Source organism: Phyllopteryx taeniolatus, chromosome 14 (genome assembly GCF_024500385.1).
Source record: "Phyllopteryx taeniolatus isolate TA_2022b chromosome 14, UOR_Ptae_1.2, whole genome shotgun sequence".
In the NCBI taxonomy this organism is placed as follows: Eukaryota; Metazoa; Chordata; class Actinopteri; order Syngnathiformes; family Syngnathidae; genus Phyllopteryx; species Phyllopteryx taeniolatus.
Window position 1 is genome coordinate 21631286 of NC_084515.1, and position 288358 is coordinate 21919643.

The 288358-nt window shown below is 41.2% G+C and overlaps 11 protein-coding genes across 26 annotated transcripts in view; 4 read left to right on the forward strand and 7 right to left on the reverse strand.

The window, feature by feature from the left end:
* Positions 1-13104: 13104 nt before the first annotated feature.
* On the reverse strand, positions 13105-36544 carry klhl20 (kelch-like family member 20). Of its 3 annotated transcripts, none has more exons than XM_061797596.1 (14): positions 36406-36544; positions 34910-34970; positions 31205-31462; positions 30992-31100; positions 29595-29801; positions 27558-27716; positions 27366-27460; positions 25354-25469; positions 23096-23279; positions 22297-22440; positions 21399-21532; positions 18368-18576; positions 16638-16744; positions 13105-15333 (listed from the first exon to the last, which is right to left on the reverse strand). In XM_061797596.1, exons 2-14 carry the CDS (start codon positions 34930-34932, stop codon positions 15249-15251), a joined length of 1830 nt encoding a protein of 609 aa, XP_061653580.1. In that variant the 5' UTR covers positions 34933-34970; positions 36406-36544; the 3' UTR covers positions 13105-15248. The 3 variants fall into 3 exon arrangements, with proteins under 3 accessions (XP_061653580.1, XP_061653581.1, XP_061653582.1); XM_061797597.1 differs by lacking the exon at positions 36406-36544 and adding an exon at positions 32683-32773 and having other exon boundaries at positions 34910-34929; XM_061797598.1 differs by lacking the exons at positions 34910-34970; positions 36406-36544 and adding an exon at positions 34768-34882.
* Positions 36545-39278: 2734 nt separating this feature from the next.
* lhx8a (LIM homeobox 8a) lies at positions 39279-45662 on the reverse strand. 2 transcript variants are annotated; one of them, XM_061798497.1, is made up of 9 exons: positions 45381-45662; positions 44901-45044; positions 43637-43758; positions 42360-42580; positions 41841-41944; positions 41593-41688; positions 41295-41472; positions 39996-40094; positions 39279-39918 (listed from the first exon to the last, which is right to left on the reverse strand). In XM_061798497.1, the coding sequence occupies exons 1-8, from the start codon at positions 45444-45446 to the stop codon at positions 40018-40020; spliced, it is 1008 nt and encodes a 335-aa protein (XP_061654481.1). In that variant the 5' UTR covers positions 45447-45662; the 3' UTR covers positions 39279-39918; positions 39996-40017. The 2 variants fall into 2 exon arrangements, with proteins under 2 accessions (XP_061654481.1, XP_061654482.1); XM_061798498.1 differs by having other exon boundaries at positions 39991-40094.
* A 17275-nt stretch (positions 45663-62937) lies between these two features.
* LOC133488908 (microtubule-associated protein 4-like) lies at positions 62938-131781 on the forward strand. The gene is given in 18 exon segments (XM_061797429.1): positions 62938-63084; positions 78881-79080; positions 83759-83845; positions 85999-86031; positions 86034-86066; positions 87901-88140; positions 91176-92447; positions 109737-110098; positions 111431-111619; positions 114290-114404; positions 114819-114878; positions 115163-115419; positions 117500-117559; positions 123032-123124; positions 124774-124855; positions 124952-125061; positions 125534-125717; positions 126126-131781. Coding segments are annotated over 17 exon segments (3372 nt in total). The 5' UTR covers positions 62938-63084; positions 78881-78890; the 3' UTR covers positions 126131-131781.
* A 2643-nt stretch (positions 131782-134424) lies between these two features.
* LOC133489221 (uncharacterized) lies at positions 134425-192262 on the reverse strand. The gene is given in 111 exon segments (XM_061798095.1): positions 134425-134544; positions 134926-135060; positions 135277-135448; positions 135450-135562; positions 137080-137376; positions 137900-138103; positions 138187-138495; positions 138590-138714; positions 138812-138977; positions 139069-139252; positions 139329-139525; positions 139607-139725; positions 139803-139929; positions 141079-141468; positions 141770-141860; positions 141938-142083; positions 142158-142334; positions 142407-142649; positions 142750-143005; positions 143609-143745; positions 143830-143953; positions 144045-144250; positions 146015-146091; positions 146210-146519; positions 146609-146779; positions 146899-147048; positions 147127-147245; positions 147661-147853; positions 147855-147985; positions 148102-148200; positions 148376-148439; positions 148539-148631; positions 149302-149410; positions 149485-149512; positions 149598-149754; positions 149846-149989; positions 150076-150298; positions 160510-160526; positions 161034-161168; positions 161476-161571; positions 161801-161905; positions 162538-162834; positions 162934-163137; positions 163217-163525; positions 163602-163726; positions 163816-163981; positions 164457-164640; positions 164809-165005; positions 165104-165222; positions 165303-165429; positions 165516-165905; positions 165980-166070; positions 166173-166318; positions 166406-166582; positions 166675-166917; positions 167017-167272; positions 167386-167522; positions 167863-167986; positions 168084-168289; positions 168427-168494; positions 168601-168913; positions 168989-169159; positions 169365-169514; positions 169783-169901; positions 169993-170131; positions 170324-170427; positions 170521-170619; positions 170786-170849; positions 170953-171235; positions 171483-171510; positions 171620-171776; positions 171891-172034; positions 172972-173183; positions 173285-173295; positions 178421-178437; positions 178679-178813; positions 178912-179057; positions 179060-179180; positions 179610-179906; positions 180027-180230; positions 180315-180623; positions 180715-180839; positions 180927-181092; positions 181447-181630; positions 182250-182446; positions 182523-182641; positions 182719-182845; positions 183056-183445; positions 183521-183611; positions 183686-183831; positions 183914-184090; positions 184300-184542; positions 184608-184863; positions 184986-185122; positions 185224-185347; positions 187285-187490; positions 187582-187661; positions 187747-188056; positions 188146-188316; positions 188533-188682; positions 189208-189326; positions 189406-189544; positions 189652-189755; positions 189861-189959; positions 190066-190324; positions 190527-190632; positions 191074-191101; positions 191204-191360; positions 191541-191684; positions 191813-192020; positions 192213-192262. Coding segments are annotated over 110 exon segments (17904 nt in total). The 5' UTR covers positions 192014-192020; positions 192213-192262; the 3' UTR covers positions 134425-134523.
* A 4691-nt stretch (positions 192263-196953) lies between these two features.
* fitm1l (fat storage inducing transmembrane protein 1, like) lies at positions 196954-204754 on the forward strand. Of its 4 annotated transcripts, XM_061797226.1 has the most exons (6): positions 200039-201074; positions 201190-201680; positions 201797-201872; positions 201975-202063; positions 202289-203044; positions 203491-204754. In XM_061797226.1, exons 5-6 carry the CDS (start codon positions 202866-202868, stop codon positions 204119-204121), a joined length of 810 nt encoding a protein of 269 aa, XP_061653210.1. In that variant the 5' UTR covers positions 200039-201074; positions 201190-201680; positions 201797-201872; positions 201975-202063; positions 202289-202865; the 3' UTR covers positions 204122-204754. The 4 variants fall into 4 exon arrangements, with proteins under 4 accessions (XP_061653209.1, XP_061653213.1, XP_061653210.1 ...); XM_061797225.1 differs by adding an exon at positions 196954-197026 and having other exon boundaries at positions 200977-201074; positions 201190-202063; XM_061797229.1 differs by having other exon boundaries at positions 200038-201074; positions 201190-202063; positions 202289-202682; positions 202768-203044.
* Positions 204755-205826: 1072 nt separating this feature from the next.
* Positions 205827-216659, reverse strand: trnau1apb (tRNA selenocysteine 1 associated protein 1b). Of its 2 annotated transcripts, none has more exons than XM_061797224.1 (9): positions 216489-216659; positions 215972-216069; positions 215594-215693; positions 214749-214801; positions 212854-212982; positions 212314-212430; positions 210366-210666; positions 209466-209505; positions 205827-206667 (listed from the first exon to the last, which is right to left on the reverse strand). In XM_061797224.1, the coding sequence occupies exons 1-9, from the start codon at positions 216522-216524 to the stop codon at positions 206531-206533; spliced, it is 1011 nt and encodes a 336-aa protein (XP_061653208.1). In that variant the 5' UTR covers positions 216525-216659; the 3' UTR covers positions 205827-206530. The 2 variants fall into 2 exon arrangements, with proteins under 2 accessions (XP_061653208.1, XP_061653207.1); XM_061797223.1 differs by having other exon boundaries at positions 209466-209508.
* Positions 216660-218260: 1601 nt separating this feature from the next.
* bpnt2 (3'(2'), 5'-bisphosphate nucleotidase 2) lies at positions 218261-226359 on the reverse strand. The gene is made up of 8 exons (XM_061798165.1): positions 226104-226359; positions 225443-225515; positions 223551-223697; positions 222639-222798; positions 221869-221964; positions 221232-221393; positions 220727-220861; positions 218261-219997 (listed from the first exon to the last, which is right to left on the reverse strand). Exons 1-8 carry the CDS (start codon positions 226220-226222, stop codon positions 219855-219857), a joined length of 1035 nt encoding a protein of 344 aa, XP_061654149.1. The 5' UTR covers positions 226223-226359; the 3' UTR covers positions 218261-219854.
* Positions 226360-226824: 465 nt separating this feature from the next.
* Positions 226825-236853, reverse strand: dars2 (aspartyl-tRNA synthetase 2, mitochondrial). 4 transcript variants are annotated; one of them, XM_061797070.1, is made up of 18 exons: positions 236339-236853; positions 235963-236219; positions 235567-235666; positions 235374-235440; positions 235128-235229; positions 234592-234687; positions 234383-234506; positions 234027-234073; positions 233265-233371; positions 232604-232673; positions 232327-232506; positions 231549-231656; positions 231393-231455; positions 230516-230668; positions 230178-230396; positions 229956-230066; positions 229596-229671; positions 226825-229031 (listed from the first exon to the last, which is right to left on the reverse strand). In XM_061797070.1, exons 2-18 carry the CDS (start codon positions 236135-236137, stop codon positions 228820-228822), a joined length of 2010 nt encoding a protein of 669 aa, XP_061653054.1. In that variant the 5' UTR covers positions 236138-236219; positions 236339-236853; the 3' UTR covers positions 226825-228819. The 4 variants fall into 4 exon arrangements, with proteins under 4 accessions (XP_061653054.1, XP_061653055.1, XP_061653056.1 ...); XM_061797071.1 differs by having other exon boundaries at positions 230516-230665; positions 235963-236853; XM_061797072.1 differs by having other exon boundaries at positions 230178-230366; positions 235963-236853.
* On the forward strand, positions 236849-244559 carry cryz (crystallin, zeta (quinone reductase)). The gene is made up of 8 exons (XM_061797073.1): positions 236849-237056; positions 237669-237821; positions 239180-239343; positions 239839-239890; positions 240005-240154; positions 240374-240475; positions 241692-241787; positions 243029-244559. The coding sequence occupies exons 1-8, from the start codon at positions 236949-236951 to the stop codon at positions 243188-243190; spliced, it is 987 nt and encodes a 328-aa protein (XP_061653057.1). The 5' UTR covers positions 236849-236948; the 3' UTR covers positions 243191-244559.
* Positions 244560-250615: 6056 nt separating this feature from the next.
* lrrc53 (leucine rich repeat containing 53) lies at positions 250616-254653 on the forward strand. Its single transcript, XM_061798499.1, has 5 exons — positions 250616-250967; positions 251072-251235; positions 251329-251518; positions 251602-251794; positions 252110-254653. Exons 1-5 carry the CDS (start codon positions 250818-250820, stop codon positions 254389-254391), a joined length of 2979 nt encoding a protein of 992 aa, XP_061654483.1. The 5' UTR covers positions 250616-250817; the 3' UTR covers positions 254392-254653.
* A 4370-nt stretch (positions 254654-259023) lies between these two features.
* tox (thymocyte selection-associated high mobility group box) overlaps positions 259024-288358 on the reverse strand; it is an 89851-nt gene continuing 60516 nt past the window's right edge. For 5 of the 6 annotated variants that reach the window (XM_061797866.1, XM_061797869.1, XM_061797867.1 and 2 more), the window contains 7 exons: positions 285668-285952; positions 275310-275555; positions 272192-272425; positions 270180-270260; positions 269596-270090; positions 263112-263266; positions 259024-260614 (listed from right to left, as the gene is read on the reverse strand). In XM_061797866.1, the coding sequence (XP_061653850.1) occupies positions 260578-260614; positions 263112-263266; positions 269596-270090; positions 270180-270260; positions 272192-272425; positions 275310-275555; positions 285668-285952 (1533 nt within the window). In that variant the 3' untranslated portion in view covers positions 259024-260577. The remainder of the gene's footprint in view (positions 260615-263111; positions 263267-269595; positions 270091-270179; positions 270261-272191; positions 272426-275309; positions 275556-285667; positions 285953-288358) is intronic. The other variant, XM_061797870.1, reaches the window with a different exon arrangement.

The window sequence follows — 288358 nt, forward strand, 5'->3', positions numbered from 1 at the left end:
AAGGCATGCTCTCTCATAACATAACCTCCGTTGTGTCTGGCGGAGTTATTGATTTTTTTCCCCAAGGCCTCTTGATCTCCTACCAATCGTTCCTGGTGTGGAAATGGCCGCTGCAAACAACACGGTTAGAATGTGTGCGTTGATGGGAATTGGGAGATTTTTCCAAATGTGACTCCACAGGCACGCGCGCTACAACATTTTGGTCGGAGTGCTACCGAAATGTGAATTCTGACTGCAGCGTCCTGCCGGCAGATTACGCAAGCTATCTGAGCAGCACTTCGGCATTTTCAAACGACACAATAAGAGATTAAACACACGGGAGATATTGCCTGGCGCTTCATTCATCTGTAGACTGAGATCCGATTCATGAATGCCTTCCTTTCATTAGCAGGGTTGCGATAGCTGAGGAGGAGCTGGTACCGCTCCACTGAGCACGCAATATTGTTATGGAGCAGCGGTACAACAAAACGAGGACTCGGAAATAAACAGGCCTCGCCGCCCAGAATATTACATCTCTTTCCATTCCGAATCACAGGCTGAATCATTGTGATTGTGATTAACATGGAGCCTCCAAGCTCAATTGCAACATTCCAGTTGTTAACGGCAGTGTAAAATGGTGACCTGTGAGCTTCGAGCTGGCGACTTCCTGCATCAGGATTTTTGCATATGATGAGCGACTGTGTGGAACACTCTTGAGAAAAGTATTTAACCTTTAACCGCTTCCCTTAATGTCACACTGTTCCAGATAAGGACAAAGAGCGAAACAAGAGACGGTGAACATTCTGAGAAGCGATGCTGCCACCGCCAGGCAACACGGTGCACATCACTGCCAAACCTGCCCAAAAATGCTTCATGATTGCTGCTGTGTGCATTACAATTGCCGGCAATTCAAAGTTTTCCTGGATTGCTGTCTTTAGCAGGCATAACTCACGTGTTTTGAATTTATTTATCACACAATCTGGAGTGAAATATAGAGTAAAATAATGAGTTTATCCTGCTCGAGGCATGGTCAACTCCAGACGTGTCGTGAGCTGAAGAGGTTCTATTTTCAGACAAATGTTACGCAGGACAGAAAAGATACCTTGATAGATACTCAAATACTCAAATGTGCTTGTGTGTGTGTGTATATATATATATATAAATAAGGGGTGGGACTTTAACACTTTAACTGCGATTCATTAATTTGAAACAAATTAATTTGCTTAAAAATGTGTACATTTGAATTGCTTTTTGTGTTCCAAACAACGCAACTTTATGATATAAAGCATACAAAACAAGCATAAGTAAAGTACTTCTAGTAGTAAGTACTACTTATTGCTGTATTATACCTTCTTTGGAATAGCTTAAGTAGCATTACCTTAGAAGGACCTCATGAAAGTTGTAAAGTGTTGTCTTGCTGTTTCTACATTGTTGTTAAAAAAGCATTCAATGCCTTGCACAGACTAACTTTTCCCCATTGAACATAACATTACTTTTATACATCATTTATATATACAGTGCCTTGGAGAAGTATTTGCCCCATTCCTGATTTCAGATTTGTATTGCATATTTATCACACATGAAGGTTTCAGATCACACAAGTAAATATGAAAAGCAATTTCTAAGGGATGCGTTTCTTTACTATGGGGGAATCCAAACCTTTTTGAACCGGTGAGCAGTGTTTCGCTGCTTCTCTTCTCTTCTCTCGTCTTCTTGTCCAAATTTTCGATGTGCTCTTGAAGCCATTTGGGTCGGCCGACCACCCGTGAGACGGTTGACCCCTGTTCCCAGTTTTTCTCCGTTTGACAAAAGTCCCAAAGCCTCGGAAATGCCATTCTGACCTTTTCCAGACTGATAAGAGTTCAGTCACTTTGTTTTGCATTTATTCTTCAGTTTCTTCGGTTAATCACATGATGCATTTCTTTTTTCCTCACGTTGTCCAACATGTACTATTTAAGGGTGACCTTGATTCAACACATTTGGCGGTAATCAGGCTTGGGTGTGGCCCGTAAAATTGAGCTACAAAACTAGTTAATCACAGTTCATTCAAGATTTACTTTTCCACATTTTTTTGCCCCTTAATAAATGAAATCATCCTTTACTGTAGAAACGGCATCTTGAATATACAGGTATCTGTATTTATTTGTATTTGTGAGCTATTCAAACTGGCTTGATGAGCTGAAACATTTAAGTGTGATAAAAAATAAAAAAAATTGTTTTTAATGAAATCGGGGAAGGGATCAAATAGTTTTTCATGGCACTATATAACTACACTTTCACTCATGGAAATGTATTTCTTGTATATGCAAAGAGATGCTGTATATTGTATGTTTGAATAATATTTGTACAGTGGCGGATTTTCAATCATGCAAGCCATATTTCTCCGAATGAGAACATGACTTCATTAATGGCATCATTTTGATCCAGTTATCTTAGATCTGTCTACGCATACAGTCCACAGTATCATCCTGTATTTTATGAGGGGGTGACATGGCTCAGGTGGTAGCGGGGTCAAAAGGTTGAAGGTTCGAACCACAGCTCCAAGTGTCCTCGGCAAAAGATAACGAAACTCCAGTTGCTGCATCATCGGCACGCGAATAAGGAGACAAGGTTCGAGCGCTAAATGTGGGGGAAAAAATGCAATGCAAGGGACAGCCCATTTACAATGTGCCTTGTAAATATTGTCAGATGTGGAAAATAGATGTTTAGCCTTCAGTCGTTCCAGGTTTCCTCTTTGTTGGATGCATCATTCCCGCTTGTGATGCGGTAAGTATTTGCAGCACAACGCCTTCCCTTGTAGTGCAGGAGTCGCGATGCACAGAAGACTAAACACACACGACACGATGTGCGGGCTTCATAGAAACTGCAGGGAAGAAGCTGTTGACAGCACTCATCAGCTAACTAACTCTGGGCTCCAGCTTCCTATTGTTGAGGAGATTACAGAGAGATAGTTTTTTCATTATCTAATAAGCTTATTCCCCAAACTGTTGAACTCTCTTTTAGACAGGCGCAGCATTGCCCTCGCTTCATTTTCGGAAAATGTAATTGATTCATTTATTCTACTCACAAAAATGAAGGATGCTTGAAAATCTGAAGCCCTTTTTCCACTTCTCCATTTCGAGCGTTGAACTGTGACACATTCTTAACAACACAAGGCCAGGATTAAAGGAATCGAAGATTACCTTCGATTCAAGGTAGTAGCCGTTATTAGAGAACCAATTCCATTATGATTTATTATTTATTATTCTTGTAGGCTGTACAAAAGCCAAACTTGGATTTGTCTGATGCAAGGTACCCATGTCAGGGCACAGTATAAGTGGACACTATAAGTATTGGGACACCTGCTTGCTACACCGACAGAAAGCGATCATGCAAATATGCTCTTGGTTGCCCTCATCCAGCAATAACAGACTCAAACCTTTACGGATTTTATTTTGATTTTTTTTTTCTCCAAGAAGTGTGAGATCATTTACGATGTCACGCACGTGACAGAATTGGACGAGAGTTTTCGGGAATCCCAAAGGTGGGTTTTGGGTCAGGGCCTTGCTTGTCATTTTTATTGAGGCGAATGACTCGGCAGACACGTTACACACTTAACGCAAGCAGTGTAAAGCAACCGTGCGCCTTTCCGAATTGGCCGAATTGTGACCGCGCACGTAAGGATTTGCCATGATCAATGCTGAACAGGCTTAGCGTTTACGATTTCCGGCGCTGACCTTTTTTCAAAGCGATTCGGAAAGAAAAATCACTCTTAAGCAGTGACATTGCATAAATCACCTGTCGATGTGAATTGTTGTATGTCTTCGCTGCAGCTCCTTAGGAACCCTCAACTAGTTCATAAATAACCAAAATAGATTCATTCATTTCTCAATTGGGAACGTTCAAACTATTTTGGGCATACCTTATTGAGGTTTTAGGACAACAGAATGGTTAGAAAGTATGGCTATAAGATAGCTAGGGCTGTTGCGCTTGAGTGAAAAGCAGATAATGCGTTCACCGACAAGCGCGGGGTCACGTTGTAAAAGTGCATCAAGTTCATTTCAAAGAAGCAACGTTGACAATATTATTCCTCACGTCCCTCCCGACTCCAAATTTAAAACGAAAAATCTCTTGTGACAGAATAGAAGTCAGCGTCATCACATTATGCATTTTAGATCAGAAGACACAGGAAACGGTGCTAAAATATTTACACAGCATCACGTTCGTCTCTATTGGAGCTGACGCGTGCAACGGAGGAAATGAGAATGTGGTCTCTTGCAACGGAGGAAATGAAACAGGCGTGTACCGAGTTTTTCAAGATGAAACCTGATGAGCAGTGCTGTCACGCACATCAACATTCGTTTCTTTGACAGTCATCTCAAAATAGATGATTTGTTCTTTGACCTGCATTGTTGCTGTATACTTTGTTTGACACAAATTTAATAAGGCAGCATGAAGGGACAAGTGAGACTCATGTTTCAAAAACAAACAACAACAACACCCTCCACAAGGGAATAACTTTGTCAGAAGGTGTATTTAATATTGCATCGCATTTTATTAGTGTCATATTTCAGTTCTCATTGCATGGATTGGGCGTTGATTCTTTCAAAGAGCAAAGCAGTTACGCCAACACCCGCACGGCTGCATTCTTCTTCCTCCTTTTTTGTCACAGTCGTGTTTTGATGTTTTCTGTCAGGTGGCTGTGGCTCGGTGGGGCGGGTCCTCCGGCGGTTTGAATCCCGGCTTCCACTGTCCACTGTCAAAGTGTCCTTGGGCAAGACGCTGAACCCTAAATTGCTCCCAGTGGGCCTGCGCTTCGCGAACCATGATGGTGTACATAAAGCATGAGATGCACTCCATTTACCATTGGAGAATTGGAGTCGAATGGAGTCTTTCTCTACTGTGGCTGACCCTTGACATTTGCTCTTACCATTTAGACTATGATTTGGGTCAGTTGGCTTCTTTGTGATGCTTTTCTTGTTTGTTTTCAGCTAAAAATAGGACGTTCTGTTACTTTTCCAGGCTTCGGATGGCTAAAATACAGCTGGGCAGGCTGCAAATGTTTCTTCATGAGGATCGAAATGGGCTTGAAATTTAAAATGACTGATGTGGGCGGGGCCGACACTGGACATAGGCGGACACCGAGGGCGCCATCCGCTGGCTCTCAGGGTTCTATTTGCGCAGAAAAAGCATCTTCGCCGGAGTGCAAATGCAGTGCAGCGGCGTGCCCCCCCCCCGTCCCCCCCCCCGACCCTCGGATTTTCCGAGCTACCCGGTCTAGCCCACCTCTGGAGCGCTGTTCCACTGCCCGCAGTGCCGGATTTATGCCGTTCATGAAAATAGGGCCCTCAGTCCGCTTCGCCGTCGTGTATATATAACCAGAAATACAGGCGGAGGGAATGTTTTGAAATATTGGATTGTAGAGCTTTATAAAATCTGATTGTCAATTAAGGTCAGCGTTCATGACACAACAATAAGAACAATAAGAACAAGACTCGGCAAAAATGGCATCAATGGCCGAGTTCCGAGGCACACAATTATCATACAAGTGTGTTGAAATGGAGGTAATTCATCCAACACCACCAAACGGTCAATTTTGTAATCGACCTACGGTTACTGAGAATTAGAAATCCATTTTCAAGATGGCCAAGGTGAGACTACAAGTGACTTTGTAAAATGCAAAGCTTGACTTCGCCTTGCGTTGTGCTGCTGTGACTCCTCCTTCTCCTAATGAAGCCCAGGTGACACAAGGCACCTGTTCACGGAGTTACGTGCCACCGCTCGCTGCGAGTTAAATGTGCCCTTACCGAATAGACAGCGGGTGGGCCTTTCCTGATTGTTGACCCCACTAAATGACTCTCTTTTGTCTTTCTGTCGTTGCCGAGCTAAAATTGTACAAGGGTCGCGCCGCTGGCCTCTGGTGATGTCCCGGCCGCGGCGGAGTGCCGAGCAGGACGCCCTTAGCTCGCTGTCGTTAAATTGCAATTTGCAGTTGTGACCATGCAAGACTTGATTTTTTTTTTTCAGTTCACTTGTTGATAACTTCTGCTATTTTACCATGCTTTAATTAATTCTTTATTTCGTTCATTTCAACTTCTCAGCTGAACATTTTATTACCCTGAGGGTGTGTGTTTATTTCAGAGCACTGTTTGTAGTTAGAATAAATGCTCTGCTTTACTTCATTGGAAAGCATATTAAGAGTTTTGCTTGATGTGACATGTTTTCATTTTCTTAAGTGTTGTCTTTGGGGAGTCATTTGCAACTTGGGATTACACCATTTTGTTTGCTTTGAGAGTGCAGAAGAGAATGTTTTGACGTGGTGGGTGGGAGAAACGCTGCCGTCAGCCGAGCAAAATGAATATCCTCGGATTTTAGACAATTTTGTTAACACTGTGGCATGTTGCGCAATATCGCCTCGTGCTGGTTTAGAAGTAATGTGTTGAGCTACAAATATGTTCTTGTTGCATAGTAATCAGACTACCCGACTGTTTTTGTACATCTTAGCTTGTGATGCTACTTTTGGTCATAGTGACAGATATGCAAAATTACCACCATCCACCATTTGTAGTTTATATGCATAAGCGCTGTATACCAACAATAGCAACCTCTTTTCTTGTCAACTCTTAAAAGTAACATAAATAGTCCAGTCTGCTTTTACGGTTCACCCAACAAACACTTTTATTTGCCTTAATTGCATTAATTCATTTATCAAATGGTACTTCAGAAAGTGGAGTATACCTGATAACATTTAAGGCATTTATCAGGGGTCTCGTACGGTGGCCCGGAAGTGCAAAACAATATAACAAATTGTGAAACTTTTCAGAAAACACACAAACAAAACACCAAACACATACAAACAAAACACCAAACACATACGGACGCTCTGTCTCGGCGTTTGATGCTGTGTATACAAAATATTGCACTTGATCACATTTCTTAAACCCTAAAAAGATAGATTACGAGTTAAGGAAGAAGCAGGTTGCCAAAGAGAGAGGATGCTGAATTGGTTGGTCTTTTAATGGTCTTTCGTCTTTAACGAAGTTAATGGCAAGAGGGAAGAAGCTGCTGGAATGTCAGCTTGTTTTAGTTTGCATTGATTTCTTACACATTCAAATAGTTCTCACTTTAGTCTGTAGGATTCGGGAGTCAATGTAGGTTTGGAGATTAACAATGCACTGGTAAAAAAAAAAAAAAATGGATTGCAATACTACATTGTTCTCAAATACTTGACATATACAATCACTGTGTCAAACGTACAAATGGGATTCTAAACTGAAGCTAATTGCAATGTTTTGGAAAAGGAGGGTTCACTAAATATAAAGGTTTTCCAAATGTACTTGTATTGCTTTGCACACAACCGAGGAGAAAACACGCACTTATTATTTACATTATTTTTACCGACTAACAAGGCTTGCCTCCAAATTCATGGTGGGAACAAGACGTCGATGACATTTGGTGATCAGCGCCCTCCAACTCCCATCAAGGCTAAGCCAAGTCGTCCTCACCGCATCCCCCCCCCCCCCCCCCCCCCAAAAAAAAAAAAAAAAACAGGGCTGCGACAGTAACTGAAGACTCTCAGCGAAGCACAGGGGGGAAGGTGAGTCCACCGCGCATGGTTGTCTGTCTCAATGTATCCCGCGATTGGCTGGTGATTTGCTCGCCGCGTGCCCTGCCTCTCACCCTGTTTTCTCTCCAAGGATAGCCCCCATGTACGGGCTGAACAATATGAACAATGGATATATGAAAGTCCGTTTCATTATGATTCAGAGAGCGGCCTCCATGGGTGGCAGATGATCGAGGATGTCTAATATCCCGCGTGTTGTGAATGTGAGCATTTATTGACCAGGGTTAGGCATTATCAATATATCAATTCAGCCACAAAAGAATATACTATGTTTCTGCTGTTTGGCAATAATCATGACCTTTTAGTGTTGGGAATCAAAGGATAGACATAGACATTTTTGTTTGATTGTTTTGGTAGCTTTATTTTTTTTTTTGCATACAGGTATCACCCTCCAAAATAGAATGACTGATGTTTTGTACTCTCTCCTCACATTTTACAGTGGCAGCGCTAATCATAAGTCTCCCAATTAACAATCATCAGTACAATTAGTTTGAAATGTCTTCACTCCACATCAACCTTTATTAGACGTGTTCTTCTTTTTTTTTTTTTCCTTCATTTTTACACCACCGCAAGTAACGGCTGATATCAAACGAACGATCCACAGCGGCTGCGCAAATGACAATCTCAAGATGCATTGCGGGCTGTGTCATTTGCGGGCGACCGGGCATCGACGTGATCGTTTCTCACCGTGACAATGACAGAATTCAGCTCATTGCGAGCCATTGTACCGTCAAAATGAATTTGACATCAGCGTAACCTCAAAGATTAAAGCATTGTCGCACCGGTCCAACGGCCTAGTTGGGTCTTCGGTCTTGCCAAGCGGTTATTAATCCAGTGTGAGCTTTCATCGAGGAATAAAAAAAAGGCCCAAGTTGATTGTGATCAAGCTTGACGGCGAAGAGGTAAAAGCCTCGGCCGTAAGGCTCGAACGGCCTCCTGAAATATCATTTGCAATCTTATCATTCAGCTCCAAGTCCCGAAATAAATGTCAAATATTCCACTTGCAGGTGAAAACGTTCCGCGTTCACCGGCATTCTTTGTATTCTATCGATACATGCTGTATGTCCACAGCACTTTGTATTGTTCACCTTCAGGGATTCCCTGCTGTGGAGGACTCGCGAGTTCCCATCAATATTTGTCAGGAGCGCCGCGGTCTCTAAACATTCTCTGAACTTCGACAGATGCAGCTGTGTGTGCTCTAAAGCATCTGACACACTCCTGCTGAAAAGCTGAGTTGCAAGCCTCACTTTCATCGCCCGTTATTCCCACTGAGTTATTTTCAACATGTTCCCGGATTTACTGAAGTTACTTTCGCTCCTGGAGATGCCGCTAACTTATTTTTGTCTGATGGAGTTTCCAAAGCACTTCATGCAACTCGCAGCTCGGCAGGGCCGTCGTCGGAGTCTCTCTGACGAATGACGCGTCACCGCCATTCGTTCGCGGTTGAGTCACATGGTTGCAGTCTCTCCTATGCGACACGATGGCCCATCGATGACAAATACAGTAGATTACACATATTTTATATTTCATAGTCAGAGAGACGCCATCATGTTCTGCACATGTTTTTATCGCCCGAGTATCCTTTTTTACTTTTTGTCAATAGCCAAAACGTTTTGGCTGGTGGTAAGGTGTTGTTTATGTCATTTATGGTCTTGGACTTTCGTTAGTACTCCTTTTTCACATTTTTTTTGTATTACTTCAGGATGCTGTTCTCTCTGTTGATGCCTATGCCTATGTATTGTTTAATACTTTAATTTCATTTTGCTATGCAATGGAGGATGCATAGGTTTTTTTTGGTGTTTTTTTTTTTTAGCTGACCATTTCCCATCGTATCTTACTGACTTCAAGGATCCTCCTTTGGAACTTTCAGATCATCTTTTTATCGGATTTTAACCACTCTCAGTAGCTCAATAATTATCGACTGGTATAGAGGTATGAGATAGGAGCAGATATCCTTAACGAGTTGCTGCAATGTTTTTATGAGTTTCTTTGCGGTATATCATTATGTATAGAGACCTTCGTCCGAAGCAACAAAGAGTGTTGTTTCAGTACTATGGTGTTCCATGTTTAATTCAAAGGTGTTCAACTGTTAGCAAATGCTTTCTGAAGAATCTTGGGAAGAAACGTTGCCACATGACCGAATCCGGAAAACAGGTTAGCGGACTTCCTGTGCGTCCTGTGATAACTAGTATAAGTACGGGTGGATGGCATGATGGTTTGAAGCTGATCTTGCTCACATTTTGTTTGCTTTATGGCTGCTGTTTTTGAACCAATCTCAAATACTTAGCATTTATTTATCAGCTATTTATAATGTTGAGTATAACAGTGCCAGCCAGTGGCAGACCATCCTTAACTAGACGAGTAGGGATTAGATTCATCAAACAGGTTGAGGAGTTCAAATTGAAATGACCCTGAAAGTCTGACAATGTGGACTTCAAACCAAAGTCGTTCTTTTGTGATGAAAAGTTTGCAAATGGCCGCGAATGCAGACATTTTCAAGGTGACGCAGCAAATCTCGGACACCCAAAGCAGACTCAAGACGACAATGAAAATGTCACCAACTCAGGGAGCACGAGACTGCTTTACCTGATGGCCGGCCGGTGGTAGTTGACAGCTTGTTTTACTTGAGCTAAACGGCAGTGACTTTGCCTAACATTAGCCTCGAGGCGAGATAGCAATTAGCTTGGAAAGAGTCAGTCGTCATTCTGATCAACAAACAATCCGACATTTCTTAACGTGTAGCCTATATACATTTCATATAATATTAGGGCAACAATCGTCCGATACGCAACGTAAGATGTACTCTGTGTTACTTAAAAGTACGGAACTAAACTATGAACGCTGAAAGTGGAGATGTACTGTGTGTTTTCTAGCATTGCTCAGCATTACAACGTCCACCAAGTGTGCAGACCAAACACGGATGCATGGGTGGGGTCTCTGGCTGGCGCTCGGCCTTTTCCCTGGTAAATGTTCACCTGTCGCAGCCAAACGCTGCACAGTAATTCAACCTTTGTTTTGTTTTGTTTTGTTTTTAAACTGGCTATCAAATCTTTCTCCTAAAACCGGACTGGTGCACATAGTCCATTGTGTTCATAGAGAGCTGTTGGATGCTTCCCGAAAATGTTCAATGTGCTTTTAAGTCTTGTGCGCCCTAATTGTAACCTGGCAACAACGACAACCTCGTCTCGCCTGCTTGGTCTCCCACTCCACACAATTGTATCCTGTGGCATCAGCCTTCTGCAACAGCAGCGCTTCAAATACCAGCAGCAGGTGCCGAGCCGGCCGACTCCGGCCACCGACAATCGCCATGGAGACTGAGGAAGCAGACAAGGCAACAAACAGGCAGGCAGAAAAACAGGAATGGGACAGAAAAGGAGGATAAGAAAGATGCACATGATGTTTTGAGATGCTTTTTAGAATCAGCATTGACATGAGTGAAAGAACGCAACGGACTGTATTCCGCCAAGTCTTTATACTTGTACGTAGGATTTATTATTTTTTTTTTTTTTTTTGAAAGATTATTTCAGTTCTGATTCCTATGGGACAAAAAAAACTTTGTATTTTTTTTATTTTGGGATTTTAACAGATCGGTGTGGACTGTTGAGGTTCCACTGCATTTTCTAATCATTCGCGACAAACAGTTTCGCACATAAATGCTTGTGGAGTTGAAGGCATGTACTGCACATGTGTTTTTTGTCCTGTTTTTTTTACACAAGCAGATAACCGCAAGTAACCAAAGTCTCATCACCACCAGGATTAACCCCCCACCCCGCTTTTCACCACCGCATTCAGAATAGCAGCTATAAATGATTTCAGGTAATCCATTCAAAATTGCATTGCATTTATTTATTCCCTTGAGGGGTTTCAGCACCACGGAGGATGATACGGACAATGCTGCTGAGCTGCAGGCCGACGTGTGTCACCGGGAGCCTTTTGGGTCTCACAACAGAGTGACAAAAGCTCCTCAGCTTTTCCAGAGAGCTGTTCCACCATGAGTAAATACTTGTATAAACAGGATTACAATGTGGGAGAATAGCCCGTGACTTTTTGGAAAACTTTGTACAGATTAAACGCTGTTCAGTTGCAGTAATCGTATCAGACACAAGGAAACCTGGTGTCATGATAACAATCATTCAATGCATTTTAAACTACAGCATTCCACAGTGCCTTATTTTTGATTTATTTTTGATTGTTGTACAGGATTCCTCATTGTGTATAATTGCACTGTTTGCCGCCGCTCCCAGCAGCCTTTGAGCATACTCATTTTACCATAGAATGATGAAAGGCGCCCAGTATGTGGACGAGGACAATTTACACATCGACAGCGGCTACGGAACGTTTTCAGACCCCCTTCAATTTTTCACTCTTTTTTTATGTTGCAGCCATTTGTTAAAATCATTGAAGTTCATTTTTTTTTCCTCATGGATGTACACACGTCACCCCATATTGACAGAAAAAAAAAAACGGAATTGTTGAAATTTCTGCAGATTTATTAAAAAAGGAAAAACTGAAATATCACAAAGCCGTATTTCTCCTCACGCGGGTCGCGGGCGTGCTGTAGCCCGTACCAGCTGTCTTCGGGCGAGAGGCGGGGTACACCCTGAACTGGTCGCCAGCCGACCGCAGGGCACACAGAAACAAACAACCATTTTGTCATGTTGTTAGATATTGATTCGGAACTGCTCCAGGTGATGTGCTGTACGTGGCACCGTTGCATTCCGTTATATTGTTTATATTTTGTTTCTATAATGGCAACGTGGCGCTCTTAAAAGGTGGCTTAAACCAGGTCGGTTAGGCTAAACCAGTTGTTCTCAAAGTATGGCATTTCACTCAGGAAAGATTTTGATGGTACTGTATGTGTGATATGAGTTTAACAGATCCTATTTTACGACCAATTTATGCAGAAATCCAGGTCATTCAAGAGTTCACATACTTTTTCATGTAACTTGAACGTGCAGGCCTGCAAGAATGCAAGAGTGGACAAATATTGTGAGGCTTATATCTCGAAGACTAAAGCAAAACGGGCCACTTTTACACTCTTCAGAATAGTGCAATCCCTTTATTGCACTTTTTTCCTTTTTAGATTTTAGCTACAGTCATGCCGAAATTAATTTGGGCAACGACAGCAAATTGGTTTCACAAACTTCACTGCTAACCTGCTTCAGTAATTAAAATTACCGTACTCTAAATTAAGCACTTTTAAATCGATTGTGTACTGAAAAACAATGAAACAAGGTTTTAAACAATACGTCACATTTTGTTGAAAACAATATTTATCATGTTGACCCTTTGGAATTTCTGTAATTCTCTTTGGCATATTAGAGGTTTTTGAAGTTTAGAGAAATAATTCTGCTCCTTACCAAAATGTAGAAGCCATGTGAAACGAAAAGTTGAAAAATAAAACCAAATTGGAGCCACAACCCAAACTTTTGACCGTGACAATCTGTGCTTGTTAGCCATGACCGACCAGAGACACACGCATACGATCTTGTCATGATCAAATATTCAAGAATACGCACACCTTTTTTCACCAAAATGCATTTTATTCTTTTCATAACATTTTTGATGTTCTGACCATAGCTTAAAATGAATCTGTGTTAGGAATCCGTTTAGGTCACATTTAGGACACCCTTAACATAGGTCACGCCAAACAAGATAAGCAAGTTCCAACTGATCATTAGCAGAGCAAATTATTAGAGTTTAGAACCATGTCCAGACAACGTGTCAGAGGTGTAAAATTGTTTATGAAAATAGTCAAATGAAGCCTTTTTTTAAGGGAGGGAAAAGTAAATGTGCTGCCCAAAAATAAAACTATAAATAAAAATGAGGATATACATCAATCGTTTTTCCTTTTGTGAATCTTTACTCCTTCAGCTGTAATAGCACATTTGTTTCGTAAAATAAAAAAATCATAAATGCATTGTCACAAAAGTAAGGGTGTGTGGTACATTACACAACGGCAGTGAAAAGTAACATTTCTGAGTGCAGAACCGAATCAGGCAGTTGAGAGGAAACATTTTCTTCAAGACAATTTCACTTTTGTTTTCTAAAACTGGGCTTTACTCTGCATGTTGATAAAATAAAAGAAAAGAAAACACGAAAATGGTTGAAGTCGACATTTTGTGAGAGATGCATTTGGAGGTAAGATACCTTGCATAACTACATTGTGGAACGCGACATGGAGAGAGAGAAGAAAAAAAATAAAAAAACTTGACCAGCCTTCCTAGTGTGCATCTGTTCCTTTGTGAAATGATGAAATCAGAGCTCAGCTGCCTTGAACATTTACTGTTATGAGCTTTGTGATGGCAGCGACTGCGCACACACAAAAACAACCTACCCACAAAAAAAGAAACAAGCTGGAACGCACACAAACACACACAGTGATGAACTGTATGAGACAGAAAGCAAAGTACTGCACCTAAAAAACTAAATAGCCCGCTGTCGGAGAGCACCAATGGATTAAACAGTCAAAATGTCTGCTTCAAAAACAACTGGTGACTTTTGAACATTTATACACCATTTTGGGAGGGTCAACAAAATTAAAGAAACCACATTTTAAAATCCAAAACGCACTTCTAGTGTCACTGCAATACATCCTGAACATCCAAACTTCGGTCAAGATAAACGATTTTCACACGAGATCAACTGCAGCCATGAACGCAGAACAGCTGCGCTATTCCCCAGTCTCCAGCAGATGGAGCTATGCACACCATGACCCTTTGAAGGAACGCGACCAAAACCGAACACATTGCATTGACATTCATATTCAATTAGGGTTTATCAATCCAAGTCCTTGACACATTCAAATCAAATATATTCCAATCAAATCATTAGTATCGTCCACGAGATGGTCACTGCCTTCATTGCCTCAATCGCACTTTGTGGTCAATTTTGACTGAAATGCTCACCGTGTGCAGCCTGCAATACTCACTAGGTAAACTGTGCTTCTGGATATGATCCATAACCAACATATTAGCTCTACTTTTAGGATTTCGTTTCTTTAAAAATAAAATCTAATTTTTAGCTGTGCGCTTGTCGTGGGGAAAAAAAAAATCTTAAATCAGAACATTTCAGTACTGTATAATCCCTAAAGACCATTAAACTGAATGAATGTCAGGTATTCCTACTCCTCAAGTAAAGCTAGTCATTGATATAAAGTGCAGAATCTCGAGTCTGCTACCATGTTTGTAACAGTTTAGAAGTGAGGAATTCAATTGAGCAGAAGTGGACGCAACCCAGCAATTTGTAGCGCAAAGAAGAGCTCAAATGATTTCTTGTTTGCCGGATGCCGTATGGTGTTTTATTTTGGGCTGGGGTTTCGAGACAGTGATTGCTCACACGTTTACAAATGTGTTTTTGAGCTAGACGTTTAGAGGGGTCACTGGGGAAGGACCTATAACGGCTTCTCCAATCTGGCGGCGCAGTGATGCTCGGTAGATGTTTGCTCTGGGTTTCACACACAGCGCCACGAGGTGAAGACACTGAAGACAACAGTTTTAAAAGTGGATGACCTTGCAGGAGGGATGAAGAATAGCAAATGCGTTCTCTTTCAGTGTCGTTTGCCCAAACATTTCTCTCATCCTCACATAACAAACAGTCTTTTATGGAGGTATGAGTGTTGCTGGCATCCACGTCAAAGTATGCGTGTCTGTGGGAGAGGGTAGCGTTACCAAATGTGGGATTCACAGTGAGTCATTTTAATGACGCCCACTCCGCCACCTAGTCGTCGGTAATTCATTCCTCCGTACAACCTGTGAAGAGGTCAAATGAAGTTACAACATGTGGTATTTTTCAATTACGAGTCCTTTTCACCAATGAGTGTACTGAAACACTAATAAAGGTTTATGAAATTCTAATGGTACTATTTAACAAAACCGGTGAATGATGCTTGATACAGTAGATAATGGCTGCGTTGAAACGTAAAGGCACTGAACAGCAGCGCTGTATAACTTGAGGTACAATTCACGTTCAACATACGTAGGGGTCAAACACAACGCCCGGGGGCCGGAGCCGGCCTGCCCCGTCAAAGCATAAAAATACAAAAATGTTCTTCACTTTTAATCAGCTATTGGAAGCATTTTTTGTTACCAATCCCCCATTCAAAATTAACTGAATAATAGTTGAAAAAACAGCATTTTACTGCCTTCTGATTTCCAAACTACTCATTCTAGGTTTTTTTTTTTTTTTTTTTTTTTTATGTATATGTAATCATATGAGGCGATCATACAATATAATATGAGGCGACACATGGGTTCACAGTATGGCTGCACGATATTGGAGGAAAAAAATGAAAATGACATTATTTTATTTTTATTTTTTTAAACCTGTGAGATATATTGCAATGTGACATAATACAGGATTAGTGTTGGGGAAGTGAATTTTCCACGCAAAGTTCAGTTCACTGTTCCAAAAATGAACAAGCATGTCCAAACGGGTCCCTCTGCTGGTCTCTTTCAAGATTACAGCTGATTCACAGTAAATTCCGGAACACCAACGTCACAGCAGACCCTGCGATGTGACTATCGCGCACACGTACATCGATGACGATGCTCAAAAAAAATATCGCGCAGCCTTGGTTCGCAGTCATAACAGCCTTCTGACCAGTCACCGTAACTATGATGTGGCCCGCAACAAAAAATGGTTTGATGCCCCTGACTTACAACACCGACGTCATCTGGTTTCTCATCGAAACGAGCAGCTGGGAACATTTATACCAACAGGAGGGAGGGTCTCCCACACAATTCCTTCTTTTTAATAAATGTTACATTGCACACAACAAGAAATTGAGAAACATGGCAAACGAATTGTAATGAAAGCAATGGATACTAATTTGGATTGGAATTGTGGGAATAGAATACAGCGCAACCTGGCAGGGTTGCGACAAAATGTACTACACTGAAGGAAGGCAACTCGAAATTCAGACTTCATGCGGAAGCATTCCGAATGAAATTTTAACTAACACGACAGTCTATTTGTAAGTCTTAATGTTTGGAGCGCCAATGTTTGTAGGGTAACTTCTGTATTGCAGATAAGGAGACAAGAGAGGGCCACCTACCTCCATGTGTTGGCATCAGGGTCATAAACTTCGATAGTTTTTAAATACGTCGTCCCGTCAAACCCTCCAACTGCCATCAACTGACCATTGACCACAGCTAGGCCCACCTAAAGAGAGAGAATAATCAAAACCAATATACCAACATAAAGTGATCTAAGTGTGACTTGCTAGAGTGCGAGGAAAAAGGCCAGACCCTTTCCAAAAAAAAAAGTATATTTAATTCCATAATTCCATTCAAAAAGTTAAACTTTCATAGATTACACATTCAGTTTAAATGTATTTCTTTATTTTTGCATAATTTGGGCTTCCAGCTCAAAAAACCCAGGAAATCAGGAATTCAAAAAATTTGAATACTGTAAAGAAATCACAGAATTTACTTGTCAGTTTTTGTAGAAAAAAAGAGAAATTAGGGCCACATTAAATCAATCAAAATATGGTACTTTCAAAATGATATGTTCATCTTCAATACTTGGTTGGGAATCCCTTTGCCTGGATGCGCCGCGACATTGAGGCAATCAGCCTGTGGCATTGCCTGGGAGTTATGGAAGCCCAGATTTCTTCTTTGTTTTGGGGTCTGGTGCCCCTCATTTTCCTCTTGATAATACCCCTCCATTCTCATTGGGGTTTAGATCCGGTGAGTTGGCTGGCCAGTCAAGCACTGTGATGGCATGGCAAACAATCTGGTAGACTGTTGCGGTGACCTTGGCTTTAAGAAAGCAGAGTTTACCAACACCCACACTGGACATTGCACCTCAAATCATGACTGACTGTGGATATTTCACACTGGACCTCAAGCATCTTAAGTTCTGGTCTTCACCCGTCTTCCTCCAAACCCTTGGACCTTGATTCCCGAATGAAAGGCGCACTTTACTTTCATCGGAAAAGAGGACCTTGGCCCACTGGCCGACAGGCCAGTCTTTCACCTCGGCCCGGTTGAGACGCTTCCTACGTCGGCTCAGGCTCAGAAGTGGCTTGATCCGAGGAACCCGACCGATTGTAGCCCATCTCCCAGAAGTGTCTGAATGTGGTGGTTTTTGAAGCAGTGAATGAGGCATTCCACTCTTTCTGGATCTCTGCTAGATTCTTGAAATCTCTCTGTTTGATAATCGGCTGAAGCCCACGGTCATATCTTTCCCTGGTGCCGATAATAGCCCAAATGTCCATTTTGGGTTACTTTTTTCACCGAATAAAACTACAGAAATAACATGTCACATATATATCACATGTTGAATATGTACACTTCACACTGACGAATAATTTCCTACTTCCAAGCAATGCCATACAGAGCATTGCTGAATCTCCAGTTGAATTGACTGGGAGGTGACTTTATGTCACACACCCAACACTCACTTATGGTCCGAAAAATACGGTAATCTTTACAGTGTTTCAAAATTCATCCTGATCGTTGTCCACGTTTGATTTGCAACTACAGGAAACGTTTGGTTGATGTTATTGCTGCGAAAGGATAGTCAACCAGTTATTCAATCCAAGAGTTCACTTACTTACTTTTTCCTCCCTGTCCTGTGAATGTTTATATGCTATGCGCTATAAAAATATGAAAACATAATTGTTCGTGAGGTATTAGTTTAAGCAGACTCCTTATATTTATGATAACCCTGTGATTTAGATGAAGATCAGACCACATTTTATGACCAATTTGTGCAAAGATTTAATAGGGTTGACGGTATGTAGCAATTGACTGAAGTAATAGCGTTGACTGCAATACATACCCCACTCCGTCGAGATGTCATGGCGACCACAGGAGACCACTGGTTCGTCCTGGGATTGTAACGCTCGGCGCTGCTCAGCTCGGTTGTGTCATCCCGGCCTCCGACAGAATAAATCATGTCTTGGTAGACTGCACACCCGAGGTGCTTTCGTCGGGTACCCATTGGCGATACCGTGTGCCATCGGTTCTCCTGAGGATTGTAACGCTCCACTGAGGAGAAAGAGTAAGGAAGAAAGACAGGTGAAAACGATTTCCTTATCTGCTAGACAGAAACAAAACATTCCCTAACTCAACTCATTGCATAGTGTAGATTTGTAGAACAAATACTGTGGTCTCATTCTGCATTGTGTTTTCCTTGGTAGTTCGATATGTACTTCGAATAAACTTACAAAACCAGGTCCACAGCTCCACACGGCCTAACATAACAGGATTGGACCATTGCAAAAAAAAAACGACACAGACTCACGACCGCAAATTAAGCAATTTGAAAAGAGAACTGCAACCCTGTCAAAGGTTTTGAGGCTCCACATACAGCCTATGTACTGTATCGTTTTTGTTAAACCATAGAACCACAGTGCTTAGCGATGTCACATGTTCCTCGCTGTTTCAGTCCCCTTCAAAAGTACTGGAATGGCAAGGTCAATTATTTTGTTTTATACTGAAGATATTTGGGTTTCAGATAAAAAGACGACTATGAGACAAAAGTTCAGAATTCCAGGTTTTATTTCATGGTATTTACATCTAGATGTGTTAAACAACTCAGGACAGAGCACCTTTTGTTTGAACTCACCCACTTTTCAAGTGAGCAAATGTATTGGAACATGTGACTGATGGGTGTTTCGAGTTGCTCAGGTTTGCCTTTTGACTGCTTAAACATTAGATGGTGCTTGTTTTTGGCTTTGGGTTTCACGTGAAAACTGCATTTCCTGTTAAGCAAACCGAGACCAGAGAGCTGTTTATGGGAGAAAAGCAAACCATTTTCTTAAGCTGAGGGAAAATCGATTGGGCATAGCCAATACAACAATTTGGAACATGCGGAAAAAGAAAGAAACTACTGGTGTACTGAGCAACAGACATCGAACAGGTCGGTCAAGGGTATCAACAGCAGTTGATGATAAAAAATTGTGAGAGCTGTGAAGAAAAAAACAAAGACAACAGCCAGTGACATCACTGCCAACCTCCACAAGGCAGGGAGGAAAGGGATCACAATCCACTGTTGCAAGAAGACAAGATGCAAACCAAACATCAGCCAAAATAATCAGAAGGCCAGATTGGATTTTGCAAAGAAGTACAGAGAGGAGCCACAAAGGTTTTGGAACAAGGTTTTATGGACTGATGAGACCAAGATGCTTATGATCCAAAACACACAAGCTCATCTGTGAAGCTGCTTCTGGAACGGGCTCACTAGTCTTGAGTGATGATGTAACGCATGATGGTAGCAGCAGAATGAATTCTAAAGTCTACAAAACCATTTTGCCTGGCAATTTAAAGAAAAATGCAACCACACTAATCGGGAGAAACTTCATCATGCAACAGGACAATGACCCAAAACACTCATATTCATCTTTTGATCTGAAACCCCCCCTACATGCACACACACATTAATAGGGCGAGTCTTGTCAAAAAAGAATTCATACGTCCGATTTATGGCACTACTTTGAACCATGCGCTTGTTTAAAAACCCAATGAACTGGAAGAGACATTTTACAGTCCAGTCATCCAGAAATCCTCACAGGTGAGCAGTGATGCCAGTAATGCATTACTCTTTTAAAAAAAAAAAAAAAAAGCCATTTTGAGTAACGCATTAGTTTTCCCGGGAATGTAATTAGACGACAGTTACTTTACTTTTTGTTTCATTAATGTCTCTCACCAAATACTAATATGTAACTGGTGATTCGAACAAAGATAAGTCCGGCTGTGCAGAAGCATTTAGCCGAGATTGCTCTTTTCTTCAACAAATGGCAGAAAGTGATTGGGAAGTGCTTGTTCATTACACAATGCACAGTGACAGTTCAGTACCATAAAAGTGCAAAGAAATGCACAATTTCACTGTTGCCACACTATTTTTGTTATTTTCCTTCATAAAAAGTGTATTTGATTGTTGTTACTTTTTTATTTACACATTAAGAACACAGTTTTACTGGCATGTTAAACGCGCAATGCATTGTGGGTTATTTTTTAATACTGAAGTGCGCGGCCATGTATCGGTCACAGAGGGTAAGGACTGACTCACTGGAGGACTTACAATATTTAGCTTATAAAATATTTACAATGCAAAGTGAGAACTCGCAACTTAGTCTGGAGTCCAGACAGTGAGCTGGTTGAATGCGCTGCACGGCAGAGGTCACGTAGTAAGAAAAAAAGTTCTCTCGCTCTTCGCATCAAAATTACTGTGGTGGGAGCAAAGGTGTGTGTGTTTGTGTCTCTCTCACTTTCACGTTTACGTACATGCGTGCACACACACACACAAAAGTTTTTTTTTTCCCTTAATAAATGAAATCATTTAAAAACAGCATTTTAAGTTCACTTGTGTCATATTTGTTTGATGACCTTAAACATTGAAGTGGGGAAACTATGCAAAAATATTAAAATTTGAGAAGGCACTATATTGAATGAATGAATGCCATGAATTTTTCATGGCACTGTATGTCACACGCTTGCTGCAAGATACACAAAGTGTGTTCAGGGTGCGTACAATGCAGGAACCTGCGTCGCAGCACATTATCGTTTTTATTCGATTATAAAAAAAATTTATGATCGTGAGAAGCCTGGCTCTAATATCCAGCGGGAATTTTTAAATTTATTTTATTCCTTTATGTTTTTATTATATTTAAAGTCTCCCGGACATTTACATAATATTTAAAAGATGTTGAGTAAGCAACTTTTAAATACCGAGGTGTCAGACTCATGAAACATTACTTTTATCCACAGTGTCTAACAGTCTGGACGGCATCATTCCTGTGGGTGCATTTTCTAAAAATCACGGGGTTTCAGTTGGAAAAGTTCACATCACAACTGTTTATTTAATATACCTGTATTTAATGGAGACGTCCCATCAGACCCACCTACAGCATACAGAAAACCACCTAGCACAGCCACAGCGACACCCAGTCGCCTGGTGCTCATTGAGGCCACACGAGTCCATTTGTTCTCCTTTGGATCATACCTGCATAGCAAGGGGGTTGACACTCAAAACTAGGCTTTACACGATCAGGATTTTTGGGGCCGATCACTTAAAAAAAAAAACGATCACTGATCCGATCACAAGATGGAGCAATGTGTCTGTTTACATGACTTGTTCATTTATTGTATAATACTTGTGAATACTGTATATACTGTATTCATCCATCCATCTTCGAATTTTCTGTACAGCTTATCCTCACAAGGGTCGCTGGCGTGCTGGAGCCCATCCCAGCTCAAAATTATTCGCTAGCATTTTAGACAAAAGTTAAAACACCAATGACCTCTAGGGGGCATTCAAGGATTGGCCACTGACATAAGTTTAGGTCAGATCAACATTACATGACAGAAATAAGGGGTGCTAACTTACTGTAATTAAATTACTTTATTGCAATTAAATTACTTTAATAAATACTGTTAATGACATGCTTACTCTAACTTTCTTACTGTCCCGGTTATATGGACGGATGTTGGCCAGTGTTTTTTTTTTTTTTTTCCCCCACGCTGCGTTGCTTGAACGCGGCATGCTCCTCCTCGTGTACATTCTTCAGGTGCCTGATCAAATTTGTTGTATTGAAGCATTTAGATGAAATTCCCCACGACGTACTTCAGTTGTGCACAGACTGCAAATAACTTACGTGTTGATTGTCTGAGACACCGCAAAACAGATCGGCTCAGAGTCTACTCAAAACAACTAAATCATTTTAATATGAAATTCAATAGGCAATAATATAAGGTTTTGATTGGTACCTTTCAACAATGTTGAGACAGGAAACACCATCCTGTCCTCCCACAGCATACAAATAACCACCAAGAACAGCCACACCAACACTGGTCCGACAGGTGCTAGTTGGGGCCACATCACTACTCCACTGGTTGGTCTTTGGATCGTATCTGGAAAAAACAAAAGGGATAGAGAAATGTCCTACAGAAAGTGCTTGACAAGCTTAGGCAGACAAAAAAAATAATACGCTGCTAAAATTGGACTACCTTCTATTTTGTCCTGTAAAGCGCAGGTGAGCAAACTCTGGTCTGTGGGCCACATACGGTTTGCTCCATTCTTTAATCTGGCCACCAGAGCGTTTAAATGACATTGTGAGTCCTGTCATATTTATTGCATTAATTCAGCCATTTTGCCCTAAAATTGGTTACTTCAAATGTAGTTATAGTTTTGATTTACTCATCTCAATAATAACTTCTCAAACAATACAATCAAACATTGAAATCAATGCAAATTTTTTTCAACCGATAGAAAGTAAATCTAGGGCGATCAAAATTCTGATAAAAACTCTGCAAGAGCTTCTGGGTAGCCGTTGCGCGTCCATAGCATATACAACTTTCAGTCACAGTAGCAGGCTGTAACGGCAAGAGGTGGAGGTGACTAAACTTAACGAAGAGCTCAAAGAAACTGTCATGGCTTCAGTCTGGGAAGAAAGGTTTAGATCAGGAAAGTCACAAAGAGGCCGAGACCAGGGCAGAGTGGGGTTTTTAACAGTGGCTTCTTTCGTAAATGTTGGGAACCACAATTGAAAGCACTATTTTTGCACACCTTTCTACTGAGTTGAGGTAGGAGGAGCCATCATGCCCTCCTACAGCATAAAGCAAGTCATCCAGGACACTGACACCCACTCCGCAACGTCGTTTACTCATTGATGCCACCATCCGCCACTCATTGGTCTGAGGATCATAACGTTCCACACTGGATATGGCATCCCCGCTGCACCAACCACCAACTACAAAAAAATGAAAAATGAAGACTAATCGTGATCTATCTTCAGGAACACGGAGCTGAAAATGTCAAGGCAATTTGCAGATTTATAAAACAAATACAGTGGAACCTCGATAGAACAGTCTAATAGGGCCCCGGGGTTGTCCGATATAGCCTATTTCCGTTACATTGAAGCCCTTTTTTTTTGTACAGTACAAAAATAAAATTAATTATTTTTTCAATAAATCTGCAAAAATTTCAACAATTCAGCTCTGTGTACATTAATGAGGTAAAAAATGATTTGAGGAAAATAGCTGCAATATAACAAAGAGTGAAAATTTTAAGGCGGTCTGAATACTTTCCGTACCCACTGTATGTAGAATGCATTTTTACAATGCATGATTTTGCTTCTACCCTTACGATCAAAACTAAGTATTATCTGTATTTTGTTATTATTCGGCAGTTAAGCACTTTATTTAGACACGTAATACTTTAATTTAATTTACTTGCTCTTATCTTGAAATTCACAGACCGACTTTTATTTAGTAAACTAGACAACACACAGTTGTGCTCATATGTTTGATTAATCAGGCAGAATTTGTAAGACGGTTACAATTCTTTAAAGAAAACATGAAGGACCAGGCGAAACACATTTAATTTTATAAGGATGCAAATTAAACAGTCAAGCATTTCAGAAAAGCATTATCATTAAACAAAACATAACCATAAAGAAATTAATGATGGTTGTTGTTCAGTCATCAGTCATATTTAAAAAAAAAAATATTTCACAAATTCTGACAGGGTATCTAAACTTATATCACTGTAACTTATCTAACTGCACATATATGCAGTCATACGTACACCTGTCATATTGGAATGAAAGTGTACACCTTTCTCATAACCTCTAGGTGGCGGTGGCATTTTGGAATGAAAGTGTACAGCTTTGTCATAACCACTAGATGGTGGCATACATTTATAAAATGTGAAAGTTTTTCTTTTCCATTTGCCCCAATATCCATGTATAATGCGCACTACTGACTTTTGACAATTATTAAAAATTACGATTATTAATTTCCGGTTCAGACAGGACGTCCTGTGTGGACGTGTATCATTTTATATCTCTAAACATGTATTAAGTGCCCTGTTATTTTGTTGTTCAAAGTTTGTTACTCTCTGCGAAAACGGCGTTCCAGCCAGACCTACGTGACACGTGTACTGTATCACCAAATCACTTATTTCGATGTTTTGTGACTGTGTGACACGATAGCTTAGCAATTAGCGTGGCTTTGACATCGTCTTCACCTAGCCACTCCTCGTCCTCCCTTCGTGATACTTCTAAGAAGCATGATAAGAAGTGTAGCTTAATCGCTACCATGGAGGCGATGATCAGTGACTTACAATGCGTTGACACCGGGCGCAAAGAGAACTTTAACCTCTGCGGCTTGGCAGCCAAGGGGCGTAATAAAATAGGGTGCAAGAAGCAGCTGTTGAAAGTGGACGTGACAGTAATGTCATATGATGGATTTTTTTTTTTTTTCCAATATCCGGAACAATCAGTATTACGCCCGTAACGAGTCAACTTTCAGTGATTTCCGAAACAAAATACAGACACTCCGTAACATTTGGCAGCTCTGCATAGGTATAAGATAGTGGTTTCACGATTTACTTATTATATCGATGTATCGATTTATATTCCTACGATCCATCTGGAGCGATCTGTGCTCCCCAAGTTAGCCTTCCGGCCGTAAATATATCGATTCAAATCGTTATAAATGGTAATCAATCGATTGTATCGATAGCAGGAAATAACACACTGGAGTTAAGCATGGCAGGCTTTATATGGATATGTGAATATGTTGTATTTCCAAGAAAAACACTTGTCATTCCTTTACTTTAAGCATGGACTGTCCCAACACTAGGATTAAAAAATAAATAAATAAATAAATACAAATTTTAAAAAACAAATATATATACACTATGGCCATTGCTTTGGCTGTATTTCTGTTTTGAGTTTGTCAGGTATTATTCAACGTGTAAAAACATCTGATGTTGATTTTTTAAAATGTTGTATTTCCATTGTTATACTTTAAAAGACTGACCTGCAAAAAGGACTTCTCCACAACGTATGGGTTTCCTAGGCCGGGTTCTTGGGCCCTGCATCAGTGGCCTTTCTTGTGGCAGGAGCAAGTAGTTCTTGGCCTCGTCAACCAGGTCTCTAACAGTCACAGAACAGAGTTCATAGCGCACACAATATTAACCAAATAAGAAATATAACTGATACAATGGCATGTTGGCGGCACGGTGGACGACTGGTTAGAGCGTCAGCCTCACAGTTCTGAGGACCCGGGTTCAATCCCCGGCCCCGCTTGTGTGGAGTTTGCATGTTCTCCCCGTGCCTGCGTGGGTTTTCTCCGGGCACTCCGGTTTCCTCCCACATCCCAAAAACATGCATTAATTGGAGACTCTAAATTGCCCGTAGGTATGACTGTGAGTGCGAATGGTTGTTTGTTTCTCTGTGCCCTGCGATTGGCTGGCAACTAGTTCAGGGTGTACCCCGCCTCCTGCCCGATGACAGCTGGGATAGGCTCCAGCACGCCCGCGACCCTAGTGAGGAGAAGCGGCTCAGAAAATGGATGGATGGACAATGGCATGTTGGGAAAGAATATTTGACGAATGAGAAAGTAGTTACATGAGTAGTGCTGGGCGACATGGCCTAAATTTGAAATCACAATTTTTTTTTCTCCCGAATGTTGATATTTGATATGACTTGCCATTTAATTGTATTAAAGTTTATAAATGCATAAAACTGAATTAAACCATATTGATTTACATTATAAAGCAGGTTTATTTAACAATTATAAACATTACAAAGAAAAAAATACTGCATGAATTTTAAAATATAAATATCTTAAAATTAGTGATGCACCGAAAAGAAAATTTGTGACCAAAACCCCCAAAAAACGAGAAAACCGAAGCACCGGAAGAAATTATTATGCCAATTATTAACTTGACAAATATTAGTACAAATGCATTTATGGCTAGGACTGCAGAGCTCCCAACCTATAGGAATTCACTTGCAGAACAATTATATTTTTAGAACATTACCGCAGGACAGTTATAGGAGTATATTAAGTAATAGGATAAAAATAATTCTGCATACTGTTCACTTGCACAACATAATCATTACTCTACAGTTATTAATATTTATATCTGTTATTTTAATGTATTTCTTAGGGTTTGGCTCTGTTGTGGGTGGTCCTCACTTAACCATTAGGTGGCAGCAATGCACTTAAACATCCCCATCCCCATTGATCTGCAAATAACATACATGCAAACCAGTCACCTTTTGGCAAAATTCGCCGTTTTGAACTCAAAATAGGCCATTTACATAAATCAGATAGATGCGATGATTTTTTTTCCTGAAGGGGTGGGCTCACCGTCGGCGTCACTGATGTCATGGGCTGTTTCGTACTCCATGAACGCTGGCAGCTGGAGCCATTCCACAAATCCACCATCAACACACAGATGTAAGGCAACCGACTATATTTTCTTCTATTTTCTTCTAGCCCCGTTCACGGAGCGAACACAAAAACACAAGCGCTTCAACTGGACAACTGCAAATATTAAATCTTCTATTCTTGATTTTAATTTAGTAATGTCTGTTCCAATACCTTTGCTCACTTGAAAAGTATGTGGCTTCAAACAAAAGGTGCTCTGTCCTGCGTTGTTTAACACATCGAGATGTAAATACCATGAGAGAAAAACTGTAATTCTGAACTGTCGTCTCATTCATCTTTTGATCTGAAACCCAAATGTCTTCAGTATACAAGAAAAACAAAGGAATTGACCTTGTTGTTCCAATACTTTTGGAGAGGACTGTATACCTGTCTTCGCCTTTTATATGTTCTGCAGACTATGGTTCTTTCCAAATGATAGACGCGTCTATTTTGGGACTATTTATGGCTTCCAAATGATAGACGAGTCTATTTTGGGACTATTTATGGCTTGCTAGTCACTTGCATCGTCTCCGCCATGTTGGCGGAAGTCTCGCGTTTTCTTTATCGAGTTTCTCGATACATGAGCTACATATTTGACTTGTCATTTGGATTACCTGCACTCCTCATCACTCTTGATGAGCGGGTCTGACCCCACAGTGCCCACCAGGAACTTGGGGCTGAGGAGTGGTAGTCTAACATGTTGCAGAACCTAAAACAAAAAGAAAATAAATGTCTGTATATTTTTCCAATTACACTGTCATAACTAACATTAGTTAAATGACATTCTTTTCCAACCAGAAACAAACCTGCGGTAGTTGTGGTCTGCGTTCCTGAATGCTATATTTCACCCAGGCCATCACAGCATTAAAAACTTGCTCCTCACTTCGCACATTAAGTTCATCACTGGAAATTATATCAATCAACTGGTTGGCAGGGAGCAGCATGAACTCCTCACTTTCCATTACCTGACAAGACAATACAAAAAGAGTGCAAAGGAAAACTACAAAAATCATTTCAATCTCTCAGTCATATTCACAGTTTAGTGTGACCGGTTTTCAACATTTACAGTAAACAGTTGAAAGAACTATTAGCATATACAAAACCTATTTTTACTGCCAACCTAACATTAGTCAAATTGGAAACTATTTTAACTATTATAAGCAACTGCATCGACTAAATGATTTTGAAGCCGTTACAGTAAATATTGGAAGCAAATTAATCTTAAACCTAGTTTTCTGAGCGCGAAATATTATTCCAGTTCCTCTTTATGAGACTTTACACCGATCTGATTCGTTTGATCGGTATCGGCCTATAATTAGCATTTTATGCTGATCGGCTTTAATGTTACAATTCACCGATCCGATCAATTGACGTCATTGATCGGCTCCGCAAAAGACATTTACTCCGCGGCGCCATCGTGTACAGTATATTTGAATTCAAAAGCTGGTTTATTTTTAGCCTTGTCGCGCGTCTTTTGACATAGTACTGTAAATATCTGACCGCCAATAAAGTTGTTTTTGTTTTGTTTTTTTTTTTTTTGTTTTGTTTTTTAAACGTTGGCGGTGTGGGACAGAAAACATCTGGGACAGACAACACGTAATGCATGACTCAGACTACAAGACAAATTTGGTCAAACTACTGCAATAAAATCTTGTATGTCGATGCCACCCCGTCCCGTCTTTTATGAACACTGGGCTTTATCTTGTCAAATCAAACGCGACCAGATACACTCACTACCATGGCCACGACAACAAAAACCGATCGCGCGTGTATTGTGTTGGTCAAAAAAAGAACAAAATGGGGAAACGTGCGGTGGTGGTCACTGGTGCTCGGTAGAAGACGTTCGTTCAAGGATTGCTTGAGGTATATTCACGTACTTTTAATACGATACGGCTTGCAAGCAGGCAACAAAACATGATGTAGCCCAGCAAGCTAGTGCTAGCACTAACGGTTATATGTAAACATGCCGCCGTTACGTCAACTCAGCAACTCAACCCTTTGCTCACTATTTAGTAGAAGCGCCCCTTTTGAGTTAATATTGGAGTCCAACTGCATTTGATTATACTGATTGGACTTGACTAGGAAAGCCACACCCCTGTCTATAGAAGACCTTACAGCTCACAGTGCATGTCAGAGCAAGTGAGAATCATGAGGTCAAGGGAACTGCCTGAAGAGCTCAGAGACAGAATTGTGGCAAGGCACAGAACCCAAAGATCACTGTGGCTGAGCTCCAGAGATGCAGTCGGGAGATGGGAGAAGGTTCTAGAAAGTCAACCATCACTGTGACCAGAACCCTTCCGAGAGCTGGGCATCTGGCCAAACTGAGCAATCGGGGGCTAAATGTTGCATTTTGCGATGCAATACAGGATATACCTGAAGTCACGTAGTTCAAGTTGCATATTTCCCAGGTTTTAGCCAAGAAAGCCCTAAAGTGGACAACATTATTCTGACTCAAGTCTTGTCATTCATTTTTTATTTGAGTCAGGTCATGTGACTCGAGTCCCTCATCTCTGATGTGTACAGAGAAGTCCGGGTTTCAAATTGGGCAAGCGATCCTGTTAAAATATTTTAACGACTAAATCTCTTTGAAATATCATCACATCAGGTTGTTGATTAATGTGCTTATGTGTGATTCAAGCTGCTAAAATAGGTATATTGTCAAATACAGAGCTGCAAGTTCTCCTGAATCCAAACTATAAATGTGCAAAAATTTAGGTACTGGTATGAATTTGCATGTGACAACTGATGAATCATTGAATTGAATTGCCTCTCTGTGGACAATTGTTCTTATTGAGTGCAAGGAAATATATTGAATTGAAAATTCAACATGAGTACATTCTCACCTCTTGAAAATTGTGTTGAGTGAACTTGTCTGCAATGCGGAGCAGTTCGCGGCAGGAGTGAGTGTCTGCAAATGCCCTGATACCCAGACAATTGGAAGGATCCAGCTGCCTCTTGAGGAACTCGCAGCAGGCCTCCTGGATCTCAGCAAGCTGGAGCAGACAGGCTGCGGGAAGCAGAGTCTGAACGTTCCCCTCCTCCACCGTCACCTACAAGTGAAGGGGGCATATTTAATTTCACTGATGGATTTTTTTGGGTCAACTTTTGATATACATAAACAGTGGCTGAAAAGTACTTAACACATCACCATTTTTCTCACTAAATATATTTCACCAGATGTTGGGAACAACCTAAGTAATCCATACATACAAAGAAAATAGAACAAATAAGCTCAGAAATTAAAGTTGTGTGTAATAATGTGAAATGACACAGGGACAGGGAAAAGGTATTGGGCACATGAAGAAAGGGAGGTGCAGAAAGGCATGGCAAGCCAAGACAACATCTAAAATCTATCAATAATCATACAGCAATCCAGCCCCCTTGTCACTGCAAATGAATATCAGCTGGTTCAGTCCTAATTGATGGCCTGCAAAAAGGTCTCATTGCCAATGTGTGAGTCAAGACATCTCATGATGGGTAAGAGCAGAGAGCTGTCTCAAGACCATCGCAAACTAACTGTTGCAAAACATAACGATGGCAGTGGTTATGGGTGCATATCTAAGCTTCTGAACGTTCCAGTGAGCACGGTTGGCGCCATAATACGTAAGTGGAAAGCCAATCATACCACCATGAATTTGCCTCGATCAGGTGCTCCTAACAAGATTTTTGACAGTGGCGTGAGTGCAAAGAATAATTAGAAGAGTTGTCAAAGAGCCAAGGACCACCTGTGGAAGAGCTTCAAAAAGGCCTGGAATTAGCAGGTGCTGTTGTCACAAGGAAAACAGTGAGTAATGCACTCTGCCGCCATGGCCTGTATGCCGTTTTTTTCTGTCAATATGGGTGCTGTGTGTACATTACCCAGGGAACTAAATTTACTTAAATGATTTTACCCAATGGCTGCGATATAACAAAGAGTGAAAAATGTAAGGGGGTCTGAATACCTTCCGTACCCACTGTATGATAATGTGGGCATTGATCTAATTAGTTAAAAAAATGACTCGTGTTAAGAATGGGCTAATTCATTATTACATCATTTTTTTCAAGTTTATTGTCATGTTTTGAAAGAATAAAAACAAATATAAAAGTATTTGAAGTTGTTTTGTCAGTTTACATTCCACTGCTTTTACTGATGTTTTAGATTTTTGCTGTGGTATCGTTTCACCACCGGTATTGAGGTATTTTATGCAGGTTTAGTATCGAGGTCAGAATTTTGCTATCCATTAGTTCGTAGAAACTTTACCTGTGAAGTGTAGGCGAAGTCGATCAACAGTTCCATTGCTCTCTCATCAATGTCTCGAATAACCACTTCAGTCTGCCTACTTTCAGCAAGCTCCCCAGTAAACATTGCCCTGAAAAGAACAGGAAAGAACATTCTCCTTGCCATCAAATTATCTTATAATACACTGATGAAGTAGTCAATTTATTGATGCACGTTTGACACTTGCCCTTTTACCTGAAGTAGGGACTGCAAGCAGAAAGTATGACGCGGTGGGCATAAATTTTCTTGGCACCCACCACAAGTACCACATCACAAAGCTCACGATGCTTCCTCAACAGGTTTATCACCTCCAGGGTCTGCCGCGGGTGTTTGTCTGAGACATACGGCATGCGGGCAGGCTGGGGGACCCCTTCAGGAAGCTTGTTAGGGTCCCCCAGAGTACAGCGGCTGGTGATGTCCATTCCAGTGGCGTCTTGACGTGCGCTGGTGGCCCTAGAGATGAAGCGCACGGTCAGTCAAGTGAGTGCACATATGCTTGATAATCACAGTTCATTGTTGCCTCGTTTGTGTCACATTTGCTTGAATGTTGCTACGCAGTTTTGTAGCTTGTTATAGCAGCGTTAACAATTTGAATCGAGGGAAAGTCCATTTATTTCAATAATTGGTTTGAAAAAGTGAAACTTGTATGCTATATTAGTTCACCCCACACAAAGTGAAATATTTCCAGCCTTTATTTGTTTCAATTTTGACAATTATGGCAGAAAGACAAAAAATAAATAATTAGCATATCATAACAAAGTTCAACATTGTAGGCTCCCTGTGTCCCAATTTTGTCAGCTAATCAACGCAAAACGTCTGCAGAGGTTTTCCCTCAGCCTTTTAAATTGTCTCGGTCTGGTTTCGTCTTTTCCAGAATAAGTCAGAGCCTATGAAGATCAGGCATTTTTGAACCCTGAACCTACACGTGAAAAAACTACAAACTTAGTGAGGATAAAATGTGAATCTATCAGACCATTGTCTCCAGTTATCGCTGCGAGACTAGCGCTTTTCAATATCAGCTCACTGGGTAATAAATCAATGACATCCTTACAACCTATGAACTGGACATTTTGTTACTAAATGAAACGTGGTTAACAAAGTAGCTGTAATACCATTTTAAATGAGGCAACCGCAGCAATTTTTTATTTTATGAGCAAGTAGGGGAAAAAGGCGCTGGTATTGCTGTTATTTTTAAGTCATTATTTCAGTGTAAAGAAATTATACTGGGTGATTTTAGCTCTTTTGAATAGCTCTGTTTTTCAGTTAAAGGTGACCCAAAGGTTATTCTTTTAATAATTTATAGGCCTCCAAGATACAATAGAAAATGTATGGAGGACTTTTCAGAACTGCTGTCAGTAATTTGTACTTACTCCAACTATTTTGTCACAACGGGAAACTTTAACATTCATGTTGACAATAACATGGGGGGGGGGGGGGGTAAATCTAAAGACCTCTAGCTGTTATACTAGACATATTTGACCTCTCTCAACATATCAAGAGTCCAACCCACACTCAAGGTCACATCTTCGACCTGGTCATCTTTAAGGATGTTGAAATTCTATCAATTGATATTAAGGATATGGCTATTTCTGACCATTTTTGTGTATTCTTTGAATTACAGATTCTTCCAAAAGTTCAGACAACTTCTATGTCTATTAAGAAGAGGTACATACATCAGAGTACCGCCACTACGTTTATGGAGACCACTGCTGTGCCACAAACTGTGAATGCTGACACAGTTGATGAACGTTTGGATAATTTCACCTGTAAAATATCAAATGTCATGAATGCTGTCGCTCCTATGAAAACTAAGACAATCTTGGTAAAAAGAGAGAAGAAGAATGATGGTAAAGACCTCTAAATCAAAGTGTAGGAACGCAGAACGTAAGTGGAGAAAAACTAAACTCCAAATTGACTCTACAAAGTCCAAATTGACTCTTAAAGTCTTTGTAATTTGAACCAGGACAGTTCTGAACACTTTTCTGAAATCATCAGTAAGAACAATACTTGCTGTGTTTGACAAGCTCACAAACTCCTCCCCCTCCGCACCCCCGAATCAGATAACTCCAGAACTCCTAACAGCAGATAAATGAATGAATGAATTTGCTAGTTATTTGCTAGTTATTTTAGTGAAAAAATACAATCGATCAGGTTAAATATTAGCACCAAATCAGCAAAATGATAAAATGATACATCTGAAGCCACCCAAGAAAATTATTATATAAAAGTATTCAATCTCATCGAATGGCAATGACCTATGGGGTGCCTCAAGGGTCAGTTCTTGGACCCCTCCTGTTCACCCTGTATATGCTACCCTTGGGTCAAATGCTTCAGAACTTTAATTTTGACCGTCATAGCAATGCAGATGACACACAGTTATATCTAGCAGTGTCTCCAGATGACTACAGGTCAGTTGAGGTGTTGTGTCACTGTCTAAAACGGATAAATAACTGGATGAGCCAAAATGTTCTTCAAATAAACCACAATAAAACTGAGATAATTGTTTTTGGCAATAAAGAAAAGAGGATTTCTGTTAGTAAATACCTGTCACTCTCTTTAAAAAACAAAGACCAAGTCAGAAACCTTGGTGTTCTGATAGATTCCGACCTGACTTTCAACAGTTATATCAAATTAATTACTGCCTTCTACCATCTGAAGAACATGCTTTTATCTCAAGTAGATTTGACTATTGTAATGGTCTTCTGACTGGACTCCCTAAAAAGAGCATTAAACAGCTGCAGCTCATTCAGAATGCTGCAGCTCGGGTTCTGACCAGAACAAACAGGTCAGCGCATATGACTCCAATTCTAAAGTCTTTACACTGGCTTTCAGCCAGCTTTAGAATAGATTTTAAAGTTCTGCTACTGGTCTATAAATCACTAAATGGTTTAAGTCCTGAATACGTGAATGAAATGCTCATGGAATATAAACCCAGTAGGGCTCTGAGCTCCACAGACTCAGGTCAAATAGTGGAGCACAGAGTCCAAAGCAAACATGGTGAAGCAGCATTTAGCTATTATGCTACACACAAATGGAATAAGTTTCCAACAGAAGTGACGTCAGCCCCAAATGTGCATGTTTTTACGCCTAGGTTAAAAACTCTTCTTTTGCCCATGCTTCTTTGAGCATTTCCACTTTTAAATGATATTTCTTCCACTGTACGCTGTTTCAATTGTATTTTTTCTCTTTGTTTTAAATGTTTATAAGCTGTTTTTTTACTTTTGTTTTTAAATGCTTTTAATCATGTAAAGCACATTGAGTTAACCTTTTGTATGAAATGCGCTATATATAAATACATTTGCTTTGCTTAGTAGGCTTCAGAATCATGGGGAAGACTGCCGACTTGACGGTTGTGCAGAAAACCATCTTTGACATCCTCCATGAGGAAAAAAACGTCTCAAAAAGAAATTGCAAAAGAAGATGGATGCTCAGAGTGCTGCATCAAAGTGCATTAACAGAGTGTTAAGAGGAAGGGGAAAATGTGGCCGAGAATGGTGCATAAGTGACAGGGATGACATATTTTATTTCTGCATCTAAGAACAAGCTGTTCATTTGTTGAGGAACAGTTTTGTTACCCTAAGAAGGCAGTTAATCAGTATTTGCAAGAATTCAAGCCCTATTTCATGAAGACATGCGTTGTTAGAGGCACATGTACATTTGTTACACCACGAAGAACCAATCCACCATATTGAGGCACGAAAGAGTTAACAAGGCGCTTCAATATTGTGTAGACCCTAAGTAGTTTGGAAGTTCCATACCTTGCAAGTTGCTTTAGGGCACCTCAATAGACTCACATCTCTCCAACAACCAGTCCCAATTGTGTCATAATCATCACAAACGATTAAGCTTTAAGTAACAAAACAGCCCTACATCCTAAACTCCAATTATTAACAGACGTACCTGCGCATCAGCTTTGGGTCCATGCAAAGTAGAACAGTGTTTTGTACCACACCTTGAAATCCTGCAAAGACAAAGAAAACATAGACTATAGGACTGTGTGCTCCCCTTGCCTCTAAACCTAACAAGTTGAATCTGTAGCAAAACAAGGCGACATACCAGAAGCTAAACTATCACAAATGTCATGTAAAAAAATTCTTTAAAAAAAAAAAAAAAAAAAACAGGAAGACCTCTCCTTTTCTGTTTATTAAACAGCCTCATAACCACACTTGACACAAAGTAGAGGACCCAACAGAAACACAACCTCCATCATGGTAATAAAAACTCAGCAAAACGGTATAATAATAAAAAATAATAAATATTTTGATACTTGCACAATCTGACATGCTGACATCTTACATGACAACATCCAAGTCAGTTCTGTGCAATTTAAGAGGCATATTTTTTTTCTCCAAAATGTGGTTCAAATTCCAAATATTACAAACTCGGGGGTGTATTCCATCTTACAGCAAAATAGATTATTCATTAAGGCTCTACCATGCTGCCAGGAACATATTTTATTGAGTAAATCATTTTCAACTAAGACAGCATCAGAGGGATGGGGGGGGGGGACAATTGTAACGTAATATATACTTTATTTCTCATTGGAGGGTTTATGGTGTTACAGCAGTAATATTCACATATTTGCATTGATCGTATTCAATAACAACTTCAAGGAAAAAAGTTTGCACTATACAGCAACACAACTTAAGTATGACCTTTACCTATGTAAACAATAAACATCTTCGTTTAAAGTGGTAAGGCAGTAAATATCTGTTGAGCTAGATTGTGTGCTACCTTTACTTAGATCACCCTTACTTAGTTTGCCTTACTATGCTAATGTTCATTGGTTAGTAAACGTATAGCTTGAGGCATCGGTCATAGAATGCAGTAGCTTGCATAAAGCACGTTTTGTAAACAACTGAAACTGTCTCCAAATCAAAGAGTCAGAAGTGGCAAGTGCTGTCGTTTCCTGTGAACCGTTTGTAGTTTCAGCAAATAGACACATCCCAGAAAGGAGCCCAGCTAGCAAAGGTCGCACCTGGTTTCAAATCGATATTTGGGAGCAGTCAAATTCCCAAACAATGCCAAACATCGTTAACTTAAGGTTTCATTTCAAATACAATGAAAGAGTCGGATTGTTTTGTGAACAAATGGTAAACTAACGTGCATGCTATCAGTAGCTGAGTGACAGGGGCCACGGGCGATTTCCCATAACAATTAAGTATTAGCGACGCAGCCAAAGCTAATTAAACGCAAGGATCATTTAGCGCAATAACGAGATGGCCCAAGTCACAAGTGAGAATTCATAGCATTGATTTGACCGAAAACTGCGATCATCAAAATGCCATGCTAACATGAACTACATCAGCCGACACGAAACGACTTTCAGCTGCGCTCCTATTGAACATTCTGACGATCTAAAACAAAGTGTTGGCTTCTTTGAAGAGGACCATTACCTTATATTTACATGTCCTAATCAGACGCCAAAAACACGGGCATCTCGGGTCGCTAATGTTTACAAGTTTAATGGTTGAATACGCAGCACTTCCTCATTGCTGCCAATTGCGCATGTCACTTGACATGTATTACTTCCGGCCAAGGCGCTTTCAAAATAAAGGCGCGTAAATATTGACGCACTTGTGAAGGCTAAAAGATGCCGAGGTTCAGGAGCAAAATAATTTTCAAGGCTGTGCCACCTTTGCACTGTGAAGAATACAGTTCTGTGAAAATGAGTACCTCCTGTAGAAATATATTCAAAGAGACTGAATATTGCAAAGTATCAGTCAGCGGCTTCAGTTCAAAAGAGGTTGGTTTAGTGGAACCCTTTTATGTTGGTTTTTTTTTGTGCGTGTTTTTATGTACAGTATACATTCACAAGGCATGGGGACAACTACAAGTTACCACTTTCATTTGTATGGCGTGATGAAACACTTGAGGTTGTCAAGATTTCCAGATGGATGTGGAAATTCATGTAGTGAACATAAAATTAGATCATAAGTTGTTTTATCAAAGGTACATACAGCACGCAGACCCAGTGATCTGTACGTTGCACACAAATTAAAATGAAGAAAAAAAATAATAATATTATTGAAATTACACTCATTTTTGTAAATTAATTTCAGATTGCTCAAATTATTTGAAACAAGACTGGCGACAGTAATCAATAAATGTGAATATTTTCCAAGTGTGCTTGTATTTTATTTGCACCCCAAAAATGAGAAACATTTGGAATAGTCATTATTTATTAGCTTAATAGACCACACAAAAATACACTCGGCAGGTTCACTGGAGATCAAATTGGGGTGAATGTGGCCCCGGAACTACAACTGAGTTTGAAACCCCAGGTCTCGACCATGTAGCGCACAGTGCAACCTTCTTAAAAATGTAATAAGCCCATAACATAATTTAAAATTATGTAAGTGCTCAGTAATTAGGGCTCATTAAGGGCTGTTATTTCGTTATAAACACTCAACCCCTTTTTGTTTTTTGGTCATTTGTTAAGTGTCCTTGGCAGTCATGAAAGGCACTATAGCAATCTAATTTATTATTATTATGATTAGTATTATTATCCATCCATCCATTTTCCATCCCGCTTCTCCTCACGCGGGTCACGGGCGTGGCGGTGCCTATCCCAGCTGACTCTCGGCAAGAGGCGGGGTACACCCTGAACCGGTCGCCAGCCAATCGCAGGGGCACATATAGACAAACAACCATTCACACTCACGTTCACTCCTACGGGCAATTTAGAGTCTTCAATGAACCTACCACGCATGTTTTGGGGATGTTGGAAGAAACCGGAGTACCCGGAGAAAAGCCACGCAGGCACGGGGAGAACATGCAAACTCCACACAGGCGAGGCCCCATTTGAACCCGGGTCCTCAGAACTGTGAGGCAGTCGGGCACTGTGCCGCCATTATTAATTATGATTATTATGGGCTTCTACAGGGCTGTTGTTTCAAAATGAGCCACTGCTCACCCACACCCTCTTGGACTGCTGGGCCAATGAGAGCTACTTCTAGTCCAGGGTGCAAAGAAAAAAATTGAGTGCCCATTTAAAGATGGATTGTATTTTCACACTTGGACGCAGCACTTCATAACCAAGGTGCCGAATTACACCTGTAGCGGACACTTAAGCGAACACAAACACCCTCCTTTGACAACTTCGCCAATATGTGCTGGTCATCAGAAGTCAAAACGGTTTTGATGAGAAGAGAATTTCCTCGACACTCCAACCCCCTCCGCTCCCCTTCACGACTAATATATATTACAATCAGGAAAATGCTTCCTTAGCACCACACCCATCCTACGCAGACCGTTGACAATTGCTTTTTTGGCATCACCAGCGTCGCGTGGCCCGGGCAGCAACGCACCTCGTTTGTTCCAGATGCGTGGCATAGATACAAAAAGCTGAATCCCCTTGCTGTGTTTTTGTGAGGAATGACTAGACTGCAATTGCTAGAGCTTCTTGCCAGAGTGTAATAGAAGAGCATGTCTGTTACGTGGGCCTACTGAAGTGAAAGGCCACGGAAAGCTTTGTAAACGAGGATTTTTAAAACAGTTTTGACGAGTAACCAGTGCAGTGATTTGACAAGCGTGATACGTTGCGATTTGTCTGTGCCAGTAAGAACATGTGCAACTGGTCTGTAAAACCTTGATTTAGGGTGCTCTGCTTTGAGTGGATTCATTTCTGTAAATCTCAGATTGACAGGAAACCCCTTAATTTGGAATTATTTTGAAGATACAATCATCTTTTAAATGTAGGATGAGTCGCCCAGATTCCCTGCTTCAGATTTGGTTGTGCAAGTTTACACACAAGTTGTGCACATCAAGTAAGTTAGGTCACATCCCATTCCTGTGAGTATTATGGCATTAAACTAGAACAGACTGAAATTGACATTTTCTGATGTACCGTATAGTGGCATCAGCTCTTTTCCAGGACGTGGTCTGCTGGGCCAACAGTCTCGACTGCAGACAAAAAGGAGGAATAAACTAATAAGGAGCAGTGCCTAGTCTCCAAGTTTGCTCTTTCAGCTTCTGCCAGTGGAGCACCTAATTATGTTCACTTGCTTTAGCATCCTGTGCGGTACATAAAGCTACAAGAACATACATTACAGTTAGAATTATAGGATTACCTTGCCAAGGTACATACAGTAAATGCAGATTTTGTATAAAGTTGGCTAAAACACCAAGACATAAGACTACTAAGAAGCCAACTGGGTACACTTTGGTAAGTACCCCAAGTGGTAAAAGTAATGTATTGTGTATAAAGAAATGTCATGTGATATCAGTAAGTAGCTGTGAGAGAGTCAAAGACGCATTGCAAACAAAATACAGTACATGGCCATCGACTTTAATCCCCAGGATCAGCATCCATTTCATGTGTCCTACAAAAGTGCAATTAATTCCTGTATTCATATTAAACAAATGACCATGTATTTTTGCTGTTTTACATTGTTTGTGATAAGGCATCCTAGTGAAAATATATAAATGTGAATACATGAACTGCACATAGCAATCAGTCAATTTTAGTTTGCTAAACAAATGTACATTTGTCTCACCAGTCAACAAAATTAAGTACAGTTCCAGTATTAATTTGCAGTTAAACCAGTGGCTCTGAATTTTGTAGTCTTGGACAACAGACATCTTACATCCTATAAATATGTGGAGACTTAAATGTCACAATCTTAAATTAAACAAACTATCCATTTGAATTCTCAGTGACTTATTTCATCATACTTTCCAAATAAATTAAATACAAGTACATACTTTTTTTAACAAAATTCCACAAAGCAAACATGACATTTTTTAACTTCCCTGTGTGCCCGAAGGATTATTCAGTGCATGGGAACACATTAGGAAGCATGAGCTTTACAGTAACAATTGCTAATGTTGGCGAGTGGTGACCCTGCGATGGTCCAGTGTGTTCCCAGCCTCTCGCTCAAAGTCAGCTTGCACAAGCTCCAGCTGACCTGCCACCAAAATAAGGATACGCGGTGTTAAAAAAAAAAAATTAATTGATGAACCGCCGGCAAGTGGTGAACCTCGCCTCTCCAGTAGTGGGCAGCATCTTAAGCTTGGCTGGCTGGCAGTTGTGTCAGTGGATGGGAGATAAGAGGCTGAAGTAGAAGTGGGTCTGGAGTTTGTACTGGAAATGTAAAGTATAGATACCTTATTAGTCAACAATTTGCAACAATTTTCTTCATAATTGGTTAAAGGTCCCATATTTTGTTTATTTAGACCTACACAGAGAGACTAACGTGGACTTAGTTTTAAAAAATAAAAAAACAGTTTTGTCATACGAGTGTCCAGAAAAGGCACCTCTAAAAGCTACTTCTGTTTGACCCAGTTTTGTATCAGCTTGTCCATACTTGGCTAAGAACGCCCCCTTCCATCTGATTGGTTGCCTCCGTGCAGAAGACCCACTTGTGAGAGCACACGCGTTTTGTTATATTGACAGGACTTGCTCGGGAATATTACATCCCAAATACTAGAAAAAGTTGGTTTGGCAAAATACGGGCCCTTTAAAAATGCAAGTATTAAAGAAATGACCTTCAATTTAGTTAAGAAGCTCTGACACTGCTTCAAAAGGTGCAAGCTATACAGTTAATGTTTTGAACATGTTTCCGTTGGGAAATTTTAATTGAGACGGTGGGTACGGAAAGTATTCAGACCCCCTTAAATGTTTCACTCATATTGCAGCCATTTGCTAAAATCATGTTTTTTTTTAGAAAAAGCTTTCATGTGTCTTGCACTGAGGAGAGGCTTCCGTCGTGCCACTCTGCCATAAAGCCCCGACTGGTGGAGGGTTGCAGTGATGGTTGACTTTCTAGAACTTTCTCCCATCTCCCGACTGCATCTGTGGAGCTCAGCCACAGTGATCTTTGGGTTCTGTGCCTTGCCACAATTCTGTCTCTGAGCTCTTCAAGCAGTTCCCTTGACCTCATGATTCTCAATTGCTCTGACATGCAGTGTGAGCTGTAAGGTCTTCTATAGACAGGGGTGTGGCTTTCCTAATCAAGTCAAATCAGCCTAATTAAACACAGCTGGACTCCAACGAAGGTGTAGAACCATCTCAAGGATGATAAGAAATGGACAACGCCCGAGTTAAATATATGAGTGTTACAGCCAAGGGTCTGAATACTGTGTGATATTTCAGTTTTTCTTTTTTAATCTGTAAAATTTTCAACAATTCTGTTTTTTCCCCGTCAATATGGGGTGCTGTGTGTACATTAATGAGGGGGGGAAATGAACTGATTTTAGCAAATGGCTGCAATATAACAAAAATTTAAGGGGGTCTGAATGCTTTCCGTACCCACTGTATGTGCAAAAAAGGAGGGTTTCTTACCATCCATATAGGTCAATGTGGTGAGAAGAGGGACATCTGAATTAAGGTAGGTTATGTATTGCAAATCATCCGTCAGAGGCGGTGACAGTTGACCAGTAGGAAGTGACGTCATTGTATTGGAGGCAGAATTTGTGGTGATGTGTTTCTTTTGACGGGCTCTGCAGTTCTGAAACCAGACCTGAAACCAAAGAAATTGCCAGGGAATGAAGGAAACCTGGGAAAAAAAAATATCTGATGCCATGCAACATTCAATCTGTGTTGAAATTACAGTACTACAGGAAATGAAGTTTTGGCCCACCTGAATAACCCTGCGGGTTAGACCAGTCCTCTCTGATAGTTTCTGGAGAGTCTGAGCATCTGGGTTGTTCTCCTGAGCAAACTGAGTTTGCATTACCTGAATATAGAGTGGAGGGCATGGCGCTCATGTAACCAGTGCTCTGAATAACCATGTCGCGCCCAAACCCACATCTTCAGCGAATGTAAAACAAAACATGACTCGAGACGAGAGCCAAAATAAGTTTAGTGGAGGGCTTGCATATGCAGTACCTGTAACTGGTCAACAGTAAAACTGGTCCTGGCCCTCTTAGCAGGTCTGGACATGGTGCTGCAGCCATCTTTTTCTTCCTGGTCTTCATTTATTTTCGATTGCTCTTTATAGACAACACACCATATGTTATGGTTTAGCATTTTAAGTAGGGCTGTCAAAGTTAACGTGTTAACTCATGATTAATCAAAAAAATTATCGTATGGATTATTTATCAACTCAATCAATTTATTTTGACCACACATGGACCTTTACCTTATTTCGGCCAGTTAAGAGCTCCATAGTTATTCTCTATCACAGAATTAGTCTCAATTTCATTAATTTATAAAAAAAAATAAAAAATAAAAAAACCTTGGTTTTGTAATACTCTCCAGTGTAGTTTTTGGATGCTTATAGTCGAATCCCCATTTTACTTCAGGTGTTGCAATCTTAACTAGATCGAAGTAGATCCTGTACATCTACAGATGCGACACCGAATGACATTCACATTCGATCGTTTTGTGTTGCAGTCATACGCTCACCATTTTCTTTGGAGCGTTGGATATTCTCCATTATAATATCATAGTGGGGCCGGCAGAAGACTCTGTTCTCCAATAGTCCACACTCCTCCCCGGTGGACAGCTGACGCTTACAGGTGGCACAGCAGAAACAAGCTAGGTGGAAGGTGCTGCCTCTTGCCTGCCGCACCCAGTCACTGGAATAGATATTACGGCCACAACGAGCACAGCGCGTTCCATACTTCCTGATGAAGAATACAAAAACAAGTGGAATAAGGACTGTATCGCAAGGCATTCACTAGAAGTCCCATGCCTCACTTAAACCTGGTCCAAACAGATTTTCAAATATTCAAATGTTTTATCTGGTACAGACCCAAAGATACAAAATCTGGCATTCAACAGTTTTGGCCGTCATGCGTGCGGTTTGCTCCGAGATTCCCCACGACGTACTTCAGTTGTGCACAGACTGCAAATAACTTCCGTGTTGTTTGTCCGAGACGCCGCAAAATAGTCCCACGCCTATAGCGTATTTTTTCAAGATTGAAAATAACTTTATTGGCCGTCAGATAATTACAGTACTGAGCCACAAGACACGTGACAAGGTTTTAAATAAACTAGCTTTTGGATTTATACGCAACAGCGACGCGGAGTTAAATGTCTTGTGCAGAGCCGATCGGCGAATTATGACATGAAAGTCGATCAGCCGATCAGCATAAAATGCTAATTATCGGCCGATACCGATCAGATCGGTGTAAAGTCTAGAGGAAACCAGAGTACCCGGTGAAAACCCACACATGCACAGGGAGAACATGCAAACTCCACAAAAGCGAGGCCAGATTTGTACCCGGTTCCTCAGAACTGTGAGGCAGATGTGCTAACCAGTTTCCACCGTGCCGCCTCGAGTACACATTTCAATACATGACTATTCATTTTCTAACCGTTTTGTTCTCTTAAATTTATTTGCATCATCTAGGGCAGGGGTGTCAAACTCAAATTCACAGGTGGTCCAAAATTACAAATTGGGACAACGTCGCAGGCCAAACTTAATATTGAATGAAAAAAATCACTGCGATGTGCATGTTTCCCTTCTCTGCAGAAATGTAGCGTGAAAGTTTATCATGACAACAAACTTAAATTTTGCTTAAACACTGAATCTGGAATAAACAAACTAATATTATAAACACGAGAAATCAAATTTCCTTCAAGATAATTGTGTCATAAATGCATTTCTTTTTCTACAGTATACACCCACATGACATTTTGAGATATAAACCCCCACAATACTGTTAGTGTAGACTTACCTGAAGTAGTCCAGTTTGCAGAAAACTTGTCTCTCTTTTACATAGCAGCTGACATGTCTCCCTAGTGATGTCTTGCACACGCAGCATGACAGGCAGCGCACATGCCAGCACAAATTGTTCACCTTAACGAATAAGTTCAATGTTTAATTTTTCCCAACAACCCTAATAGAGAAAGACTGTACTGTCATTGCATATTAGAGACCTATGGTAGCATGTCTGTTTGACACCAAGTTCAGACCAAATTATGATGCAACTGCGTGTTCTTTGTGTGCAGAAAGCCATTTTTAAATAGCAAATTAAGTGATTACTATAGCTTTAAAGACCATGGCAAACGCCCAGGTGTATACATGCACCCATACTTTCTAGCCCATGTTTGAGGGTGCTGAAGCACCCCTAAAATGAATCCCAGTTGCACGTAAAATGTAGTTTGGAGGTATACGTAGGCACGTTGCTTAGCTGGCGGGTTGCTTCAGCGCTCACTTCACTTCCTTGTTACAGTATATAAGCACCTGATTGGCCACCTAACCCATGTGACATCACAAGAAATACCACAATTTCACATTGACCTCAAAATTCTGGAAAGCCCTTCTACCCATGTATAACGCATTTTTACAATGCATGATTGTGCTTCTACGCATATGATCAAAACAAAGTAGTTTTTCAAAGAATTACTCTGAAGTTAAGCACTATTTGAACATGTAATACTTTTGATTTACTTTCTCTTATTTTGAAATTCACAGCCTTTTATTTAGTGAATCAGAAGACATTTGTGCTCATGTTTTCTTACCCAGGCAGAATATCTAAGATGGGTACAATTCTTTAAAGAAAACAAGGGCTAGGCGAAACAATTTTAATTTAAATGGGATTCCAATTAAACTGTCAACTTATGAGCACAACTGTACATACAGGATAAGCAGTCATACGTACCCCTGTCATATTGGAATGAAAGTGTAGGCTACACCTTTTTCATAACCTCTAGGTGGCGATGGTATATTAGAATGAAAGTGTACACCTCTCTCATAACCTCTAGGTGGCGGTGACATTGGAATGAAAGTGTACAGCTTTTTCAGCGGATCGGTGCGGCGTCTGCAGTGATGCGGACATTCTAATCCATTCCCACTTTTGCTGTGGCAATTAACCTTGGATTAGTCGTAGACTTTACCAGAAATTTCAGAAATGTGGGCATGACGTTGTGTTGAAATGTACAAAACAGTGAAAAATTGGCACCTATCTCAAGCCTAACCACTGTATTATGACGCCATACCTTGAGGAGATATCTGTCCACTATCTCCTGGCAGCAAGAGGAGCAGATGATTTTTCCCTGCTGAGAGGTCACAGTGAGGTTGGAGGAGGACATGGAGCAGGGAGAATAAGAGTCCTCAAAAATGTCCTCCGAGCCAGAGGAACCCTGTCAGAACACGCAGACGGACATGGAACTGCTTACAAATATTAGCAGCACTTGTGGGGACAAAAAACAATAAAAAAAAAAAAATAAAAAAAAAATTAAAAAAAAAGTTGACATTTCAAGTTTTGCGTTGAAGTCATTTGGAATGGAAAAAAAAGGCAATTAAATAGCTGCTTTGCTAGCACAAGCAACCACGTTGATTGAGTCCCCGGCGGCACTTTGATGTGCGCGCCGCCGCGTTGACTCTCGGTCATTTGAAAGCCTTTTGAGCGCATAAATCGAGCTTTTGGGGGGGCGCAACGCAAAACGCGGCTTATTGTGAATCATGAGCGAACTTACCGTGTCCGCGAAATCATTGCCAGGTTGGACAAAAATGTCCGTGGGTTCCAGTTGTTTCTCCGACATGCCCCCCGCCTCAATAGTGAGCGACGCAGGAAGCGAGCTTCATATTCCCATGGCGAAAATAATAAAAAGTGAAAAAGTCAACCCTCAACATGATTCTCCTCTCCGTTCGACGCGTGTGCCGCGTACTTTCTGGTCCGGTCGCTCAGCGTCAACGCCGACGCGCGCGCAGCTGGACGCGCTTGGCTGTGATTGACGTCACACGTGCGCTTAATTGATTGAATGGCCGCATATTCATTTCGCGCATAATCCACTAAGGCTTCGTTTTAATAAACGATGTCGATCGAACTTTTATGGCCGCTATCATAATCGCTTGAAATTTTCATTTAAAAAAAATTAAGTTAAAAAAAAAAAACATCTGTAATTAAATAGCGTTTATTTATGACCGAAGACGTACGCATTTGTTTTCACAACGCGCAGAATGGAGTTGGTTTGTTTATTGGCCATGAGTTAAACATGTAAAGCAGGGACGATTCGCATTTCCTCACCTAATACTCAATTCAATTAAACATTAAAATCTCACACAGTTGTTTTTTTATATATATATTTATATATTTTTTTTTAAATCATCATTATTATTCCTTTTAAAAAAAATAGTTTCGAGTCTTGTATGCCCAATGCGAATAGCCTGTAGGCCCCATAGCGGAGTTGACCACTTACCACGCTGCTGGAGACGCAGTTCAACATTTCCCCCCCAAAATGCATCACACAAGTCCAATTTCCCCGTTTCGCCACCTTCCAGTGTTTCTTGTCAACCCACTTCTTTCGGCAATGCTTCTTTTAATTTGGTTCTGTTAGTTAAACTTCATTAAAAAAAAAAAAAAAAAAAAGAAGAAAAAACCGCCCCTCCCACTCTGATAGGTCCGCCTGCTGCAACATCATGAAAACAAATAAGCCCTCGATACTGCATCTCTCACGTGCTGTCATAATACTCATGCAGTTTAGCGTTGGAAGTCTTCTGCGACAGATATAATTCGAGACAAGACGGACATTTTCATGTGCGGCTCGGTTTGTGATTGCGTGCAACAATAGTTATAACAGTGTAACTATACGTGCGGCCTATCGTCTACTCACCCTTAGAGTGTGAAATTACCAGGACAACCCGGAACAACAACAACAAAAAAACAAAACCAAAAAAGCATCAGGATTGTGGGTCCGGAATCCTGACAACAAAAGAGCGAATGAACAAGGCTATAGAGTGAAACAAGAACATATCCGCATCTGGGCTTCATTAGCAGAAGTGGACAATGATAGATGACCGGCTTTATGCGCAGTAACAACACATTAGGTGGCATATTCTTTCATGCCAGAGAGGGAAAGGACATCACCAAAGTAAACGGATGGGTCCCGGGGGTCACGGAATTGATATCTTGTCGTCTTGTATCCGATGGTGTAAGTGATACAGCAAAGGTCGTTGCTGTGTGGTCAGAAACAATCGGCGGGCTGCTGAAATACCAGCGTGTACTTTGGCCACTTTCTTGCACTTGTATCTCATTAGGAACAATTTTCATTGTTCGATGTGTAGTGGGATGTCAATCAAACTGTACGTGATCAGATATCATAGAGATAACTGTATATGGTGTTTATTTGGAAAAAAATATTGTTTTCAGCTCTCCGTATTTGTGGCACACGCTGTGGCAGGACTGACTTTTTTTTTTTTTGGGGGTGGCGTGTCACTAATGGCATGTGCGCTGACAATCACGTTACAAGTTGTTATGATTGTGGAACCTTGAAGTCAAAGGCCTCAGAGGTTATAAAATTGGAAACTCAATTGCCATCATGCAGTGACCTCAGCAAATCTTGTTTGCTCAACAAACACTTAATTGTGGACGGTGGTTTTCGATTTCTTTTGTGTTTCCTCTGAGTTTTGTTTACGGTAATTCCAAAATGCTGCAGGTATCATTTTTTAACTGGATGAGGCTCAACGAGGAGTGTTAAGAGAAGACTGACATGGAAAAGTAAAGAAGATGATGTCCCAATACATTTGTCCATTTGGTTCCACTCATTTTCTGTTCTTAATTTGTACAATTAGAGCTATTAAGAAACGATTGCGCACATTTTCAATGTGAATTCATCACTTTGAATTAGGAGTATTTTGTTGTTTTGACAATTTCAATATGACCGATACATGACTGCCGGCACGGCGGACGATTGGTTAGCACATCTACTACTACACTAATGTTAGATTTACACAGTTAAGAATGTAAAAATTTTACGTATATGAACTATACAGTTCATAAAGGTTTTATGATAGTTATAGTTTGACCCTGGAACAGATCATTTCCATTGATATGGATAATTTCCCAATCCCAATCCCAAAGGTCTAGTTTCGCCCTCACGCGGATTGTGTTTGACCTTAGAAGTCCCGCGATAGTTCGTTTCGACCCAACCTGTATAATGCTGAGGTTTCGAACACATTGGAGCAGTAAGACCCGTAAAATATAAAACAGCAAGTTCCCCTAATAGTTATAAAAAGTACAGTAGGTCACAGGTCGACAGATATTTCCTTGATCATCATTTGTAAGGCCATTTGATAAACAGAATTGGTTTGTCTATACGCCAGTGAAAGACAGACCAACAGACATAAAACATCCCAAAAGAGCGCTGTTATGATTTCGCGACAGATTACTATGAAACCTACTCATGAGGAAATGACACAGCGAAACGCGGTCAGCACGTCTGACACAAACTCGAGAGGTTCTGGCATTGACTGGTTGACTTGGTACATTCTGCCCATGCTTGCGTGGGGTCTCTCCAGGAACCTCCTCAGACATTCCCGACGCACGCGTTTAAGAGGTTAATGTCGGGACTTGGCGAGGGACAGCGAGGTCGTGCCAATCGGGGTCGTGGCAATCGGGCGCCCATCCGGCGGGCTCGCTTACCATGCATCCCTCCCCTGGCTCCTCAACCCAGCGCGTTGTGTAATTTGCAACCCTCTGCACCACGCGCCATGTGCAATGAGGGCTTGATTCATTTGCAGGCCCGCCCGATCAAATGTGCTCTGCTCTGAATCAGTGTCACATCAAAGCTGTCTCCGTCACTCCGCACAGCAACGCAAAGCCAAAAGCTTTGAGCTTTTCTTTTTTCTTTTGTTGTTATTATAAAGCTTTCACCACTTAATCTGTGCCCACACACACACACACAAAGACACAATTGTTTATCCAGTGATATGATAAGCACGTCTATAAATGAATTTCAAAGGTAAAGTAGGAACATTTTGGGATGTTTTCATTTTCTTTTTTCCTCCCTTTATGTCTGGACTTTCCTTCCTCCTCCGATGTGTTTCTTGCCGGTTTTGTTCTTCAAACCCATTTACTTACCTCACTTCGATTCTTTTCGCCCCTCAGCCCTCCTTCTATCTCTCATCCATCTCGATCCCACTTCTCCCTGACATGTCTCAAAGTTTCCTGTCCTTTGTGCAACCCGCTCCACAGTCACATCTTGTTTTCCTCCTTCCATCCTGTTTTAATTGAGTTCCCGCCCCCTGATATAGCAGAGTCACGCTATTGGAGGAAACGGGCGAACAGTGGCTGCAGAGTGACAGGTTATTCTGGGCAACATGCGGAGATAAACATAGGAGGTAAATGTCCGTTCCATTGGATGGGTGTTACGTAAACAATGGGCGCAATGCAATGCCCCTGAACCATATCTCAGGAATATTGGCCACAGAAATCTCACAATGATTACACAAATACCTCACTAAATCGCGGTTTACTTATTGCGGCTTCAGTGCATCACAGATTTGGCTTTTTTACCTTTTTTGTTTTTTTGATGATAGCATTGGTAGCTATTTGACTACAATATGGCCACAATGACTCACCCGCATAAGGTCAAACAGGCTCTCTTAGTTTGCCAATGAAGACACGTTACTGAGCAATTTCAACTTACGCATTTGGTAAAGTTGCAGTGAACATGACCGGCACGCCGCTGGTCGACGTATACGCCACAGTTGAGAGTTTCATGAAATACATTCACAAATACCAACCTTTAGCCCTACATATAGCATAGCCAGTGGCACACAAAAGCAACGGCCCACGCCTTGCGCATGGCGGGGGCCGGGCCCACCCATCCGCATCGTTCCGGCTCGGCAACTCCGTACGCCAGTTGACCAACATGCATGTGATATGGTGTTCGTTCACGAATAAGTTCCACCGACACGCTCTGGGCTTGAATAGCTTATGCTGGGACAACTAACAATAACACAGGTTGTATATATTAAGATCTCATCTGACAGGTTTTTACAGGTGTTTAGACATTCTAAAAGCATCAGTCATCGGTAGCACTGCCTTGCTCGTTTCCCACATCCTGTCCTGCCCTTTCCTTTTCTGTCCTCTCATCTTGTCCGATTGGTTAGTTCTTGCATGTCCTTGGTGCCTTCGTGTGTTGAGCGTGCTGCCACGCAGACAAGGGCAAGGCCCACTCAAGCATGGCCCGGCCCTGTGAGCAGGAAGTTTTACATTTGTCCTGTCGCTGAATGTGTTAAGGCATGTGCCTTGTCACATGGGGGTTGTGTCCCCGTTGGCTCACTACTTGCCTCAGTTCATCTAAGGAGCTGAAAGCAATTTATCGCCCATAGCCTTAGTGATAAAAACAGGAAACCTGAATAAATGGAGTGATGAAAGATGGAGCGTAGGAGGCTATAGTGGAAGGAATCTACAATTTCCTCAAACCTGTGTGCAAGTCCATCAGTGTCTGTGGATAAACTGCTGGAACATGAGTTGTTTTGTTTTCATCTTTGTAAATACTATTCAGGTATATTGCTCGCTATTGTATTTCTGAAATGTTTAAAATCGGCGTGATTGTATTTAGGATTTACAATACGGTGTGAAAGTCCTATACCGCCATTAGATTTGTCGTTTTAGCAACCAGTGACTCAGTCGAGTGCAGGCCTGCTCCAAGCCCCAACTAAAATTCATTCAATATAAATACTGTGTTTGTGCGTATGTTTGTAATGACAGGTTTTTTCTGCATCCAGGAGCATGCCATTGTGACTCCATCCGGCCACGCATTTTCTCTACCAATCATCCTGTTCAGGGTTAAGGGAAACCGAAGCCTATCCCAGCTAACTTTGGTCAAACAGCAGACTGTACATCGTGGACTAATTGCCGGTCGATCACAGGGCAGAGACAGAAAAGCTTTCACACTCGCATTCATACATCTATTGAGCAGGAATTGAACCCACTCGGTCCGCATGGAAGTGACGCGAGCCAATTGTTTTTCCAGCAGCGATCCATCCGTTTTCTACAGAAGTTGTTCCCATTGCCATTGGGTGACCCGGAGCCCATCCCGGCAGACAGGAACCAAACACGCACGTTTTACAAATGTGTTTGGAAGCCGGAGTACCTGGAGAAAACCGACACGAGCAAAAGTGGAACCAGCAAATTCCAGGCGGGAAGGCCACGGCCAAGATCTGAAACAGGACCCTCAGAACTGTGATGCAGACGTGCTTACTACTAGCCATAGTGACTCACACAGTGAAATAAATTTGGGTATTAGCACAGTTATCCAGGGCCTCACCAAATTGTAATCAATTTTTTTTGCAGAATCATACTATTTGTTGGTCTGTTTGACAATACATAGTTTTACTGTATCAAAATGAAAGCAGTGGAAAAGGTCAAGGCTTTCGAATGTTGACCTTTTGTGTGGATTTCTCATTTATTTGTATAGGTTGTCTGTATTGCATGTCGACTACTGAATATATATTTCAAGAAAATCAATCAGTGATGCAATAATTTATTACCGAGCATTAATGAATTTTTTAATATTTGTAACACATTCACATTTAGTAAATTAAAGTATTATTTCTCTTTCAATGAGCTACTCAATAGAAGGGGTTCACATGTGCCTGTAGCATATATGTACTAGTACCTATACTGGTGCAAATGGCAATTGCTGATTAATAATAATAATAATAATCCTACAACAATTTCTTAAATCAAAGTTGCGCAACCCCTTTTTGTCCAGAAGAGGGTACTGTGTATCCATGTTATTTTAGGGGGGCTCTTTTTTTGTGTGTGTGTTTTGTTGTTGCTGCTGTTTTGGCTTTCTTTGAGTGGAACACAATAAATTCTACATTTAACTTCCATCCATCCATTTTCTGAGCCGCTTCTCCTCACTAGGGTCGCGGGCATGCTGGAGCCTATCCCAGCTGTCATCGGGCAGGAGGCGGGGTACACCCTGAACTGGTTGCCAGCCAATCGCAGGGCACATCGAAACAAACAACCATTCGGACTCACAGTCATGCCTACGGGCAATTTAGAGTCTCCAATTAATGCATGTTTTTGGGATGTGGGAGGAAACCGGAGTGCCCGGAGAAAACCCACGCAGGCACGGGGAGAACATGCAAACTCCACACAGGCGGGGACGGGGACTGAACCCCGCACCTCAGAACTGTGAGGCTGATGCTCTAACCAGTCGGCCACCGTGCCGCCACATTTAACTTTATTATTATTATTATTATTATTATTATTATTATTATTATTATTATTATTATTATTATTATTATTATTATTATTATTATTATCCATCCATCGTTACTATTATCGGCGGCACGGTGGACAACTTGTTAGCACATCTGGCGATGGTTCGTGAATGCTGTTGTTTGAAATTTGCGCTCAAAGTATTGGATATCAAAAGGCATTAATGACCACCAAAGTTATCATTTCCTTCCTACATACTACTTCAAAAGTCAAATAAATGTGACTTCGGATGCCCACCCAAACTTGTTTGGATGCCCATCGCCCCGTCCGCCCTATCCTTTGCACGCCACTGTGGATCAAATATACAGTCCATATTGAACATCACCACTGTGAAACTGATTAATAGTAGTATACTCCCCACCGAATTGACTGTCCGAGAGCAAAGCAGAGCATGACGAGAGTGAGAAGTGACAGCAAACAGAAGCAGAGGCTATTCTGCTCCTCTTAAAGCAGAGGTGTCAAATTGTAGAAAACATAAATGTTTGAACGTCTCATATTACAGAGACACAACAAATTGATGGATTTTCAAATCAGAAGTCAAGGATAAGAGTTTGTACAACTGTTGTTCAAGTCAAATGTAAAAGGTGGTTTGGTAACAAACAAACAAAAAAAAACTGTTTCAATATCAATATATTATTTATTATATATGACAATTTGAAATTTTGGCACAGATTTTAGCAACAATAACGGAAGCTGACAAATATTTGCTATCACGTGCCACATAAAATAATGTGTTGTTGTTGTTGATGTGTTGTTAAGAAAAATTCCTTCGTTATAAGCCACTCCTGCGTTATTTTAGATCCTGCGTTATTTTAGCTGTGTGCTTAGGGTCATTGGACAGGTGATGAGCAGTGCCTGGTTTTCTCCACACATGCCGCTTAGAATTAAGGCCAACAATTTCTATCTTGGTCTCATTAGACCACAGAATTTTATTTCTCACCATCTTGGAGTCCTTCAGGTGTTTTTGTTTTTTTTAGCAAATTCCACTCGGGCTTCCGTGTGTCTTGCACTGAGAAGAGGCTTCCATCGGGCCGCTCTGCCATGAAGCCCCGACTGGTGGAAGGCTGGAGTGATGGTTGACTTTCTAGAACTTTCTCCCATCTCCGACTCCATTTCTGGAGCTCAGCCACAGTGATCTTTGGGTTCTTCTTAACCTCTCTTACCAAGGCTCTTTCTTCCCCGATTGCTCAGTTTGGCCCTCTAGGAAGGGTTCTGATCGACCCAAACGTCTTCCATTTCAGGATTATGTCGGCCACTGTGCTCTTAGGAACCTTAAGTGCAGCAGACATGTTTTTGTAACCTTGGCCAGATCTGTGCTTTGCCACAATTCTGTCTCTGAGCTCTTCAGGCAGTTCCTTTGACCTCATGACTCTCATTTGCACACATGCACTGTGAGCTGTAAGATCTTCTATAGACAGGTGTGTGGCTTTCCTAATCAAGTCCAATCAGTATAATCAGGCACAGCTGGACTCCAATGAAGGTGTAGAACCATCTCAAGGATGAGCAGAAGAAATGGACAGCACCCCAGTTAAATATACGAGTGTCACAGCAAAGGGTCTGAATACTTATGGCTGTGTGATATTTCAGTTTTTCTTTTTTAATAAATCTGCAAAGATTTCAACAACTCTGTTTTTGTGTGTGTGTATGTCAGTATGGGGTGCTGTGTGTACATTAATGAGTAGAAAAATGAACTTCAATGATTTTAGCAAATGGCCGCAATATAACAAAGATTGAAAATTTTAAGGGGGTCTGAATACTTTCCGTACCCACTGTATGGTTCACTCTTTCTTCAGACTGCAAATGCATGGCGCTTGCACAAAGTCACCACCAGCCATATATTTAAGTTTTACCATTTTCCAGCTGGTCTTTAAAAGCAGAGGTTATTGAGAAATCACTGAGACAGACAGAAAACTCTGAGCTTTACCAATGTTGCCATTTGTGACAGGTTGGACCCTAAAGTAGAAATAGGGTACACAGATTCAACTGTCTTCATTTTTAAAAAAAACGAAAAAAGAAAAAAAAACTGAAGTAACAAAGAGAACTGTTAAATGCCAAAAGAGCAAAAACTGGTGCAAGACAAAAACCATATAAAAGTGCCACAGCAAAAAGCAAAGACAAGGAAAACACGGCTCACGGTGATGGGAAGAGGGAGAAAGGAGGCTGACCAGGAAGACACCAAAACTCATGTTATCAGAAGGCCAAATCTTTGGTCCGAGATTACGTCACACTGCAAGAAGTTACAGTATGTCGTTCCCGACAAAATATGTCGGGGCTCAAATCCTGTAGTCTGATCTAGGGACCTTTTTAGGGTCCGGGACCCCCTGCAAAGTCCTGTACCCTCTGTAGTTTAGATAGATAAAGCTCTCAGTAAAATCGTCCTATCTCTATAAATGACATAGGATCTTTTTTAAAAAGTATTTTATTTTCGTGGACTACTTGCAAATACACCATAGACCACTAGGGGTCCCTGGTTGAGAAATACTGCCCTAAAGGACGCAAGAAAGGTGGGAGCCAGCTGAACATCCCAAAAAACAAAAGACAAGTGAGACACAACCTGACAACCTAACTTCCCTTTATGGACCTCAGTCTAATTCTGAAAATCAAATAATCTCTTCTAACGAGTGCGTCGACATTCCCAATTCCCCACCCCCTGTCACATCCCCCAATCTAACCCAGACACCCCCTGCATAGCCTCACTCCAAATCCCCCTCCAAATTTCCCCACTCTCCCTTCCAAATCTTTCATTCAGCCGCACCCCCTGGGTTGGTCTCATCACGGACCATCAGAAAATCTCCCAATCCCCCCCATAAAGAACTCTCTTCATTAATGTCGATATTATTTCAAATAGAATTCTAACAAATGTCATCGCCCTTCCCTTGAATCTACAAATGTTTGGTCATTCCAATTCAAACAAAATTCCCATTACAGCTTTCATGTGCGTTTGAATTTCAGGACACTTTTTTAAAATGATACGTGCAGTATATTACTATGTCAATCTCTAAACTAAGCTCCAGCACTGCAGGGGTTCATTCCTTATTTAGGTCATCATCACATAGATGATGAGTTTCCAGTGGGAAACTCGTCTGGATTGGTCCGCAGATCTCCAACATCTGGCCCGTGTGGCCTACTTTTTAATATTGTATGCTATGTGGTGTGACATCATGAAATTTCTTCATGAAAGTACACACATCCAATTAAAACGTCATGATGCAAATAATTATTGCATCATTTTATTCAGTCATGCGCGAGACTAGAGTGTCTGAAATGATGAAACGTCTAGACATATTTTAGCCCAAAACACAGGTTACATAGGTCATCTTATTTTTTCTTTTTCTTTTACTTACAAAATAGGTTCTGAGCACAACTGTTTTTTAATCTAGATTTGAAAGATATATGGTATTTGTCTCCCAAGCTGCTTGATAGCTGTTGCCAACTGTGGCCAAAGTAATGTTATGTAAAGTGTTGAGAGTTTACTGCCAAATGCAAAGTCACAGCCAGACTGCTGAACAATGAGCTCATTACGCACGCTTTACAACTTGCTGTAAATTTTGGTCAAGTACAGACAGACCGCAGAGCAAGATGCTATTCAGAGTTTCATCAACCTGGGTGGCATCTTGTTTTTATATGGCAAAAATGTGGGGCTTGGTGGGCACGTTCTCCGTGGCACCTAATGCAGAACACTATTGATGACATATCGCTGACATTACACGCTGAATTTTTCAAACGACACACGTGCTTGCATGGGTTTTTGCAGTTAGCCATTTTCATTGTTTTTACATTTTGAAAACTGTTTGTGTCCCTGACAGGGGTGCGTAGAGTAGCCAATTTATTTTTTTACTAAAGTAGAAGTACTGTTACTTTAGAAAAATATACAGCGGCTGGAATAAATACCGTAATGAACACAACACCATTTTTCTCACTAAACATACAATACTTCCAAAGGTGCCATTGATGTGAACATTTCACCAGATGTTGGGAACAACCCAAGTAATCCACACATACAAAGAAAGTAGAACAAATAAACTCAGAAATTAAGTTGTGTGGCGGCACGGTGGACGACTGGTTAGCACATCTGCCTCATAGTTCTGAGAACCGGGGTTCAAATCCCGGCCCAGCCTGTGTGGAGCTTGCATGTTCTCCCCTGCGTGCCTGCGTGGGTTTTCTCCGGGCACTGCGGTTTCCTCCCACATCCCAAAAACATGCATGGTAATTTGATCGAGGACTCTAAATTGCCCATGGGTGTGAATCTGTGCGCGAATGGTTGTTTGTTTATATTTGCCCTGCGATTGGTTGGCGACCAGTTCGGGGTGTACCCCGCCTCCTGTCCGAAGAAAGCTGGGATAGGCTCCAGCACGCCTGCGACCCTTGTGATGATGAAGCGGTACAGACAATGGATAGATGGATTAAGTTATGTGTAAAAAGTATTGAACACATGAAGAAAGGGAGTTGCAAAAAGGGACTGACACCTAAAATCTATCAATAATCAAACAGAAATCCAGCACCTTGTCAGTGCAAATGAACATCAACTGGTTCAGTCCTAATTGATGGCCTACAAAAAGGTTTCATTGCCGAGGTGTGAGTCAAGACAGATCTTATGATGGGTAAGAGCAGAGCGCTGTCTCAAAAGCTTCACAACCTAATTGTTGCAAAAAAACAAAAAACGATTGCATTGGTTACAGGCGCATATCTAAACTTCTGAATGTTCCAGTGAGCACGGTTGGAGCCGCAATACGTAAGTGGAAAGCCAATCATACCACCATCATTTTGCCCCGATCAGGTGCTCCTCGCAAGATTTCTGCCAGAGGAGTGCAAAGAAACTTACACTGTATGCACACTCACCACGCAAGACCCCTTTGCTGAAAAAAAAAGCATGTCAAAGCTCATTTAAAGTTTGCTGAACAACATTTGGACAAGCCAGTTAAATACTGGGAGAATATAGTCTGGTCGGATGAGAGCAAAATTGAACTGTTTGGATGTCATAATACACACCACGGTTGGAGGAGAAATGGCACTGCACATCACCCTAAAAACACCATAGCAACAGTGACGTTCGGAGGTGGCAACATGATGGTGTGGGGCTGCTTTTCAGCAAATGGTACTGGTAAACTTCACAATCGAAAATTTATGGAAACAACTGAAACTCAAGGTCCATAAAAGAAGCCCACAGAACCATCAAGATTTGAAGACTGCTTGTGTGGAGGAATGGGCCAAAATCACACCAGAACAATTCATGCGACTAGTTTCACCAGTTCAGGGTGTACCCCGCCTCTCGCTCAGAGTCCGCTGGAATGAATAGACTTATACAGACCATTTCCCAAAAAATTTAATATCATGGAAAATTGGATTTATTTGCATAATTCCATGCAAAGAGTTAAACTTTCATAGATTATAGATTCAGGGCCCACAATTAAAACAATTTAGTTGCTTATTTTTACATAATTTGGGCTTCGAGCTCATAAAACCCACAAAATCAGGAATTCCAAAAAATTAAATACTGTGAAGAAATCAGTCCAGATTTTGCAGGCCATAAATGTTTTAAACTGAGTGTCGCACACTAATCATCCACTAAACTCAAAGCACCTGCACAGGTTTCCCCAGGTGTCATTAAATTGCTTTAGTTTGTTGTCTCAGTTGGGTTCAATATGGGGAAGACTGCAGACTTGACAACTGGCCAGAAGACCATCATTGATACCCTCCACAGGATGGGTAAGCCACAAACATTCATAGCTAAGGAGACTGGCTGTTCACAGGGTACTGTGTCCAAGCTTATCTATGGAAAGTCTAGTTGAAGGACAAAATGTGGCAGGAGAATAGAATATGCACCAGCAAAAGAGATGACCGTGGGCTTCAGCGGATTATCAAACAGAGAAGATTCAAGAATCTATCAGAGATCCAGAACGAGTGGCATGAGGCGGGAGTCACAGCTTCAAAAACCACCACATTCAGAAGCATCCGGGAGATGGGCTACAACTGTCGGGTTCCTCGGGTCAAGCGCTTCTGAGCCTGAGCCGACGTAGGAAGCGTCTCAACTGGGCCAAGGAGAAGAAGGATTGGACTGTTGGCCAGTGGTCTAAGGTCCTCTTTTCCGATGAAAGTAAAGTGTGCCTTTCATTCGGGGATCAAAGTCTCAGGGTACGGAGGAAGACGGGTGAAGAACAAAACCCATGATTCCTTCTGCTGAGGATCTGGATGGAGATGCAGATTTCATCTTCCAGCATTACCTGGCCCATACCCATACCGCCAGAGGCACCAAAATCTGGTTTGATGCCCATGCCATCCTAGCGCTTGATTGGCCAGTCAACTCGCCGGATCTAAACCCCATTGAGAATCTATGGTATATTATAAAGAGGAAAATGAGGGGCACCAGACCCAATCTGGGCTTCCATAACTCCCAGCCAATGCCACAGGCTGATTGCTTCAATGCCACAATGCATCGAGGCAGTGATTCAAGCAAAGAGATTCCCAACCAAGTATTGAAGATGAACATATCATTTTGAAAGTACCCTATTTTGATTGATTTAATGTGACCCTAATTTCTTTCTTTTTTTCCACAAAAACTGAGAAGTAAATGTTGATTCAAATTTTTTGAATTCCTGATTTGGTGGGTTTTATGAGCTGGAAACCAAAATTATGTAAAAATGAGCAAATAAATACTTGAAATTATTTAAATTGTGGGCCCTGAATCTATAATCTATGAAAGTTTACATTTTTGAATGTAAATAAATAAATGTTTCCCTGATATTCAAATTTTTAAATATCATATTACTATTAATATTGTGTCAATTTGCTCTGTGAATGTCCTTGTGATTTGTGAGAGATTATAATGTCACCTCCATAATCCTCGATAATCCTATAGAAAGAGTCCCCTCGAAAAAGGACAGTCTGTCATGAGTCACCTCGGGTAAAAGATATTACTTGTTGTCATATGCTAGGCTACAATTCAGGCAAATTTTAGAAAAAGGTTGAGAGATGAAAGAATAGTTACGCTAATTTTTAATTGCTTCGGGTAATGTATAAATGTGGAACATCAGATCTAATTGTACAATTTACTGACATCAGGAGAGATCGGGCTTGTCAGTTTTATCTATTTTTTGTCTATATACTACTGTACTTCAGGCAGCCAACATTACAAATTATGACACACAACTGGCTCTGCTAACCAGGTTTGTGTAGTGTATATATATATATATATATATATATAATTTTATTTATTTTATTTTTTTAAAATAAAAACTCATGTTTCAAAACTCCAACATTTTTACCCTTCAAATCCACTTTACTTTTTGCTTGTACGACCTCAAGTGACCACTTGTAATAAATACCATATTACAATCAGATCTGCGGACACGTCAACACATGGTGAGAGTTCAAATATCTTTGATTCTGCAGAACGGTACGATCACATTCGGCTGGTTTGTACTACCACGCATCTGATGCATACAAACTGGAAAAATCTGTCTGTCCAATGGCATACACACATACATTTGTGAGTCTATTCTCATAGACACGAAAGCCAAGCAAAGGGACAGGTTACCTCTATTTAGGACCAACTTTCTACCAAAGTTGATAGGACTGATTGTTTGGACATACAATACGTGCATACGCAAATTAAAAGGCACATATTAAACCCAGCGCACACACACACACACACACACACACACACACACACACACACCTTTAAAGTGCACCTTCACAGACAAGTATGCCTTATATGATAGAAAATCTTATCGACTTTATGCATCCATCCATCCAGTATTGAAAATGCTTGTCCCCATATTGGGTTGTGGGAAACTTGAGCCTATAGCAGCTTCGGATGAGAGGTGGTGGGCTTCCTCCTGGATTGGTCGCCAGTAAATCTCAGGGTACATTTAAAGGAATAACCATGGAGTCCACTCGATGACATAAATCATCTGAAATCCACAGCGACAGAAGCTCAACAGAGAGAGAGGAAAGCAATAGAGATGTGGCTGCTAAAGAACTTGAAGCTTGACACTGTTGATGTTAACGGGGGCTTGTGCTTGGCTCCAAGCTCGCCTGGAGTCCATAATCATCTCTTTGGTCTTCCGGGTGTTAAGCTTCAGGTTTAGTCAATACACCACATAGCCAGATGCTGAACCTCATCCATGTGAGCTGTCTCATTGTCTCCTCTGATCAAACCCAATTACTGTGATGTCACCTGCATACTCGTATGGGAAGTCTCTGTCGGGGAGCAATGAATTGAAGCCAATGAACAGATTGATCTGGATTTTTGGACAAAAGCATTCTAGGGAGCACATTTTTATTACTCACACAGTACATATTTCGTACATTGGGCACATTCACATCTCATTCAGGGTCCCCTGGGGGACTGGCACGAGGCATGATGGGGCGGACGCCGGACTGAGTCATGGCACATTTGTGCTGGTCTCCCTGGCCCCCCTACTCTGCCCGGCCGGTCCTCCACTTTGAATGCATCGTACTCCCGTCAGTGGGGGGAAGGCAGAGTCAGGCTGGGGAGGGCACTCGGCCAGGTGTTCCAGCACGCCGGCCTGCTCGCTGTCCCGCCATGCCTTTCCCCTGCAGATTTTTAATGCACCACATACAACCCCAATTCCAATGAAGTTAGGACACTGTGTAAAACATAAATAAAAAAGAGTACAATGATTTGCAAATCATGTTGGACCTATATTTAATTGAATACACTACAAAGACAAGATATGTAATGTTCAAACTGATAAAACTTTGTTTTTAGATAATAATCATTAACTTGGAATTTTATGGGTGCAACACGTTCCAAAAAAGGTAGGACACGGTCATGTTTACCACTGTGTTACATCACCTTTTCTTTTAACAACATTCAATAAATGTTTGGGAAGTGAGGACACTAATTGTTGAAGCTTTGTAGGTGGAATTCTTTCCCATTCTTGCTCAATGTACAGCTTCAGCTGTTCAACAGTCCGGGGTCTCCGTTGTCGTATTTTATGCTCCACAATGCGCCACACATTTTCAATGGGAGACCGGTCTGGACTGCAGGTAGGCCAGTCTAGTACCCGCACTCTTTTACTACGAAGCCACGCTATTGTAACACGTGCAGAATGTGGTTTGGCATTGTCTTGCTGAAATAAGCATGGGCGTCCATGAAAAATACGTTGCTTGGATGGCAGCACATGTTTCTCCAAAACCCGTATGTACCTTTCAGCATTAATAGTGCCGTCACAGATGTGTAAGTTAGCCATGCCATTGGCACTAACACAGCCCCATACCATCACAGATGCTGGCTTTTGAACTTTGCGTCCATGGACAAATCCCTTGTGTGTTTTTTGGACATACGTGGCAAATAAAGATGATTCTGATTCTGATTCTGATAACAGTCCGGATGGTTCTTTTCCTCTTTGACCCGGAGGACACGACGTCCACAATTTCCCAAAACAATTTGAAATGTGGACTCGTCGGACCGCAGAACACTTTTCCACTTTGCATCAGTCCATCTTAGATGAGCTCGGGCCCAGAGAAGCCGGCGGCGTTTCTGGGTGTTGTTGATAAATGGCTTTTGCTTTGCATAATAGAGGTTCAAGTTGCACTTCCGGATGTAGCGCCGAACTGTATTTACTGACATTGGTTTTCTGAAGTGTTCCTAAGCGCATCTGGTGATATCCTTTACACATTGATGTCGGTTTCTGCTGGTTGGCGTGCATGGGAGTGATGGTTGCCAGTCAGGGACCTGGTAACCACAGTAATACAGTGGGTGGTGGATATTCGTATTTCTCTTGGCTTGACTCCACACTCTAGGCTTTAATTGTTTGTGCTGCGACCACTAATAATAACACAGGTTGTATTAACATATCAACTCACAGGTTCTTACAGGTGTTTAGGCGCTATAAAAGCATCCCACCGCACCACTCATCAATAGCACTGCCTTGCTCATTTCCTGCATCCTGTCCTGCACTTTTCTGTCCTCTCTCATCTCGTCCTGTGGGTTAGTTATTGCATGTCCTCACCGGGTGTCCCCCTCGCCCACAAATAAAAGTATGATTTGCCTTTGTAACGTTACTTGTCGTCAAATACCTCGACTGTCCAACTGTTGTTTTGCTGCGGTTCGCTCCCCTTTCCCCCTTGTCCGTTCTGTGCCTCGGTCTATCCCCTAAAACCCTTTTCTGTCCGGCTGCATTTACAATAAACATCAGCATGATTACAAAAAGAAAATATAAGGAGAGGAAGTATTTCCAACTCCCCCGTTGCACAGCAAAACTGTTCCAGCACAAAAGGCATTCTAATCCCCCATTCCACATGGCCATGCAGCTGAACAGGACACGTTGTAAATAAAATATAATATACAATATACAGTCCACTGGAAAGGCGGGGGGGGGGGGGGGGGGTCCTAATGGATTTAATACAATTGGTTCCATTCTATTTTGGTGTCAAGGTTGTAGTTTCAAAGCTGCTCTTTTGTAAGTGACTTGCTCATTTTGTGGGAACTCAAAGCTCCCTCGATTTACAGTACAGTAGCGTATTCTTAATTGATGGCATGTTCCATTTAAGGTTAATGTAGTGGGATTTAACTGTTGCATCTGAATTTTTTTAACAATATCTTCTTCTTCTTTTCCTTTCGGCTTGTCCCGTTAAGGGTCGCCACAGCGCGTCATCCTTTTCCATGAGAGCCTATCTCCTGCATCCTCCTCTCGAACACCAACTGCCATCATGTCTTCCCTCACGACATCCATCAACCTTCTCTTTGGTCTTCCTCTAGCTCTCTTGCCTGGCAGCTCCATCCTCATCATCCTTCTACCAATATACTCATTCTCTCTCCTCTGGACGTGTCCAAACCATTGAATTTTTTTAACAATATAATTCCATATAAATCATAAGCCATTTTGACTTTTCATCAAAAATGTTATGAAAACGGGTCCCGACGCAAACGTGATGCCTTACCATAAATTTGGGGAGAATGCTTGTCTTTACGATAGCACCTGAAGGCAACAGAGCCCGAAACGCGTGCAGATTGTGCTAAAAGGTTTTTCTCTTTCCTGCTTCTGATTGGCTTAACCGGCTATTGTGGGCGGATCTGACGTCAGAGTCCTGGCACCAGTTTTATGCGAGCGGCGAAAGGTGGCGAGATATTTTAATCCGTCTCCGACTTGACAGCCACACACGCGCGACCACAAAACAAGACGCACCCGCAAAACGTGAGTGATTTTGTTTCTCCAATTCAAACCGTTCGCGCTGTTATGGCATCGCGTGTAAAAGGCAAACGAGTGATGAAATGCGTGTGATATCAATGGCAACAAGAGTGTGGAGGTACGGATGTGGCCTATTTATAGCTCATTAGACGGCGGAGTAGCAATATGTAATTGTTTCACGCGACGTTTCCCCATGGTGGGCGTGTATAGGGGGGTCGGGTGGGTGGGTGGGGGCGTCTGTCTCCTGCGGAGATGCGTGCATTCGTGCCCCTTTGTTACAGTGATGCCGCATTCGCACATGTTGAAAATGACGAGCCCGTGGAGCTTGTGATCTATTTTTTGTGAGGGGGGGGGGATTGTCCGTGCACGCCAGCTAGCTGAAAGAATCGTGGAATAGCCGACGTGCGACTACATTTCTCATGTCTTGCCTTTATTACACGATACCTCTTTCTAATGAAGGCTGGATGGAAGGCCTGGTTATGTAAAATCTCCTTTTCTGACCCTATGGAGCCAACCATGCAGAGAGTGCGTTATATCCATAGGAACAGAGCTTATTGTTATCAAATGATGCACACTCCGTCCGTCTGTGTGAGGGTTAGCAGGCCCACACATTGTTCTGTGTTTCTTTCTCGATGGATTTTTACATTCAGTGAGATATCACAGATTGGCCCCCTTCTCGTGTTAATATTGCGAGACTGAAACAATCGCGGACGTTCTTGTCGATCAATTTGAGTTCTTTTTCTTATGAGTGGAAACCGCATCTTGCGGTGTGAAGCGTTATTTTCAGGACGCACACAGCCGGGTGCCGGAGAAATGCACAAGCATGAGGCCAAATTTCTTCCTTAACTTCCTCCAACGTGCAGTGACTTTGACATTGAGGGGGGCGTAAAAATAAACAACTGAGACGATGTGGTTGCACAAGTGCACACACCCCTTTTGGTCAACATTAATCAATCACGTTTCAAACTCTTGTTTAATTGGAGTCACCGCACATCTGGCACCGTTAAAGACCCTGTACAGCGACAAAAACAGAAGAGTATTGTTAACAGGCCTGCCAAATTTGAAGGCATAGAACAATCTCAAAAGTATATAAAATGATCCAAAACAATGAAAAATAGAGCCACTCTTGAGGCTGTCGGACGCTGTGTGCGTGTCCACCTCATGTGCTGAAAACACGCCCTGCTCCACTTTTGCCTGTCAATCAAATATGTTTCTTCATACAGCATGTGGTCAAGTGTCTGTAGTCTGTATGCTATTATTGGACTATAGAGACTGACAATTTTTTCAGCATTCCCACCAAGGAAGGATTGTTCCACTCCCGGTAACTTTCAACATATTAATAAAAACGGAGCAGGATTGATTAGATGACAGAGTACCAATAAAAAGGGAGAGAAAAAAGGTGGATACATGAATTGCTGTATTTACTTCCTGCCATCGAATAGAAGACCATTCATCTGTTCTGTCTGTCACTATGCCTCACTGGCATAAACAGAGGAACAAAGTTATATTATTTATTGTAAATAGAATTTTTTGGAGCAATTAGGTACACAAATATATACAGTAAATGAACATATCATTTAAATAGGCACATTCCTCTATCATGTGATCGGATCGGTTATCGTTTTTTTAAACTCGCTGATCGGTGATCGGCCCCAAAAATTCTGATCGTGTAAAGCCTGTAAGTAACTAACAATTGCGCCGGAGAGCCACTGATGAAATGATGCCGCTCAGTACTTACATGGTGGGGGAGGGCCGACTTACGGCCACAATGTGCACAGAAGCCCAAATGCGTGCTTGGGCTTGTTTTTAGCCCCCAAAAAGCCGTAGAGCTGCGATGGTGAAAAATACTTGAACGCTATATTTCAACAATTCAGTGCTCCATTGTTTTCAGTCTTTGCACATTTTCAGCACTTATCTTCAAACATATGTAACGTACAATTGTTTTTAGAAATACATTTTACAGGGTCTTTACAGTACCTCTGATTATCCATCCATCCGTTCTCTTATCCTGGTCAGGGTTGCGGGTTGCTGGAGCCTCTCTCAGCTGAGTTCGGGCGAAAGGCGGACTACGCCCTGAATTGATCGTCAGTCGGTCGCAGGGCACATGCAGAAGCAGACAACCATTCACACTCACATTCACACGGGAACTGAGTTGGAACTGAACCCCACGCGGCCTGCACGCAACTCCAGTGAATGCAGCACTATACTATCACTGATGGCACCTCTGATTAACCCAGAATTAATTTTCAGATGTTCTAGTAGGCTTTTCTTGAAACATATTGTCACATCTTACGGCACAAGCCATGGTCCACAGAGAGCTTCCGCAGCATCGGAGGGCTCTCATTGTTCCAAGGTATCCCTCACGAAAAGGGTAAAAAATAATTTCTAAGGGTTACATTTACCATGGAACACAGTGAAGGCAGTCATCATCAAGTTGAGAAAATATGGGACAATAGACAGAAGACAAGCAGAAAACTGGCCAGGGAGGCTGCTGAAAGGCCAAGAGGAACGTTAGAGGAGCTACTTAAATTTCTGGCAAGTACTGGCTGTTGAGCACATGTTACAACAATTTCCCATCTTCTTCACACGTTTGCGCAAAGTGGGAAGGTGGCAAGACTGATGTCTTGTCATACAAAGAAAAAATCCACACCTGGTTACATTTTGCCAAAACACACTGGAAACCTCAAACGCATATGGGCCGGTTAGCACATCTGCCTCACAGTTCTGGGGACCGGGGTTCAAATCCCGGCCCCGCCAATGTGGAGTTTGCATGTTCTCTCCGTGCCTGTGTGGGTTTTCTCCGGTTTCCTCCCACTTCCCAAAAACATGCGTGGTAGGTTGATTGGAGAGACTGAATTGCCCATAGGTGTGAATGTGGGTGCGAATGGTTGTTTGTTTCTATGTGCCCTGCGATTGGCTGGCAACCGGTTCAGGGTGTACCCCGCCTCTCGCCCGAAGATAGCTGGGATTGGTTCCAGCACTCCCGTGACCATCTTGGAGTCCTTCAAGTATTTTTTAGCGAACTCCACACAGGCTTCCATGTGTCTTGCACTGAGGAGAGGCTTCCGTCGCGCTACGCTGCCATAAAGTCCCGACTCGTAGAGGGCTGCAGTGATGGTTGACTTTCTAGAACTTTCTCCCATCTCCCGACTGTATCTCTGGAGCTCAGCCACAGTGATCTTTGGGTTGTTCTTTACAAGGCTCTTCTCCCCCGATTGCTCAGTTTGGCCGGACGGCCAGCTCTAGGAAGGGTTCTGGTCGTCCCAAACGTCTTCCATTTAAGGATTATGGAGGCCATTGTGCTCTTAGGAACCTTAAATGCAGCAGAATGTTTCTGTACCATTGGTGTAGAATCATCTCCAGGATGATCAGAAGAAATGGACAGCACCCGAGTTAAATATGAGTGTCACAGCAAAGGGTCTGAATACTTATGGCTGTGTGATATTTCAGTTTTCTTTTTTAATAAATCTGCAAAAATTGCAACATTTATGTTTTTTTTTCTGTCAATATGGGGTTCTGTATTTAGATTTAATGAGGAAAAAATGAATTTAAATGATTTTAACAAATGGCTGCAATATAACAAAGAGTGAAACATTTACGGGGGTCTTTCCGTACCTACTGTACATGGTAATCTAAATAGGTTACATATGTAAGAATGATTTTTGGTTGTGTGGTTTATTCCTGAAACAAACAGCTATCACATTTATTCCAATATTTTATTTTGATATAACCATCACATTTCTGGTAAATTTATCATAAGCACCATTGTACTTTTGACAAGGTTAAAGGTCATAAGAGGGTTTGTTAAAGTGACTGACAATATGATGCGCCACATCCTGTAGTAATGCACAGTGCATTAGATGCAAGCTTTCAAAAAGAAGTTGAGTTTGAGCAATGCGCTTAAAAGCATTCGTCATTATTACATTGACTTTAGGAGGCAATCTGTGGTCGAGGATGCAACATCAGAAGGATGGGTGTGGAAGTAAAAGTCTAAAAATTTGTGCCAAACATTGTGAGTGCAATGCTAATTAACTTGTACTTCGTGACTATACTGTACAATCAATGTTTGCGTTAGATTACATTGGAACCTGTTAAGGTTGATCACAATCTTGTGAAACTTTTTTTTCCCTCATAAATGATGGAAATAGAAATACTCCACTCTAGTGTCAAAAGGTCTCAAAAACATTGATTGACTTGTACAGGCTGTGTTTTAAGTAGCATTTTCAAAACAACAGTGATACAAGTGTAAAAAAGAACCACAGAAATATTATTTGTAAAGATCTAAATATTCTGATAGGATGCGTGTTGTGTCCCATAAAGGCTAAACACAACTCTCTTTATCATTATTGTCAAGTAATTGCTGATTTAAGGTTATTGACAGAGTATACAAAACCAGTTTTGGTATGTCGTATAGGCAAAGGCAATGCTGGATCATATTTCCCCAGTGGTCTCAAGATTCAATGCCACTATAGCACAGTACATGTGCGGTTTCTTATTTGAGAACTTTATGATCAATTGCACTGAACTAGAAACCGTGTTGTTCACAAAGACAAGTCGTCGTCGATAATTGCGCGCATGAACTAACCACACATAAACATGCTTGTGGTTGTGTATCATAAAGCATATTCAAACAGCCATCCATCCATTGTCGCCTATCCCGGTTGACTTTGGGCAATTTTACGTCCATCCATATTTTCTGTAAAACGTTCAGCCTTTTTTGTTGATAGGAAACCATGACACAATTTAATGATGATACATGGTATATAGCTCTTGTAGTTATTTTTTTACGGTAAACTGAACACTTATTATGATGAATATTATTATTTTCCTTTCAAAACATAGGCCTTTCTGAAAGTAGCAGTAGTAGTAAAATAAAGAAAACACAAGAATTCATTTTAGATTTAGGTTTCAAACTTCGATTTACAACTATCCTTTTCCAGGTAAGGTTGAGCTGAACGGTTCTAAGAAACGAGGAAATTCACTTCGTTCTTTCTTTACTACAACCTTTGATCAAAAGTGGAAAAAAATGCGATGTAAATGTAAAGCAGCTTTTATTTATTTTTTGGAACTACAATACACACTATAAGCATAATGTGGTTAGATAATCAGAGCTATTCAAATGCATGTCTTTTGACATGATGATACATAATTTGCACTGTGGGCATCGGTGAGATTACATTCAATCCCTTTCAGATTACCAGTCAAACGGGCAGGCAGTTCGGTTGGGGGTCATCGAGTGCAGCTGGTACAGCCCACAATTTGTGCCCATCATCCATAGAGGCTGAGTCATGTATGTGCTGGTGAGTGAATAAAAAGCCAGTAGGTCAATCTCTTAAGTATTTCAAGACAAAGGCAGTTTAGTCTGTTTTAGTAGGTTGCTTCGACACGAAATGTGCCCCCTCATTCAGTACAACAGTGTATCAGGCAGGGACAGGCAGTACAACAGGAGCATTGTCTTTTAAAAGACAATTTCTAATCCCCAGTCGTAGCTGGGAAAACACGAGATTGCACAACCTCACCGTCTGAACGTGCCGTTATTATCGCTTAGTGCTTCGTCCCCGCAAAGACCTGATGATTCTGATTCAACCTTGTCTCTTAGATTAATCGGCAGAGTGTGAAAATCAGGATAAAAACGACCGCTTTGGTGCTCAGAACGACCGAAGCAGCAGATGATCTTGATGCTCTTTGAAACTACTAATTATAGATCATTCTTTTAAGGAGTGAATGATGTGAATTCCTTCTGTAAATAAATGTGTCATTTTTGTTAGCCCGATTGAAGTGTACTTCATACCATATTACTGTTTTTGATTTTATTGAATGACTTTGGTTTTGAATAATACATATATACAATAAAACCCACATATTGTTCAGAGAAAGAGAACACAGTGAATGATGATGTACTTTTGTGGACTGCTATTTTGAACTGGGTTTACATTGAATAAACGCAGTGTAAACAATATGCCCGGTGTTGCCGGACGCATCTCTCATTAATATTCGACATGTAAATTAGCTTTGCTCTGATTGGCCATTTGCAATATCTCAGCGGCCAAGCATTCATAGTGACGGATCCTTCAATATGGAGTCCTACTACGATTGTGAAGCAGAATTCCCAAAACCTTGGATTGTTTTTTACAATAATAGGGAACGTGAGCAGAAATGATAGTTGACAACTCACTACCTCACAGAAGAGGGGATGGGGGCGAAAACAAAAGAGGACAATCATGTCAACGTAAACAGCACGCGGTGTTCATCACTTGTGCACATTTTAGTGACAATGACCACAAGCTTCGCTATTTAATCCGCAGTTACATTATAATTAAAGTTGTTGTAAAACACAATACATGTATGCTTTTTTAAAACTGTGTTTGCATAGCTTGGCAGCGGCTCCTTCAGAAGAGAGTTTGGCAGGTGACAGAAAGTTTAAGCTTTGCACAAGACTGAGCCGTGTTTTGACTCAGCTAGTTTTTCTTGAGACGAGCGGGTGTGTAGGAACCATGAAGTGGGTTGCTACCGGATTATTCATTGACAAAACTATGTCACAATGATGGCGAATTCAAATCCATACAAACTCAAACCAGGTCTCCGACTCATTTTGACCGATGCTTTGCATAAAACAGTGGAAAATGTCGGATTTTGATGGCATGGGACCTTTAATAAATTGTATTGTATTTCAATGAATTGATAGCCCACTACAGCTCAAATCAGAGGCTTGCAATATTAAACATTCAGAATCGGGTGCAACCTTCCTCAAGGTTGCCTTATTAATTCTGGTTGACCATGACAGGGAGAGGTAAACCAGCAAGGTTAATTGACACAACCCTTGTCCCCAGGGTAGGTGGCCTATACCAGAATAATAAGCTGTTTTAGAAATTCTTTATCGCTGATTGTGGGAATGGTCAATGTGTAATATCGATTATAGTGATGTTATGATATCAGTCTCATGCCGAACACCGTATCGAAAAGCCAACATCAGCTATTGAGACCGTTGCTAGGCGACTTAAGTACGTTGGTATAAATTTGTTGAGTTTTTAACAATTGGCTCCTGACTGTTGTTTGCGTTAATGAATCAAGCCAACTTTTAAAAATGAAAATGACTGACAATAAATATATTGTACTGTATATTTTCGCTTTCAGCCAATAAAACTGTCAGTTCTCCTGAACCTGATGGAAAATATAACAGCAATGAAGGGCCGACATTAAGCCTTTTTGAGCCAAGTTGTGGTGGCCCTGTCAGATCCGGTACTTGCCTCGTATATTCATAATTGAATATGATAAATTTCAAGGATTACAAATACATGTACATAGATTAATTTGTAACTCTGTCATACAAATTAACTTTTCGAAAAGCCCTTCTTTGAATTGTTATGCGTGACAAAATATTGATATCTTTTTTCTTTTTCTTTTTCATTTCAGTTAAACACTGATATCTCCACAATTGATTACTACATTCCGGTATAGTTCTTTGCACTCTTCAGAAATTATCTTCAAACGTATCATGAGTTTAGAAACAAATCTATGATTTCACTTTACAGGGACACTTTGCAAACTCAATACACATCCTGACATAACTGGTAAAAATAATTCGTCGGGCAGGTTGAATCCAATCTCTGCAGAGTTATCATCTACTGACAGCTTGATGCATGATGCGTGTGTGTGTGCGTGCGTGCGTGTGTGTGAGTGTTTGCACGTGTGTGCATAAAGGTGACAGTGTGTTGTCAGCACTCATCAAGCTTTCTGCTCTTCAGAAGCACACACTGTGTGTGCGCGTGTGTGTGTCAGAGCTTGTGCCTGTCAGGAAGGACACATTGACAAGGTGCTGAGTCACCCTGGTAACTGACTGCCTGGACAACCATGCGCAGTTTTAACGAAGCAATTTAATGCACTCAATTTTAAAAAGGGAAAACTTGTCATTTCCTTTTTGTCCATGTGTTTCGATTTGTTGTTTCAAATGTCCGAATCAAATCACTTATCATGAAAGTCAACAGCTAACAGCATCGGGGAGAGAGAGAGAGAGACAATGCATGCATCCATTTTCTGCACCGCTTATCCTCACGCGGGTCGCGTTCGGGCTGGAACCCATCCCAGCTATCTTCGGACGAGAGGCGGGGTACACCCGGAACTGGTCGCCAGCCAATCGCAGGGCGCATAGAAACAAACAACCATTCGCGCTCACATTCACACCTACGGGCAATTTAGAGTCTTCAATTAATCTACCGTGCATGTTTTGGGATGTGGGAGGAAACCGGAGTGCCCGGAGAAAACCATTCAAAAGTCATTCACCGTGCCTACTCACGATAAACCACCAAACAAAAATAAAAGTAGCAAAGTATGAATACTGAAATAATGATTGTCTCACTTTAATTACAAATGTACTTAGTGTGAAGTCCGGGGCTTGTTGAATTGAATACAAAGCATGACTTGTTTGTTCTGTTGTATGAAGTGCAACAGGTGGATGCATAGGTTTATTGGACCTATTGCTATCAACTGGAAGTGCATTTCATTTCACTATACACCACAGGCATAGATAGAACAGTAAATATATAGTTCTGATTAGTAAAAAATAAATAAAAAATTGTTGTTTTGTTTTAAAAAAAAAAAAAAAAAAAAACCTTTTTAGGCGATTATTGTTTTTACCTCGATAAAATGTTGTGTAATGCTATACATTACCATCTGCTAATGCTAACAATGGATTAAGTAGGCGATGGAAAACACTACTACAGAATTAACAATTTAAATACTGTAGCTTGGACAATTTACAAAGCCTTTTTTAGTGTTGTGTGTTTGGTTAAGAACATATACAGAAGATCCTAGCACACATTTCATGATTTGGACTAATCACCTTACCAAAAGAGGGTATCGCATTCAGTTTGATTATCAATTGTAAAACTTTTTCTGAATTGGGTTCCTTCATATTTGTGAGTTATTAATAAGCTGACAAGAGTGTTACCAGAGGCTGCCATCTCCTTTATACAAGTGACTTCCAACTAAGGCATGAATAGTTTGCAATTTATAAATTGATTTAATTGAAAGCATTGTTTATGATTATAATTGAAATGCAGATGAGATAACTTATTCCTTCGTATTATAACAGTAAACACCTCATCCTATGTATTTATTCTCTGTCTCTGGATCACTGTACTTCCTGGAATGCTGCTTGATCACATAAATTCATCTCGAGCAGTAATTCGTCCGACATAAACTTTAGACAAATTAACATAGCCCATCATCAGTATTACTGCCATGACTCTTCGTGCTTTTCCAACTCATATAATCCTATGAAAGCAGGAAATGTTTTTTCTTGTGAGCCACTAACCTCTCCATTCATTGCTGTTACATCACTCGCTCAGATCAGGGATGTTGTACAATGACTCATCACTAAGCCTGACTAACCTGTGGCTAAACGGTTTTCATGAAGGGGAGTGCTAAACCTGATGCTTTGGACTTTGACCTCTGAGGATGCTTAAGTGCACTCATGCAAACTAATAATTGGTTTTGTAAATATGCCATCTCGAATGGACTGACTGTATTCTGACAGTGTGAGGACAACCATATCATAAGCAGGTCGTACAAGGTCGCGTTGCACGCTGAAATAAATGTTTGAGAGTGTTTAAACAGCCCTCGAATGAATCAAATACATGCAATTGAGAAAATGAGTCCACAAAGATGCAGCGGAATATTATTTTGGCCTCCATGCTGTGTGTGTTTGCTCATGGGTGTAGATGCGTAGATTGCGTGAGAGCTCCCGGTGTTTTGGCGGATGAGATGATGATGATGTTGCGGGCGGTTGGGCTCAGAGAGGCAGAGGTGGCGGATGGTGGAAGCCAGGGATTGTGAATACCGAGATGGTTTTTAATCTCTCAGAGCTCAACAGCTGTCTCACAACTCCACCTCTCTCTCCCTCCCTCTCTCTCATCCCCTTCTACATACACACTTAGTAGACATGTAGTGCTTTTTGGTTGCCGCCAGTTACGTCATAATGCTGCCCTCAGAAGAGAACAGCTATTGAAAAAGACTCCTTATAGCCAAATATTTCTACGGTGCTAATTTAACCTAACGTAAGTAATATATACCACAAGAATTTTGAATTTTATATTATGGTATGTAAGTACCTGTTGATGAGAGGATTAGTACAATGTACTGTATTAGGAACTTAAGCTTCTCTGTACGAATGGATCTCGAATGGTCGTCTTCTCAGATGGCTTTATGTTATGCAAACATTGCCTTCACATACATGCCACTGCAGCTTACTGGTTCTGAAGGTCCCATGCCATCAAACGTTTATCTAAAATTTCTTTGATATCCTTTGATCCAGTTTGCTTGATAATTTGGGTTGAAAATGGCCAGAATGCCTCTTTTTCAAGTTAATCTAGTCGGTCTTTTTTTTTTCCTGGCAGTTGAACACGTCAATAAATATACTAACTAAATACCTTTCAATTAATATTCAACATGTAAATAAGCTTTGCTCTGATTGGATCGCTCATCTTCTGAATTTAAATATGTAAAACAGTTTTGCTCTGATTGGCCGTTGGCGATATCTCGGCAGCCAGGCATTCATACCGACGGATCCTTCAATATGGTGTCTTACCATCATTGTGAAGCATAATTTTGGATTGTTCGCCTACTATTAGGGAACTTGAGCGGAAATAACAGTTGGCAACTCACAACCTCGCAGAGGAGGGCACGTGGGTGAAAATCAAAGAGGAGGATATTTTGAGAGGTTGGTCCTGCGCTCCCATTCAATCACTTCAATGTAAACAGCATCATCGCTTGTGCACGTTTTCGTGACATTGACCGCAAGCTTCGCTATTTAATCCACAGTTACATTATACATGCTAAATATAGTGAAGTATTGTTGTAAAACAATCAATTTATGGTCTTTGTATACAGTATAGAGCAGTTTGTGAAAGCTCAAGTTTATGAAATCATCCTCCACGAAATGGGCCTGAACACAGCACAATTCTGGTTCTGAAGTGCTTAAGAATTCCTCCAAAAATGAATCGAAGCCATTTATTGCTTCACTCGTATGAGTTTGGCAGGTGATGGAAAGTTTTTAGCTTTGCACAAGATGCAGTGCGTTGTCACTCAGTAATTTTTCCTGAGATGAGTGGGGGTGTGGCCACCACGAAGTGGGATGGTGCTTGAATTTTAATTGGTGATAATATGTCACAAGGTGCGGCACGGCGGATGACTGGTTAGAGCGTCTGCATCACAGTTCTGAGGACCGAGGTTCAAATCCCAGCCCCGCCTGTGTGGAGTTTGCATGTTCTCCCCATGCCTGCAGGGGTTTTCGCCAGTCAAAATGTTCTTTGATAGTGGCAACTACATTTGGATCACCGCTAACGCTCATTTCAACAACCATGCCAGACGCGGAATAACTTCCAACGTCAAAGCTTCCAGTCAAGTCCTCCATCTCATCCAATCAGCAATTCTTATCTCCCCCACCAGTACCTAGCTCTTCCAGTAGCTTAATTTCATTTTGTTTTGTGATTTGCTGTTGTGTTTTTTGATCTGTTGTTGTGGTTAGTTATTTTGTTTTGTTTTTTTATTTGCTTTTGTGTTTACAATAGTTATTTGTTATTGTGATTATCTGCTGTTGTGATTTTTTTTCATTTGCTGTTGTGTTTGGTTCTTTGTTGTGATTAGTTATTTGCTGTTATTTTTTTTCATTTGCAGTTGTGTAGTTATTCACTGTTGTGATGAGTTTGTTTTTATCTTTTTTTGATTTGCTGTTTTGTTTAGTTATTTGTTGTTGTGCTTAGTTATTTGCTGTCATTTTTTTTCCAATTTGCAGTTGTGTTTAGTTATTTGCTGTTGGGTTTTGCAGCTCAGTGCCACCGTATTTATTGTACCCGCTACTATAATGGAAGAACATTGAATTGTTCTGCCTATCACTTTATGTCGCTGGCATAGCTGAATTATTAAAGATATATTTGTAATCAATATATAATAATCTTCGGACAGATGAAGTGAAATTAAATCATTTCCTGTTGAAGATCTCTCACGGCACACTAATGTGCTATGGCGCTATTGTTGGGAATCACTGATATAGCTGACATCATGTTTGAATTCAGGTTCGGATTTAGATTCACAGAAAAGTCTTTAATTAAAGGAGCAGAGAGCAGAACAGTTATTTCCACAAGTTTACAACAACAACATAAATTATTAAATGACTAAGTAACCGTGTAAAATGTGGGGTCCTAGAGGTCCGGGTTCTGAGCGTCCAGTTGGAGGACAACGGTGCATCCCCTCCTCGGGGTCCTAAAGGAAGGACACGATAGCCTCCGTCCGGATGGCAGCTTCTCGATTGCCTGGAAGAGTGCGTGGGAGGGTTCCCTCAGGATCCGGGGAGTAATGCCGCAAACCTGTTGCTCACAAACAGTAGTCAGGCAGTGAGTGGGAAGTGCAAGGATGTTGTTCTTCTTCAGGCCACAAACTCGTGGAGATTGAATCAACAATTTTCGGCTGACTGTAGCCAAGCTTCAAAACACTATAAATTCATACAAGCCACATTTCTGAACAATTAATTGACTGATCAGTAATGCCAATACTGAGTTCTAAAAGTGATTTTTCTTTCTATATGCATCTTTTTTTCATATGTGACACAGGATGGCCAAAGTACATCAGGTCAAATGTCAGATCAGTAAATCAGTATTCATTGCTCAACTCAAGTATAGTTCTGTGTTAGAACATTAGCTTTTCAAGGATATACAATTTAGAATTGCCCAACTAGCTGTGTGCATTATTTCCAATTGTTGATCTCCTTATTCTTGTATGTCAAAGCACACATGATGACTGAGGTAGGATTGGTCGGAGGTCAAATCCAATTTTATTTTAAACCGTCCATCGATCCATCCATTTTCTTTACCGCCTATCCCAGCTATATTCCGGTGGGAGGCGGGGAACACCCTGAACTGGCCGCCAGCCGATGGCAGGTCACGTGGAAACAAACAACCATTTGCGCTCCCATTCACACCTACGGGCAATTTAGAGTCTTCAATTAACCTACCACGCATGTTTTTGGGATGTGGGAGGAAACCGCAGTACCCGGACAAAACCCACGCAGGCACGGGGAGAACATGCAAACTCCACACAGGCGAGGCCGGATTTGAACCCATGCCCTCAGAACTGTGAGGCAGATCTGCTAACCAGTGTCACACCGTGCCGGCTATTTTAAACCGACCATGCATTTTAATCCTAACCTATCTTGCCACTCAAAATTTTGGCCCATGTTCCTATCATTACTTTTTCCAAATACAGTACTGTTGTAGACATGTTCATTGCAATCCAAAAATATGTGCAGAATGGATGAGAGAAAACAAAGAGCTCCAAATTGAGGCCACTGAATATTTTGGATTATGAAACTGTTCCAACGGACAGATGAATTATTAGAGACTAATACGCTGAGAGCGTTATGAAGGGTAGGAACTGCCTATTCAGGACTACCTCCTTTAGATGTTAAAATAATGAAATGGTTTAGTGAGCAATTAATTCATTCTTAGCTGACGAAGACGAGAGGGGTAAAACATTTTTGGGAAAAAAGTTCTCCACTTTACTGCGCCACTTCCCTGAAACAATGGCTTACAGATCTGTGTTTACAGTACTGCATGCCCTCAAAACTGGCTGCTGGCCATTTAGAGTGTGTGCGTTCGTGCGTGCGTGCGTGCCTTTAGTAGTTGAGACAATAAGATCTTGTTGTGCTGCGAAGCTGGACACTGGGATGAAAACAAAAACTGATCTGAAAGAATAAGGAGTTTGTTCAGAGGTCATGGTGTCTTAAGTGTCAGGACACTATTTATGCCTAATAATTGTATAATTTCACAGGTGTCATGACAATGAATGAACATTGTTGTTTCTATTTTGAATTTCGTGGATATTTCACCGTTCTTTCTGTTTCTCTGATTTAGCAAATCTGCAAATTGATATGCTATGATATAATTTTTGGGGATATTTCATTTTGAGCACTAAAATTGTAGTTATGAGCATCACAATACTTTATTAATCATCTGGGTATGCGGGGCTCTACGTGAACTTTTCCACTGGTAGCAGTGGTGTGACCCATTCGCACCAGCACGATTTTGCTCGAGCCCTGGTATGCACAGATCATTTTACACTCGAGACTATGTGAGTCACAGGATGCACATGTCTGGAAACAATGAGTCCCAGCCCTCGAACAATGAGTCCCTGCAACATCATTACAAAGTACAGCTACAGTAATCCTCTGCTATATGACGGTTGTTGCTTTGCGGTCCCGCAACGTTCCCAATTTTCATTTGTACAATATTTTTGTGTTATCCATTGCTCTTGCTCTCTCTGAAATATATATATATATATATATATATATATATATATATATATATATATATATATATATATATGTGTGTGTATGATAGGCCTGATCGGTATTGGCCGATAATTTGTATTTTATGCTGATCCTCTTTAATGTCATAATTTGCCACTCCGATCAATGACGTCATTGATTGGCTCCGCAAAAGACATTTATTCCGCGTTGCCATCGTGTACAGTATATTTGAATCCAAAAGCTGGTTTATTTTTAGCCTTGCCGCGTGTCTTTTGACGATGTACTGTAAATATCTGACAGCCAATAAAGTTATAAAAAAAAAAAAAAAAAAAAACATGTCAGCAGTGTGGGACGGACAACACGTAATGTACAATATACAGTATTTATGGAATGATAACATGCCCTACTCTGCCTCGGATTGGCTAGCACCAAGACAGGATTCGCTGCGTGTGGCAGCTCTTCACCAACACACACACACACACACACATATGTGGTGTGGGTCTTAAACCACGCATCAACGGACGCAGATTAAAGATGCTTCATGCGTCCCTGCTGATTTTTGTGCGTCTCAGACGCGGGACGCACATCAAACAAGATCCCTGGGTATGTTTAGTACGGTATGTGGTGCATGTTACAGTCACTCACAATAAAATGAAGAGCACAAATACAGTAGCTATTAGTACGTACACTACATTGACAAAGTATGCTTCTTAATCAAGTATTTAATCCCGAGTTTGTTCCCCCCCGAATCTTACATTATTACCTATACCTTTTTGGACATTTGTATGCCTTGAACTTTGTAAGAATAGTTTGGGTATGGTCCTTTTATGCTCCACCAATATTGTCCCCCAATACACAAAGCAAGAGTAGTCAAAACAAACATGCTTGAATGAGATTTGGTGTGGAAGAACTGTTATAGAACCCTTACCTGACCTCAATCTACAGTACAACAGAGAGTAGAAAATTCAAGAAAACAAATTGTCCATACAATAAGGTTAAAATGAACATAATCACTAATCTGTGAAGTCAGTAAGTACAGTATTGTATTTCAGGTGACAAAACAACAACAAAAAACATCACAAAACGTTTTGTGTGGCTATTAATAGTGTAGTGGTACATTAAGTCTGCTTTCACACAGCTGGCGTGGTCTCAATTCTTCTTCAATTGAATCGGCACAGTGTGTAGTCTGTATCCTACGCAAAGTCAGATGGGATAGGCTAAAGTTTCCCAATGGTAGAGAGCGTGGACGGATGGGGTGTAGGATTGTCATTGAAAAGGATATTTACTTTTTGTGAACTGAGCAATTGCGTCTCTTTTGAGAGAGACAATCAGATCCTCCATAGGTCTTGACTGTAGTCGCATATTTAAATGTAACATAAATGTGATGCTCTCATATGTAGATGTCAATCAGGCAGTGAAGTGACTTTGGGAGGAGGAAGACAAGAAAGAGCTCCATTCTGAATAATACAAACAATGGTGTGTGTCTCTATTGTATTTCTCCAGTTAGAAGACTATGGACCTGAGCCTGCGAGATGCTCTGGGTGGGGGTGGAGGTGGGGTCCCAGGTGGCGCCCCTGCCGAGGCTCTACTGAAGAGAGACTTTATGAGTACGCTGGAGAAAGAGAGCTATGACGACAAGGTGGGAGAGACAATGACCAAGAGTGACTACCGACCTTTACTGGATGGAAAGGACGCCAAGAGTGGTGAGTCACTACCAACATTTCACTCTTAAGAGTCAAAGAGGAAATTATTTTTTGTAATGAGGTGTTGATTGCTGTATAAAATAAGTAGTATACTTTGTCATTAGGCATAACTTTAGGCTGGTGGTGATAATAATAATAATAATAATAATAATGCATTATACTTATATAGCGCTTGCCTAGACACTCAAAGATGCTTTACAATTCCATGCAGGATAATGTGTCCAAGAGCATGCAAACAGTTTGTTTACTGGAAGATGACTGAAAATCATCATCTCTCTTTAAAATGTCACATACAGCCAGAGGATACATGTGATCGAGAGGCATCGCCAAATGTCTTACCATGTGTTATGGGATGTTGTCTGGAATTTTGAGGAAAATGTCATTCTCATTTTATGTCTGCTGGTTTTGTTGCTATCTATCGTGTATGTCTTTTTTCTTTAACCTTTTTTAGTGTACTGCATCAAGTAGGGGCATCCCGATCCGATCTTTGAGATTGGAAATTGGTCCGATGTCAGCGAAAAAATACCGAGTATCAGATTGGATCGGACTGAATCTAAAATCTCAGATTTTTACCACTCTTATACAGTACAAACAGTCCATTCCATGCGCCGCTCCAACACTCCTATCCAGCAGCACCCAACGGCATAATCTGGGACAATGGTGCAGATATTTCTCAAGCACATGAGTGGCCAGTATGGGTCCAGACTGGGATGGATGAACACAGGACTGATCCGATGACTGCTATGTAGAACTGCCTCAACAGCTCCTGTGGCGGGCCGTGCTTCCTAAGAAGCAGCAGGAAGTAGATCCTCTGCTGGGCCTTTTTGAGGTTGGAGTTGATGTTGATCTCCCACTTCAGGTCCTGAGAGACTATAATTCCCAGGAACTTGAAGGTCTCAACGGTTAACACAGGGCAGTTGGATAGCGTGAGGGACAGCTGTGGCGAAGGATGCCGGGTGCGTTGAGGTGCAGTCGTTGGTGACGAGAGAGAAGAGGAGCGGGGAGAGGACACACCCTTGTGGCGCCCCGGTGCTGGCGGTGCGTGGAGATGAGGTAGTGTCCCCCTGCCTCACCTGCCGTGTCCTGCCCGTCAAGAAGCTATAAATCCACTGGCAAATGGCCACGAACAGGATCCTCGCGTTGGTCCCCGCGCCGTTGAGGTGTTCTAGGATGAAGTGCAGTCCCATGCTGACCGCGTCATCCACAGACCTGTTTGCTCAGTAAGCAAACTGCAGGGGGTCCAGCAGTGGACCTGTGACGCTCTTGAGGTGGTCCAGCAGGAGGCGTTCAAAGGACTTCATGAACTATGCTACTGATGCTACTGATGCATTCTTTTGTGTGTGTGTGTGTGTGTGTGTGTGGGTCTGCAGTTTTAACTGCGCGCATTATACGCTACTGTCAGATGTGACTTCAGTACAGCGGAGCTTCAACATCAGCACCCTCACATTCAGGCTGTCCGTGTTTGGTTCTATTATGTGCGCTCTCAAAAACAACTCAACACACACAGCCATACACGCACCTTGTCCTAAGCTGTCAGAGTCCATTCCCAAGATGGCTCTGTAAGTGTGCTGAGTTCAGCAGATATGTTAAGGTAACTATGATGTACTGTAAGCAAAGCTTTTTACCACAGAAGGCTTTGACATCCTCTACCAAAGAAGCTTTTTCTTTATTTTACATACAGTAACTCAACTCACTCACTCAAATTGTATTTGTAGAGCACTTTACACCTTATCGTCGTGGAGGGGTTCGTGTCCCAGTGATCCAGGGAGCTAAGTTGTCTGGGGAATTATGCCCCTGGCACGGTCTATTAAAATAATAATAAGTCATACATTTCATATACTTTTAACACAATGTCATCATGTTCTGTGGAATAACTATATTGTTTTTTTCTCTATACCATTGGGCCGAAATGCTTTGGTCATACCAAGAGTTTCATCACATGATCAAGATTGATAATTCTGCCGGAGATTTGCTGTAACGTTACGCATGGTTGCGGCATATCTGTACCACAGTTGCTTGTCGTCAAATCCGAAAGAAATTGTCAACGAGGTCGAAATTGAGGCTCTAATTTTGCTAAATTGATTCAAATAAGGCCCGGTGCAAAACGTGCAAAAATAACATTGTTAATAAGGCCAACACGACTACTTTAAGAAAGCACCTGGCTGTGGACACCATCAATTTAAGTGCGGAAAGTTGCTTCGTATTTGATTGCAAGAAGAGCAGACCGCAGCCAATCAACTACTCTCAGCAGTCAAGTTCGTCTATGGCTATTACTGAGCCAGAGTGGCTCAGTGGCGAAATCTCTTCCACCGGACTCCACTTTATTGAAGAGTACAGCGGATGGTCTTGAATCTCAACAGGTCAATTTTACATTTAGCGACATCTGGCCAACTTCTTAACTTCATAGTCAGGCTTTGATGCCACAGTTTAAGGCCTGACTGTATCATCATTGGCTGGCTTTTCAGTTGTCATTGGATGAAACACAATGTTGATTAAACAATATTGCAACATCACTTGATTGGTCATGATGTCACGGGATGTCATGATGTACCATGCAGCTTAATCACTAAACATGCAGCCCCATCAATTACCAACTGTATTGGCTTTGTCATAATAAAGCCTTTGAGGAGTAAATGTGTACCTGCACAACAAAGGAAACCGGAAAAGGTCAGCTTTGCATCTTTTGAAATACTGCAGTACATGATGTTGATTTTTAAACCACTCACTTCTATTTTTGGGGTGATACCCAACTTTGGAAGCTTTTACTTGCACGAGAAATGTAGGGAGGGCTTTCAGTTTAGTGATGCAGAAACGCAGTTAGGCTTAAAAGAAGAAGTTTTGACCTTCAGGCTTGAGAATGACTGCAGTCCTCAGAGGCCTGACTGGATTCCACATTCGATGTGTGTACATCTCTGGAGTCCGTTACACAATGGATCTTTTTACTGCCTTCTCACCTTTCTCCGTGCTCAAGTTTCTGGCACACCGATAACACTGATGCTCAAGATACATAGTAAAAAAAAAAAAAAAAAAACTGCTCAATGCAAGCATGGAGCAAAGAGTTTGCTGCTCACCGACACACTTAATGCATCATCTTAATGCAAAACTTCTTGCATCAAATATGAAAGTTGCCTGAAAGAGAAGAAATACAGAATTCTCTTGGATTTCAATTTTCTTTAAAAGGAGTATGGGGTCTTAAGGGTCCATACTTCACAACAAATTGATTTCATATAATTTTCGCTCAAGAAAAGGAAACTGGCAGTCATTTCCAATAACAATCCATTTTGGAGCAATTTGTCAATAACTAATTGCTTTTGGAACGCCCCATTTTCATCAACAAAATTGACACTCCCCCATGCCTCGGTGTGACATCAATCGCAGAAGTGGAGACCCAATTCACTGCATAGCCAGTGTGGACAAAGGATGGTACCGGTACTATAATATATAGTGGCAGCATTAACTCATTTTTTATACATCGTAGCTGTCTAGTGCAATCCCCTCACGTCCAAAATGGCAACCTTTCAGGAAATAAAAAAAAAATGGCAGCTTGCTTGAGTTTCCAAACACAGCTTTGTTCAAGCTGGTATTATACCTTATACTGCTGTCATACAGTATATCATTGCACTCTCCTCTCCATATAGGTGCCAGCTGGTTCCTTAATTTCTCTCTTCCGTGAGTCACGGCTATCATGTCACCCTAACTAGTTATTTATTTCTTTCTCACAGCCAGCGAGACTGGAACGGCTGGTTCCGTTTTTCTTTCCAGCTCCACAGGCCAGCGACTCTGGCGGCACCGGCGAAAACCGCGATCAATTGTCACCAAATCTAATGTGGACATACTACTTATGCCCACTTCGAAACGCCTACGGGCAATTTAGAGTCTTCAATCAACCTACCATGCATGTTTTTGGGATGTGGTAGGAAACCGGAGTACCTGGAGAAAACCCATGCAGGCACGGGGAGAAGATGCAAACTCCACACAGGCAGGGCCGGGGATTGAACCCAGGTCCTCAGAACTGTGAGGGAGACGCTCTAACCAGTCGTCCACCGTGCCGCAAGGCTCATTATTCTAAGTGAAATCAGTCAATCAGAAAATCCTGTAGATTAGATGGACGTTTTGCGCTTTAGGCATCAATATTGTAATAATTGTATATTTTGCCATTTGTGTGAGTGTGCGCATGAGTCAGTGTGATTGGCACTTCTATGTCCTTCCATGGCACTCACAAATGTGATGATTCTAAGACACTACTGCCAAGAGCAAGTGTGGCCGAAGAACCACAGATGCTGTCGCTCCCTTCTGGTCGAACGGTTGCGATGGCCCCTTCAACGACACGTTTTGTCTGCATGCGTCATTGTCAGAGATGCACGAATACTCGCATGCATCGAGAGAGAGGGAGAGACGCTTGGTGCTGGTGCATCCGGTTTTGGGAAATGTTTGACGTGCAAGCAGCAAGTGACAGACAAACATCATGTTTAGATCTTTCTCGGGGATGAGTACAACAAGAGGGATAAAAAGTGTTTGCGTATGACCATGTATCCCTCTTCCCAAGTGATCCCCGTGAGTAAATGCCTGCAGGAAACTGGCCCCTGATGGCCTCCATAGTGGGTGAAGTCAGTACTTGGAGATAATTATTTTTATATATACGGTATCATCTTAGCTGATGTGTTTTTTTCCCCGGCAGGACTTGAGACGACCTCTTCAGTGATTTTACCAGGTGGACGCCAAGACCCACCTGGACAACCAGCATTCACTTCTGACTACCTGTCTGGTAAGAGTTTGCAAGTGAAAAATGATTTCTTTGTTACCTAATGTTTACTCTAACTCAAATTTGCAGTTTTATCTTAAGGAACTATAACTTGACTGTTTGCGTGACTGCTAAATGACGGTTTTATGTCTTTGTGGCTGTGGCACATACTGTAGTCTGTCCAAGTTGAGTTATCGTACAAGTTCCTCTCCTTCAAGGAGTTTTTGTATGTGTTTTGGGTCGTCAGGCTACTCTGTCCCAACTAAGCCTTGTTGCATTAACTGATAAAGCCTGCTTGGAAGAGAGGCGAAATTTCTTCTGAGACAACCAGAACAGTCCAGTGGCAATCGATTCAATGCCCAGAGAAAGAAATTACCTGGATGAATGAGAATATTCATAGGCTTGTTTTGGGTAAGCACAGAGCAGCTTGGGTGAATAGAGCTATGGATGGCTTCTCAAGCCTCAAATTCACTATATGCCAAAATCAGGGATCAACTCCTAACCCCTTCCTCTTTGCAATAGTGATGGATAGGCTGACAGAGACTGGAATCCCCATGGACCTTGATGCTCGCAGATGACATTGAGATCTGCAGTGAAAGCAGGGAGCAAGTGGAAGAACATTAAGGTGCAGGCATGCACTGGAAAGGAGAGGAATGCAGATTAGCCAACGTAAAACAGAATATACGCCGTGTGTATGAATGAGATGGGTCGAGGGGGAAGCGATAGCGAGGGTGGGAAACTTTAAATACAACAGTCCAGAGCAACGTTGAATGTGGCGAGGAGGTGAAGAAACAGATTCAAGCAGGTTGGAGCGGGTAGAATGGGTAAGTGTCAGGTGTGTTATGTGATAGAAGAGTCTCAGAAGAAGAAGGCTAAATGTCATATTTAGCCGTTATTTTTTTTGGACATTTCCCGTACACAGTGTGGCACTGAACTCTTGCAGACTGGAATTTATGCTATTTAGTCAGCTTTCACCCTCTTTGTGAGCCTCGTCGCCTTCACATTTGTCTTTAGTAAGACAAGTAGTCGTAAGTGCTCTATTGCGTTGGGCCATTGAAGAATATTCCATTTCTTTCCCCTAAAAACTTGATTAAGCTTTTACATTTATTGAAATCAATGTTTTAGTGATTTCAGAATGGTAACAGCAGTACAAAGACAATGTTGTAACACTCGGGACCGGTCTTGGTCTCGAAACCACATTTTGAAGGTCTTGATCTTGTCTCGTACTTGACTCCCAAAAGTCTTGGTTTTGTCTCGGTTTCTGACTGGCTGGAATGAGGATTTTTCCATTGAGACCTCTCGAGACCAGCACTGATCTTTTTTCAACTTAAATAATGTGATAATATTGAGAAGCACTTGGTAAAACAACGAATACAATTCAATTTATGTAACCTTATTACTAACCTTCCACCAACCTCACAATGACTGCAACCTTCGCGGTGTTGTGGCTGAGGGACTATCCATCCATCCAAAATGGAAATTGGCTTTTTTGTACCGTTACAAGCATTCATAAACTAGCTTTATACTTGTATTTCATTTTTAAACACAAACAATAATTAAAAAAAATATTTAGTTGAAAAAAAAATTAAGATTTGAGTTTTTTTTGCATGTTACATTTTGAAGGAGACCCGAGCGGCACTTTCCCGCATAGCAAGCCGTAATCTTCTATTCGCAGATAGTCGCAGACAGCCAGCTCAGTCTTACTGACCTGGTCAGGAGGTTCTCCACTAGTGATCTTCGTGTTGCTGGGTTGTCCAGGAAGATGGGTCTCGTTTTGTTTGTTTTTTCAATTTTAGTCTGAGTTATTTCATTTATTTTCATTTAGTATAATAAGCGTGATAGGAACTGAGCACTGCAGCAAATCGTGAAAAGAAAGGGCTGAAGGCTCTCTGTAACTCTCAGAAACAACCCAGGCTAAACTTGGCTCCTTCCCACATACAAAGATGTTAGTTGTTCAGTCACGACGAATAACTTCAACATACTTCCTTGCCGTTGTGTGGCATTTTAGTGTTATACAAAAAAACATGAATAGGTGAGTTTTTCAGCAAATAGCTGCGTAAGGGTTCCACTGAAAAAAATGTGATTTTATGAATACCAAACCAAAAGTTGATGGGGGCTCACTGGTATTGTAAATGACGAACTGTCTGGTTCAGTCTACCTCGCTCTTCCTTTCCAAGGTCCTATGATGGGTGGGATGACTGACCAGTGGAGCCAGAGGATACCAGCATGCCTGAGTCATTTCTCGGTTCTCTTATTTTTCCATCTCATTTTGATGACTGAAGTACCGTCATTTTGATGTTAAAGGTGCCCTATTTTACCAAAGCAACTTTTTCTAGTATTTGCGATGTAATATTGGTTCAATGGTGTGTCTGTAAATGTGAAATATGAATTCAAATTGTTGAGTTCCAGATGTTTGTCTGCCAAGAGGCCTGAAATCCGGTCATTCAAATTTCTCCAGCTTGTCTACGTCACTGGCAAAGATCTCTGCCTACCACTCCACTCCCGAGCCAGCACTATCAACATAACAAACGTGTGCTCTCACAAGAGGGTCTTCTCCACGGAGGCAACCAATCACAGGAAAGGGAGTGGTCTTTGCCAAATATGGGCAAAGCAGATGCAAAACTGGGTCAAACAGAAGTAACTGTCAAAAGGGGCTTTGTCTGGACACGCGTATGACCAAACTAAGGTGGTTTATTTTAAATTAAATTGACACTTTTCTACTACGTCAATGTTAGAAAGTAACTCTATGGAGGTCTAAATAGCCAAAATATGGGACCTTTAAACACAATAATCAGACTATTTTGAGACTATTGATGTGTTAATTTAGTTTATGTCAGTATTATTTATATTATTGTTTTAGTTTGATATACCATAAGGTTGAGGTCATATTTACGAACTATAAAAATGTCTATCGTAAGATCTGTTATTGTGTCATTTCTGGTGTAAATACTGAAAACAAAATACCACCACAAATTCTCAACATCAATAATCAAAACCAAATGTGCAGGCTTCTCTATGTACAGAATTGGCAGGTCTGTGCGCTGTAAAAAGCGTCCTGACGTCACAATGTCTCCAATTTTGTGACGTTCATATTGTGGGAAATCTGAAGTTTAAGTTGTATGTAACATTTTTACCTTGTATGATTCCTGGCACAACTGAATTGTTAAGGTATCTACAGTAGGTTCAAATCAAATTAATTTGCTGCTACCATTCATTCGCAATGAGTGCCTGACAAAATGATTGAACTCAAGAAATAATCTTCAAAGCTAAAATTGCTAATTAAAAAAAAATGAGAGAGCAGACTTGGATGGTTTGCACACGTCCAGAGGAGAAATAGTGAGTATATTGGTAGAAGGATGATGAGGATGGCGCTGCCAGGCAAAAGAGCTCGAGGACGACCAAAAAGAAGGTTGATGGATGTAGTGAGGAGGACATGAGAGCAGTTGGTGTTAGAGGAGGATGCAGCAGATGCAGGCTTACATGCAAAAGGATTACATGCGGTGGTGACCCCTAACGGGACAAGTTCCCTGAGAGTTGTAGTTCACTTCTTTTAATATAAAAATGACAATTTTTTAATTTTATTTTTATTTTTTTACATGATCTGGTCTTTTGAACAAGATAATTTGGATAATGCAAGTGAAAGTTGCAATTAGTAGGCAGCAGTTGCTCATCTGGAAGAACTTGAACTTCGGAATCAAAGAGCCACGGTTCTGGTCTACTGTGCACATAAAATGGCAAGTAGTTGTTCGAGGGGTGCTAGCCCCTTTCCTGACTTCTGCTGAGATGACCTTGAGGAAGGAACTTACGCACCCCTCGCTGAAGATGTTTTGCACTGGTTGTGTGCCCCTTAATTTTGACATCTCTCCTCATATGCATGAGCTGCTTCTCTGTGTGGTGTACAACACAAAATGTATACAGCTGAGTGTAAGTTGAATTTCCCCTTGAGGGGTTGTGATTAGTGTAAAAATGAATAATTATGCATTTGTTTTGTGTAAGAATTTTATGAAAATGATTCCCAAACCTCAGTTGCCATGAAATAGAAACTGTGAAATGAGAAACATCACCGTTTCCTGTTCCAGGATTCTCTCAGTCTGGAATGAGTGGGAATATGGGTTCCAGCCTGCCACCTTTCCAGACGAACGTGAACTCATCTCTAGGCCAGATGGGGACGGGAAAAGCTATGGATGCACAGAAAACCTCCGGCCTATTTGGTTCGGAGCCCCAAAACATCAGTATTACCAGTGGCAACAACCCTTTCAAACCAAGTGATCCATTTCCTTCTGGTGCTCCAGGAATCCATTCTTTGGATCGCAGCCCAGGTAACAGAAATGCTTTGGTTGCATTTGTGACGCTGGGGCAGAAAGGATAGTTGAAAATCAGTGAAATGACAATATGAAATATTTAAATTGCATGCACTATCAAGCTTGTCATACTGTGCCCAGCCTAGAATTCTGTTACCTACGATCAGTCCAGAAATGAAAGCTGCAAATATCATTTTTGCAGCCCCAGTGTGGGCGGTGTCATGAGCAGTGTAACGTGACCGCAGAGGACATACTTTGAGCAGCAGAGGGCAGCCTTTTCGCGTGACTGAGCAGTTACAGTGCTGTGTTTACACTATGTCACGTTTATTCGTTTATTTATTGGAAGTGCACAACTCAGTAGTTATTGTAGCATAAAGAGAAAAACAAGATAATAAAGATAACATTGCCTGGTGGGGTCTATTCAAATTAGAAGTTTAAAGGAAAATTAAAAGCATCATAATTACACGATCATCTACCGCTGTTAGCCTATATAATCATCATATTTCCGTCTGATTTATAAACAGGAGATATTGTTGCCCACACTGTGTTTTGAGGCAGCCTGCGCTGTAACATTAATGCATCTATTGCTACTGTGCCAAACTCAGTACATCCATTAAATGCCTTAATACTCCAACTCCTCTTTGAGCTGTTTATCGCAGGAGATTCACCCGCCACGCGGATAAAATAGCAGCCAATCGATGAGTAGTGAAAAGTCGGATTTAGGGTGCAATGCACCTTTTCCTAGATTTGGATTTATGTTATCCTATGATCTAAGACCTAAGATATTTTGGACGAAAAGAGAATGTGATAAGCAGATTGAAAAGGTCATGGAAAATCAGTTTGTTTTTAACATTCCCTGTTTTCAGTTTAGGTCTATTTGTTCTTATTTCTGCCTCTCGTTCTGTTCCAGCCGGTAAATTGATATTTAGTAATATTTAAAAAAATATATAAATACCAGAGCTGTGATTGACTGGAGGCCAGTTCAGGTTGAACCCCGACACCTCGCCCGAACATAGCTTGGTTAGGCTCCGGCACGCCCGCGACCCGCGTGACGATCATCGCTACGGAAAATGAATGACTGCATGAATAAATAGCAGAGTTCTATATTGTCTGTAATGACAGGACAGATAGCAAGAAACAAATAATTGGATAATTTCAAGCAAGTTAATACACACAAGATTATATGTAGATTTTGGGAATAATTTGCATGCATTGTTTGTCATTCCCTATCTTTTGTGTTACGTATTCCGAAACGTTGTTTAACATGATTTTATTTAGTTTTGTTTTTTAGCGTTTTTGTGTCGGTGCATGTGTAGCAATGGCGCATTGTTTTCCATGATGCTCTCAGCACGCATGAATTTGTTTGGAACCATGCATGTAATACTGTATCTGCAATGCACTGCATTTATTGTCATCTATTGCGGTCATTGACTTTGTATGTCTATTCTGCGATGTTGTGTGTACCTGCTTCATAAAGAAGGCCTTTTGCACCCTGGGTCATGGTGCTAATGATGATGTCAATTAAATGGGAATCCAACTTATGTCTTCTCCATACCCACTTTAATTGGTAATTGGTTACTGAAGTGTGCTATGAATCTTAAAACAAATTTAGAAATACTAAAAGTGAATATTATTATGAATGATTGTATTTTACAGTACCTCTAAAAAAATGTAAAAAAAACCAAATGTCAAATTATTACATTACATATAAAATAATAATTATTATTTAAGTTTGAAGAAAACAAGTACAGTGGAACCTTAAATATCTACCGCAATCTACTCTGTGAAGTCGGTCCACAATTTGATTTGTTCATATTTTTAAACTATAAAAGAAATGGACATTGAATGAATCTATCCCAAGGTCAATCTGTCAGTTCCATTTCAGATGCTGATTATGTTACCTTATTGGTAATTATCGATTACTAATTGTAACCCTTCTTTGGTCACAACAAAGTCCAAAGAAAAAGCACACTTGTGGAGTTAATACTTCCCATGGTCACTGTTCTGGTGTCCTACGGAGCTACAGTATGTGATCTAAGTATTGCAAGACGTCTTGTGCGATTTGTTGAAATCTTGCATGGTGTCCTGCAAGAAATTTCTTTGTGACTTTTGAGGCATGGTTTTCCTGGAACCTTTAGTTCCGAGAACTGAAGGATGTTACAATTTGAAGGCTCCACTGCACTGCTGAGATGCATTTCAAATAGGATACATTTTCGCATAATACTGTATGCAAAAGCTCAAGAGTGTGTCTAAAGCAGCCACACCATGGTTACTATCCTCAATCAGAATGTGAACAATTACATTACGGTCACCTGAGGTCCCTTGAATCTATTATTGAAGCAAATGATTCTTTTGTAGTCATGTCAAATCTTTAATCTTGGCCATATAGTACAATTAAAATAGAATACACACATGGTCCTACATCTTTATTGCAGCAAGCAAAGACATTCCCCGTCTCTGGTGTCAAACAAGTCTCTGTCCACACCAAAAGAATACATATTGTCCACATGGAAAAAAAAAATACATCATGGCATTCTTTGTCTCTACAGGGTTTGCCATAACCCCCTAAAAAGGCCTCATGGATATTATCACTGAAAGATCCCATGCCATCAAAAAGTATTTTTTATTTTCGATAAAATGTCCTTTTGTCGGGTTTGTGGGATATTTAGGGTTGAAAACGAAGCTGAAGATGCCCTTTTTCAAGCTATTATATTTGGTCTTTTTTGCCTATCATTAATATTCAACATGTAATGAAGCTCTGCAAATAAGCTTTGTTTTGCATAAAACAGTGGAAACCTTTGGATTTTGATGGAAGGGGACCTTTAAATATAAATACAATAGGCTAGGTGATATTTTGTTTTCAAAGAAAGGAGACAAAGCTTCAGAAATCGTCTTCAGACCCCGAATCGTTTTTACATACTGAAATGAGACGAAAGCCAGTAAAGCAAAAAGACCTTCAGTAATTATTTATTTATTTTTTCTTTTTGGTGGTTGATTTTCTGACACGGTATGTGACTGGTTCCTGCTCTTATAAAACCTTCCCCCCTCGGCAGCTCCGACCCTCTCTCCCAGCGGCTCGGTGGATGACAGCAGCCCCACTTCCTCCGCTTCTGACCCCCTCAGCCCTGAGCGATCGGCGTGTGAGGCTGGCAAGCAACAGCAGAGGCGGAAGAAGAAGAAGAGGAAGGGGCGTGGCGAGACGTACGGCTTCTTGGATAGTCAGGAGAATAACGGCCATTCCGACAAACGCGGCTTGCAGGATAAGGGCGGACGGGAGGTGGAGGAGGATGACGAGGAAGAAGACAACTGGGAGTGGGAAATCCGTGAGAGTGGAGCAGGGGGTCGAGTGAAAGGCAAGAAGTTGAAGAGTCGGGCAAGACTTCCAGAGGAGTGGGGAGCACCCCAGCAACCGGTGTCTCCCATACCACCTGCACTTGCTTCTACCTGGGCTACAGCAACAGACTTTGACTCTTTGGACTCCAAGGCTCTCAAGTCCAGCCCCAGTCAAGGTTTCTGTGAGTCTATGCAAATACCGACAAGTTTGAGCATTCGCTCCCACGATAGGCTTGCAGCAGATTCATCTCCCCGCTCCGTGGAACCCACGCGTGTCGATATCAGGCCTGTGTCTACCGATGTGACCGGCAGACCTCAACCTATTCGCTCACCCGGCAACGCTACCAACAAGAGTAGTGCAGTCGGGGTCATTAGTGGGAATTTAGCATTGGTGACCGGGGACAATCTGAGCCCAGTCTCCCAGACATTCTCTTTTTTCGATTCAGTCCTCCAGACTCCACCGGGTTCTACTCACGACTCACAGAATGCCACCCCTGTTACGAACACACCCGTACTTGCTTCAGCTGCCTTGTCCACATCAGCAGATGTTGTTGTCCCTTCTTCACAAACCTCCTATGGTTTCTACCCACCCAAGACCGCTTCAGATGTCCCTCCAACCTTTGCTGTGTCATCAAAGGCCCTGCCCTCACCTGTCACAGAAACCCAATATCCTAAAACTGCCCTTGAGTCAGTTCTCAACGTTGATGCTAAGCCTTTTGTCCCCTCAGCCTCGCGCATAACCCCCGTGACAGCTCCAAGTCCAAATGCGTCCACGACTATTGTTCATGCAGCAGCCTCTTCCGGAAGCATCGGTGGCGCTGCAGTCGGTTGTCTTCCTTCCACTATCAGTGAAGCTGCAAAGCCAGCATCATCAGAAACTCCCGCCAAAGCTGCAGCCAACCCCCCTCTGTTCACCACACCTGCAGTCCCTCCCTCTCTCACACACTCCAAGCACCAGGAGTCTGCGTCGCCAGTGCTCCCCCCACTGGAAGGTTGGTGAACTACAGGGAAGAGTATGACTAACATCGGGCTAATAATCGAAAATAGTTCATGCTGGTATAGCAGGAAGTTGCATATATTTGTCATGTGCTGTGCATGCCTTTTTGTTTGCGGATGGATTACCAGGCTTGCTTGGTCCTTGGTCCATATTTTGAATGAAAAGGGTTCGGCAGGTTAGCATACAACAGCACACCAACCAAAAAATATTCAAGACAATATTCGGCTTTATGACTTGACTAGAACGCTTAATACCGACAACGTATATTCCTTCATAAGTGCTTGCACAAATGCTGGACCAAATTAACAAACCTTGATTGACGGTTCCACTCTGCTTTGCGACTGTGTATTGCTCTATAACCTTATCCGTAACCTCTTTATTACTTGAACTGCTAAATCAGATTGCTGAAATGCTTTCTTCTCCGTCCCTTCCTCTTAAGGCCAAATGCTTGTTTAACGTCTCTCAGTGCCCTCCAGCCAGAGAAACAAACATTACCCGAGTCCTCGCGGTGTGAAGCCAGCTGGCAGTAAAATGTCTCTGCGCTGGTCCTCGAGATGCACACAGTTGTTGTTATGTTATTAAAAGTAGACTTTATTAGAGTTTGAAAGATTAGGCATCATGTAAAAAAATAAATGTGTTTCTACTGTGCATATGAAAAGTCTACATTGTGTTCAAATGCCATGACACCAAGGTACAATTCTTTCCAAAACCTTTTCCACCATTAATGATATCTGTAACCTGTACCACGCACGTGATTTTTTTAAATCTTCTAAGGAAGGAATAAACAATTGAGATAACATGGTTGGTTCTGCAAGTGTGCACACCCTCTTGTAAGTGGGATGGCGCTGTGTCCAGAATTAACTAGTTCATTACAACTCCTATTAAACGGGAGTCAGCGCATACCTGCCACGATTTAAAGTGCCTCGCAAGTTTAGATGTTCTGGTAGGGTTTTCCTGACATTATTTATTTCATTTAATTTTTTTGCTTTCTAGCAGAAGACTCGCAGAAACCTAGCATTCGAACAGGGGCCTGAAGACTTTTTAAAGTATATCCACTATACCTATTTAATGCTAAAAATGAAATCCCCCATACCCTTTACGTTTTTTTTTTTTAAATTAGTTTAATTCTGACCTTAAACATAACGGTAATGTCTACTGAAGGGCAGTTTATACTGTAACGCTGCCGTACGTTTTTGTGTCATTTACAGGCTACTTGATATATTAATATTTGGATCACCCTTTGTCATTGTCTCAAAAAATGATGCAGTTGTGAAATACTTTAGATCAGCCATCATCATCATCACCAACCATCTTAGGTGTAACAGTTTTATACTATGCATTTGTTCATGAACTGTATTCACTCATATAATACTTCCAACTTAATGCTCTGCTTATATTTGTTTTCTCTTGAATGAAAAGTTATTTTCATAATTTATTGTGCTATATAGGTTTCATCACTAAAATCTGACCAGTAAGTGGCAGTGTGTCTTTAAGCCATATTTTTTTTCAAATTAGACATGGCAAATATTCTGAATTCATATATTTTCTGTTCATCTAATGATACTTTCGATATGGTAAAAGAAGTCTCAAGGGTAGTGTTTTTTTCCACCCCTTCTGGTGTAATTGTGACTAATCTGAAAACTGTCAACTGCAACTTCTTACTGGACACTTTTTTGCACTTCCTTGAATTGATAATGTGTGATAATATATTGTTTGACAGTTAATGTGTAATGGAATTGTGTACGTTAATGTGTCATAATTGTCTTTCAAGCATGGTGATTGTTAATGTTGTCTTTCTCTTTTCCTCTTTCTCAAACTGCTGTCATCGAAGTAGCAACAGGTAAGTCATATTTCAATAAGTTTGTTCCATGTGCATATCATGAATTTATCTTTGACGCAAAAGAGTATATATACAGTGAGCTCTCAGAACTCATAGAAATCATGAGTTTTTTTTGGGGGGGGCTTGCTTAATTTCCCCCATAGAAATAATAGAAATCATTAAACTGCAGTAATCCCTCCCCCTGTCCGCTGTCGAAGTGTCCTTGGGCAAGACACTGAACCCCAATTTACAATATGAAACAAATGCAAGTAAAGAGCAATGTTTAGCTTGATTTTAAAAAGAGCACCGCAAGGAATTCTGGGAAGCACCATGATGTTTTTTTGTTGCCTACAATGCTCTGTCAATGTGAGGCACATTGCCTAATGGTTTAGCCAGCAAATCGCTCGTCCTTTGTACGTCCGGGTGGCTTGACTATCATGTCACTCAAGCAGAGCACACCTGCCTTTTAAAGGCATGTGCTTGTGTGAAGTGTGTGAATGGTGATCGCAACTGAACAAATGCATAACTGCGCCTTTCTAAAGCCGCACATATTGACTTGGAAGCAGCTGAACTGCGCTTCCTACCTTGGACTATTGTTATTCCATTGAGCACCTCAACTCACCAGTCATGGCATCTCGTGTATAGGATTGTGTTATATTTTAAGAAAACACCGATCACAATTGGGTATAGGTTGTAATAACTGGCTAAACAAACGCTTACTACATAAAGTATACTGTACATTCCTTAAAGTCTGCCAAACGACACTGTCAAGAAATGATGTCGTCTGTATCAAGGTGGACTGCTTTTTTAATTGTTCTATATAGCAATTTCCATTTTCATGTTTTTCTTTATTAATACAACAGTATTTACATTTCCATGGGATAGAAAGAGAGAGAGGCATACCTGTACCTTGTTTTGAGCTTGCGGTTGTTGTTTCACTTTGTCCTGAAGATAGATAGATAGATAGATCTATGTGCTGCAAATATTTAGCAGATTCAAGGTTTGGAGCTGTTTTGTCAGATGTACCATTTCGTGGCATACACTTAATCGTCCCATTTACCAGTCTACTTTTAATCTCTGCTTCTGCACCTTTCTCCTCAAATAGTGTTCAAAGAAATGATCTCTCGCATGTCTGCTCATTTCCCCTTGATCTTGAGGAATCTGTTCCTGCTGAGGACATGCGGAAGACCGTGCACGAGAAATGATTCCTTTTAATTGCTGCTAATAGCGTTGTGTGACGCAGTCTCGGTCATTTGTCGTCAGACAGACTGAGTTTAACATTGGATTACAGTGTGAGGATGCAGCAACATCTGTCAGCACTCTTTTTGCTGCTGCTTGTGTGATCTTTTGGATTTAAGTGTTGTTGCATCAAGTTGTTTTTATGTCAATACAATGGACACTGATTGGTTTTTTTTTAGACTTTAACACCAGGCAACTTTTTTTTTTTTTTTTTTTTTTTTTCCAATTTCCTTTTTAACCTGTCCTGTTCAGCCGCTTGAACATGCAGAGTGGTAGATCTGTATGCCTTTTATGTTGGAACAATTTTGCTGTGTTACGGGAGTTTGAAATACTCCGTGTTTTTTTTTTGGTGAGGTTTATTCAAAGTTTAGCAGGACAGGAAAAGGTTTGAGAGGACATACAGAAGTAACAGAACAGACTAGAGGAATAGAGGTAAAAACCGTTACAAAGGAGTTGCGTTGTTATTTGTGGACACCCGGTGAGGACATGCAACAACTAACCAATAGGACTAGATGAGTGGTTGTGCAAATGTCTGACTGGAGCTGATGTAATTACTTTGATTTAATGAACCAGGTTCCGACACCGTTTGATTTTGAATATGTTTTGCGGGGAGGCTTGACAATAAAGGATTTAGCTGAAACGGGGCTGTGTCTGCTCTCAATCAGTTAAAGAACAATTAAGAGACACATGGCTTACCTGGCTTACCTCTGGGAGGGGGGGGGGGGGGGGGGGAGAAGTTACACAAATGAGGTTTTCATTAATGACAGGAAAAGTTTAGTATTTTTGTACTAACTTATGTAAATATGTTAAACTTGTTTGTTGGCAAACTATTGTGATGCTTTAGTTTTACAGAGGCAGCAATAATTTTGTATTGTATTGCAAGTTCATTTCATTGTTGTTCGGTATTTTTTCACAACTTTATATTTAATTTCTTATTTTCTCCTCGAAATGCATGAGAATCTGACCAAATTTATTCTACTGGATCAGGAAATTTTTTTTTGTCAAAATTCACATTTTATTTTTTATTTTTTTTATAAAATAAATCTTGGCAGTCCTTCCTCCAGTTTGATTTATTTTACCCTGTATCTCACGTTTTGCCCCTTTCTGTCTCCTACAACCACACGACGTCTTCCGTTGGCCGCCCAGATTCTCTGTGTCTCTGTCACAACGCAATAATCACTGCATCTGCACTGCAGGGGTGGGGTGGGCAATCGAGGGCGTTGGTGGAGAGGGGAAGGCGTTGTCGGGGAGACGTGGGAGGTGGTTGCCATAGCAACTAAGCCACTGTGCAAGTGAGGGATGGAGGAATAGAGAAGGAGTGGACTGGGTGTGACAGTCAGTGAGGTTGAAGATTAAAAATAGACACGCTGTGACAAGATCCCCAACACTACCCCTCCTACAGCCCCCTCCACCCTTTTTGTCTCTTTTCCCAGCACCGCAGGCAGCCAGGCAGGCAGCTGTAGCATCCTCTGCCTCCTTTTGGCTTCCATGTCTCCAGCCGCTCAGAAATATCTGACCTTCAAAAGACCATTTACAATGACCTCCGTCTGTCTGTGGTTAAAAAAAAAAAAAAAAAAACCTAATCTGAAAAAACAATGCTCAAAGTTGAAATGGGGCACATTGAACAAACATTTATACCCATTACAGAAACATGCTTTACCATGTAGGTCTTTTTCATATAATTCGAATAATAACGGTAAAGACACTTATAAAAAAAAAATATTTTCCAATTTAGCATTTTTTTTTTTTTAATATTGGTTAATATCCCCTATGCTTAAACAAGCCATGCTTGAATTCCTATCTTCAAAAACTTATTGATGATTTAAAATTTTGGGCCAGAATAGTAAGGACAATCAAGAAATATCCATCCATTTTCTGTACTGCTTATCCTCACGAGGGTCGTGGGCATGCTGGAGCCTATCCCGGCTATCTTCGGGCGGGAGGCGAGGTACACCCTGAACCGGTCGCCAGCTAATCGCAGGGCACATAGAAACAAACAAGCATTTGCACTCACATTCACACCTACGGGCAATTTAGAGTCTTCAACCTATCACACAAGTTTTGGGGAAGTGGGAGGAAACCGGAGAAAACCCACGCAGGCACGGGGAGAACATGCAAACTCCACACAGGCGGGGCAGGGATTTGAACCCCGGTCCCCAGAACTGTGAGGCAGATGTGCTAACCAGTCGTTCACCGTGCCGCCATTCAAGAAATAAATACACAAATTTCATGGTAGTCCAATGCAAAGACTTTGTTGACAGAACCCATTGACAGGGCAAATGGTGGTGGCCCACTGAAATAGTCATCTTGCATAACAGTAAAGAGAAAAGTGTAAATGCTCAAGACATAAACAACTTCATAGCAACTATGTAAGTTGCACAATTTCCATATTACCACTCAAATTCTGGATATATCCATCCATTTTCTGAGCTGCTTCTCCTCACGCGGGTCGCGGGCGTGCTGGAGCCTATCCCAGCTATCATCGGGCAGGAGGTGGGCTACACCCTGAACTGGTTGCCAGCCAATCGCAGGGCACATACAAACAAACAACCATTCGCACGCACATTCACACCTATGGGCAATTTAGAGTCTTCAATCAAGCTAGCACGCACGTTTTTGGGATGTGGGAGGAAACCGGATTGCCCGGAGAAGACCCACGCAGGCACGGGGAGAACATGTATATTTTAACAAATGGCTGTAATATAACAGAGTGAAAAATTTAAGGGGGTCTGAAAACTTTCCGTACCCACTCTATGTACATATATTTTTAGATGAGCAGGATAATTGAATATAGTTAATGATGAGGAAAGTTGTTTAGCTCTTTGCTTGTTTTGTATGATTTTTATTTTTTTTTACGCATTCCGGTTTGGGTAGAGTATACACTGTATTTCGCACTCTCCTTCAAAGTTTTGACATGTGCAGTAGCTCCTCTTCAATGCAATCAATAGGACCAAAATGGGGCACAGCATCCTAGCGTCCTAAACTGGCCGTCCATCAGTGACAGCTGGATGTGATCTCAGCTCCGTGGTACGAGGGTTGTGTATGTAAACACTAGCTCTCGACTGACAAGTCAAACTTCAGTAGTTAAGACAATTGGAAAATTTAGGAGATATTAAGTAATGTAGTGAAATTTGCACACCAACTTTTGAGACGACAACGTACCAGCAGATTAGCAGAACCTCAATGTGAAAAAGTGCAGAGAGAGAGGAGAGGGGAGAACACTAAGACACAGTCTCTTTGGACACCAGTCAGTACATCACCCAGCATGGATTAAGACGGGTATGACTCAATTATATAGTAATAATTCTAATATACAGTATGTATAGGTCTGTATATAATTTTTTCCCCCAATCAAGTCGTAGCATGTCACCGCAGTATTCCCATGGGGAGTATTACAAAAAAAGTTACCCCATAAATTCTCCCTGTTCATAAAGAAGTGTCCTGTTTAGGCAGGTTGGGGGAGCAACAAACGATACACTTCCCTTTATATACAGTAAGGGTGCACAGCTGCGTGAATTTTCCGGGTATGACTCAATTATATAGTAATAATTCTAATATACAGTATGTATAGGTCTGTATAGTTGGCAATGAATTTTTTCCCCCAATCAAGTCGTAGCATGTCACCGCAGTATTCCCATGGGGAGTATTACAAAAAAAGATACCCCATAAATTCTCCCTGTTCATAAAGAAGTGTCCTGTTTAGGCAGGTTGGGGGAGCAACAAACGATACACTTCCCTTTATATACAGTAAGGGTGCACAGCTGCGTGAATTTTCCGGTCAAGTCTAAACTGTCATTTACGCACCCTCATGCCAGCTACACACTCTGATTTTCAGCTTGTGTTGTTTGGGTGGTCGTGTGTGTGTGTGTGTGTGTTTATCAACAATTGCAGCATTTGATGACTTATGACTTTCAATGGTAGATTATATTCGAGCTAACATTTTACTCTGCAGTTGCATTAGCAGATATTGGATTTATATTAAATTTCCACACGTTATGTTTCTACAAATTTGTGTACACTGCCTTGGCTCATATCCAGATTGGCTGTGTCACCTGAACCTTGCATTAGTGTAAAGTTGTAATTTGCAAACAATTGGAATCAGTATATGCATTTATTACCGTAATTTCTCGTGTATAGTGCGCATTTTTTACCCCCCAAAATTGTAAAAGGTCATTCGTGCGCATTATACATGGGCATAGGAGAGAATGAAAAATACTTTCACATTTTATAAATGTATGCCACCATCAAGAAGTTATGAAAAAGCTGTACACTTTCATTCCACGATCCCACCGCCCCTTAGAGGTTATGAAAACATTTTACACTTTCATTCTAGTATGTCACCTAGAGGTTATGAAAAAGGTGTAGACTACACTTTCATTTCAATATGACAGGGGTACATATGACTGCACATATGTACAATTGTGCTCATAAGTTTACATACCCAGGCAGAATTTGTGAAACATTATTATTATTTATTTTTTTATTTTTATTAAATACGACTGATGACTGAACAACAACCATCATTAATTTCTTTATGGTTATGTTTTGTTTAATGATAAGGCTTTTCTGAAATGCTTGACAGTTTAATTTGAATCCCATTAAAATAAAAGTAAATGTGTTTCGCCTGGTCCTTCATGTTTTCTTAAAAGAATTGTTCACATCTTATAAATTCTGCCTGGGTAATCAAACATATGAGCATAACTTTGTGTTTCCTCCTTTACTAAATAAAAGTAGGGCTGTGAATTTCAAAATAAGAGCAAGTAAATAAAAAGCAAGTATTATCCATCCATACATTTTCTACCGCTTATCCGAGGTCGGGTCATGGGGGCAGTAGCTTTCGCAGGGACGCCCAGACTTCCCTCTCCCCAGCCACTTCATCCAGCTCTTCCGGGGGATCCAGAAGCGTTCCCAGGCCAGCCGAAAGACGTAGTATTATATTATGTGTTCAAATAAAGTGCTTCATAATAATTCTTTGAAAAAACTAACAAAATACAGATAATACTTCATGTTTTGATCATATGGGCAGAAGCATAATCATACATTGTATAAATGCGTTGAAGGGTTGTCCAGAATTTTGAGGTCAACTTTGGGAGTGCGCATTATACACGAGCAATCAGGGTATATGTATATATCTTCAGGAAGCAGAATTTTACCACCACCATTATATAATTTTGTGGAGTGGATCAGTGTTAATGTAGTCAACTTTGTAAATAAATGCGAATAAAATACATTTTAAGACGAGCAAATCAACATGGTTTAAATACATATATATTATGTTCTTTTTTCCCCCCATGTTGCCAATCAAGAGGGGGCACGACCTCATCAGACTAGTCAGGGTAATTGCAGTCTTCAGTGTTCTTGTGCAAATCTCTCCACGTTTATGTGAAAGGCGGTTGTCATATGCCAGCTGAAAAACCGTGACAGCCATTGTTCTGTATGTGAGCATGGCTGTTTATTAAATGCATGTGAGTGTATGGAACTGTGTGGTCTTGCATATGCTTGAGCATGTTTGTCACTAGGGACTAGATGAAATTTAGTGCCAGCGAATGAGGGAATATTCCTGGTTGTCATGTGATCGTGTGATGTCAGGAAAGAGAGAGAGCGAGAGAGCAAGGTGTAATTTATCCCCACAGCTGATCTGTGCAGTGCTCAGAAAGGAGGCAAGACAACCAGACACACATTCGCTCTTATCTGACTCCTCCTGCCTCACTTGTTAAGACATGCAAATACACATTGCATGCACGCACTCCTCACCCTTTGGCACAATCGCGCACACAAACCAATTCAAGGCATCACTTTAAAAAGGATGTTTTTTTTCCCTTCTTTCTTTAAGCTCTAACAATTAGAGCATTTCACCCTACTGGACAAGATCCTAATGACGCTAAGTGGATACTAAAAAGCAAGAAGAAGACAAAGACGAAGAAGGACTCAAACAACAGAAAAGACTAAGGAGTTAAACAACAAAACTGCTCGAGAAAAGGACGGGGACGCCAAGAGGAAAATGTCCTTTTTATCTGGCTCACAGTGGCAGCAGCCTGGCATTATTGCTGGTAACAACGGGTGCAGACAACCATCGGGTGGGCATCAACAGCAGCCACAGACACCTGTAATTACCCTCTCAGCTGCCAACATCCCTGCTGTCCTGGCCTCCTCTCCACTGTCACCCTTGACATTGTCCTCTGCACACCATAGTGGCTTGCATGATCCAGGCCAGATGGCACCCGAAGGAAAGGTTGCTACCACCCCTTTCGATGTGACTTTAACTGAAGACGAATTGAGATTAGGGTGTGGCAAAACATCCTCTGGAATTACACCAGAGACCCTGGGTCTAAATCTGCCTGTGCTGAAGGTAGAGGATAACAAATCAACAGGTGGGAGACTGAAGGAGGGAAAACAAAGGGAAGGAGTTACACTAGGGAGTGCAGGAGACACTCCCAGCAGTCCTCTTTCTCCCTATTCCTCCCCTTCCTCTTCATTAACTTCTCCTTCTGTCTCACCTGGGAAATTATTCAACTCCGCATTGGAACCTATGCCTGGATCAAATGTTAAATTTGGACCAAACCTTTTACAGCAGAACTTGAACTGGTCTCTCCCAAGCAGAGATGGAGTTTTCATTCAGCAATACCAGGAAGTTAGACAAGAACAGGGCACACCTATTCCTCCAAAACAGGAATCTGTGTCTGAGGAAGCAAGTGCCAGGTCACTTTCAGGAGATAAATCTAATTGGGGAAATACTCCTTGTTCTTCTTTATTTTCATCTTCTTCACCTTTAAGAGGGAAAAATCCTGATAAAGAACCTGCTGCTCAGTCTATATCTAACCTAACGGGAAGCAACATGGCCTCATTTCCAAGGCTTTCAGTAGCCCCTGCCTCATCTAATCAGGCTAATATCATTGGGGAGGGCAGAGTGATGGAAAAAGGAAACTCAAATCATACTGAAAAGGTGAAGTTGTGCCCTCCACCTTGCACAGGTGGCACAGAAAGTAAGGATGCAATATCACAAGAGTCAAATTGTATTGAAGACTGGAAAGTAGCATCAGGTGTTACTGTAAACAGTGAGACAAAAAATTGTCACGCCAACGAGCTGCCGCAGCGAAGTGTGGTCAGACGAGCAATGTCTGATTGCTCACACCTGTCTGTTCCCACATTAAATGCTGAAATATTCCTGAACAGTATGCGAGGCTCATCAGAGATAGCACCGATCAGGGTGCCCTACCCACACATGGTGGTCCGGCGCTCGCTTACAGTGACAGATGCCACGGAAGCTTCAGCTGCAATGGCATCGATGTTGTCATCTCCATTAATGATATCACCTGGGTTACCATCATCTCCACCACCTAGGAGACATCATGGGAGCTGCGAGACCAATGTTTTAATTTCTGTGCCAACCCCATCAGGTATCTATGTCCACCGACACGCTCTTACAAAAATGTCCATTGAGAAACTACTGTAGAGAATGTCACGACACAATGTAAGATTTTGTTTGTATGATACAGTCAGGTCGATGAATATATCTTAGTTTGCCCAGGGTTAAACTATCACCATCATGAACTCAACTCAACCTTATTTATAGCACATTGCTATAAACACTATATACTATATATGGATATATACAATGCTATAAACACTGCTGAAACAAAGTACTGTATGTCAATAAAAAAAAATTGAGGATTAAAATATTAAACATTTAAACATAAAACAATAAACAACGATGCAAAGAAATACAACACTAAAACAAGGGCAAGCTCCTGTTGAGTTGAAAAGAAGGAATAATAAAGGGTTTTAAGACATTATTGTTGTTTTTTAAATGGACAGCAAGGGGACTTGTCTGATGTGCACCGGAAGGTCGTTCTATAGGTTGGGATCAGAAATGGAAAAAGCTCTGTCCCTTTTGTGCTTCTGTGTTAACTTCGGTTGCTGGTCACTGGGCAGGAGTGTATGCATGGAGCAGCTGAGAGAGGTAAGGGGCAAGACCATTTAGAGATTTAAAAGCATATTTAAGACCCCTAAAATAAATCTAAAGTGCATAGGCAGCTGGTGGAAGGAGGCCAGAATAGGAGTTATATGCTCCCTCTTACGTGTTACAGTTAAGAGGAACTGGAGACCTTTGAATGGCTGAACTGGCTGACTCCAAAGTAAAGTTCTTCAGAGTAATCCAGCTGTGATGTGATTAAGGCATGGCTTACTGTTTGAAAGGGCTTCACGTTTTCCAGTTGCCCAAGGTGAGAGATCAAAATCAATGTCCAACTTAAAGTTTGAGACAGTTGACACGTAGCATAGTGTGCCAATGGGTTGGATTAAAAATAATAAGAATTGAAAGAATCCATAAATACAAAAATAAAATGTTAAATGAATAATAAAGCATAATCTTTTGCCGGTTGAGGTTCCGCTGTACTTCAACTTGCAGAAGAGCCTAGAAACTGACAACATGGTGGGGAATACAACCAGATGCTATACGTTTGTTTTAATTAAACTAATGCTAAAAACTGCTTATATTTAATGTGATGTTTTGATTTATAATTTACATTAAAGGTGTAGTTTTGCTCAACCATATCTAATTGATGCATGGTTGTCATGGTTGAGTTAATTAATAAGTAAACTGATTCCAATGTTACTTTGTGAAAAGACTTGTGGTCATGCCTCCAATTTAGTCATTGGAAGCCATTGTTACATTGTTAAAAAAGGCGATGTTGTTAGACTGCTTGAACATTTTAAAATAAGTAAACATACACATACAAGGTACTGTAGTAGTACCTGATCAAATCAGATACACACACTGAAAGCTTTACGATACAGTGCCTTCAAAAAGTGTTGGCCCAATTCTTAAATTTGTATTTATTAAATTTTTTGGGCAAAATGTTCCCACTTAAATGTTTAAGATCATCAGACAAATGTAAATCTCAGCCAAAGATGATCCAAGTAGACATAATATTTTTAAACGGTGATTTTATTTATTTATTATTATTTAAAAAACGAAAAACTGTTTGGGGCACTCTCAGCGGCAACAACTGAAATCAAATGTTTTCTGTAACTGGCGATGAGACTTTCTGTAGCAATATTTTGGCCCACTCTTCATTGTCAAATTGTTTTAATTTAATTTTATTTTTTTTCAAGGTCATGGATGGCTTACCACTGTTCATGTTTTCTCCATTTGAGGATAATGGCTCTTTTCTTGGTTCGTTGCGGTCCAAAGCTTTTGGGAATGGCTTTGTAACCCTTTCCAGACCGATCAATTACTTTATTTTTCGTCTGTTCTTGAATTTCTTTGCATCGTGGCATTTTGTTGCACCCTTTTGAGATATTTTTGCTCACTTTGTTTTGTCAAACAGGTTCCATTTAAGTGATTTCTTGATTGAACAGGTTTGGAGGTAATCAGGCTTGGGTGTGGTCAGTGAAAAATAACCCAAAACATGTGATTAGCCACAGTTAATTCATGATTTAACAACGAGGTCCATTACCTTTTCACACGGGTAGCTGTGAATGTCTTTTTTTTCCTAATAAATAAACGAACCATTGAAAAACAGCATTTTATGTTTAGTTGAGTTATCTTTGTCTATTTATATTTTTTTGATGATCTTAAATAAAGTGGGGAAACTATGCAAAAATGTTTCTGTATATAACTGGAGACAGTATGTACAGTACTGTTTTTGTTTTTTTTCTTACCAGTGCATTATTTTAAAGAAGGGCTTTCACTGATTTACGAACCACCTAGTTGACAATTTGGTTTACGAACAGAACTTTTGAAGAAAAATGAGCTCAGTTCAAGAACAGTCTTGCCATGGCCACAGAAGGCTGATTTGTGCTTTTTTTTCTCGCCGCGTAAACATCAATGGCTCCATGCATCACACATTCGTGCCTAACACTCCGTGGGTCTCCACGTTGGCAAGCCGCTTTGAACATCTTTTTTTCGGGTGTGATCTTGCCGACGAAACAAAGAAGAAAGAGACAAGCAGGGAAACCGGTCCTGGGCTGCGAGTGTTAACCGCATCGAGAGAGGTGCAAGACTCCACGGGTTTCAGTTTTGGCCACGGTACGAGAGCTCCCTGGCGATACCGTTTGCGAGGCTTCAGCTTTGTTTGCGTTCACGTGCCCAAAATGGCCACCACACCGCACAATGCAATGTGGTTCCCAAAGCATAGTGTTTTTGAAAAAGTTAAGACTAAGATTTTGTGCAGTGATTTGCTAGCGAAGACACTGTGCTATTTTCAATGATTTCGAAATCGATTGGTATTTGTTTTTAACGGCACACCGATAAAAATATGGTAACTATAACTTTGTTGTGGGATGAAACTGATTAATTTTCATTCACCTAAATGGGAAACGTGCTGGGTCGCAAATTGAGTAACAGAATGGATTCAATTCGTAACCTGAGGTTCCACTGTATATCGTAATTCAATTACTGTATCCCTTGTCATTTTTCACTCTCACAGTTATATCCGCATCTTTGTATTGGTTGCACTACATATATTATATAAAAATAAAAATTGAATTTTTCCGTGATATAAAAGTCAGAGCAAAATATCAAATTAATCAAAGATAAGCCATGTATGTATTTTTATTTCCTCTGTTGTAGTCTATTCCAATACTCTTTTCATGAGTATACAAAATTCTGTAGCATCCAGATCTCTTTAGAGCAAGCAATTATCAGCGAAAAGCTAGAACATTGATTAGACATTGACTGCGCTCATTCAAATATAGAGCAGCTATTTTGAGCTGTGCCTGTGCAGGCAAACACTTTCTCTCACACACACACACACACCTACACACAAGGTACTGTATGTGTGTCTAGATGAAGCCCTTCAAATGACGTGATCTTCAAGATTTTTCAGACACAGCTTCACTGATAGCAGGAACTGTATCTGTCTTTTAGATCTGCGTTTGCGCTAACAAGCTCCTCACTGCAGTCTCACCAAAAATAATCCGGTTGTTAAATAGCCTTCCCTGAATATTCTACATACTTGGGCCTTAATCGGATTTCTAGACATGACTAAGGAACATTGGTTTGCATGTGAATTTGGGTTAGGAAATGTAAAAAAAAAAAAAAAAAAAACAAGTGTGAAATCATATGTAGCGTGGTAGCGTCCACAGAAGCTCCAATTCCCCAGGCAGTTCTAAAGCTTAAATGCATCTTTTCCATTTGACACGTCACGTACCTACCCTCGCTAGATGGTGCCTACAAAGATGTACTTCTCGTGAATCCCCATGACCACACCTTAACAAATTCCTGTTACTTATGGAGTCCTGAAAGTCACTGAACAGTTATACGTTCCTATGTTGCCTGTGCAGCCCCAAAGGGAACCTCCTGTTAGCATCCACAAAGTACAACACAAATTTAAGGACACATTTTCAGATGTTTCCCAAAGTTAACACAACAATCGCCAACTGAGCAAGTCATCACAACAGCGCAAAGAACTAGCTACCTGCATGTTTTTGGCAGCAACGGAGTAAAATTGTGCATGCGTTTGTGTGAGTGTGTGAAGGGAATATGAACAGAAAGAAGACATAGGCTGCATATTTTTTTCTGAAACTATTTTAGTTCATCCATCCATTTTCTGAGCCGCTTCTCCTCACGCGGGTCGCGGGCGTGCTGGAGCCTATCCCAGCTATCATCGGGCAGGAGGCGGGGTACACCCTGAACTGGTTGACAGCCAATCGCAGCTTTATTTTAGTTTAGTTTGTTAATATACAGAGAGTGAGAAAATCCAAACTTACCGGTACATGTGTAAAACAAAAAGAAAATCTAAATACTAAATAAAAAGGTCCAGGGATGATCAGTTTTCAAGCAAATTTCAATTCGGTTCCACTAAATACACACACCATTTCTGCCATTGTTTTTCACCCAAATCTTTTTGAAGGTATATCGAGTAAGTCATTTGGAAAAAAACTGGAAAGAGAAATGGCTCTAGACTGAATTTCTCTATCGATGGGCTGAGTACACTAGTAGAGCTGAAAAGGTGTATTGTACGAATTTGTTGGTACACCGCACATTTTGTCAGAGGAAAAATTCAAAAGGCCTTATGGCATCTGTTGTAAGAGAGGAATTGTACTCCAAAAAAGGCTCATTAATTAGGTGATCAATTACTGCCTGACCACACACGTAACAGTGATCGATGTTCATCAGCAAAGCCTGTTTCCGATTTAGGCTCCAGGCTGACCTAATTGAAAGATACATTTTAAACTAACAAACTCTCTTTTTTTTTTTTTTTTTTTTTTTTTTGAAGGTAGGTAGAGTTGTGGAAGGTGTCAAATAATCTGCCTCATTATTGGGATAGCACAACAAAAATAAAATGGCAAGTGGATGGCGCAGTAATCATTGGGAAAAGATGAGCACTTGGGAAAATGGTGGGACATTAAAGACTGAGCATAACCAGATGTCCGGTATCACTGTTATGTAAGATATGATACTAGAAGCAGAAGCAGAAAGCATGGCCCTTCTAAGCACGCATGATTAGCATAGCACAAATGGAAATGGAAAAATGCTGTATGAAGTATGACTGTTGTCCTCCTATAGTTTCACGTTAGTGTTCAGAGTTGTGTGTACTTCTGTACAATCTTTGCAGCACACACATTTTCATTTCAACACATGGGACTCTTAAGTTTGTAGACTGCGCAATGTGCGCCGGAGTGCAAATGGTACGCATCTTGACATTCAGGCCAGCACAAGGCTCGCTGCGCATGTTTGCCTGTTTGGCAAACCAGTCTGTGCCAAGCTGTTCAGTGTCAGCGCAGGGAGGGTGTGCCCTTGGAGATGCGCTTGGCAGAGTGAAATCTTGGAGCACAGAAAGTCAGTCTAAACTTAGGCCTGCTCATACCACGTTTAAGTTGTGGTGCATGGGAGCTAACATGGTTTTAACAACTCGGTCTAACCCGCCCCCTCGTAGAGTTACGCCATGCACGGCACCGGATTTGCACCAGTCACGGAAATAGTTAATAGTCACTGTTATAAGTTTTGTTAGTGTTGAGCAGAAGTGGTATAGGGATTTTATTTTTATTTTTTTATAGTTTCGGACAATCTGTTGGTTATTAACAGCATTTGTATTGATTGGAGTCTTTAAAATATGTCGCAATTCACAACTGCAGGAGGACCTCAGTCTTGTTAAGGGACATTTAACAGATATTGGTGTGGATTTGAGACTGTATGTATAATTTTGATTCAATGTATTCATCCATCCATCCATCCATTTTCTTCTTTTGCGAGGTCAGATTGCAAGGGCAGCAGCTTAAGCCGGGAAGCCCAGACTTCCCTCTCCCAAGCCACTTCGTCCAGCTCTTCCGTGGGGAACCTGAGGCGTTCCCTTGTCAGCCGAGAGACTTAGTCTCTCCAGCGTGTCCTGGGTCATCCTTCCTTCTGGTGGGACGTGCCCGGAAAACCTCACCAGGAGGGCGATAGGCGGTCATCCTAACCAGATGCCCCTTTGACCCTCGTCTAGGCAGGAAACTGAAGTCCATTTATTTTATTCATCATAGGGGGCCATTTGAGCCGTGTATTGTTTGGTCCCTCACCTAGGTTTGCCATGGTTGATTCAATGTAGATTAAGTAAAATCCCAAATAAATTCTAATTTGTGCACCCATTCTTGTTGAAAAGATCATTGAAGATATATGTGGTCATTCTACTGAAGAAAAAGAACGGTTCAAAGCCTTAAAAGCCTAAAATGAAAATTTGTATCTATGATAAGTCAATGTAAATGTCTGACTGCAACTGTAGATTGGTGGCCTACAGATTATTACCTTACCCATCACCTTCCATTAGCGGTTATTTGACAGGGCCAGTATAAAATGACCTCAAAGAATCACATTTGGGTTATTGGGAGGGTGGCATGGTGGACGACTGGTTAGCACATCTCCCTCGCCTGTGTGGAGTTTGCATGTTCTCCTAGTACCTGCGTGGGTTTTCACCGGTTTGCTCCCACGTTCCAAAAACATGCACGCGAGGTTTATTGAAGACTCTAAATTGCCCGTAGGTGTGAATGTGAGCGTGAATAATTGTTTGTCTATATGTGCCCTGTGATTGGCTGGCAACCAGTTCAGGGTGTACCCCGCCACCCGCCCAGAGTTAGCTGAGATAGGCTCCAGCACGGCCGTGACCCTAGTGAGGATAAGCGGAACAGAAAATGGATGGATGGATGAGTTTTTGGGAATTGGTTTTCTATTTACGTCAGAATTCAGTCTTCAGGGATTGGGGGAAAATAGGCTCACATTAATTTTTGTTATTGTTACTCTCTCAGTGAAAGTTGACAAGGACAAGCAGGAGAAGAAAGACATCTTGTCCAGCAAGACAGAGAAGATGGATGCCTTTGACAAGAAGGAGAAAGCGGAGCAGCAGAACAAAGACAATTGCCCTGACAAGAACCTGAAGCCTGACAAGATTTTCAAAGATGAAGGAAAGACGGACAAGATGAATGCTGAGAAAAACAACAAGGTCAGTGAGAAGGCAGAGAAGACAGACAAGCCAGAGAAAACGAACAAAGAAGATAAGAAAGAAGAGGAAAAGAAGCCGACTGAGAAAAAGGATGAGAAAAAAGGGGTTGCCAAGTCTCCAACAGGCAATGGCAGCAAGACCCTGCAAAGCCCTGACAGCAAGAGCAAGGTGGATCTTACACACACACACACAGACACACACACACACACACACACACATATATATAACACATTCGGTATTTTCTCACACACTCAAGATGACAGATCTAGAAATAGCGAGACACAAACACTTGGTTTTACACACAAACAAAGATCTGCGGTTGGTCTTCTGTCAAAGTCGATGTACTTCTGATTTAGCAGGCCCCTCGTGTCCATCTATCAGAAAGAGTTAAAAACAAAACATTTCATTTTAGTGTACATTTAAACAATGAAAAATACATACTAGTACTATTTAATGTAGCCCTTTATTATATATTTATTATAAAAGCAATGATTTAAACTACTACAGTTCTTTTAAATTTCCTTAATTATTAGGCGTGCGCTATGAAATGCGGAGCCATGTAAGCTACTCTTGCTGCTTTTGGCCATTTTTTATTTTTTTTTACAATCCAGCATCATAGGTCGAGTTGGAGCTCATTGACCGTTTTTCGCATACTTAAATGTAGAGAGTCCTGTCAGATGATTAAATAAATTCTTCAAAGCAGTTGACTGTTATTCACCAAATGTTCTCTGACAATAATTTACTTCTTAAGCCCCATGATAACAATATGCAAATGATAACAGTTAATACATACAAGTAAGTACAATATTGTTTCATTGTCAGTGCATGTACACATCCACTTTCGAAGATCTGATTTTACCTTTAATCTGCATTTGGAGTGCTGCATATTCAGCATTCGCTTTTATACGTTACTGGTCACATGAACTGGAGCATGATGACAATTTGCTAACATATAGTACAGTATTTTGAGGAATATGTTTTTACTTAACTTGTGACTGTTCTGATTGGAGTGTCTAAGTGGGTTAGCACATCTGCCTTACAGTCAAGAGGTTTGCTGTTGGAATCTTGGCCCAGGCCTTCCTGTGTGGAGTTCACATGTTCTCCCCGTGCTTGCATGGGTTTTCTGCGGGTACTCCAGCTTCCTGCCACATTCCAAAAACATGCACGCTAGGTTCATTGAAGACTGTAAATTGCCAGCAGGTGCAAATGCTTGTTGAGTATGCCATGCCACTCCAGGGTGTACCGCGCCTCTCACCCTAAGTCAGCCGGGATAGGCTCCGGCCCACCTGCAACCTTAATGAGGATAAACGGTATCGAAAAATTGATGTGCTGTTGTGATTGTTCCTGTGCTATGACATTGCTCACTCCATTTCTGCTTGTTCTTTTTCTATTTCTCTCCCTGTTTTATTTGATCAAAACCTATTCATTTCTTCCTCCCTGTATCTTGTTTTTCCTTATTTCCAATTGTGTTCTTGTGGCTTATTTTCATTGAACCGTTAGACTGAGGTGGTTTCGACCAAAACAAACTCATTTAAATCTCGCCCATCCACCCTCCACACCAATGGTGAAGCCACCTCAGTCAAACGCCCCTCCCCAACCATGACTCCAGCCAGTAAAAAAAGCCCTCTGCCCAAGGCGGCAACCCCCACTGCTGCTAAGAGCCCTCCAATTGCACCTGGATCTGCAAAAGTAAGAAAGACATTATTGTAAGAGTATTGTCATATTTACAGTACATCTGGAATGTATTTACAGTGCAGCACTTTTCCACATTTTGCTATGTTACAGCCTCATTCCAAAATTTTACAAATTATTTGTTTCCCCTCAATTCTAAATGCAACATTCCATGATGATGAGATGAAAAAGGTGTTTAGCGGTTAAAAATAAAAATAATGTCACATGTATGGAAGTGGGCGGCACGGTGACCTCGTTAGTACATCTGCCTCACAGTTCCGAGAACCCGAGAATGACATCTGGAAAACAAAGGGCCCATCTCACTTCTGTATTTGCAACTTCCTCACTCCTCAGTTCCCACGCTAGCTCCTCCCACCAGAAAATCCATTGCGGAGCGAGGCCATTGATGGAGGAGCCAGGCGGCAGGAGGTAGCGATGTTTGGGGGAATTGAGACATTCCTTCCTCAATGATGTCATTTCACGGGGATATCTACAAAAGATGGCATCACGTCATTGACGCATCACAAGTGAACCATCTGCGTGGCTGAATTATTACTATCACCACAAATTTCCACTTTGTGCATTATGTTTCAAGCGGGATTAAATTAAAGTCAAATATAATACACTGTTACTTACAAATTTGGAGATGCAAAGACGATCGTGATAAGTCTATCCCAAGTATGTCTACACTCACACTGAGCACAGTGCATACCGTTTTTGAAGTGACTCCTGCATATTTAAGGTGTTGATGTGTTGCTTATGTATTACTTTGAGTGCAAAAACATGTTTTTCTTTTCTTTATGTAGCCTAATGCATTTGACAAAATTACTGCGACAGAATTACTGCGACCCATTGACTTCACCTGACTGTTGCCTTCTTCAATTGAAATGCTTTTACAAGCTTTTACTGCAGCCTCTTTCAGTTCTTGTTTGTGTCTGGGGGTTTCTCCCTTCAGTCTCCTCTTCAGCAGGTAAAATGCATGCTCCATTGGGTTAAGGTCCGGTGATTGACTTACTAAGACCTTCCACTTTTTTCCCCTAATGAAGTCCTTTGTTGTGTTGGCAGTGTGTTTTGGGTCATTGTGTTGTTGCAAGATGAAGCTCCTCCCGATTAGTTTGGATCAATATTTCTGTAAATTGCCAGACAAAATGGTTTTGTAGACTTCAGAGTTTATTCTGCTGCTACCATCATGAGTTACATCATCAATAAAGACGAGTGAGCCTGCTCCAGAAGCAGCCATGCAAGCCCAAGCCATGATATGACCTCCACCATGCTTCACAGATGAGCTTGTGCGTTTTGGATCATAAGCAGATCCTTTCTTTCTCCATACTTTGGCCTTTCCATCATTCTTTTTGCTGATGAGTGGTTTGTATCTTGTGGGATGGCCTGTATATTTCTTCTCTTGAAGTCTTCTTCGAACAGTGGATTGTAATACCTTCATCCCACCCGTCTTACGTATACAACAAAAACAAAGGAATTGACGTTGCCTTTTCAATACTTTTGGAGGGTACTGATTATTCAAATAAAACAATGAAGGCATGACAAAAATAAAAGATTATTTAATTTGAAGTTCTGCACCATATACGATGCAGCTGGTGCAACGCCCATTTTCATACTTCCCCTGGTCGCTCAGTTTGGAGAGGCAGCTAACTCCCTGTGGTTCCAAACATCTTCTATTTGGGACCAGCAAAGCTGTAGACATTTTTCTAGCCTTCCCTAGATCTGTGCTTCGAGACCATCGTGTCTTGGAGGTCAAAAGACAATACCTTTGAATTCATGCTTGGATTGTGCTCTGACATGCACTGACAACTGTGGGACCTTACATAGACAGGTGTGTACCTTTCCAAATCATGTCCAATCAACTGTATGGACCAGAGGTCCATTACAGGTTCTTAAGCTGTAGAAGCATCTCAAGGATGATCCGTGGACACAGATTCTGAGATTCAAGGCAAAGGCTGTGAATACTTGAGTGCATGTGGTTTCGTACTTCTTAGTTATTATTTTTTAGTTTTATGATTTCATATTGTCATTATAAGGTGTTGTGTGCAAAATTCTGAGGGGAAAATCAATTTACTCTATTTTGGATTACTGGCTGTAACGTAATGAAATGTGGAAAAAGTGAAACACTAGGGCGGTTTACATGGAAACCTTGTATTCTGATTCGAATCTGTATAAAGTATAAAAACAATCCCAACTACTGGGCTAAATAGACACCTGATGTCCATCTTGATAAATTACATTTACATCAATGTGCGCATGTCACACGGCTGTTCCGATTAAATGCGGTGCACGTTTATACACCACGTGACGTAAAAGGTTGACCAGGGATCTTCAATGGGAATGATTTCAATCGGAGGACAAAAAAGTCTGCATGTAAACCCGGCTACTGAGATGCACTGTATCTCACTGCCAAATGTTCTTTTGTAAAACTGAAAGAGAAAATCAAGACACTCTTCTTTTCTTTGCTTTATGTCAGCGAACGTTATTTGGAAACACATTTATCTTGTCGCTTCACTTCCTTTTAACAACTCCTGTCAACTAATTTTGTCTTTGTACTCTCCCTTCTGTGACCTTTGAATATAAAGAGGCGGGAAAACAGCATTTATGCACTCAGCTACTTTCATAATCCTTTTAGACAGATGGACACACACACACATAAATTTACATTTATTTTGGTTTGACTTTCAGATTCCAGAAAGTGGAGCAGCTGAGAAACGCCCAGCTGCACAAAAGACTAGTCCTACTCCCCGTTCAGTTGCCAATAAGAACAATTCCTCTGCTTCTACTGGGACCAAAACCGCTGGTAAATGAAAACACACACACAACTGAAAACAAATATTTGGTTATGTAGATGCTTCAGTCTCCATGGCAGGACTTAACCCAAAAGTCAACTACAGTGGAACCGCTGAGGTAACACTATCCATTCTGGAATGCTAGTTGACCTCTAATTTTGGTTTTTTTTGAAATACTTAGCGCATTGTTTTGAGGGTAGGGTTTTGAATCTGGGTTCTCACTTTCCTGTGTGAAGTGTGAGTTTGAATGGTTGTTTGTCTATATGTGCCCTTGCTGTCCCACGCCGCTCACGCAAAGTCAGCCGAGATAGGTTCCAGCTCACCTGCGACTTCATGAGGATAAGTGGTATAGCCCACAATGTTCCCATTGGTTCGCCATTGTCCAAGCACCGCTGTAACCTTTGTTTGCCGTTTTCTTCTTGCAGCAAACAAGAATGACAAGACTGAGAACAAGTCAGGAGAGGCCAAGAAAACCAAACCTACAGGTGAGAAACTTAACTCATACTAATACAAAACATGGTCAACACAATAGCACAGTGTTTGTCCTCATTTACAATGAAAAAATACATACTTTTTATGGATGTGAATGGTCAGTTACTGGTTTAAAATGTTCCAAAATTGTACTCTCCATTGACACAAAATAACTTTGTGATGTTCAATAAGCCTGAAAAATTACATTGACGGGATGTCTCTTAAATTGACACAACAGGTGTCACCATAATGGTTCAGTACATCATTTAAGAGATTTAAGGTGGTCTTATCTCTGTAGCTCGTCCACGTCCCGTTTCCACCACATCCCTGATGACTCCAGCTAACACAGCCAACGGTGAAGCCGCTCCCACCCAACGTCGCAGGGTCATCACCAAGCCTCCTGTTCCGAAGCAAAGCGCTCTGGAAAAGAAGCCAGCGGTGCCCCGTGCTCCTCGAACCCTCAGGCCCATCAACGCGCCAACACCAGACCTGAAGAACGTCCGTTCCAAGATCGGGTCCACTGACAACATTAAGTACCAGCCTGGCGGAGGAAAGGTAGGACAACCAAATGGGCTAAATTTGGGGTTTGCAAATCATGAGGCGATGATTTCTTCACAAATTGCTAATCTAAGGGCTCATTTTGCATCTACATTTTGCAAATTTCTTTTTCTGAGTATTGTGAACTTGTAATATACTAAAACTTAAACTAAATTCACTTATCAGTAGGTTAAATAAAATTGGGCTCATTACTTTTTGACTGCCCCTCATGCTGTGCAAGACTAATTTGTATTTATAGATTATGCTCCAACTTCGTATGATCGGTGATTTGCCACAGCTAAACCAACAATGGGGTAAAAATACAATTACATACCATCCTTGCACCAATGTTGTCTTAAATAACGTGTTCTGTACACTTGCTGTACATGCTTTGTAGATGCTCCCATTTGTACAGTTCCAACCACCATCCTGTTCCTTACGGTATCACATTCTCAGTGACACGTCCACACTGTTTCTGTGGACGCATGCTATATTTACAGTGGCAAAGGTGCAGCCTTTTTCATTGCTACCATACCTCATGCGTACCTCGTTTTTTGGGGGTTTCTTGGGGAAATGCGTTTAGAAGGGTTTTTTCATATCACCATTTTTTTATCCACCTCATCATGTTTTGATGTGGATTCCACTCGGATTGGTTACTGCAGGTGTTTGTACTGTAATCGTTGTTCAATCACCTGAGACCTCATTTCTGGTAACCTTTAATTTATTCTTGGTAGGATGGGGTCAGTTCGACTTCTTCACTTCACAAATTATCTTTTTAACAGTAAGTATTTAGAAAATATACGTATATGTCCTTATATCGAGGCATTAGGCTTATACAGTATTCCTGCATAAAGCAGCAAATTCCCCAATGACTAATTCATTTCCTATATCCTTGCGCTGCAAAAGCCTAATTGTGATCATTTTCCGAAGTTACAAGCATAGAACAAAACAAACTCCAACTTTAAAACTAATATTAGCAAATATAAAACTAATATTTAAATAGTGGAAATTGGGTTAAAGCTAATTCTGGGGGAGTTATGCTGGCCCAAAGATGATACCTGTAAAGGAGGGCTGGTACAATAAAATCCCATTTTGCATATTCCCCTTTGTGCAAATCATTAGTTTTTCCTCCTATGGTATGCAAAGACAAAGATCATAATGTTTGGAGACATGTCCTGTGGTCTGACAAAACTAAAATTGTTTGGCCATAATGAACGTCTTTACATTTGGAGGTAAAAGAGGGAAGCTTGCCAGCCTGCGAACACCATCCCAACTTTGAAATACAGGGGTGGCAGCATCATGGTGTAGTGTTGCTTTTCCTACAGAAGGGACTGGTGCACTTCACAAAATAGATGGCCTCATAAGTAAAGAACATTATGCGCAAATACTGAAGCAACATTTCAGACATCAGCCAGGAAGTTAAAGCTGAGGTGCAAATGGGTCTTCCAAATGAACGATGACCCGAAGCATACTGCCAAAGTGGTGACAAAGTCGCTTAAGAATCAAAGTCAATCTTTTGGAGTGGCCATCGCAATGCCCTGATATCAATCCTATTGGAAATTTATGGGCAGACCTGAATAGGCATATGCCAGCAAAGTGGCCTAAAAGCTTGGCTCAGTTACATCAGTTCTGTCAGGAGGTCAAAATTCCTGCCAACTTGTGGAAGGATATCCAAAATGTTGGACCCAGGTCATGCAGTTTAAAAGCAAAGGTAACAAATACAAATAAAATGTATGTAAAATTCAAAGAAATGTCAAAATAAATACTTCTATCATTATTCTGGCAAATATAAATAATTTTGGTAATCCTAATTGACTTAAAACAGTAAATGTTTAGTCAGATTTCTTGTCAGACAGGGAGGGAAAAATGTGTAGGTGTCTTCTTATACAGTGTATGTAAACTATTGGTTTCAACTGTATTGATTACATGACTGTTGGCAGAAGTAACCAGACGAAATGTATAGGGCCATACCTTCGGCTCACATTTCAGCCAAATACTACAAAACTGCTAGAGCCATGTTTCATAATGAAGGTAATGATCATGTACATACCTGCAACAGAGCAAGATTTACTGACCAAGGTTGTGGGTGTCTCCCCAGGTTTCTTCCATACAGAACAACAAGACAGCAGACCCCTCCAATCCTTCCACCAAGGCCAGAGTGAGTCCCCGGCCGGGCTCCACATATTCACTTCTACACACCGGTACCATCCTCCCTGCTCCTCTTTACATTGACCACATACACCACCGTGTCACATGGCCAGAGAAAATGCAGTAAGTTTGAGTAAGGTTAAAAAAAAACACATTAGTGTCAACACCAGGGATGGGCAGTTATCCGAATTCCTTGGAAAGGAAATTATTTTCCACAAAGATGTCTTTATTTCAAGAATACGCTTGAAACATTGTGCAGGGTTGCAATCAAACGATTGAAGAATTTCCATTTGAATGTTCTGAACTTCTATTTCTATGACCGTAATTATGCAATTGCTGTGCCATATAGCAGAGGTCTGCGAGGATTAGCCTAAATTGACATCACGGTGATGCTTTTAAGGCCACAAACTAGCTGGAACGAAATGAACAGCACCACTGCTGCTTGCAGCGAAGAAGCAATTAATCAATAATAGTTTCACTAGGAGTCCACAGAATTGGTAAGAATCAACCAACCAGTTATTATGCTTCCCCTAAGTACACACTAATGAGAACAAAATCTTTCCTTTTCGTTCATCATTTGATGATGATGATAACTGAAAAAACTGCAGAAGTGAGGCTATCGGAGTACCACCATTTATACAACTAATCCAAACCGTTTACTTCAAATTACTGTATCTTTGGCTGCCTAGAAATCAATTCAGTTCAGTTCCCTAGCTGAATGTTCCAACTATTTGCAATTTTCCTTTTTATGTCGCTTGAAAGCAACATTTGTTTGAAGAGAATCATGTCCTTATCGCTGCATGAGGAATACCTCTGGCATTAGCTCAAAGATCATCTCCTCCCTTGTGCTGTGGATCCTGCGTCTATACGGACAGTATTTAATTTAACGTAACAATTCATGGATTCGACAGTGTTAAAATTCCACACTTTCATTTTCACATCCATTTCCATTCCACAATCACACTTCTTAGTTCAGAAAATGTCAAACATATCCAAACCGAACTACTTTAAACATCCTCCTTATGTCCTCTTTATCCGTAAGTCACACTGACGTGTGTAGGTAGTCACACATATTTTAACTAGTCTTGTTTCTTAGAATAAACTTGCACTGATTTCACAACCCATAATACAGTACACAGAAATAATACACATCACAATATCTACAGTATGTTAATACAAGCACTAGTGTGTTTGTTTATTGTGTTGTTGTTGTTTTTTTTTGGGGGGGGGGGCAGTAAATTGGGTCGATTCTCTCACTATGTACAGTAATTTTCAAATTCCTGTGTTTTTGAGCGGTCCTTTGAACTGAAGATGGACATCGAAGTGAACAAGAAGGGCGCCTGCCCCAAAATACATTACAAGCAGATGAAATGCACATGGCAGAAGGTTGCACTGGAAATTTCGGACTGAATGACTTAGTCCTATTTTTTCCTCACTCAAATATCACTTAGGGATGTTGGAGTAGCCAAGAGAGAGATGTTCATTTAATTGTGCGAAGTGAGCCGGCAGCAACGCAGACGTAAATGTGTGGGGGCAAACGTCCCTATGCCGCTAATGGCAGACCACGGTGTATTGTAAACAAAAAATTTATGTTTGCAGATGATCACATGATATTAGACCTCAGTGATAGCTAATAACTGTTATGCATGATGCCAGTAGCATCCTTCTTCGCGCGCGCGCACACGCTTCTCAGTGAGTCATTCTCTGCTGTTGCCGCGCCACTCACGTCAGCAATCCGTTTGCATCCTGGAGAAAGAGTTGAAGCTCGAGAATGGGAGTAGGCATCTCATGCCTGCCTGCTGTGGTGCTGTAGGAAGAAGTATCGCTTGTGAATGCACGGATGACAAGAAGTCACACCATGCGTCAGAGCTTTGGTAAAAGTAAAAAAAAAAAAAAGTGGAGCACAGTCTCTAAACCAGGACAACTACAGTACTCTTAACTGCCTGCGGTGTTTTGTTTGAAGTACCATTTTTGTCTTTCCATGGCAATGTTGTTACGCATACAGGCTACTCAACTCATTTGTGATGGATTCTAAAACTTCACTGAAATAATATTCAATGATGCAGGGAACTAATACTGCTAAACTAATAAAGTGCCACTTGTTGCTGCCATGTGGTGTGCACAAAAGTGTTTTGGTGCGGTTCTCAGATAATTGGCCCGGGTTTTTGTTTAGACTTCAGTTCAATTGTTTTGTCAGAACAATTGGAGTAGCTTCTGTGCTCGCTCGCCAGTGATGTATTTGTCCATTTTATGATTGGTGCCGCCACACTGCTTCTTATTACTTATCCCCAGTCTGCTTCTGTTTTGGCTTTTTAACAATTTTTATTTAGAATTCATTATACTGGTAGCCTGACTTGATTTTCTCTATAATACGATTTCCATCCATCCGTTCTCAATACCACTTTTCCTGTTCAGGGTGGGGGGTTGCTGGAGTCTGTCCCAGTTGACTTCGTGTGAAAGGCGGACTACACCCTGAACTGGTCGCCATTCAGTCACAGGGCAAATAACGACAACCATTCGGGCCACCACACTTGGCTCTTCTACCCTCCCTTCTCTCTCATTTTCCTCATTCATCAACTCCTCGAAGTATTCTTTCCATCTATCTAGCACACTACTGGCACCAGTCAACATATTTCCATCTCTGTCCTTAATCACCCTAACCTGCTGCTATACAGGTTGCCTGTCTGGCCAACCTGTATAGATCCTTTTCGCCTTCTTTAGTGTCCAACCTGGCATACATATGCCTCTTGTTTGGCCTTTACCACCTCTACCTTTGCCCTGTGTCATATCTCAATGTATTCCTTTCGCCTCTCTTCGGTCCTCTCAGTGTCCCACTTCTTCTTAGCTAACCTTTTTCCTTGTATGATTTCCTGTACTGTGAGGTTCCACCACCAAGTCTCCTTCTCTCCTTTCCTGCCAGAAGATACACCAAGTACTCTCCTGCCTGCCTCTCTGATCACCTTGGCTGCAGTGGTCCAGTCTTCTGGAAGCTCCTCCTGTCCACCGAGAGCCTGTTTCACCTCTTCCCGAAAAGCTGCACACCATTCTTCCTTTCTCAGCTTCCACCACATTGTTCTCTGCTCTACCTTTGTCTTCTTAATCTTTCTCCCCACCGCCAGAGTCATCTTTCCTTTCCACCTGCTCTCCTGGACACGCAATATATCAACCTTTCTCCTAATCATAATGTCAACCAACTCCCGAGATTTTCCTGTCATAGTCCCAACATTCAAAGTCCCCACATTCAGTTCTAGGCGCTGTGCTTTCCTCTCCTCTTTCTGCCAAAGAACCCGCTTTCCACCTCTTCTTCGACTTCGACCCACAGTAGCTGAATTTCCACCGGCGCCCCGCAGGTTGACGGCGCCGGTGGCAGACGTTGTTAACCCGGGCCACGACCGATCCGGTATGGAATTCTTTGGATGAACGCTAATATTTGTTTGGCAAAGTTTTAAGCCGGTTGCCCTTCCTGACGCAACCCTCTGCATTTATCCGGGCTTGGGACCGGCCTACCGTTTGCACTGGCTTGTGCCCCCCATAGGGCTGCATCCATGACATAAACAATATATATCGTAATTAAATATTATTTTAAAATGAGTCTTTTTAAATAAAAGCCAGCCCCTTAATAAATGCCTTACACCTGGTTGAGTATATAAATACCCCCAGACACAAAATTAGGAAATACAGTATAAAGAATGGAAAACACTGTGAAGAATTAAAGTTTTCAAATGTAATGTATAAGATAGTCACTCGCCATATCGGGCCCGGTCCACTTATTGCATATTCAGTGCATCGCAGGTTTTGTTTTTATGTTTTATTTATCAGTGTACTGCTGTTACACACATGCACATCTCTGGTACATTATTGGCTATTTGACTATAATGTGGCAGAAATGACTCACATTGACTCTTACTGAGCAATTTCAGCTGGTACATTTGGTAAGTTACCAAGTTGCTTAGTGATGCAGCGAACACAACCGGAATGCCACTATTTAACACACAAGCCATAGTCAACCAACCTGTAGTTGGAAAGAGCCCCCCAAAGAATCTTGGGAAGCCGCAGAATCTGCCGGCCCTACTTCCCATGAAGCTTTGCGCTGCCTACGCCACCCGGGACCAACAATGTGAAGCACAACACATAATGTTCGCCCAACTTTAGCACGGCCACGTGTGTTAAAGTTCAAGTCTCTCAAGCAGAGCGCACCCACCTTTTACAGGAATGTCCTTGTGTAGATGTGGACTTCATGTGGACATATATAATACTTGCACCTCTCTAAATGATCACATATTGACATTGAATTGCATGTATGAATCTTTTACATTTATTTTAATAATACAGGATGATGGAGTAAACTGTTAAATTCGTATTCCACTAATGCAATATTCATCTAAATACCGTGTTTAGACTAGTGAAGGCACATGCAATGTATTCTTGCAAAACCCCCCCAAAATGGGGGAGTTTAGTTTCAACGTATTGCTATATGTTCCAACCACAAAACCCTCAAATGACAGGTGATGGTGCTCGGTTCAGTAGTTAGCGAGCGACCCTTCCTGGACTTCTGCTGACTCATGCACATGGCTACCAGCAATCAACTCCTGGTTCGTCATTGCATCTTCTCCAGGGGGCATTTGCACTAAAATACTGTGTAATACTTGACACTCAGTTGTCAATCGGCTTATTTCATGAAAATTCTGCTATTTATTCATGTTCGTATCTTAATACATCGATGAAGCTGGTCTTCTGGAATATCTAAAAAAAAAAAAAAAAAAAAAAAGCAAAACACGCAGTAGTTAATACTGACTGAAGTCTCGCAAGATCTGCCGATGTCTCAGGTGACATCACGCATGATGATGGCTTGACCTCGACCTGACCACTGTAATAGAAGTCAGCGTTCTTCTTTTGTCTGTGATCCATCCTTTAAAACAAAAAACATCGTGGTAGTTTGTGCGCAAACCCGGTGAAAGTCGAACAACCTTTGAATTTCTGTGTAGAATGGCATGCGCTGACACAACTGCCCTGCATGTTTTGTGCAGTATAATATTGTGATGCATGTGCTCTGTCTCACCTGTCCTTTTGCTTGCTTTCTCTTATGCTGTCAATGGAAGAACTTTGTTATTAAGTCAGTATCCTCATCTTTTTCATGTCAACATTCGTCTTGGAAACTGGATTTAAATTTGTTTATTTTACTTTATTATTCTATTTAAAACTGCCTAGTGGTTGTTGCAACAGCAACAAAAAGTACAGCCTCATGCGTCAGCTCCATTTACCTGCTATTCCAACACTGAGCTAATGAAAGAGGAAGCATTTGATTTGGATGACAGAAACACTTCCATAACAGTGCAAGTTTCCTGTTAACTTCAAGCTGCCAGCTGACCTGCTCTTTTCTGCTGCTCTCAACTCTCTTTCTCTTTCTGTCTATATTTTGAACACCTCTTTCTGATACCTATCCTTTTCTTGCTTGCCTATGTGTCTCCCTACCTGTCTTTAGGTTCAGATAGTGCACAAAAAGCTGGACTTCAGCCATGTCACGTCTCGCTGTGGCTCCAAGGACAATATCAAACATGTCCCTGGAGGTGGCAATGTAAGTAAAGCTGCTGCTGGTGAGAGTAGATTGGTTTGGCATGAGACTGAGATAACATTTTGAAGCAAATTCCAAATTTGTGGCGTACTAAGAATCCATTTCCCTCCTGTAGCAGCCACGAAAAGCCTACATTGCTTTCTGAAAGAAGTTTGGGTTATGAAAAGCTACGTGGCTGTGTGCATATTTTAGCATGTAGACCTGACTGGGCTGTATTGAGACAAAATCTCTGCACCTTATAAGACTGATCTTTACCTTAGTGTTCTTCACACTGCTGTTTTAAATTCCCCGCATTCTCAAAGGTATGTTTTCTGTCGTTGCTTTATGGATGTTTGGCCTTCACTGTGATGAATGTGAACGTTTAGCATTCATCATCTTTCGAGTTAATCTGTGCCTTAATGCATGTATCCAAAAGCATGATGTGTTCCATCACAACTAGTATACAACCAATCCCGGTGCTGTTGACAATTTTTGAATGGGATCTTAAAAGAAGAATTCATTCGTTATTAATTTTTGGTTGCATGTTTTGTATCTACCCTGACAAAACAACAAGATGTTAGTGGCAATAAATACAATCATACTGTGTTGATAATCCCCAAATTGATGGCAAGTCTTCATGCTAACCCTTTGGAATATTGCAGTTCTATCTCATGCGTTTTTTGTTTTTTTTTTATGTTCATAAATTACCTGATTTAAATTAGTTAATTTCGTGAATATTCCTGTCGTTGAGCAGTTTTCCGAGGCTTGCAGCCATCAATAAAGGCATCAAAATGGCCTCACCCCGGAGGGGGAGGGGGGGGGGGGGGGGGGAAGCATATCTTAAAGCAAGTAAGAGAAATTCAGTAATTTAGCGTCAATAACTACACAGTGAGTCACACATCTTTATTAAACAAATAAGGGTTTGACTGGACCCCTTCATTTATTTACCTAACTTTAATTTGATTATCTTACAACTTTTGGGGGCTCCAGTAACTGAAGGAATGGTTGGATGACTTCGAAAGTTGAAGAACCCAAGAGTCCTGACCTCAGGAGAGATGGGAAACTAACTCCACATTTTTTGTTTCATTTTCAGTTCTCATGCTTTCCTCCTTATCTTACAGTATATCCATTATTTATTTTCCTTTTGGTGATCTCAAGACTGTATTTACTAATGTGCTGTCAAAGTGTGCTTCCCCGAGACTGCGAAATTGCACCACTGGTATTCACCTACAATAAATTGTGCGCATTATAATTTGTTCAAAGACAGGTTTGTGATGAGCACGGACATGCATATGAATGAAATAGATTTTAACAAATTTTGTGTCTTCAACAAATCTTTTTTACCACTGGTTAACAGTCATACAGTGTGTACACTGTTATTATGCATTCATGCAATCAATATAAAGCAATTAAATTATACTGTATCAATATTAAAATAATATTCAGCCTTATTAATGATTTGTTATAATTAGCTCTTCAGTAGGGAACTCAAAAGAATTCCGGCCGTTGTTTGTGCATACAGTTGACAGCACTGAGGTTGAGACTCTGGAAGAGATGTTGTTGTTTTGGTCCTCTATAAAGGCGCCAGGTGCCACATCACGGATGGCGGATCGGTCAGAGCATGGGTATTTACACGAATGGAATCTTCATCGATTGAAATCTCTGCTCCTCAGGTGCAGATCCTGAACAAGAAGGTCGATGTGAGCAAGGTCACGTCCAAGTGCGGCTCCAAGGACAACATCAAGTACAAGCCAGGTTGTCTCTCGTCCGTGCGCACGTGTGCCTGCGTATTCTCTAACCAATCAAAAACTTTTCTTCTATTCTGGTCTCATATTAACACATTTAACGCAGGTGGTGGTGATGTGAAGATTGAATCTCATAAGCTTAACATTAAGGCAAAGTCCAAGATTGGTTCACTGGACAACGTGGGCCAAGGCAATGCACAGACAAATGGACACAAGGTGGAATTTTAATCTAGTAGCCCAATGTATTCACAGTACGTGGTTGCGAGTGTTTCAAATCTTGACTCCGGTCTTCCTGTGTGGAGTTTGAATGGTGTCCCTGTGTTTGTGTGGGTCCCCCCACATTCCAAAAACAACATACGTTAAGTTTAACTGTCATGACGTGTGGATGTGAGAGTGAATGGTTGTTTGTCTATACGTGCGCTGCGATTGGTTGCTGACCAGTCTAGTGCGTACCCTGACTCTCGCCCAAAGTCGGGGGATAGCCTCCAGCTCATGGTATAGATTAGAAAATGAATGGCTGCCGGGAGCGTGTGTGTTTCCTGTTACTTACTTGACTTCTGCTGACTCATTGTGCTCTTCACAGTCATCACCACTAGATGGGGTGGTAGCATGATTAGCAGTGGACAGTAATACATAGTTTGTGTGCTTTTGTGTTCCTTGCCTACCGCGTGTCTTTGTCTGGCGACAGGAGGAGAGAGGAGAGGAAAAGACACCGTCGCCTCCAAACGCGGGACCAGCGGGCGTTGCCAAGGCAACGACGGCACCAGGAGGTGTCGCAAAGGAAAATGGGGTTAAGGAGCCCATGCCTCGTCCTTTTGGGGCGGACGGTTTGAGAGACCCCCTTGGTACTGACAGGCGCATTGCTGAGAAAAGTAAGTGTTGGGGCTGCATGATATTTTGTGCTGGGAATGCAAAGTTATCAATGTCATTTCACCATCGTTCCTTTCATACTGTGTTTTTGTTTGAATTCCTCATTTTAAAAAAAACCCATTCAAGCAACATGTTTTTGAGATTGTAGGGTGAAAGCTGCAGGAGGCTACTAGTGTTCACTGAATGGGTGGCAACGGTGGGAAAATGAAACGCCAGTAGTTTGAGGGTAACAGCCCGTCAGCAACATACTGAAGAAGAAAAAAACCAAAACTGAACTAGCCCGTTTTTGGACACAAACACGAAGCACAGAACTGAATACAAAAGTGCATTAAATGACAATATTGTAAATCTTTGTGAACAGGCTGGTGACTGTGCACTGCAAGTTGAATCTGTCTTCCTCCCTCTCGCAGATTGAATCTCAGCACAAGAGTTCTGGTGGGGTACACCAAGCGCTCGCCGGTTGACCAACCAACCTTCCATGGTCACTTCCCCTTGGCCCTGCCCTCCATCTCGCCTCCTGCAGCACCAAGCTGAAAGTCCGCCTCTTAGTGTTTCTCTGGGCTCCACTGCCTGCCAGTACACCAACCCTGACCTTCGATGCCAGTCGGTTGACCTTTGGCTCACCCCACCATAGAGAAGAGCACTTGATGTTTGTCTGTGAAACTTCTGTCTCATAGCACTGACGTAGAGGACGTAAATGCCATTCTGAAATCCCATCACTGTACACCCCAATGCTTCAAAGAAATATTTTTAGTTGGGCATATTTTCCATAAAGTAACTTCACCTACATTAGTCATTTACTCACCAATCCACTGATCCACCAACCAGTAGCAAATGACTTTGATGTTCACATCCATTCAGCCAGCTCCACACCTTCCTAACCAGGTGAGGCTTACCTATGAAGCCTGCTGGAGAGCAAATGACGCATCTGCTTTAAATGGACGCACGTATCCTTTTAGCCAACAATTTGTGATTTGTAAATCTACGGTAACTCCAGCGCTGCACTTTGTATCACTGTAGGTAACGAGAGCTTGCTTAGCATCGTCTCTATGGAATCCCTTATGCCCACAGTTACTCATTGGTATCAGTATCACGGGAGTAAGAGCTGTCGATGACGAGGATGAGGATTGAACAGGTTAAAACAGTCAGTAGTCAAGGAGGTAAAGGTCATTTTTAAAGCAATAGTAGGGTCGTTTTTTGGAATTCCTTTGCTCGTAACGCTTTTGGTATAACATAGCTATAACAGACCAGGTACACGGAGTTTGTCGTCAATTGCGTGACTTGTACTTAAAGGTGGAACTTTGTGCATCTGTATTGAACTGCTGTGTCACCCTAATTTAGCTGCATTTGAGTTGTGTTTAACCCCGGAGTTGATCTGCTCGCTGCTGCACTTGTTAAAACTGCATTTCATATAAATTGTCACCGGAAACCGTAATATTCAGTAGGCTGTATGTGATAATTGTCTATTGATACACGACTTAACTGTCAGCTGTTTTGTGTTTGGTGCATGTTTCAGCATTGCTAAACTGTTGGCTCATGCGCAGTATATTCTTGCGTTCTACTGATTAAAGTGTGTGCAGCACTTGGACTTTCTGGTCACGTGGTTTTAGCACAAGACCTGTGCGACATACCAGGAATGTTTAGCTTAGCTCAGGCTCAATGTAAATCCAGTGCACTACATAAAGATATTAATGATAAAGTTTTTTTGTCATTTGTCTTAAGAGGTTGCCCCCGCAACCCCGGATAAGCGGAAGAAGATTGATGGATGAATGCATGGATTTGTCATTCATTTAATTCTTCAGATCTGCATCAACATTGCTTAGGCCCGTCCCACACCGAGCGGCGCGGACAAAACGACCGAACTGTCGTGCGGGTGTGCAGAGTTCTGCTACGAGTGTTCGCGAGTGGCCGACCGTCAGCCGTTGCTTTTGGTGAGCGGTGTTACATTGTCGCAGCTGTAACGGCTAATTAAAAATGCACATAAGCTTTCACCAAAAAACAAGTTTGTGGGTCCGGAGTAAGTAAGTGAGCCGCCAAGCTGTACCAATACAGTATATATGTATATATTATGTTTCCAAATGATTCTCAACTATATTTCTAATTTCCTACGTACCTGTGCTTAGAAAGCAAAGCGTGAAGTCTCTGTTGCTGAAATGCGTGAGTCCAGTCAGCGAGTAAGGCCAATAGCCTCTCAAAATGTCCACACTCTCCTTTATTCTTGCCCGTTTCCTCTTCTTTGTGGCCATCTGCTTGTTCGTTGACATCCGGGCCATATTTTTGTCTTGTCAATCAAAAAATAATAGTTTGGCGGCGCGGCGCTTGGGTAGATGTGCAGCGCTCGGTTGCTTGGTGTGCGGCGAGGAGTCGCCAACTGCAGCTTTTCCGCGACGGTGCACTTCAGTCGCGTTCGGCCGCATTCCTCAGTGTGCGTTGGGCCTTAAGCGATGTAAGATGTGTTATTCTGAGCTCTACGAATGAGTGAAGTGACAAGAGACGGCATACTTCTTGCTGCTTTGGAAAATGTGCTCTTTTGGAACCCCGTTAGTTTTAATTGCACACACGTAAAGCACAAAGTATCCCAAGTACATCCGCATGCAAGCGCACGCATGCAACGAAAGATCCACATTGCACAGCTATAACGACCCAAACAAGTCAGGTTATCGATGGTATGTGTTCTGCTACTGTGCAAGGCGATACTATTAAAAGAATGATAAGCTATGTTGATATCTCATACTCATCGTAGTCTTACGTACCCGACCCAGCCTTGGATTCATCTAGTTCCACTTCTGGTCTTTCATTAGATGTTGATTAGAGCAATACAGTGATACTAACTGGTGACACTTGGGATTATATACGCATGCGGACGCACGGGGCAGAAAAGGTCGATTTTAGCAGGACGAGAGAAATGTTGAATCTAAAGTGCCGTCTTCTGGGTTTGTTACATTTGAATAAATTGAAATGTGGATTTATTTTGCTGCTTGGACATAATGTGTTGCTTAACCGCTCCAAAAGATACTGATACAAAGAAAACAAATGCACATTAACGGGGGGAGGTCAAATCTGAATCTCTTATTTCACTCGAGCCTGGATTTGTAGTGTAAATAATAGGAAGTCGGTAGTTTTTTGTGTAGATGCTTTTTTAAACATTTTGCCCAGTTTATGGTATGCTTTAGATCCTTAATGTTATGCGTTTGTGCAGCACACAAGAACATGTCAAAAAATATCAACATGAATATCGTTGCTTTTCTTACGACTAAAAGAAGTATTTAAAAAGCACTGAGAACTATTTGGCTGCACATTATGAATGCCATCAGTACTTCAGCAGCACTTCAGCATTGGTCATCTGCATTTACTGTCGTTGTGCCCTATTCAGTACACATTTAAAAGATACTTTTAAAAATCGCTTCTTTTTTTTTTTTTTTTTTTTTAGAGAGCGATAAATGCGCATGGTTTTTTTTCTTTTTTTTTTTCTTAGTAGGTTATTGAAGGGCATTTAGCGAATGAACCCAAATTGTGATGGCGCATTATTTTCGCTGAACTTAAAGAAGAGTTCACAACATTATTGCATTTTACACTGTGATACACCAACAGAATCTTTTTTGTGTGGTTCAGCCCACCATCAACTTACGGAAGGGCCTTTAGTTCACGAATTTCCCGCTCAAGTGTCATGCACTTAAACAGTGAAGGTATTTGTGACTGTCGTCGGATGTGTGAAGTGTTGCCTCCACATCCATCTTGTAGAGCGCCGCTTAGCGTTTGGAACACTGATAGTCTGGCTGGGAAACCTTAAGGCTGTCTCACAAAGCTGAGCTGTGTCTCATGCTATTTATATATACGTGAATTAAATACTATTCAAATCATGTTTATGGTGTACAGCTCCCCTCAGAATGTCAAAAGTCTCGTTCGTTTCTTGAGGCGCTAAACTGATAGAAACTTTTGTTTTTACAGTACTAGGAATGGATAAAGTCGGCTGTGTACTGTACATCTGTGTTTTTGGGGAACCAACCAGACTATGTAGCTAAATGTATGATTAAGTAACAAGGAAGACTAGACAGTAACAGCAGCATATGATCATATTCGCTATTGTACTGCACCCTCCAAAACATATCCATGGGATGCCTATGCGTAAAATATGTGGATCGTGCGCAAAACTAAATTGGGCATACTGCTTCACTTCCAAAACTCAGCAAAGGGATAAAAGCACTTTGATAGAAATAGTAAGTTGCTCATGTGTATGGCCATATGAACATGTAGTCGGTTTAATGTCTTGGTTAAGCGTGAAGAAGATGTGAATATTTGATGGCTTTGAATGGTCTCACCTTAATTCTTGTCAGTTTGGTGGATTCTGGCCAAACTTCGGTCATTGCTGTTGTGCTAGTGGCTGTAACCACTTCTAAAAAGCAGCACTCTAGTGTGCCCTGAGCAAACCTCGACGAGTCTTTTTATTTTAGTGTCTACCTTTAAGCATACCGTAATTGTCACGTGATGATGACAGACACGGACATTGAATTGGTGGGGCCCAATGCGATGTTGCTTCATGAGGAACCAAATCCCTGGCAGCAGCCCTGCAACGCACACCCGAACTTGACATGCTCTACACTGAACAAAAGTTAGTCAGGTTAACCAGTGATTTTGCAAACAATCTAATATTGGCTTCACGTTCCGTTTGCACTTTTGGAATTCAGCGCGAGGAGGACTGAGTTAATGTTGCAGCTCTGCAACTTGCACTACAGGTGATAATTAGATGATGTCCACCCATGCGTGTTTGTGTCCAATTATGTCACTGGAATTCTACCTTTCCCACGAGGATTTCACTATCCCCTGTATATTGATAGCACCACCTTTTTATCACTCCTGATGTAATTAAAAACAAAAATCATGCTTCGCGGCGTGTTGTGGATGTCGACAGATGAACATTTTTGCTCATAAACCTGTTACAACTTTAAATGCCATTATTATTAAATTAACAGTGTGAGAAAGGTTCTTTTTTTTTTTTTTTGCGCAGAGTTCCCCTTTGGGGACTTCTGAAATTTCAAGAATGTTTTCCAATGTATTAAAGACGTAAGCTGCGGAATTTATGTATGAGGTCTGTTCTTGTTCTGCTCTGCACGATGGATGAAAAATGCAATTGTAGGACCTGTTGAAAGGGCAGCAAAGTGTGATGTTTTAGTACGCTTACAAACAGACATGAAATCATTAGAACCTGGAATCAAAGTAGACTTAAAGATGTTATCTATATTTAAGCTGAAATAGGACGTCTACTTTTTTCAGCATTTCTTGCAGGACGGTAGGACACGCACTGGCCAGCCCTTTCTTCCGGTGACTCCCATTCCCCAAACATGAGTGTGAACAATGATCGTCTTTTTGGCGTCTTATTTATAGTTCTTGCTCTTTATTCGACCGCCCATTAGTGACGACAAATGCTGACGTACGGCAGGTATAATCAAAATACTCAAAACTTGACTCTAAATATTGGACTGTTATGGACCAATTTGCACTGTTAAAAGGATTTGTTCCATTTGGTCAAACAATCGTTTCTATTTAACTAGAATACATTTTGAAAGGTATGTGAGAAATTAAAGGTTATGCCTCACTTACAAAAGCCTTGTCAGCATTTCAGCACTGAAATGTAGATCTTGAATGCTCGTCAGAAAAAAATAGTCCATTTGTGAATGGAAAAGATTCAAACCTGCTTAATTGACTGTATACCTTGTTGTATAAGTATACTGTTTTATTGTGCAATTATATACTGTACGTCGATCTGTGCACAAGTGCGTGCCGCAGTCACATTTACCGTGTAACACAAAAAAGAAACTGCTTTTCAGTGCTGCTAAGTGGGCCCACTGTCGTGTGTGCAGTTATTGTGTAGGGCACGACACCAGAGTAAGAGAGCATGCAAAAGACAACAAACTAACTGCTGATTAGAGACATCCATCTTTTAGCTACAGTTTAGCTTCCCCTCCAATTCTGAATCTTTGGTATGAAAGAGATGTTCGTTGTGATTGTCAACCAGTGATGTGAACGTTCATCATGTAATAAAAAGATGAAGAAAAGAGCAGACGTCAACACGGTTGTCATTTCTTGGCCACGCTCCCCCAGGGTTAGACTGAATCGCTAGCATACACAAAATGGATGCTTCCTCCCCCCCCCCCCCCCAATACACAAGTGAAACACTTTGACACACTCTAGTGAAACTTTCACACGCTTACCTGATTTTTTTCCCTCACACATGGATGGGTGGATGGATGTTTGAGACGTCATTGTTGTGTCAAGATGCCAAACAGAAAAGGGGAAACTCAAACTTCATTTTTCTTAAGTTCAGCACTTTATTTGAACACATATAATGTTCTCTTTTTATTTACTTGCTCGTATTATGAAATGCAGCCCTGCTTTTATATAAGAAATGAGAGAACATTATGCAGTTGTCCTCATATGTACGATTACCAGGACAGTATTTGTAAGATGTGTACAATTCTTTATTATGTTCTAATATCGTTATATCTGGCATAAAAAAAAAAAAAACTGATACTATCGTTTATCTTGAAGGTTTTTGGGAAAATATATTGTACTAAAAAAAGTGTGCTATCGTGGCAGGCCGAAACACGTAATATATTGAGAGAGAGCGAGAGCAATGGATAACACAAAAATATTGTACAAACAGTATAAAAGATTAACAACTGTAAAAAAAAAAAATGTAATGCAATGTAGAGGAGGATTACTATATCTGTATTCCGTGATGATAAGTTGCAGAGACTCATTGTTCCAGGGCTAGGACTCATTGTGTCAGGGCTAGGACTCATTGTTTCAGGGCTAGGACTCAATGTTTCCATGATGTGTAAAATGATCCGAGGTGGGTAGGAATGCGCGACATTTACTCCGTTACATTAACTCAAGTAACATTTTGGATAAATTGTACTTGTCAGAGTAGTTTTCATGAAGCTTCTTATTACTCAAGTATTTATGTTAAGAAGAATATTTCCTTTTACTCCTTACAATAATCTATAAGCCGCTCGCTAGTTTCATTTATCAATAATTTCTCTCTCACCTACACACATGCAATTTTATCAATAATAAATAAATCAATTGAGTTGTAGAAATTCTAGGTCACATTACTGGTGGAAACAAATTATTTTCCAACACAAAAAGCTGGCATTTGAACAGGGGTGTGTATACTTTTTATATACACTGCAGCCTTGTTTCTGTTTTTAGTTATCTGCCTGGTAGGCCTCCAGTATTCAATGAGAAAAAAGTCAAGCCTTTAACCATTCTGCAAATGCGAGACAGTAGCAACTCTGAAGACAAATGTCGCTTACGTCGCACAATTTGGAATTTGACAAAATGTGTCAGGAAAAGAAGGCCTCAAAAGTCATACAAAATCTCCGAGTGGCCCAACACGATATACTGTATTTCTTACAGAGATGTCAGATTTGTCAGTCTTTCATCGGGGAGGGTATGGGAATCTTAGACCATCTCACATCCTTTACAGTTCATGTTCATGTTTGACTTCTTAGATTTCTGAAACTTATTCTTAATCTATTCCTGGTGAGCGAGGAGAAGGATGAACTGTAAGCCTCTCGTTAAGTGTGCCATTCTCAGCTGTTCACGGTCTTTGTACCTTCCACTTATGCGGTCGCATCGTGCATGTGCAAAAAGGAAAGGAGTGAGGCAGCACGTGCGTCTTAAGTTTGAAGTGCGTCCGATGAAGGCGCTATTGTTAGAATGCTTATTTAGAGACAGACACTTGAGGAGGTGTTGAGTATTGGACCTTGCCCTGCGTGGGTCCTTTTCTCGTCTTGTCCTTTATGCCGGCGACCATTCAGACGATGCATTGGGACCCAGATCTGAAACGCAGAAGGACTCTCCTGCCGAGGAAAAGTGCACTTGAGCGTTGCACGTAATGGAGAAACAACATGCAGGTGAGACATTTATGACTTTTCGCACAAACAATTCAGTATACAAAAAGGTTTCTTTAACACATCCGTGTTTATATCGTCACACCTGCAATATTCATTGCGTAATTGAATATATTGTAATACTAATGCACTTTAAAATGTTTATTGTTTTTGTAAAAAAAAACAAAAAAAAACACTAAATGTATAAAACTAATATTCAAGTGTAATAAGTTATATAAAGATGACTGTGTTGGACTTAAGTCATCATTGACAAGAGATGATTTGTATTTAAGATTTCTGATATTTAGATCTCTTTACTGTATATATTGTGCAGTGTATGTAGTTGTTGGCGTGTTTGTGTGTTAGAAAAGACCGGGCCATATATTTGAGTCATACCCTTCATTTGCATCACATTTGAAAAACTATCACTTTCCATTCACTTTAAAGACCCTTTCGAGTGAAATAAGAGATTATACTTCAAATATTGAAGATAATTGCTGACAAAAATGCAAAGACGGAACTATGTCGTACTCAATTGTGGATGCTGTATATAGCGTTAAACTGTTTTTAACCATTTGATTTTATTTTTTTTTTTAACATCTGTAAGTGATTCTGAAGACACTGTTAGTTTAATGTACACATAACATGATAAGTATGAGTGACCTAAATGGTCAACATGCGCTTTAAGGATTGAGGTCCATCCCTCATAAATGAGAATAAAATGCATGTTAGTAGTGAAAAATAAATATATATATATATATAGATAGAATGTCGGTGGAGTGGGAATAATGACCAAAAAAAAAGGCAGAGCACAGTGTGAGATGCAGATTTCTTTATTCTATTGGATAACACACTGAGGGAATCAGCATGAGTTTGACCACAGCTAACTCCGGCGCAAGAAGAGGATCATGGAGCTTCATTCTTCATTCTGTCCTTTCTTCAACAACAGACAAAAGACTGGAAATCAGACAATTCCCTTAGAATTTCTATCCAAGTTATATTTTCTGACTTGCCTTATTTAGACATTTCCTTTGGTCAAGGATTATTCGTAAAAAAAAAAAAATAAATCAAGCCATTTCTTACTAAGCAATTGCTCTATTTTGATCGAATGTGCCAAGGCAGAATTCATGATAGTCGTTGCTCTGTCGACTGTAGCAACAACCGGTATCTACAGTATTTAGTAAATCTTTCGGTTTTATTTATAATATACCGTATAATTGGATTACAATGACATCCATATGACAACACAGCTTGGAGCTATATGAACCCAAGACGCATTTGGTGTGTTTAAAACATGAAGCCAACATTAGGAACTGACCTTTGGGCCAACATCCCGACTCTTGGCACGCAGCTTGTCGACCTGAGACTCGGCAATGTCAGCTCTCTCCTCCGCTTCATCAAGCTCATGCTGAATCTTACGGAACTTCACCATGTTACTGTCGGCTTGTTCTTCCTATAGACGCAGCATTATGATTATCGTCACATTTTAAGTGGGATTGTCAGTCATCATTACGTTCAGCAGTAATTTCCATGAAACGTTTTTAGTTTTTGTGCGCTGTGAGGCGTTCAGACTTGATATAACGTTTTTGCGTGGTCGTTCCACATAGCCGTTACTGTTCCAGGGTTGGACGACAGTAAGACTCGACAGTAATATATGATGAGCGCTTACAGCTTCCTCGGCAGTCCTCTTATAGGATTTGACTTTTAACTGGAGTTTATCCACGAGGTCTCGCAGACGGGCTAGGTTCTTACGATCCTCTTCTGTCTGAAATAAATATGAATAAAGAAAGCAACCCATATTTTTCACAATGCAAGCATTGATATCCATTCTGTCCTTGTTTTAACCTCACTTGGTATGTTAGCTCTTTGATGCGTCTCTCATACTTCCGTGCACCCTTGACAGCGTCGCTTGACTTTCTTTGTTCCATTTCAACTTCACTTTCCAGCTCTTTGATCTGTTAGGAGGATAATGTGAAGCGGAAAAAAAAAAAATTATATATGGAATGGAATGTTTGAAGTTGATTTGAAGTGAAACACAGTGTTGTCTTATTTTCAATGCGACAGGGGATATAAAATGTCTACACATCCCTGTTCAAATTCCAGGTTTTGGCGAAAAATCAGACCAAGGTTAATCATTTCAAAGGTTGATTGAAGACTCTAAATTGCCCGTAGGTGTGAATGTGAGTGCGAATGGTTGTTTGTTTCTATGTGGCCTGCGATTGGCTGGCGACCGGTTCAGCGTGTACCCCGCCTCTCGCCCGAAGATTGGCTCCAGCATGTCCGCGTGAGGATAAGCGGCACAGAAAATGGATGGATGTGTTCAACCAATCACATTCACACTCATGTTAAATGAGAGTCAGCACACATCGGCCACCATTGAAAGTTCCTCTGATTCACCCCAAATAATATTTAGATGTTAGAGGAGGCGTTTCCTGACATTTTTGTAGTCAAATCTTACAGCACAAGCCATGGTTCGCAAAGGGCTTTCACGGCATCAGAGGGATCCAATTGTTCAAAGGCATCAATCAGGAAAAGGATACAAAGGAATGTCCAAGGAATAAAATATACCGCGGAACACAGTGAAGACGGTCATTATCAAGTGGAGAAATTTTGTCACAGCAGTGGCATTATCAAGAACTGGACATCTCGCCTAAATTGATGAAAAGACCAGAAGTAAACTGGTCAGGGAGGCTGACAGCAACATTGAAGGATTTCCTCCTCAATTTTCATGTCTGGGCAAGGGGATCATTTGGCAAGACAACAGCCTGATTTTACTAAGAAGAAAAAAAAAAAAACTTAAAATCTCCCAAACGCATGCGAGAAAAGCAATGGGTTGTTGTCTGATGAAACCATAATTCCATAATTGGCAATAATTCCAAACGGTATGTTTGGCATAAACATAAAACTCCTCATGACCAAAAACCAAAAACTCCATACCCACAATGAAGCATGGTGCTGGCTTTGGGGCTTTTTTTTCTAAGGCTCGAACTTGCGCCTCATTCAAGGTGGAAGGAATTTTGAACAGTTCAAAATACCGCTCAGTGTTAGCACAACACCTTCAGGCTTCTACTAAAAAGCATAAAATGTCTGGAAAAGCATACTAGAAGAGAAAAACGTTATTTGGAGGTAATTAGAGGTACTTGTGGCAGGTGTGTGCTGACCCCTCGTTAACATGAGTTTGATTGTGATTGGTTAACTTTGAACACGACCCCATCCTCTGTTATAAAAGGGTGTGCACACTTGTGCAACCTCATTGTTGGTCATTTTGACTTCTGCTCTCGAAAAGATGAATTCTTGTTTTTCAATTGAGTTGCACGTTATAGGTGAAATTCATTTTGAAATGTTTGATTTTGGTCTAATTTTTTGTAATAAAAAAAACTGCATTTGAACAGGGTTGCGAAGACTTTGAATGTCCACTGGAGATTTGCAATGTGGTCAGTGTTATGATTTTGTGAGATTTATTGACTCTTACCCTGGCCTCGAGCTTCTGCACCTGCTTCTTGCCTCCCTTCATTGCAAGTTGTTCAGCTTCATCCAGACGGTGCTGCAGGTCTTTGACGGTCTGCTCCATGTTCTTCTTCATACGCTCCAGGTGAGCACTGGTGTCCTGCTCTTTCTTCAGCTCTTCTGCCATCATGGCAGCATCAGTAATAGCCTTCTTGGCCTTCTCTTCAGCATTTCTGCACTCCTGAACTGCATCTTCAACCTCACTCTGAAGTTGGGATGTATCAGCTTCCAGTTTTTTCTTCTGGTTTAGCAGGGAGGTGTTCTTATTGAAAGAGAGAAAAAAAAAATCACATCAACCATAGGTTTTTCTAGCCTATTTTGGGGATGCTGAAACACCGCTAAAATGAGTCCAAGAACCCCTAAAGAGAGATTTGAGAGATCAAAAAAGAATTCTGTCCTTTTTAAACAACTTAGAAAAGTGTAAAATCATACAGTACTCGGTTGGAACATAATATTTCAACAACAAAAAGACAGCACCCCTCCTATTGCCTCAAAAATGATTTGCTCCACACAATCCCTCCCAAACGTCTCTCGGACTGGGTTCTGAACGCTAGCATTATACCTGCACAGAGCAATAAGCTACCTTCGCCTCAATCAATTCATCCCTTTCTGTTGCTCACAGACTTTTCCAACAAGTGTTATGCTTTTCTTTCAGCCATGTGGGAATGAAATTGCCTTAAAATGTAGAAAACAGTGAAATGTACAGAATCCTCTGCTCTTAGAATTGCCCCTGACACCAAACATAATTTCAGATGAATTTACATTTACTAGAACTGCATTTCTACCTGTGAGTGCAGGAGCTGCACCCTCTCGCTAATATCCAGCAGCTCTTGCTCAGCAAGTTTGCGTCCTCTCTCGGATTGGTCAAGAGCAGACCGAAGTTCTTCCAGCTCAGCTTGAATTAGACTGTTACGTCTCTCCACCATGAGGATGTTCTCTTTGAGCTCATCATTAGCACGAAGAGACTCATCAAGTTGAAGTTGGGAATCCTTGAAAATTAAAACCCAAATGTTAAAGCATGTTTTTAGAGATAGCTTAGAGACCCTCCCCCCCTTCCCCAATCCTTTCATACCTTTAGGTGTGCATGAACAGATTTGAGTTGTTTCTGAGTTTCAGTTGCCTGCCTGTTGGCCTGACTTAGCTGAATCTCCATCTCATTGAGGTCTCCCTCCATCTTCTTCTTCAAACGAAGGGCCTCATTCCTGCTTCGGGTCTCCGCCTCAAGGGAGCACTGAAGGTTGTCTACAATTCTCTGTTGGTTTCTCTTTGCTTGCTCCAGCTCCTCATCTTTTTCAGCCAGCTTGCGCTCAAAATCGGCCTTCACCTGACTGAACTCAAGCTGGGCTCTGAGAATTTTTCCTTCCTCGTGCTCCAACGTGGTCTATAAAGATCAAATAATGTATATTAGTTGCACTAGCTTTATTAATGATGCAGACTGAATTGGATGTAGTTCTTTATTAGACAACACAACCTACCTCTGCCTCTTCCAAAGCAGTTTGAATGTCAGACTTTTCCTGTTCCAACTGCTTTCGTATTTTTTCAAGCTCATGAATACTCTTTCCTCCCTCACTGATTTGTTCAGTGAGGTCAGATATTTCCTCTTTGCATTGAAATGAAACATATTGTAAATACACCAGTTCTATGGATGTACATATTATATTGCAATTTATAAAAACAATATATTTACTTTAACTGACCTTGTAGGTTCTTGTTTTCTCTCTTCATAGTCTCTAGGTGCTCGAGAGCTTCTTCATAGGAGTTCTTCAGTTTGAAAAGCTCTGTGCTCAAAGTCCTTGCCTCCTTTTGTGAGCTTTCCAGCTCTGATTGAGACTCCTCATATTTCTGTTTACACTCTGCCAAGACCTGAAAGACAGTCCATGATTTGTGGATCATTTTTATTGTGTTCCTGCATTAAGACAACAATTACTGGCAGTCGATAGCTAACGATTCAAACCTTGTCAAAGTTCCTTTGCTTCTTGTCCAGAGCAGCAGCAGCAGCGTTTGACCTCTCGACATCCACCATCAGATCTTCAATCTCATTCTGCAGTCTGTGTTTGGTTTTCTCCAGAGAGGAACATTTAGCATTGACTGCTTCCACAGCTTCCTCAGCATCCTGTAGATGCTGAGCCAGCTTCTTCCTGCATTATGAATCATGGTCTTTAGTTTACTGTGACACTGTCTTCGTCACTATTGGATATAGTACAGTTTACTCACTTAGCATCTTCCAGTTCTTCAGTCCTCTGGACGGCATCAGTTTCATACTTAGTTCTCCACTGAGCCACCTCAGAGTTGGCCTTGGACATGCTGCGCTGCAGTTCAGCCTTGGCCTCCTGCTCCTCCTCATACTGCTCTCTGAGCAGGTCACAGTCATGGCGAGAGGACTGCACAGCATGGGCTAAAGCATTCTTGGCCTGCAATGAAATATATTTGGCGGTGCCTCATTTAGTAATAACACTTATGTATACGATTTTCATCGCAAAGTCATGTGCTACCTTGACTTCCTCTTCCAGTTGCCTTTTAAGGTCTTCACTTTGTTGAGTATAGGATTGTTTTCCTCTAGTGAGTTGCGACACCAGGGAATCCTTCTCTTCAAGTTGCCTTGCAAGTTCACCTAATTTTCAGAGAGCAATAATACACATTTTTGTTGGTACATTTGACATAATGCAAATTAATTTGAACGTACAATACCATTTTCAGTTTGAAGTTTGGCTTTGTGTGTGGTGAAGTCATTGATGGTACGCTGTCCCTCTTCTGCCTTTGTTTTATATTCACTCATCTGGTCTTCCAGGGACCTGCACATTTTCTCTAAATGATTCTGCCAAGAAGAAAACAGTGATTGATATTCAAATGTGCAACAGGTGTAACTGGTAGTAGAGTGGTGAACGATCTACTGTATCTCCACAGTATTTGGAGACAACTGGATCAAGAAACTATCAATAGAATTAAAATGTGTTTGCCATGTTTGGCTCTGACCTTTGACTGTGGGCCAGATTTATTTTAGATCCTAAATAGTGGGCGCTATATTGCATGTTCCCGCTAACAGATTGCTTGTGTTGTTAGTAGGTGTGTTGCTTGTGATTTACTAGGATTGCGATCTTTTACTGAGATCCAAATAGCGGGCGCTAAATATTGTGTTCACGCGCTCTAACAGATTGCCCATGCTGTTGGCAACAGTTGTACAACCCCAATTCCAATGAAGTTGGGATGCTGTGTTAAACATAAATAAAAACAGAATACAATGATTTGCAAATCATGTTCAACCTATATTTAATTGAATACACTACAAAGACAAGATATTTAATGTTCAAACTGATAAACTTGATTGTTTTTAGCAAATAATCATTGACTTAGAATTTTACGGCTGCAACACGTTCCAAAAAAGCTGGGACAGGGTCATGTTTACCACTGTGTTACATCACCTTTTCTTATAACAACATTCAATAAACGTTTGGGGAACTGAGGACGCTAATTGTTGAAGCTTTGTAGGTGGAATTCTTTCCCATTCTGGCTTGATGTACAGCTTCAGCTGTTCAGCAGTCCAGGGTCTCCGTTGTCGTATTTTACGCTTCATAATGGGCCACAGGGAAGCTCCTTTTCTACCCAATCATGGCACGCACCTGTTCCCAATTAGCCTGTTCACCAGTGAACATGAGCATTCCTCAACTTTCTAAGTCTTTTTTGCCACCGGTCCCAGCTTTTTTGGAACGTGTTGCAGCCATAAAATTCCAAGTTAATGATTATTTGCTAAAAACAATAAAGTTTATCAGTTTGAACATTAAATATCTTGTCTTAGTAGTGTAGTGTATTCAATTAAATATAGGTTGAACATGATTTACAAATCATTGTATTCTGTTTTTATTTATGTTTAACACAACGTCCCAACTTCAATTGGAATTGGGGTTGTAAAAAGTGGTGGAGACCACTGTATTTAGGTTCAGTATATTAAACATGTGACATACAGTACCTTGGACTTCACAATATGTTCCATATTGGAGACGACATCATCCAGTTCCAGTCTAATTTCACTCTTCTCCTTCTCCAGTTTCTGCTTGACTCTCTGCAGGTTGTCTATCTGCTCTCCCAGGTCAGCAACACTGTCAGCTTGTTTCTTTCTCAGAGTGGCCGCAGTGGCTTCATGCTGGAGAGTGGCCTCTTCCAGGTCTCTGCGGAGTTTCTGGAACTCAGCCTCCCTCTTCTTGTTCATCTCAATCTGAGCAGATGTTGCTCCACCAGCCTCCTCCAGCCTCTCACTGATCTCCTCCAGCTCTCTGGCCAAGTCAGCTCTCTGCTTCTCCACCTTGGCTCGTGAAGCTCCTTCTGCCTCAAGCGCTTCCTCAAGTTCCTCAATGCGGGCCTATACCAAAGCAAAGTCAAATACAAAAGCTGATCACAAGGATTTCCAAAATTTGTTTGAAGTTCAAGAGCCACATTAGGATTTTTATGTAAAGAACACTTTAATTAATACAGAACCAATATTAATCAAAATGCCTTTGTGTCAATCAGCGGCAACCCAGAAAAAAATTATCTGAGGCCCTTTTGGTTCCCAACCTTAAGTCTGGATAGGCTGCTTTTAATTGTGTTGTCAAACTAACACATTTATGTATTTAATTTTCAATTGGTGTATGAACTAACATTTTTCTCAAAAAAAATATTACCTGCAACTCCTTCAATTTTTTCTGTAGCTGTGTACTCATGGCTTGCTCGTCCTCTATTTTACCCATAAGTTGGTTAATTTCAAAATCTTTCCTGTGAATGGACACAAAATATGTCAATCAAAATGTTATTTAAAACATACTTGTGTTTTGACATCTGGAACCTCTTACTTTTTAAGCCTCTCTTCAAGTTGTTGCTTGTCATTTTCCAGGTCCATAAGACTCTCTTGAGCTAATTTTAAGTCCCCTTCAAGCTTTCGCTTCGCTCTTTCAAGGTCCATTCGCATTTTTTTCTCCTGCTCCAGGGATCCTTCCAACTGTTGGGTATTTACAATAATGTTGTTTATCTAGCATTGATTATTGGCTAAATACCTTTTATCTTGACTCTTACGTCATCCACTTGCTGCTCTAGTTTTGATTTGGCCTTGGTCAGAGAGTTGACTTTGTCTTCTTCACTCTGAAGATCATCCAGCACTTGCTGATGAGCTTCTTGTAAGGCTTTCTTCTCCTTGGTCAGCTTTGCGATGATTTCCTCCAAGGCAGCCGTTTCCTCTGTCAGGTTCTTCACCTACTCATAGAAATTTCTATTTTCAGCTCTTGCATGAATTTCTTAAGGGCTTGTAGTGTATTTTGGTTGTACCTTGTTTTCAGTGGCATGTTTCTCCTTCTCCACTTTAGCAAGGGTTAATTCTAAATCATCAATGTCTTTCTTTAGCTCAGAACACTCATCCTCCAATTTTCGTTTCTTAGCTGTTAGTTCAGCATTCATCTCCTCCTCATCCTCCAGTCTTTCAGTCAACTCTTTGCACTTTGCTTCCATCTGGATTTTGTTTTTAATCAGGCCCTCACATCTTTCTTCAACATCACAAAGATTATCCTGCTCCTGTTATTAACAAAGACACATAATGATGAGTTGGCAGGCTTTTTAAAAATGTGTTATTTTTTAGTCTTAACAAGATTGGTATTTCTGATGCTAGACATACAGCCTGAACTTGTAGCTGTAAGTCATTTTTCTCTTGGAGAAGTGTGACCATTTTTTCTTCGAGTTCCTTTTTCCCGGATTCTGATTTTGCATAAGCCTCTTTTAGCTTGATGAACTCTTCCTTCATGTTGGCCATTTCCTTTTCAGTCTCAGCTGACTTTAGAAGAGGTTTGATCTTGAAGAACATCTTCATCCAGGGCCAATTCTTGACCCCCATGAAGGCCCGGATGTTCCACTGGATCACAAGTAACGCATCCCTGTTGAGAACAGATGATAATTGATTTTAGGTTCGAACTTTGTATAGTACATTGAAATTCCTCTATTCATTTTCTTACGCTTATCCTTAACTGGGTCATGGTTTAGGTTTCGCCTATCCCAGCTGATTTTAGATGGTGGGCTACACACTAGACTGCTTGCCAGTCAATAACAGGGACTATACTGACAGACAGCCATTCACACTTGCACTTACACAGTTATACTGAAAAGTATTTAACCGCCATTATAAATTAGATTGTCAATTTTTTGTCAAAAATGTCAATTTTTTATTTTGTTTTAAAATGTCTACTTTAAAGAAAATAATGGCAATTTATAATAGCTGTGTTGAGCTATTTCTATTATTCCTTTTTTGTTGGTTAATTGCAAACTACTGTTCTGTTTTTTTTTTTTTTTTTTTGTGGGTACAATTATGTAATATTGTGTGGGAATGGGGATTGAATTATTTTGACTGCAACTACATGGTCGATTAAAAGTCTTATGTTAACCTCGCATGCATGTTTTTGGACAGTGAAAAGTCTCTGTCATATAGTGTTTGGCGTGATCAGTGAACATTCATTTTTGGCAGTTTGGCTTTCACTATCTACCTCCGTTCGACAATCTTCTGGAATTCAAGTCTTGCCAGAAGACCCCTTGACCGAGCTTGGATGCCAGTAATGATCAGCGCTAATCGGGCATCTCGCATCTCTTCAAGCTGACCCAGCAGTCCGGCTTTGAAGAACACCTGTAGGGGCACATTATTTAGGATTGGCATCAATCATAAAAACATAATATTCTGTTATGCCAGGCATAAAATGGCCCTACTGACCTTAGTGTGTCCAAGTTTGTACTGGTTGTGGTCAATATCCAGAGAACCTAACAGTTTCTCCGCAGCCTTCTTGTTGTCAATAAACTGTCCTTCAGGAATTGCGTTGGGGTTCAGAATACGGTATCTTAAAAGAAAATGGAACATTTCTCATTTGAAATTATCCAATTGATTCAGTTTACATGTGTTTTAAAGGGTTAATTCACTCAGATGCAAACCTCTGTTTGAAGTCTCCATAGAGGATCCTGTTGGGGAAGCCCTTTCTGCAGATTCTGATGCCTTCCAGCACACCGTTACAGCGTAGCTGGTGCATGACCAATGGGTTCTCCATGGTTCCAGGAGTCTTGGTCTCATTGGGGATGATGCAGCGTACAAAATGGGGGTGAGTAGACCTCAAGTTGGTCATCAGCTTGTTCAGATTCTCCTGCAAGTTTTTGACAAGGTTTTCATCGTTTGTTAAATCTATGAAGCATTTGCTTAGATATGGACAGCATTTAGTTTTTGTGTAAGTATACCGTAGGTACTGTATATTCTTTCTGTACGCTGCCAAACTGTTAAAACATGAACTGTTTTGAATTTAGTGCTTATACAACAGGATGTTGAGGACAACCATCAAATGTTTAATCAACTGGTCACAATTTTCAACTGTGACCACTACTGATTCTACCAATCAACAAATAACATTTAATTTCAAACATAACGAATAATACCAACTGACAAAACATAGCAAAAACAAACAAAATACCAAACAAAACAGCAAGCTTGTTTCAAAATGGGGACGGAGGAAAAAGGAGCCCATACTTATTGCTCTCCTCTGAAATCCAAAGTCGTAGTTGGCTACGAAGATTGAGAGTCCGACTTACTGCCATCAATGCGGACCAAACTCAGACACTGGTCATACAGGGACCGAACAGCCTGTATCAGAAAGTCTGGTACCTCATACTCCTGAAGCACCCCTGTGTCCCTGAGGTACATGGTCGAACTCCATCTCCAAGTCTACAAAACAAATGTAGACTGGTTGGGCGAACTCCCATGCATCTCGAGGACCATGCCGAGGGTGTAGAGCTAGTCCATAGTTTCACGGCCAGAACAAAAACCACACTGCTCCTCCTGAATCTGAGATTTGACTTCCCGACAGACCCTCCTCTCCAGCACCATTGAGGCTGAGGAGTGTGATCCCCCTGAAGTTGGAACACATTCTCCGGTCCCCTTTCTTAAAAAGGGGGACCACCACCCCAGTCTGCCAATCCAGAGGCGCTGTCCTCGATGTCCACGCGATGTTGTAGAGGCATGTCAACGGACAGCTGCACAACATCCAGAGCCTTTAGGAACTCCGGGCGAATCTCATCCACCATCCTTGCCACCGAGGAGCTTTTTAACCACCTCGGTGACCTCAACCCCAGAGATAGGAGAGCTCACCTCAAAGACCCCATAATCTGCTTCCTCATGGGAAGGCGTGTCGGTGGAATTGAGGAGGTCTACAAAGTATTCTCCCCACCAACTCACAACGTCCCAAGTCGAGGTCAGCAGTGCCCCATCCCCACTGTACACAGTGTTGCAATGTTATATACCTTAATGACTTGACTGGTTCACTGGCACCATGACGCAGTAGCCCACTCACTATATTATTTTTAATTGATGGGGAAATTATTATTGATCAGCAGTATGAGAGCTTATCCTGCTTGTTTCGTAATACAGTATGTACATTGTAGCAATGAATTCTTCGGCCACTTTATGATTTTTAACATTCAAAAGGTGTACATTAGTACACCACATTTCAACATGTCCTTATGGCTATTTATATATAAAAAAAATATCTCCATCCACTCCATAAATATATCTGTTTGATCACTGTGCCCTTTAAATACAACTTGTAATTATATTTTTCCTATTTTTCAAATAGCATTTGACTGTTAAACATTTCAATCATCATCTTATCTCACACATTGCGCAGCAGCTGAAACTACAAAAGCAGTCTATGGCCTGTGACAGACGCTCATGCAGCTGTAGCCATTTTGGATAGATGATCCCTAATTTGATCATTTGTTAGTAAGCGTTATTGGGAATTATTGGTGCACGCTTGGTGCTGCTGTCCCTGATGTTGCTATATAATCAGTGAGCCTGTAACAATCGTGAAGTTGCATAACTCTTCTTCCACAAAAAATCTTTTAAAAAGATCATTTCTTACCCTGTGTAATGCAGATACAGTTTGGAAGGAGGACCCTTTCTTCTTGGCACCTTTACCCTTACCGCCAGACACTTGAGCTAAAATGAACATAACTGGATTGTAAAATACAGTGCACTGGAAGCCATTACATTTTAGGTTTGTATTCTTGCAACATTTGATTTAGTCACAATGATTATTTCTAAATGCTGAACATACCAGAATCATCTCCAGCATAATTTGCAAAGAGTATCGCCAGTAGTTTCAGATTAGACTTCTGGTAAAGTCCAACAACAGTCTCATTTAGAGGATCCTTGTTCTTCACCAGCCAGTTGTTGATATTGTAATCAACAGTCCCAGCATAATGCATCAGGGCAAAATGGGCCTCTGGTTTCCCTTTGACTATTCTGGGCTTCTGGAAGTTGCTGGATTTCCCCAGGTGGTTGTCGTACAGCTTAGCTTTGAAGGTCGCATCACTGGCTTTGGGGAACATGCACTCTTCTTCAAGGATGGACATGATACCCATGGGCTGAGAAGAACAAACGATGATGTGGAGTAATTCTATATTGCTCAAACGTTTTGGAAAATCTGATTAACACGTTACAACTAGTCTCCCACCTTTTCAATCAAGTCGATACAGGCTTGCAAATCCATACCAAAATCTATGAAAGTCCATTCAATGCCTTCCTTCTTGTACTCTTCCTGCTCCAGCACAAACATATGATGGTTGAAAAACTGTTGCAGTTTTTCATTGGTGAAGTTGATACACAGCTGCTCAAAGGTGTTGAACTGTAATAGAAAGTGGATACAGTTGCCTAATTTTTACCTCTATCCTCTTATGTAGATTATACCAACCAATATAAGTCAGGAAATATTATTTTACTCCACGAATAATAAACACAGCTCACATCAAAGATCTCAAATCCAGCAATATCCAAAACACCAATGAAGTATTGGCGAGGCTGCTTGGTGGCCAGAGATTGGTTAATACGGATCACCATCCACAGAAACATCTTCTCATACACTGACTTGGACAATGCACCAATAGCATAGTAAACCTGGGGAAAAAAAAAAAAAGATATTCCTATAAAATGGAATCCTATCTTTTCCTCAAAAGATTCCCCACGAATACTTACCTGGGCAACATTTTGTCCCTTGGTGACCCACTCATTTCCCACTTTAACTCTTGGATGACAGAGACCTTTAATGAGGTCAGCTGAGTTCAGGCCCATTAGATAAGCGACTTTGTCAGCATCTGAAGGGAGAATATTTGCATATAGTCTGTCTTTATTCAACTTGGCATCAGACATCGTTTGTCTGCATCTCTGATGTTTCTGTTAGTGATACTTTGACAACTTACAGTTTACTCCTCGTGTGTACCTGTGTGTATATAGTGTAGTCGGAAGGTCTAAAAACCTAAAAATGCCAAGTCTTTGTTGAAATGAAATGAGACCAAGAAAAATAATTTCAGATTTTTTTCCACACATAATAACTAGAACCTAGATGTAATTAATAGCTCTTAGAGAATCTTTGGATTTGACCATAAGACCTTTGACCTTTCAACACCACCTCCGTACATTATTTTCCGATGCATTTTTGACAAGGATAAGTGGGCCAATATTGTCATTATAGGATGTGCCATGCTAACAGATTACTGAATGAATTCCTACCTTCAGTGCCATCAGCCTCTGCCTGCTCTTCGCGCTGCTTCTGCTTAAACTTCATGTTACCGTAGTGCATGATGGTGCCGGTCAACTTGTAAATGCTGTTCTTCTCTTCTTGAGTGAAGCCCAAAACATCAAAGGCCTCCTGAAAATGACAAAACTATCGATCAAAAACAGGAATTACATTGTTGGATTTAAAACTACAATCCAATCAGTTCTTAGCTCACATCAGTAGCCATAAGCTCCTCGGAGTCGTTGATGGAGGCCACAGTCGTCTCTCCTTGGGAGATGAAGGCGTAGTCATAGGGGTTGTTGGTAATAAGCAGCATTTCTAAAATGATGTTGCATAGAATAAAACAATTAAAAAAGGGCAAGTTGGGCAGTTACTTTGGGCAAGTATTGATTTTGTAATAATCCCTATCACTTGCTGTCAATTACTGTACTTACCGAGAAGTTCAGGTTTCACCTGAGACAAGATCTGGTAGAAAATGTGGTAGTCCCTCTCTGCTTTGAGCTGGTAGGTCACGCGAGACTTTTCCAGAAGATCTGTTTGATGTATATTTATGGAATATTGTTGTAGTAGAAAAAATTATCTATATATATAGATATATCTGGTTATTATTCAATTATTTGATCAATAACAATAGGAGAATAGATTCTGAAAAGATTCGATAGTGACAGCCCTATAAAAATTCACGCGGGGAGATAAAGCTTCACTTACAGGTCTCAATGTCCGCAGAAGCCAACTTCCCTCGGTTGTCAAAATGAATTCTGATGAATTTTCCCTGAAAAGAACAGTGATGAACATTCATAACGGCAATGGGGAAATAAACGCTTGATGTTGATGTTGAAAATCAGCTTCAGTTACTCAATAATATACTCACAAATCTGGAAGAGTTGTCATTTCTGATAGTCTTGGCATTACCAAAGGCCTCCAGAGCAGGGTTAGCCTGGATGATTTGATCCTCCAGGGTACCCTGAAGAGAAAATATATGACTTGATGTCTTTATCGGGAAATAAACATGGCTGTAATTATTTTCATTCGCTGATAGCTCAAAGATCCAACACCGTTAAGGTTTTATAATTTGTAATTGACCAAAACGTTTCAGGTAAAATAGGACTTTTTAGTTGTTGTTTTTTTTTCAATTTTTGTTAAGTCATCACAGAAGAGTGGCATCGATGGCAAAGGGGAAAACAATGCAGTGATAACCATAGAGCCCAAAATGGAACACTTTCCTTCCTCCTCTGAAAAATAAGACAAATTTGACAATAACACTAGCAGGAGATTGGATTGGACACCAAAAGGTGAGCTGCATTTTAAGTTTTAATGTGACGACACTCAAAGCAGTTATCTTCCCCTACATGTCTGTCACTTGTCATCAAAGTTAATTGTGAGGACACAATTTCTTTACTTCTTTATACTTTTGTATGCCAGTTGTTGCCAAAATATTAAAAAACAAAACATTTTGTTTGTATGTTTTATTTTTTTCAAGCGTTCAATTCTTTTCATACCCCTTTTCATTTCTATAAATGAACGTTTGATACTGGTGACAGTTTGACCCGGATGGCTTCATTGATTCGTGATTGATTCTAAATCGGAACGATGTTCAACGATGGAGGTTCCCACTCCCTTCTGAAATGTGTCACCTTCTTTTCAATTGCTTGCTCTTTTTTACCACTTGGAACTGCAGCAATGCTGGCAAAGTATTGAATGACTCGCTTGGTGTTGACAGTCTTTCCAGCACCAGATTCTCCTCTGTGTTAAAACAAGTTCGTGGTTAGATCAAGCATAACATTAAGTGCTCAAAAGTGTTTTCCTGCCTTTCTTACGTGATGAGAATGGACTGGTTTTCTCGATCTGTAAATCAAAGAAAGTGTACATCAATCATGTGTTTTACATTCGAATTTAATATTAAAAGTGAGTATTTGACTAGATTCTGTACCTGCCAGCATGTACTGGTAGGCGTTGTCAGAGATGGAGAAGATGTGAGGAGGAGCTTCACTCCTCTTCTTTCCCCTGTAGGCAACAACCACCTCTTGGTTGTAGACTGGCAGCCACTTGTAGGGGTTGACAGTGACACAGAACAGCCCAGAGTAGGTCTGCCATAATAAAAATGAAACGATACATTTAAAAAAAAGACAAAAATTCTGAGACATAAAGAATGACAGGAAATCGCAATGATTTTCTTACATAGATCATCCATGCTGCGTAACGTTCTTTGAGGTTAAACAGCACAGCGGGCTCGTGGAGGAAGGTGAACATGGCCATGTCTTCAATTTTATCAAACTTTGGCGGGTTCTGAGGATGCACGTCACAATCCTTCACCGTCACAGTCTGTAGAAATCAAATGATAGCTTCTTAAAGATGAACGTGCATAGGTGTTTCTTAGGGTTTCAACTAAATGACTATGAACCGTATACCTTTCCAAACTCAGTGTGAGCAGTAACTTTGTCACCATCTCGATTAGTGACGGATGCCTTGACGTACTCAACCTCAGGGTCAGCAACGAAGCATTCCTTCTTCATATCGAATTGCCGAGTTTGGGCTTCCAAACGCTCCTTATCTGACTTCCTAAGAAAAGGAGCAGCTGGCCCAAACGCTGCCATTGCTGCATCACCCATTTTGCTGCTTTTTCTTTTTCTTCTGAGAAGAGACAATCAATAAACGATGTTCCAGTTGCTTTTTGCTCCACATTTTTTAAACCATGGCAATTCACGTGTATTTACATTGTCTTTTGATCGTATCGACACAGAAGCAAGCTATTAGTTTCTAAACTTTGAATGTCTCATTCTTTCAAAGGTCTATACCACATCAATCAATTTCATCAAGTGCCTACCTGAAAGAAACGAGTACCTACCAGAATGAACAAAAAATAGAAATGGTCAAAAAAAAAAAAGAAAAAAACAGTTAAGTGAAGAAAAAGATCTTTATTTAAGTAAACTTAACTGACGTAGTGAATATGTAGTGTAGTCTTGTGCTTACCTTAAACTGTCAACCTCTGCCAAGCAGAATGATAGTTCTGGTAGCTGGCGCCAGGTGTCCTCTCCATTAATAAAGGTTGCTACTCCGCCAAATAAGGTGGTGGATATGAGCGAAATGGCATCTCATTTGCATATCAGAAAAAAGACATCCCCCAAATTGGGTAGAGTCTAGTGCTGCTATTTGTTGCTATCACCTTGTGCACAACAAAACAAGAAGCCAGACTGGACATGACAAAGGAAGGGGTGGTAGTAGGTGGGGGGGGGGCGCAGACCACTCTCTATCAAGTACAGTACTGCTTTAACAGCAACTTGTAATAACAGTTTAATTAAAGAATGCAAAGTGGAACATAATTGTTGTGATACTGGGTTCGTCTTTATTCAGGCTATAAATGTGTTGCTTTAATTACAACTTTTTATTTTGTTATCGTCATGACTCAGAAAATAGCAGGGACAAAACAGATGACAAATAATGGATATACTGCACAGTTTTCATTGTATTATAGGAGAATGAATGCCTGATTGCGTTGTACATACATTGGCTCTGTTGCTATTCTAAATGAGGTATCGCCTGCTTGTAAGCAACCAGATTTATGAGACCCCAAACACATCGAGATCAACTATAGTCTGTCAAGTGATGTGGTGTGAAATACATTTCAAGAGGTAGAACAGAGAGTTGCAGCTGCTGTCTACAAGGGGACAAGACAGGGCCAAGGTCACAGCTGTGGCATCGCTTTATGATCATCACTCATCACCGTTTACAGTTACTGTAGATCTATACCCTCGGTCCCAAGGCTCTTAAAATTGTCCAAATTTATTTTTTGTATACAGCTTTGAGAACTCGTTACCCCTTCAGTGGATGCTGTTACAGATGCAAATCCAATTAAAAGCACTGCAACTTACTTACACGCAGTCTATTAGAGGTAACTTGGTAAAAGATTTGGGTTGTGTTAGTACCTGGAATGCATTTTACTTGCACATTGTGATTCTTCCATTCAATAAGTTTAAAATAAATTAACAGTGATACTGACACTGGTTTTCAGCAAAACGTGTTCTCCAAATATTTGGCAAGTTCATCTTACTTCCAGACTAAACTTGTAAGGTGTAAGAAATGATGTTTTATTGACCACGGAGGATGATAAAAAATAGTGCTTATCATTGCCTGCGTAACAATCAGGAGATCTGAGTTCAAACCGTGGTTAACACACCTTATCCCCTTTACGTTTTTGTTTTTTATGGTCTCCCCTCACATGGCCAAAACGTTCTTCTCAGGTTAATTGAAAACTCCATATTATTGTCCATCGGTATAAATGTGAGTCCGAGTTTTTTTTGTCCATATGTGACCTGCAATCGATTGGCGACCAATTCTGGGTGCAAAGCGTCTCTCGCCCTAAGTCAGCTCGAATAGGCTCCGGTTACCCACGACACTAATGAGGACAAGGGGTTCATTTCCTCGATCTACTGTGTAAATAAACAATCGATTAAACAAGTAATTGTTGTATTTTCAATACATACAGTATTTTAATGAGATTGGAGAATCTCTCGAATTTATCTGAATTTGTTTCCATATCAGTATTTTACACCGATTTTATCGGCCTTATCGGTATCGGACGATAATTAGCATTTTATGCTGATTGGCTTTAATGTCATAATTCGCCCAATAAAGCTATTTAAAAAAATAAATAAAAATGTCGGCGGTGTGGAACAGACAACACGTAATGCCCGGATCAGACTACAAGACAAATTTGCTCTATGTCAGACTACTGCAATAAAATCTTGTCTTCCAATACCACCACATCCCGTTTTTTACGATCAGTGGACTTTTATCTTGTCGACTCAAATGCGGCCAGATACACTCGTTACCGTGGCGACGACTACAAGAGTGGATCGCGCCGTGTGTTTGTAAGAACAAAATGGGGAAAAATGTGTGTTGGTGGTCACCGGTGCTCAGGACAGTTGCGGCTCGCAAGCAGGCAACAAAACGTTATGTAGCCCAGCAAGCTAGTGCTAGCACGAACGGTTGGACATAAACATGCTGTCGAATCATGCTCTAAAGTTTCGGTGTGGGTGAAGTAATTTAATTAAAAATAAAGTAATTTAATTACAGTAAGTTAGCACCGATTATTTTTGTCACGTTGTAATGTTGGTTTGAACTGGCTGATTAGAATACACAATCGGACTAGAGCAGTGATTTCCAACCTTTATGGAGCCAAGGAAAATATTTTACAATTGAAAAATCTCACGGCACACCAACAAACAAAAATGTCACAAAAAGTGGAGACATGAATTATTGTATTTACTTCCTGCCATCTAATAGAAGACCATTTATCATTTGTTCTGTCTGTCACTATGCCTCACTGGCACAAATAGAGGAACAAAGATACATAATTTATTGTCAATATATTTTTGGAGCAATTAGGTACACAAGTATATACAGTAAATGAACAGGTCATTTAAATAGACACGTTCCTCTATCATGTGATCGGATCGATGATCGGTTATCGTTTTTTTTAAACTCGCTGATCGGTTCCAAAAATCCTGATCGCGTAAAGCCTAGTCTTAATTGGTGGCAGCCAAGTAGTGCTTATTGCGATTATCTCATCCCTCGACTGAGTGTAATTCACTAGGTCTTTATAATTAATTAATAAGCAAAATAATCAATAAATATAGAATTGTTTGACCCTTTCTAAGGTTAGCTTTATTCTAAAAAAAAAAAAAAAAAAAAACAAAACTAATTGTTTAATGCAATTTATGTTGCTTTCACAGTAATTAAAAAAAACATACCAATGTATATTGAAGCCATTATGACCTATACTACAACCTTCTATGCAAAAGGGGCAGAGTACAAAAGCCTTTGTCTTTCTTTTTCACACAGCATTGTTGTCTTGTATGTATACTTCAGTACAAAGATAACTTGTTAAATTCTCCTGGCTACCCCTGGGATTTTGTTAATTCAAAAGGACTGCTTGGTGATGCAAGTTTCCAGGACGTATTTTAATTTCTTCTTTGATTAGCAGTGACAGGTGACAAGGCCACAAGCAAACAACAATGTACAGCGTGTTTGAGCTCATGAAACGTTGCATCGTATTCCTTATCATACACAAGCAGTCATATGCAAAAGAATTCTGAAATATACTGTCAGATCATTTGTTAAAATAACCACGACCATGGAAAATGGCAACCAGAAAGTGAAATTCACACCAAAACCGCAACTTTTCAGCAGCATCTTTGCATCCTTAAAGGTTTGGATTTGTTGCTCATCGGTCTTAGCCTGTAGCCACACTTTAGCACATGCTGCCTTCCACCAAAGTTCTCATACTCAGCTGTCCACAGTCCTTCTATGTCTGAGATTTATAATGCGCACATAAAGGAAGGTGTGAGGCACCTTGCCTGACTTGAATACGAAACACGAGCCCACAAAGTTATTAATAGTATTTGTTCTTCACAACTGTGAAATGTCACTTTCAAGGGGGTGTTGAATTCAGATCGAGGCTCGCTGGAGTTGATTGGGTTTTTTTTCTCCTCCTCACTCACTCAGTCTGTGGTCCTCTGTGTGGACTTAAGATGTGTCCAGGAAATGCGAGCGTATTCAATTCCTCGGATGACGAAAATCGTGCAGTGATGTGAATGTGTCATATTTTGGCAGCCGAATGGTCTGCTTTGACGCGATACGCATAATTTAATTCAAAAGTCTGTCTTTTCCCTTCAGCACTCTTCAGACGCTCCAAAAAGACCAAAAAATAATAATAATAAATCACCTCTGATTTAATGGTTAGTAGTTCCAGTTTATTATCCTACATGTTTTATTCAGCAAACCAGAGGGAAACCAATCACGAAGACCAAACAGTGTTTTAACAAGTAGCATCTTATCAGAGTTGGCAAGTGCCCTCTGCTGATTGAATTTTGCAACACCAGCCGAATGACAACTGAACTCAAATAGGAGTGAAAATAGGGTGTCTTCTACACCTAGAAAATATATTTTAATGTAATGCTTTAAGTGCTTTAAGTAAAAAATATGGTGTTACAACAAGGAAAATATTTTTGAGTTGTAATTGTCAGGGGTTTATTATTTTAACAATATACAAGCTGCAGTGGCACAGAATTCTACTATGATATTATACAGTTTCATATTAATTGTACCAAGGGATAGTACATTGGAAGTGTAGCAAAATATCAATTCCTTATGTATGTTTATTTATTGTGATTCTTTGCAATTAAATGTAATTACAAAAAATGTGCAGGCATTCCAAAACACGGCCTCTTTATACTGAAACCTTCAGGTGGCGCTCTTATAGGGGTAGGGTCAATGTAATATGATGTACTGTATGTGTGTGTGTTCAATCTGACAAAATTAATAAGAAATAAAAATGTAATGAAAATTAACCAATGAAAATCAGAGATTGATTTTGAATTGTGGTTCCACAGATTCATTTTACAAAACAAACTCATGCAAGACCTGCGATTGGCTGGCGACCAGTTCAGGGTGTACCCTGCCTCTTGGGTAAGCTGCGGCACGCTTGCGAGCCTAGTGAGGGGAAGCGGTACAGGAAATGGAAATGGAACTCATGAAACAGGCCTGGACAGCAATGATGGTAGCCCGAGGAAAGATTGAAAATAATTTGACCATCGTGACATGTTCAAACAAGGTGTGCCCTCTAATTAGAGTCACTGGTGTCTTCAATCTTCAAATCAGTCAGTAGACCTACTTCGAGGCGTATAAGGGGGTCACGAGGGTCGCGGGCATGCTGGAGTCTAACCCAGCTATCTTTGGGCGAGAGGCGGGGTACAGCCTGAACCGGTCGCCAGCCAATCACAGGGCACGTATAAGCAAACAACCATTCGCACTCACATCGACGGGAAATTCAGAGTCTTCAATTAACCTACCATGCATGTTGTTGGGATGTGGGAAGAAACCGGAATACTCGGAGAAAACAACACAAATTGAATACACTTTTTGTTTTGCCAGCGAGCTTATTGCACATACAGTAAAATGGAAAGGAAGTGAAAAGGTTTTTATTCTTATTTTCAAAAGTCAAAATCCTCTGATTTCAGCCTCTCAAATGTAACTTTCTGGTTTCCTTCATCCTCCATGCAAACATGCAAACGTCACACAGGCGAGGCGGGAATTGAACCCGGGTCCCCATAATTGTGAGGCAGATGTGCTAACCAGTCGTGTTCTAATTTAAGAAAAAAAACTATTTCAAACACATCAGGCAATTATCTACTACCAAAGAGAGAGGTCGTATATTTGTAGATGGCAAGTGTTTCTCTCACCTGTGAATGCAGTAGCTGCACCCTCTCACTAACATACCACAACTCTTGCGACTTCCCTCAGTTTGCTCGAGAGTCGCCCTCATTTCTTCCAGCTCACCCTGATTGAGGTTGTTACATTTCTCCATAATGGCAACATTCTCTTGAAGACCGCGTCAATGCTATGGACAGACTCATCAAGTTGAAGTTGGGAATACTTGAATGTCGACAATTAGAATTAGTGAGCGACATCGTTTGGAGTTGTGCAGTCTATTCATTAGCTGAATCTCGATCTCACTGAAGTCTCCCTCCATCGTCTTTACGCAAAGGGCCTTGTTACTGTCAGTGACGTGGAATATAAACAATGGTACAACGAACTGGCGACCAGATAGAATGAGACACAAGGTTATATGCATGGGGTAATAAGTGTCAATGAGGTGCAGGTGGATGCTAGATGCACTTTGGAGCAGGTGTGCACAAGGCAGGGGGATGCTAACAACCACAAGACATACAAACATGACAGTATGTACCTTGCACTCTGAATGACACACATGAGCGAGTTACCCAAGACATGGGCACTAACACATCCCATACCATCACAGGTTCTGGCTTTTGCACTTTGCGCTGATAACAATCCAGATGGTCTTTTTCCTCTTTGGCCTGGATGTCCATGTTTTCTAAAAACAATTTAAAATGTGGACTCGTCAGACGAGGTTCAATAGTGCAGTGGGCTTATGGGGGAACGTGAACATGGCCATGTCGTCAATGTTCATTAAAACTGGTGGATTCTGAGGACATGTGTCAGTCTCCTTCACTGCAAAAGTCTGTCGACAGATAATAATGAATTTATATGTAATACCAAAACCTGGGTTACTTTCTGCAAGAAATGGCTTTGACGAAAGTGCCTTCCCAAATTCGGTGTCAGCGGTGACCTTGTCACCATCTCAACTTGTGATAGATGCCTTTACGTACTTAACCTCAGGGTCAGGAACGAAGCATCCCTTCTTCATATCAAATTCACAAGTCTGCTCATCCAAACGCTTCCTATTCTTAAAAAAAAAAAAAGGAGCACCCGACCAAAACTCATTCGTGACAGAATCGCCCATTTCAACCTAAGATCAATACATCTATAAATAATATAGTGTCCATATATCATGCTGGCTTATTCAACAAATTAGACACCAAATACTGTACATAGTAACTATGTGACGTGATACTAATGACCACTGTTAGATTATTTATTGCAGCAGGGGTCAGAATATCTTAATTTAAAACAGTACAGTAGTTACATAATCTACATGCAAATCAGATAAATGCATGTCCCTGCAAATTGAGATTACATGTACTGATCTGTGTGCCAAACATTACATGTCAATAATGACATTTTGTTTAAAATGTACATGTAAAAAATAAAAAATACTGTAAATCACCCTCACCTTGGGTGGTTTGGTTTGAGTCCAGGATCCGTTTCCAACTGTCCAACATGATAAACTTAGCCAATCAACTTATGTTATAATAAGCAAAGCAATATGAGAAGAATATTTTTAACTTCATATCATTCTTCGCTTACCTGTTCACTCAGTGAAGCGAGGATGCATGTACCTTACAGCAGCCCTCCTTCCATTATTAAAGGTTGTTTGTCTGCCAAATATGGGATACAATTTTGGATAAAGGTTGCACAATATAAAGAGCTTTCTTCTCATTGGGCAGGTTGCATTGCTGCCATTCGTTGTGATCAACAAGGCCGTCGGGGATGGTGAGAGGTGAGGTGGTGATCACAGACTGGTTTCAAACCATTGCCTGTTTTACAGCCATTGTTAATAACCTTACACTTTACATTATTCATTATATACAGTAGTTACTGACGTCAGTAAGTAATATATATGTTTGTGGCATGTGGGTTTTCTTCGCATGAGAAGAAATTATGAAACATTGCAATTTCTACGGTGTAATTATTTCCTATACATTATTTTTTTTTAAAGCGAAACATTTAATCATAGATGTCAGAGATGCTCAATTGGGTTTAAGTCAGGGCTCTGGCTGGGCCATTCAAAAACAGTCACGGAGTTGTTCTGAAGCTCTTCACGCAGTTCCTCTGACCTCCTGATTCTCATTTGCTCGGACATGCACTGTGTGCTGTGAGGTCTTCTATACACAGGGGCGTGGCTTTCCTAATCAAGTCCAATCGGTAGAATCAAACACAGCTGGACTCCAGTGAAGGTGGAGAACCATCTCAAGGATGAGCAGAAGAAATGGACAGCACCAGAGTTCAATATACGAGTGTTACTGATAAATAAAGAGTGAGAAACTTTCGGGGGTCTGAACACTTTCCGTACCCACTGTATCTCTAGTGAGATCCAATGAATGATTTTTTGCCAATGGAATTACTTCCTTTTTTTGTTTTTGTTATTTTCTAAGTTGAATATATATTAAAAAAAAAAAAAACAAGAACACTGCTATTGTATCATCTTTAGAATTTGAAATCTTCCCGTAAATGACAACGTTTCAAACACTCAGCTGTGGTCACCTACTCCAAAAGTTCAATGAAGGTCAGTTGTTAAGGTAGCAGCAGCATATCTGTGACACACCTTGTGAGGCTGAGTTGTTGCAGCTGTTGTTGAGTGAGAGCGAAGGTCATGTACTTACTTCACTCACACAACAGCTGATCCCCGAGAGGTCTCCAAGCCTTTATCTTGTGGTGTCGTCATAGCATTGTTCTCTTTCCTTTGGCCTTGACGACAAAGATAACGGTGTGAAATTCTTGCCGGGATTGTTTCTCCCTGATTGAAAAGCGCAACAGCTGTCAGGCCTCATAGTGGGTGACGGTCGACAGGTGCAAAGCATTTTGAAATTACGTCTCCTTTTATTGAAACCACACGTATCGTTATTTTTCTTTTTGTTATCAATATCTTAAACTGATGGCTACACTTGTATTTACACCGTATTCTATCAACATAATACAAATGTAAAAATCAATACCACTCTTTTCACACCTTCTCTAAATCTGGTTGTATGACACACCCATTCACAGTAAGTGCAGAATTTTAGATTATTAGACCAGCTAACCTCCCATCTTAGTGAATGAATTTCTTCTTCACCGTATGGTGCGTTATCATGCAGTAATGTATACCAATCGGCTAAAACCTGATTTGACTTTGATTTCACATCGCAGCACTCATTCTCAGCTGTCTTACTCATCTTCACCGCCGAAATCGAACCTTCAGGCTTTGGTTCCCTTCCTGCTGCTGTGTCAGGACGAGAGCAGACTCCCTCAATTTAAAGCAACTTGTCGAAGAAGCTTAAAGATATAATAATATTCCAAATCTAAGCAGATTGACTTAGTTTTGCGCATGTTTTGTTAGAAACTAAGAAGGGATACCTGTACTTAATTAAGATCAAGATTAAGATCAACAGGCAGAGTGAGATTTACAGCTGATTACAGTGCAGTACAGTCAGTAACCCACTTATTCATTCAAGTATAGAGCTAATTTATGACCAAAATGTACTATATTTACCTTTGAGTAATTTGGACACAAAACATTTTTATATTCCCTTGTTTAATATATTGTACATTTTTAAACTATATGTGTGTAGTATTCAATGGACAGTTATATGTTTCGATATGTGTGTTCATCATGTATATTCGATGACTGTATTATTGTAGTTTTTACACTCATTTGACCATATGCAAGCACCTCCACCGCCCTCGGCATGTGCTTGCTAAGTTAAATGAACACCCTACATTGCCCATAGCTGTAAATTCTAGTCTGAATGGTTGTGTTTTGTGATTAACATTGACTGACGACCAGTCCAATTTAGTTTGTATTTAAAATGAAAGCAATAATGTATCACTTGAAGATGTTTTCTGCTTATGAGTTGCACCAACTATGCATCCATCCTTCCATTTTCTGTACCGCTTACCCTCACTAGGGTCGCGGACGTGCTGGAGCCTACTAACAATGCATTTTGCTAAAATAAAACAAATGAGTTCATGTAATAACTACTTAACTTGTTTTCTGCCTGCATGGTGCTCATTTATCAATCTGCATGCATTTTCTGGTCTGGCAATGGTCCTTTTGTGACGCTTAAGTGCGATTAAAAACATGCAGGCCGTTAAGGCAGCAAAGCAGTTGGGGCGGGGCCTGAATTACTTGCACACAGCTGGTTCCTGCAAGTGCTGTAGTGAAATCCATCAATGCCCCCTTTTGGCGCAGACAATTGAAGATAATAAATTGATTTAGTGGACCAATCTTTCTATTTCTAATATTTTGCCTCTCAGAGTCAGAAAAGAACACAGCACACCGTTTCAATAATAGTCCAAAATCAGTATGAAGTTCACAGTGGTAGCTCTTGGTTGCTATGAAATGGTCTAACATCAAGAAATATTCTCTCTTTCTTACACAAATGTATAAATACCACTCAAAGGTTTGGACACACTACCTCGTGCTATTGACTGAAAAGGTATTTCAGACTTTATGTCACAGGTATATAGTGTATTCGCTGGAAATAAAAGAAAAAACAATGAGCATACATTTTATTGCACATTTGCTTTATTCTACGGATACTTTGGAAACAGTCAACTACAGATGATCTCAAAGTTCTTGCATGGCTGTCTGTAGGTTTCACTCCTCATCGAGCCCTTTCTGTAATGAAGAGTGACAAAGTGAGATTATTTAGGGACAGATAACAAAATTAACAACACGCAATAATAAATAATGTTTGAAAAGTCTCGGTAAATGTGTTCTGTTGTAAACAGGGAGAAAAGTGATGACGATTGGGCCCTTGACTGACAGCGGCCCGAGAAAATCCTTCCATCCATTTTCGGGTTTGTCTTCATTAGTGTTGCAGGTGACCTGAAGCCTATCCCATCTGACTTTGAGTGAGAGGACTAGGCTGACGGCCAGTCAATCCCGTGACACAAGCAGCCATTCACACCTATGGACAATTTAGAGTCTTCAATTAACCTAACGTTCATGTTTTTGGAATATGAGGAGGACGGCGAAATAGCCAGAGAAAATCCACTGAAGCAGTGGAGAGCGTACAAACTCGACACAGCAAGGCACGTGTGTTAGCTGCTAGCCCTAGAAAATACAATAAAAGACAGTGGTCTGGTAAGTTTGTCTGCAATATAGAGTAGAACCGTCATTTACCTTGGCGCCAACATCACGGCTTTTAGCGCGCAGCTTGTTGACCTGAGATTCAGCAATGTCAGCTCTCTCTTCAGCCTCATCAAGTTCGTGCTGCAGTTTACGGAACTTGCTCAGATTAGTATTGGCCTGCTCTTCCTACAGAAAACCATACAACACAAAGTTATATAAAGGATTTGATGAAGGAATTTAGACTTCTTGAGTGTGCAGTTGATTTGAACTGTTTTGTTTTTGGTAGTTGAATCCAAAACAAATCACAAAGTAAAAGGATGTACTTGTTTACACGTGACGGTAACTTGTTGCAGCTACACGCACATTCACGTAATGTACAAACCTTAAATACGAAATAATGTTAGTAAGGGAGTACTGTATATTGTAGAAGTAACCCACAATTTAACCGTAAAGGAGGGGAAGTTTAATGCCGCACACTTTGAAAGCTACTTACAGCCTCCTCCGCAGCTCTTTTGTATGCTTTGACTTTCAGTTGCAGTTTGTCAACCAGATCCTGGAGACGCACAACATTCTTGCGATCTTCCTCAGTCTGTCATTATAAAGAGGAGGTAACACACACAAGTTCAAGGGAGATATTCTCTCAGCTCCTTAACGTTAATATGATAAGACACATTGAAAGCTGTGTGTGGCATACCTCAATGATGGAATATATTTTACGATTATCAATCACTTAAGATGTGGACAGTGTCTAAAGAGGCATACATACTATTTGTGTTCATAACATTTCCACTACCTGAAAAAAAATGAAAAATTCCCACCTGATAGGTGAGTTCCTTGATGCGTCTCTCATATTTACGGATTCCCTTTATTGCTTCGCTGCTCTTCTTTTGCTCAGACTCCACCTCATTTTCAAGGTCCTTCACCTGAAAGCCAATAAATAAAGAAAAAACTTGTAACTTCGCGAGTTAATATGAGTAAGTTCTTTGTGGCTGATGTGCAATTTGGCTGAACTGCAGTGGTTCAAACTAACACCACAACGTACCGTTAATCCAACAAACGGTTGTTGATTGTGTTGAACGTCTCTCAAGATAACAAAGATTTTTTACATTTGAATCCTCTCACCATGGGAAATTAACTGGATTATCCGGTTTAAATTTAAGAGTTAAAAATGTCACTTCTTTCATCCTCCCAGAGGCCAATTTTGCCCTTGATACACTTTGCTGTGACTGTTGATTACAATATCAGCTATTTATTCCCATAGAAGTAAATGAATGTATCATTCTACTGTAATGATACAGCAGAATTGGTAAATAGGAGTCTGTATCATGTTAAATGATCCACAGGGCTGCAGGTGAGCACATCATTAAATGTGAAACATTACAGTTGAGACACCATCTGGGCCACAACCAGGATTATCATCAATGCTGCCAATGTTAAATTAACCTTTGAATTTTGGTCCCACAGCGGCATTCTGTTGTATTTTTCTACTGACCGTGCAGATTTTTGCCCCATTTATGCGTTTGGGAGAAATTTCTGATATAGTTTTAACTCTTACCCTGGCCTCGAGCTTCTGCACCTGCTTCTTGCCTCCCTTCATTGCAATTTGTTCAGCTTCATCCAGGCGGTGCTGCAGGTCTTTGATGGTTTGCTCCATGTTTTTCTTCATACGCTCCAGGTGAGCACTGGTGTCCTGCTCTTTCTTCAGCTCTTCTGCCATCATGGCGGCATCGGTGATGGCCTTCTTGGCTTTCTCCTCAGCGTTCCTAGACTCCTGGACTGCTTCTTCTACTTCATTCTGAAGCTGGGATGCGTCAATTTCAAGTTTCTTTTTCTGATTAATCAGACCGGTGTTCTGCATTTATTCAGATGAGAGATTTCAGAAAGTAAGAAAGTGCTGCTGGAAAAATCCATCTGTTAACCTTTATGATTATGCTGTATAAATGTCTCTCACCTGTGAGTGCAGTAGCTGGACCCTCTCGCTAACATCCAGCAACTCTTGCTCCGCAAGTTTGCGACTTCTTTCAGTTTGTTCGAGAGCAGCCCTCAGTTCTTCCAGCTCAGCCTGAATGAGGTTGTTACGTCTCTCCACAATGGCAATGTTCTCTTTAAGATCATCATTGGCACGGACAGACTCATCCAGCTGAATTTGGCAATCCTTCATGGGATGACATTGAACCATAATATTGTTAGTTATCACTCTACTATCTTGTAAAAATGTGTTGCTTGTAGATTACCTTCAGATGTGCATGAACAGATTTGAGTTGCTTCTGAGCCTCAGCTGCCTGCCTGTTGGCCTGACTTAGCTGAATCTCCATCTCATTGAGGTCTCCCTCCATCTTCTTCTTCAAGCGGAGAGCCTCATTCCTGCTTCGACACTCAGCTTCTAGAGAACTCTGAAGAGTTTCGATTGTCCTCTGCATGTTCCTCTTGCACTGCTCCATCTCTTCATCTTTCTCAGCTAGTTTCCGTTCAATGTCAGCTTTGATCTGGTTGAACTCAAGCTGAGCTCTTAGAATCTTACCCTCCTCATGCTCCAAGGAAGCCTGGCAGAGACAAGGTTTCACTGAAATGATTTGGATTAAAACAGTAATGGATTTTTCACGGATAATATTTCCTAACCTCTGCTTCCTCAAGAGCAGACTGGATCTCATTTTTCTCCTGGTCCAATTGTTTTCTTAATTTCTCCAGCTCATGAATATTCTTTCCACTCTCACCAAGTTGCTCAGTGAGATCAGAAATCTCCTCTGTAGAATATCAAGCAGCATTAGGGATAAAGGGATAAACTCTGGAGCTTCAATACAACTGCGATGTACACATCAGCAGTAGAGCATACCCTGTAAGTTCTTGTTTTCCCTTTTCATGGTCTCCAACTGATCCAGAGACTCTTCATAGGAGTTCTTCAATTTGAATAGCTCTGTGCTCAGTGCTCTGGCTTCCTTCTGGGAGCCTTCCAGCTCACATTGAGATTCCTCATATTTCTGTTTCCACTCAGATAAGACCTATCAGGCATAAAAAGGCACAAATGATTGATTACATGTGAGAAATTAATTAACACAAAGCTGCAGGTCTGGTAATGTAATTTTGTATAATGAGCTCGATGCTCGGCTTATATTGGTTGACCATTGAAATTTCAGGTTTCTGGTTTCACAGCCATTCTTGCATTTTGAAATACTGTAATTATGATCCAGATTTTCAAAATGTTGTTTCCCTAGTCCCAGTTTTTTTTTTTTTCATGTAAACCTATCCAGACCTCAGCCATATCTTTGAAGCAATGCATTGTTAATTAAGTCCTTTCCCCCTCATCAAATCATATCAATGAATGTCGGTGCATGATGTAAATCCGCAAATATTGTGATCTCCCTAATGAGCCTCTGAGTTATTTAACTCTCTATCATAATCCATCGAACTGCCATGTACACAATGGTGCAATCAATTTTGTGGTCTACCAGTACAAATGTTGCATGCACACTTCACCTTGTCAAAGTTTCTTTGCTTCTTGTCCAGAGCAGCAGCAGCAGCATTTGACCTCTCGACATCCACCATTAGATCTTCGATCTCATTCTGCAGCCTGTGTTTAGTCTTCTCGAGAGAGGAACATTTAGCATTCACTGCTTCCACAGCTTCCTCGGCATCCTGTAGACGCTGAGCCAGCTTCTTCCTTTGGAAACATCATTTAAAACTTTTAACGTTCCCCCAGTTACATTTTTCACTTACAGTAAAACTATTCAATAAATGGCTGCTCATTTAGCCAACAAAAAGCTGAGCTGACAGACACAGTAACGTGTCTCAATTAGTCATGGTAAATTATCAAATCTCAATCTCTTACTTAGCCTCTTCCAGTTCTTCAGTCCTCTGGATGGCATCGGTTTCATACTTAGTCCTCCACTGAGCCACCTCCGAGTTGGCTTTGGACATGCCGCGCTGCAGTTCAGCCTTGGCCTCCTGCTCCTCCTCATACTGCTCTCTGAGCAGGTCACAGTCATGGCGAGAGGACTGCACAGCATGGGCTAATGCATTCTTGGCCTGTCAGGAAAATATTGTATATGTATATGAAACACACAATACTTTTCTACTAAACATCAAATGGTGAGGCACCTGCCTCAAAGCAGCGTTGATCTTACTTTGGTCTCCTCCTCCAATTGTCGTTTCAGGTCTTCAATTTGTTGAGTGTATGACATTTTCCCTCTGGTGAGTTGAGACACTAGAGAGTCTTTATCCTCAAGTTGTCTTGAGAGCTCACCTAGCATTTTGGCCATATTTTATTCATGTCTGGACATAGTGGTGTTGAACAACTTTAAATTAAAGTAACACATTACATACCATTTTCAGTTTGAAGCTTGGCTTTCTGCATGTTGAAGTCATTGATGCACCGCTGGGCTTCTTCAAACTTGGTCTTGTATTCATTCATCTGATCTTCTACAGTTCTGCATGTCTTCTCAAGAGTTGTCTGCAGTCGGAATATTTATATCAATATTCCGTATCAGGCTAAATTGAATCAACTCCAAGCTAAAGACAAACAAACGTTGAGCTAACTTTTGTTTTGACGATATGTTCCATATTGGAGATGACATCATCCAATTCCAGCCTAAGTTCACTCTTCTCCTTCTCAAGTTTCTGCTTGACTCTCTGCAGGTTGTCTATCTGCTCTCCCAGGTCAGCAACACTGTCAGCTTGTTTCTTTCTCAGAGTGGCTGCAGTGGCTTCATGCTGGAGAGTGGCCTCTTCCAAGTCTCTGCGGAGTTTCTGGAACTCAGCCTCCCTCTTCTTGTTCATCTCAATTTGTACAGATGTTGCTCCACCAGCCTCCTCCAGTCTCTCACTGATCTCTTCTAGTTCTCTGGCCAAGTCTGCTCTCTGCTTCTCCACTTTGGCTCGAGCAGCTCGCTCTGCCTCAAGCTCTTCTTCCAGCTCCTCGATGCGGGCCTGGTCAGATGCTATTAATTAGTCGCTGTTTGATAAGTTACACATTTCAAACCATTACTTGAACCATTTGTTACCTGAAGCTCTTTCAGTTTCTTTTGAAGCTGAATGGCAATTGCCTGCTCATCCTCTATTCTATTGGTGAGCTGGTTGACTTCAAAGTCCTTCCTGCAATCAAAAAGTAGCCATTAACGGAAATCTTTTCTTTACCTTTTCCTGTTTATGCCTTCACTATATATTCCTTGAAAGAATAGTGGTTATAGTGTTTACTTTTTTAGATGCTCTTCCAGTTGCTGCTTGTCATTCTCCAGATCCATTAGGCTCTCCTGGGTCAACTTTAAGTCTCCCTCCAGCTTCCTCTTTGCTCTCTCAAGATCCATTCGAATCTTCTTCTCTTGTTCAAGGGACCCTTCAAGCTAGAAAAAAAATTGTTCAAAACTTTTAGCTCAAAAGTGCCTAGACTAGTAACATACTTTTCAAACAAATAGTACTGAAACACATACATCATCTACTTGCTGCTCTAGTTTTGACTTGGCCTTGGTCAGAGTGTTGACTTTGTCTTCCTCACTCTGAAGGTCATCCAGTGTTTGCTGATGAGCTTCTTGTAAGGCTTTCTTTTCCTTGGTTAACTTGGCAATGATTTCATCCAAAGCCGCCATTTCTTCAACCAGGTTCTTCACCTGGAAAGCATCGTGATAGTTCAGTTAAGTCTAGTGTACTTCCTATTAATTCTTTCTTTTAGGACACAACAACAACCAAGTAGTTGTCATACCTTGTTCTCAGTGGCATGCTTCTCTTTCTCCACTTTAGCCAGCGTTAACTCCAAGTCATCAATGTCCTTCTTCAGCTCAGAACTTTCATCCTCTAACTTCCTTTTCTTTGCCGTTAATTCAGCATTCATCTCCTCCTCATCCTCCAGTCTTTCGGATAACTCTTTGGCTTTTGCTTCCATCTGGATTTTGTGTTTGATCAACCCCTCACATCTTTCTTCAGCATCAGCAAGATTATCTTGTTCCTAATTTGCAAACACAATTTTATACATGTTCATTTATGTAATTATATAATTCATATAAATAAGTGCTTAATTACTGAATAATGATATCATTAAACTTACAGCCTGAACTTGGAGCTGCAGGTCGTTTTTCTCTTGGAGAAGAGAAACCATTTTTTCCTCCAGTTCCTTCCTGCGGGATTCTGACTTTGCATAAGCTTCTTTCAACTTCAGGAATTCTTCCTTCATGTTGGCCATTTCCTTTTCTGCTTCAGCAGATCTCAAAAGAGGTTTGATCTTGAAGAACAGCTTCATCCATGGCCAATTCTTAACCCCCATGAACGCACGAATATTCCACTGGATTACTAATAATGCATCCCTGTCAAATATCATCCATTGTTTTAACTGTTTGTTAAAAAATATGCAGAAAAGAAATAAAACAATTACAGTTGTTTGTCCTAAAATCTATTTTGTAGGCCTATTTCCTCTAACCTCCTTTCAACAATCTTCTGGAATTCCATTCTTGCCAGGAGACCTCTCGATCTAGACTGGATTCCAGTAATGATGAGAGACAAGCGGTCGTCCCTCATCTCCTCGAGTTGCCCAAGGAGACCAGCTTTGAAGAACACCTTTAGAAAATTGTACATCAATGTTATTATCTACTAGCTTTTTTGGATCAGCTTGGAAACAAAATGAGGCATCTTACGGAGTTTATTTTAAGTTTCAGAAAGTTATGCTTGGTGTACTGGTGCTGTAATAACTAACCTTTATTATTACTAAAGTGAACAAATAGAGAGATGTTCATTTTTATTAAACTATATTCAAATCATGATCATAACAACTACCTTCTGTGTTATTATCGTATGACCTCAAATATTAGATAAATACTACACAAGTTAAGATATTTTGCATGAATTTAGAATTCACAAAGTAGATACTTTAGTTTATATGAGTCCCTTTATAACTTGCCTTTGTGTGTCCAAACTTGTATTGATTGTGGTCAATATCCAAAGACCCAAGGAGTTTTTCTGCTCCCTTCTTGCTGTCGATAAACTGACCCTCAGGGATAGCGGCAGGATTCAGGATACGATATCTGAAAATTGATGGATCAAATATTTAACAACAACAAAAAATCCCAATTAATACACAAATGAGTTTTTTGTGTAAAGACATTTATTTAGATGTCCTGCCTCTGTTTGAAATCTCCATAGAGGATCCTGTTGGGGAAGCCCTTCCTGCAGATTCTGATGCCTTCCAGCACACCGTTACAGCGCAGCTGGTGCATGACCAGCGGGTTCTCCATGGCTCCAGGAGTCTTGGTCTCATTGGGGATGATGCAGCGTACAAAGTGGGGGTGAGTAGACCTCAAGTTGGTCATTAGCTTGTTGAGATTCTCCTGTGAAGGTAGTGATACGCTGTATACAACACCTTACCTGGGTGATAATTGCGATACATTTTTACGCTGAAAATCAAGTTTTCGTCAAATTCCATTCGATCCAGTGATCCATTACATGATCACGTGCCTGTACTAACCCTGTGCAAGGCTGACACGGTCTGGAAGGACGAACCCTTCTTCTTGCTGCCTTTTCCCTTTCCGGCATCTGCCAGTTAACAAGAGTAGAGCTCAAGTACAGTATAGACCATTTATAGCGCACAAGTAGGGAAAGAAATGGATGCACTCACTGTGTGCATTTAGTTCATTCTTACCTGGTGAATCTGTTCCAGCATAATTTGCAAAGAGTAATGCCAATAGTTTCAAATTAGACTTCTGGTAAAGTCCAACAACAGTCTCATTTAGAGGATCCTTGTTCTTCACCAGCCAGTTGTTGATATTGTAATCAACAGTGCCAGCATAGTGCATCAGGGCAAAATGAGCTTCTGGTTTCCCTTTGACTATTCTGGGCTTCTGGAAGTTGCTGGATTTCCCCAGGTGGTTGTCGTACAGCTTAGCTTTGAAGGTCGCATCACTGGCTTTGGGGAACATGCACTCTTCTTCAAGGATGGACATGATACCCATGGGCTGGGGAGAACATTAGATGGTAGGTTTGAATTTTGTGTCTGATCAATCAAAGCCTCTCACAAAAGTGTTTCTCACCTTTTCAATTAGGTCAATACAGGCCTGCAAGTCCATACCAAAATCTATGAACGTCCATTCAATGCCCTCTTTCTTGTATTCTTCTTGCTCCAGCACAAACATGTGATGGTTGAAAAACTGTTGCAGTTTTTCATTGGTGAAGTTGATACACAACTGCTCAAAGGTGTTGAACTGTAATAGAAAGTGGATAAGCATTTTATTTTCATTTTAAATACATGGAAGTACAAATTTAATTATATATATATTTTGATGTCAAATCCAATTGCTTTCAGTCTGGATAAACATTTATTTACTCACCCATATCGTCATTATTTGCCTAAAAATAAAATCTAACTGAATTTTATCTTTGCATAAAGCAATAATAGACTAAGCTCACATCAAAGATCTCAAATCCAGCAATATCCAGAACTCCAATGAAGTACTGGCGAGGCTGCCTAGTGTCCAGAGATTGGTTAATACGGATCACCATCCACAGAAACATCTTCTCATACACTGACTTGGACAAGGCACCGACTGCATAGTAGACCTACAAAAGAAACAAGAAATGAATCAACGTATGATGATGTCTTGTTGTTAGTGGGTTGGCTCTACACTGCAGGCTACTGTAGTAGTAGTCATGGAAATCATCAAATCTTGTAATGGATAAACTACAGTGTGTTGTCCTAATGCAACCGACTTCTTGGTTTTATTCCATTGGTCAATAAACTCTATTTCTATGTGGTATGTGTGCAACAAGTATTATCATGTGTTACAAAATCAATAACATTCATACCACTTTGGTAACATTTACCAACCTGCTGAACATTTTGTCCCTTGGTGACCCACTCATTTCCCACTTTAACTCTTGGATGACAGAGACCTTTTATGAGGTCAGCAGAGTTCATGCCCATTAGATAAGCAACTTTGTCAGCATCTAAAAAATGATGAGGACAGGAAAAAATGATCAGGATCATATTTTTGTGTCTTTATGGACAAGTTTTGAAAATCCAGAGAGCCCATCTCGCCTTCAGTGCCATCCGCCTCTGCCTGCTCCTCACGCTGCTTGTTCTTGAACCTCATGTTCCCATAGTGCATGACGGCACCTGTCAGTTTGTAAATGCCATTCTTTTCCTCTTGGGTGAAGCCCAACACATCAAAGGCATCCTGCGTTCAACGTACGGATGATATTGATTAATAACTGTCATCAACATTTGTATGATGATGTACACTACACGGAAAAAGAAGTAAAGTCATATTTCAATAACGACTATACTATTAGTCTGACTGCCGTGACTCATTATTGTGACTTTTGCAGTGCATCTCATGTCTAACAAGCAAAACATTTGACATCCTCACATCCGTGGCCATGAGCTCCTCAGCATCATTGATGGAGGCGACGGTTGTCTCTCCTTGGGAGATGAACGCATAATCGTAGGGGTTGTTGGTGATGAGCAGCATCTCTGAAAGAGTACAACGAATATGTTACTTTGTGCGTCGCACACAATGAAACAAGCCTTAATCAGCGATCTGAATGTTAGCTGCTTTTCATTTACCTAAAAGCTCTGGTTTTTTCTGAGAGAGAATCTGATAGAAGATGTGGTAGTCTCTTTCAGCCTTAAGCTGAAAGGTGACACGGGACTTCTCCAGCAGATCTGTAGACATATATTAAAAAATTGGTGGTCAAATACATACATACTGTACATACATACTACATACAGACATACATACATACACAAACAAACGAACAAATACAAATACCAAAAATAAAAAATGCTGGGCCATTGCCTTAACCGATTACATTTCTGAAATGTTACCAACATGTCTCAATATCAGCCGATGCAAGCTTTCCACTGGCAGCGAAGTGAATTCGGATGAATTTGCCCTGGTTAAAAAAAAAAGGAAAAAAAAAGTGTTAGAATACAATCCACAAACTGAAACATAATTTACTATTATTATTATAATTTTTTTGTATAAGTGAAGCTTACAAATCTGGAGGAGTTGTCATTTCTGATGGTTTTGGCATTTCCAAAGGCCTCTAAAGCTGGGTTAGCCTGGATGATTTGATCCTCCAAGGTACCCTGAAAACACAGGTATTTATTCAAATGTAACCCCTAAAACCAGGAAAGCAATTTACAATTTGGATTTCGAATCATGATAAACACCTTTTTCTCAGAGCCTACGTCTTTCTTTCCACTGCCAGCTGCAATGCTGGCAAAATATTGGATGACTCTCTTGGTGTTGACAGTTTTCCCAGCACCGGATTCTCCACTGTGGAAACAAAGTGATTTGCTTAGCTACAGATATTAAAAAAGATCAAAGTTTCTCAATGATCAACTGCATTATTGCGGTAAATACAGGAAGGGAAAATGTGTAATGACACTGGCATTCGATCAATAATGTTTAGTCGTGTCCTCCAACGGACTTCGTGATAATATTAGCAATAATGGTATTAACATGGATGATTATAACTGTAGGTTAGGTTCAAGCATCATTCTTGGACTAAAATCCAACTCACGTGATGAGAATCGACTGATTTTCTCTGTCTGGAAAGGAAAGGCAAGAACGACTTTAAGAACTGTATGCACAACCTCCATAATTCGTATTGATCACTTTAATGTGAGAATACAGTCTATAAAGCTGCTGTATAATTACCAGTTAGCATGTACTGGTAGGCGTTGTCAGAGATGGAGAAGATGTGAGGAGGAGCTTCACTCCTCTTCTTTCCCCGGTAGGCAACAACCACCTCTTGGTTGTAGACTGGCAGCCACTTGTAGGGGTTGACAGTGACACAGAACAGCCCAGAGTAGGTCTAGCAAAGGGAAAAAAAAGCATAGCGATGCTCTGGTATAAGTGGCACTTAGACTCTGCTTCCGATCATTCTCAGGAAACATCATTAACGTGGTTTCGAAAGATCCTAACGCACATAGATCATCCATGCTGCATAACGCTCTTTGAGGTTAAACAGCACAGCGGGCTCGTGGAGGAAGGTGAACATGGCCATGTCTTCAATTTTATCAAACTTTGGCGGGTTCTGAGGATGCACGTCACAATCCTTCACTGTCACAGTCTGAAAACAAAGAAGATGCCATGTTTTTAGTCCATTTTTAATATCATTAACAACAACAACGATTGTACTATGCCTATCGGTGTATTTCTGACATTGCTCACATTGATTTGGAACTGAAAGTTCTTCGGGTTTTTTTCCCTTTGGTTTTTATAGCCACACTTCTTTGTGCATACCATTCATACACATCAGTGTGAAGAAAGTGAGCCGCTCATTATTTGGAAGCAATTACTGGACTGCAATTTCATTCATTGTGAACAAACACTTTATTGTGTGGACTATGTTTAAGTAGACCCAATAGACATTAGTGGCAGTGTAGTTGTTGAGCATTTGTACTGTATACATATACAATATAATGTACATAAATAAATACTATCAGGCGCATGCACAGACAGTTTTGGGGGCAAGTGCTCTAGCCCAAAAACAGGGCACATGTCAAAATTATCTCATATAATTTAGAAAAAACTGAAGTATGTTTAACTTGTTTATTTCTGTTAGCACAATCAACACAGTCAATAATACAACTATTAACAAAGGAGTTGAAGTGAGGCAACAGTGGATTTAAAAGTCAACACCCCCCTGTTCAAATGACAGAAGAAAGGGAGGCAGGGGCAATGTGCAATTCTCCCAAGGAATCAAAAAATGTCCGTCAGATTTCAAAACACTTGGGCTAAAATTGATGGCTGCTGGGATAATTTTTATATTTATTTGTAAATATTGATAAATGAAAATAATTTTCGTTCAGGGCAAAAGGCATGTGCTTGAACACCGCCTAGTGGCTATGTGTGCACATCCCTGAATACTACGTAGTTGGAGCATAGAAGTAGGCAACGTTCTGCCTTCTTGTGTTGGTGTCATATGTTGGTTATTTCGGACTAAATAGTTTGTTGTCTGCACTTCTGACACTTATAGTTAGGAAGCACCCTGCCAGATCACTGACCTTCCCCTTTGCAGTTTGAGCGGTGACTTTGTCCCCCTCACGGCTGGTGACGGAAGCCTTCACAAACTCCTCATCGTTGTCAGGAACAAAGCATTCTTTCTTCATATCAAATGGACGAGTCTGAGCCTCCAAACGCTCCCTGTCTGATTTCCTCAAGTAGGAGGCCGCTGCCCCAAATTCTTTCATGGCGGCGTCGCCCATTTTTAAACGTTCTAAGCAACAACAAAAAAAATAAATAAATTAGACAAGAAAAATGCAGTTCAGCATTGAATGTGTGTTTATAAAAAAATGTTCTATTAAGATTCATTCTTACCTCTCCAATCCCTACAGAGAAGACTGAGGTGTTACGGCACTGTGTGGAGAAGTACATGGTTGAAAGTGACTTACAGTGAACATGATGACAGTACAATAGCCAACGTCCACACACCTTACCTTGTGATAGAATGATGACCTATTGCGGGTTTCACAATCAGTTCCCTTTATAAAGGAAGCCCCTCCACCATATATGGAGGATGCTTGTAAGACCCAAGAATGCTATTGTGTCTGAGTTGGGTTGGCCAGTTTGGGGGCAAGTGAAGGGAGGGTGGGGGTTAACCGAGTGGCAGAGAGCAATATAGAAATCAGCGGGTCCGACTCTTATCAGTGATGGGGTCTCCTGACGAGGCCATATTAGGAGCTCATTGCAGGGTGGTGATTAATCATAGGTATCCTTAAGCAGCCGAGGAAACACGACTCGATCCGTAAATAGACAGGGAGGAATTCTTTTGTCATCATCCCACCGTGGAACTGCTGCTTGGGAACAATGGATGTTGGGGAGAAAACAAGCATCCTCGAGACTAACACCTTTGCAATTTATTGTTTACTTTTAATCTGGGAAAATTGGACTAGACAATACGTGTAGCTAATCAAATGTGTTATTTCATTTGCATCATTTCATACGTACAAAAAAAAAAGAAGCGACAGAAAGTAACTGAGTAGATTTTCAAAACGTGTTTTGCTATGAAGGGGTCTCAGTTACTTATGGGGCTTAAGTGCTGTCGGTAACATATTGTGTTGAGTTATCATAGGAGGGCTGTGGCTGAAATATAAACGGCATGAGATGGTAAGTGGGGAGGTCTAAATAAAGAACGTTGGTTTGTGAGATTATGCAGGCGACAAGTGTGAGGCGACACAGACAAAGATCTTCAGCAGGAGACATGCCTGAGATTCACTGAAAGGCAGTAATGATGACAAATAACAGTGGGCTGTGCCAGTATGACAAACTCCAATGTAATGAATGCCAAGGTCACAGTAGAGTAGCCATCTACCATTAAAACGCTGGTCCCTAACAGGCCTGTTGATGTGGCTTTGTGTCTTTGAGGACAAAGATAACGGTGTGAAATGCCTTCAAAAACCTTGCACTGATTGAGGAGAACAGCCACAAAGGCTCAGCCTGCGTCAAGGATCAAGAGCGGCACATGTCGGCCTCGCACGCTGCCTGTTTCACATAAATCCACCAAGAGTGGCAGGTACTGTATATGCCATTGGGCCTCACATTTTGGCTGCATTTTTAATCGTAGGTCACTCTATGTAGCTAGGAAACAATTCAGGTGGTCTGACAGTACGACTGTCCTCTGTTTGAATTGGAATGAGAGAAGGTGGTTGTTGTGTCATATGAACATGTGATAATATTCAAGCCAAGGTGCTAATGAATAGTTTACTGAGTGGCATATAGGTGTTTGTAGCTCACCCATTTAAGATGCATTCCAGCACCCCGAAACCTCGGCTCCTCGAATCGCCCCTGCTCGACTTTCCTCAGGAACAGGTTACACAAGATTGTTTTGAACTGAAAAAAGCTTGGCCATTCAATGACACGACGGCAGCACTTTTCAACGTGAAAATGCAAACGTTTGACACTCAAAGTGAATGTTTTTCAAAATGACACCGTTGTCGTGAAAGCAGAGGAACGCATGTTAAAGTGTAGGCATGGGCATGTATGTCACAACCAAAACAACAACGATAGACCGCTGTGCTGTCGTAGTATTTGTCAAATGTCAAATTCTAAATTCTAGATCCAATGCATAGACCAATGAATGGTATTCCAAATGTGGATTCAGGAAAGACCTGGAAGGACAAACTGTTACCAAGCGTGCACGTCATTTATTGTTTCTTTGCAGGGGGCGTTGCCAACTAACCGCCTGGCATGCAAAAAAAAAAAAAAAAAAGCAAAAACTGTCTCTTCCAACTTTTCAAACCAACCTTGAAACTAGCATGCCTCCTGGATGTGTGACAGGAGTTAGACAGTCCTGAGCACCACTGATCACAGTCCCTTCAGAGGTTACGAGATAAAAAAGGTCAACAACTGCTGACAAGCGCTAAGATGATTTCCTTTTGAATAAGTGAGCGGCCCTCCCGCTGACAGCCGGCGTCAGGTTGCCAAATGGAAGCTAGAAATTCTTTGCCACTGCTAAAGACCGAGTGAATATATGTCTGAGCATAGGTCAATTTTCTACTTGTTGAAGGAGACATGAGAGTAATGTTTAGCTTAAAATAAAATAAACTTAGCTTGTTTAGCTTAAAATAAAATAAACTTGTTTTTATTCTCATGTTCTAATTCCAGCTAATCACTGTTGCTGTTGGATATTTAAAGCACAACATATTTTGTTTTGCTGAGAAATTAATTGGATTGCAGAAAAACAATATAAGACAATGTAAACACTGATTGATAATAGTGATACATTTAATCTTTTGGCATCAAATGTCATGTGACAGTATCATGACTTTTATCTCCTGGGATACAGATGTATCATTTCAGAGGTGCAAGTGAGAGGACAGTCTTGTTCAGGGGTTCTTCACTTGGGCCAAGTTTCAGATGTCCCAACACTGGAGCACAATTCACCTCTTTATGCAGATGTGGGAATTGTCTTTCATTAGCTCTTAGATACCTGATTGCTTCCTGAGGGACGTAAGGACGTGTCGTCTAATAAGAGAAGACTAAGGGCTCCTACAATTTCACACTAAGTGCGTCTGTGTCTGTGTCAGTGAAACTGTTCCTGCATGAAGGGATACAGATTTCCCATTTTCCATTCTGCTTGACAAAAAAAAAAAAAACTCAGTGTGTCTGGGGCCTCCCTCTCCTGCATTGTCCATCAAATCATTATTCAGTCTCCAGTAGAAATTAAAATGAACGAGACGTGACACTAATGTAAAAAGGTCAATAATTAACACTCCAGACCGACATAGCATACTGACATATTTTAGTCTTATCAAAAAATATCAATAAATAAAATAACTACAACCACATATAAATTGATATCTGTTTAACCTATTGGTAAAAGACATGAAAAGTATCATCATAGTATGATTATTAGATGTAAATGTAGAAAGGGGAACTGATAGCCATTTGGAGAAACGGGCAGACTTCAATGTGAGCAGCTGCTCGGGATTATCTGTGCCTTATTGTTGACCTTGAGGCCCTTACTGATGGGATTTCATGAACTCTATTTTAAGATCAGGAGATTCGTGCTCCCCCTTACTTAAACTCAGACGTCCCAACACCGTGAGAGCTGTGTTTTTCCATTCAGGCTTTAGAAAATGGAATAACAACTGATGCAACAGTTAGACCCTTCTCAACCAAAACCTAATGTCCATATTATCCCGAATGCAATTTGTTATTTCTGAACTTCTGGGGTGCGAGATGAGCAGCAACTACGCAGATTGTCTTCATGTTAAAATTAGAAATCACTTTCTGAATTGCACAACTCATTATACCAACGTGGACAGTGTTTTTTTTTCCGTCACTTCATTCAACCTGTCACAGAGTGATTATGGATAATGTAATTGAAGGATACTTCAACATAAGGGACGTGGGTGTTGATCACACAAGTAATGACTGGTACCTGTGGCCAAAAAGTGAAGCAATATCCATTTCAGTCTCTGAAATGGATCCACGCAAGTTTGTGTTTATGCCGTCAATAAATAGGGCCATCATTGCCAGCAGCCTTTTCAACAGCTCCAGGTATATCCGGGAGGAATTTGTAAAGGATGCGTGATTACTGTCTTGAAACCCGGTGACAAGATTGAAAAATGCCGCTTCATTGTCATGAAAACCTACACGGGGCTTTCCAAAGTCTGTCCTGTCGTCTCTTCGTAGTCTCTGCTGACACAGCAGACAGGGCAATTGCAGCATGTTGTTTGTGGCTCAATAAAATCATACGCTGAACCCCTGCGTATTGGTGCTTTAGCTGAAATTGATTGAGGAGCTTCACTAAGACAAATGGTGTGCTTTGTCACCATCTTGTGGCATCTATAAGCAATTATAAACCTTTTTGGAGGGGTATTAGTACCTCAATTCGCTATTCGCAGCAACGCCTGGTCCCTATCCCCTGCGAAGAGCAGAGGTTTAATGTATAAGTAGAGCTACAAAACATGTTTTTTTTCCCCATGATAACTCCAGGGGTTTTATTACTTTTTGTTTCAGCACGTTGGTAAGTGTGCGAGGGTCAGTCCCTCAATGTAATTTGTGATTTGTTTGCGATTGTCCGGCTCCGCCGAGTTCAGCCTTGACACTTTGTGTGAAGCTGAATCTAGTTGCTGACCGTTTGGCTGCGATTCCACGTCAAATCGCAAGCGAGTGGTGTCACGTATTGCGCGGGGGTCTACGATGCGATGCAACCAAAATGCCCGATTATATCATTTCATCTTTCACTGCAAAAACTCAAAATCTTACCAAGAATGTCTTTCTCGTCAAAACTAATCTGATTACGCTTAAAATAAGACTCATCACTTAAAAAGTTACTTGTTTTTTGACACTTCACTTAAAAACAGTTTCATATAGATCCGATTAGCTTTTCCTGAGGGCTCAATTTTCCTAAATTAAGCGCTGAAGATGGTCTGCTACTCCTTTGCCTGTCACGGAGGTCACTCAAAGCAGGCTCTTGTTCTCTGCCTTTGAGCCTGGACACCCACTATTTGACGATACTGTAGCCTATTATAGGTTGCCGTACAAATTTTGCAACCTTTTGAAAAGGTTTAGTGGTGGTTGCCTTTTCAAAGCAAGGCATTCAGTCACAGCTCTCTGCAGCTGACGGGCGTCCAACAAGGACTAAGTTTCCAAAATGGCTGACAGGAAGAGGACAGACTTAAACAAAACTTATTTTTTAAAATAAACCTTCAAACAAGTCTTTCAACTACAAACCGTGAAAATTTCTGAAAAGAAAATTCTGTTATTTGTGGGTTAAATTAAATTAGGCTCATTACCTTTTGACTGCCTAGACTAGAATATCACCAAATAAATAAAAACAAATAAAAAAAACTGTAAACTGCACGGACAGCAAGAAAATGACGAGTACAAGGGTGGTGCACTGCTCGATAAGCTTTTATTAGACACTACAGGTAGTGAATACGTGATATTTGAGGGGGTCGACTTCAAACAGCAAGCAAAAGGTTTTCTGAAGACTCGGAACTTCACTCTTCCTCAAAGCCTTTCTGTTGCAGCCCGGCAAGTTGGGGGTGGGTGGGGGGACAAAAGAAACAGATTTTAGGTCATCAGATTAGTGGTCCTTAGCAATATATTCAACAATTAATTACAATCATCTGAAGTGCTGAAATAACAGGTTTTGTAGCAATGACAACATTTCAAAGCAGCATGGACATTAAATGCAGGCAAGCGCAGCTTGTGTAAAGATCAGGTTTTGTGTATCTGCTTCGGGGTGCATCATGCGCCAACCTTGGTGCCAGCATCACGGCTCTTAGCGCGCAGCTTGTTGACCTGAGACTCAGCAATGTCAGCACGCTCTTCAGCCTCACCCAGTTCATGCTGCAGCTTCCGGGACTTTCCCAGATGAACATTAGCCTGTTCCTCCTGTTTTGATGAGTATTAAAAAAAAAAAATGGACATTCATGGGATGGTGGAAGGGGCACAAGCACGCCATCCTTTTCTTCAAATGTATTCACACATACAGCCTCCTCAGCAGATCTCTTGTAGGCTTTAACTTTCAGTTGTAGCTTCTCTACCAAATCTTGAAGACGGGCAAGGTTTTTGCGATCTTCCTCAGTCTGTTGAAATCAGAGAAATAAAAAATAATGTGTCCCTCTGGTAAAGATAAGTTCCCTAAGCATCGAACCTGATAAGTGAGTTCCTTGATACGACGTTCATATTTCCGGACACCCTTCACAGCTTCACTGCTCCTCTTCTGTTCCATTTCCACCTCATTCTCCAGCTCTTTAACCTAATCAAGAAAAAAAACTATTGGAACGTACAACAACAAGTTTGTTTCAGTAACGTTGCCTCAGAATAGTGTTTCTCCAATATTTTCAGCCAGTTGAGGATCACAACTTTTACAAGCATTCAAATTTTATACAACTTGTTGCCATAACACAATTATTAGGGGTTGATTACAACAGGAATCAAAAAAATATTTTGCAAAGAAATTATGTGCATGCTTGAAGATAATAAAATGAAGGATGTTGAGGAAAAAAAATGGCATTTTGTAGTCTAGTAACATAGCGAATTCTGACTCAAATTGTCGAAAATTTTAGCGCCATACTAACGAACCAAGTGAAAAGTTACTCTTCAGTGGAATGTTGGATTTTTATTTATTTTTTGATAGTGCCTACCTGAGGGAAGTAAGACAAATTAGAAATGTTCTTCCACTTACCCTGGCCTCGAGCTTCTGCATCTGCTTCTTGCCTCCCTTCATTGCAATTTGTTCAGCTTCATCCAGACGGTGCTGCAGGTCTTTGATGGTTTGCTCCATGTTCTTCTTCATACGCTCCAGGTGAGCACTGGTGTCCTGCTCTTTCTTCAGCTCTTCCGCCATCATGGCGGCATCAGTGATGGCCTTCTTGGCCTTCTCTTCAGCGTTTCTGCACTCCTGGACTGCATCTTCTACTTCTGTCTGAAGCTGGGAAGTATCCGCTTCCAATTTTTTCTTTTGGTTTATAAGAGCAGTGTTCTAAATATCATAAATTGTATTTCAGGTTACAAAGCACTTCAAATCTACAGATGTTGATAAATGTTTCATATTTGTATAAACCATCTGTGTTCATGCTGTGCAATAATAATGGGCCCTCACCTGTGAGTGCAGTAGCTGCACTCGCTCAGTAACGTCCAACAACTCCTGCTCAGCAAGTTTGCGACTTCTTTCAGTTTGCTCGAGAGCAGCCCTCAGTTCCTCCAGCTCAGCCTGGATGAGGTTGTTACGTCTCTCCACAATGGCAATGTTCTCTTTAAGGTCGTCATTAGCACGAAGAGACTCATCAAGTTGAAGTTGGCAATCCTTCATGGGATGACATCAACCATATAATATCAGTATCCAGACTGTGATCTACAGTACGTCATTAGTATATTCTTACTAGTTTACCTTCAAATGTGCATGAACAGATTTGAGTTGCTTCTGAGCCTCAGCTGCCTGCCTGTTGGCCTGACTTAGCTGAATCTCCATCTCATTGAGGTCTCCCTCCATCTTCTTCTTCAAGCGGAGAGCCTCATTCCTGCTTCGACACTCAACTTCTAGAGAACTCTGCAGGGTGTCGATAGTCCTCTGCAGGTTCCTCTTGCACTGTTCCATCTCCTCTTCTTTCTCAGCAATTTTGCGCTCCATCTCTGCCTTAATCTGGTTGAACTCAAGATGAGCTCTCAAAATCTTGCCTTCCTCATGCTCCAAGGAGGCCTGTGATAGATACCAAGTTGTGGAATCATTTGTACAGTTTTAAAATGGTTGCAAACACCACAAACAAACTAAAGGTTAGATAATCTTGTACCTCAGCTTCCTCAAGACCAGACTGAATGTCACCCTTTTCCTGCTCCAGTATTTTGCGAGCTTTCTCCAACTCATGAATACTCTTTCCCCCCTCACTAAGTTGCTCAGTGAGGTCAGAGATCTCCTCTATTGATGGGAGTTGTCGACAATAAGTTGGTTAATTAGGAAACCCAATTAAATACATTCTGTGCCAGGTACATTTTCTTGTATTACCCTGTAAATTCTTGTTCTCTCTCTTGACCGTTTCTAGTTGATCGAGGGACTCTTCGTAGGAATTCTTTAACTTGAAGAGTTCAGTGCTCAAGCTTCTGGCTTCTTTCTGGGAGCCCTCCAGCTCACACTGAGATTCCTCATACTTCTGTTTCCATTCGGAAAGAACCTGGAAACAAAGATATAAAACACAATTGCAATTTATATGTACTGTTGCAAGAAAAGGTATTTGAACCATTTGGAATGACCTGTATTTGTGCATAAATTGGTCATAAAATGTGATTTGAACTTCATAATTGAAGCAGACTGTGTTTGTCTATTGTTGTGGCTTAGATGGAGATCAGTTAACATTTTGTGACCAATTTATGCACAAATCCAGGTAACTTCAAAGGCTTCAGATACTTTGTCTTGCAACTGTTTACATTTATTCATCTTATTGTGACTCCACCGTTGTATGGGTCCGAATTGAGCAGAATAAACAAGATATTGGAATGAGGGGGGAAAATAAATAAATAGGATTGACCTTGTCGAAGTTTCTTTGCTTCTTGTCCAGAGCAGCAGCAGCAGCATTTGACCTCTCCAAATCCACCATGAGATCTTCAATCTCATTTTGCAGTCTGTGTTTGGTTTTCTCCAGGGAGGAACATTTAGCATTCACTGCTTCCACAGCCTCCTCAGCATCCTGCAGACGCTGAGCCAGCTTCTTCCTGGATACACAGGTTGATGTTTGTTTTTAATTGGAATCATTGCTAAGAGATCTCGATTGGCTGCCTCCGCAGGGGGTAAGATTTTACTTGTCAGCGTTCTACTGACATCTAGGGTCGCGGGCGTGCTGGAGCCTATCCCAGCTATCATCGGGTTGTAATTCCTCCATGTCGCTACTGTTCCTGTTTTTTCTGCCTTATAAATCCCCAAGATCTTAATCAATCTTTACCTCTTCAAGTCCTTTTTACATTTTTACCATCATCCTCAGGTGTTGAAAAAAGTAACAAGCCTATTCTGACAAAATAAGGAGTAGAAAGTCTGGATATCTGTTTTCAAATGTGCGGAGTACAAGTAAAACGTTGTCAAAAAAAATAAATTCATAAAATCAAGTAAAGAACCAGATACCTGAAGAATCAACTTAAGTACGGTAACAAAGTATTTGGACCTAAATACTTGATCTTAATACTTTTCATTTTCTAAAGAGAAAATAATTCATTGTCATTTTCAGCAGTTTGAGCCAATCAATGATCAATGGATGGGATGACACACTGCTGTCATTTTTATTTATTTAGTTTTCGTGGCATGTTTCAGTTGCGTTCAAGTGATGTATATTTCACTTACTTAGCCTCTTCCAGTTCTTCAGTCCTCTGGATGGCATCGGTTTCATACTTAGTCCTCCACTGAGCCACCTCCGAGTTGGCTTTGGACATGCCGCGCTGCAGTTCAGCCTTGGCCTCCTGCTCCTCCTCATACTGCTCTCTGAGCAGGTCACAGTCATGGCGAGAGGACTGCACAGCATGGGCTAATGCATTCTTGGCCTGAATGAATAGACCATTTAAAAGTGGTTCTTTTTGAAACACACGGTGACATTATTTACATTTTGTACAGTCATGCCTTTATTTCTTCCTCCAGTTGTCGTTTCAGATCTTCAAGTTGCTGGTTGTAAGAATTCTTTCCTCTTGTCAGCTGGGAAATGAGAGCTCCTTTCTCCTCTAGCTGTCTGAAATACTCATCTATCGAAAGGTTTGCTGCATTTCTTAATTCTCGATTCAACAATTTCTATTTCTTCCTATATGCTACATTTACTGACCGTTCTCAGCTTGAAGCTTTGCTTTCTGTGTGCTAAAGTCATTCAGGGATCTTTGATGTTCATCACACTTATTCCTGTATTCATTCATTTGATCCTCCAGAGTTCTGTTCGTCTTCTCTAAATAAACCTATTAGAAGATACCATACGCCACAGTCATTGTTTATCATTGTTGATTCGGTGAACAAAAAAATATAGCTGAGTAAAAATGCTCTTACTTTATTTTTAGAATCAGGCTAACAGTCAGAAAACCAAATTCTTGTCAAACAGGATGTGCCTTATGGTCAAAAGTATTCAATAAATATGTTGTTGGCTCTCTTACTGCTGAAACATGACTTACCTTAGATTTCACAATGTGTTCCATATTGGAGACGACATCATCCAGTTCCAGTCTAAGTTCACTCTTCTCCTTCTCCAGTTTCTGCTTGACTCTCTGTAGGTTGTCTATCTGCTCTCCCAGGTCAGCAACGCTGTCAGCTTGTTTCTTTCTCAGTGTGGCCGCAGTGGCTTCATGCTGCAGCGTGGCCTCTTCCAAGTCTCTGCGGAGTTTCTGGAACTCAGCCTCCCTCTTCTTGTTCATCTCAATTTGGGCAGATGTTGCTCCACCAGCCTCCTCCAGCCTCTCACTGATCTCCTCCAGCTCTCTGGCCAAGTCTGCTCTCTGCTTCTCCACCTTGGCTCGGGCAGTTCGCTCTGCCTCAAGCTCTTCCTCCAGCTCCTCGACACGAGCCTGTTGGTAAAAACAGTGAAACTTTCATAGTAAATTTCAGCAATTATTTTGTCTGTGTAGTTGTGCACTTTTCACCTGTAGCTCTTTCAGCTTCTTCTGTAGCTGCATTATTATGGCTTGCTCATCTTCAATTTTCCCATGCAGCTGACTAATTTCAAAGTCTTTCCTGGAACATAGAGAATGATGAGTAAGGCTGCTTATTAATTACATTGATCAAGCAATGGGCCTATGGATTTGTACTTTTTCAAACGCTCATCCAGTTGCTGTTTATCATTCTCGAGGTCCATCAGAGTTTCTTGGCTTATCTTTAAGTCTCCCTCCAGCTTCCTCTTTGCTCTCTCAAGGTCCATTCGAACCTTCTTCTCTTGTTCGAGAGACCCTTCAAGCTTAAACAAAGTGAATGAAAGTAACAAATGGTGTTTTATACCTAATAATGGTAATATTACAAAATTTGAAAGGAATACATACATCATCCACTTGCTGCTCGAGTTTTGACTTGGCCTTAGTCAGAGTGTTGACTTTGTCTTCCTCACTCTGAAGGTCATCCAAGGTTTGCTGATGAGCTTCTTGTAAGGCTTTCTTCTCTTTGGTCAGCTTAGCGATGATTTCCTCCAAAGCTGCCATTTCCTCTGTCAGGTTCTTCACCTGAAATATAAAAAAACAGTAACCTGAATTTAAAGTTGGCGTGATTTATGTACTTTTGATTTGAGTTCAATTTTAACCCTCAACTATTACACCTACAAACAACAAAGTCTCTCTCACCTATACACCCTGTATATGGAGTAGATATAGGACCATGCTTCTCACACAAGAGAACCAACAGTAGGAGAATAAAATAAACAAACAGCGCATACCTTGTTCTCAGTGGCATGCTTCTCTTTCTCCACTTTAGCCAGCGTTAACTCCAAGTCATCAATGTCCTTCTTCAGCTCAGAACACTCGTCCTCCAGCTTCCTCTTCTTTGCTGTTAATTCAGCATTCATCTCTTCCTCATCTTCCAATCTTTCAGTTAGCTCTTTGGCTTTTGCTTCCATCTGGATTTTGTTTTTAATCAGCCCCTCACATCTTTCCTCAGCATCACAAAGATTATCTTGTTCCTGCCAGATCATAATTGTGTTTAACAACAACATTTAGGAGTGGTTAATATGTACGCTGTACTCACTGCTTGAACTTGAAGCTGCAGGTCATTCTTCTCTTGGAGAAGAGAAACCATTTTCTCCTCCAATTCCTTTCTACGTGCTTCAGACTTTGCATAAGCTTCTTTCAACTTCAGGAATTCTTCCTTCATGTTGGCCATTTCCTTTTCTGCTTCGGCAGATCTCAAAAGAGGTTTGATCTTGAAGAACAGCTTCATCCAAGGCCAATTTTTGACCCCCATGAATGAACGGATATTCCACTGGATCACTAATAAAGCATCTCTGAATGTTTTTTTTTTTTTTTTTTTAGCAGAAGTACAAGCTATGTTAATACAATATTAAATAATACAATGTAATAATTTATGGTATTATGTACATTGTGCCAATATTGAGAGAGAAAATACCTGCGTTCCACCATCTTCTGATACTCAATACGAGACAAAAGACCACGAGATCGAGCTTGAATGGCAGTAATAATTTTGGAGAGACGCTCATCTCTCATTTCCTCAAGTAGACCCAACAGTCCAGCTTTGAAGAAGACCTGTCAATGTCAGCATGAACAGTACATTCATTTTATTTCCTCCTGATCTATAGAAATAATGTTTAATGATCCGTATGACCCAGAAGAACAACAAGTAGTACCTTAGTATGACCAAATTTGTATTGGTTGTGATCAATATCCAAAGAAGCAAGGAGCTTCTCAGCTCCCTTTCTGCTGTCAATGAACTGTCCCTCAGGGATGGCAGCAGGATTCAAAATGCGATACCTTTGAGAGCAAATTAGGTCCATTTTAGTCATGAGTATTCATAACCAAAGTCGATGTTTTTTATATATTAGGCAAGTATTTATTGAAAATTAGACCACTTTACTGCAGACAACATTTATTAAGTGGTGTCTGTTATTGGACTTCTTTGCTCGTCATGGGTTGTCCATAACGAACGCCATGTTCAGATATAAGGGTGTCCACATGTGCACTTAGCACCACGACACCCGAGGCCACAGTTCGACTTTGTGGTTGTGTCAATTATTTTAACTAAGTTAAGAGACACTTTTGTTCACCGCTGCTGTTGGGCACAAGCACATCTTCATGCATGTTTTTCTTTGTTTGTTTTCAATACTTTCTGGTCGGTGGATTGTAGGCATCGAAACTGGGAACCAAAAATTTTTAATTTCAACAATTCCGGGAGAACCGGAATGTTAGTCCCGGTTCCAATCAGTTCTTGATTCTTGATGCCCAACCCTTAGCCATAAGGTTGTTGGTTCCTGTTGTGGCGGCAATCCCCGAACCTGTTGGTGGACACCAGCGGTAAGGGATGTCATGAAGCTGAGGAAAGAGGAAAGAGTCCTATCGGGCATTTTTGGCAGGCATGATGACAGAGTCTGGACTAAAAGATGCCAAGGCATCTGCTGTATCGGATCACTTTGTATTACGATCACGGCGATAAAAAAGTCATTGACAAAAGTCCATTCCACTATTATTAAGTACACTATCAATTGTGAGAAACTGCAGGTGAATATAATTTTCATACTACTGAACGTGTTTATGAAAGTGTCACCATCAAAATGTCATCTGTTGTGTTGGCTCTGTGATAAAGCTGTCTGCACTATGTTTTCAAAATTGAGACCACAGCATATGAAACATAACCTTTAATCTAATGACAACTGTCAATTGTCCAGAGTCAGTGCTTCTAAATAAATTAACAAACAAAAATTAAAGTAGAGAACACAGGAGTAATGCAGATTTTGTTCACATTACTTTTTTTTAAAGATGGCAACATTTTCACGTCATGTATTATTCCCTTAATTACGAAACTTTCATTCTCCATTAGCCCATTAGATACACATGTACAACCCCAATTCCAATGAAGTTGGACGTTGTGTTAAACATAAATAAAAACAGAATACAATGATTTGCAAATCATGTTCGACCTATATTTAATTGAATACACTACAAAGACAAGATATTTAATGTTCAAACTGCTCAACTTTATTGTTTTTAGCAAATAATAATTAACTTGGAATTTTATGGATGCAACACGTTCCAAAAAAGTTGGGACAGGTGGCAAAAAAGACTGAGAAAGTTGAGGAATGCTCATCAAACACCTGTTTGGAACATCCCACAGGTGAACAGGCTAATTGCCTGTTCACCTGTGGGATGTATCGGTCAGTCGTGGTGAAGAAGGAGCTGAGCCAAAAGGCAAAGCTCTCAATATACCGATCGATCTACGTTCATACCCTCACCTATGGTCACGAGCTGTGGGTCGTGACCAAAAGAACAAGATCGCGGATACAAGCGGCCAAAATGAGTTTACTCCACAGGGTGTCCGGCCTCTCCTTTGAGATAAGGTGAGAAGCTCGGTCATCCGGGAGGGGCTCAGAGTTGAGCCGCTGCAGAGGAACCAGATGAGGTGGCTGGGGCATCTGGTTAGGATGAGTTGGGCAAAACGCTTGATTGCAGTTGATGCTCCTAAGGGTGGCCCAACCAGTTATGAGGTTTAGGAGGCAGTAATTTTTTCACACACGGCCACGTAGGTTTGGATTTTTGTTCTCCCTTAATAACGAAAAAAACCTTCATCGATGATGGGAAACATTTAAGTGTGTCAAACGTCCCCAAAAAAAAAAATCAGGCAGGGGACCAACACTTATTCACATATTCACATCGCTGTGTGTGTGTGTGTGTGTGTAGTGAACACTGTGTAATACCTTTGTTTGAAATCCCCATAGAGGATCCTATTTGGGAATCCCTTTCTGCAGATTCTGATGCCTTCCAGCACACCGTTACAGCGCAGCTGGTGCATCACCAGCGGGTTCTCCATGGCTCCAGGAGTCTTGGTCTCATTGGGGATGATGCAGCGTACAAAGTGGGGATGAGTAGACCTCAAGTTGGTCATCAGCTTGTTCAGATTCTCCTTCCAATGATAATGAATTAATTATGGGTTGTAGCAACAAATACTTTTCATGCAGAATGATTATTAAGGACCAAATTAAGAAGAAGAATACCCTATGAAGGGCAGACACAGTCTGAAAAGATGAACCCTTTCTCTTCTTCTCCTTCTTGCCTTCACCGGCTTCACCCATCGCTGTTCAAGGCAAATTATGAGATTATAAAATAATGTTGGAGTTGGACAAATTCACAAAGCAAATCTGAATTCTCATAGATGGTACCTGAATCTGCTCCAGCATAATTTGCAAAGAGTAATGCCAATAGTTTCAGATTAGACTTCTGGTAAAGTCCAACAACAGTCTCATTTAGAGGATCCTTGTTCTTCACCAGCCAGTTGTTGATATTGTAATCAACAGTCCCAGCATAATGCATCAGGGCAAAATGGGCCTCTGGTTTCCCTTTGACTATTCTGGGCTTCTGGAAGTTGCTGGATTTCCCCAGGTGGTTGTCGTACAGCTTAGCTTTGAAGGTTGTATCACTGGCTTTGGGGAACATGCACTCTTCTTCAAGGATGGACATGATACCCATGGGCTAGGGAGAAATAAAGAGATGGAGTGAAAATTTCTTTGCTCAAGCTTTTTTGTAAAAAGCTGAGGAACTTGTTATAACCAGTCTCTCACCTTTTCAATCAGGTCAATACAGGCCTGCAAGTCCATACCAAAATCTATGAAAGTCCATTCAATGCCTTCCTTCTTGTACTCTTCCTGCTCCAGCACAAACATATGATGGTTGAAAAACTGTTGCAGCTTTTCATTGGTGAAGTTGATACACAGCTGCTCAAAGGTGTTGAACTGTAATAGAAAGTGGATACGCATTTTCTTATCATTTTAAATACATGGAAGTACAAATTTAAATATTTATATTTTGATGTCAAATCCAATTGTTTTCAGTCTGCAGCAAATATAAAGCGACTGGTTGAAGTATTGAAACACACTGTTCCAATACTTGTGTATGTACAGTATATAAAGCCATATTGGTGGCTCCAACAAAAAATAGACAGAGCTCACATCAAAGATCTCAAATCCAGCAATATCTAAAACACCAATGAAGTACTGGCGAGGCTGCTTGGTCTCCAATGACTGGTTGATCCTGATCACCATCCACAGAAACATCTTCTCATAAACGGCCTTGGATAGAGCTCCAACAGCATAGTAGACCTTCAAGACAGGAACAATAAACACCAAACGGCCACAACATTTTGATAACTTTCACAATCTAATGTGAACCAGAATAAGAGCTGTAAAAAAAAATGTGGCACCATGAAAGTAATGTCTAATATTTTGACACTTTCATTTAGCCAAATGCTAATGTGTTTGAAATAGTTCACGATGACGCCAAAACACAGCCTATTTCTATGGCTTTGTGGTGAGGTGGTCAGGTGACACACGTGGCGAGCAAGAAACCCTTTCAGAGTGGAAAATGACATAAGATTTGAAGATTTGAGTCACAATGGGGGAAAAAATGCACAAATGCACGGCTGGGCAGGTTTTTGTGCTTTTGTTGACAGAATTTGGCGGAGGTTCTGAGCTTGGTTGAGTACTTTTTAAGTTGCCCCTGTAAAGGGAAACTCTTGTATTGGATTTCGTTTGATTGTGCCGCTGATTATAATTTTGTGGTTAACACGAATTATCTCTTTTTTTCTTCAATAGAAAAAGAAGAAGTTGAATATTATCATGTCTCACCTGGGCAACATTTTGTCCCTTGGTGACCCACTCATTTCCCACTTTCACTCTTGGGTGACAGAGACCTTTGATGAGGTCAGCAGAGTTCAGGCCCATCAGATAAGCTGATTTGTCAGCATCTGAAGAAGAAAATTCAATGAAGTCAAACGACCTACTGCTGCCTGAGATTGAGCTGACGTGACACGGGATTCGTCTGACCTTCCGTGCCATCCGCCTCTGCCTGTTCCTCACGCTGCTTCTGCTTAAACTTCATGTTACCATAGTGCATGATGGCACCCGTCAGCTTGTACGCAGAGTTCTTTTCCTCTTGCGTGAAGCCAAGCACATCAAATGCACTCTGTCAGAGAATACAGGATAACTCTTTTAATTGTAGATCCTTTGTACGATGCTAGGTCAATACACAAGTAATAACATCCTTGTATCTTAAAAAAGTAAAAGCCCTACATCTGTTGCCATCAGTTCATCTGCATCATCAATGGAGGCCACTTGTGTTTCCCCCTGAGAGATGAAGGCGTAGTCATAAGGATTGTTTGTGATCAACAGCATCTCTGGATGAGAGAGCGTGAGACAGGGCACAAAGATCAGACCAGTGGACATCAGAGTGCATGAAAGAAAAGAAACATAGCAGGATTCAGTGTTCACAGAATACTGACCCAGAATTTCGGGCTTCTTGTTGGACAGAATCTGGTAGAAAATGTGGTAATCTCGCTCAGCCTTGAGCTGGAAGGTCACTCGAGATTTTTCCAGAAGGTCTAACAAGTTGAAAAGGAGACGAATATCCCTTTGGTCAAGTCGGCAATACTGTGAGGTAGCGCCAGAGCATTATTGGTGTAACTTGAGCGGAGTCTTTCTTCTTACATGTTTCAATATCAGCAGAGGCCAACTTTCCTCGAGTATCAAAGTGAATCCGGATGAATTTACCCTGGGGGATGTAGTTGGTAGTCATGAAGAGCTCTATATAGATATCGAATAGAGTATTGCTATATATTGTTATAACAAAACATAAAGCGATCAAATAACTTACGAATCGAGAGGAGTTGTCATTCCGAATGGTTTTGGCATTTCCAAAGGCCTCCAGAGCAGGATTAGCCTGGATGATTTGATCCTCCAGACTACCCTGTTGAAAAGGAATATTGTATGTGCTGAAAAAGAGAGCTCTAGCTATCCATCCGTCTCTTTTATGTATCTATTGTAATGCCTGTAGAAGACTTCCCTTGTCTAACACTAGATTGTCTTGTGATATTCTAACCTAATCAATTTAGTATAGAGTGGCCAGGGACCCGACACCTCACGCCTTTGTCACATCACCATGCGTGTACCTTGTCTTTGGCATTGCCATCTTTCTTAACGCTTCCAGCCGCAATGCTTGCAAAATACTGGATGACTCGCTTTGTGTTGACGGTTTTTCCTGCCCCAGATTCTCCGCTGTAATTACAGAGTTAGTTGTCAATATACAATATACAGCTGGAAAAATCCCCATCCACGTCATTTGTCCATATCACATGCACAATCTTAGGAGATGAAATACAAGGAGCTAATAATGTTCAGTTTTGACTGACTAATGATTGAATTTCAGGAGGTATTCAAAAATATGTTTACTATTTTGATTGTAGTGCTCACACATCTCTATATTTTAATAAGATAATAAGTGCAAAGTAAAACTATGTTTTCCAATGTCATATATAAGGTAACCAAAATATTAGAAAGAGTAGTGGGGTTTTAGACCATGCAAACATTGTTACATGAATACCTCTGTGAGTTTCAATTCAAATGGAGCAATAAATGCCGAAGGTTTGATTCCAATAAATGAGAAATAATATTGCGGTCAACATGATGATCCATGGGTTTATGAGGTTAAATACTTACGTGATCAAAATTGACTGATTTTCACGATCTGCAAAACAGGATTTCAAAGAAGAACAGTTACGGTATTCAAATCGGACTTAGATACTGTATACTGTCTGTTAATAAATCTAGATTTGTACACAGTTGGTACCTGCCAGCATGTACTGGTAGGCGTTGTCAGAGATGGAGAAGATGTGAGGAGGAGCTTCACTCCTCTTCTTTCCCCTGTAGGCAACAACCACCTCTTGGTTGTAGACTGGCAGCCACTTGTAGGGGTTGACAGTGACACAGAACAGCCCAGAGTAGGTCTTGCAAAAAAAAAAAGAAGAATAACAACAGATGGAATCACAGTGAAAATAATTTGTTTTACTGCTTTCGTTTTGGAATACACGTATCTCCGATCCCTTATAAGGTTTCTGTCCTCCAAACGTTGTATACGTTAATATTGACAAATTGTACTTGTCTGCTTATATTGCGCTTTTGCTCACATAGATCATCCATGCTGCATAACGCTCTTTGAGGTTGAACAGCACAGCGGGCTCGTGGAGGAACGTCAACATGGCCATGTCCTCGAGCTTGTCAAATTTTGGAGGATTCTGTTGCAGAACCTGGGAGTCTTTGACAGTCACCGTCTATGGAACGTGAAGTTAGTGTTAGTATTTAACTGCCCATGATAAAACCCACACAATAACACACTTAACCCATCATGTATCATATGTTCTATATGCTGTTGGTGCCTAAAAGGTAATTGACCACTGACCTTTCCATGCTGCGTCTCCACAGTAACACTGGCCCCATCTCGACTTGTGATGGAAGCCTTCACAAACTCTTCCGCCGCATCAGGGACAAAACATTCCTTCTTTATGTCGAAGGGACGAGTGGAAGCCTCCATACGTTCCTTCTCCGACTTCCGCAGGTACGGGGCAGCTATCCCATACGTAGACATCTCTGCGTCTCCCATGGCTGCACTGGAAACGGAGAGAATGAGGACCATTATGGATGGGAATCACAAGCTCATTTTTGTTTATATACACTGTAATTAGGAAACCATTTTTAAAATGTGGAACAACTCCAACCGGCCATCCATCGTTTTCATCAATACTGAATTGATTATTTTGTGAATTAACAGCATAACCATTTCGACTTTGTGTGGAATTTACCAGTACGTTCAACTCAGAAGAACTCAGAAGACTTGAGAGTATGAAAGCGAAGCCCTTCAGCAAGAAAGAAAGCAAAGAGAATAGATATCAGGGTTTTATTATCATGTCTAAATGTTTGTTTGATTCATGTGTAAGATACTTATAGCAGTTGTCACAAATCCCAAATTATATCTAATTACTATTTTGTTATAAGATGAGGCACATTGCAGGAAAAATGATGAATAATTGAAAGTTGAGCAGACTTACAAGATGCAGGTGAGGAGGAAGCAGCTGTGCAACCTTCTGGGATCACATTTATAAAGCCTGCTAACCCTGCCTTAATAGGCCACCACCCTAATTTCCAAATACACACACACACAACAGCTCCCCATCACTTTCATCACTTGTGACATGGCTCTCTGCAGCTTTCATGTTTGGCTGCCCACTGTGCCTGTTGGTCTGGAGCTGCGGACCCCTCCTGCCCAAATAATGTGACTTATTGGGAACAGCGCCAGGAACTTTCTCCCACATAACTCATCTGTGAGTCACATAAAGCACAGACTCGCCACTATCTTTGTTTTGACCACGTTTGTCTGTCAACTGTTCTGCGAAATCATTTTTCCAAGTGAGACTGAGAGAGAATAGAAATGCCTATGAAGATGCCTATGAGAACAGATACACTGTGTGTGTCTGTGCATGTATATGTGTGTATATATATATATATATATATATATACAGTGGGTACGGAAAGTATTCAGACCCCCTTAAATTTTTCACTCTTTTTTTTTTTATATTGCAGCCATTTGTTAAAATCATTTAATTTCATTTTTCTGCTCATTAATGTACACTCAGCACTCCATATTGACAGAAGAAAACGGAATGGATTCATCTTTGATCATTTCCGAAGGTCCCGGCTAAGTTATTGTAGGATGTCACAGCATCATCTATAACTGTTATTTCGGGTGACTATTTTGTAAACTGTATATAGATGTATCTTTTCTGGAAGTGTTTGGTCAATAAAAACATTTAAAAATGATCTCTTGGCCTCGTCATTTAAGATGGAGTTGATGGTAAAATGGGTAACCATGTGGGTCACCGCTAGCGCTTAATGTACATGTACAGTGGGTACGGAAAGTATTCACACCCCCTTAAAATTGTCACTGTTATATTGCAGCCATTTGCTAAAATCATTTCTTTTTTTTTTTGCTCATTAATGTACACAGCATCCCATACTGACAGAAAAAAAACAGAATTGTTGACATTTTTGCAATTTATTAAAAAAAAAACTGAAATATCACACAGCCATAAGTATTCAGACCCGTTGCTCAGTATTTAGTAGAAGCCCCCTTTTGAGCTAATACAGCCATGAGTCTTTTTGGGAATGATGCAGCAAGTTTTTCACACCTGGATTTGGGGATCCTCTGCCATTCCTTCTTGCAGATCCTCCAGTTCTGTCAGGTTGGATGGTGAATGTTGGTGGGCTGCCAGAGATGCTCAATTGGGTTTAAGTCAGGGCTCTGGCTGGGCCATTAGAAAACAGTCACGGAGTTGTTCTGAAGCCACTCCTTCGGTATTTTAGCTGTGTGCTTAGGGTCATTGTTTGGTTGGCCCAGTCTGAGGTCCTGAGCACTCTGGAGAAGGTCTTCATCCAGGATATCCCTGTATTTGGCCGCATTCATCTTTCCTTCGATTGCAACCAGTCGTCCTGTCCCTGCAGCTGAAAAACACCCCCACAGCATGATGCTGCCATCACCATGCTTCATGCTTGGACAGGTGATGAGCAGTGCCTGGTTTTCTCCACACATACCGCTTAGAATTAAGACCAAACATTTCTGTCTTGGTCTCATCAGACCAGAGAATTTTATTTCTCACCATCTTGGAGCCCTTCAGGTAGTTCCTCTGACCTCATGATTCTCATTTGCTCTGACATGCACTGTGAGCTGTAAGGTCTTATATAGACAGGGGTGTGGCTTTCCTAATCAAGTCCAATCAGTACAATCAAACACAGCTGCACTCCAATGAAGGTGTAGAACCATCTCAACGATGATCAGAAGAAATGGACAGCACCCGAGTTCAATATATGAGTGTCACAGCAAAGGGTTTGAATACTTATGGCTGTGTGATATTTCAGTTTTTCTTTTTTTAATAAATCTGCAAAAATGTCAACAATTGAATTTTTTTTCTGTCTATGGGGTGCTGTGTGTGCGTTAATGAGGAAAAAAATGAACTTCAATGATTTTAACAAATGGCTGCAATATAACAGAGAGTGAAAAAAGGAAGGGGGTCTGAAAACTTTCCGTACCCACTATATATCCATCAATCCATCTATCCATTTTCTGTTCCGCTTCTCCTCACTCGGGTCGCGGGCGTGCTGGAGCCCATCCCAGCTATCTTCGGGCGACAGCCGGGGTACGCCCTGAACTGGTTGCCAGCCAATCGCAGGGCACACATAAACAAACAACCATTCACACTCACATTCACACCTACTGGGTTTTTTTTTGGGGGGGTAGAAACCCAACACAGGCACGGGGAGAATATATAATATAGAATATATATAAAATGCAGCATATAGGTCCAGAAAGTTTGGTGTGGAAACCTGGAATCCATCAAACACCATTGGCATAAACTAGAGGAGAAGTCCTCGCTGAGCTTTCTACTGTTAATATTCAAAAAAATAAAAAAATAAATAGTGGATGAAAAAGGATGCCAGTTCTACAACAATTCAAGTGGAGCGGCCCGAATGGCTTTAGTTCATCGGAGCTCAAATCTCAGCCGGCGCTCCTATTCTCATCTGCGAGAGAGGATGTGAGGGTAAATGTTGACACTACAAGTAAGTGAAGAGTATCTGTTTGTTCTTCGTTGCTTTAAAGAGCCAGGTGTTGTCGTGTGCTAATTGACCCCCCGAGTGACAGCGCCGTGACAGACTTAAGCGGTTGGTCAGCGGCAAATGAGCACGGCCTTCCGCCGTACCCTCGGTGCAGGGCTCCTTTCTGTTATTGTTTACAGCTGACAGTTCCTCTGTCATCAGCTGTGCGGCCTCTCGCACCGATGAAAGAAATATAACGCGTGGACATACTTGAAAGGGATGAATCGTGAATGATACACGTTTTAATTTGTCCCTCTGTCGAACGTCATGACATGCGCTCAGCTGTTCAAGAGCAGCTGAACGGCAATTCGTGCAGCTGGACTCCTCGCGTGAGCTCACCTTTAACATTGACGGCATATATGAGATCGCTTGTGTAATCGTACGTTTGTATCCCTATGAAATGTATCGGCATTATGAGTTGTTCAGAAAAAAACCTCATAAAGATTCCTACTATGTAACTCTTACCTCCACAATCAATTGGAGCACACCAACTTTTGCAGCTTTTTTAAAATACAAATTCATGTGCTTGAGTGTCTCGTCGTATTCTCAAATAAAAGCAAATAATTCAAGTTTCAAAAGAAAGGTTGGAATCAATGACTAAGGAAAACGTATTCCAAATTGAAATAGCCACGTTCGACACACATTGTGAATGGAAATCGAATATTCTTCCGAGGGTTCTTTCCAATTCCCGTTGATGCGTGGCACTGCTTGGTTGCATTTTCTTCCACTCTGGACATAAAGTCTGCCTTTTGGTTTCTTCTGAAATGTACATTTCATTTTTGGGTGACCTTACCTGTTGTTTGTTTGTTTGTTTGTGTGTTTGTTTTGTTTGCCTCTGGTAGTTCAACGCATATCTTTGTAAAATTTCAAGCTATTTTTTGGACTTGATCTGCTTGAGTTTCAATTTAAAACAAAACAAAAGAATTGCCGCCTTCTAAAACTTTGGGTTGGTAGCGTATGTGTGGAGGATATGAGTCATTTTGAGTGTAAGTGTCCATTCTTGTGTGGAATGCACACAGTCAAAATGCAAAGAAACTGACATCTAGAAGCAAGAGTTTATGACGCTTTGGACTGTTGGCAGTCCTCCTGCACATCTGTGATGATGTGATGATTCTTCCCACAATCCTAAAACATTCACGTTAGGTTAACTGACACCTCTCACTTGCCCATCCTCCTCTTTTGACCCTAAACACTGATTTTTGACACATACTCCAAGCGGCCACGTGGGGGCACTCAGCAACTTGCAGTCAAGGATGCGACTGCTTCCGGTTGACAGATTTCTTTTTTTTGCAAACTCACCACACTAGGTGATATGAACTCATGTTGCTAAATCATAATAATCATCTTCTCACTATGACGAAATAGATTGAGAACCTCAAAATTTGACACCATAAAGGTTGGAAAATGGGAAAACTTTGGGAAGAATTTACTTTAGAATTGAGGTGAAACCATCTTATTGTATGACGTCACACAGCAAATCTTGGGCGACTGTAGCACAATACATGTCGAAAGATTAAGTGTTTTTTTCTTTTACTTTTTGTAATGCCACCACAAAAATGAGGACAAAGGAAATATAGGATCATGACCGGATTGCACCACCACAAATGTGTCTTTGCAAAATTGCGGCAGCAACAAGTTTCTCCTGGCTTCTCAGTCAAATTCATCAAACGGGAAAGTCTATTTTGTAAATTGTCTATTACACTTTGGCTGTAGCGTATGCCAAATGAACTAAATTGGCTATTTTTTCAGTCTTTGCAACATCGAGTAGAACTCGCAAACTAGCTTTACACTCCCCGACTCACACGATAACACGTATGGGTTTTTACAAACGCTGTCATCATATTACCAAAAATATGAAACACATAAACCTGCCACCAAAGACAATTTAGGACCAGCAGACATTTACTATAGTCGGTGTTGGGCTTGTGACGGTGTCGCCGTGTCTCGTTCTCCACTCCCAAAATGATTGGTGAGATGTCTTGTCTTTGTCTCAAAACAGCACTGCACCGTACGTTGTTCTCTTTGGTTATTATTGCAGCACGTCTGATTGATATTTATAAACCTTCCACTTGGATATGGTTCCCGACCTCACTATTCCGCAGCATAGACACGATACAGATACTATTTGAAAGGCTTCACTTCTCAATGGCATTTACACCTGATAGCAGATGAGGTCGCTCCTCGAGTAGTTGATCCCAACCATGCACAGGCAAAACGACAGCTGACTGGCAGACCTGGCAACTATCCTGACATTGCTCCCGATATTATTATTATTATTGATGTTGTTATTTACCAGTTATTGATTTGATATCCTGCGTCGCTGAAATTATGATTGCTTTTTAGAATATTGGACTTTTGCCCACAGGCATGTACTGTCATGGTACTGCACGATATGATTGGAATTCAGATCAGCTTGCATTTCCGACTTGCAGTCAATACTTCCATCTCGTCTTTTTTTATGAGCCTACGTTTTTTTTTTGGCTCCACCCTACGGAATATATTCAGCAGCAGGAAAAGGCAGAGCCGATTCGGATTGAGCAGGCAGCTGCCTGCGTTGTCCGTCAATGCTTTCGTAGGATTAGTGGTAAGATTAGAGCGCCGACAGTTGCTGTGACCACACCGCCACACATGATCTTGAATAGATCTGAAGTGTGAGGGCCACGGCATGTGCCTGAGCGTCCATTTTTAAATAGGGAATAAGCAAAGGATTAAGATGAACCTTATAAACGCATATGTTTTCTAGCAAAGTCTAACCAGGCAGTCTTCAACGTGAACTGTGGTTTGCAGCTTTTGCAGTTTGCCCCAAGCTCAGAATTGCCAACCACTGTGCCAACCGCTCGCTATTGGCGAACATTTTCCCAGGAGGTGCCGAATCAGTAGTGGCGGTCTGTCAAATCAGGAAAACTTTGCCATTGCTGAAATAATCATTTGGATCAACCCTAACATGCGCTTTCCGTAAATATTCTAGGCCATGACTACATTTCCTTTTAGCAGTGCTCCAAGTCAGATGTATATATCCAGTCTCTTTATAATACAACCTGAAAATTAAAAAAGGGGAAAAGTCAGAAAAACAGCTTCGGCGAGCAAGTTAATCATATTAATATTACTTCTCCCTAACTTGAGCGATGGCAGGAACCGATCATTAATGTCATTGCTAACATGTCCTCCTGTTTTACAATGTAAAAATGAAAATTGGCGAGATAGACCAACTCAATGTTTTTTTTTTCAGAGCAGACACCGATAACCATTATTGGTGGTCAAGGGGAGGCAGATAATCGATATTAGAAGCTATTTATTTGGAGTAAAAGGGAAAATATTGGCATAGAATTTTTGTATTATTCAAAAATGTGATGGTTTAAATTCCTGCTAAATGTGTTCATTTGCTTTCAGCTTTGCAACAAAGGTTGTTGTTGTTTTTTCCAACTCAAACAATAGAGCAAACAAAACGTGCAGGGAGCTCGAAGGGTCAGCAGCGTGTCTTAAGACGTTAAATGGAAACTAAAACAAATAAAGTTTTCAACAGGAAATGAAGTTTTCCAAAATGTCAATGTAGCTAAAAACGTTCATGTTTGCTTCGAACAAAAAGAAGAAGGAAACAGTGAGTTCCCAGGGTCAGCAGCATCTCTTACAGAGTGAACTGAAAATGTTAGCTGCTGGGGCATTGACACGTGTCAATCATCGGGCTGACACATGGAGACGGACAGCCATTCACAACTTGGAGTCTTCAATGAACATAACATGCATTTGGGGGCTGTGGACCAAAGCTGGAGAACCCCTAAAAGATCCAAGGTGACTCATTTTAAACCAGTAAGGCGACTGTGCCAACTACCAGTCATCACCGTCCGGACGCCCCTTTTCCATCCACTCTCACCCCCCAGGACGTTGCTGTCGGGGCATGCGCATCCCTCAACAATATCACTTGATATGCCCTTACGTTATCATACTTGGACGGACATGTAAGTGGTCATGCGCGCAGTCGATTGCCTGACAGCTGATGCATCAAACATCGCTGGGGGGGGGGGGGGAACGGTCGCTGTCAAACTATTAAGGGAAGCTCATAAATTAATGAATCAAGAGAAACAAAAAGGACAATACAGGGATGGCTGTTGAATGCTAAGATAACATAAGAATGATTTGCTTGGTATCATTTGTGTCGTACCAAAATATAAGAAGTTAGAGTAGCTTTTGGTTGATAGAATAATCGATAATAAATGGGTCCGAATACTCGTGTTTGTATGTTGGTGTAGTTTGGGATTGCTATGAAATGCTGTGGAGCATGAAGCTGCATTTTGATTGGTGACTTCATCTGTCAACGCGAAACCCCAGTGACAACGTGAAAGCGCCACAAAGGAACGGCAGAGCCAAGATTCTAAACCAGAACCTCTCCCCTCTGAGGCAGACTTGTATATATAATAAACACGAGCTCCGAATGATGCAATTGTTAACCTCCATCGTGCTGATCCATCGACCTCATTGATGTCCGTACACCTGTAGAACTGCACACAATTATCTTCCAGCGACTCGAATTAGGGGGCGGAATTTATTTTATTGTAATCTGTCTCAATCCATATATTCAAATCACTAACAGTGCGATAAAGATAAAGAAGAATAAAAACAAAATCTAAAAGAAGAAAAACAGTGTTGCTCAATTGCATATGGCCACATCACTTCCTGTCAAAGTACTGTACCGCACGAATGTGAAGGCGATGCCAAGTGAGCAGACTTCTTTCAAAAGTGCCTGACATTTGGCGCTTCCACGACAATGTGCGAGAATTCATTCTCCACTCTGAGAAATATGTTTTTAGACCACAGGAGCGCAAATGTTTCATGATATATTTTCGCAGACGGCGCATCTGTAGCGGGGTGCGTATCCTGATTTTCATGCCAGTGCTAGGCTTGCTGCGTAGTTGCTAGTTTGCCAGACTAGTCTGCACCAAGATGGGCGTTTCGACACAGCAGAGGGTGTGTCCTTGGCAGAGTGACAATTTGGCGGCAGAAAATCAATCTAAATTTACGCCTGCTCAGACCACACCGAAATACCGGTGCAAGATAGACCGCTGGTCCAATGCGATTTGGGTGAATTTGATCAGGGCACAGACCGACAGATACTGAGTTCAGACATATTTAAGTCAGCAGTGTTATCACCAGCTCATTCTGTATACCCGCTCACATTGTCTGTTTCCACACCGTGTTAGACAATGACCGTGACAATGCTCCATTCACGCATCTTACGCACGTTTAAAGGGAATGAGATGAGCCCCTTTAACTGGCTGGCTGGCGGTGACGGAAGTCAGCTGTAAACACTCCCACAGTGGCGTAATGTTGAATGTGTGTGTAAGAGATGGATAGAGAGAGAGAGAGAGAGAGAGAGACAGACAGACAGACAGAGCGCACAGTTGCATTTTCTGGCAGTGCGAGTGAAAGTTTTGCTACGTGAGACTGATTAGTGTAGTATTTGTTGACAGAAACCTCATATTATCAAAGATTGTTTGAGTATCAGAATGTGCCCCCTATGTCAACCTAATTAGATGTGGTCTGACATTGGGCGGTCTGAGGATGGAGTGAATAACTACATATCACAAGGGAGGCGTGCATAAAAAAGCCCAGTGATTGTAAAAGATGGGACAGGGCGGTGTTGTGTTGCCACTGTCTGAGCGAGATACGGCAAGATTTTACGGCAGTAGTCTGACATAGTGACAATTGTGAAAGACCAAATTTGTCTTGGAGTCTGATCCGGGCCTAAGGGAAGGTCTCACAGCGCATGTCAAATGTGAAGAAAGATGGACTGCCACAGCAGAAGAGCACACAAGAGGGCACTCCTGACCATGTCCATCCGTTTATGAGCTCAGCGAAGTGCACTCCTCTCCTCATCCTACACCCTGCAGGAAACGGTCTTGAAATGGTCTGCCCCGTCAACAGGTCTCAGCCCAATACAGCACCTTGGGAATGCGGGAGAACTCCGATCCTGGGAGTGATGTCCACAAATATGCAGCGACTGTGATGCTACTTGTCCAAATGTGAGCATTAAGCATTCAGATTGGAAAAGCAGTTCTGATGTTGCAAGAGTGACTAAATCCCTAAGATGCTGGTGTACAGCGTGCGGATCCTTAAAACGTTTCTCCATTTCTATAGCGCTTGTCCTCGTGAGGGTCGCAGGCGAGATGGAGCCTATCCCGGCTGACTTTGAATGAGAGGCGGTGTTTCCCCTGGACTGGTCCCCGGTCATTCGCAGGGCACGTGATAAACAGCCATCCGCACTCACATTCACTTCTATAATTTAGTCTTAATTTAAGCTAATGTAATGTTAAAATATAGAACCTTTCACTGATGAAATGTATTCTAGGTTCATTACTTGTATAGCCTCCTACAACCTTTAGCCCTGGGGCAGTCTGACAGAAGCGTGGCTGCCATTCTGCACCTACAGCCCCTCCGCCCAACATCAAACATCAAACCACATTCATCCATAGGCGATGCGGTTTAAGTGTCTCGCCCAGGCAGATGACGACGACGACGACACGCTCGGGGATATGAAGCGGAGACCCTCCGGTTTCAGGGCGTGCTCTTAGCCTCGAGCTCAGAATTGGGAAGCACCGTGCCAACCGCTCAACCATCATGCCGCTTTTGTAAATACTATCTCAAATTATTCTTAAAGTGCTTCTACTGTCTCTTGTCTACTAAAAGGTTCTTAACATTTTGTATTATTATTATTAACAGCTAACATGCCCTTTTTTTGGGAAAGGTGAGAAAAGCTGTGTTGAACCAGCTGACAAGAAACGTAACTTCAATCAAGATGTAATTTGTTGGGTATAGATGAGGTAGATAAAGGTAGTTTGCATTAATAAATGCTGACTGCAAGATGCAATCACTGTAAAATTGTACCTTAAATAGTAACAATTTACATTTCTTAAAATATTGAGCTATAATATTCAGCCCAGATCACCCACCCACAAAGCCAACCAGATGGACTGTCGCAGCTGTTGAGCTTTAGCCTGGATTCAGTTTAAAGGTTAGTGCTATTAATACACACGCACACACACAAACATTCATATTATTACACAGAATTTGCAAATGTTGAATTCATGACTTCATGTGTTCTTTTTTTTCTTATGCTTGTACATCAGGTCAAATAACGTCAACAAATAATCAGTCCACTTTGTTTGACAGTTCTTTGATTTTCAAACGCTACGACATCCGCAGGTCCAGACCATGTTGTGCATTGTTTTGTGTTTAGCATGGGATCTTGGAGTAGGAGCTGTCAAGGGTGCAGTTTGCTGAGGGATTCGGGTCAGCTCTCACACAGCAATTGACTCGTGGGAAATTGCTGTACAATGTCCGAGAAGATGGACAGCATCTCGAGTTTCTCCTGCAGTTCAAACTGCCCGCAGACACTTGATACCGCCGGGAGTCAGGCCTTCTTACCGGGACTGAAGAATTTCACGGGTGGATTTAAGCGTGCACATATTTGGAGTCCGAAGTGCCACAAACCAGTTGGCTGGTTCCTGTTGTCCCGCACAGAGGCAGCTAACTGAGCCACGGGAGCTTTGAATCTCTGCAGGATCTTCATTTGTTTTCTATCATCTATCTGCGGCAAGGAATCATAGCTAAGTATTTGGTCAACCGGGATTGTATGTGTCTAGGTTAACTATCTTTACTATGCAAATAATTTGTCTGGCATCAAGGGAATTCTAGCGTGGATTCAAATCTCATCAGGTGAATTAGTCCATGCTGATAGGACTGTGAAGGACTACATTCAAGACAGCAACAGGAAATTTCTCGTGACCCAGTCAGAAGTTTAGCTGCGGGTAGAGATGATCCTCAACGCAGTGCTGGTGGTCTTGACGGACCTGGCCGCCCACCTGTTGGGAAACCCTTTGTTCCGTCGGCACTTCCACCTCGCGTTGTCTGCCACAGTGGTGTTCGGCCCGGCGCTCAGTCTCTGGGTGTCCCAGCACAGCATATTTGCCAAGAGAAGCCACTTCCTGTACAGGTGAGGCTGCTCCCGTTTTCCCGAGTGTGATGCATTAGAGTGAAGATGTTGTGAATGTGATTGACACCAACACAATAACCTTTGGATTATCTCCACACTGGTGGTATTACCTTGATCTAGTTTGTTGGATTACAGAAACATTTGAACAATGGGGTACACCCTGGACTGGTCACCTTCCATTCATCTAGAAACATTAACATCTACGGACAATTTAGACTCCTCAATGTCCCGAACATGCATGTTCTTGAAGTGTGGGAGGAAGTACCTGGGGAAATCCCAAGCTAGCATAGGGAGAACATGCTAACGCCACATAAGAGAGACCAGAGGCAAAATTTCAAAGCCAAAACCTCAGAACTGTGAGGCTAACCGGTAGTACACAGTACTGACACTGTAGAGGCTACTCTATCGAAATGCTATTGCTACTTATTCACTACTTGTTCTTCCAGGATGTTTTTGCGATCTGGTTGGGGATGGACGTGCATTTTCGTTGGATCCTTTGTCTTCCTCCTGTCATTCTCCACCCGTCGTTCCCTCTCACTGTCCTTCCGTCATCTCTCCCGGCTCGGAGTCGCTGGTGGACTGTGGTTCGTCTTCTGCAAACTTCTCGACGTTCTCGAAAACGCAACAGGAAGCTGCTACGAGCCCCTACCGGGCAACCCGGAGATCGACGACAGTCAGCCTCTGTTAGTGTTGCGAGAAGGCGAGAGCAAGGCGGAATGCCTCAAAGCTGGGATGCTGTGGAGAGGATATGAGGTTTCAGAGGATGTCTTCCTCCTGTGTCTCTGCTGCCTGCTGCTCGCCGAGGAAACAGCGGTGTTCGGCCCTTATCTGAGCCTCGGTGGATGTTCTGACGCCCCGCTTAGGATCCTCTTCCTGTTCTGTGTTCTCCTGCTCAGCCTCTGGCTCTTCCTGCTCCTCTGTCTCCTCGCCTACTTCCCTCAATTCCCCACCCAGCTGATAGGAGGGGCTCTTGGTTGTTTGAGTTGGAGGGGATTGTATCAAGGGTGGTACTGTCAGGGTCCCTGCTGGTACTGTCCCGGGAGACCTGGATTTGGACTCCTCAAAAACCAAGACTGACATGGAACACAGAGATCTGGGTGCTTGGGTGGTAGGGGGTTGTGGGTTTCATCCCAGGATGCCCCCTCAGTTTACCCCGAGTTGATCCGAGTGCTGCTTTATCGGTGTGTGATGTTACTTTCCCATCAGACTGTTCATCTTTCATGAATTCTTGTGGGTGAAATCGGGTATAAAAGGGCTTTGAGTATCTTGACGGTAGAAAAGCGCTTCACAAATAAAGCTCCTTTACCACAGCTTCAACAACTCGTCAAGACTTTCATGTCAAATTGGTTCATTTCTGACCAAATAATTTAACATTGTTTGCAAATACTAGTGTAATTAAATAAAATAAATAAACTCTGTCTGTCGTACATGGGCGACAACATGATTAGGAATATTACAATGAAAATGTCAGAAGTGGCTACATCTATATTGTGGACAGAGATGTACTGTAATTAGACCAACTTGGCTTTGTAGGTCCCACCGAATCTACTTCGAGGCTGAATTTTCCATCTCTTGTATTTCATATCATATAGTGTGGCTGTAAGAAAGGGAGTGCGAGTAGATAAAATAACCTCAGCAAAGAATTGTCAGGAAAAAAGATTGAATATGTAAAATGTTTTAAATAAAACATTGTTTCCCATTTGCACACTGCATCATCATGGTGGATGTGCCTTGACTTTCTGCTGCTGTGTGAGAGCAAACGTTTTGTCTAGCGAATCTAAATACACAATTTGAGACAAAAGTGTCGTGTGCTTAACATCCCACAACTAAAAACAATTATTGATGCTAAGTACGAGTGAAACATTGTTTGAGGTTTCTCTGTCACTCTGGAGGTCATTTAAATTGTGTTATGTGGGCTATCATTGCTCTCCACTTATCTGACATTGTTGAGGGAACAATACAATATTGTAAAGGGTTCTGATTAACATTTTAATCTACTAAAAATTTAAAACAATTGGTGTGTCTGTACTGAAGCTAAGAATTGTGGGACCTTTAAATGTAAAAAAAATAAATAAATAAAAAACATACACCTGCTAAACTTGTTTATCAATATCTCTTCAAACATCTGACTTTGTGTCATTTACACGCAATATAACAATTCCCCAAATTAAAGCGCAAATTTGGCAAGGAATTGAATATATTTGATGCCTAAATGTACAGTATTCAGACCCCTGAAAATTTTCACTCTTTGTTATATTGTTCATTGTTCTTTTTTTCCCCTCATTAATGTACACACAGCACACCCCATATTGACAGGGGGGAAAAAAACAATTGTTTACATTTTTACTGATTTATTAAAAAAGAAAAAGTGAAATATCACACAGCCATAAGTATTCAGACCCTTTGCTGCGGCACTCACATATTGAACTGGGGTGCTGTCCATCTCTTCTGCTCATCCTGGAGATGGTTCTACACCTTCATTGGAGTCCAGATGTGTTTGGTTATGCTGATTGGACTTGATTAGGACAGCCACACGCCTGTGTATAGAAGACCTTACAGCTCACAGTCAGTCAGTTTCCTGTCAATATGGGATGCTGTGTGTACATTAATGAGCAAAAAAAAATGAACTGATTTTAGCAAATGGCTGCAATATAACTGTGACAATTTTAAGGGGGTGTGAATACTTTCCGTACCCACTGTACAAGTACATTAAGCGCTAGCGGTGACCCACATGGTTACCCATTTTACCATCAACTCCATCTTAAATGACGAGGCCAAGAGATCATTTTTAAATGTTTTTATTGACCAAACACTTCCAGAAAAGATACATCTATATACAGTTTACAAAATAGTCACCCGAAATAACAGTTATAGATGATGCTGTGACATCCTACAATAACTTAGCCGGGACCTTCGGAAATGATCAAAGAAAGAGAATGACAGCGCTCCGAAGTCTCTCGTACGCCGAAGGGATTTACACTGCAACACTGCTTAGCTACTTTACAATCACATCCAGAGAACCTCCCCCACAATTACCACAGCTCCTTCACAAATTGAATGAAGAATAATTCTATGGACTGCATATACATACCAAATAAGTACCATCCCGGAGTGAACATCCAAGTATCAATGGGAACATCTAGAATTTTCTGTGGTGACCATTTCAACATGAACACAACTTCAGTTGTACTTCTATGTTCTGTGTGCACTGCAACAACGAATGTGAACATCAGACAAGGTGCCCTCAGTACTTTGTGCCCAAACGACCCACACCCTCTGTCATGAGGGGGAATGTCACTCCTTATTGTGAGACTCTCTCAATCGTAAAGAATAAAAATCAACTTGTACTGTCTGATGATGACAATTCAGAGCTGTATGTGGGCTCAGTGTTTGGGCAGGCAAAGACAAGTACAGAGATCCTGAACAACCAATTAGAAGAGATTGTGGGTCAAGTTTGAGGAAGGACCTGAGGACTAATTTCATTTATCAAGAGAGTAAAGGTATAGCAGAGTCAAAGGAGTCCAGTGGCTCCCAGTGACAGTCCATCAAGGCATTATAGAGCTCCTCGCTGCGTTGCATAAAATCTGTGTTCCACTGGTCCACGTCACATCCTTGGAAGGGCACTGCAAAACCCCACCAAAGAATAAGCAACCAAGGACAGAATTATTGAACTAAACACAGTTGATCTCTGAGTACTGCATGTTTGTTATGCTAAAAACTAACAGACACTGTCCAACAACAACCACGTACATCACATTACCATTTCTTCAGAAGCAGGAGAGGACAAACAAAACGAGTAGTGTGGTGTTCAAAAAAAAAATACAAAAAAAGTTTTTAATTGAGAGTAAAGCTCAAAATCCTGATTGCTTGGCTTCACATATGCACCTTCTGGAAATGCAGACCAATTGTGGAATGTAATCCAATCGTCCTAGCAGTTCAAGTCAATTCCATGCAACACAGAGGTGAAGCAGTTCTCAGAAACTGCAGTTACACAACAAAATATTAGTTCAGGCAGGAAAGCACCTTCAGTTGAGTCAATGTTTATATAGTTACATGTCGGTAAAGAAAAAAAGGCTAATTTTTTGTACAATTTCATTGATATACACACGAATATTCTGAACACAACTAATCATCACAATCCAAATCGAGCGCACACTCCTCCAAGATAGAACATCCAACATGCTGCGGCATGGTTTGCCGTGTCTCCCGACTGCGCCAAGAACATGGACGCCAGAAGTGGGGAAGGGGGCTGTAGAAACGCTCTTCCGGCATAAGCAGATGTTTCAACTTTGATTTTGTGTATAAATATGAATCCTTTCCTCGAGGGGTTAATGACATGGGTTGTTGCTGATCACTCTTGCGGTCAGAGTTAGTAGCAGAAATATGAAGCTAGCATTTAACAGTCATCACTGTATGTTGGATATGCATGTTTACTATCTTGTATGCAATAAAGAATGTATATATAATACATATATATAACTCAAGGGACAATGGCTAAATTAGCAACATCTTCATTCTATGTGCACCGATCCCTTACCCCAAAATAAGCTAAAAACGTAACATTCAATAGTTAATGTTACGAACACAGTACTTGGATTATTACATTTAAATAACGACAAGCGGCTTACTGTGTTATGAGTCCGTTCGCTCTTGCGTAGCGAGGGGAGGTTTGCGTTTGGCGATGTGTCCGTGCACCGCATACATACAGTATAGTATAGTATAGTATAGTATAACGTCGCAGCGATTCTCAGTGTGGTACGCAGGCTCTCTCTAGTGATATGCGAAACAATCACTCAAGTAAATACAATATAAACCTACATTTAAAACATGAAATACAATCAAACAGAATGGAGCTTCTAGCTTTGCAACGGCTTAAATCTTTTTTTCCAATCCAGTTCAGTAATGTTTACCTTTCATGCAGAGTGCATTTTTTTATTTATTTATCAAGTACAGGACAGTTATTTAAGTGCAGTTCAGCTGTATTTAACTTAAGTACCGGAAATGCCCTTTTTAGGACTAAATACCTCAACCTCTGTATTTCTTTTGACTGTATTTTATTAGGGTTGGGAATCTCCGGCATGATTCTGATCGATACAATGTGTTTCAGTGTGGTCGCGATACGATTCAAAAACGATGTGATAGTTAACATTTGTTGATGTAGACGGTAATCATAAAACCTTGTCTTAACCCAAATTTTTTTTTTATTAAATGACACTTACTACTATAAGAAAGGGGGTCTCACACACAGGGTGCCGTTCAAGCTAGGACCACCACTGGCGATTGCTGTGTAAGCTTTGGGTCAGACATGGCTGTGTGTCCTTTTAATGGATGCCTTGGATGTTCACAGGAGTTTATTTTTGGGGTCGCACGGTACCGACACGTTTTTGTGGTGGTACTTGGTGTACTATGTGTACAAACCGCTACCTTGGAGTTCAAATGCTTTTATTGTCTTTAAGGGCACTCGCTGTTTCTCTACACTCAGACCACACTTGTCAAACTGGTGGCCCGGGGGTCAGATCCGGCCCGCCGTCTCATTTTATGTGGCCCGCGAAAGCAAATCGAAACGGCTAATACTGTTCCAATGTAATGATGTTGAGATATTGCAAGCATTTTTGTTTCCAATCCCGCTTTGAAAAGAAACGCAGTAGTTAAAAACATGTTTTTAGAGACTTCTGATTTCAAAACTAGTTGTTCATCAATTTGTTGTGTATATCTAATTATATGAGGTGATAATTCCTTCATACGGGTTCACAGTCATAACGGCCCTCCGAGGGAAGTCATAACTACACCGTGACAAAAATGACTTTGACACCCCTGCTCTAGACTCTGCTTCCATAAGTAGAAAAAAAGCAGCATGAAAGAGACAGCCAACCACTGGCTGGAACGTGCCGGTGAGATTCAGCACACAGGTAGTCAGTGAAACAAAAGCCATGCGAACCAATGGCCCAGCAGTACATGGGGCTGGCTGGCTTACTTGCAAGCAAGAGCAAGCCTCTAAAATCGCTTCATTTCAGCAAGGCAAGAAAAATTATAACTGTGATCATTCTGGAATCTTGAACTGTTTTGATGACTGTTCAGAAAAGGGAAGGTTTTTAAATTGTGAAAAAAATGCATTAATATCCATCCATCCAATCTCAATACAGCTTATCCTGTTCTGGGTAGCGGGGTGATGGAGCCTATCCCAGCTGATTTCGGGCGAAGGGCGTACGACACCCTGAACCGGTCGGCAGTCAGTCGCAGGGCACATATTGACACGGACAACCGCTCGCACTCACATTCACACTGTCACTGAGAGGGAACTGAAGTCACCATCAGTGACTAAGTGCATAATGTCTCCTTGAAAAAGTCTAACAAGGTTGTAATCAGACATATTTATCTGTTACATTGCACAGTAAAAGTGAGCGACAAAAGTGTTTATTACCTTCGGTACTATCCTCACCATCTCCAGTCTCTTCTGGGCTCTGCTGAGGGCCAATGGACAAAGAATATCAAGACATTAAGTTATGAACATATTTATTGCTCGGCCTGTCACGCTAAATTTTTAGGACGATATATTTTCCAAAATATAAATATGGATTTTTTTTTTTTTATGCCTCTGAAATCATGAAAAATAAGGCCCGCCCTCGAGCCGCAGACTTGTCTGGTTGGTCTGCTGAAGGCACTGGAGAAGAACCCTTCACCTGTCAAAATACATTCACTGTAGTTAACTACTGGCGAAATAATGTTTCCCAATGAAGTTATGCTTAATAAACAGTTAACTTTCCCGTGTCTGTTGATTGGCGACTAGCGCACAAAACAACTCGGAGCGGGGCGCTGACATTTTAAACGATGTCGCCACAGTGGAGCGAGCGGTTTATCTCCTTAGCCCACCAGCTCTTTACTCCTAGGATAGTAATAAACGTAATAAAGAGTTAACTTTCCCTAAGTGGGTGCTACGCGCTGCACAGGGAGCAGGGCTGTAGAATATTGGACAGTCCACCGACGTTCCACGAACTCGCTAGCGGCTAGTGACAGCCGTCCAACTCGCCGTCCGCTCCCTGGTTAAGCTGCACAAGGGCTCTCCACAACAATAACAATTTATCGAGTCCGGAAAAACTATAGTGTACATTGTATTTATCGAACTCTACGTCGATATCCTAATTATCGTGGCGTGCTTATTTATTGCTAAGTCAGAGGGCGATACTGGTTAGGTATTTGTCCCTGGCTTGAAGTCCTTGTAATGAACTAAGCAAAATTCAGCCAAGACTGAACTTCAGGAAACACTATCCAAAAACTTTGATGGCTTTTCATTTGGGAAGCAGTGTCACTGAATCTCACATACCTGTACATCTCCTGTTACATGAGACGACGGGGGCGGCAACCCAATAGGGGGCGGCGGCACCATATGGTTGGGTGGGGTGTAACCGTAGTGGCCATAGTTGTAGTTATAGCCACTGTTGTAGCCGCTATTATAGCCGCTGTTGTAGCCACCATTGTTATAACTGTTGTATTGATCATAGTTGCCCCACTGAGGGTAGTAACCTTGACCCCCACCATTGGGGTTCCCATAATAACTTGATGGCGGCTGGCTGTAGTTGCTCTGGTAATTCTGACTCGGCCCCACCCAGGTGCTAGTCTTCGGGCTGCAGAGCAGATGAATAAAAAATGGAATGTAATGTTAATTTCAAAGAGAGAATCCACAATAAACAAGGCTCAAAATAAACGGTTTCCCAACGCAATTTGCGAGTCAAAATGTGCATTTTGCGCCTCATGAAACACATTGAAAAGCAGAACTGCGAATAGCGGACACAATGCGCTTACGTGACCAAGGCAGAAACCAAGCGAAGGCCCCGGGTGACGCAGGAAGAAATAAACGAAGAAGAAAATGCGAGCGCAAAAGACAGAAAATGGCGAAAGTGTGGGAGCATTTCATAATGAAATGTAAGGCGAGGACCCATGGCATGTCATCGTAACACGGACCGTTCTCTCCGCCGAACATGCCGATATAAAGCCGCGCCGTGGGACCCAAGACGAGGTTGTCTACCTTACTAACATAACGTTGGTCTACCTTACTAACATAGGGCTATCCATTTTCCAAACCGCTTATCCTCACTAAGGCCGCGGGCGTGCTGGAGCCTACCTCAGCCGACTCTGGGCGAGAGGCGGGGTACACCCTGAACTGGTTGCCGGCCAATCACAGAGCACACATAGACAAAGGACCATTCACACTCACATTTACACCTACGAGCAATTTTGAGTCTTCAATTAACCTACCATGCATGTTGTTGGAATGTGGGAGGAAACCGGAGTACCCAGAGAAAACCCACGCAGGCACAGGGAGAACATGGAAATGCCACACAGGCGAGGCCGGATTTGAACCCGGGACCTCAGAACTGTGAGGGAGATGTGCTAACCACCGTGCCTTGCGGAGGGCTAGTTTCTGTTAATTATGACTACCGACGAATGTGTGGCTTGTTTATTACTAAGGTGATAAATACAGTATAATGCAACCACAACATTACCTCATACAGGGTGCTTGTAGGTTTTGCTCACCAGTGTGTACGAACATTTGAACTGTAAGTTGCTAAACTTTGAGTCATGTAGGTGAAAACGTGGCAAAGGTAAAATGGGTCATGTACCCAAACAGAAATTTTGAAATAAAAACTGTTGATTCCATAAAAAAGGAAACCGATTGGTTGTTTGTTAAGAGAAAGGTCTTTTCTCTTTTGTTTTCATAATTGTTCTTCAACCAAGCAAAAACAGTTTATCCAAATACTAGATTATTCGATAGACACTTGAGAACTAAGTTATTTCAATAGCTGCAGTCCTCCATTCAACTCTCCCGTTAGATTGTCGTATTTTTATTATTTAAGCAAATCAGCATTTAGCAAATAGAAATAATTGTGATATTAATTGACCTAAAACAGAAAATGTTTAGTCTGATTTCATGTCAGACAGTGAGAGAGAAAAAAAAAAGGCATACATCTTTTCATAGAGTGTATGTAAACTTCTGGTTTCAACTGTAAATACTATTGGATGTTTTATAATTGTTCCGTCGTGCCGCTCCCGTCCACTTTGGCTGCTAATATTAGACTTGTCATGAGAGGGTGGCAACAAACTGGATACTGTGCCAAAACATTTTATGTCCTAAAACAGTAGAGCAAGCTACAGGAAGTACGGCTGTCAACTTTTTTGTGACAAGTTAGATGAAATACTGTGACTCAAAAAGCAGAGCTTTGGCTCTTCAAATGTCTAATGATGATGCTGCCGAGGATGAACGCATATCTTACATCTTTGCCACAGCATAACTGAGCCGGAGTGGCTTTCCCCCGAGCACTGTGCCCTGGCATTCCTCGATAGCCTTCTTCTGCTCATTTTCATCGCCAAACTTGACAAAGCCATAACCTCTGCAAGCAAACAACAGTCAGAACACGTCTCCATGCTTCTGTACATTCCATACTTTCAAAATGAAAAACAACATATTGAGAAGGGTATATAGATGGGTATTATTATGGTAGAACTGAAACTTGTGGTTTTACTTTTAACATGAAGTAGCATCACTTGAATTGTGAGTTGCTCTTGCTTAGCCTATATGGGGAAAACAATAGTTTTAGCATAAAATGGCAAAAACACATTTCTTCAGGCTTCTTGTGAAAATGGATCAAGGTCCCTTGTGATGCTATCCAGTAGCTACTAGACAACAGAAACAAGATTATTGTGTAAGATTTGCTACAATACTCATTACTTATATCAAAATAGAATACACCATAACCAAGTACAGATTTCATCCACATGGAGTTGCTGTTGGTTCTGACTGTAAGCTGATGTACCTGGAGTAGCCGTACTGGTCAGTGACTACTTTGGCTCCCTTGCAGGAGGGAAAGCTCTTAAAGACTTGGTGGAGCTGGAAGTCATCCACCTCAGAGGCCAAGTCTCCCACAAACACTGAGAAATCAGGCCTTTGGAGAAGTAAAAAGACACACGCTACTCTTATTTGTTGTGCACCGACATACATTACAGTACCTGTGCTGTCGTGCATGCAGTTGATTTTTAATGGTGCAGCAAAGTTGTACGATAGTTGTAAGAGTTTGAAATTACATTGAAGGGTTTTGGGCTCAGAGTTTGTGGTATATTTACAGTTTAAACGAGTGATGGGCAAATGCAGCTTTTGTGAACCACCTGGGCCAACTGTTTCAAAAATGGTTCCATTATTTGATGCATCAGTAAAGGCCTCTTTATATTCCAGCGCTTGTGCGGGCGGCGGCACCCGCATTGCATCTCGTGACCGATGCATTGGGCCGCACGTCACTTGACGCGCGCACAGCAGAAATTGTTGCTGCACGTAGAATGCCGCGGAGATCATCTCGTGATTGGTCCGTTTTACTCACATGCTGTGATGACGTACTCAGCGTTCCGCTTGGTTCTACGTATCATCTACGCCGCTGCCTTCTTGATCGATTTTGCAGCTTAATTAAACATATCATCTGGTCATTTAGGGCCATTTTTTGATAGCAGACACTGTTCCACAGTCGCCATTGTTGTTGCTTTGTTCCTTGTTCCGGCAAGGACAGTAAAAACGGCTACCGGAAAAGACCAAAAAATGCAGAGGAAACTCCACCCTGTAGTGTCCCAGCCAATACCGGCCTTAGCGAGAACACCCCCGACTTGGAGGAGAACTGCAGTACATTTTCTAAACTGCGCGCGTGGATTGCGCTCGAGTATAAAGGCAAACTGCGTGCGGGATAGCCGCAGTGACGTCAGCGCAGTCGCCGCCCGCGCGAGAATAACGAAGACTTAACAGTGACGCACGTCTGCAGTGGATTTTAAAAAATCCTTGGTGCCCACACACTAAGACCGATCGTATTTTATTTGCAAATAAAGATGGATGTCTACGTATTGTGTTATTGATGAGAGTATTGAGGGAAGAATTTCATAGTTTGGGTGTGCTTGTGTAACTATGGCAGGGGGTGATTATGTGGAATGGGGAAAACAGATTTTTATCGAGGTACAACATTTTTTCATACTTTTTTGATTGAACCCATTTCTTTTTTTGTTCACTTCTCCAAATTTGAAACATACTCGCTCAGGAGGGACAGCTGATGCTGGCGTCCATACAAAAATGTTCCGTTACTTGAAACAGATGAGAGTAAAGGATTAGGATTATCCTTACCATATATGAATAGATATCAATATGAGTAACAAAAGAAAGTCCCGGTTTGTTACAGGAATTGAAGATCCTAAGATCCCAAAATTACAAGACAACGCTCTACCGATTGTAGAGCCATAGCCAGGGATACGGAAAAACCTGCTTTGACATAACGCAGTTACGAACCACCAAACTAATCACGCGCCAACGAGTCAATTTATAATCACCTGATTGGATGGCTAACCGGTCAGGTGGTTCATACAGGCAATGAAGCAGTTGCTGCTTCTTGAGTCATGTGTCACCCGCAAGCTTCGAAGCAGTGGTTCTATGGAATTGGAGCTCGGGGTTTGACGCACGCATCGAAGCTTCAGTGTCAAACTGCCTGGGGGCAGGGGGTTTGTCAATTACTTACAATTTTGGGACCACTGTTAATATATTTCCGACATTTCTTTGACTTTGCAAATGTTGAGTGACACACACGAACTATTTTCTACCTATTCTCAGTATGAATTGTTGCAGAAAAATTAATTACTCGATACACAAGAAGGACGTATGCAGTCTAGGATTCGCCAAACTTACCCGGCCTCCAGCCGTTTCCCATAGGTGGCAAAGTTTAGCTTAAACTTCCGAGGCTGTGAATGGAAGAGAGAACACACACTAAGACAACCACACTCTCAGCATAGTCCTGTAGTACAGCACTGATATTGCTGGGAATAAAGAGAGATGTTATCATGGTTATTTAGGTTTACATACCTCCTCCACCCAGGCCAGCCTTTAGCCCATTCCTCAGTTAGTTGCTACCAGAGACTCTATTCACCGGCTTCAAACAAAGCTTATTCATGTACAACAAGCCTCTCTGCAGGTAAAGGCCAGTGGAGAGCAGAGCCCAGTAGCTTGGCCAGCTCACAGGGCCAACAGTAATTGGTAGCATAACTTTCATGCACCACTAGACACTATTTTTTCTAAAATTCCACTTAATTCACAGTCAAATGTACTCACTATAGCCATGGTGAACATATGCCAACACATGTAAATGCATAAATGTGTTATAATTGCCGGCGGAAAAGGAAATAGTACACTTAATACTGTACCTAGGGGTCCTAAATGAATTCAGGTCTATTTTTAATCAAGCAAAACATAAACCATATTACATGATCTTATCGGCAAGTATTTTGTTTCTAATACAACAAAAGGAGGACATTTATTAATTGAGCTCCACTATCCACACTCAAGTGTGACAAGGAAGTATTGCTTGGTAATTTAGAGACTACTACTGCGACCCTAGTGAGGATAAGCGGAATGGAAGATGAATGAATACTGCAGAAAAAAGGAAGGTCAGTAGCATTCACATACATAACGGAGAAATTATTATTTTCATTATATTTTAAAGAGTTAAAAGTAAGTCTCTTGCAATGAGGACGTACCGGGTTTGATCCAGGAACCAGTTTTCCATTAAGTCTTTGAACACAACGGTCGACGCTTGCTTCATCTGCCATCTCCACAAAGCAGTATCCTGCAGAAACGCTGCACAACAGGACACAAATGTTAAGGACATGTGGAAAGAAAATGTAATCTGTTGAGGCAATACAGAAGACATCTTGTGGAGGTGGTGGGTGCACATCCACACTTCCACAAAGCCAGCGTGACTCTCAAAGGGTGTGGTATGTATGTGTTTAAGTCATGTCCAATGACTTAAGTGAGGATAAGCGGTATGGAAAATGGATGGATGGTACTTGGTGTAAAACGTTTGAGAACCGCTGCCATAGTGTATACTGTAATATGAATCTTTGTATGTAGCCTACCCTGTTATCTTGTGAGTTATTATTTTGACTCCAAACGGTGATTCTCCCATTGTACTAAAGGCCTGTTTGACGAAGTTCTCATCCATGTATGGGTCCAACTAAACACAGGTGGGGGGGGGAATACACAAGAATTCCATCAAGAACAAGAACTCTTCGCGTCATGCAAACAAATATTTTAGTTAACATTACAATGCGTAGCAAAACTCTGATTTCGCATAGCCAAGGGTCGTTATGAAGGGGTGATGCGTCTTGATAGGTAAAAATACAGACGTTTGCAAGGTGCTTTGATACTTAACAGCCATGTACAGTACCAAAAAAAAAAGAAAACATGAAAAAACACATCCCGCAAACTGGTTGAAGTGATTTGTCTCATACACACAGCTGAAGCAATTAGAACGTAGCATAATCGTGTACTGTAAAAGTAAACGTATCACTTTCGCTAGTGTAACGTTCTAGAATGAGCTAAAATTAAAACTAAGCTAACGCAAAAACAAAAATGAAAGGACTTCAAGCATACATCACCCATCCATAGACTCGTTTGTCTGTTAAACATCTTGTTAACAGAATTGGGAGGGGAAAGTCTGTAAAAGTTTGGTGGCGTTCCAAATGCCAGCTTTTGTTCGAAAATTAACTCGACTGGTGGTTTATTTTCCGTACAAGGCTGCTTTGGCACTTCCGGTATGCCTCATGTTTTTTAGTATTATTAAATGACATGCTGACACCTAGAGTATTGGAGCAGAACAGCAAGCACCAAAGAGGCGATTTTAACAGTGAACGTTTTGGCAACATGAGGAATCTTTATTCACCCAATAAAAATATTCGAGTTGACCTGAGAGTAGTTGTCCCTTAAAAAAAAATTAAAATTAAAATGTGATTGACACCCATTAGTAACTACTGCCATGCATTATTTGGAATGCGGGAGAAAGCTGACACGAGCATGGGGAGAGCATACAAACCTCACACAAGAAGGCTGGAGCCAAGATTCGAACCCCGAACCTCAGAACTGCGAGGCAAACGTGATACAGTATTTCGAGTAGCTGTGTAGGGGGACCCTGGGAGACATCTTGTGGTTCGTGGGGGTTACCACTGGACAACGTTTAAAAAAAAAAAATAATAAAATCAAATAATAATGTCTTGTGAAAAGGATCCACTACTCACCCCAGTCCCGTGAGAATGGCTTCGTGTCACCACAGTGACGACTCCGTGAATCCTGGGAGAAACCCGAAAGCACAGCCATAAATGTTAGAGCCTGAGCAAAAAGATACCTCTTAAGTTTGAGAGTCAAGAGCAGAGCGGATCTGAACGCCGATCCCACTGTTTCAGTGTGCACAGATTTCATATAAAAATGTGAAGAGATAACACTTCGACATTGAGCTCATCAAAAACATGAACAGTCAACACAATTTGGATGAGTTAAAGAGAAGCTAAAATAGACAAAAAGGTCAGGGGGGGGAGATTGTTTTCAATGATAACAGTCTGTCGCGTTGAACGGAAATTTGACTTCAGGAGGCATCTAGCAACCATTTAGACTTTCAAGTTCCTGAGAACGACCTCTCAGGACCTTCACCGCTCCTGATCTGATCTTGAACTAGGCTCAAGTTGCTGTGCTCAAGGGCGCATCACATCATGGCACTGAGGAAGGTATTCAATGTCTCCCCAACAACTGGTCAAGCCTCCACATTGTTTGGTCAACCAATTTACTGATAGTCATCCTATTTCAACATAGAACACCAGCACATCAGTAGGATTACCACAAGAAGCTGTTTGGCAGAGGCAGTGAAGATTTACCACATTTTACCTACAGTTCACGGACAGAATAAACACAGGCTCAATTGTGCTGCTTTTTTGTTTGTTTTTGTTTTAACAAATGGGAACTTATTTGAAAGGAAAATGAGTTGGCTTTCCAACTGTATAACATTTGTGGTAAGAAAAGTGAAAACGTTTCTTTTTTCTTCACAAAAAAGAAAAATCTATCTAACTGGTAGCGCTCCACATTAATCAGTACCCAAGAAGTAGCTGTCTGTTTTAAGAGGTTGGCGACCCCTAATCAAGATCACATTGTCATCCAGTTGCTTGCAGCAATGGTCCCACTACATTATGCAGCAATGTTTTGGCAGATGTTGTTCATTACTTCAAGTGCCGTTCCCAAATTCACACACCTGCATTTAACTTTCATGAGAAATATGTCGGTTTCATGCACTGACGCACAAGAACAATCTGACTTCTTTACTGTATATTTAAAAAAATATATTTATATGTGGGTGCATGACATGTATTGTCAGACGCAAACAATTGTGGCAGATTTATTTTAAGCATGTTTCATCATGAAACAACATTAAACAAAGTACTTTTGTAACTTTTTTTTTTTTTTACAGAAATGAAAAAGAAAAAGAAAAAGAAAAAAATCACAAGACATTCTTTTAATATGAATAGAAACCAAATTGGGGACAAAAAGCACTTTTAACTAGACATCAACAGATATACGTAACTCCAGTTCAAAGCAAAGATGATATGATTTTTCATGCCAAAATCCTATCATTTTGGAGTGGCTGGTAGAATATCCAATACACTCAACAGTCTGGAGGTTTGCTTGAGGATGGAGCGCCATCTATTGTGAGCACAATTCCAAAGAAGTTCACCTCCATTGTGGTATTTCAAGTCTGTGCCACGCCTTGTGCCACCATTACTCCCATTCGCCTATCAACTGCCGTTTTAGAACAAAACTGTGTGTGACAGCAGCTCAATCCCAAACAGCGGTTGAGAGGCGAGCTAGTCGTAGCCAATGTTCAAAGGATCCGGACAGTGTGTTATTTAGGGGTAAAACACTTCAAGTAAAAACATCACGTCGTGGACGCAATGTTTAGGATGATGACATCACAAAGCTGCAGATTAAAAACAATCAGAAAAAACAAACAAGGACTGCACAAGACGTAACTTGCCATCAGTGTTTCTGCAACGTGATAAACCATTTAAAGGTCCCATATTTTACCAAACCAACTTTTTCTAGTATTTGTGAGTTATAGTAGCTCTATGGTGCCTCAGTAAACATGGGAAATATGAATAAAAAAAATCATCCACGCATTCCTGAGATCCAGATGTTTTTCTGCAGAGAGGCCTGAAATCAGGTTTTTTGAATTTCTCGAGCTTATCTATGTCACTAGCGAAGATCTACGCCTTCCCTTTCTGCTCTCGACCGAGCCAGTGCTGTCAACATAAGTGTGCTCTCACAAGTGGGTCTTCTACATGGAGGCAACCAAATCAGAGGAAAGGGGGCAGTCAGACAAAGCAGATACAAAACTGGGTCAAACAGAAGTAGCCGTCAGAGGGCCTTTTCTAGACACACGTATGACAAAATCCAGGTTTTTTTTTTTTTTTTAATGAAACTGACACTTTTATACTAACTCCATGTTAAGAGAGTCACTCTATGGAGGTCTAAATAGCCAAAATATGGGACCTTTAAGATATTTTGCCAGTGTGTCCGTTGTTAATGGAGGAGGAGACAGTGGGGAAGAGCAACATTCATATTCATGCAAATCCAAGGAGGACAAACTCAATCACTATAGCATGGGAAGTTTAAAAACAATGCAGCACTTCTGATCCTCCAAGACTGAATTAACATAGAAGAGTGTATTCTTTCTAAACCATTCCACCCTGACATATGCACATAAATAGTAAGTATAGTAACTATACACTAACTTAATGTAGGAGTGTGGCTCCCGTGGCAGCCATGTTGGCTCTGCTGTCCTGGTATTGAATTGTGGCTGAGAGAGGCTTGTCCCCTCCTGAGGTCTGTTATGTTTGTCGTCAACTCTTCTCAAGAAAAGCAGGCCTGTCGAAGGATGGCTGTACAAAAGCCTGACCAAATTACCAGTGCGTCAGGCTTTCACTGCTTATCGGGGTCCCAGTTTGGCAGCCTCTCCAGTATGGCGTGATGGTCGACACCTACACTGGCCACTAGTCCTCCTTTGTTGAGAGGATTCCCACTGTAGTCAATGTCCTCTCCCTTAAGAGTTGTCATGTGGCCCCCTAGAAACCATGGTTAAATGTCAGTGTTGTGGTGAAAACTGGAAGACACATAAGAAAGCCACAATGCAATACAATGGAAGCTCTAAAGTAACATGGTCAAACAACTCTGAAAGCGACCCAAAAAAGTAGTCAAATAGCTCTTCTTCTGCTTTTGACTTTCAACCATTATCATGGATGATGTCATTTGGGACTTCATATTACGCTGTGAGTCCCACAGCGTAGCATGATGTCACAGTTAGGGCAGAATATATATATATATATATATATATATATATATATATATATATATATATATATATATATATATATATATATATATATATATATTTTACATTTTACAGTCAATTAACTTTCATGGCGTATCACAACTAAGGTTAAAAGGTTGGAAGCTTAATGCAAATCTGTGACACAAATGACCTTTGCATTACACCATCATTATCCATTAATGAAGACTCTTATTGTTTAAAGTCTTACTTAATATTAACTTAGTTTTATGTCGGTATTACAGTAAATAATACTATTCAAAAATGCCTGTACCGGGAATCAAGGTTTTATGATGGCAAAAATTATACAGCTGAAGCATCTGGAGCGCAACCTGCATTTCTGAATGGAGTGCTTTGGATATTAAGGGTAAAAAAATGTAGTCATTAACTAATTGTATCTGTTTTTGCTGTACACATACAGTGCAATAGAGAATTTGAAAAGGGAGACTGCGAGTTAAGAGATTACCGTGGGCAGACAGTAGTGCTGCACCAGCACAGATGTCCCATTTCTTAATGAAGGTGATGTGGACGTAAACATCTGCTTGGTCGATAGGCTCTTTATCACCTGAAGGCATCTGCAAGAGTGACAGGACTTTATACCCTGAGGGGAGAGAAGAAGACCTTTGTTGCAGTAAGAAAATCAAATCCAACAAAAATTTAAATTATACTTCACGTACCACTGCCCTCTAATATAGTACTTCAGCTGATTCAGCTGCTGATTAGTCAAAAGACTAATTCATGACCCAATGTCACAGTCAACCAGAAAGGCTATGAATACTTATAGACGCGTGATTTCTCAGTTGTTTTTAATATAAATCAGCAATAATGTCAAAAGACATATTTTAATGTTGTCATTATTAACCGTTTTATGTTTTGGAATAAGGCTGTAAAATGTGAAGCTTGTGAAAAACAAGAAAAACAAATGTATCACTGGTAATGCTAACCTAGGTATGAAATAATGTCCAACTCACCTGCCCCTCCTGCTTCGATAATTGTGGTGCCGTTTCCAAAAGCATCATGAATAAAGCTTTTAACTTTCCCAGAGTGGGAACGGGACACAATTACTTTAGGAGGGCTCACACTATAGGACGAGCGGGGACTCATATTGGATCCCTGATTCACAACCGCCCAGGCTGAGAGAGAGATGAGATAGAACAAAAGATTGAGACACTTAAACATCCTTTTTGTCACCAAATATCTAAGCTAATATACAAAGTTGTTTTTTGGATTCGGCAGGAAGGTGGAATAGTGATTAGCGTGTCTGCCTCATGGTTTGCACGTTCTTCCTGTGCTTGGGTTTTCTCCAGATACACCAGTTTCCGCACACATCCCCAAAACATGCTTCTTAGTTCACCTGAAGAATCTGAATTGGCCATAAATTTGAATACAATGTAAGTATTCCCTGCGATTGACTGGCAACCCGAAGTCAGCTGCAATAGACTCTTATTTGCAGCACTACTTTTTACTTTTAGTGGAGTCCGACTATTCGAAAGTAACAGCACTCTGACTTGCGTACAGTTTTTGACTACCCAAAGGTCCTCGGGGTGTGCTTCACCTCCCTTTCAAAGTCAGCTGGGATAGGCTGGATAGTTTACACAAAACACTTACCAGTAAAGCCAGTGAATGGCTGGTGTATGACACCAATGACCGGTTTGCCGGCGACAGCCACGCATACCATCGTCGTCACGTACTTGACCAAGGTCTCTGGAGAGAAGAACAAAAATCAACAAATAAATACAACCGATACAAAAGGGTGAAGAAGATATTAAAAGTGATGCTAGGATATCAGCCAAAACAATAACTACGTTCAAGATAAAGTGAAGAGAGCGAAAGAAGAAACTATATATTTTGTGCAAACTACAACTTTTAAAGATTGACTTAACTATACAGTCCTTTTCAAAATTTTCTCAAGATTAATTAACAAGCATTAGCATGTTAATTAATAGCATGTAGCTCCACTTGAAAAAGTGCATGTTTTTGCACTTTATTTTTGATCATATACTGGTAGTTCATGAATTACAACTCAAACTCAAAGTATCACAGGTTCCCAACCCCCCCAAAAAAATCAGATATGTTCTCTAAAGCAGGGGTTGTCAAACTTTTCTGAAAGAGCTAGAAATGCTGCACACAAGCAGAGATGCAGATTTACTGTACATGTATGTGACACCTCACAATCATATCAGAGCCCAAAACTCAGGTAAGTAGCTACCATACAATAATGTATATAGGTATGACCTTTGAAAAAGTTAACACGACACAATAATTTAAAGCAAATTATTTTGCAGACCCCGCAAGTTACTGCTCGCGGATACCCGGGCTCCGCGGACCCCAGTTTGAGAACCAGTGCTTAAAAACATTGAAGACACGGAAATGTCTACCTGTATATTCCTGCGTGGCATCTAAAGGATCAATCCACACAGTGACGCTGTCAGCAGGAACTTCCTTGTGTCCTTCGATCTTTTCTAGTATGTCTGCTGGAATGTCCCGACTCCATAAGGCAGTCCTGTCCGCCATGTTGTCATGTTCCTCGCTATTCACCTGGGGCGAGGGGGACACACACAAACCAAGTTTACTGTGTCCTGTGAAATGGAGCAACATTCCTATTTTGGTTCCAGTAGTTTAAGTTTATCAATAATCTACATTATTACAGTTATTTTTGATTCTTTATACTATCCATAAGAGTTGTTCATCAAAACAATAAAAGGGGAGGTCAAATGAAACTGTGAACTGAATTTTGAATAACAGAATCATATGAGGGGGGAAACATACATTTGGCCCAAATAGAAAAACTCAAGTACTGTTTACTAACACACAATTTCAACATGATCCCCAAAAGGTGTGACCTTTGTTCTGTGGACAAAATAAAATTCTGCCGCAGCAGACTAAGTATGATGGGAAAAAAAAAAAATACAAATCATTCATAATTCATTATACAATTTGTCAACTTAAATAAAATTTTAACTCTGTAGCAGCTGCAGAGCAACAGAACTGCAAACCTTTTTTTCTTGGTCGTGACAATTTTATTCACAGACAATCTGCGTTAATCATAAAACACATACAATATAGAAAGAAAAAAAAAAAAGAAGAGAGTCACATCCGGAGGGAGACTGACACAGAAGGGAACATATTGGGGAAAATGTACTTTTTAAATTGTTTGTATAAATAGTTGGGTCTCGGGAGAACTGGGAGTTGAAATTACATTTAAAATAAAAGCATATTACTGTATGTTCCCTTTGATGTAATCCTGACTATGATGTAATGTGCGGAATGCAAGGCTTGTGGCTGCTTACGGTGATCTCTGGGAAAGTGTTCCTAAAAAGGTTGTACATTTTTCTATGTGACAGCAGGTCACCCATGGTCAGAGGCTCATTGGCTCCCTCCTTTGTCTTCCCCTTTGACTTCTCCTTCAGACTGTTTTCGTCACGCACCTTCTTCACCTAAGAAAGAGAACAATACTGCCCATCATTTTTACCACTGTCAAAACCAACGGGTTGGCGGTACTGATGCTTGTTTGCTGAAAGAAAGAAAAAAATAACGAAAGAAGGGAAGACAGACACACACACTTTCCAAAAAATAGAATATCATGGGAAATTTTTTTTATTTCCATAATTCCACTCAAAAAGTTAAACTTCCATAGATTATTGATTGAGGGTCCACAATTTAAACAATTTAAAGTATTTGTTTATTTTTACATAAGTTGGGCTTTAGCTCATAAAACCCACAAATTCGGGAATTCAAAAATTAGAATACTGTGATTTTACTTTTATTTTTACCATTTACTTTTCAGTTTTTGTAGAAAAAAAAGAAAGAAATAAGGGTCACCTTAAGTCAATCAAAATATGGTACTTTCAAAACAATATGTTCATCTTTAATACTTGGTTGGGAATCCCTTTGCTTGAATCACTGCCTCGTTGCGCCGTGGCATTGAAGCAATCAGCGTGTTGCATTGCCAGGGAGTTATGGAACCAAATGCTCTCCAGCAAACTTCAGACGGGCCTGGACATGTACTGGGTTCAGCAGGGGGACACGTCCGGCACTGCAGGATTTGAGTCCCTGGCGGCGTAGTGTGTTACTGATTGTAGCCTTTGTTACTTTGGTCCCAGCTTTCTGCAGGTCGTTCACTAGGTCCCCCCCTGTGGTTCTGCCCACCATTCCTGTGCTCATTTTGACCCCACGGGGTGAGATCTTGCGTAGAGCCCCAGATCGAGGGAGATTATCAGTGGTCTTGTATGTCTTCCATTTTCTAATAATTGTGGGAACCCACAGTTGATTTCTTCACAACGAGCTGCTTACCTATTGCAGATTCAGTCTTCCCAGTCTGGCGCAGGTCTACAATTTTGTTTCTGGTGTCCTTTGACAGCTCTTTGGTCTTGGCCATAGTTTGGAATGTGACTGTTTGAGATTGTGGACAGGTGTCTTTTACACTGATAAAAAGTTCAAACAGGTGCCATTAATACAGGTAACGAGTGGAGGACAGAGGAGCCTCTTCAAGAAGAAGTTACAGGTCTGTGAGAACCAGAAATCTTGCTTGTTTGTTGGTGACAAAATACTTTCCACCATAATTTGCTAATAAATTATTTAAAAATCAGACAATGTGATTTTCTGGATTTGTTTTCCTCTCATTTTTTCTCTCATAGGTGAGGTATACCTACGATGCAAATTACAGGCCTCTCTCATCCTTTTAAGTGGGAGAACTTGCACAATTGGTGGCCGCCTAAATACTTTTTATCAAGAGGAAAATGAGGGACACCAGACCCAAAAACAAAGAAGAAATCTGGGCTTCCATAACTCCCAGGCAATGCCACACGCTGACTACCTCAATGCCACGGCACATCGAGGCAGTCATTCTAGCAAAGGGATTCCCAACCTAGTATTGAAGATGAACATATCATTTTGAAAGTAACATATTTTGATTGATTTAATGTGACCCTCATTATTTTTTCCTACAAAAAGTGAACGGTGATTTCTTCAGAGTATTCACATTTTTGGAATTCCTGTTTACGTGGGTTTCAGGAGCTGGAGCTCCAAATTACGTAAAAATAAACACATAAATACTCGAAATTGTTTAAATTGTAGGCCCCGAATCTATAATTATGAAAGTTTAACTTAAATAAACATTTCCATGATATTCTAATTTTCATCGCGGACGCACACACCCACACACATTTATTTATTTCTTAACCTCTTTGCCTCCAAGAGCTGCAGCCTCCACCGATACCGCCAAAAGTTCTCTGAGATTTACATTCCTCCTCTGGCTGCAAAGACAAATTAACAAATAAAAATTCAATCATCTCCGCTGCACAAAAGCTGCTGGAACTAGATTGAGAAAGCACTGTATTTCATAACACCATGAACTGCTATGAGCTATTCGTGTACGTTTTACGTAATTGTCACAGTAAATTCATGACAAACAAAGGGTAATGTGTACTTGGGAGTGGAACTGACATCCTGGAAGAGATGCACCCTTTATGCACTAGCAGGTCTATTTTCAAAATCTATTCTCTGACAGACAGGTATCTAGTGTAGGATCTCAGGACTGGAGTGATGTGGTCCATTGTCTTGGTTTTCAGCGGCGTTTTGAATTAGCTGCAGATTTTGAGGGATTTTATTTTTTTTGTCAACCCTGTAAAGATTGTGTTACAATAATCAAGCCTAAAGACAAATGCATGGGCAAGTTTTGCCAGATCCTGTTGAGACATTAACCTTTTTAATGGTAGATGATTTTTTTTAAACGACAGTAAGCTGATTTTGTAATTGTCTTAATATGCCTCCCAAGATTGCATAACTACACCAAGTCATCCATCCACAGTTACTTGTATTACACCGGTGGATAAGAGACTCACCTGAAAGCAGCCAGTCGGCTGGAGATGACCCCGGCGTAAAGGTGATATAAGATGCCGAGTGCTAGAAGGCAGAATACGGCCACACCGAAAGGGGACAGGCGGATACCCATTGGAGCCATAACTGCCAATATCCGTGGTCTTCACTTGGTGATCGGCGAAAACTTGGCAGCCCAATTCATGCGTTCAGCGTTCACACGCTGCGTGACGTGGCTGTCGTCACCTATGCAGAACCTTTAAATGGCCAACAACGGCTTCTACACGAACGGGCTAAAATGGAGTGATACACATGCCAGTCGCCATATAGTTGAACATTTCCAATACACTGTCAATTCAGGGATGTCAAAATAGACGAGGGCTTATTTTATTTAAAGGTTCGGTCGTTCAGCGCTAAACCGACTAAATTATACTAACTTCCGACCGTGTCTTTCGATAGAATCGATTTCCCTTTCATTGCACCTTTTTCTGACTGCGAAAGCCGAAGAAGCTAGCCATGGTTTCTCGAGTGCCGAATGTAGACCTGAACAATCCTGTCTCTGTTCACTCAACTCATGTTCTCAACGAACACTAGGGTCAGCTGCGCACATCTCTTCCGGGTTCATTGATGTCGTCATCACTGTGAGACAAGTGTAGTAGAAACAACAAACCGCATACTTTATATATTTAAAAAAAAACTTTAAAGTATTCGTACTAGCTTTAAATTAATACTCCAATATTGAGCTAATTAATTTCAAGTGCCACATTTAATGCCAGAGTGAAAAGAAAATATCGCACTAATGTTCTAATCCATTTTTTTCTCACGCTGTTCAGTATTTACAATCACAGTGTTCCACATGAAATAACATTCTCAAATGCATACAGTGCTTAATACATTAACAAAACCAGAATAAAAAAATATAAGAGACTATCAAGCATCATTAGCCAGATGTTTTCCCATTTCGAACAGGAATGAGGAATTTGAAACTGGATTCATCTTTGTGTACCCAAAGTCAAGACTCTGGGCCTTCTCTTTCCAAGAGCCAAGGACCGCCTGTGGAGAGCTTCAAAAAGAACTGGAATTAGCAGGTACTGTTGTCACAAAGAAAACGGTGAGTAACGCACTCCGCCGCCACGGCCTGCATCCACGCTCACCACGCAAGACCCCATTGCTGAAAAGAAAAGGCCTGTCAAAGCTCATTTAAAGTTTGCTGAACAACATTTGGACAAGCATGTTAAATACTGGGAGAATATAGTCAGGTCGGATGAGAGCAAAATTGAACTGTTTGGGATGCCATAATGCACACCACGTTTGGGGGAGAAATGGCACTGCACATCACCCTAAAAACACCATACCAACAGTGAAGTTCGGAGGTGGGAACATGATGGTGTGGAGCTGCTTCTCAACAAATGGTACTGGTAAACCACATTATTGAAGGAAGGATGAATGGGCAAATATACAGAGACATTTTTGACAAAAATCTGCTGCCATCTACAAGGATGATGAAAATGAAAGGAGGCTGGACATTTCAGCAGGATAATGATCCAAAACATACTGCCGAGGAAACTCTCAATGAAAAACAATAAAGCTGCTAGGATGGCCCAGCCTATCATCTGACTTGAATCCAATCGAAAATCTATGGAAAGAACTGAAACTTAAGTTCCATAAAAGAAACACACGGAACCTTCAAGATTTGAAGACTGCTTGTGTGGAGGAATGGGTCAAAATCACACCACAGCAATGCATGTGACTAGTTTCTCCATACATGAGGCATCTTGAAGCTGTCATTGCAAACAAAACCTTTTGTACAAAGTATTAAATAAATACCATATGACGTGTTCAATACTTTTCCCCTGTGTCATTTCACATTAGTACACAAAACTTAATTTCTGATCTTATTTGTTCTACTTTCTTTGTATGTGTGGATTACTTGGGTTGTTCCCAACATCTGGTGAAATGTTCATGTCAATAGCACCTTTGGAAATATATTTAGTGAGAAAAATGGTGACGTTCAGACACTTATTTCAGCTGCTGTACATATAATTGCACCTGCATTTCTTTATATTAACTATATTATTATTATAATAATATTATATTAACTAACTTAATTTTAAATCATAAGTCATGGAAAATAGTGACAAGCAAATATAAATACCAGTAATGTTTAATTTATGTTACCGGATTTGGTAAAATCAATAAATACAAAGTTTGTAATAGCGGGAAAAAAAAAATAAAATCAAGAAAATTGCAATTTTTAGAGCCTACAGATTTTCTAACAAAATAAAAACAACAAATCCATTTACAAAGAAACAAGTAGACACTTTATCTGCTTTAGTGGCCCACAAAAGAATATGTGGCGAGCCCGATCTGGCCCTTGGGCCTCGAGTTTGAGACAAGGTGTATTTAATTACATTTGTTAAGCATTGTACATGCATACAGTATATCTTGCCATCTATGGTTGGTGACTATTTTTAGTGTCTAATGTTCACATTGCCTTGAAAAGCAATTTATTTAATCTCAAATGATTGCAGTTATTGAAGCTTTAAAAAAAGCTCATTTGAATGGTCATGACCAATAATGTACGATGCCATTTTCTATAAATCCGTGTTCTTTTCATTCCACAATTTGTTTTGTGTAGTTCAGCATGAACAGTGTCAGGATGAGACCATGATTTCTTCTTTGTGCCCCTCTGTTAACGTGATAAAAAAGGGTGCAGAAGGCCGCTTCCTCTTGAGTGTCATTCTATGTTCCTTTTATATCTCCACACTTCTCATCTTGTCCTCCTCCCGTCTCTTCTGGCCACTTGACTGTAACATGGTAGGACTTTAGTTCCTCCTCTGAAACAAAGTCTGGGGCGTGACTCATAAGGTCATGACCACGGAATGACTTGGGGAAGGCTATGACATCACGTATGCTGGAAGCACCCACCATGATGGAAACCAGCCGATCCAAACCTAAAATAAAAGTATTGTATTTTTTAGTTGCATTTCAGTTGTTTTCCCCCTTCCTCCTTATTATGTGGAAATGCATGTGGATTTCATTCATCGACATGTATTTGATTGATTTTAATGAGTACACACAAAACTGAGGTGGTGTTGGTCAAAAAGGTATTTACGATACTCTTTAGTTTTTCCCAACATTTCTTATTTTGTTAGCAGTAATGTTAACAGATTGCACATACATTACATTTATATACTTCTGTACTACAATACAAATCATATATTAATCAGATTAGTTAACAGGTATTCGGTAATCAATTATTGAAGAAGAAGGATTAAATGTTAGTTTTCTTTGACAGCTCCACATTGCCAATAGAATATTTTTCTTCAACTATGCTTTAATATTGCATTTATATTTCTACATATTTTAATTTTATAAAACGAATTAAAGTCACGTTCCTTCTCCAGTTTCATCCACTAAACAAGTCAAGGCAAAAAAAAAAAAAAGCAAATAAAACTGCATTGAAGTACGGTTTTTATTTTTTTACTTTGTAAACACACGGTTGCATGGAATCTTACCAAGCGCAATACCACCATGTGGTGGCGCGCCGCAGTCCAGAGCCTCCAGCAGGTGAGAAAGAACAGTGGGATCCTCCTGAGAAGAAAAATGTCACACCCAGTGTCAACTGAGTTTTTCTCCTCACCAAGTGTCTTCTCATCAGTTTGCACATGTTCCCAATTATACAACACACAACAAGCAATAGACATTTCCCAGAAGAGTAAAAAGAGTTCTACAAGAAAACTGGATATATTTCACATTGAACAAGTGGGAAAAAGCCCAACAAATTGTTGTGATTGTGTTACTGCTGCTTCTGCAAGAAAACAAGAGCAAGTTTTCCATATCAGCTGAATATGCGTGGGTGATTCCAAGTTCTTCACCTTGAGGATATTCTTTAAAACATGAAGTTGCTCTGAAGCCTTGTGGATACGGATTGAACCTCCTCCAATCTCACATCCGTTCAACACGAGATCATAGTGCTGACCACGAACCTGAAATGACAAAAAAAAAAAAAAAAAGAAAGTGTACACACATCCCATACAAAAACATATTTTGTTCATCATCCACATGTTAATTCAAAGACAATAGTATCAGTAACATACTTTTTCTGGCTCTGTGTATAGTAACTGTGTGTCCTCTGGCACCGGAGCAGTAAATGGATGATGAGCTGACTCAAGCTGCTTTGGCTCGTCCTCTTTAGGCAAGAAGAGAGGGAAATCCACCACCCACAGAAAATGGAAGGCCGAAGAGTCACGGACTGTCATGCCATGACACTCCAGGAGCTCTGCACACTGCAAACGAAGTTTACCTAGCATTGGGCGCTAAGTGCAAAACATACATTATGGTTAAGAACAGAGGCTCTATACAGCAATAATACTTTTTATAGATTAACCTTTCCAGGGCTACTCAAGAATTGTTTCATGTGGCGTGCATTTCATACCAGAATGTCATAGGGACCAGCAGCAATCAGTAGCAGGTCTCCTGGTTTGGCTCCAGTCTTCTCCACTAAAGCATCAGCGGTAGAGGCCGACAACAGCTTCTTCAGCGGAGACTTCAGCGTTCCGTCTGCTCTGACCAGTACCAAACTCATCTCCTTGAGAGAAGGGAATTTAAACTCATCATGGACGTAATATTGTAATATTAACAAAACGCCACATCCACATGGAACAGTCGCCCAACCTCACTGCTTTCTACTGTTCAGGTACTAAGGGCATGTTGCATGCTATTATGCGCTGTTCCAGCTATCTACGAGTTACAGCTAATGGAGCTAAATACGATGCCGAGCTGCGGAGGTGAATGTGTCAAAGCAGCATAAGTCAACTAATCATCGCCTCCAGAGTTCCAAAAAAGCGACACTACTAACAAGTATCGTTATCACAAGTGGAGAATGAAGAGTAAGACAAGGATGCCATGCTAAGCGCCAAGCTATCGTGAAATTAAGTCACAAAACACCAAAATAAGTGATTGGGTGGTACAGTACGCTTGTCACAGAGGTCTGGCTGGAAATGCGTTTTTGTGCAGAGTAATCAACTTTGAAGAGCAAAATAACAGGAAAATTAAGTAATTGCATTAGAGACACAGGGAATGATATGTATGTGTACGCATATACATTTATTTTAAATGTGTGTGCTTGTTTTCATGTGCTTGACTGAATCAAAATGAATGAGGAAAAAAATGAACTTAAATGAGTTTGGCAAATGGCTGCAATGTAACAAAGAGTAAAAAATGTAAGGGGGTCTGAATACTTTCCGTAGCCACTGTATGTGACTTACTGCTAAAAAGCAAAGAAAAGTGCAAGCAGCCAGTCATCCTCTTACCTGGTTAAAATGGGTCTGAGATGATTGTTTCAGTCCTTCTAAATCTTTTCCAGTCAACAGTTTCTGAAATTAATTTGAAAAAAGCATGAAAAAGGCAAAGACAACAACAAAAGAAAGGGATGACTTTCTCCCAAAAGAAAAAAGATTTGCTCTTACAGCTCCACTGGGGACACAGATGGCCAAAACAGAGCTACCTGGTCGGCTAACAGCTGATTTGAAGAAATCAATGTCTGTGGACAGGAAAACCTCTCTGAGGTCCATCAGCTAAACACAAACGAAATGATAGAGATTCAACATAAGCTAGTTGTGCAGCAGGAATATGATCGTAAAGAATTTTGGAACGTTTCATTGGACAAACACAGTGCAGCCCTTATTGTGTGCACTGTGGACATTCTCTGCAAAGTCAGGACAGGTGTCTTACTGTCTGATGACTTGATGATATTCCACTAAACATAAATATGCAACACAAAGTAGGTGATTTCCAAAATCCATGTTGAGAAATTCACATGTAAGCACAGCACATCTTCATGACGAACAGTGCAAGGCACACGTTAATAATAATTGAGCTTTCTGACAAGCATGTGGATATGCAGTTAACCTCATAATTATTCATTGCATTTTTTTGTCAAAATATATTGGTATGAGTGAATAATTTTGGGCTTAAATGTACAGTATTTCCCGTGTTCAGTGGTTTGATCATTTTAGCAAAAGTGAAGTGTTCAGATTCATTCACACATTTATGGAGCCAATTTTAAAGCCAAAAAGGAAATCTGGACAAAACCAAACACTATTATGATGAGTGTAATTATCAAAACGCTCAAATGTCTACAGTTAATTGACTGACTACAAGCAGTTCAAAAGATTTGACAAATTCAACAAATTCATTATTGGTTTGTGTTTTAATCCTGTCATCTTGGGAGACTAAAATGCCCACCTTCATGGCGATTCTGGTATCAGGTTTGTCCACCCCATAGTCCCTCATGGCCTCTTCGTATGTCATGATATGGAAAGGAACTGTGAGGGGGCCTTTCTCTGCAGGCCAGGAGTATTGCAACAAACCCTCCACGAGGGACATGATGCCTGCCTGGTCCACAAAAGACATTTCTATGTCGACCTGTAGGGCCACATTCACAATAAGGCTGAGGAAAACCCACTCAATATATTGTTTGCAGCCATGGAAATCATAACATACCTAGTAGGCGAGACATTACCTGGGTGAACTCGGGCTGCCGATCTGGTTTGGAGCCTTCATCTCGATAGCACCGAGCAACCTGGAAGTACCTGCAACAGTGATGAATGAAACCACATCAGTCAATGTGAAGTGAAACATAACACGTTAGATTCAAATGTCAGATTTACTGTATCTCAGCCTCATCAGTACATATTATCCAAAGTGACTGGTCTAGTTTTAAATGAGCCGTATTGTGCACCCCTCGCCGCTCCCCCACCCACACACACAATTTAAAACAGTCACCTGGTGTCACACACGCCTGACTTTTATCAAAATACCCGAGGATTGCGACACAGCCGATACTTTACACACTCTACATTTTCTCTTGCTGAAATTAGCCTGTTTTGTAAGGGGGGTCCCGTCTCATGCAAGTGACTGCTGAGCCAATGGCAGCTACGGATTTTGCTACAACGGTGACTAAAGGCCGAGCTACGAGTGGCTGTACTTTGAGCACCGATTCTAAAAAAGTGACAGCAAAATGCTAAAAGTCACACAAGCCCCCACAAACATATTTTCTCTTCATTTAAGTGAGACATTGTAAGTTTTCCCACTCATTACTTAATAAATGCTGGGAAAGCGGACCATGAAAACAATCTCTGCAGCCAAATGAACACACAAGTCGAGTTACTCCATTGTCCCACCTGTCAATACCAGCCACCATGAGAAGCTGCTTGAACTGCTGAGGACTCTGAGGGAGGGAATAGAAACGACCTGGGTCTCTGGATGGAACCACAAACTCTTTGGCCCCCTGATAGCAGCAGAAACAGCGGTGTTAGACAAGCATTCAGATTTGTAAGATTACAAGTCGAGCAAAGCTGCAGACCGCATTTGGGCATTGTGTAAGGGAATCAGCATCTGTGAAGTCTCAATGACAACAGATGTTTTTGCTTAGAAAGGATGATTCTACTCTTCACCTAAACAGCTTGAGCCAGATACACTGGCTGCCTGTCAAGCTTGCCTAATGGGAGTTTATGCGAATGGTCAATTACAGATCAAGCTTAGTCATCAAATTCACTTGGTTTGTCAGGTTCTGGGATGTATAACTCGTCATTTCTATAAAGTCGTTCAAATCATTTGCAAAGTCACTGTGATCTTTGGCTCCATAATAAACAAATGCGCTCTCTTCATTGAACAGAAAAGCACAAATAATAAAATAGCAAATTGTAGCAAAGCCATCATGCAAATAAGCCAAAGTCGGCACACCACACAAGCAGTCTGTGATTTTATTTGAAATGTTTCACTGGTGCCGCACGGAGCTGTAGTGGCTAGTACACGTGAGGTAGATGAAAATGTATTGATGTGAAAACTCTTTTTTCACTCGACAGAAATATGAAGGCCTTGCCCTCACTATTCCTATATGGAGGAGAGCGTAGTTCATGCCTGTTTACACAAATGATACTTACCCCTGGTGTTCTTTTAAACAATGTTGGAGTTTCTACATCAACAAAACCTACAAAGTGGAAGAAATACAAACAAAAAGAGAATGTAAACTCTGAATTGGGACATGAAAATACAGGCACAGTCACTGCTGGCGTTGGGGAACAATCGCCTGACTTCGGGACAGGCAGCGCGGGTACAGTTCCCACTCAGTGAGGCTGTGAATGGTTGTCTGTCTTTATATGTGCCCTGTCATTGACTGGCCACCGATCCAGGGTGCAGTCCGCCTTACACCTGACGTCAGCTGGGATGGGAGCCCACTACTGGCTAAGCAGAATATAAAATGGATAGATGAAAAGAAAATGGCAGTCACTTTCCATACCATGCGTATTACAGAGATATTCTCTCATCTTCATCACGAGTCTGGACCTCAGTCGGAGATTTTTCTGTAAACGAGAAGATCTCAGGTCCAGGTAGCGAAACTGCATGCGTAAAGACTCGGATTTCTGGGTACAAAAAATGTATTGCAATGATTTACATGAACATCATTAACGTCATTGGCAGTGTAAGGCGAAATGTGTAACCGCTTACTTTAACAAAGTCTTTAATTTCAAATGGCAACTTCCGGCACACATTGAAAACTTCCACATTCTCAGCAAGGACTTCAATGTCTCCTGTTGGCATCCCCTGTTATAAACACATGATCACTAGAGCATTTCTACAAACAATTACAATTAAACAGCACAAATTAAATTACCTGTGACACATGGCTGTCATATGAATTACTGAATTATTATTTTGAGTTTGAGGGGGGCGGGGGGGGGGGCGGCTGTCGCTCATCTGTAAGGACTTGCAACTAGTGGTTGGAGAGATGCTAGCTTTGCACCCTGACTACTGCCGAAGTGCCCTTGAGCACCTAGCGAGCCTCCACGAAACTCAACTCAGGAGAACGGTCAGTGTTTGCACACATCACTCGGACATCTCTCCTTGCATGCTTGCTTCAGTGTAATGTGCATCAAAAAAACACGGCGCAGTGTAAAATTACCTTTGAGGGATCATAATGACAGCATGATTTTAAAAAATAAAATAAAAAATGCAGATTGTTGACTACAGTGTATTTAACACACCTTGTTTTCCTGTCCCGCTGGCCGTTGCCTAACTGTCCCAGTAACTTTGATGACAGACTCAGCGGTCAGATTGCACAGTACTTCTTTAAGACGGCGTGCAGACTTGCAAACAACAGAGAAGACCTTAGTTTAACATTAACAATTTGAGTCTAGATTTGTTTCTTTAAGTGCTTGACATAGCGAGAATCCAAAGCCCATCGCCATACAATGAAGACAATACCAAATCCGATCATGTGGAACGCTTACTTCCTGCTGAGGTATAAGTACTTGAGTTAGGCCGCTAAAGTCTCGTAGAATGACAAACAGGTCTTGCCTGTTTAAGAAACAAAAAACATATTTCCACACTCATGCGCCTTCTTTGATGTGCTAGTTGTAATGCTATTTTCAGAAATGAGCCATTTGTGATGGCTTCAGTGTTTTGTTGTTTTAAGTAAAGCACCTCAGGTACTGGAGCCATCCACACAATGTGACCTTCTCTCCAACATGCTCACATCGCAGTTGTCCACATGTGTGACTCCGAAAAGACAAGGAGCTGCTCCCTGAGGACAAAAACAAGTCATGGTGACGCAATTGACATTCTCATTTATAAGAATTACTACTACTGAAAATGATTGAATGTAAGGACAGTACTATATAAAAGTCCTTGGCCGATCACTATGTTGTCGTTGCAAAGCTATCATGTCCTCCAACACTATCTCGTTATTTCTTTTGACTCATTAAAAGAAGACGCACAAGACATTTATAAAGGTGGGACAAACATTTGCTGTTTTGATGCACTGCAGCTAAACCTGATGCGCTGTATCAGACCCGAACACAAAAATTTGCATGCGAGTACCACTAATAGAAGAGTCGGACAAATGGGAATTGTCAGGGCAGCTCAGGTGTCTGACTTGAGGTCTCCGAATGAGGCGTCCTTGACTTGAAGTCGAGGTTAAGTGCCGAGAACAAACTCTGCGAGCTCCAAGTGCAAAGAGTGTTCTGAGCACCATGTATCTGCATGTTGTCGCCATTATGGAGCTATCTGTCCACTAAGGTCATTTGCTGCGAGGGATGAGCCTCGTTCCTGGAACGGATCGTTTCCTTGGTGAAGTCCTGCAGCAAAAACGAGCATACCTGCTCAGAAGGGGTTGTACAAACTGTTTGCTATCACATTATTAGCCATTTCTGATTGAGTCCTCTTTTTTACTTTATTTTATAAGGTAAAAGGCGACCTGTGTACGGAATGAACACCGGTCGGTTTCAGCCAGCCATTACTTCCTGTCTTATACCGGATCGGTCGTTGTCACGGCATTACCTTAGCGAAGCTAAATTCAATAGCCCAAGTTTCATTTAAAAAAAAAAGATTATTATTATTTTAGCCACGCTTTTTAAGTGCTCCCGTCAAATACTGTACTATCCTTCGAAAGCGCCATAACGTTGCGCAGAGTTGTGGATCCCCATCCGACCAAATATGGTTTCGTCCAATGTCTTCTTCGCTGGAGTGTATTCGCAATGACAGTCTACAGCGCCACCAACTGGTAACGGATGGTTTGACATGCAGCCGCCGGAACGTACATTTAAAGAGATTAATTGGCATTAAACAACATTGGTTGGTTGATACAGATAATATAGTTAACAGGAGGCTTTTGCTTTGTCAAATTCGGTTCGTGGCATAATAGATAAAGTGTACAGTTTTGTCCATAGGGTGGCGCTACTATGTACATGAATGACTCAAATATCAAGAGAAGAAGAAGAAAACCGTACAGTCAGTTAATAACAACAGTTAATAGAGAAGTAGGTTACTACTCATTTTTGGCAGTAGTTGGAGTAGCGCGGTGCAGTATGTCGGGTCTTAAACTGATGAGGGCAATCCGAGTAAAGGAGTTCGGAGCTCCGTCCGTCCTCAAACTTTGCGACGATGTGAAAGTTCCACAGCCCGGAAGCGGACAGGTGAGTCTGCAGAGCAGGCACAGCAGAGGGAAAATTGTTTTACAGCAGCACAAGGATAAAGATTGTAAAATAATAATAATATTTTTTTTAAACATATTGTACCTGTATGTATGAGCCCAAGTCATAAATCCATGTATTTTTTTTTAGACAGTCATGGCATGATCATAACAAGGCAGACAGATTAAGAAAAAAAGGTTTGAGTCACAAGTGTATATAATTGACTAATAATCATTGAATGAATATATTGAAAGTGTATACAGCAAAAGAAAAAGAAATCTTCTGTTGAGTACTTACCAAGCAACGAGATTTGAAATCTTAATTGTAATCTAAAAAAATAAGCATCAATTTATCTTTATCTCTACCTTTCATAGAAAAGAACATCACATTGAACTAGTGTATATAAAAAACTGAGCAATGTTGCTGTCTAGGTGCTGGGTAAATACTTAATAATGATTTTGAATAAGTTAATTTGCTGTTCAGTGCAGAACACCTTAATAGCTTTTTTCATTTTATTTCTTTCTTTATTTCTTTGGGGCAGCAGAGCAATGGTTTTTGGTAACAAAAAAATCACTTCCTTTACATGCTCGTGTGCTTGCATGTGCTTTGGCGTAGGTGCTAATCCGTGTCCATGCCTGCGGCGTGAACCCCGTGGAAACATACATCCGAGCCGGGACGTACGGCCGGAAGCCGTCGCTCCCGTACACGCCTGGCACTGATGCAGCTGGCGTGGTGGAATGTGTCGGCGAGGGCGTCGCAGCAGTCAAGGTTGAAAGCACATTAGTCATCCACGTCGGCGTGAGCGGGCGTTCGTCTAGCCGTTCGTGTCTTTGCGCAGGACGCTCAGCGCATTTTGGACTGCTGTTGACAATCCAAATGTGGAAGGTCTAAAAGTGATGGATGGATAAGTAGCAGTAAAAATTACGGCTGGACAAGGCTCCAACTTTGATTAGATTTTTTTTGAATTGCATAAAGGTACCTGGAAGATGCGATCAAGAAGTTTGATTCATAAGTGAAGTCAGGGCTGGCACACCCATAGGGCAGGGTTAGCAAATGCTACGGGTGCTGTGGCCTCAATGGGGCACCAAAAATTGGGGGAACATTTAAAAGGCTTTTTTTTTTTACATCTTCAATATATGTTGAGAAAGGCGGGGTACACCCTGAACAGGTCGCCAGCCAATCGCAGAGCACATATACACAAACAACTGTTCGCACTCACTTTTGCAGATGCCAGAGCACTTTAAGCACCTCATTGCTAGACACACATGTAAAGAATTAAACGTCTTTCTCAGCTGTCAAACTGCTGAATGCTAAAAGAAAATGTTTCTTGGTCATTGACTAAAATCTCTTTCAAGTGGGGAAGCTGCACCTATTTGCAATAACTCGACCTTTAACTTTTAACATGAAAACCGTAGACAACATAGATTCCAATTTCAAGAAATGCCCAATTCATATTGTTACTTATGATAATAACAAATACTCCCTCCTGGCTGATTGGCATACTGCTCGCTCTCTGTTGGGGTAGGGCTGAATTTATTGAACACGAGCTTCAACAATCAAACGTTAAGTGTTTGATCGTACCTTCATTTTGAAATGTGCGCTACAGTACTGAGACGGAAGCCGGAGCAACATTCCAGTCGCTATTGACTGCATACATCATCGACCACATGGAACAGACTTCGTCGTCATTAAAGTCAACCTGATTTATGTTGCGGTCGCCATTTGTAGCTCTTCACATGTTTGCGCAGGACACTTTTGTTGAGTTCAGTCTCTTTTTGCTCAAAGACAAATATGGCTGCAACCACTTTCGACTGATTGTTGACAGTCCAAATGTCCAAGGTCTAAAAGCGATGGATTAGTGAGGGCTGGATTAGTCGCAATGGAAATTACGGCGCAGCCAGGTCACAACCTTGTTCCGTATTACATAAAAGGAACCGCAAGATGCAAGCAAGTAGCGAAGTTTGAATCAGAAGGAAAGTCCTGTGAACATTCGGCTAAACTCAAAATGAAACATTTTCAAAAGCAAATTCAGTGAAATTTGAAAGTGACACCTCACCACAGATTCACAGCGCTATTAAATGTGAAGTCTGTGTCATTTCATGTGTTCCTGTGTGGTTGCTTTCCAGGCAGGGGATCGCGTTTTTACCACATCCACTCAGTCCGGAGGTTATGCAGAATTTGCTGTAACCACAGAAGAAAGCGTCCACAAACTGCCCGACACTTTAGACTTCAGCCAGGGGGCGGCCATCGGCATCCCGTACTTCACGGCCTACAGAGCTCTCGTTCACAAGTAAGACACAACGGCAACATTGAAGCTGCAGATCTCAATATCTTTCCAGCAAAAAAAAAGGAGTTCTATTGCAGTAATTCACAACAGACGTTATCTGAAGGCACAAGGAAGCAATGTGTAAAATATTCAAACTACAACCCTCCCAACTTCATTAGATTTGGGGTTGTATTACCTGTAACAAAAAGAATGCTCCGGTGACTAATTACTACGACGAAAATAATTCTACATAGCTGTATTTGTACTTGTCATGTGTTCGTGTGAAATTTCTCCAGGTATTCTGACTTCCTCCCACATTTCGAAAAAACACGCATTTTAGATTATTCGAAGACTCTAAATTGTCTATTTGTGCACGCCGATTGGCCAGCACGCAGTCCAGGCTGCACCCCGCCACTGGCCCAAAGTCAGCTAGGGTGGGTTTCGTTTTATCTGCTACCCCTAATAGGTGGATTATTACTTGCATCGAAATTGACAAATTCAATGTTTTTTGTGTTGAAGGGCCCATGTAAAGCCTGGAGAGACTGTTCTTATCCATGGAGCCAGTGGAGGGGTAAGAGTGATGTATTATATATATATATATATATATATATATGTATATATATATGTATATATATGTTTTTTTTTTGTTTTTTTTAATAAAAAAATTTCATTTTGTGTGCATTAGGTTGGTCTGGCAGCATGTCAGCTCTCCCGCATGTTGGGCCTCAAGGTGCTGGGGACCGCCGGGACCAAAGAGGGAATGGAGCTTGCGGCCAAAAATGGAGCTCACATGGCATTCAATCACAGGGAGGAGGACTATACTGGCAAAATAATGGTGTCATTTCATAACCTTAACTTTATCTTACACTCGCTTTGCACTCTGACACCTGTTTCTAATATTATGACTCTGTAGTCAAATGAGAAACAGACGGCAGCATGATGCGGAGGTTTCACACAAAACTACTACACTATATTGTTAAAAGCACAACTTTTGATACAGATCTTCCGTTGGATTGTGGGCTTTGTATTTTAAGAGCGTGTTATATTGTTGCAGGAAGCCACAGGAGGCCAGGGAGTTGATGTGATTGTGGAGATGTTGTCTAACGTCAACCTCAACAAAGATCTCCAAATGATGGCATTTGGAGGACGTGTTGCGGTCAGTATGATCTAGGATTTACACGGGCAGGATTTCTGAGGCCTATCACCTATCAGCGAGTTTAAAAAAAAACGATAACCGATCGCAAGATGGAGCAATGTGTCTATTTAAATGACTTGTTCATTTACTGGATATACTTGTGTCCCGGATATGAGTTTCTTCACAAGTATTCTTTCTCTAGTCCAGTGATTCCCAACCATTGTGCCTTGGCACGTCAGGCTGCCATGAGCAATCTTCATGTGTGCCGTGGGAAATTCTCAAATTTTACAAACTGCTCCAAAAATGATTCCTTTAAAAGAAATAATGTATCTTTGTTCCTCTATTTATACCAGTGAGGCATAGTGACACACAGAACAAATGAATGCGCTTCTATTAGATGGCAGGAAGTACATACAGTAATAACTGGGTAGCTACTTTTTGGGAAATTTTTGTTTGTTGGTGTGCCGTGAGATTTTCCATTTGTAAAATATGTGCCGACTGGTTAGCTCATCTGCCTCACAGTTCTGAGGACCGAGGTTCAAATCCCGGGCCCCGCCTGTTTGGAATTTGGATGTTCTCCTCGTGCCTGCGTGGGTTTTCTCCAGCACTCCGGTGGTTTCCTCCCCCATCCCCAAAATATGCGCGGTTGGTTAACTGAAGACTCTAAATTGCCCGTAGGTGTGAATATGAGTGCAAATGGTTGTTTGTTTCTATGTCCCTTGCGATTGGCTGGCGACCGGTTCAGGGTGTTCACGGTGGTATCGCAATACAGGATTTTATTGCTGTAGTCTGACATAGTGCAATCGTGAAAGACCAAATTTGTCTTGTAGTCTGATCCGGCCGGGCATTACGTGTTAGTTAATTTTTTCTATATAACTTTATTGGTTGTCAGATATGTACAGTACTACGTCAAAAGAGACGCAACAAGGCGAAAAATAAACTAGCTTTTGGATTCAAATATACTGTGCACGATGCTGACGCGGAGTAAATGTCTTTTGCGGAGCTGATCAATGAGGTCATTGATCGAATCGGCGAATTGATGACATTAAAGCCGATCGGCATAATATGCTCATTATCGGCCATAACCGATCAGGCCAATCAGATCGGTGTAAAGTCTAGTATTATCGGTCATCACAGTAGTAGCCGTAGCTCACAAAAGAGTTGTTCCTATGTCTTGCTTTATGTACAGTTGTTTTCCCATTCAGCAACATGTATGAACATGTTCTCTTTTCTTTAGGTTGTAGGCTCCAGAGGCTCCATAGAATTGAACCCCAGAGACACGATGGCCAAAGAGACCAGCATCATAGGAGTTGCCCTCTTCGCTGCCACACCGGTAAACGAATATCAGATCTAACCTCAACACCGAAAGGTTTAAAACAGAAAATAGCAAAAAGGGACTAAAAGAAACACATATAGCATGCCACTGTGACATATTTACTGTATAAGATTTTAAGTTAAAGCATATTGTCCAATGTTTTTTTCTTTTTTCTTTTTAATTCCAGTTCTCTTCGAACAGCAAGCTACTCAATTGCATAGACGAGAACTGGTTTAATAATTGATTCATTCTAAAAACCACTTCCATCAACTAAAATGCAACCAAATGTTACCTTTCTCGCAGGCAGACCAATGTACACTATCCATCCATCCATTTTCTGAGCCGCTTCTCCTCACTAGGGTCGCGGGCGTGCTGGAGCCTATCCCAGCTGTCATCGGGCAGGAGGCGGGGTACACCCTGAACTGGTTGCCAGCCAATCACAGGGCACATAGAAACAAACAACCATTCGCGGTCACAGTCATGCCTACGGGCAATTTAGAGTCTCCAATTAATGCATGTTTTTGGGATGTGGGAGGAAACTGGAGTGCCCGGAGAAAACCCACGCAGGCACGGGGAGAACATGCAAACTCCACACAGGCAGGGCCGGGGATTGAACCCGGGTCCTCAGAACTGTGAGGCTGACGCTCTAACCAGTCGGCCACCGTGCCGCGCAATGTACACTAGTTGAAAATATTTTTTTAAACTGTTTTTTACAGCTAACATTACACATTTGCTTTGACGTTTGTTGTTGGGCTGAATTCATGGCACATCTTGAAAGCCCCAGGGCCAGATCAATTGCTACCTAGACTATATCGTTAGCTACCGAGTATACCTGAGTCAGGTATACGTATTCTCATATCGTTGTTGTCAAGTGTAAGTGCAGTGGTGCAGTTTTCACTGAATTTTTATTAGCCACAGTAAATTCCTGATTAGCAAGGGGCGCAATTACTTTTCCACAGGGAGCCAGGTAGCTTTGCATTTTTATTTTCCCTCATAAATAAAATCTTAACTGCATTTTCTGTTTATTTGGCTTATCTTTGTCTGATATTTACATCATTTGTTTGATGATCTTAAACAAAGTGGAGCAACGTTGCAAAAAAAAAAAAAAAAAGAATTTCAGAAGGGGACAAATAATTTTTCAAGCACTGTACAAGGATACAAAATGCATCTCCTTCAAACCATTTTCTTCCACTCGGGTACGAGCTTCACGAGACTTAATTATTGAATAGTCCGCTGAGTAGAATTTTGTCGTCACTCAGGCGGAGAGGAAGGAGTGTGCAGCCCTGCTCGTTGCCGGGATGGAAGCCGGTTGGCTGCGTCCAATTGTCGGTGACCGGTATCAACTGGACAAGGCCGCTCAGGCCCACCAGGACATAATCGAATCTCGGGGGGCCACTGGAAAGATTGTGCTGACCATGTGATCATGTAACCGAACTATAGGGACGGGTTGCAATGGAAAAACAAATCAAGAAGTATTGTGCTATTTACACGCAAATCCAATTGAACTGGTCGTTGGACAGCATGTTAAGACTGTCCCCTACTTCCAAGGGGAGTTGATTGATGATGATGATGATGATGATTGTTTTAATCAGTGCCTAAAATTGCGCTAATATCCTTTTACGATCATTCTGTTCATGTTTTCAATACATCTTAGTAGCAAAAAATGGTTAGCTTTGCTTTTGTGACTGCGTCGGTCGGACATTACATCCTCTCTTCTCGGGTGGCAGCTGATGCTACTGAGCGTGCGCCACAGTGGCTTCGGTAACCTAGGTTACATACTCTGTACACAGCACAATATACACGGAGATGAGGCCCACTCTTCCTTCCTGATCCTTAGTGACAGATATCCTAGTTATTTATTACAGGTGTTTGTAGAACATAATCACCAGGGATACGCGGTCCGATCACCAGGTGAGTTTACTTCTTTGCTCACCCAAGTGGTTCTGTTTGTTTTAGGACAGGTCTTTTGTGTTAAGGGAATAAAAGATAGCAGCCACATTTCACAGATATACCATTCATCATATTAAAGTTCCTTTCCCCAGATGCTGCTACATATTCTTTAAAATAACTCAATCTTGACCTAATGGCCTGAAACAAAATGGCAAATTAAAAATGAAACCGGTTTTCAGTTGTAGATGATATACATACAAATATTTTGCCTTGAAACATTATGGGGCACTAATGGCACAGAAGCATCCAGTCCATAAAGGTTGAATAAATAATATCGAGATGAACAATGCAGACTGTTCGACACATTTACACATCGTTGCTGGATGCATAGAAGTTACTTTGAAACGGTTCCATTCATTTCCACCCAGCGCAGATTGCTAACAGATCTGTGCTGGGTGGGTCCTCCTCTATCGTGTTTCTGTTTTTATTGAGAATGAATGTCTTAATCAAGAAATTCGAACATACTCAGATGTTTCTTTGTTTTTTAGCATTCAGTTCACCAACCAAATTCTGTAACTGTGAAAAGCAAAATCATATAATTTAATTGGAGTGGAAAATGGTTGGTTTAGATATCCTGATATAGTACGGTACCACGTTAGTGTTTATTTTGCCCCCATAATGCCTGTGACTTCAATATCACAATTTCCTTTTGATTTTTATTGTTTGACATTTCTTTTCAGTCTCAAGCAAGTGTTTTTATTTTTGTTTTTGCTTTTATGTGAAAATGTAAAAAAAACAACATCCTGTGCTTAAAAAAAAGCTGTTGTTAATCTTCTCTAATTAACAAATCCATGACTCATTTGTTAATTAGAGAAGATTAGGTCACAAGCCCAGAAAACAGTCTTGATATGTCTGAATGTCTGTCAAATCAGTGAGCATCCTATGGGGATGACCTCAAACTCCCTCACATAAAAGTTCAGTTATATTAGCTTAACATCAGGGTCAAAACATAAGGTTTTGGTGAATAAAATCACTCATTAGTGTCATAGATCCTTTTACACTTGAGACTATGTGAGTCTCAGGATGCACATTCCATCGAAAAAATGAGTCCCAACCCTGGAACAATGAGTCCCAGCAACTTATCGTCACGGAGTGCAGATACAGTAATCCTAGGCTATACCATGGGTCTTTCTTCGCGGTCCCGCTATATTGCAGATTTTTATTGCAGTTGTTACTCTATTTTTTTTTTTATACTGTGTACAATATTTTTGTGTTATCCATTGCTCTTGTGGGGGGGGGGGTGCCCGTGCCCGTGCCCCTCTCCTCGGGACTGGTTGGGGCACTTCGGTCGGGCTCAGGACCTCCCTGGCCCTGGCTGGACGGTCTCGCTGACCCCCCCTTGTGGGGCTCACCCTCCCTCGATGTGCCGGCTCAGCAACTCCGTACACCAGTTGACTAACATGCATGTGATACGGGGTTCATTCCCTAATAAGTTCAATAGAAACACTATAGACGTTAATTACTTGTGGGAGGATCCCTAATAACAACACAGGTTATACTAACATATCAATTCACAAGTCCTTACAGGTGTTTATGTCACATATGGAGAGGGGCTGGACCCGAGAGCAGGGGGAGGCAGATAGATTGTGATGAACAGTTTATTTGCAGTCTGCGGGCTCGGAAGGAGTACTTACAGGAGGAAGTTCAGATTGCATCTTCGAGGAACGGAGGGAGACTTGTTGCGTGAGAGAGTTTAGGCATTCTATGATTTCTTGTCTTCCCATGTGGGCACCTTGGATGGTGAGTGCATTCTTAAGCGCCTCCGGGGTTGCTGGGTCCATAACGGCCAAAGGGTTCTGTCACGTATGGAGAGCAGCTGGACCCCAGAGCAGGCGGAGGCAGATAAATTGTGATGAACAGTTTATTTAGGAAAGGTAATGAGACACAGGAGTCAACAAGGGAAACAAGGAACAGTGTGACTTACGTGAGGTAAGTGGGCCGTGGTACCGCTGGATTAAGCTGCAATACCGTGGCGAGGATTTCCGGGAACAGGCAGGCTTAAATGTAGGTGCTGATGAGGGCTGATTGTAGACAGGTACGTGGCTTGAGGAAGGTGCTGAAAGAGAGAGGGGGGACGAGAGGGCACAAAACGCCATCCAGGCTCCAAAAACGGTACTGCAGGGCAGTATATGACAGTATAGACACTAAAAAAACAATCCCACTGCCCCACTTTATATTAAAAAACATCAATAAGGATGCTGAGACACGATTATAAACCAACAACTTGGGGAAACGTGATATTGAATCTGCTGTGACACAATTAGAAACAGTACCATTTTAGGGAAACTTGCTTCTAGCCAATTAGGACCAAGAGGTGGTTTTAGAATAAGGTGGGCAAGTCCCGGAAAAATTTGAACTGTGTGTTGTGCAGCTCTATAATGAGTTTCACATTTTGAACTGAACTACCTAACTAAATTAAGCTTTTGACACTAATTTATTGAGATGGAGCAGTAATTTTATTTATTTATTTTGAATTGAATGTGCAACAGTGGCTTCAAGGTCAACTATACAACTAATTAAAAGTTTGAAATAGCAGTTAGAGTTTGCACAAAACCTTCAGGGTTCTGTTAGAAAGAAAAACAATGTCAGGAAAAGCCTACTAGAACAACTGAACTTGATTTGGGATTACTAATCAGAGGCACTTTAAATGGTGACAGGTGGGTGCTGACTCCCATTTAGCATGAGTTTGAATGTGATGTGATTCTGAGCACAGCCACATCGCAGTTTTAAGTGCATACAGTAGCTTTGGTTTATCCATCCATCCATTTTCTGAGCCGCTTCTCCTCACGCGGGTCGCGGGCGTGCTGGAGCCTATCCCAGCCATCATCGGGCAGGAGGCGGGGTACACCCTGAACTGGTTGCCAGCCAATCGCAGGGCACATACAAACAAACAACCATTCGCACTCACATTCACACCTATGGGCAATTTAGGGTCACCAATTAATGCATGTTTTTGGGATGTGGGAGGAAACCCACGCAGGCACGGGGAGAACATGCAAACTCCACACAAACGGGGCCGGGGATTGAACCCCGGTCCTCAGAACTGTGAGGCTGACGCTCTAACCAGTCGGCCACCGTGCCGCCTAGCTTTGGTTTAATGTTATTAAATGGCACATTATTTTTATGAATGTCAACTCCAATAAGAGTTGACATCATCAGATAGGTAGTCAGTCAGCAGATTTCTCTACAGCTACATATTGACATTGTATGCATTAACTGCCAGCCTTCCCAGTAAACATGGATATTTTACTTCTAAAGCCGTCAATGGCAGTGAATGCATCATGTAGAGCGCTGTTACTGTGCTTTCCCAGCAAGAGTGACTAGAAAAGTGTGATATTGGACATAAAAGCTTTTAGTGTGTTTGTCTGACCACACTGTGGCGAGCAGCAGGGAGCACTCTTGATGAGAATAGGGCAGTACTGTTGAGGGCAATGAATGACCTTTGTTGTTAAGTCAAAAGCAACAGACCGTGATCGCTGACCCTGACCCCGGCCAGCTAACACTTGGTGCAACATGAAATCTTGACAGAAAAACGTGATACACACCAGCATAGAAAACAAGTCTAACCCAAAACGCAATTAATAACGTAGTGCACTGAGGATGGGATAATATCAAGAAATCATACCACGTTTGTTTTTCATTCTCGGGGAAAAGCAAACACACAGGCTCCAAGATAGAAACTCTCTTCTTATTCTTGGGGTTGCTTTTGGAATTGAATCCCAAAACACTTTGTGGTCTGACGCACTTAACCGCACCTAAAAGTAACACCCTCTGATAATGCTGCTGGGAATTCTGATGCTGATCATGCTGCTGATGATATTCATTGCAATCAGAATTCATTCTCTCCATTTTTGATGTCCACTTATTTCTATTCAGCCTCTCGGGGAGCTGGATTGAACACTGCTAAAGAACAAAGAAAGGTGATGCTAATGTAAAGCTTTGTTTTAACAGCCCAAACATGTAATGATGTTGATTGAAGAGATGTTACCTCATCACCTCTGTAACACAAAATGGCAAGTAAGTGTCCTGCGTTATCCAGTGTCATGATCAAAAACATCATTGAAATGTTCTGCAAATCACTATTTGTTTATTATTCAAATCTTAGAAGGTAATCTTCCAAAGAATTGAAATCAAATGTTTCCAGGTATCTTGCTGATGTTATTACTCATCATTGTCCAGCGGCGCTTTCCTGTATCATCATGCCCGGCTTCGTGTATGGTTTGTTCCCACAATGCTGTCATCTGTCACAGACTGGCTCATATCATAGGTAACATACTTCACTGTACATGCAGCTGTGGCTAACCCTCAGTGGAGGTGTTCTTTCCGCCTCGAGCTATAAACTATAACATTTCTAATTAAGCATTTTTTTTTATGCCACCATGGTTTTATATGGATAAATGTCTCTCCCATGTGGAAACAGCCACGCTTAAAGTCCTATATCACAAAAGTTATGATTAAAGATTTTAGGTATTCATAGTGGCGGCATGGTGGACAACTGGTTAGCACATCCGCCTCACAGTTCTGAGGACCGGGGTTCAAATCCCGGCCCCGCCTGTGTGGAGTTTGCATGTTCTCCCCGTGCCTGCGTGGGTTTTCTCCGGGCACTCCGGTTTCCTCCCACTTCCCAAAAACATGCGTGGTAGGTTGATTGAAGACTTTAAATTGCCCGTAGGTGTGAATGTGAGCGCGAACGGGTGTTTGTTTCTCTGTGCCCTGCGATTGGCTGGCGACCGGTTCAGGGTGTACACCGCCTCTCGCCCGAAGATAGCTGGGATGGGCTCCAGCACGCCCGCGACCCGCGTGAGGATAAAGCGGTACAGACGATGGATGGATGGATGGTATTCATAGTAAAGGCAATGCTTATTGACAAGAGTGAATGGTGGTGGTTCATTGAAGTACACTTTATATAACAGTAAAGACAAACAGCTTCATCAAAATCGTAATGGCTATATAGACATGCCGTAGTTTCACACTTTAACAAATTCATACAAATTCAATCGTATCTCAGCAATAACGCCATTTATTTTGCTGTCTGCTATTGCGTGAATGCAAAATGGCTGCCTCACCCTGGCACTTCAGCTCACAGATCCCTCTGGTGTATCGCAAGTCTCTGTCCAGATGCATTTGTGTTAGCTTCCAGAGAAAAAGCATATTTAGCAATAGGAGAAAAACCCTGTAAATCCAAAAATGAGTCCGCCCCTCAGGGTCAGTCCGGCGGCCGTCCAAGCCACCCAAGGTGAGGTGCTCGGGCGGGCAGTTCAGGAGGTCGGCCAGGACGCCAAGTACCGGGGTCTTCGCAGGGCTATTCAGGCGCACGGCCATGATGCGGAACCCGATGGCAATGCAGGGGCCAGGCAATGGGGTCGGGTGGCCTCCGCTGTACGAGCGCCGAGGAGCGGGAACGGGGGCTGCAGTCGCTTCCTCAGCCTGCCGCCATTGAGGTTTGGGAGTAGAGGGTATGAGATGGGCGGAGTGCACAGGGACTCGGGAAGGTGAACTAGGAAAAACAGGTGGTACGGAACAAGGTCTCTTGGGGGCTGGTTTGGATGGACGTGACTTAGGCGTGAAACAAGGTGTGGAAAATGGTGAAAAATTAAGTGACTTCGGAACAGGGGGAAAAAAACGGGAGGACAAAATATGACCTTTACTTGGGCGCCTTCGTTGGCCACCACGCGGCGGTCCCGGATAAATGGCCGAACGGGTGCCCAAGTAAAGGTCAGAGGAAAAGGACTCTGGCTTGGAAAAGGGAAAACGTGACAAAAACTGACTAAGACGGGAAAAACTAGGGAAGGAACCAGAAAAATCGACTAGAGTAGACTAAATCGGGGCCGTCGTGTTCTGGTCGGTTCATTCTGTCACGAGGGGAGGTTTTGAAAAAGGCAAAGACGTGGAGGGAAGCAGGGAGGCAAGGCAGGAGTCACAAAACATTAGATTTAATTTCCAAAAAAGGGCAAACAAGGAACATTGAAAAAGCAACCTAAACAAAGGTTGAATAAACCTTGAATAAACCTAAAACTGGAAACAAAACATGACTGGTGACTAAGACGTGGCACAGACAGATCCAAAAGGAAATTCAGTGGGTCATGTCTTTACTGTTATTGATCAAATGACATGAAAATGACCCATTGTGGTTTATGATGCTATGTAATAATGTACAGTAAAGTGAACATATTTCTGGCTGTAGTTAATGTATTGAACAAACTATAGTAGTGCAAAGCACCAACGAGTGTGTTGCAGTAATTTGCATTGCCACTGAGTTTGTGCAGGCACATGACCCCGGAAAACTGTCCGATTAATGTCGTGCTTATTGTTGTGGTGCAAACACATTTGATGGAGTCCTGGTTTGAAATGACAAATGTATGTTTGTACGTATGACCAGATGCTCCAGACACGACTGAGGCTCTCCTTCTCACACAGGGCTCCATCGCCACAGTCCAGTCCGCCTCACTGTCGGTCCTTAGCAACATCACGGTCATAGGTAACTTACCAGTACTACTGATCAGTCACTTCTAAAGTATTCCAAAATTGGGAATTCACAGGATTTAACTTCAATAAACTGGTTCTTTACAGCACGGTGGGTGAGTAGTTACTGTTTCACAGTTCTGGGATTCTGAGGTTGTGGGTTCAAATGTTGGCTCCGGACCTCCTGTGTGGAGATTGCATGCTCTCCGGATGCTCGCATGGGTTTTTTTCCAGGTACTCTGGCTTCCACCCACATTCCAAAAATCATGCATGTTAAGTTAACTGCAGACTCCCAAATTATCCATGAGCGTGAATGGTTTGCGATTGATCGACTGGCGATCAGTCCGGCGCAGCGTATACCCGGCCTCTCGCTCAAAGTCAGCTGGGATAGGCTCCAGCTCACCTGCGACCCTAACAAGGATAAAAAAATGGATGGATGGATAGACTGTGTCGTCACTTGTTTGACTTTAATAATGGACATTTCTAGCTAATTCCCCTTACGGGTGATTAACTTTTAAAAGTGTCCAAATTTGAATATTATACAATTTCTTGGCTAAACGTCCTCAGGAAAAAGTTATTTTAAATATTTTGCCCCTTTGCCTTTCATCAGGTCTGAGCCATAATTGTATTTCTGTGATGGATGAGCTGTCCTTCAGAAATCTGCCCTTCCTGCACACATTACTGCTAGACCACAACCTCCTCACGAGTCAGGCTTTGGAGGACAAAGCTCTGTCCAATCTTGCCCATCTCCAGGTGCTCGCACTGGGCCACAATCTTATCAGCCAGGTGGGCCCATTCCAGGGATCATTTACACTCTTGATAAAGAATCAAAAGACAAGCACTGGTAGCTAGCTTTGATATGGAAGTAAAGCCTGTCAATTGATGTGCAGATCCAAGCCAACTGGCTCAAAGGTACCTTGGCGCTTCGAACTCTAAACCTGGAAGGAAACAGAATCTCCAGTCTAGATCCTGGTTCTCTCCCTTTCAACGAGCTCAGATATCTGGAGAATCTGGATCTGTCTGATAATTTCATAAAGAGCCTGGACACAAACAGGTTAGTGAGTATTATCGAGAGCTTTTGAATGTGTCACAATGGCAAATATTAGTATTGTGTGGAATATGATGAGTCGGAGTTGTGGCCCTTTAGCTTCCATGGTTTGGTGCGCCTTCGCAATTTGGATATGTCCAGAAACCGTCTGAGTTCAGCTCCATCTCAGTCTTTTTCCTACCTCAGCTGGTTGACCAACCTCAACCTCGATCTCAACTCATGGAATTGCTCCTGTCAGCTGCTGGATTTAGCTACCTTCCTTTCAGCCTTCATACAACAACCTGACAAGGTATGAATGTGCAGTCTGGTCCGCACGAAAAGATTCTAAGAGGTGGCTCAACGTTGAACGCACAACTCTCCTGTTGCCCGCAGACACTGTATAATGGACGGAGGATGGTGTGTGTAAGCGCTGACAATCCGGCTGTAACTACAGTGCTGGAGCTGACTGACGCCAACTGTGTCCCGTCCAATCGGAACATCACAGTGCAGCTGGAGACAATAGACAGTGTGACACCTCAAGTATATGCTCGGGATTTGGCCATTACAGCTGTTCTCTGCTTTACTGGTGAGCATGAAACATTTCCAAGCGCAATAGTGAAAATACAACTTACATGTAAATATATGAACAAACAACAAAATATACACTTCTACATATGTAGATATTAATATTCAAACACAATCCGGTCAACCTCCATTTTGTTTGGATTTTAATTGCACCCCCCAAATACATTTAATACAGTGAAACTGAATATTAACCTCCTGATGAATGAGGGCATAATGAGATTTACACCACTTCATGCATCCCATTTTTTTAAATGTGCCACACAAGTGTTTAAAAAAAAACAAAAAAACTGATAAAACATATTTTGCTGTTTATCAGGTGGCATTGGCTTGGCACTGCTTGTAGTCCTGATCTACTATCAAGTTTCTCGGCGAAAGAATGCGTCAGAAAGTCATAAACAGAAGGAGACAGAAGAAGGCAGCGGACCCGTGACCGGCTATCTCACTAATCACCGTGATGTCGGTGCGAAGCAGAGGGAACTCTTTATGCAAGCTCACCAGCTACTGGACAGTAAAAGCATACCGAGGGACACAAGGGCCGAGAACTATGGAAGCCGATTTCGTGTTAGAGCTGATGAAAACCTCATGTGTCCAAACTGCAAAGTCGAAGGATCGAAGCTAAATCAGTGGGACAACGGGATGAATGGTGTAATGCAGACAGAGCAGGAGGGAGACCACAGGAGAATGAGGATGTTCATAATGGAGGAGGAAGAGAAGGAGAGGAAGAAACTTGAGAGCCAGCAAGACATTCTGGAAAGAGACATTCCTCACAACGGTAGCTCCAGATATTCATCTCGTCAATGGAAACACACCTTCAGTCGTTCACCAGACACCCTTGCTGCGTACAATGCAAACAACGACATTGGCGTGAGGTCTGATATAGGTGTTAAGAGTAGACAACCTGGGATGCTCCATTGTAAGAGCTGCCACAGAACATATGGGAAGTCAGCACAGAATATGAGAGAACGTAGGATTCACTCTAACATGAGCGACACCTCGCTGTTTGATGACTCGGTCCCTCAAATCGGCAATGGAGAGAGGAGTATCGACTACAACCGGTTTCATGCAATGAAAAGCATGAAAACGAGAAGGCAAACAAGAAATGTGACATTCGATAAGGAAAGAAAGGATCAAAGAAAGGCAAGGAGGACTGACGTGGTGAAGATTTCCAGAAACATGGAAAGAGGAGTGGAGAAAAACCACAAAGGAAAGCTACAGTCCAGCGGCTTGCTGAAGTCTAAACTACTCCGAAAGACGAAAGTCCATCCGAAAAGGAAAACTGAGCAGGAGAGGAGTAACTCCAAGGAGAGCGAAGACAGAAGGCACGGTAAAAGATATACAGAACAGTTGGAAGGTAAAGAAAGCTCGGGTGAACAATCAAAAGGAAGCAGCAAGAAAGGGAAAAAAACATCAGTCAGTGAGGGATTGATCGAGGATGAGGATGAAAAGGATGGAGAAAAAGATCAGAAAGTCAAGGCAGCATTCAAAAGTGTGCAAAATATCCAGAGTAATGCAGGTGACCAAGGAGAGGCCCAACTCACAGCAATTACTCCAGCTACTAGCACCACAGACCCATCTCACCCCACCATAGCAGATGGGGCCTCCATCATGGGGCAGGGTCTGACCGTTCCTTATCAGGGAGCTGGGGTGGTTCCTAGGAGTCCTCAGCTTTCCTCTCAGCAACCGTTTCTGTTCTCTGCTACTGACATAATTCATTCAACGAGCCATCTCCTGCAAGGATCAGCAGGCTCACAACGAATGAGCAGTAACCTCCCTCTCGAGGGAGGAGCTCTTTTACTCAACACAGCAACCCCAGCGGGTGGTTCACTGGTCCCCACCGGTCCTACCAATAGTATGTTTCTTAGCATGGTAGGTAGTAGGTCTATGTCCTTGATCGGAGCTTCAGATAGTAGGCAAGAAGTCTTCGTATCACCTGATACTTCTCTTCTTGCAAATGCAGGACATGCCAACCCTTTGCAGTCAAGTTTGTTACAGACTACACCACTTCATGGTTCCATGCCTGTAGGACTCGGACCCAACATAGCCCTTCATACGTCACACAACCAACCGCTCTCTCAAAGCCAGATGGATTTTCACAGCTCTACCAATGAACAAAGCGTAACGTCAGACCCAAACCTGGGTCAAGCTCCTCGGACCGGGGATAAACCAACTCCTCTAGCCTCCTCTGAATCGGAACCTCCAAGCTCCTTTCTCCCAATTAAGGCATCTCAAAGTATAGATAGCTCAACAAAGGTTCCCAAAGCAGTGAACACTGTTGAGAATTTGTCAAAACGTTACAGTCAGACCGAGAATGAGGCTGTACCAGGTGGTCTGGTGGAGAGTATATTTGACGGTGGAAGGCCTGGAACTGAAGTGCACGCCGTGTCTGAACGAAGCATGCTGGGTGAAGACATCTTTCCACAAGCCGCATCTACTCAGAGCACGTCCTCTTCAGGCAGTTCAATGGCTGCCTCACCTCTCCTGAAGCAGGAGTACCTTTCAGAGGAAGGTGGCTCCTCCCCGAGAAGGAAGCTGAGGCTGGTGCTCCCTGAGAAGACGTCCAGTCGAGAACCCACAGCACTGGAAAAGAAGATCCGCTAATTGCGCCAACCTTTACACAGTTACACTTCATACAGTATGGCATCAAAACAGGAGCTACGCTGATGGTCAGAAGGAACATTTTGTCCTTTAAAATCAAGTTTGGGTGTAAATATCCTCAGAGGTGTTTGTGTGAAAAAAAAAAAACAATGTTGGGCACAAACCACTTAGATGGGCTGCTCGAGATGACCGGCACAGCACACCACTCGGTGTAAGCGAGGGCGGGGGCGCTGCAAACAAACAAATAAATAGATTGTTTTATTTATTTATTTATCTGACAAACTTGAACTAAGTAATACAATCGGAGGAAGGAAACGTGCTCAAATTCTGCACGCGTCCCACCGGCCGTTCTGGGATCCGAGGTTTAGGGGTGCTTCCATTAATTTTAGGGCTGTTTGATCAGAAATGCCGATTCCAGTTAGTAAGTTATTCAGTATCACCGCGGCTTTCATATTATCCCATGTTCGTGAAAACAACCAATTTCTCTCATTCCAAACAGTGGACGGTGGTCCTGTCTAACCGCCTGAATCGTTTCTTATCGCTAGAAAAAAAAAAAAAGTCATCTACCCCCTACCTAACAATATAAACAGTGACATATGACTAAATGCAGTTAAAATGAGGACTAGTGTTGATAAAAGTGTGTTGGTTTTTAGTGGTTGAAGTTAAGAAATGTGCCATATATCCTGGTTGAAGTCCACATTTCGACCATATCATTGGTAGACGGCGTATCGCTCTGTGAAGGTAGGATGTCCAGAGCCCAGTCCAGGAGAGTTGGGAGGGATCGGGTGGAGTAAACCTTTTATTCGGCAAACGGTTTCTGATTGTTAACATTTTACATGACAACCAAATACTTTGGTTTGACACTTCTAGGTTGTTCAAATACAATATACAGTTTCCCCAAAAAAATGTATCCCTCAAAATCTTAGCGGTACTGGGATTCATTTTAGGGGTGTGTTCCCCCGCTTAAATAGAATAAAGTACAGTTCATTTCTCTTACGTCGTAGCGCTGCAACATACTGTAGAAAAGTGGATCGCAAACGTTTGACGCTAAGTACCACCTAAAAATATTCTTAGCTCTTCAAGTACCATGCTCATGACCAACAAAGTACAGTCGCGTAGTAGACTTCATCAAGCACAAAGTGGGTTTTAGTCCTAAAAGGTACATTGAATATTATTCTAGGCACATTATGCACGGTTATATATAAGGGGGGGGGGGGGCACGGGAAGAACATGCAAACTCCACACAGGCGGGTCCTCAGAACTGTGATGCAGCTCTGCTAACCAGTCTAAACTATATTGCACATGGAACTTTAATTAATAAAATAAAGTTTAAAAACAATTGTTAAAGATTAAGTGCAAATTATTGTACTAAAAAATTCATTAGCACTTAACCTCACTTAGGCAGTGATTCTTTTGCGTAGCACTAATGGAATTCGTGCCACACTTTGACAATCACTGGTGCAGAGCAACAGAATTGCAGAATTTGGGAGGCACCAACCCACCCAGTCCATCCATCCATCCATTTTCTGAGCCACTTCTCCTCAATAGGGTCACGGGCGTGCTGGAGCCTATCCCAGCTGTCATCGGGCAGGAGGCGGGGTACACCCTGAACTGGTTGCCAGCCAATTGCAGGGCACATAGAAACAAACAACGATTCGCACTCACAGTCATGCCTACGGCCAATTTAGAGTCTCCAATTCATGCATGTTTTGGGGATGTGGGAGGAAACCGGAGTGCCCGGAGAAAACCCACGCAGGCACGGGGAGAACATGCAAACTCCACACAGGCGGGGCCGGGGATTGAACCCGGGTCCTCAGAACTGTGAGGCTGACGCTCTAACCAGTTGTCTATTTCCGGGTACAAAACAAATGGAAAGAAAATGGCAGCCGTTTTTTTCTGGATTTAGTAACATACAAAGAGAAAAAAGCACAATGGGAATTATTAGACACTTCAGTGTCATCTGCCGGAATTCCTGGAGGCCAGCTTGCCCCCGACCCAAAACTGCCACTGATTTGAAACATCTGCTTATATTGCTTGTACTCCTTCTTGCTTGTGTGTTAATTGGTGTAGGACTCCGGTTCAGTGACATAAACAGAACATTTTGCATAAAACAAATGGCAAATGCAAGTCAGAATTAGGTGAAGCCCCCCTTAACCCCAATGTTCACTGACCCAGAATCAAGCGTGACAAAATATTTCGGGGTCCTCAAATGTATACGATACTGTTATCAAGCTCTTCTGCCTCACTCCACGCAAGCCACTAAAATGCTTTATCTTGGGAGCAATTGTCTTTTGCTGCATTCTGGATGCAGAAATTGAAATCAGTGGAGTAGTTGCAGTATTTACTTTTGCCACTAGAAGGAAGTGTGTACCTCTTTGTACAAAAACTGGATGGGTTCACATTTCAAACCTGTCCACTCACAAGTCATGAATAACAATATCTGCTTGATAGAGCTGTGGGGCTAAATCAAAATATTTTTCCCCATAGTGACAAATCCAACCTCAATATCTAAAGGTGTATATTTTAATCTTTAACAGTATTTTAGAATCCCATCTTTATTTCAATATGCAAGTCAGAGTATATTGTTTCATTATTGTATGCAGCGTACCTCGCTTGTGATTAATATTGTAGTTTTACCTTTCTTTCCGTGGCACAATTTGATACAAGAATTTGTAGTGTTTGCAGCTTCACTGACTTTCATGGAAAGCATAATGACCCAAAATGCATCATCAGCACTTTTCTATCCTGATAACAAAACGTTGATACATCAAATTTGGTCTGCGTTGATTGTAACAACCAATGTAGCATGTCGCGCATTAAGATATTAACATTCCGTTCCGTTTCATTGGAGCAACGTACAGTACTTAAGTTAATTAATATATAATCCAAATAGGAACATGGTGTATTCTATGAACAGGAGCATCACCATGACCAAAAACAGTCACAGAAATATAAAGGTTAACATGACGAACTTAAATGACAAATATAACAGATAAATGAAGTTTCAAATCATCTTGTTGGGTTATGATTTTGTTGATATGTCGTCCCTGTAATTGTTTAATCACAGACACGTTTGAAATGCTCTGAAGTGGTGTCGCTCAAGTCCTCAACATACACACGACATGGTCACTTCAACCTTTTTAGCCATTTAGAGGTGAGCAACACTACTCAGCAGAAATGACATCATCAGGCTTATAGCGCAAACCGTAGACCCAAGGTAAGCACTCTTTCTTTTCACATTTTTTTGTTTTCTGCCATAGTGGTGGCTGTCAATCAAACCAACAAAACGATATTAATATCAAAGTTTAGTCTTTTTTTTTTTTTTTTTTTTAAATCATATACTGTAGCTAAGTTTGTTCGTGACCAGTTAGCATAGAAGCTAACACAACTAGCATGTACGCTCGAGCAAAAACCCAAACATTAGCAGTGATTTTTCAACTTACGGGTTTAGGGTCCCTTGTTATTATCGTAAAGTAGCATTCAAATAAAATCGAACTTTCTTTATTTGATTGTCAAAGATGGATTCTGCAATATTTGTTAAATATGTTTTTCAGGTCTCCGAGTATCTGGGTTTGCCGCAATCACAGAAAAATGTATACGGCCGATAAAATATGTCATAAAAAGTACACCATTGATGGTTGAGTTGAACGAATCCAATTATATGGTAGTTTATTACAGAATCTGTTTTTCTTTCAAACATGACTAAACATTGTAAACTGAATGGTACATTTTCCTCCAATTCTGGAACGACCCATGAAGAACCCCAAAATTGCCCGCCGTTGATGTTGTGAAAAATCCGAAACGATAGTTCATGTTGAGCGAAAGGCCATTTGCCCACCGTGCAGCATGTTTCGAAAGCGACCAGCCGCCTTTTATGCATTTCATGAGCTTCTCCTCACCGCCTCCGCATCTGATATTCTTTGCGTCATGAGCTGCTCCTTTTCTCTTCCCATCATTCTGATACAAGTTGACCAAAGAATAGGATTCCAGAACATTGGAGAACTTGTTTCCCACATTTTCTGGCTTCTCTGTTTTTGCTTCCGGTGGTTTGCACCTTGTTGTAACTTTGTTTCACTTTGTGTTGTTGTATTTGGATTCATGAAGGGTTATACCCTATATACTGCACAACGCCTTCCAAATACTCGTGAGACCCTGGAAATGGATGGACAGTATTCGCCACACAATTGGTCGAATCCCAAAAATGGAATAAAAAAAGAACATATTTTTAGGAAACCTTTTGAATGAAAACTGAAAGTCTCACACTTTAATCACGCCTCGATTGCTCTATTTTTAAACCCACTGTTCGTGTATAAAGGCAAATTCGTAAAACCTATGCTATAGATACAGTAATTACAATACTGTACTGCATTTTTGATTTGGGATTGTTCAGATTTAACGACATGAAAACACCAGCAAGAACTCAATCAATCGTGAGTCTGTCGAGAGCTTATCAATATTCGGACCGCGAAGGCGTTGCGATAGAAAATAGTTTTGGGGATTTTACAGAATATATTCAAGACATTTGTTTTGTAATGAGGATGGATGTGTTCGAAGTATGCAAAACCCAAAATAAAGACATGAGTGGTACTGTGTCATCGTTGTCATGTATAGGAAATAAATAACTACAAAACAACATCAAGACTTTGGAGTAATGACTGCACATCAATGCAGCACTGACTTTATTCTCAAACACATTTTTAGAATCTAAAAATAAGAAAATCTTCATGGTTGTTGCCCAGAGTCCTTTCATCTGCCAAAAAACACATAAAATACAAAAAAGATACAGGGCGAGCAAGAGAGAGAGAGCGAGAGAGAGTCTCTCTCCTCATCATTAACACTAAAACATAACTTGATTAAAACATTTACACACAGCCAACAGAGCAATAGTTATAGGTTCATAAATAGCCTCTGTGCACAGAGAAGTCGAGATGACAAAAAAAAAGAGACCATGCAGCTCGAGCAAGCACGCCACTTTCTCTTCAACACACTCGCTCACTCGCGCACACACGTAACTTTGGATCCAAACTCATTTTGGAAACAGGCAGACGTGTGCACGGACGGAGGAGGAGCTGTCATCGTATAAACCTTAGCATTCGACAAATAATGATTTGACATTTCCTTATTTCAAGGACTAAAATACACTGGATTTGCGCCCGACAGATGTGTGAGAACAACGTGGGCTTGTGTGTGCTGTGCTCTTTTCACTTTGGCTGCAGCAATATACTATGGAGGTAAAGAAAACTAAGGGGACAGCTCGAACAATTGCATGACAGTATTTTACACACGCTCTTCAGAGCTTTTTAGAACTGGTAGACCAGCCAAACTATACAAAGAGACAAACAAAAACAGGTAGAAAGATTTTTTGTGTTTTATTTTATTTATTTTTTTAGGGCTAATGGGAATTTAGGAATTTTACGAAGGAGTATTTGGGTCGCACTGAAAAGAACCAATGAGAAAAATATATATAACCATACTGTACTCAACATACTGTTGACTTGAGATGAGGAGTTGTTGCTTGCTTTTGACCAAAAAAGATTGTTTATTATTATTTTTTGTTTTGCATATTAACACCATAATCACTGAGGTATTGTTATTCTCCAAATGTTTGCTTAAATTGCCTCGTTTGTTGGGTTTGCGTCGAAATATTTACAAATATTGGATGAAATGTCTGAAGTGATTATTACTGTGTATGGTCCGATATAATATTACATTTTATGACATTGTCAGAACTTCCTCCAAAATGTGCATTTGCGTGTGACCCTAATACGCCTTCGTAGCGGTCGGCGAGAATAATCCCTTTACATTATATACATCAACCTGCACTCTTCTGAGCCCAGCCTGTGAAAACCTTTGTGGAACACATGCTTTCAGTTCAAATCAATATAATGCTAAGTAGTAGATCAAATTCAACCAGTCTAACTAATCTACTGTATGCGCAGAGCCAGGAAGTCTCTCTGTTTTTACATTTCCTCTCTTCCCTCTCAAGGACACGATAAATATGCCCCATTTCGTTTCTCTTATTTGCTATGCGACTGTAACTCATTTTGGATAAACAAATATTTAGTGAGGACTTTTTGTGTGTCTTGTGGGGGCTCTACTGCAAATCCGCTCGAGTGGCGGTTCGAATGAGGTTCCGCACTGTGGCAGAAGCAGGATGTGAACGATGTTTGGTGTCACTTTGCTCGGAAATTAACTCAGGTACAAAGATTTATCTCGCTGAGGTCCTCTGGAAGACAAAATTGAGAAAAACAATTAGCAAAGCCCTCATATGCAACATTACATTCATTCATTCATTCATTCATCTTCCGTTTCGCTTCTCCTCACGCGGGTCGCGGGCGTGCCGGAGCCGACCGTGGCTGTCTTCGGGCGAGAGGCGGGGTACACCCAGAATTGGTCGCCAGCCAATCGCAGGGCACACCCAAACAAACAACCATGCGCACTCACATTCGTACCTACGGGCAATTTAGAGTCTTCAATGAACCTAGCCTGCATCTTTTTGGGATGTGGGAGGAAACCGGAAAACCGGAGAAAACCCACGCAGGCACGGGGAGAACATGCAAAGTCCACGCAGGCGGGGCCGGGACTTGAACCCCGGTCCTCAGAACTGCGAGGCAGATGTGCTAACCAGTCGTCCACCGTGCCGCCACAACATTACAGAACAGCAAAATGCATAACAACGAATATGAACTGCACTGGCCTAGCAGTTAGCATGTCTGCCTCACAGTTCAAAGTCCAATGTGTGTTGTACGTTTTTTTTTTTTTGAAACTGTCCAAACCGTTCAGTTCGACTGTTTCGATCCAGTCCGCACGTGTCTCGTTCGGTTCATATGCACGCACAACCGTTTTTTTTTCTTATTCAGTAACGAGACGAAGTCTTTTGTACACTCCTTTGTGTTATCGGGCGGGGAATGTTGGAGCAGCTGGAAAAAAGTAAAAAGACGTCAGACGGCGCTCCAGACACTGCTCCAGTCACGCAACGCTGTGTGTGAATATGGCAAAATTAGCAGCATCCCTATGGTGTCGTACACGCACACACAATCGCTAAGTCTGGTCAGCAAACAGCTTCGTCATGAAGTCATTTAAGTGAATATAAAGCAAATCATGTATTGTCGGTTTTGGGGCACTTCAAAATAGAAATGGTGGCAGGAGTGTGTCGACTCCCATATGTTATTTTTTTGAATTTGATGTTCATGCTCTGATTTAATGCCCTGCGATGGGCTGGCGACCAGTTCAGGGTGTGCCCCGCCTCTCGCCCGAAGATAGCTGGGATAGGCTCCGGCACGCCCGCCACCCTTGTGAGGATAAAGCACTACAGAAAATGGATGGATGCTCTGATTTAAAAAAAACTAAGAATAATAATCTGAAGTTACTCACAAATTACTCTTTACTTGAGTATTTTTTTCATTGAGCACTTTCTTACTCTTACTCAAGTAAATATTTGGATGACTCCTTTTTACTTTTACTAGAGTCATATTATTCTAAAGTAGCAGTACTCTTACTTGAGTACAATATTTGGCTACTCACCCCACCGCTGGTTAAGGCTAACTAGCGCTACGCTGGACTCTAACAACACACATAGTCCGATATGTAGATTCGAGTGCATACTGGACATTCGGACCCACTGCCTACGAATGCATTGCAGACTCTTCTGCTTTCTACTGAGGTTGTACTGTGTGATGGGTTGAAGCACTCTTCCCCGGTTCGTTCTACCGATGCCAAGTCGAGATATAACTAGCAGATTCCTGCAGTATTACTCTCTCGCCGAGCCCACAGCAACTCTAAATATGAATAAAAACAAAAAAACTGTATGGACTTGAAACCATTTGGGCTTTGTCACCGTTTTTGAATCAGACGCCACACATTGTACTATCACTATTGTTTTTTTTTAGTCTTTGTTGATATTTTTTGCATGAATGTTGTCGTGTTATGTACTGGTTAATTTCTGCTGCATGTATAATTTCTGCTGCCTCTTGGCTTTTGAAAGAGAGATTTTCTCTCTCAACAAGCTTTAACCTGGTTAAATAAATATAATAAATAAATATAAAATAAGGCCTGCCCTCGACCTGCTGGACTCTAATGTGAAACCTTCACCTGTCAATCCAATGACGCTGAAAATGGGTTTGCTGAAGTCAACTACTGCCTGGCACGCGCGCGCGCACGCACGCACGCACACACACAGGCATTCGTAAGGCACATCTGCGTCACAGTTCTGAGGACCCCGGTTCCAATCTGGCCTCGCCTGTGTGGAGTTTGCATGTTCTCCCCGTGCCTGCGTGGCTTTTCTCCAGGTACTCCGGTTTCCGCCCACATCCCCAAAATGTATGGTAGGTTAATTAAGGACTCTAAATTGCCCGTAGGTGTGAATGTGAGTGGGAATGGTTGCGTTTATATGTGCCTTGCGATTGGCTGGCGACCAGTTCAGGGTGTGTACAGTTAGCTGGGATAGGCTCCAGCGTACACGTGACCCTAGTGAGGATAAGCGGTGTAGAAAACGGTTGGATGGACGGTTTCACAAGAAGGAGCACTGAGTTAAGATTAGCTTGTCTTTCAGTATTGTCAGCCATGTTTTTTGTTTACTTTGGACTGACACACTTTGAGACTGGTTGTCCAAATGGTATTCTATATATCTTACTTTCCAGCAGTCTGGAATGCAACAATAGACCACACGCTTGAAGAAACCAAGGCACACTTTCTTGGACTTGTGATGTTCCCTGAACACTTACCCGTTGCCATGGTAATCACCGCTCCAGTCGAGAGACGGGTGATGGTTCGGCATGTGTCGACTCAGCTGGTGGTAGTCTACTGATGATGACATTACCGCTCCGCTATTCATCAGGCCTCCTCCGATTGGCTGATACTCCGGCTGGAGGGAGTAGGCCTGGAATAAAATCAAAGAGCGGCGTGAACAATCGTTCAGAGAAACGTCAGTGAGCGCAAGTGTAATGCTCTGAGCTATGGACGTGGAGATTCATATTCCAAAGGCTGTTATAGAGTTGACTGAGTGCATGCGTAATGGAAGTTGGTAGATTTGTGGGCGTAGAATAGCAGCCATCAAGATGATCAATTACACAGTTTGGAGTGTCTTGCTGACTGCAGGATGAGGAGATAAGAGAGGGAGAGGGAGGTGAACAGGAGCTCATGTCTCTAATGGCAAGATACTTGAAGAGTAAAATCAGCCAATGCGGTGAAGTATGTGTGTGTGTGTGTGTTTGTGTGTGTGTGCGCATGCAGATACAGAAAGGAGGCTGAAAGGGAAGTTAATCGGAGTGTTGTGTGTGAAAGAGGAGGACAGCAGGTGGTTGGGTTCTCCCCCTCTGCTTCCCTACCTCACCTATTCATCCTTTGTCGAGCAAATTCTTCTCCTTCACTCCTTCACAAAGACCCCATCTGCCTCTTTTGTCTCTGTCTTTCCCTTCCCCCCACACAATTCCCCTCACTCTCCACTCAGAGGAAAAGAAAAACTTTGGAGCTCTGTAACATTGTTCTCTTCCTGTTTTTGGGGGGCAATATATATATATATACAGTATTTGGCCTGCTTTATTTTTGAGACTGCTTGAAAGTGGCTCATTCCAAATAATTATGCTACAGTAATGTTCTGTACATGCATATAGTTCAGAGTGTGCATATTCAATTCAAATTTAACAAGGTCATGAAAGAGTTATCCAAGCCAAGGTCGGAACATCACAATGTAGCACATGCATCACAATGCTATCCCAAACACTTTGTCATAGCCAGCAGTGTTAGCTTTTTTACAGGCTATCCTAAAGTGCCTGAAAATGTAAAAATAAATACTTGGACCCGACCGATTAATCAGCCGGTCGATTTAATTGGCCCATATTAGCCATTTTCTAATCGCCAAAAATCAGTTGATTTTTAAATTTTGTTTTAAACTTTTTTTTATACGTTAACACATTACAACAAACTGTAAGACACAGATAATGACATTCAAACAAACAAAAATAAATCGGCAAAATAAAATCAGCCTGTTTTTGCTAATTTTTCTCTCATTGTTAAATTAAACAAATACTCAAGGACCAAATATTTTAAAACAGTCAAATTTTCGACCTGTAATTCATATATTTATTGTTGTAAGCGTCAAGGGTCCAAAAAATAAATTCTATTATTCATTATATATTTTTTTAATTACCGTAATTTCTCATGTATAATGCGCACCCCCAAAGTTGACCTCCAAATTCTGGAAAAACCCTTCTACCCATGTATAATGAATTTTTATAATGCATGATTTTGCTTCTACCCATATGATCAAAACATGCAGTATTTTTTCAAACAATTATTCTGAAGTTAAGCACTTTATTTGAATATGTAATACTTATTATTAATACTTATTATTTACTTGCTCTTATTTTGAAATTTACAGCCTTACTTTTATTTAGTAAATGAGAAAACACATAGTTGTGCTCATATGTTTGATTACCCTGGCAGAATTTCTAAGATGGGTACACCTCTTTAAAGAAAACATGAAGGGCTAGGCGAAACAAATTTTATTTTAATGGGATTCAAATTAAACTGTCAAGCATTTCAGAAAAGCATTATCATGAAACAAAACATAACCATAAAGAAATTAATGATGGTTGTTATTCAGTCTTCTTTTAAAAAGCAATATTTCACAAATTCTGCTAGTGTATGTAAACTTATGAGCACAACTGTACATACAGTATATGCAGTCATACCTACCCCTGTCATATTGGAATGAAAGTGTAGGCTACACCTTTTTTTAACCGCTAGGTGACGGCATATTAGAATGAAAGTGTACACCTTTCTTAAAACCTCTAGGTTGCGGTGACATTGGAATGAAAGTGTACAGCTTTTTCATAACCTGTAGATGGCGGCATACATTGATAAAATGTGAAAGTTTTTTCATTTCCCCCTATACCTATGTATAATGCGCACTATTGACCTTTGACAATTTTTGGGGGGTAAAATGGGCATTATACACGAGAAATTATGGTAATCATCCGATTATCGGTTAAGAATTTTACTCTGCATAATATCGGAATCGGCATCAGCCTAAAAAATCCATATCGGTACCATACCTAAAAATAAAAGTTGTTAAATGAATGTGGCTAGATTAGCACAGTCACAGAAACACAGATGGATAATAAGGCATCCTGCTACAATTAATTTCTGTGATGTTACTGCTCTACTGCATATCATTAATCAATTTAGGTCGACTAATCCACTAGCAAACAGAAGATCCAGTCTGTAACTTCAGTTGGAAAAAAACATCTTTTCACCAGGATGAACAGAATAATAAACATTATCTGAATTCCGATCAGTTTCATTCAGTGGATTTCTGAGGTCCACAAGTAAATTGAGGTACTGTTGATTCCCTCCATCTCTGACTCACATCCAATTCCCTGTGTGAGTGTGTGTGTGCGCGTGTGTGTGTGTCTGTTAGTCTCCCTATATTCAGCTCAAGAAGATTGTAGACTGTGTTTATCAGAAACAGGCTGGTGTAATATGAATCCTAAAGCCATACTAAACCGATAAACATACCAATAGTCGGGCCAAATTTGAACACCCCCCCTGACCGATTTTTCTGTGGTGTGGTGTATGTTAAGAGTGATTTTCGTCTCTGATCTGCTCGGAAAACGGTCTGGGCCGACAATAGTAAATGTCAAACCTGTTCACTATTTATGTTTCTGTGCAGCAAACGAGATTGGTTTCACCAGGGACTCTGCGATTGTGACGTGAAATTAACGACAGCTTGTGCTGCTGCCGGACACACATTGAGAAGCATTCGGTTGTGCTCAGTGTTTGGACAGTGTTTACCAAGTTATTTGCCACATTAATAATGACAGGAAGAATTTTCCACCTCAGTGTAGTTACGAGAGAAGCTAAGAGTTAGCCAAGATTCTTCCGTTTCATTTTCTACAAGGACTCTTCTTTGTATATTCTGTCACACTATATACCCTGTGGGACAATGCTAAATCTCACAGGTCAGTGTTGGTACTACGACAGACATCTGGTTTGGGCGAGAAAACTCTGGATTCTTGACGTAGATATGTGACATATTTGGTGTGCTGTTTTGGTCACCTCGACACACTACACACTATGGACGTATGCGCATAGTCCCATTTGCGTAAGAGGGAAAAGGTGCACAGTTGCGCACTTATCTGGCTGTGCAGATTCTCCCATCCACTTTAATCTGTCATTTCTGCTGCTTCATGCCAGATATGAACTCTGGGTGGAGCAACCCTGAAATATGGGAGTTCCCTGGCGAATCTGGCCTTGCGCACATTCTCCCGTCAGTTTAAAAACTTTTCCTCTTACGCACTTCAAAAGTCAAGCCTCCTGGGAAGGTTAAAATATCACATTGCACTTGAAGTTTGGAGGCAGTTACAATATATTAGGGTTGTGGAAAAAAAAAATTGCCTAACTCAGCTAAATCGACCACAAAAATTGGTTGATGCAAAAATTTCTGCCTCGAGGCAATAAAAAATATAGTAAAAGCATATTTGCACCACGCAGAACCAATTTGCACCACCTGGAACCATTTGGCCACTGTCCATGTTTATCGCACAGAGATTTATTGCAGACTGACGCATTGTTGGGGCAGTGGAAAAGCATTGCCCAAAACAACAGAGGAGCGTCTGTTGGTGATTTTTAAGACACAGACATGCAAATACCAAAGGCATTAAAAAGGTGACCAAAAAAAAACATTGTAGGGGGGATCTGGAGGATTTAACATAAATTAAGCAATCTGGAAGACTCTGAAGAGTACAATAAGGCAAAATAAATTGTGTTCACACAGAAAAACATTTATTTCCAAGTACATGTTGACGTACAAATTTAAGATTATACTTAAATTTGCCTCCTTTCTTTGCTTTTGTGTTTGGGCTCCAACTTGAGCCAGGCCCATCTCCACCTGCACCTGATGCCTGCTTCAAGCTGTGCCACATGAATAGAATCCTCCTCTTTAAGTGCTTTCATTCTAAAATTGAATTGACTAAAATCATTGTCTGTTTCACTTCATTTTTCAACCTTACAAACTTTAAAGGCTAATCCAAAATGCATCCTCCAGGAAAATATTAAATACAATATTCTTTATTGGCTATTTCTGAATTTGAAGTTAGTTCATTCTGTGTTGTGACATAATCCTTAACATCGCTCTGTCGCTTACTACATTTAACATTAACATCCGTAAACTAATTAGCTACAATACAAGATATACTAGCGGATCAACTCTTGTCGCCGATGTTGTACACATCATTTTTTCCTCTTTAATGTACATTGAGCACCCCATATTGACAGAAAAAAAAAATCGGAATTGTTGAAATTTTTGCAGATTTATGAAAAAAGAAAAACTTAAATATCACACAGCATTAAGTATTCAGACCCGTTGCTAAGTATTTAGTAGACGCACCCTTTTGAGCTAATACAACCATGAGTCTTTTTAGGAATGATGCAACAAGTTTTTCACACCTGAATTTGGGGTACTCTGCCATTCCTGCTTGCAGATCCTCTCCAGTTCTGTCAGGTTGGATGGTGAACAGTGGGCAGCCATTTTCAGGTCTTTCCAGAGATGCTCAATTGGGTTTAAGTCAGGGCTCTGGCTGGGCCATTCAAAAATAGTCACGGAGTTGTTCTGAAGCCACTCCTTCGGTATTTTAGCTGTGTGCTTAGGGTCATTGTCTTTTTCTAAGGTAAACCTTCGGGGCAATCTGAGGTTGTGCACACTCTGGAGAAGGTTGTCATCCAGGATATCCCTGTACTTGGCCGCATTCATCTTTCCTTCAATTGCAACCAGTCTCCCTGTCCCTGCAGCTGAAAAACACACCCAGCATGATGCCGCCACTACCATGCTTCACTGTTGGGACTGTATTGAACAGGTGATGCGCAGTCCCTGGTTTTCTCCACACATGCCACTTAGAATTAAGGCCAACAATTTCTATCTTGGTCTTATCAGACCAGAGAATCTTATTTCTCACCATCTTGGAGTCCTTCATGTGTTTTTTATCAAACTCCATGCGGGCTTTCATGTGTCTTGCACTGAGGAGAGGCTTCCGTCTCAACCTACACTGTGAAATTCAAGACTGCATTCCCAAAGGACTTATCCCAACGTGTAACTACACTCAACCATAAATGGCTCAAGATGAACACTGTGCTTGACCCACGCTTTGAGTATTTAAAATGTCTTGCAAAGGGACAGTGAGCAGAGGTTTGGACCAGCCTTGAGGCCGTACTGGAACAGTGGAAGGATACCATCACACAGGAGCCAGCACAGAAAAAGAGCTTCTTTCTCTCTTCAGTTTATTTCAGACTCTGATTCAGACGAGTGTAGCAGGGCAACCATCAACGAAACTGACGAGCAGGGACTCACCCACATCTGTCTGTCCTGGCCCGCAAGTATCTTCTGTTCCATGTGAGAGGCTGTTCTCACTTGCAGGTCACATACTGTATTTACAAAAAAGAGAGCTGCCTTGAGCTCTGGTAATGTGAACGGGCTAGTTTGTCTTAGCAACTGGCCGAACGAGAAGTAGTAGTCACTGAGGTATTGTGAGGCCAATGTGCTATTTTATGCACGAAGATGTTCAAAATGTTATGGCCTTATGTACAGAATGATGTTTGCTTAGGGTACTTGGGAGTTTTAGCTCTTTTGAATGACCATTTAACTTTGTTGTTGTTTTAGCAGAAACGAAAGATGTGCACTTCTGTTGAATTATTATTTTTTTTATTTTTATTTTTTTAAATAAACCTTTTAAAGGCAAAACTCTGTCCTAAAATTGAACTTTAAGTTTACGTCTACCGAATTTTGACCAGGGAATATTTTGTTTTATTTGATTTGTTTTTGTGCTCTGCCATTGGCTGGCAACCAGTTCAGGGTGTACCCCGCCTCCTGCCCGAAGATAGCTGGGATAGGCTCCAGAAATCCCGCCACCCTAGTGAGGATAAGCGGCTCGGGAAATGAATGGATGGATGGATGGATGTTCTGTATGTGGCCCTTGATAGAAGTTTGGACACCCCTGGTCTAAGTGGTGCTTGTCTGTTTTGAATGCGTCATAATTTATGATTATCTTTTACTGACAAAGGAACCATATAGCAATTACTTTAGGCGTCTATAATTATTGGGGGACCAACTCGGGCACCTGTGTTGTGTTTGCATTGTTAAGGCATTGTTAAAAGTTGCTTGCGTGAAGTGCTTGAGTCATTACATGACTTTTATAGGTGTTAATAGGTGCTGACCTGTGCGATGGCTGGAGAGTGTGTCATCCCCAGTGAGTGACCGCTGAGCTGCTGATGCTGCTGGTGCTGCTGGTGTGGACTGTGCAGCCCACCCAGGTGTGCCTGGCTGTGGAGCGGAGGGCTGACCTGATGAGGTGGGGTGGAGGCTTGCACCACACCGCCAAGGGACAGCCCTCCCTGGTGAGGCAAACTGGGACGTGGCACTGTCCCTCTTGAGGACAGGGCATGGAGCTGGGGATGGATCTGAGCGTGCGGTGGGGGGAGGTGAGGGTGTCCAAGGCCGGGGTTCGAGGGATGGTGGGTGAGGTTTGACGGGTGAGGGTATGGCATGTAAATGCCTGGGTGCTGGGGGGGTGGGAGCGGGTGGGCCAGTGAGCTGGAGGAAGGGTGCTGGCCTGTGTAGACAGATGGCTTGGATGTGAACATGGAGGCGGAGGACGAAGAGGACGATGAGGAAGAGTGGGGCGGCTTCATCTCAGATGGATCGTTGTAACTCTGTAGAATGAAAAAGACAATCACTTTATTGTCATGTCCTGGAGGCATCACAATGTGTATGAATGCGTGTGTGTATGCGTGTGGTATACCTGCGAGACCAGACTGGCCCTGTAGGCAGCCAATTGTTTCAGATACTCCTTCTTCGCGGTCTCTGTCTTCTTCTTATACGCCTTCAGGCACAAACATAACATATCATTTTGACACTACCGTACCACTGCTTACACTCAAACCACTTTATGCATATGCAATTGAACCATTAGGCACACATATACTGTAGTATTGTACAGTTATAGAAGTAGGTGTTTACATGCATATGCGGTGGTACGGTGGATGAGATTTTAGCACATCTGCCTCACACTTCTGAGGACCTGGCTTCAAATCCTGCCTCGCCTGTGTGCAGTTTGCATGTTCTTCCCGTGCATGCGTGAGTTTTCTCCGGGTTCTCGGAGGGTTTCCTCCCACATTCCAAAAATATCCATGGTAGGTTGATTGAAGTCTCTAAATTGCCCGTAGGTGTGAATGTGAGTGCGACTGATTGTTTGTTTATGTGTGCCCTGCGATTGCCCGGTGACCAGTTCAGGGTGTACCCTGACTCTCGCCCAGAGTCAGCTGGGATAGGCTCCAGCACACCCGTGACCCTTGGGAGGGCAACGTAAGGAAAACGGATGGATGGATGGATGGATGCATATGCTCAGAAAATATCCTGTAACTATAAATGATGGTCTCCATGCTGGTCCAATACAGCTGACTTGTCAGGTATGCGTTCTCTGGATCCAGTTATTGTGAATGTAATGTGGAACGCACCTGAAGTTGCACAATTTGGAGTTCAACCGCAATACTTTATTGTTAAAATTTAAAATTTTAAGCACAAGGCTAATCTGCAATGGGAATCCCCTCTGAATTATTACTTTCTCATTGAAGTTATGGCTGTGTGTTTTGTTGTTTTTACATATTAATGTTCCCAGTCGAGGGAATCTTAAAATGCACAATTTATAAGGATTTTATGATGGCAATAGTGTGACCCTTTCCATAATTTGGGAATATTTGTATCAAAATCCGAATAATAATAGGTTAACCAGGAACAGACTGTGTTTGACTGTGTGGCCTTTTCAGTTCCACTGTATTTGCATTCAAACATTTGTATTTTCTTTCTTCTTTCTAAATAAAGACAGACAAATATGAACAACAGCAAAGTTGCTTTTGCAATAAGATTTTGTAAAATCATATTTGTTGCAACATTTAGACTTTGACACTTTCCCGAACTGTGCGGTTGGTAAATGTGCAATAGAAGCAAAATTGATTCACATTAATAATTTAGGAAATGAAGAATGTAGACCAGTTTTAACAGTCTGAATTATGCTGTAAAAAAAAAATCTGTGCCATTTTTTTAAAGTTTACATGCCTCAAGTAATTACGTTTCTGAAGCATGCCTGTTAAGTTATTTGCCAAATAAAAGGCAAGTCCTACCTGGGGTAAACGTTAAATATTTCACTGCTGGAGGTGACTTGTATGCATAGTCTATCACATACCTATGCCAATGCAGTACTAAAAGTGTAATTACAGGAAATATTTGTGCAAGAAAACACTTCTAGGCTATAGTTGGCTAGTTGACTACACATTTACGACTAGGCCCTAACTGAGGGGGCTTTCTTGTACTGCGTGAAAACATATTCTTCCGCCATCTGCAACCTCATAATGTCGTATGTCCATGCCGTTGTAAACCGAAAACCCCATGTAATGTTTTACTACCTGTCCACGACCCACCGAAAATGGTTCCGCGATCCAATTTTGGGTCCCGGCCCAACAGTTGAGAATCACTGGCCTACCCTATATGTGCCCTATGATGCTGGTGACCAGTCCAGGGTGTTTCCACCACCTCTCGCCCCCAAATCAGCTGGGCTAGGCTCTAGCTCACCCGTAACCCTAATGAGGATAAGGGGTATTGAAAATGAATGGATGGATGCTTATGCTTTTTAATTCTTTCACATTCTGATGTCAGCGATGCCACATTAATGCTAAAGCTTGATGGACCATTGATTACAAAAAACTGAAAATAACCAAATCAGACTTGAAAGAAAATCTTCTGTAATAACAACAATACCTGTTTCTGCTCCTCTCCCAGGCCATCCCACATGGAGGCTACAATCTTTGACACCTCTCCAAAGGTGGCGTTGGGGTTCTGGGCCTTAATGTTAGCTTGAGTGTCCCTGAAGAACAAGGCGTAGGCAGACACCGGCTTCACTGGCTCATTGGGGTCCTTTCGCTTCTTCTTCTTTGGCGTCTTGGGTTTCTTGGAGATGTCAAACGCTGCTGGTCGTTTCTCACCTCCATTGCCCTGCTTAAACAAAGGAGGATGATATTAGCAAAGGACGCAGTATAAAGATATGATATACAGTGGGTACGGAAAGTATTCAGACCTCCTTAAATTTTTCATTCTTTTTTATATTCCAGCCATTTGCTAAACTCATTTAAGTTCATTTTTTTCCAGATTAATGGACACAAAGCACCCCATATTGATGCCACGCAGGTACCGGGAGAACATGCAAACTCCACACAGGAGGGGCCGGGATTTAAACCGCGGTCCCCAGAACTGTGAGGGGGATGTGCTAACCATTTGTGTGCAGCCTAACAGCTAAATGCTGCTTCCCCATGTTTGCTTTGGACTGCTCCACTATTTGACCAGAGTCTGTCGATCTCAGAGATCTGGTGATATGGATTTATATTTCATTAGCATTTCTTTCATGTATTCAGGACCTAGACCATCCATCCATCCAGCTATCCATTGTCATTACCGCGTATCCTCACTAGGGTCGCGGGCTGCTGGAGCCTATCCCAGCTATCTTCAGGCGGGAGGCGGGGTACACCCTGAACCGGTCGCAGGGCACATAGAAACAAACAACCAGTCGCACTCACATTCACACCTACGGGCAATTTAGAGTCTTCAAACAACCTATCACGCAAGGATGTGGGAGGAAAGCGGAGTGCCCGGAGAAAACCCACCCAGGCACGGGGAGAACATGCAAACTCCACACAGGCGGGGCCGGGATTTGAACCCCAGTCCCCAGAACTGTGAGGCAGATGTGCTAACCAGTCATCCACCGTGCTGGCAGGACCTAGACCATTTAATGATTTATAGAGCAGTAGCAGAACTTTAAAAATCGATTCTGAAGCTGACTGGGAGCCAGTGTAAAGACTTTAGAATTGGAGTAATATGCTCTGACCTCTTTGTTCTGATCAGAACCCGAGCTGCAGCATTCTGAATGAGCTGCAGCTGTTTAATGCTCTTTGGGGAGTCCTGTCAGAAGACCATTACAATAGTCAAGTCTACTTGAGATAAAAACATGGATGAGCTTCTCCTGTTCTACTTGGCACATGCAAGCCTTCACTCTGGATATGTTCTTCAGATGGTAGAAGGCAGTTTTAGTAATTGATTTGATATGACTGTTGAAAGTCAGGTCGGAATCTATTAGAACACTAAGGTTTTGGACTTGGTCTTAGGTTTTTAAAAAGAGCGACTCCAGGTATTTACTAACAGCAATCCTCTTTGCTTTATTGCCATAAACAATTAACGTAATTTCTTGTGTATAATTTAACAGTAACACCCCCCTTCCCCAAAAAAATGTCAAAAGTCAATGTTGCGCATTACACATAGGTATAGGGGGAAAATGAAAAAAACTTTCCCATTTTATAAATGTATGCCGCCATCTAGAGGTTATTAAAAAGCTGTACACTTTCATTCCAATAGGCCACTGCCACCTAGAGGTTATGAGAAAGGTGTACACTTTCATTCCAATATGCTACAGCCACCTAGAGGTTATGAGAAAGGTGTACACTTTCATTCCAATATGCCACCGCCACCTAGAGGTTATGATAAAGGTGTAGCCTACACTTTCATTGCACTTTCACTACATATGTACATTTGTGTTCATAAGTTTACATACCCTATGAGAATTTGTGAAAATGTTTTTTTTTTTTTTTTTTAATAAATACAACTGATGATTGAACAACAACCATCATTAATTTCTTTACGGTTAAGTTTTTTTAATGATTATTCTTTTCTGAAATGCTTGACAGTTTAATTTGAATCCCATTAAAATAAAATTAAATGTGTTTTGCCTGGCCCTTCATGTTTTCTTGAAAGTATTGTACCCTTCGTACAAATTCTGCTCGGGAAATCAAACACATGACCACAACTGTTTTCTCATTTACTAAATAAAAGTAGGGCTGTGAATTTCAAAATAAGAGCAAGTAAATAAAAGGAAAGTATTACGTGTTAAAATAAAGTGCTTAACTTCAGAATAATTCTTTGAAAAAAACTAACAAAATACAGATAATACTTCATGTTTTGATCATATGGGTAGAAGCAAAATCATGCATTGTAAAAATGCATTATACAGGAGCAGAAGAGTTTTCCAGAATGCCTCCAAATTGAACCTCCTGCCACCCTAGGTAAAACATTCTTGAACCGCCACTGGTGAAGGATAATTTGTGTTTCTCAAGAACCTTTTTTTTATTGTTCCTTGGTGCTTAAATCTTAATTAAACTTGAGAATGAAATGCGACTCGTGTGTGCATACACAACATCGGAACTGTGTATTTGACTCATTACAGCGATTACAGCAAGCAAAGAGCATTGATGACACAGTGCCGGATGCATGCTGTATATACTAAGTACTGCACATGCAATACTGCATTTTTTGTTTCACATCTACTGTTCATCATTTTGTCTTTGCTCATCCTTTGAAGATTTTAACTGCAAGGTGAATCGAAAAAATGTGTTCATCAGAAATTCATAATTGACATTTGAGCAAATAATACTACTGACTATTGTGCAGTGTCACCCCTATCCATAACTTCACATAAGCAGTCACTTTTTAAACACGTGGGAGTGAATTTTTAAAAATGTAATTTTCCACCTTGCCTAAAGTCAATATTACCTTCTCATTTTGTCCATAATACCCAGGGAGAAATGGAGAAAAAAAGAGGGTAAATATTACTCCGCAGAACTGTAACTGCTTAATTTCCCCAGAATATCAGCAATAACACGTTTTTTTTTCAGTATGAGTCACCCAAAAGGGAGGGAGCTGATTTACATTTACTTTCTGTGCAGGGGGAATGAGTGTATTATCTCAAGTGTGCATTTATGCATGCACATGCACACACAAATCTCCCCCCAAAAAAACAGCTGATTTGTGTATTTTACTATATGTGTTTGTTTACCCTGAATCCATCATCGTTGTCGTCCTCATGTGCTGAGCTGGACGGAGATGGCGTAGCTGATTTACTTCCAGGAGGAGATGGAGAATTGTGGGTAACAGAGTTCCCACTGAGTCCCAGCTGGGATTGGTTGATGGTGGACAACTGACTCGCTTGGGTCATGCCTGACGGGTTTTTGGGTCCGAGCGCCGCTTCAATGGGCTGTTGGCTGCTGGTAAACCGAGAATCAGAGTTTACCATCTGCTGCATCTGTGTGAAGATAAGAAGTAAAAAGGGTGCTTAACTGTGGCAAATTTCAAGTTTCGAGTTTGACTTTGTGACGTTTTTAGATTGACTCAGAAAACTATAGTGCACTCCTCTTACTGTCTGAAGTGCTTTAGATCCTCAATCAAAATTCTCTTGAAAGTGCACATAATCAAAATAATTTATAATTCATGATAAAACTTCACAACTGGGGATCAGAATTGTTTGATTATTTTTCGTGGACATGGCACACGTCTGGATGGCAAAATTCATATGGTGCAATCATAACTACACAGTAGAAACATTTAAAATGGCGTAGTCCAGCCCCACCCACTACAATGTTTGAATGCCAAACTAGGGGCTGGTCATGCCCTTGGACAGAGAGCCAATGGAAACAAAAAGTTCAACAAGACACATAAATGACATTGTTGACAAATGCATTTGTAGATTTTTGCTGCACTTTCATGAACTAAACATGAAATATGTCAACAAATAGTGCCGTCTGGTTGAACATGGCCTCTAATGCAGATTCACTATTAGTCTGCAATAATTAAAATTGATAGAAGAAATCAAATTGCCATTTTGTCCGTGTGCGGATTTAACTTTGTGTCTGCGCTCCAAGGCCCTATTCACCTGTTGGTGCCTCAGTCCTTTTTTAACTGCCTTGACTTGTGTACTTCATTTTAGGCGCATTCATCTGTCCAGACTTCTCATACACACACCACGTGGAAGATGTGGCGAAATATGGAAACGCCAAAGAGGTGTGATTCATTGACAACGTAGGCTGTGTGGAAATCAATGCAGCCCTATGGGTCGGCACAAGCCAGTGCAAACTGTAGGTCGGTCCCAAGTCCGGATAAATGCTGAGGGTTGCGTCAGGAAGGGCATCCGGCTTAAAACTTTGCCAAACAAATATGAGCGTTCATCCAAAGAATTCCATACCGGATCGGTCGTGGCCCGGGTTAACGATGTCCGCCACCGGCACCGTCAACCTGCGGGGCGCCGGTGGAAATTCAGCTACTGTGGGTCGAAGTCGAAGAAGAAGAAGAGGTGGAAAGCGAGGAGAGGAAAGCACAGTGCCTAGAACTGAATGTGGGGACTTTGAATGTTGGGACAATGACAGGAAAATCACGGGAGTTGGTTGACATGATGATTAGGAGAAAGGTTGATATATTGTGTGTCCAGGAGAGCAGGTGGAAAGGCAGTAAGGCTAGAAGTTTAGGGGCAGGGTTGAAATGATTTTACCATGGTGTAGATGGGAAGAGAAATGGAGTCGGGGTTATTTTAAAAGAAGAGTTGGCTAAGAATGTCTTGGAGATGAAAAGAATATCAGATCGAGTGATGAGGCTGAAATTTGAAATTGAGGGTGTTATGTATCGAGGCGAAAGGAATACATTGAGATGCGACATAGGGCAAAGGTAGAGGTGGCAAAGGCCAAACATGTATGCCAGGTTGGACACTAAAGAAGGAGAAAAGGATCTATACAGGTTGGCCAGACAGAGGGATAGAGATGGGAAGGATGTGCAGCAGGTTAGGGTGATTAAGAATAGAGATGAAAATATGTTGACTGGTGCCAGTAGTGTGCTAGATAGATGGAAAGAATACTTTGAGGAGTTGATGAATGAGGAAAGAGAGAGTAGAAGAGGCAAGTGTGGAGGACCAGAAAGTACCCAGAGAGGAACTGTGGTACTGCATGCGGAAGTCTGGAGTGACAGATAAGTATGTTAGAATAATACAGGACATGTACGAGGACAGCAGAACAGCGGTGAGGTGTGCTGTAGGTGTGACACAGGAATTTAAGGTGGAGGTGCGACTGGATCGGGGATCAGCCCTGAGCCCCTCCCTGTTTGCAGTGGTGATGGATAGGTTGACAGATGAGGTTAGACTGGAATCTCCGTGGACCATGATGTTTGCAGATGACATTGTGATCTGCAGTGAACGCAGGGAACAGGTGGAGTAACAGATAGAAAGATGGAGGCATGCACTGGAAAGCAGAGGAATGAAGATTAGCCGAAGTAAGAAAATATATGTGCATGAATGAGAGGGGTGGGGGGGGTGGGGAAGAGTGAGGCTACAGGGAGAAGAAATAGAAAGGGTGGAGGACTTTATATACTTGGGGTCAGCCGTCCAGAGCAATGGTGAGTGTGGTCAGGAAGGGAAGAAACGGGTCCAAGCAGGTTGGAACGGGTGGAGGAAGGTGTCAGGTGTGTTATGTGACAGAAGAGTCAAGGATGAAGGACAAAGTTTATAAGACAGTGGTGAGAGAAGGTTGATGGATGTCGTGAGGGAAGACATGAGGGCAGTTAGTGTTCGAGAGGAGGATGCAAGAGACTCGCAGGCTAACGTGGAAAAGGATGACGCACTGTGGTGACCCCAAAAGGGACAAGCCCAAAGGAAAAGAAGAAGGCTGTGTGGAAATCCTGGAACATGTACTTTTCTTGAGACTTCTGAACAACATTGAAATCAGTGTAAAGGATATGGAACTACATTTGAAAGCTGCTTATGTAGCTGATGTACTGTAGTGTTTAGTCGGCCAGTCGGGACGTGCAGGACGGTCCAGCTACACTTCCACTTTGAAGGAGAGCATGCTTTTTAAGTTTTGTATGACATAAATCAAATGAAAGTCATTTAATCAGAATACTGTGCTTATGACCGAATGCATGTTTGGACATCCATCAAAAAAAAAAAAAAAGTGGGTGTGCCTATCGTGCTAGATAAGGGGTCCCCTACCTATTTTATGCCACTGACCAACTGTTATTTCACCTAGACATATTTTGATGGACTGGCATTGAAATCTTGTGGTCACCTTTTTTTTTCTTTGCAAAAACTCCAAAGGCTTGTCCTTTAACGCTGGCCGTTACTTTCATTTACCGCACATAAGATGCTATCTCTCTAGCAACCCCTGCAATGTATATTATATACGGTATACTGTAATATATTGTGTGTAATATACAGAGAATGAGAATTTTATAGAATCTTTAGTTCTGACTCTCTCCATACATTCAATAGCTTTCTGGATGTCTCTTTCACGATATTTTCTCTTTTACAATAACAATTATTTTAAAAATTGTACGTGTGGTGTACATTCTGCACCCAAACTTCAACTGGAATACAATGTTTAACCTTCCCAGGCCACTTGACACACTACAGCCTCTAAATATGCAGAAGACCAGATTTGACAGGGAACCCCCACATTTTATAGCCGTAAATGACAGACTTGAGTGGATGGAAGAATCTGGCCAGACAGAAAAGCGCACAACTGTGCTCCTTTGACCTCTTACGCAGATGAGAGAATATGGCCCCAAGTGAGGAGAGCTCGTCAAAGGTGCCATCAAACACTTCGGATAGGTAAACAACAAGATCATTCAAAAAATCTCATGCATACAATTTCAATCAGGACTCATTTATATGCAATTCAATAACTGATGTAACTAACTGCTGATATGACTTAAAAAAAAAAAGAAAATTAAATGGGAAAACACCCACAAAGTGCAACATATATTGTATGCATAATATAGAACGGCAATATACTGACTGAATAGAAGGACAAGATACTATTGAAGCCACATCAAATGTAGCTCATCGTGACCTCTCAAACAGAAACTAATGACATCTGAGGTAACCATGGCAACAGGCAAAGCAAGTGAGAAAATAAGCTCCATATAAAGTCATTTATTTCATCAGTTAATAGTAATGCGCAGGTACGTCAATATAGTTTTATTACCCTCCAGAGAAGTAGCTATAATTACTCCCCGTGCAATGTATCCCGGTCCTTTATCATTTGTTTGAATGCTATTTACATGGGTTAATACACTTTTACTACCCCACCTGTGTGAAGACAGTCATGTTTTACTGCGCAGTGTTGTCTTTCAAAACAACTGTTTCCCCAGAGACGGTGAATCTAATAATAAATCTTGACAAAAAAGGAATAAAATGTCAGCGTGTCTGAACTCATTTATACAAAATAGACCATTTTCACCACAGCCATTTTGACAATAAATTGAAAGAAGAGTGTTCATAAAAGGTAGTAATGATATTAATCAGTCCACGATAAAGCACTTAATGATGCCGAGACAAATAGGTGGTGGCCTCATAAATTCGTTTGTCACTGTACTTAATAACTGTGCCATAACAATTTAGTATTCTTACGTCATCAGTGCATTAAATTTTCTGCCCATTTCTAAGGAAAGCAAAAGTTATGGTAGCTAACGTCCGGTGGAACCTTGACACCTCATTTCACATATATTCAGATGGCAGTTGCTCGATGCCTACGTTCACAGTTTCCTCTTAGTACGCATCACCTAATAGCGGATGCGGTCTGGTGTGCTGTCCCCCTTGTGGGAACACATTACCAGAACCTGATTACCGGCTGCGGTCTCTGAATGCAGATGTGGCATTTACAATGTAGATGGAACGGCAAGTCTCGGTGGTCTAACAAGGGAGAAGGCGTCATAATGATGCATTTGCGAGCCAAAATGTAGAAAAAAATATTTATAGTGGTTTGGCATTTGGTCGGTTGAGACTCTACCTTTGTCTAAATACCCTTTAACGCTCCATTTAATCCATTTAGATGACTATTTGTTTGTTGTCATTTTGTCAAACATACACAAAATATTATAAACATATAATGTGTACAGGTCCAAATGTACTTGGACAGTGAGAGTTGTTAGGCGTTTGCCTTTATTTACCACCAAAGGGATTTTGAAATGGTGATAAAGGTAACATTGAGAGATTACAGCCATTTCATGTACACTACCTCAGTATTCAGGGGCACACAACAAGTTGTTTGGACCTGACTGTAGATGAAAAATAGATGAAAATGTTTTTTTAACTTTTTTACAAGGCTACCCTTTACCCTGGTTGTCTCAATAAGAAACAGCAGAGCGAAGATTGCTTTGTTTTGGATTCATCACGAAATGTTCGGCGGTCATATGAGAATCTGGTTTTTGTGGGGTTGCGGTACTGTACTGTCTATTTAAAAAAGAAAGATATATGCAGTGTTGCCTTAAGATAGAAGTTTAATTTGTTCCATGACCACAATCATAACTCAAAACACTAGTATTGCAAATCATCTTTACCCACTGAGATTAATGGAAATGCCATTAATACATTTCAGCCTCCGTCCAACAACAAACATTTTTGTAATGTATTTTTAAATAAGAAAAATAGCACTCTATAATATATATAATATTGTACTACACTACATACAGTATTTCGACGGACGTCAGCTGGGATAGGCTCCAGCATCCTGCTAGCCTAACCAGGATAAGCGGTGTTGACAATGGATGGATGGACAACATACAGTAATATAACATATATATACATACATTAATAACAATTAGTGCATCATGATTAATTCATTGATGCTCCTTCTGGTGTGTGTGACTTGGCCACCAGGCGGCAGTACAATACAGTCAGGTTTTACTCAACTACTGTAAGTGACTGAGTAATCAGCAGGAATATTAGTCGTTTTTCGCAGAAGATAAAGAATGTATGCTTGTGCATATTGTTATGTTGACTGTCTACATGTTGCTGCACTGCTTTTTTTTTTTGCTCAAATATACTAATGTGAACGTGAGTGCGACTGGTTGTTTGCTTCTATGTGCCCCGCGATTGGCTGGCGACCAGTTCAGGGTGTACCCCGCCTCCTGCCCGATGATAGCTGGGATAGGCTCCAGCACGCCGGCGACCCGCGTGAGGAGAAGCGGCTCAGAAAATGGGTGGATGGATATTAAAGTGTTATAACACCTCCACAAAGACGATATTCCTTAGCCCGTCTAATAGGTCTATGGCATTTCCCATTATGTGTTAACATTAAGCTAGCAGACTTAAAGGCAAATTTATGTGGTTGTTTTAAATACATAACATGTAATTCTCTTTTTCACGTTTACTTTGACAGTAAACCGTTGAAACAGTTTGAAGGCTCTAACTGAAGATTTGTTCACTATGCAAAACTGCAGCTAACCTGTAAAATGAGCTGAGGTGAGTTCACTGCCACAATACAGCGCTCGTTATTCAATTCAGTTTTGTGCCCAAGTCAACGTAAAAAATTCTGGATGCTCTGTACTCAACCTCAGCTTATTAGGTCATTACAGTATTTTTTTTTTCAACCTGTATGTATGTGCATGTGCGTATCTGTATCCTCGTGGACAAGCAGCGGGCGGGTTTGATTTTATATTTTTAATTAATGTAAAGCGCTTTGTGTTGCATTTTCTTGTATGAAAAGCGCTTACAAATAAAGTTTGATTCATTGATGGATAACTTGAGTCAAAATCTCAAAATGAAATACGATAAAAGAAAAGTGTATTCAATTTGCATGTCATTATCAGAAACATACTGTCACTGATCGATCATTTACTGGAGTAAAGGTTAATGGAGTGCAATGTAAAAAAAATTGTGGGGTTCCATTTTTTTTGTTTCAAAATGTATTTAAATAGATGGGCTGACGAATGAGAGTGACCACGAACTGATCTTTAGGTTGATGGTTTGCTCTTCCTTCTTCTTTCCATGTCTCAAAATGCCCTTGAGCTTCTCCCAATTTGCAGGTCAGAATCTTGCATCGGAGCTCTGCAGTATGTAAGTGTGAATGTGAGGTACAGTAATCATTAAAAATATGTCAAAACCCTTTCAAAGAGCAACTGGGATCTCAATATGGTCTGGCCTACCTTCTTAGTTCTATTGGAAACACACATACAGTACACACAATCTCTATACCACTCTCTCCACCCCGATTAGGCTGAGCCAGGCATAGTTGCTAGGCAACCATAAATCATGGACCGGCAATAAATGTATAGTAATATGGAAATATAAAAGCGAGAACTGAAAGAAAGACGCAAAAAGGAAGAGCCTGAGATAAATAGTCATGGAAAAAAGTTTCAAGCCAATAAAAAAAAATACAAAAAAATTTGCACACTCAAAAGGTGGAACAGATTAGTGCCACTGAAATGCAAATGAATAACGAAAAATGAAAGAAAGAAGAGAAAACATCATCTTGTAACCTAATTTAAGAGTGGGCTGAACTTATTTTACGATTTTAAAAAAAGGGTTGTGAGAAAGGATTTATATCCAGTGCCATTACAACTGTGGAGGCCTACGATTGTAAAACATTCTTTCATGTTGTCACATCACATTTGTAGACATGCAGTATACTAGTCTGTAAGTAAAAGTAATTAAATGGCAAGCTGAGAGAGATTCGGTTGGTATCGACATCGGGCTCATACCAGCCTTATTTCTCGGTATCTAGGAACTCGCAAAGGCTGCCGATACCAGCCACTGATACTTAAGGGAAAAAAATCTGACATTGAGTCAGTCCTCCTTGCCACTAGTTGGCGCTACACTGTGGTGATTTGATACATTGGTGAATCATAATGTGCGTCAAAAAAACGCAACTATTTGTTCACAATTATATGTTACTGGGTTATTTGAAATTGTATATATCAAAAGTACAAGTGGTATCAATATTGGTATCGTATCGGTGAGTATTCAAGAGTGTATTCACGTACTGGTATCGGCCTGAAAAAAAGTCGTATTGAACATCCTTAATATCGTTATTTTGGGGTATTGTGTTAGCTCTGACTATTTTAGCGTACGAGACGTAACAGAACAACAGTCGCTTTTCTATTGCGTTATCCTTGTGCCTCACTCTCCAGGCATGACCAATCAACCCCTGCTTAATAGTTGGATTGAGTAGGTTAATTGACAACTCTAAATTGCCCGTAGGTGTGAATGTGACTGAGAGTGGTTGTTTCTGAATCAGAATTGCTAAATTCTTATCAATTCCCATTCCAAGTGTACTCCTCCTTAACAGAAAGCCATCATTACTTGTACTTCATACCTTTAACTGCAAAAAAAGCAACTCCCACTTCCCATTGTAAATATAAAAAGTTATTTTCTTATTAATGTCATGTTATTGTGGATTTGACCATATTATACTGAGCAGAGAGGCGTGTCCCACTTCTGCTACCCTTCTCCCTATATGACATCACGCACAAAAAAAAACATAAAAAGAGAAACAATTGAAGAGTTAATCATTAAGATGCTCACTATGCCGAAGTCTTATAAGATTTTCTGATATATTAAGGTCTCGGGTGAACATTATTGTGATGAAATATAGAGATGACATACTGTATAATGTACATTGATAAAAGATTCTGCCCTAATGTCCTACTTCTATTTCAGTTTTTGGTACATCTAATATAGAGACTGAGACAGCAGACAGAGACGGAAAGTTTAAGACTGACAGGTGAGAAAGTTTCCTTTTTGCAAAGGATGGGAGAAATCTTTTACAGACCCCCACACATGCCTCAGTTTCAATGACAGCTAAACTTCTTATTTCCCACATCTCACAGTCACAGTGAAAAACACCTATTTCAATTGACTGTCAAATTTAAACTGCATATTGTTAAAATTCAGTATAAACCTTTCTTCCTATGAGGGTAGTTGGTAAGATGATATATTACCCTAAAACTATTTCATTTAGTATTGCAATGGGTACGGAAAGTTTTCAGACCCCCTTAAATTTTTCATTCTTTGTTATATTGCAGCCATTTGCTAAAAACATTTAAGTTTCCCCACATTAATGTACACACAGCACCCCATATTGACAGAAAAAAATTTAATTGTTGAAACTTTTGCAGATTTATTAAAAAAGAAAAAACAAATATCACACAGCCATAAGTATTAAGACCCTTTGTTCAGTATTTAGTAGAAGCCCCCTTTTGAGCTAATACAGCCATGAGTCTTTTTTTCACAACAGGATTTGGGGATCCTCTGCCATTCCTCCTTGCAGATCCTCTCCACTTCTGTCAGGTTGGATGGTGAACGTTGGTGGACAGCCATTTTCAGGTCTTTCCAGCGATGCTCAATTGGGTTTAAGTCAGGGCTATGGCTGGCCATTAGAAAACAGTCACGGAGTTGTTCTGAAGTCACTCCTTTGGTATTTTAGCTGTGTGCTTGGGGTCATTGTCTTTTTTTAAGGTGAACCTTCGGCCCAGTCTGCGGTTCTGAGCACTCTGGAGAAGGTTTTCGTCCAGGATATCCCTGTACTTGGCCGCATTCATTCAGTCGTCCTGTCCCTGCAGCTGAAAAACACCCCCACAGCATGATGCTGCCACCACCATGCTTCACTCTTGGGACTGTATTGGACAGGTGATGAGCAGTGACTGTTTTTTTCCCCACACATGCCACTTAGAATTATGGCCAACAAATTCTATCTTGGTCTCATCAAACCAGAGAATCTTATTTGTCACCATCTTGGAGTCCTTCAGGTGGTTTTTTTAGCCCCAACTGGTGGAGGGCTGCAGTGATGGTCGACTTTCTAGAACGTTCTCCCATCTCCCGACTCCATCTCTGGAGCTCCGCCACAGTGATCTTTGGGTTCTTCTTTACCTCTCTCACCAAGGCTCTTCTCCCCCGGTTACTCAGTTGGGCCGCATGGCCAGCTCTAGGAAGGGTTCTGGTTACCCCAAACGTCTTCCATGTAAGGATTATGGAGGCCACTGTGCTCTTAGGAACCTTAAGTGCAGCAGAAATGTTTTTGTAACCTTGGCCATATCTGTGCCTTGCTACAACTCTGTCTCTGAGTTCTTCAGACAGTTCCTCTGACCTCATGATTCTCATTTGCTCTGACATGCACTGTGAGCTGTAAGGTCTTACACAGACAGGGGTGTGGCTTTCCTAAACAAGTCCATCACTATAATCAAACACAGCTGGACTCCAATGAAATGAAATGGACAGCACCCGAGTTCAATATACGAGTGTTACAGCAAAGGGTCTGAATACTTATGGCTGTGTGATATTTCAGTTTTTCTTTTTTAATAAATCAGCATAAATTTCAACAATTAAGTTTTTTTTCTGTCAATATGGGGTGCTGTGTGTACATTCATGAGGAAAAAAATGAACTTAAATGATTTTAACAAATGGCTGCAATATAACAGAGAGTGAAACATTTAAGGGGGTCTGACAACTTTCCGTTCCCACTGTATATCTTATAAGATATGTTTGAGAAATGTTCCAGCACCCTGTGACCCTAACCAGGATAAGCGGTGATGGAATGGATGGAAGTTTTAAATTAAAACAAAAATGCCATTTGTAAGTGTGAATTATTTTGTCCCACTCACCACAGATAGAGTATTGGTCATGGTTGACCCGTCTGGGCTGAATGTACCCCCATCTTGGCTCAGCATAGGCGCTCCATCCTGACTGGCAGGCATTCCGGCCAGATTCATACCCTGTAGCTGGTAGGGGTGGTGTGACGTTGAGCTGGTGTTGGTATCCAGAGGGGGATAGGGTCCAGTTGAGGAATCGTGGGGCAGATGCGGGGGCATCATGTGGTCTGGCAAAGTAGGGGGAGTGATGGGTGGAATGTTGTAGTCATCATCACCCAAACCTCCCATTGAATAAGACTGAAGATAAGGGAATAGAGCAAATATGAATCCAAATCTTTCCGCTATACATTACAAATAGTTTTACAATCCACTTGTAAAAATATTAAGACATTCCCACAACCACAACCCTCATAAGTTAATTAAGCTGTACTATACATGCCAGTCCTGTAGTAGGCAGTGTAACTATGTAACACAGCATTGAAATTACAAGCACAAAAATCCTTTTTAATGACATAAATGCAAATCATTTTGCCAATAGAGCATAAACAATTCAGGGATCTGCTCATGAATGTCTATTTAGCTGAATACATACAAACCGATGTGGATTTTTTTTTTAAGGTCGATGCTAATTCTGATATTTGGCAGAGGCTTCTCGAACATTTGACTATTTTACAATACATGGTCTTTTAGTATTTATTTAACGTTACAACAGAGAGGAATTTTCAAGTGCAAAATATGCAAAAGATTGAGGCCAAAAATCTGTGCAGTATATAAGCAACATAATGAGTGAAGTTACAGCCAAACCATTATGTATGGGCAGCCGTGGCCCAATGGTTAAGATCATCGCCTGCCACCGGGCGCTTCAGCTGCCCCCTGCTCCAATGTGTTCCGCTAACACGTGTATGTGTTCACTGTGATGGGTAAAATGCAGAGAACAAATTTCGTGTGCATGCATGCATGTTCATTACATTCAAAGGTGATTCTTCTTCTTCTTCTCCTTCTATACACAATGCCTTTGAATCTTCATTTCCATTTCCGGTAGCCGTTTTTACTTTCCTTTCCGGAACAAGGAACAAAGCTACAACAATGGCGATCGTGGAACAGTGTCTGCTAGAACAAATGGACCTAGATGACCAGATGATACGTTTAATTATGCTGCAAAATCGATCAAGATGGCGGCGGCGGCATGTGTAATCAAGGGGAAAGCTGAGTACGTCATTACAACATGTGACTAAAATGGACCAATCACGAGAGATTATCTCCGTGGCATTCTACGTGCAGCATTCTACGCGCGGCCCAATGCGTCGGTCACGTGATACAATGTAGGCGTTGTCGGGAGTATAAAGAGCCCTTGAGCATTAGCCAACGGGACGTAACCTCCGAGTCTGCAGCTCACGAGACTATGTGAACAAAGTCATTGTTATATGCAGTGGATTTTCCTGTTAGGGAAACTCGTCATTTCATGCATACGAGAGTGAGTGTTACCAGCAGGAGATTGATGGCATCGATAGCATGAGACGACTAAGCACAGGTGCGTGCCGCACGGAAGCCCAGCTTGAAGCACTCCAACGCGGACACAGGGGCTACACTCATCGTTGGAGAGCACTCCAGAAATCGGGGAGTTCGAGAAGAATAAAAATCCCACCCGAATGTAAAAGAAAAACAACTTAATATCCAAGTGGACCCAATACGTCCACTTTTTGAGTGTTGTGGCTCTGTACGCAATGAAAAACAGCACTGGCCAGCCAGCCACTGACTGGGTGCGCATTGTATTGTTTACAATGGGAGAAATCCATTTCAACATTTTCAACACCGCTTATCCTGGTTAGGGTCGCGGGGCGCTAGAGCCTATCCCCGATGACTTCGGCGAAAGGCAGACGTCACCCTGAACTGGTCGCCAGTCAGTCACCGGGCACATATAGACACGGACAACCATTCGCACTCACATTCACGCCGTCGCTGAGCGGGAACTGAACCCACGCTGCCCGCGCCAAAGTCAGGCGAGTGTACCACTACACCATCAGTGAGTTGGGAGAAATCAAATTCAGTCAAATACAAGAATACTGCACACTAAAAGCTTGAATTAAAAATCTTGAAAGCTTGAAATACACAGTAATAAGTATGAGTAAAGTGTGTATAAATATAGACATAATTAATATAGTCATGAAAAAAAATAGACCCCCTTGTTTCTTCAGTTTCTTGTTCATTTATAAAGCCAGGTGCAACAAAAGGTACATTTGGTTGGACAAATATAATAATGACAACGAAAATAGCTCATAAGAGTTTAATATATTGTAACAGCTGATATCTAGCTCGCGCCATTTTCGATGGTTTCCTTGATAATAACCAAAATTATATTTAGTATTGCAATTAAGCTTTTGTATTCTTCAGGTAAAATGCCTTTAGTGGTACCAGGTATTATATCATGAACAAGAAGTTGAAGAAACAAGGGTGGGGTAATATTTTTTTTATGACTGTATACATTACACATATAGTGTACAATTTTGTATACAATACATACAAACACACATTCTTCATACATATGATAATGCAAGCATTGATGTAATTATTTAAAAAAATGACTAATGTTAAGAAAGGACTGATTCCATTACTAAATCATTTTTCAAGTTTATTGTAACGTTTTGACATGCTTGGTAGGTTAACTGAAGACTCTAAATTGCCCATAGGTGTGCATGTGAGTGT

Bases quoted from the DNA above. Each gene is read 5' to 3' on its own strand.
- klhl20 (XM_061797596.1), bottom strand. From the start codon at position 34,932: ATGGACCCAAAGCTGATGCGCAG. The intron at 18,577-21,398 runs GTATATTAAATA...CTTTCTCCTCAG, and splicing joins GACGTCTCCATTAAATACAG to TGGAGCGTTACAATCCTCAG. The intron at 16,745-18,367 runs GTATGTATTGCA...CTCTCTCTTTAG, and splicing joins TGACATCTCGACGGAGTGGG to GTGGGCCTAGCTGTGGTCAA.
- lhx8a (XM_061798497.1), bottom strand. From the start codon at position 45,446: ATGTCGGAGAAACAACTGGAACCCACGGACATTTTTGTCCAACCTGGC. The intron at 41,689-41,840 runs GTACTGCATATG...CTCTATATTCAG, and splicing joins TTACTGTTGACCAGTTACAG to GTAATGCAAACTCAGTTTGC. The intron at 40,095-41,294 runs GTAAGAAACCCT...TTACATTTCCAG, and splicing joins CACATTGACCTATATGGATG to TACAAACTCCAGACCCACTT.
- fitm1l (XM_061797225.1), top strand. From the start codon at position 202,866: ATGATCCTCAACGCAGTGCTGGTGGTCTTGACGGACCTGGCCGCCCAC. The intron at 203,045-203,490 runs GTGAGGCTGCTC...TTGTTCTTCCAG, and splicing joins AGAAGCCACTTCCTGTACAG to GATGTTTTTGCGATCTGGTT.
- trnau1apb (XM_061797223.1), bottom strand. From the start codon at position 216,524: ATGTTTAACAGACAAACGAGTCTATGGATGGGTGAT. The intron at 216,070-216,488 runs GTATGCTTGAAG...ACCTGTGTTTAG, and splicing joins CGAGTCTATGGATGGGTGAT to TTGGACCCATACATGGATGA. The intron at 214,802-215,593 runs GTACGTCCTCAT...TTCCATTCACAG, and splicing joins TGGTTCCTGGATCAAACCCG to CCTCGGAAGTTTAAGCTAAA.
- bpnt2 (XM_061798165.1), bottom strand. From the start codon at position 226,222: ATGGCTCCAATGGGTATCCGCCTGTCCCCTTTCGGTGTGGCCGTATTC. The intron at 222,799-223,550 runs GTAAGCAGCCAC...CCCTCGCCCCAG, and splicing joins ACACTTTCCCAGAGATCACC to GTGAATAGCGAGGAACATGA. The intron at 220,862-221,231 runs GTGAGTTGGACA...CTCTCCCCTCAG, and splicing joins TATCGAAGCAGGAGGGGCAG to GGTATAAAGTCCTGTCACTC.
- dars2 (XM_061797070.1), bottom strand. From the start codon at position 236,137: ATGGCGACAACATGCAGATACATGGTGCTCAGAACACTCTTTGCACTT. The intron at 235,230-235,373 runs GTAAGCGTTCCA...GTTGTTTGCAAG, and splicing joins TACTTATACCTCAGCAGGAA to TCTGCACGCCGTCTTAAAGA. The intron at 231,456-231,548 runs GTAAGAGCAAAT...AATTAATTTCAG, and splicing joins TCTGTGTCCCCAGTGGAGCT to AAACTGTTGACTGGAAAAGA.
- cryz (XM_061797073.1), top strand. From the start codon at position 236,949: ATGTCGGGTCTTAAACTGATGAGGGCAATCCGAGTAAAGGAGTTCGGA. The intron at 240,476-241,691 runs GTCAGTATGATC...TCTTTTCTTTAG, and splicing joins CATTTGGAGGACGTGTTGCG to GTTGTAGGCTCCAGAGGCTC. The intron at 241,788-243,028 runs GTAAACGAATAT...GTCGTCACTCAG, and splicing joins CCCTCTTCGCTGCCACACCG to GCGGAGAGGAAGGAGTGTGC.
- lrrc53 (XM_061798499.1), top strand. From the start codon at position 250,818: ATGGATGAGCTGTCCTTCAGAAATCTGCCCTTCCTGCACACATTACTG. The intron at 251,519-251,601 runs GTATGAATGTGC...TGTTGCCCGCAG, and splicing joins TCATACAACAACCTGACAAG to ACACTGTATAATGGACGGAG. The intron at 251,795-252,109 runs GTGAGCATGAAA...GCTGTTTATCAG, and splicing joins AGCTGTTCTCTGCTTTACTG to GTGGCATTGGCTTGGCACTG.